Source organism: Eubalaena glacialis, chromosome 3, assembly GCF_028564815.1.
Source record: "Eubalaena glacialis isolate mEubGla1 chromosome 3, mEubGla1.1.hap2.+ XY, whole genome shotgun sequence".
NCBI lineage: Eukaryota > Metazoa > Chordata > Mammalia > Artiodactyla > Balaenidae > Eubalaena > Eubalaena glacialis.
The window spans coordinates 103926133-104214490 of record NC_083718.1 but is presented as its reverse complement, the minus strand read 5'-3'; the positions used below and the strand labels follow the sequence as shown (position 1 = coordinate 104214490).

Here is a 288358-nt window from a genome sequence, read left to right as displayed (position 1 = left end):
AAAATTCTGCTCTGTGAAAGACAATATCAGGAGAATTAGAAGACAAGCCACAGACCAGGAGAAAATATTTGCAAAAGACACATCTAGTAAAGAACAGTACCCAAAATTTACAAGGAAACTCTTGAAACTCAACAATCAGAAAACAAACAACCTAATTAAAAAGTGAGCCAAAGACCTTAACTGACACCTCACCAAAAAAGATATACAGATGACAGACAAGCATATTGAAAGATGCTCTAAATCATACGTCATCAGGGAAATGCAAATTAAGACAATGAGATACCACTACACATTTATTAGAATGACCAAAATCTGGAACACTGACAACAAATGCTGGCAAGGACATGGAACAACAGGAATTCTCATACATTGCTGATGGAAATGCAAAATGTTATAGCTCCTCTGGAAAACAGTTCAGCAGTTTCTTACAAAACTAAACATCCTCTTAACTCAAAATCCAGCAATCATGCTCTTATGTATTTAACCAAAATAGTTGAATACTTATGCCCACACAAAAACCTGCACACAGATGTTTATAGCAACTTTATTCATCATTGCCAAATCGTGGAGGCAACCAAGATGTCCTTCAGTAGGTAAATAGGTAAATAAACTGTGGTACCTAACAATGGAATATTATTCAGTGCTAAAAGGAAATGAGCTATCAAGCCACAAAAAATATGGAGGAAACTTAAATGCATATTACTAAGTGAAAGAAGCCAATCTGACAAGCCTACATACTGTATGATTCCAACTACCTATCATTCTGAAAAAAAAGGCAAAACTGTGGAGACAATAAAATGATCAGTTGTGGAAAGGGGTAGGAAAACAGAAAGGAATAGGTGGAGCAGAGGGGATTTTTAGGGCAGAGAAAATTCTCTGTGTGATATTACAATGATGGCTACATGTCATTATGCATTTGTTCAAACCCATGAATATACAACACTAAGAGTGAAACATAAAGTAAACTATAGACCTTGGGTAATTGTGATGTGTCAATATAGGTTCATCCTTGGGAAAAAATAATATATACCACTCTGGTGAGTAATGTAATAATCAGGGAGGCTATGTGTGTCGGGGGGGCAGGGGGTCAATGAAAAGTCTCTGTACCTTCCTCCAAATTTTGTTGTAAACCTAAATTCGCTGTAAAAAATAATGTCTTAAAAAATTGTGTCCAGGTACCTTAACCAAGACTTGCTTTTTAACTTCATTTCTCCTCATGTTTGTATTTGTTTTACATTGCTTAAAATTCCAAGAGTGTTTTCTTCAAAGCCGCTTTTCCCTCAGGATACCTAAAAGTTGCCTAGATGGAGTATTTTGAGATGCTGTCTGAAAAATATAATTAAAAGCCAGGAAATTGAGTAATATTTCTGGAGCCATTCTGTTACATGAATTATGTTTAGTGGAATCATATATCAAATTAGAATTTGTTATAATAAAAGAAGGAGAAAATTGTCAACTCAGCCCTCAATTTTACACATTAAGGCAGGTCATCCAGAGAATTTTAATTCAAAGATAATATTTCAATGCCCATGAAAAATTTTGAAACTGAACTTGACTTGGAGGATTTGGGGTGATATGGGACATGAAAGCAAGTAAAATGCTTGTAATAAATATGTTTCTATAATTTCCCTTAGATACAGGTCAATACATTATATGTAAATGCAATGTAGTCTTTTAAATTGCCATTGCCCTCAAATTTCATTATCTTATAATTTTGAATTTTGATTTTTTTCTTACCTAATTGAATTAGATGCTGTCAGCTACACTTTGCACCTAATCTCTTTCACTCTGGAGCTCTTGATCCCCCATCCTGCTTAAAGAAATTCTTGCCTTGAGCAAAACAACTTAAAGTAATTCTTAAAGAAAACAACTTAAAGTAATTCTTGCCTTGAGCCGCTTAGTTAAATTTATCCAGTTAAAAACAGTCATGAACGGAGTCAACTGAAAATAAACATGGAATAAAATTACTTTGCCAAAAAAAAAGGAATCTAAATAGTCTATGTATTTAACTTATTTGGCAATAAATAAATGTAATCAACTTTCCCTGGACTTTTCTACCTTTTTGATGGGGAAGGGGTTTAGATGTCTTACTAATAGACATTTATTTTTCTTACAGATTCTTAGGCAGAATAATGATGAGAGTAGAATATGAGTCATTATTTAATGACCCAGAATTGTTTATTCTTTACATGTGAGAGAGAATATGTAATTGAGGGGCAGGAGACTGGACTTGTGGTTGTTCCTGAGTTATTTCTGGTTGGACATTCATCAGAATAGCATTTTCTTTGAAAAATAGGGATCAAGGCTACAAATAAAAGAATCCTAGTTCAGGAAATTAGGAAGAGGTCAAAGAGTGGCAGAGAAAGAAGCAGGGAGATAGAAGCAGAAACAAGAAAGAAGTGCTTATACACTCAGATGTACCAATGACATTAAATGATCCATCCCAGTATGGTATCTTCATGCGACTGATTCTTGCACAGGCTAGTTTATAGTTGACATTGTTAAGTATTACACAAGAAATAACCACTATATAAACTAGCAGACTCACTAACCGCTTGTATTAGGTAGAAATTTTGACTGATTGTTTTTATTTGCAAAATAATACATGATTATACCTCCAACATGAATATTTTTTCTTTTTTAAAAAATCATCTTTGAATGTACAATGAGGATAAATGGAGTTAAAACTAGAAGTGATCCTAATGTTTGTTTTTACCATAATTATTACTTCCCTTGGGAACCATTTTCTATCCTGTTTTTATTTATTTATTTTTTAAGGATTCAAAGCCTTAAAAAACAAAAAACAAAAAAAGCAATTAATTTACTTAGGGCTATAGGGTCCGTGGTAGGCTTGTAACTAAAGCTCAGATTTGTTTTCTAGCCTAGTAATTTAATTCATACCAAGTGATGTTTTCTGTATGGATAACTTCGATCCATAAACCTAAAGATAATTTGTGAGTAAACTCTGCTGTTGTCACACTTTGTAAATCTGCTGGTGTTTTCCCCATTGTAATTTAAAAAATCATGCTATAGTAACTAATTCTTGCCCCATACTCTTTTTAAATTTTTATTTAAATTTTTTCTTCTTTTTACATTTTGACACCCTTTACTCATTTTTCCCACCCTCCACCCCCCACCTTTGACAACCACGAGTCTGTATCTATAAGCTTTTTTTTTTAAATTTTTTTCAAGGTTCCACATATAAGAGAGATCATTCAGTATTTGGCTTTCCCTGTCTGACTTATTTCACTTAGCATAATGACGTTGTGGTCCATTGATGTTGTCACAGATGGCAAGAATTTCTTTATCCATTCATCCATCAATAGACACTTAATTTCCATATTTTGGCTGTTGTAGATAATGCTTCAATGAACATTGTGGGGTGCAGATATCTTTTTGAGTTAGTGTTTTCTTTTCCTATGAATAAATACCCCAAAGTAGAATTGTTGGATCATATGGTTTTGGTTAAATCTTGCAAAAACACAAAAAAATAAAAAGAACAAAAATGAGAATTCTAGTCTGAGTACCTACTTTATTTCTCTTGATGTGAAGATATGCCATTCATAATCTGGCATTGTTGGAATTTTTTGTAGCTTTGAAACGTTTTTGAAGATTTGTAGTAAACTACTTTTAATTTTTTAAAATTTCTTCTGAGTAACATGACTTCTAGATGAATTGCTACATATTACTTTTTCTGTAAATTATCTACTAGAAAGTGCATAAATTAAATTTTGAGGCCTTTTAAGACTGTCAGATTATTTCCTTCCCCACATACTACTCCTGGATAAATTTAATGGTCTGACAAAATTCAAAGGTGATATTGAACACTTTGCTACAGAGGAAATTGAAATGCATGGTTCAATTCAAACAAATATAAATAATGTAATTGTTCAGTCAAGTATTAGAATACTAGTTGTCACTCAATATCCTTTTTCTCTTTTTGCCTCAGAAAAATAGTTCATTTAGGGAAGCAACACACTCAACTTAGAAACTACATTTTTCAGAATTTCTTGCGATTAGGGATTTCCACTAACTCATGTATGTGAGTGTTGTATAGGCCTTCATGAAAACTGGTTAATGGAATCCTAAAGTTCTTATAAGCCATCTTGGGCTGTGAGTTTATCCTGAGGTTACCTAATGACTTCCTAGCTCTAGGCATTTGATGACTTCCTTGAGTAGCCACATAAGCCAGAGGATGCTTACATTCAGAATTCTTTTAAGTAAGGCGGTAAAACTGTGTATGTATAAGCCACTGTTAATACATTGGGTATGGAAGCTACTGCTGATACAGTTCTGAGATTGCCAGTCAGGAGAACTGCACTGATCCCCTCCGGTAATACTAAATTTGAGATATTTATTAGCAAAAATAAATGTGTTTTATAGCGTTAATAGTTACTGTTACCGAATGAATCGGGGGTCCTGCTCACTGCTTACAAAATCAATACTCAACAATGGTAGGAAAAAAAGGTGCCTTTAATCAGAATGCCGGCAATCTGGGAAGATGGTAGATTCACTGTCCTCCAAAAACCATCTCTGGAGATTCTGCTTAGCCATGAAAGTCATTAAAGGGAAAAAGAGAAGTAATCTCAGTTAATCATTGAGATGAGGGATCAGAGTCATTGCCACCCCCACTGTGTGCAGGCTTGTGTGCAGACTTACTGATTCCTCGTGATCTTCCTCTAGAGGTTATTTTGGTCACACAGTTTGGTCACACAGTTTGCTCCGGAGATTACTGAAGGGAAAGCTAGGGAAGAGATCTGGTCATTTGTTAATTACTTATTCTTCATTTCTACTTCTTTGATCTACGGGGAGAACTGACATAAACTCCCAAACTCACAAGCATTTTTCTGCTCCCTATAGTACAAGGTATTCCTCTGAAGAAAGGTACAGATGCAAGCCCAGAAAGAAAACACAGAGAAGCAGGGAGAATTGCTTATAGAAGCAGTAAGGGGATCTGCGTGGATCTAGCAGCAAAAATGTCTGATAAATATGTTATACCAATATGCTATATATAGGTATATTTTTATTATATCAATAATATATATTTCTGTTGTATGTATATATAATTTTGGTATATATGTATACCAAAATTATATATACATAAAATAGTTAAGAAATACGAGCTTCATTTTCACATATATCAAAATGGAACTCACATTTTCTAACTAAACAGACTTTTAGAGGTCTTAAGCTGACAAAAGGGAGAAATTGGGTGTTCTTATCTCTATAATACAAATCGCAAAACTGCAGTGGTGAGATATAACAACATTGATATGCTCTCTAAATATGATCCCTTGTCTCTCCTAAAAGATGGAAGTAAGATGGAATATGGAACATTATAGGAATAAGATTCCAACAGTAATATATATACACAAACCACAGATCTTGAATGTAAATAGTGCCTAAGGAGGATAGGATGAACACTATAGTGGCTTAGACTGCTTTTCAGGTTTCTAGTAAAGTGAAGGTGGATATCAGAGAGAAAATGGTAGGTTAATTGATCTCTGGCTGATCAGTGATCTGCAGGCTTTGCTCAGAGTTCAAAAGTACAGGTGAATAGTTACCTTGGTATTTCTACTGAGGTAGTTGAAGGTCCATAACTATCTGTCCAGGCAATTAAATTTAAAGAATCAGATCTTTGATTTCTTATCACCTAAAGAAAACAACAGCAATTTGTGCTGGCTTAGAATACTTTTTCTTTATGCAGGATATTAAATTAATGTGATTATTACTACATACACACAGATAAACTTGATAATTTAATAAAGTTTAAAATTAACAAAGAGCCTTGAACAAATTATTCCCTGGAACTTGTGATTTATACTTGTTCTAGGAAAATATTTTAAAGAAAACCCTTCCTTATTGACTTTATAATGAGAAAGAAGACTGTTTTGGTCCATATGCAATGTCTTTCAATAGGTACTAATGAAGTAAAATGTATTAAATTTTCTTCTGTAAACTTGAACATAATAATATCATTTAAATTAAGAGTTGGAAATATCAAATGTCCAAAATACATTCCGAAAAAAAAGTTTAACTTTAAACCTCAGGTTTTTCTCTAATAGAAATGTGTTTCTAAAAACTGATTAAATGGAATAGAACATTACAATTCTAACCTCATTTGCCAACTCTCCAAGGTTCTTGAGAATCAGCTCTTTAATAATAAGGAAAAGAATCATCCTTTAAAAAATACATGTAAGTCTTTAAAATAAAAATCATGTTTTAAAATGGGACAAGTGAGAAAAGTCTGACTTAATTTTTAAGAATAAACTCCTAACAGAATCTTTCTTTCAAGGTCATTCAATTTATATCACAAGAAGTTGAAAATCATATTTAAACTCTTAAGAAATCTCAGACCAGATTCTCATCATCGTCTTTGAGATAGTTTCATAAAGCTGCAGTGCCCCCTGCTTGCTATTTCATCCACCACTTTGAGCCAGCCTTTGAAGGAAGTTTTGAGTCTCTGTCTGATATCACTCTATGAAATGCTCTTATTCCTGCACATCATAGAAACTCCTTAAATCAAGCATGTTGCTTTGGAATGAACCCATGTGGATTATGTTTTAAAATTTGACAATAGTCTAATCATTGTAACATTATAGCTGGCAATCACTGGCTGGTTCATTGCATTTCCACTGTCACCCATTTTGTGTTTATTGTACTGGAGATACCTGGCTTTAATTCCTTCTCATTTCCACATTGATCAATATGAATTATTGTAGATTTTGGACACAATTAAAGCACTGATACTTTTCAAAATAATTCATTTCATATTTTACTTTAAACACCTTTCTGTATTCCTAGAACACAAGAAAGATAAATATCACAAATAAGGACTAATGATATGAGAAAATTTATCACTTTTAAAAGTTGTACATTAAGTAGTTGTATAGCCAAGCAAAAATAATAAAATAATGCCTTCCATAAATCAAACAAATAAAAAGCAGACCATGAATAAATGTTAATTGACAGAATTTTAAATTAATAGGGTTAATGATAAAGATTATTTGGAAATGTTAGTGAATTAATCATATTTTTCATTAAGAGAGAATAATAGAACAGAGAAGAAAGATATCAGATTATTTTGTTCATTTTTTACATTAAGTTAAATACTGCTCATTTATTAACATCTCAATATGAAGGACAAGAGAAATAATTTTAGTAGACCTTAGGAAAACGAAGAAAGTATAAAGGATTCATGCAATGTTAACTTTAGACTATTCTTACTAGTATCTCTCTCTCTCACACACACACCCCAGAATAAGCTTAAAAGACAGAATTCAATAAATAACAGGCAAAAGTGGACTGCGGATAACTGCCTCAGGGAGATCAACTTGAAATTTGAAATGTTCCTTTCTGAAAATGTATACCCAACCAAAATAATATTATCTCTATATTTCCTTTTTGATTTGATATTTAATAATGAATGTGCCAATGTTATTAAAGTATGAAAACAGCCCCATATTCAACACCATTTTTTAAGACCTTAGTAACTTTAATATTAATTTCTATAACTAATTAAATAAGAATATTCATTGCTAAAAAATTCACCACACTTCCAGCCTACAGACAACCAAGCAAACCAAAATCCTAGTCAATGGACCATGTTCTAATTTAAAATGTATCCTATGGTAACTTGTAAGCCTTTTTTTGAAATAGCTACAGTTAATGAATACTCACCCAATGACATTGATTAGAAATATTGATGACAACAGCAAACATGCAACAAATCCTAAATTAATCATCTATAGAATAACAGATATCAAAGTGAAAGATTCTAAAATAAAAGAGCTAAATAGAAAAGAAATAATTCATTATAAATCTAGAAACTATGACTTCTGTCTATAACTTGAAGAAATTTAAACTGAATTTTATAAACACATTTAACTATGTACATTTAGCATATTAAAAAAGAAAATTTCCTACTTGAAGCCTCAACTAATTAATATTCCAACCCTGTTCCTGAATGTTGTATTTTCCTCTAGGGTTTCCTTCAGATGAAAAGGCATTTGTTATACAAAAATGCTAACAAAGTGTTATGATAAGCCCATCTGTGAGAATTCCTCAGTCGCTAGTACAAGAACAATTAGAAAACTCATGTGAGCAGCTCTGCATCATTTCTTGGCTTTGACAAGCAGCCGTGTACACAATATTTCAACAATATCCTCAGAGGGAGTCATTTCAGAAACAACTGGGAAATACTCACCAAACATGAAAGTCTGGCAAGAAAGTTCTCCAACTCAGAAACTTACTGCTTTGGACTCTGAGGCATAAAACATTTTCAGGACTTGTTTGACACTATAACAGCAATAAAAAGTGGGGGTAGGGTAATGCTTTCAACATGGCATTCATTGTCTCCAATTAATTTATCTTTCCTGTTTAAGTAGGAAATTATTTTAAAATGCATACATAAAATTAGAGAAGAATAAATTAGTAAATTGTTTATTTTAAAATGCAGACAGACAATAAGAGAAAAATTGTCCACTAATTGCTTTTCCTGACCATCAAACTCAAATTGTGAAGTGGATCGTAAGGAGTAGTGGTATGCTTAGGAACAATGGATGATGGAAGTGTAATGAAGTGAATGAAAGAATTTTCACAAACAAAATATTATTTTGGGATGATGTGGTAGAGAGAAATTCATGCTTTTCCTTAATCTCAAGTATTTCCACTAATTTCTTTTTTTTTTAATAAATTAATTTATTATTTTTGGCTGTGTTGGGTCTTCGTTGCTACGCGCAGGCTTTCTCTAGTTGCAGCGAGCGGGGCTACTCTTTGTTGTGGTGTGTGGGCTTCCCATTGTGGTGGCTTCTCTTGTTGTGGAGCACAGGCTCTTAGGCGCGCGGGCTTCAGTAGTTGCGGTGCATGGGCTCAGTAGTTGTGGCACACGAGTTTTTTTGCTCTGCGGCATGTGGGATCTTCCTGAACCAGGGCTTGAACCCATGTCCCCTGAATTGGCAGGCAGATCCTTAACCACTGTGCCACCAGGGAAGTCCCCACTGATTTCTTAAACTATCAATAGAGTTGCTCATCACAGCCCCACCGCACCCCGTATGTCTGTGCTCTGAAATTTGCAATTTACTAGAATCAGAAATATTATCACCATAATCATAAGGTGAAAATAATTTTATTTCACAGAGCACAGTAATATATTCCATAGAGGATAAAGCACAGGGTCAATTTCGTATTATATTATGAAAAGAAAGACTCATAAACTCATAGAATTTTAGATTGACAGTCAAAGACAGTATAAATGAGTAAGACTAAAAGTGTTAAAATGAACTCTGAAGTGACCAAAAATATCGTTTGCCAAATTTTTCTATCTCAGTTTTTAAAAAAGATCTGCTAATAAATCCAGCCTGTCATATAATATAAACATCAACCTCAATAGAAAACACCAGTTCAAGTGAGCCCAACTATTTAGACCAAGATTATACTCAATTTTCTTGATGTTTAATAAGTCAGACCTTCTAGTCAATAACCAGTATTATAGATAAGGAAATAGAAAAATTTTAAAATTATGGCTCTTTCCATGATGAATCTTGTATATCTGGATTCCTGAAATGTTCTATATAAAATAGCACATTTTGTTTTCATTTGAAAGTTCTTTTAGATTAAATTTTATCCTTTATTTTTATTTCCACGATAACTTCTTTCATGTTTATGTATTTTCTCTCCTTGTCTTCTGTGCCAGCTCTCCCTGATCTCTTTTGACAGTGGATTAAGGTAGTCCACATTCTTGTTAACAGCAATAAGTGCTAAAGGCATTTGAGTACAGCTTTAAATGAAGATGGATCACCTGCAGTAAATGCAATGTCTATATAATCTGCAAAGCAAAAGACTGTCTTAATGTTTTAAACTGAAATGAGAGAAAGCTCAGATAATTTCTCTGCAATCCACCTTAAATAGAACTGACTGACTCATCTTAGAGTTTGCTTAAGGTACCATATTATTATCATTTTGTTAAGATGACGTACTTAAAGGCTGACTGCATCAAATATCTCTAAATGGCACTCATGGCCCATAAAACATAATTTTATCTCTTGGTCTTAATTTAGTTTAATTTATATCCTGTAGCATATGGTCAATAAAGACAATACATGTAATACACATTTGGTTTATAAATACTTTTGAATAAATTAGATTTCTCAAAATTACTCTAAACACATATCAGTCAGATGGTGAATAGTCCATACAATTATTTCAGTATGATCTAATATTTCAATAACTTCATTAAATCAAAATAGAATTTTAATGATCACATTCAACAGTTTTACTAGTTAAAACAACAGTAATTCAACCCTCCAATAAAAAAGTACAGAAGATAAAAAACATAACCTTGGTTTATATTGGTTTTTTCCAAAAATTCATTTCATAGATCTATAGCAAAAAACAATAGCTAGAGGCAATGGCCCTGTCAATCTACAGGATAGGAAATTGAGTAAAGTATTTGGCTACTAATTAGCTGGCATCTGGAGACAGGGGTAAGAAGAGTTTGCTGTGGAGATGACCACCTTAAAGATCTGAAATATAACGTTACTCTGAAGAGAAAGGAAAAGGTTAGCAGTAAAAAAATATATGTATATATTTTTTACCATCTTTATTGGAGTATAATTGCTTCACAATACTGTGTTAGTTTCTGTTGTACACCAAAGTGAATCAGCCATATGCATACATATGTCCCCATATCCCCTCCCTCTTGAGCCTCCCTCCCATCCTCCCTATCCCACCCCTCTAGGTCCTCGCAAAGCACCGAGCTGATCTCCCTGTGCTATGAGGCTCCTTCCCACTAGCTATCTATTTTACCTTTGGCAGTGTATATATGTCCATGCCACTCACTCACTTCGTCCCAGCTTACCCTTCCCCCCTCCCCCGTGTCCTCAAGTCGATTCTCTTAGCAGTAAAAATATTGACGCACTGCTTTCTTTGGTAGTGACCTTTGCTATGACTAAAACCTCCAACTCAAAGGTAGAACAATTGATCATGTAATTAAGTGTTTTGGAAATATGTAATATTATAAACTATTATAATGGCCAATGGTAGTAACTTTTTAATTTAAGGTATTTTGCTGGAGAGATATCATTATATCCTGGGAAGATATGGAGATTCAATTTTGCAAACTTATTTTTCAAAGTTTATTTTAAAAATGACTTGGTTACCAGTAGCTGCTATTGTTTATCTCATTTCATTTGTCGGATATGATGGTTCTTCAAACCATGAAGAAACTGGTCAACAGTCAGTTTCTTAGGGAAGAAAAAGTTTAGGAAATTAACCAGATTTCTGTAAAGGTAGAAAAGGTACAGTCCATACAGCTAAGACATGGAAGATGTTATAAAAAGTTTTTTAAATATCGGGAAGTCAGATAATACTACTTAAAAGTTCTTCAAAAAAAACCCCTCTGTAACTACGTATGATGACAGATTTTAACTATACTTATTGTGTAGATCATTTTGCAATATATATAAATATTGAATTATGTTGTATGCCTGAAACTAAGCATATAATGTTGTATGTCAATTAAACCTGTTTTAAAAATTCTGAATTAAGAGGATCTTGTTGAGGAGGATGAATGTAACGAAATATTTCACAATTTTTTGAAACTATTTTTCTTCTATGCGTTCTGTGCATTATGCACAGCTCTTTTGGGAATAGGCTAAAAATTCTGATGCTACTTTATATTTATTTTAGGATTAGGAAAATAAACAAACACTTTGTGGAAATGAGCCAGTATTCTCAATGTTAGAAAACAGAGTTACAAGTATAGAAGGGAAAAACAGCTAGAACATATATCGTCCAGTTGAATATGACTTAGAGGTAACAGTATAAACTTATGGTTATAACCACATGTGTGTGTATATATATATATAAAATCCCTTTCCAATCAAAGGAAAAAGGGAAAAAAAGACACATAAGTCAGCTTGTAGAGGATCCCAACTGGTCAAATCTGGGGAATTCGGGCAACAAAAATAAATAATTATAGTGATATATTATAATCCATAGAATAAAGTATGTATGAGTTGATATTGATATGAAAAATAAATGGGGAATAAAGAAAGCTCATGTAGAAAGCATGATGAAAATAGAAATTGTAATTTGGAAACCACTAAGGCAGTAATGAATTGTTCAGACAAGAATCACCAATGGATGCTAAAATTCGTAGGAAAAAGTATAATGAAAATGGAATATATGCATAGTTTCAAAGCATCTTCCCACAGATACCTATTGATAAGGGGAAAACACTGTACTAATAATTTTACATTCAAGACAGGGCAGACACCAAGTTAACAAAGTGGTAAATTTAACCTTAGCAGTGATGCAACATATCACCACATTGTGCCTCCTGACATCATGTACTAGAAAGAACACTACGTCACTCCTGCAGTATTCCTGGCAAATATGTCTAACTTGCATGTAATTATAAAGAAACATTAGATAAACCCAAATTATGGAGCAGTCTATAAAATAACTGCTCTGAATTCCTCCAAAGTGTAAGGTTTTGAAACACAAAGTAATGTAGAGGAATTATTCCAGGTTAAAGGAAACTAAAGAGGCAAGACAACTAATGTGGTCCTGGAATAATTGGTGACACTTTAATAAGGCCTGTAGATCATTATATAATAGCAATTTATCATTGTTAATTGCCTGATTTTTATAATTTTGCTGTGGTTATGTAAGACAATGTCTTTATTTTTTAGAAAATACACTAAAGTATTTAGAGATAAATGTGTTTGAAGCTTACACTAAAATGTTTTAGAAAAAAGCCAATATCTAATAAGAGAAAATGAATGATAAAACAAGTGTAATTTCCCTGGCAAATCTGAGTAAAGAAAATCCACACATTTTTAATGTTATTTTTGTAAGTTGAGATTTGTTCAAAAAATATTTTAAATACATAATCCTGGGAGAGTGGAACTGGTGTACCTGGGACCATGTTTCCTTGAGAGGATTAGGACATGGTTGGGGAAAGACTTGAAATGATGGAGTCCCCACTGCCACATGGAATGAGGAAAGAGTAGTTCCCGATGGTACATATAAGAGTTATTGTTGACGCAGACGTAGAGAATGGACTTGAGGACACGGGAGGGGGAAGGGTAAGCTGGGACGAAATGAGAGAGTAGCACTGACATACATACACTACCAAATGTAAAATATATAGCTAGTGGGAAGCAGCCGCATAGCACAGGGAGATCGGCTCTGTGCTTGCTGACCACCTAGAGGGGTGGGATAGGGAGGGTGCGAGGGAGACGCAAGAGGGAGGGGATATGGGAATATGTTTATACGTATAGCTGATTCACTTTGTTATACAGAAGAATCTAACACAACATTGTAAAGCAATTATACTCCAATAAAGATGTTAAAAAAAAAAGCTATTGTCAGTGAGTGGAGCTAGTGATGTTTCTTGGGCCACATGGCAGACGTTTCCATAGAGAAAAATCTCCTTATTTCAGTTATTTGATGATCATTCTCAAGGTAAACTTGTGGAAAAGATAAAGAAATATATTTACAGACCACAAATACATATCTATAGCTTGTTAAAAATAGAGTTGTAAAGCGTGTTGTTTCTTAGAGCAGTTTTTATCTAAATTCAGTCTAAATTTAGAGGAAGATTCCTGTGCTGTGACAGAAAACTCTGAGTTTAAGACAGAACTGTTAAAATTAAAAATTTTTTGATATCAAGAATAAAGGTGTGGCTATCACAGACGCTTCTGACAAAGTTTGGTTGAGGTAGCTAATATCTTTGATGACGTAACACATTTGAAAGGATCAGAAGAATGAAAGGTTGGACAAATTATAAAGGACTATGATAATAGAGAGAAATATAATTGTTTCTAGATTTAACATAAGAATTGAATAAATACAGAAATAGGGATACACACAGACCTGATACAAAGATGACTCAAGGAGGAGGAAGAGGTTTGGAAGAGGTTGAATAACCACATGGCTCGCTTTAGAATGGCCAACTAAAATAAAAATACTTTTCTCTTAATTTCTCTTATGTATACTCATGCCCTCCTAGATTCCTGGAAGAGCTCAAGTAGAGAAAAAGGCTAACCTGGTTTATAAATATGAGAAGACTTTATTAATCCTAGCATTTCTGCTAAGTTTATGGAAACAAGCTATTTTTGAATGATTCTGTTTGCCTCAGAGTTGAGATGGCACAAACTTTTAACTCAGTTCTATTTTCTTTAGCCTTCTGTGGGACAGCTCATTTAAGAGCTTCTGTCACTCTGGTTGTCAAAGCAGGAGTTTATATATTGGGACACAACATACAAAATAGGAATTAGGTTATATAATTTTTCCACTTCCCATTTCATTTCTTGGCCTTACCCCAGGTATCTCCAAAGCTCATAAATATTTCCAAGGCAAAAAGGGTGAATGCAAAGTAAATGTCAGAATAAGTACCCTGCAGATAATTTTTGAAGTAATTCTTGATGAACAGATATCAAATAAGCACTAGGTTGCTCAGCTCACAGCAGGAATGCTGGGAATATCAAGGAATGCAGCCCTCTCCCGCATCAGATCGGGTTGGTGGTTGGTTTGGCATGGGGACTTTATGTTGTGGATACTGAGTTCTTGATCTCAGAACTGGAGCAAACAATTCAAGACAGGATAACTTGTAACTTCTCTCAACTCTGTCATGTCTATGTAGTATCTAAGTAAACCTGACCACAAATTGATTCGATCTAGTATGCCCATCCTAATAACTATCAAACACTCATGTTGCTCAAATTCACATAATTGTAATGCAAACAATTGGATTATATATGTCTCATCTAAAAGACATAATAGCACCTTCATGGGAGAGTTCAAGCCAAACATGACTCCCTACAATTTTTTAAATATCAAAGATGGAGTAAATAAAGGACCAGGAAGCTTGAAAATAGATAATAATTGCAAAACTTTTGTTCTGAAACTGGATATTCAATACAGCTCAATCTAACTGGATTTCAATATTTCTGTTTAAGCTTTCACATATGCACCTGATGAATTTATGTACACACGAGGACATACACACACACACACACACACACACACCCCATAGAGTTAGCACTGGAGAACTCTATGCAAAGGAAATCTTTGCTCTATCTCACTAAGACCACACATCTTACCTGCTACACCAGGTCTTTTTAAAGGCAAAAAACCTGTTCCAGGGTATAGCTACTGTAAATAGTCCCAAGGCTCCCACAATTATCAGCTTTTAGCAGCAAGTCACTGTCAACATACTTTAACTAAATGGGAAATATGTATTACTTCTTATTCTTTTCTTCCTTCTGCAATGCCAATTCTAGCAGCTGAAACTTGTATTAAAATTTATATATATCATCATATCAGGCAATGCTATTTGCCAACCTAGTGCTTATTTGATATCCATATTAGAAGGGAAGAAGTGTCTCTAACTCCCTAACCCATATAGGACTAAATTATTTCCAATTTATCCAAATGGAGACCTATTAGAGTCTGTCTTTCTCTAATACCCTGGCAATATTCACCAATGCCTAGATCTGCAGGCATCGTGGTAAGTGTTTGCTAATTGTCATTGTGAACTTCTTCTCTGCTAAATCCTAGGGCATATTGTTTTGTATTTCCTAAAAATGTGATATGCTTCTTCCTGTTCTTTTCTTAGTTCTCCTATTTCTAACTTCAATTAGAATCACAAATTCTGACAGCCTTCTTCTTCCTCTCTAATGGTGAAGTGTCAAAGGTGGGAGAAACGACTCATTAAAAGTAAACAGTTAAGAGCTTGGTAGAACAATTGTCTATTTTTTCCCAAAAGTTCTGTTTCATCTGGGTGTATTAGAGGTACAGCAGCAAGATGGAGTTCCTCCTTTGAAGATCAGCAGTGTACAGCTATTTGGTGACTGTCCACCTGACTCCAATGAAACATCAATAGAGATGGAACGTGGAGCATTGTCTAGTTGTGACAATTGGAAAATGGGATAGATTATAATTAATGCCACTGCAATCATTCTGTCTTCTGCTAAGAGCCTGTCAGATTCCCAAGAGCTGTCACTAATTCTCGGAATGTTCAGATTCTCTCTCCTTTCAAGTAAAGAGGTATTTGATACCACAGACTGCTATCCAATAAATGAGATGGAAATCTATCACCTGACCTCTTAAAGACATTAACATTTTGTGGAATGCTTAAAATTTAAGAAATAAATGTCAGGTTTATATCTAAAAAGTGCTCACCTTTGGAAGTATAATTTATAGAAATTCATGCATTGCAAGCTTTGAAATCCATTTGTGTGCCTAGGAGATAATTAATGGCAGTAAGATAAATGAGTCCCAGGAAAAATGACACTATTTTAATCTAATGCAATACAGAAGTCCACTCAAATATATCAGAAAATTTTTCCACCCTGAGAAAATATATCCAGGCAATGACCTAAGTAAAATTATGAGGAATAGTTATTTCTGAAATTATGTAACAATATATTCTTGTTTTGCTTGTAAAAAAAAAAGATAACATAGCACAGTTGATGCTTGTTTAAATTTTGCATACAAATATGCATGATGCCAACTGGATTCAATTTATCCTGTCTTAATTTGAATTAACTCGACGGATCTTTTGACACGTGCTGAACAGACTAATTGTTGCTTATTTGGGTGCACTGAATCAGTGAACATGGTAATCAGAATTCAAGCAGATGTTCATAGTTTCTGTGATTGCCCGGAGCCTGAGGGTGGAAGAAGAGGGAGAATCATTTTGCTGATTTACTTTTGTCAAGGCACAGACTGCATTACAAATACAACTGTTAAAATAGCAGGCTCTGCTAAAGAGTTGTGAAGAACAGATATGAATACTAATTATAACTTTACTTTTTGACACATTTGAACTTACACAGTTACTTTAATCAGAATTTGCCAATGGTAAAATTGCAACTACACATTTATCTTCCTCTAGACTTATTTTTTCAATATCTTAATTTTAAAATGTCATTAATTTATTATGGTTAGTTTCAAGAGTACAGAAAACTATAGTGTGATAAAGCAAACAAAAGTGTACCTACCATACTTACTGCCTACTTTGACAAATCTTGTATTGTGTTCTGTTTACTAGAACTTTTTTTTAAGAACGGGAGCATTACAGATTCCATTGAATCTTCCCCAGAATAAATGGGAGGGATAACTACAGTCTGATCAATTCCATACATCCTTTAAATTTTTGTTACAAAGTTTTGTATGTTATCAATTTGAAGTAAAAATTTCCTGTATACATTTTAAGAAACACAAAATAACAATAAACTATATTAACAGGGTAAAAGAAGTCTAGAGTTAAATAGTTCAGAGATTGTAAAGTGACTTCTTAAAATTGTCAGTGATCCATTTACTTACATATTTCTTGTTTATTCATGTTTCCTATTCTATGATCTTTTTCTACGTCTTGCCCATTTTTCCATTGCTTTATTAAGAATTGATTTGTAGACATTCTTTATGCAGTTTGGATACTAATCTTCTGTTGCTGCAAATACCTTCTGACAGGCTATGATTTGTTTTACAACTATTTAACAACAGTCCTTTCTGAATAGATGTTTTAAACTTTTGACATTGTAAATTTTATTAGGCTTTTTCTTTGTGGGTTGTGCTTTTTAATTTTTTTCCAGATCAGAGGCCTTCCATCTAGTCTTGTATATTTTCTTCTAAATGTTTCAACGTTTGTTTTTACTCATTACAATTTTTCATACACTGAGAGTTGATATTATGCATGATGCAAGATGTCTTTCTAATTTTTCTTTGCATAGAAATAATAAATTGTCCTATCACCATTTGGTCACTGTTTCTCTGTACATTGTTGTTTTGCCTGCTTTTCTAGCCTCCTCTCCTAAATTTCCTCTAAGACATATATGAGATCTTATTCTTTTTTTTTTTCTCATCATTTTACTTCTCTATTCTTTATTCAGTGTAATATTATCAACCCACTTTCTGGTTCATCAATTCTTTTTTTAAGCTGTATCTATCTGATTCCATATCTATCTCTGTGTAAATATATGTAATTATATAATTATTTTAAATGATATATTTAATTCTACTAACTGTGTGTTTCTAGAAGTTTTATAAATTTTTTCCCAAATCATCTTTGTTATATCTTGTTCTTTCTTCTAACTTTCTTTTTTGACTTTATTTTACTTTTTAAAACAGTCACATCATCTTTAATTCTGTGACACTAATTCTGCTGTTTACTTTCAGTTCTGTCTCATTCATCTTGATTTCTTCAGGGCATTTTTCTAACTTTGAACTGACAAGTCATCTGCAGCAGGTCTTGCTTGTAGAATCCTGTATGTCGAATTGAGAATGTGTCCCTTAAGCCAACTACTGTATTTGTTTTTTTTTTTTTTTAATTTTTTAAAATTTATTTATTTTTGGTTGCGTTGGGTCTTCGTTGCTGTGCATGGGCTTCTCATTGTGGTGGCTTCTCATTTTGGTGGCTTCTCTTGTTGCGGAGCACGGGCTCTAGGCATGCAGGCCTCAGTAGTTGTGGCTTGCAGGCTCTAGAGTGCAGACTCAGTAGTTGTGGCACACGGGCTTAGTTGCTTTGCAGCATGTGGGATCTTCCCGGACCAGGGCTCAAACCTGTGTCCCCTGCATTGGCAGGTGAATTCTTAACCACTGCGCCACCAGGAAAGTCCCTACTGTATTTGGTTTTGCTTTTGCTTCGCCAGGACAGGTGAATTATTGGCATGGAGAAACTTGATGTTAATAAATTTGTAGTAGGGAAGGTCCATGCTTAAAAAAGCTCATAAGACTTTTTTTTAATGCAACCAGAGCCCAAGCCAAGACAGAAAACTTTCTTGTGGTATTCCTTTGCCAGTGGGAAATTTTTTAACAGTCTGATTTTTACAGAAACTGTAGCCGTTCAAGAGTTCCAACTTTATGTGGTGATCTCAATTCTAAATCCCAAATTCATGCAGGCCCAAGGCTCCATCTCCTGATCCCAAGTGAACTTTAAAACAGTGTTACTATTTTAAAGACACATCAAATTTGACACTGACAGGGGAAAATGCACAATACGTTTTATTTATCCATTCATCTGTTGATGAACACTTGGGTTATTTCCATATCTTGGCTATTGTGGATAATGCTCCAATGAACATGGAGTGCAGGTGTCTCTCTGAGATCCTGATTTCAATTCTTTTGGATAGCTACTCAAAGCGGGATTGCTGGATCATTGGTAGTTCTATTTTTTAGTTTTTTGAGGAAGCCCCATACAAGAGTTCAAATTTCTCTTCATTCTCACCAACGCTCATTAGCTTTTGTTTTTTAATAGTTAACCTAGTAATTGTGAGGTGATATCTCATTGGGATTTTGATTTGCATTTCCCTGATGATTACTGAGTAATATCGAGCATCTTTTAATGTACCTGTTGGCCATCTATATGTCTTCTTTGGAGAAATATTTATGCTTTACCTATTTTTTTATTAAGTTACAGGCACACCTCATTTCATTGTGCTTTGCTTTATTGTGCCTCATAGATATTGTGTTTTTTACAATTGAAGGTTTGTGACAATCATGCCTTGAGCAAGTCGATAGGTGCTATTTTTCCAACAGCGTTTGCTCACCCTGTGTCTGTGTCACATTTTGGTAATTATCACAATATTTCAAACTTTTTAAAATTGTGATTATATTTGTTATGGTGACTTACAATCAGTGATCTTTGATGTTATTATTGTAATTGTTTTGGGATGCCATGAAACTTGACCATATAAGGCAGTGAAGTTAATCAACAAATGTTGTGAGTGTTCTGACTGCTCCACCGACCAGCCACTCCCTATTTCTCTCCCTCTCCCTGGGCTTCTCTATTCCCTGAGATACAGCAATATTGAAATCAGGCCAATTAATAACCCTACAATGGCCTCTAACTGTTCATATGAAAAGAAGAGTTGCGCATCTCTCACTTTAAACCAAAAGTTAGAAATGATCAAGCTTAGCGAAGAAGGCATGTCAAAAGCCAAGACAGGCTGAAAATGAGACCTCTTGCACCAGTTAGCCAAGTTGTGAATGCAAAGGAATTGTCCTTGAAGGAAATTAAAAGTGCTACTCCAGAGAACACATGAATAATAACAAAGTGAAATAGCCTTATTGCTGATATGGAGAAAGTTTTAGTGGTATGGCTAGAAGATCAAATCAGCCACATTTCCTTAAGTCAAAGCCTAATCCAGAGAAAGAGCCTAACTTTCTTCAATCCTATGAATGCTGAGAGAAGTGAAAACACAGAAGGAAAGTTTGAAAGTTCATGAGGTTTAAGGAAAGAAGCCATCTCTGTAACATGAAAGTGTGAGGTAAAACAGCAAGTACTGATTTTGAAGCTGCAGTAGGGTATCCAGAAGATCTAGCTGAGATCATTAATGAAGGTGTCTACACTAAACAACAGATTTTCAATGTAGACACAAAACAAAACTTTATATTGAAAGAAGATGCCAAAAATCACATAATCCTATTTATTATACTCTTTATTGTAAGCCTTGATATCTACTAGGACAAATTTTCCTACCTTGTTCTACTGAATCAGATTCTGGCTATTCTTAAATAAATTTCTGTGTAAATTTAGATAGATATTTCTAATTTCCACATGCAAAATAAGTTGGGATTTTAAATGGGAATTTGTTAAATTATAGATTAGTTTATTGAGAGTTGAGAAATTTTAAAACATTGAATAGTTCTTTAAAATTCTTTAAAATTTATAGCATGACTCATCAATTAACATGTTATAGTTTCCAATTTGTTTAGGATTAATTTAATTCTCAACAAAATTGGATATTTTCCATAGACATCTTCCACTTCTGTTGTTACATTTATTGTTGTTACATTATTTTTAAACAGAATACTTTGTATTTTATTTTTAATTGTTGCCACTATATGAAATATATTATTTTTGTATATTATTTTGTATGATGAGTAACGTATTATAATAATTAAACTGTGGATTCATTTGATTATCTAAGTATAAAATTATATCACTCGAGATAATAAAATTTATAGCTTGTTAGTCCATTTGTTCATTCAACCAATTGTTTCTTTAATTTGTCCTTGCTGCTCAGCTGAGGAATTCCAGTACAAGAATAAATTGTATTGTATATATTCTTTGATAGGTTATGCAACATTCATTCCATTCTTAGCAACTGTTCAATCATTTTTAAAGAACTGAATTTTGCTTTAATTGAGTGAGAAAAAATCAAATATATATACATATATGCCCCAATTCCTGACACAGAGGTCCTAAGACCTTTGTATTGATAATTTCCTGAGTGATAGCCTCTGACACAGAGCTCCTAAATCCCTTGGAATCCTGAGTGATAGGAATGCCTTTTGCTTTAATGAGGCAACACTTGATGGGATCCTGAATGGGGACTGGTCACCAGAAAGACCAAACCATGAATAGAAGCTTGAAACTTCCAGCCCACCTCAGTTTTCTGGAGAGGGGCAAAGAGATGGAAACCAAGTTAATTAACCATCATTCTTATGTGATGAAGCCTCCATAAATTCCCCAAAGTATGGGGTTCTGACAGCTTCCACATTGGTGAACACATCCACATGCCAGGAAGGTAGAGCACCTCAACTACACAAGGACAGAAGCTCCCAAGCTCCGGACCCTTCTGAACCTCACCCTATGTATTTTTTCATCTGGCTGTTCATCAGTATCCTTTATTATATCCCTTATAATAAGCCAGTGACTGTGTTTCCTTGAGTTCTGTGAGCCGTTCTAGAATATTATTGAATCCAAGGAGGGGATTGAACATTTAAGTTCTACTCTCTTAGCAAATTTCAGTTATACAGTAGTGTACTGTTGATTTTGGTTTGCTAATATATTGTTGAGGTTTTTTGCATCTATGTTCATCAGAGATATTGGCCTGTAATTTCCTTTTCTTGTCATGTCCTTGTCTGATTTGGTATCAGGGTAAGACCAAATGCTGATCTTGTAAAATGAATTTGGAAATGTTCCTTTTCTTCTAATTTTTGGAAGAATTTGAGAAGGATTGGCATTAATTCTTTTCTAAATGTTTAGTAGAATTTACCAGTGAAATCATCTGTTCCTGAACTTTTGTTTGTTGGGAGGCTTTTGATTACTGATTCAATCTCTTTACTAGTAATTGGTCTGTTCAGACTTTCTATTTCTTTATGACTCAGTTCTGGTAGGTTGTATGTGTCTTGGAATTTATCCATTTCTTCTAGTTTGTCCAATTTGTGGCATATAATTTTTCATAGTAGTCTTTTATAATCATTTGTATTTGTGTGGTATCAGTTGTAATGTCTTCTCTTTCACTTATAATTTTTTTTACCCTTCTCTCCTTTTTTGCTTGTCAATCTAGCTAAAGTTTTGTCTATTTTGGTTGGCTTTTCAAAAAACCAGCTCTTAGTTTTATTGATCTTTTCTATTGGCTTTCTAGTCTCTATTTCATTTATTTCTGCTTTGATTTTGGTTATTCGGGCTTAATTTCTTCTTTTTCTAGTTCCTTGAAGTGTAAAATTAGGTTGTTTATTTGAGAGCTTTCTATTTTCTTAGGGTCCATGTTTATCACTGTAAATTTCCCTTTTGGAACCGCTTTTGCTGCATCTCATAAGTTTTGTCACATTGTATTTCCATTTTAATTTGTCTCAAGATATTTTTTAATTTGGACTGAGAACATTCTAGAGATAAAGTGAATTACTTGAAAATGACAAAAATTTAAACTCACGAGGGCAATAATAATTTTATATTTGTTAGAATCCTTTATAATTTGCATTATTTCTTTCATAAAATGAATCCATATATGTAGATATAGATATCTACTTGTTAAATAGGAGTGAATTAAGAAAAAGTGGTAGGTGACAAGCTAGTAGAGTTGAAATTTTGGAGTATATTGGGGAGCAGTTGAAATCTCCATGTTATGCAGGAAAAAAACTAAAGATCAGGAGTAAGGAGCACATTTTGTTTTGCATTTCCATAAGAGTCACCTTTAGATCTTAGACTTCTTCACTTAAAGGGCATTTCCAGTCATGTCTACACCTGGAACCTAAGAGGCACTGGCAAGCTAAAAGTTCCATATATAATTGTTCACATACTTTAGAAACTGAGAAGAGAGGCCAAAGGGAGAAACCCTGCTCTACAATAGTCCAATAGCGGGTATAGTGTTACTCTTCCCAACATTAAAGGGGCTATCAAATTATAAACTATCATAAGCGACCTCATCTTTGTCAGTGCACAAAATGGCACCTTACAGCCTACTGGTGACCCGGCTGCAGAAGACAGAATGACCTATAACAATCCCACTTGGCACAGTTGTTGAGAAGATGACATAAGATAACCTTTGTGGGGCTTCCCTGGTGGCGCAGTGGTTGAGAATCTGCCTGCTAATGCAGGGGACACGTGTTCGAACCCTGGTCTGGGAAGATCCCACATGCCGCAGAGCAACTAGGCCCGTGAGCCACAACTACTGAGCCTGCGCGTCTGCAGCCTGTGCTCCGCGACAGGAGAGGCCGCGATAGTGAGAGGCCCGCGCACAGCGATGAAGAGTGGCCCCCGCTTGCCACAACTAGAGAAAGTCCTCGCACAGAAACGAAGACCCAACACAGCCATAAATAAATAAATAAATAAATTAAAAAAAAAAAAAACTATCGTAAATTGCATACTAACACTAGTTTTCCATACATATGCTTAAATCTTTTAGCTTATGATTTCAAGGAAGAGTCTAACACCTGCATTACTCTTTCTGTAGCTAATTTTAACATAATAATTAGAGTTAATGTGTAACTACACCAGATCTCAGCTGCTTCTACAGGGTACACTTGTGTACTGTGTAATTATAAATTATACTAAACACACCAAATGAGCACATGAAAAACTTAGTGTGTACTTGATTATACAAACGCCATTTAATGTTTTTTAAAAAAACTAGGTAATTTCTGTTTCTAAAAAAAATCAGGGAAATAAAAATATCAAATGATATACTTGCAACGAGTGGAATCTCTACTTGTGATTGCTTAATAATTAGTAAAGTGATATACAGTAATTGTTTTCTGTATCCTCTCACATTCTGGGAGTCCTCAAAAGCCCTTAACTATATTTATACTATTTTCATTGCATTGTAAATATTGGTTGCCTAATTATCATGTCAATAAACTATGCTGCACTCTGTTAGGTAGGGATCAAATTTAGCTCATAATTGGACCCCACCGCCGACTACTGACTTGTTAAGTGCTGACAGAAATTAAGTACTAAATAAGAGTATTGCACAAATGGGGAATTAAGGAAACAAGAGGAGGTAGTGAATCATGTCTCGAAAGACTAGAAACTCTTCTGGGCAGTGAAATGGACCAAGGGCATTGGAGACAGAGAAATTTGTTTGCACAGGCAAGTAGATTTTATTCATTTATTCAATAAATATTTATTGATCCTATTATACATACTAGGCTGCTGGGATGTAATCTAATGCAAAAACATATGTGGTCCCAACTGCCATAGAGCTTGCAATTTATGAAAAAAAGGTGTACAGCTAATAAATCACAAAAAATGTGTTTCCATAAGCTGAAATAAGTGTATAAAGCAAAATAAGTGTATATAAAAGATAATTAATGCCTTCTCCTAAGTTAGTTCAAAATGTTTTACAATCCTAATTTTTCTCTACTATGCATTATTTATAACTTTTGAAAACTGAGTGGTTGTTCCTAGGGTGTAAACCCTTAGGTATAATATTACATTATGTGTTATGTTACAATAATGTTGTCTACTTATACAATGTTGTATCACTTAATATGTAGTGTAAGATGCTTACAATGTAACATACCAGTTCTTCCCTCCAATCTTTGGTGCTATTTTTGTCATAAATTTTACATTAACATATCCTTTAAACATACAATATATCACTATTTTTCTTTAGACAGAGCTATCTATTAGAGGTATTAAAAGTAAGGAAAAAACTGAATTTTATGATTTCCTTCATTTATTTTATATCAAGGGTTCATCCTTTTTAGTATGTCCAAGTTTCTGTCTGGTTTCATATTCTTTATGCCTAAAGAGCTTTTCTTAATATCTCTTGTGTGTGTGTGTGTGTGTGTGTGAAAGTAGTTATTTCTCCTTTACTTTGAAAGATATTTTAGGGTATAGAATTCTATGCAGGCAGTGTTTTTTTTTTTTTTCTTTTAGCACTTTAAATATGACAATTCGTTGTGCTATGGCTTATATGATTTCAGATAAAAAGTGCGGTGTAATTCTTATCTTTGGTCTTTTTATGTAATGTGTCTTTCTTCTCTGGATGTCTTCGAGTTTTTCTCATTTTCATTTATTTTCAGGAGTTTGACAATAACTAGGGTGGGGTAGCATATGTGTGTGTGTGTGTGTGTCTTGCATCTGTCTCTAATTTTAGAAAACTTGTGGCCATGATGTCTTTATATATTTTTCTTCCCCTTATCTTTCTCTTCTCTTTCTGAGATTCCAAGAATACATTTATTAGACCAGCTAATATTGTCCAATAGCCTTTGGATCTTCAGTTCTATTTTCTCGTATATTTTTGTTTTTGACCTATCTTCAAAGTCACTGATTTTTTTTTTCTTTTTCCTTTTTTGGATGTGTTGATCATGTGGAGCATGTTAAATTGGCTGTATTGGGCATAAGTATGTTGAAGGCATTCCTTATCTTTCTTACTGTTGTTTAATTTGCTTGCTTCTAGCATTTTAATTTTTTTCTCTCTTATATACTTTATTTCTCTGCTAAAATTACCCATATGATCTTGCATGATGTCCACCTTTTCCATTAGAGACTTTATTATATTAATTACACTGATTTTAACATTCTACTCAGAGATTTCTGACATGTGTGTCAACTCTATTGATTATTTTTGTCTCTTGGAGTTTTTATTTCTTGCCTTTTCATAAACCATTTAATGTTTTGTTGAAAGAAATCAGACATCCTAAATAAGACAGTAGTTACTGAGGTAAATAACTTTTTTTTTTGGTCTGGAAATTGGCATGCTTTTTCTTCTGCTAGATCTTTACTGTGTGGGCTTGAGGCTATCCAAACAGGAGTGGCCTAGGTTTGGGTTGTTTTCTTGCTATTGTCACTCTCAGTACACCTTGGTCACTTAATTCCTTTGGTAATAATTTGTGTTATTTTGGGGGCTAATATTTTATATGGCATTATCGTTTCTGCTTCAACCTCAGTTTTAGGGCTTCTCTTTACAATGTGCCCCAGAGATTATTCCTCTCCAGTCTTGTATTATTTTGAACCTCTGTCAGAATTGTTCACCTGTCACTCTTTATATATAATTACCCCTACTCCAGCTGTAACCCTGGACAAGCATGTATTCTGATCCTGCCCCTACAGTTCCTTCAGCAGTCTTTACTAATGCCCTAAAGGCTATGGTGTTTATTGCTTTTCTACCACAGTAAGTTTTGTAGGGCAGGTAGGGAAGAAATATCATTTAGATATTTCCCATTTAGGGACCTTATGCTCCTCTTGCAGCCATTGCCATTTCCCTCCCCCAACCCTTCACTGTGAAGGAGCTTTCCTCTGAACTTTCACTGATCTTTTTGTGACTATCTTATGTGGTCCATGTTTAAAAACCTACAAGTGGGTGTGAACTCCTCCCGAATACATGCACCACCTGAGGTCTCAAAACTCTCACACCAACACATAATCAGCTGCCAATTTGTTAGCAACTATAGCTGCATTCTTCTTGTCAGTGCCTGTCTCCATCATCCCAGGTGAAGAAGTGCTCATGTCCCCCCCTTTCTTTTTTTTCCTCAAGGCTCTAGTCTCTTCTTAGGTTTTGGATTAGTTGGTTGGGCCACAAGCTCGGTTCTTTGGTTCAGGAAAAGTCATGAATTTGTAATTTGATGCTTTTTTTGGTTTGTTTTTGAGGGTGACAGTGGCACTCTTTCCATCTCTCTTTATCCCAAGAAGAAACTGAAAGCCCAAAGCCATAATTTTTAAATTGATGTTTGAAAAGTGAATCAGAGTTCACTAAGTGAAATGGAGTATGCCAGAAGAGAATTCCCAGGTAAAGGAAACATCATGGCAGTGTTATGAGGAAGCAAGATATTTTCAAACAAATAAAAATGGAGCAATGGAAACAGTATGGCTGAGCATTGATAATGAATATAAAGGTGAAACTGGGAAAGACTGGAGAAATAGGGCAGATCACATCATGCCTACACCTTGTTTAGTTCTTATCCTATGAGTGATAAGAATTCCTTGATGCATTGCAAGCTATTTTCAGAATTTTGTTTTGAAATATTTACCTTGGATACACTCTGGAAAACTAATTTAAAATCATGTGGGTAGACCTATTGGAAACTACTGAAGAAGTCCAGGTAGAACAGGATGAATTCTTGAACTAGGGAAATGGGAGTGGATATGGAAAGAAGATTCCTTTTCTGAAGAGTCTGACACAGGTAGAGAGAACAGTGGGAAGTTCAGGGTGGTAATTGCACAGGTTGATGGAGTTTTAGGAGATTAGGCTGGAAATGAGTTAGAATGAGATCATGAAAGACCATGCAGTCCATTCTAAGAAGCCTGTATTGATTTCTTCTATATGTAATGAGATCATAGTAGGTTGCAAGCTGAGCTGTGACATAATCATATCATATTTGGGAAAATGTGACTTAAATCACTAAATCATAATCTATGTGAATGGGATACTGTTGCATTCTGAAGAGTAAATGCAACGTTGTTAAGCCAATGTTAGTAATAATGTATGTTAATATTGTAAAACCAGATAAGAATTGCCTTTACAAATAAACGAAAGAACTATTAAGACAAAGAAAATTTAGCTTTCTTGCCACCCCCATTTGAACAAAATAGTCTGTCAGGAAAATATAATAGTTGGAATCATAGTCCATATAAAACCTAATTTTAAGGTGATGAAGATGAACAAGTTGATAGATCAAAAGTGGTTATTTTGACAATATATAATTTCCTTTATGGTTCAAATAAAGCATAAATGAAAAATACATTATATTTGATACCATAGCAAATTTATAAATGCTGCTTTACAAGTGAGCATTCATTACATGTCAATTTTCTAGTTTTCAAATGTTAATTTCTTGATAGATTGAACAGTCTAGCCATTTGTTTATTCAAGTTATCAATGAGCATATACTGGGCACAGAACAAGTGCTAGTTATTGTGAATGCAGGGCTTCAAAAAAAATAGATGGCATATGTTATGCCCAAAAAAGAAACAAAGACTTTGTAATGTAGCAGAGTTTCAAACTAAAGAGTGCAAAGTAAGGGTGGAAGTACCAATGTGAGGCAGGATGGAGATTGTATAATTAAGTAAGCAAGACTTCTTCTTAAAATAATTTGTAATGCATTTATTTCTGAAATAATATATTAATAATATATAGCTTAGCATAGGTAAACCATATGCACAAATATGCATCTCTCTCTTCTCTTCATATTTTATCATTCCCATTTGGATTTTTTGGTTTGGGCCATTTCTGCCTTCAGGCTTGTCATTGGAACTATTGATATATCGCCACCAGCCTGCCACTTATTAACAGGCAGCAAACCTTCCCTAATCTGCCTTACTTGAAGATGTGAATAACTGGATGGAATACCCTGGTAGGACTGCTTCATGGATCCCAAGTGGCCACACCACTGCTTCTGGTCCCATCTGGATGTTGTCTCTTTTAGTGCTGCTGAAGCCTTACTCTTCGGATTTGCTGCGGACTCGTGTTTTTTGTTTGTTTTAAGATTTTTTTGATGTGGACCACTTTCAAAGTCCCCACTGAATTTGTTACAATACTGCCTCTGTTTTATGTTTTGTTTTCTTTGGCCTCAAGGCATGTGGGATCTTAGCTGCCTGACCAGGGATCAAACCCGCACTTACCCACACACACATTGGAAGGCAAATCTCCAACCACTGAACTGCCAGGGAAGCCCCTAGACTCATGTTTTGGGCCACAGTGGTTACTCTTGCTATTTTCAAATCCTTCCTCTCTCTATCCTGCTATCCTGCTGCCCATCCTTTTCCATTACTCCCTACGATACTGAATTCAACCTACTGTTTTTCAAACTCAAGTGGAAGAATTTTCCTTCTCTAATTATGTCATCTCAGTAAGGACAAAGGCAGCTTTTAACTTTTTTTAAGCCATGAATTAATGATAAATCTAAGTAATCGCCTTGGTTATTAGGCCCCATTTTATTTGGCTTTCATATGAACATTTACAAACCACAATTTAGTCGGTACTTTTAACATTCCCAGGTGGCTATATACTGTCAAATCAAAGAGCATTTTTGAATTTTGTTCTTCAAGATTTTGAAAACTACTATTCCCCTTTCCTCTTTTTGAAAACTATCCCACCTGTCCTTCAATTGGCTTTAGAGTCTGAAGAACAAGAAGACACCCTAATCACTTGAAAGTGAAAGAAAGAGAAGCTCTACCTTTCCTACCATCAAAATTGTTCTTCCCTACTAACCAGAGAATCCAGTGTCACAGAGCCCCCAAATACTTAGTAAACTCTTAAATTTTATTTAAACTTCTCCTCTGCCTTCCTCCATTTGAACTGCACTCATTTAATTTATTCCTATTTTCCTCATTACATTCTTTGTTATCCTTAACTAGGACCATTGTTTACTGCTTTGTCACTAGCAATTTTATTGTTAGCTATAATATTCTTGGGTGTGTATATATATATATATATATAACTTCAGGTTTTCCCAAGCTAATTCCTCCTAATCTATCAAAAGTATCAGAAAGCAGAAAAAATAATATTCAGAACCATCAAAAATATCATGTATTATGACCTTAAATTCACTCAGGATGTTTATATATAAAACAACCTCTATGTGACTTACACTACATATGGCCCTGCTCCTTAAGAGCAGACCGGTATATTATAAAAACCCTATGAAATTTAGCACATATATGTTACAATTCTGTAAGCACTTAACTTTCAGATATTCTCCTCATATTTTTAGCAGGTCTTAGAGATTTCTCACGTAGGTTCCTGGACCCAATTCCAAAGTGTGAGTGGAGGGGGACAGAGGGAGGTTCTGCACCCCTCCAACAAGCAATGCTTTGACACCAGCTGGGTGTCTTTTAATTCAACTCAATTTTGACACTATTTACCTGGAAATAGCATCAGATTCCACAGGTTGAGGGCTCAGTCCCACAAGACAGATCCCACCTCCCACCCCCACACACACCCAGGCTATTACCTGTGTTCTGACAGCCCGGCTACAAATTGGAGATTCCAACAACCCGCTTCAACTCAGGATGCCAATAGTAAGTCCAGGTTGTTACCGGTTATTTCTGACCAAATGGCTATAAATCAGAGATTCCTACCACCGCCTCCTTGAGTTCAATTAATTTTCTAGAATGGCTCACAGAACTCAGGAAGATCTGTTTACTCACTAGATTACAGGTTTATTATAAAAGGATGTAGCTCAGGAACAGTCACATGAAAGAGATGCATATGGCAAGGTACAGGAAAGGGTGCAGAGCTTCCGTGCCTTTTCCAGGCCTGCTACTCTTCCAGCACCTGCTTGCCTTCACCAACCTGGAAGCTCTCTGAACCCAGTCCTGGGTTTTACAGAGACTTTAGTACATAGGCATGGCTGATTAAATCATTGGCCATTGGCAATTTTTCAACCTCCAGCCCCTCTTCCCTCCCTGGAAGTCAGAGGTGGGACTGAAAGTTCCAATCCTCTAATCACCTGGTTGGTTCCACTGGCAAGGTTGGTTCCCCATCCTTAGGTGATTTCCAAAAGTCACCTCATTAACATAAAAAGAGACACCTTTACACTCTCAACACGGGAAATTCTAAGTGTTGGGGAACTGTGAGTCAGGACAAAGATCAAATATTTGGACAAATTTCAAATATATGTGAAAAACATATTTTGGTCATGTGAATAACCAAATATATATTTTTCTTGTAAATCAAATTTTCACATTTTCACATAAAACAAACACAGAAAATTCATAAAATTATAGCCAAAGCAGGATTTAGTGTAAATTGTTAAATATTCAAGTAAAGTAAAATATGGCAGGCTCCTTCAGTTTTGCATTGGTTGTAATGGAATGAACGCCATATAGATAAAAACCTATATTTACTCAAGAGATTAGAGTTATCAGAAAACAACCTAATTCACTAAAATTGTTTTTCTCCACTCATTTTGCAGCATTTTATATCCTATTATTTTCTCAGTTATGTGATATATCTCCATCATCTTTTCCTTGAACATTTAAATATATATATGATTTCTCAAACAGAAAATATAGCCAATTTCAATTGTAACTCTGAAAAAATACCCGCTGTTAGAAAAAATGGAAGGCAGTATGTCAAGACCTGTCATGTGGTATCATAATAAAAATTCTAATGAAAAAAATTTGAAAACTTTTAGCACTGGGAAAGAACTACTTGATAATTATTTTTCAGATTATATTGATGTGTGAATACACTACTCCACTCTAACAGATCTCCACAGTCTATAGAAAAAACATCTCTCACTAATCAATTTTATGCCAAAAAAGAAAACAATGCTTAAAACAGCCCATTTTATAATAATATTTTAATTCAATTTTATCTAGACTGATACCATTCTGAATTCTCAGAAATTATGGCTCATCCTAGAAATAGTGATGCACAACTAACAGATACAAACTTAACAGGTTTAAACAACACACATTTATTATCTCACAATTTCAGTGGTTCAAGTCCAGGCACAGCTCAACTGGGTCTTCTGCTCTGGGTCTCACATGCTGCAATCAAGGTGGCAAGTAGACTGCATTATCATCTGGAGACCTGCCTGGAGAAGAATCCACTTCCAAACTCATTCAGTTGTTGGAAGACTCTATTTCTATGTGACTCTATGACTGAGGGCCCCTGCTTTTTACTGGCTGTCGGCAGGGGTCTAGCCTCAGGTCCTAGAAGCCACTGCAGTTTACTGCCATGTGGCCCTATTCATAGGCAGTTCACAAATGGCTGTCTGCTTCTTAAGCTCAGCAGGAGAATTTCTTGTTCACCAATCTGCTAAGATGGATTTTCATATAACATGATGTAATTATGATAAGACATCACCTTTGCCATATGAAGTAACCTAGTCAAGGGTGTGATATCCCATCACTTTTGCCTGTATTTTACCTTCTACAAGCAAAAGAGAAATCCTGTCCACACTCAAGGGGATGAGATTATACAGGCTTGGCAGCAGGAGATGGAGCTCATGAAGTCACCTTAGAATTCCCTCTACCACACTTTTCTAATATTCCATCAATTCCTCTTGCATAGGTCATATCAAGGATGAATTAAAAATATATATTTGCTTATAATTGTACCAGTAGAAAGGTTGTATTCCAACTTAAGTAAACTCTGAAATTTCTAAATACAAATTTTGACCCATTTGATCAGGCTGTATTTTCACAAACAATGAAGCCCAAAGGCTTTGCCTGCAAAGAAATTGATCTAGCAAGGCTATTTTAGAAGAGTTTTCACTTTTAAAATTTAACTTAGGGCCAGTCTTTCCCCTTGGCCAATTTTTCATGGGCATACAGTGAAGGCCAAACTTTTGCAATGGCATCCCCTCTTACATTGGAAATGTTTGTTATTTATCTACTTCACCTTGGTTTGGAAGCCCCTTTTATCTTGGAAGTTAGAACTGCTAGTAGAAGTGCCATTTTGTTTTCCTAATTTCCCTTCCATCCCCTTAGTCTGTCTAACCACAATGAATTTCTCAGCTGAGGACTGTAAGCAGGACCCAGATCATGTGCTAGATAGTTTTACTTTAAGGCTTGTGTACATTCCTTGCTAATGTATGTCTCATCATTTTCTGATATCTAAATTGTGGAATTGGTTGTGGTAATATAAGGGATCTGCCCCCAATTTGTATAACCCCCATAAGATTCACAGTGCCTTTGTCTGTTAATGACAGAGCAAGATGAGGCCTCCTTTCTTCCTGTCTTCATAGAGTTCCTCGTGGACTTATCGAACATTTCACTCTAACTATATTAGCTGCTTCACTTTCATTCTCACTGCCAGAATTGCCTGGGCAAAGATGCCTCAGTGATGGATGGCTAAAGTGGTGCTCTTTGTTCTATTCTAATTATTACAGTATTTTGACCATAAACTTGGTAAAATGCTGTCTATATATAAACTTTGTCAGGCATCAAGCTCCCATCCTTTAAACAAAATCTTGCAGAAGGACCCTCTGTCCTGGTACCCCAGTTTGTGAGCTATTTCCTCTTTCCTAGAGATAAGTATTTTCTGTACCTCTAATGAAAACCCTTACATTAAAGTTTCTTCAGGAAAAGTTTCTCCCTCCAATATCAGTGAGCTCTGTAGGAATTTAAAAGTACACAGACATTTTGAATCAGAAAATGAGAAGGAGAGAGAGAGAGAGAGGTTGAGAAACAGCTGATATGAGAAGGGGTGTGCTTAGAGCAAACCGAGTTGCCAAAAGATATACTAGTATATTGTATGGTAAATTTATGTAGATATTTATAATACTTAAAACAATATTACACATGTTTCTGTGGGTCCAGGGTTGGAGGGGATGGATTGTAGAGGGGGTGAATGAACTTTGGAGGAATTAGATGTGTTTCATATCTTGATTGCGTTGGTGGTTACTTAGGCTTACTTGCTCATCCAACTTCATATTTAAAAACAGTGTATTTTACTGTGTGTATGTTATACTTCCTCAAAGTTGATCACATGAATAATATTATATATGGCTTGTAGTTACCTTTATTTATAGATAAATGTATCCTTACAAGTATGGGAACATATTACCAACTTAAGAAGGGTTAAGAATGGGAGGAGGGAACATGCCCTTTGCAGTTATCCATAGCTTTTTATTTCTCTATTTTATGAAGGGACCACATGTATTTAATCTGAATGTGGGTATATAAGTATCCTATTTTCTATATTATTCTATTTTATAGGACATATTTCAAATTTGAATTTAACTGCTTATTCTGATATAATTTTAAATTCACATGCTATTGTAAGAAACAATACAGTGAAACCCTTTACATCGTTTTCGTCAATAGTAATGTGTGAAAATATACTACAATATCACAATCACGATATTGACATTAAAACAAACTAGAACCAGAACATTTCCATCACTACAAGGACCCCTCAGGTTGTCCTTTTATAGTCACATCCACTTTCCTCCCATACATACCCACTCCCTCCTTGACTCCCAGCAATGACTAATTTGTTCTCCTTTTCTGTAATTTTGTCATTTCAAGGCCATTATATAAATACAACCATACAGTATGTGACTTTTGGATTAGCTTTTCTTCACTCAGCATAATGTGCTGAAGATTCATCCAGAGTATTGTGTATATCAATAGTTTGTTTTATAGCTAAATAGTATTTCATGGTGTGGATGGATTAAAGTTTGTTTGAACCTTCACCCACTGGAAATCTGGGTTGTTTCCAGTTTTCGCCTATTATGGAAAAAGCTGCTATAAACATTTATTTACAGGTTTTTTGTGAGCATAAGTCTTAATTTCTCTGGTATAAATGCCTAAGGGTGCAATTCCTGGGTTCTATGGTAATCCAATGCTTATTTTTGTTTTTAAGAAACTCTCAAACTGTTCTCCAGAATGTAACATTTTGCATTAACATCAGCAATATATGAATCATCCAGTTTATCTGAATCCTTGACAGCATTTGATGTCACTTTTCTTTTTCTGCCATTCTAATAGGTGTGTAGGGCTATCTCATATGGTTTTAATTTGCATGTCACCAACGGCTATTGATGTTTGAACATATATTCAAGTGCATATTTTCAGCTGTATATCCTCTCTGGTGAGTTGTCTCTTCCTTTCTTTTGCCCACTTTCTAATTGGATTGTTCATTTTATCTAATTGGACTGTTTATTTTTGTTGAGATTTCAGAGTACTTTATATATTCTAAATACTAGTCCTTTGTCAAACATACGACTTGAAATTTTTTTTCTCCCACTTAGTGACTTGTCTTTTCATCCCCTAACAATACCTTTCACAGAACAAATGTATGTAATTTTTATGAAGTTAAATAGTTCAATTTTTCCTCTTTTATGGATCGTGCTTCTTTTGGTGTCATGTCTAAGAACTCATTAGCCTTGAGTCTCAAAGATTTCTTCCTATCTTTTTTCCTAAAAGATTTTTATTTTATATTTTAGTCCATGATCCATGGTGAGTTATTTTTGTATAAGGTGTGACATTCATTTTTTTTGCCTATGAATGTCCAATTGCTTTGTCATTATGTGTTGAAAAGGCTATCTTTCCTCCATTGAATTACTTTTGCACTTTTGTCAAAATTAGTTGGACATATTTGTGTCTATTTCTGGGCTCTCTATTCTTTTCCATTGATCTATTTGTCTATTCTTCTGCCTGTACCATAGAGTGTTGATTACTGTAGCTACATGATAAGCCTTACAACCAGGTAGATCAATTCTCCCACTTTATTCTTCTTTTTCAAAATTGTTTTAACTATTCTAGTTGCCTTGATTTTCAGTATGAATTTTAGAATTATCTTGTGCATAACTGCAACATGTCTTGCTTGCATTATGATAGGAATTGAATTAAACCTATATATCAACTTGGGGAAGTTTGGCAACTTCACTGTATTGCTGCTTCAATCCATAAACACGGTATGTCTCTCCATTTGTTTGGATTTTATTTGATTTCTTTCATCAGTGTTGTATAGTTTGGGCTTACAAATCCTGTACATGATTTGTTAGAATTACACACCTAAGTATTTCATTTTTTAAAGCATGTTAAGTGGTATTGTATTTTTAATTCCAGTGTCCATGTGTTCCTTGCTAGTATACAGGAATCTGTGTCCTTCAACTTCACTGAACTCATTTATTAGTTCTGATTTTGTAGATTCTTTTGGAATTTCTATATAGACAGTAATCTTATCTGTCAAGAAGGACAGTTGTACTTCTTCCTTTCTAATCCGTGTCTCCCTGTAACCATGTGTGTTCTCCTCTTCTTATAGGACACCAGTCATATTGGATTAAAGTCCACCTTAATCCAGTATGAACTCATCTTAACTTGATTACATCTACAAAGACCCTGTTAACCAAACAAGGACATATTCCGAGGTTCTACATTGAACTGGATTTATATGGGATACTATTCAACCCAGTACACCTGTGTTTTCTTTTAGCCTCATGTATACCAGACTTGAAGCTAAAGTTGGAATTCAACAGACATAGACTTAAACCCCCCTGCCTGCTCTACCAAAAAAACTATGAAAGGGGAAGTCCAGTAAGTTAGAAAACTTTGAGTTAGTAACTGCTTTTCTCCAACCCAAACCTTGTGGTACTGTATCCATTGATACCAGGAAAATTCAAGTAAGGAACATAATCTTTTACCCTTATTAGGCTGTAACAAGGCTCCCCAGTATTCCTACTGGAGTGTTGTCTGAGAAGGCATGTAGGAAGCTGAAGCTTTTGTCTCTACTGGTTGGTAATGAACCCTTCCCTTCACCAAACCCTTGCTTCCTCTATGTTGTTAGTGGAAACCCACGGGAAGCCTAAATTTCCATTTCCAATTGACAAAAGAGTCACCCATCTCTCTCCACTGAGGTGGTGTCAGAGGCGGCCTAGCTGAACGTGAAGCCTTTCACCGTTGCCCAGCAGTAATGAGACCACTGCTTTGTGGTATCAGTGGAGATTCAGGGGAAGGGACCCTGAACTCTCTGTAACAAACTGTGACCCCCTAGATGATCTGCTGTCTTTTTTTGACCTTTCAGAATCTCCTTATATTTGTTTTATATAAAATGTACAGGGTTTTTCAGTTGTACTTAGTGGGAGGAGTAGAAGAAAGTAAATCTACTCCATCTTTCCAGCCACACAAATCACTCCACATTTTAAGAGGAGTTTTAGATAATTTTGCTGTTTAACTTCCTCAGTAAATTTTAATGAAAGTCATAGAAAAAAGTAAAATAAAAAAAAATATAGACAGACCCTAAGCACAGGTGGTCGTGTAGAGCACAGTTCCAATCTAGGTGCGTAGTGTTCAGTGCCAGTCAATGGAGCTTGCTTTCTCAGATTACAGGGAAGGTCAGTTTATATACCAGGCTGTTGTCTGTGCTCTTTTCTTCTTAAGCTGTCCAGCCCTCCAGGATGGAGAGAGTAGTCCAAGCAGTTGTATCTGTATTGCTCCAAATTCTTACACAGGAACCCATAAGTGTATCTCTCTGCTTTCTTTCAGTCCAGAGTTTCAGATCTCTAAGGTTGCTTTATAAAGAGCAGTGATTTTTAAAAAAATGTATACTGACTTTATCTGAATCTGAAGGAGTAACAACCATTTAGCAGTATCTGAAGTACAGAGACTCAGGCTACCACTTATGCACTAAGTAATATTTTCTCCTTCATACGTTGTTCTTTGTCTCTGGTATAAACTCTTCCCAAAGTCTTTCTTAAACATTTAATGTAGAGCTAACTAAACCAGGGACGGTCCAGTCTCAATTTACCAGTCACTTCATTTGCAAGATGTGTTTTTGTGATGGTTAATATTGTGTCTATCTTGATCAGATTACAGGTATGCAGATACATGGTTAAGCATTATTTCTCTGGGTGTGTCTGTGAGGATGTTTCTGGAAGAGATTAGTATTTGAACTGGTGGTAGACTGAGTGAAGGAGATTGTCCACCCCAACATGTGTGGACATCATTTAATCTGTTGAGGTCCTGAGTAGAACACAAAAGCAGAGGAAAAGAAATTCTTTTTTTTTTTTTGCCTGACTTTTGCTATGCATGAGCTGAAGCATCACTCTTCTCCTGGCCTAGGACCAGGACCGTCACCATCTAAGTTCCTGCTTCACAAACTTTTGGACTTAGACAAGAACTTACACCATTGGTTCTCCTGGTTCTTTCCTATTGGTTCTATTTTTCTAGAGAACCCTGACTACTTCAATTTTCCTTATGATGCCATTATCGTGGGGTCAAGCGGGACAGGGTAGCTTTGGACAGGGTAGCTTTAATGGAGACTGTCATGGATGGAATGTTCCCCTGCTCTAAATTCATATGTTGACATCTTAACCCCCAATGTGCATTTGGAGATGGGGCCTTTTGGAGGTAAATAACAAGAGTTGATGTTATGTTAGTGGGGCCCTCGTGATGGGACTAGTGTTCTTATAAGAAGACACACCAGAGAGTTTGCTCTCTTTCTCCACCATGTGAGGACACAGTAAGAAGGTAGCAAGGCAGAAAGAGGTCCCTCACAAGAAACCAACCCTGGTGGCATCCTGCCTTCAGACCTGTGAGAAAATAAATTTCAGTTGTTTAAGCCACAAAGTCTATGGTATTTTGTTTTGGCAGCCAGAGCAAACTAATACAGAGACTTTTACTTTGATCAAATCTTTCTGGGTTCTTGGCTGCCTTCACTATTCTGATTGAAAGAGCGTAAACCATCTCATAATATAGCCTGTTTTATTTCCTTGCTTTGTCTATTACCTCTCATGAAATCTGAATTCATTTCCCTGATATCTGGGTGATCTTCCCAATTACCTCTGAATTTATTAATATAACTCTTTTAGGCCTTTGTTTTTTTCTAGACAATGAATTCCCTGTCTGATCAATATTTCCTAATCTCCATTGTCCTTTGCCTCCTTAGTCCTGGGTTTAGGACTTAAATGCCTAGAAGGACCAACCCACATGAAAAAAAAAAAAAATGAAGCAAATGAGATATAAGCAAAACAATGGGGAGTGCTGGGGGGTACAGCAAATTAGAGAACGCATACTCCCTCAAAAATGTGCAATGGGCACATATTCACATTGTGTTAGATCCTCCAAATTTTCAAGAGAAACCAGAAATTCTAATTTTTAAAGGTTAGCAACTAATTTAAAAGATTCAAAAAGAATGTATGCGAGACAGCATTATTCAGACCAAAAAACATAGGTATGAGGGCCAGATGTGGCTCTTTGATCCCCAATTTAGGATCTCTACTATAATCTCTTTAATGATTTCTCCCAGGAGTGCTAGGAGTTATTATGCAAGCAGTTCTGCAGGTGGCTCTTATTTATTTATTTTTTTTAATTTATTTTTGGCTGTGTTGGGTCTTCGTTTCTATGCAAGGGCTTTCTCTAGTTGTGGCAAGCGGGGGCCACTCTTCATCGCGGTGCGCGGGCCTTTCACTATCGCGGCCTCTCTTGTTGCGGAGCACAGGCTCCAGACGCGCAGGCTCAGTAGTTGTGGCTCACAGGCCTAGTTGCTCCGCGGCATGTGGGATCTTCCCAGACCAGGGCTCGAACCCGTGTCCCCTGCATTGGCAGGCAGATTCTCAACCACTGCACCACCAGGGAAGCCCCCACGTGGCTCTTATTGATATCCCCTAGATGGCTTTGGAGATCAGGCCAATTTAAAGCCTGCTTATGGTGGAATCATGTCTCATGTCTTTTTTCAGCTCTGTCTGGCAAACAGCTCCCCCTGACTCAAAGAATCGTTGCCCAGCTGACTGCTAGCAGCAGAGCAGGGCTCCCACAAAGAACAGAACACAGGATAATTGCCCAAATCACTCTGTCCTGGGGATGAGTCTGCCTAAATTGAATAGTTTATGATGCCACAAGCTGGTATATAGCTCTGCAGCCACCTCTGCAGTGGCGGCTGAGACCATCTGTCACGCAGAATCTGCAGACATCAATACTAATGTTATCTTAGGCACTAGGATTTTATTTTCCTGAATACTTTATTTACGTCATTGAACAATATTGAATTTTCTTCTGCCTGACTTGGGCTGTGCGATGGAATCATCAGCAGGTGCTTTAAATCGTTCTCTTGATGATTGCTTGTTTCTATTTCCGGTATCGTTTTATCTCTGAAGTACTGCTTTGGGTTTTCCATTTTGCTGGTCAGACCTGTGTTGCTCTTCACTGCGGAAATTTAAGCGAGTCTCTGAGGCATGTCTTGCTATTTTATTCCTTGTTTCTAATGTGTCAGGCCAGGTTAGGCAGCAGCCTTGGGGGGCTACAGCTTGTTTCACGGAAAGTTTCAGAACTACGCAAGAGAACGGGTTGATGTAGTCAAAGAAAGAAGAAAAGTGAAAAACCTTTTTAACCACCCTCTAAAAGAAAGAGAATAATACTCAGTGTTTTTGTCTTCCAAGATTTTTTTTGGCCCAGATTCATCAAACAATCATTATCTTTCCTTTACTTAACATACTTTGTCTCTTTCACTGTTGTTGAGGAAGAAAATTTCTAAACATGCTTTGGGTCTCATACTAAAGGTCATTCACTCACAGATACCTAACTGGGTTCCTCGTTAAGATTAGAACCCCTGCCATAGATTACTTCAGCTTCCTATATTTTACCTGATGTAAAATTACTTACTTATTATTATTGTTATTATCAATTATTCACTTTTTTAATATAGCTACCTTTAAAGTCTCAAAGGTGAGCAGGCTAAGTCTGTCTTATTCACCATTGTATCCCCAGGAGAACAAATAAGTAATGTATGTCTCAGCTGAGCTGATTACACTTTTATACACCACTCTTCATATTTGATTTTTAATTTCATACAGTTCATTAACATTTAGCCCCTGTTTGCCAACCACTATTTTATAGCTGCACAGAGCAAAACAGCCCACTTTACTCCCTATGTGCAGTACTTGTTGGTCATCTTTTCTGTTTCCATCCACATATGTTTCTTCCTCTCATATCTAAAATATAAGGTAGAGAATTTAATTATTCTACTGGTCAATAGTTTAATATTGGTAAACACTAAAAGCTTGTTTTATATATTGTGAATGTGTGATCCAGAAGTTTTAAGTTTCTAGCAATTCAGCCAAACTTGCTCTCGTCTAAGAACATCGGATTATGAATTTATACTCATGAGTCTTTCATCTATTCAATTAATCAAACAAAAATAAATATTTATTTAATACTTAATATTAGTTTGCTAAGGCTATTCTAACAGAGTTCTACAAACTGAGTGGTTGAAATAACAGAAACTTCTTATCTCACAATTCTGGAGGAGAGAAGTCCAAAGTTGAGGTAGTGGTTCCTTTTGATAGCTCTGAGGAAAAGATCTGTTCCAGGCCTCTCTCCTTGGCTTGTAGATGGCTGTCTTTTCCCTATGTCTCCTCACATTGTCTTTCTTCTATATTTGTTTGTCTCTGTGTTCAAATTTCTCTTTTTTATAAGGACATCAGTATATTAGATTAAGGTCCACCCTAACAGCTTCATATTAACTTGATTACCTCTGTAAAGATATTATCTCCAAATAAGATCATATTGTGATGGACTGGGGTTAGGAGTCCAACATATGAATTTTTAGAGGACACATTTTAAGCCATAACATACATATTATATCATTAGAATGATATAATATATATGTTATTGATATAACGATATAATATATATATTGATATAATATGTATTATTATATCAATATATTATATAATATATATTATATATAATATAATATATATTATATAATATGTATGATATAATATATATGTTATATACATATTATATCATTAGAACTAATGTTTAGACTCTAGGGAATTCATATTTTACACTCTCGTTGGGTAGACCAAACTAACACTCATTAAAGAGAAGTATATGATACAAAGAACTATACATCCAAGAGCTGAAATTGTGTAGAACACATGTTTATACTAGAGGAGATCAGAAATTAAAAATAAAAATAGCTGTGTGCACTGGAGTAATCAGGAAGCATCTGAGACTCTAATAAAAATAAAAGCTTAGTAAAAATAAAGCTGGATTTTAATAAAAATAGAGTTTAGTTAAGTATAAAAGATGGAAAAAGGCATATAAGGTAGGAGATATGGGTGAGCGCATAGAGGTATGAATGATTAAAAATGTAAGACTTATTCATGTCAGAGTGAGTAGATGATCTGGCTCAGGTAGAGGAAGTATGTTGAGGAAAAATAGGAAAGGAGGTTAAATTAGATAAAAAATGAAGGTTAGGCTAGATGGAAGCCGTTTTGGGATTTGAAATCTTGGGAGCAGAGTTTACATTTTATGAGAATATGAAATAGGTAGTTCTTGAAAGTTTTTGAGCAGGAGATTGACAGTGAGTGTGGTAGAATGCAGAAATCTTCACAATCTTTTACTTCTCCCCACATCCATATACTTTGTAATGTGACTTTGCAGCCCCCCGCCATTAGGGGGTGGAGACTATTTTCTTTTTCACTGGACTCTGCTAGTCCAGTGACTTACTTTGGCCAATAGGATGTGGCCTAATTAACACCACAGCAGTTTTGACCCTGGCCTAAAATTAATGGTTGTGTATACTTTCTCTCCCTCTGTCTCTCTCTGCCTCTCTGTCTCTATCTATGTCTCTCTCTCTCTCTTGCGTTTTATCACCATTTGAAGAAGCCTGGTATAACTTGCAAGAGGATGAGGAACCATGTGAAAGAAATCCACCACAGGCAGGGTCATTCTTGATGACTAGTCCCCAGCAGGCCATTCATTTGCCCGCAGACAGCAGACACATGAGTGAGCCCAAGCAAGATCAGCCTGGTCAGATGCAGGCTAGAAAGGCCTCCCATCTATGCACAGAATCGTGAGCAATAACAAAAACTTAATATTTAAAACATTAAGTTTTGCAGTTGTTCATTAGGCAGTATTATTGTAATAGAAAACTCAAATGGTGACATTTGATTAATTAAAGAAGGATGAATCAGGCAGCAAATATAGTATGGATTGGAGTGTTTGTGTGCATAGGTAAGAAGGAGAGGTGAACAATTACAGTAAGGAGTAATAGTTAAGAAACTGACCTAAGAAGGAGCTCCAACTAGGACACTAGTAATTGAGGTACATAGTAAGGCAGTCGTGAAAAGCATTTTGAGAAGACTGACAAAGCTTGTGAATTTAAAAAAAAATGGTAGGTAAGAACTAAGGAATTTTATTTTTCTTTTTGCCAAATATTATAGATAAACTTTTGCTATTTCCTTTAGAGATATTTCTAAAGTGATTTTTTAATGGCTCCACTGAGAACTTTCCTTAAGCCGTTTCTTTCATCAGTTCATCAAAATATACCTAGTGGTTTTGGGGTTCCAAGGATAAAAATTAAACCACATTCGACAAAATATGTGGCCACAGTAAAATATTTTACAAAAATAAAGTCTTTGCTTGGGATGATTGGTTTAAAATATACACACCAAAGGTACTCCACTGTCAGGGAAAGCAGGTGGATTTTTGTTACCGTAAAAGCTAAGAGGTTACATAAGAAAACTTTGGTCTTTCAGTTAGTAGAATTTCCACATGGGCCAGTTCCAGATTATGTCAAGGATAAAGCAAGATTAAACCATTTTCTGTCCAGCTCCTTGGCTTTCTGCCAGAATCATAGTGCTTCCTCATACCTGTCTTCTAACCTAAGCTAAATCCTTCCTACAACTGTTTTAAAGAATGTGCTATCCTAAGAGGGAAAGATCTTATAAAACAAGCATAGGAAGCACAGCCACATACATAACAACAATGAAAACATGTATTGTTTTCTTTCTTTAACGGTCAAGGGTAACAAGAAGTAGAGATAAAATTTTGAATATTTGGATAGTTTAATGTTCATGAACATATGTGTCAAGGATAAAAGGGCAATCTTTTTTAAAACATTATTTTAAAACATATCTCATCAGGTAATTAGGTAATTTTACATTATTTAGGTCTATGTTAATATATATAATGTAACTTTCTTTCACCAAATCTTAGAAAAATTATGTCTTGTTCATAAAAACTCCTCTCAGGCAAAGCATCCATTAAAACAGAGAAAAAACAAGTGGTTGCCAGAGAGGAGAAGGTGAGGTGACAAGTGAAATAGGTGAGGGAGATTAGGAGGTACAAACTCCCAGTTGCAAAATAAATGTCATGGGGATGAAACATGTAGCATAGGGAATATAGTCAATAATTTGTAACGTCTTTGAATGGTGACAGATGATAACTAAAAAATGTATCAAGGTGAACCTTTTTTACTGTATAGAAATGTTGAATCACTATGTTGTGCACCAGGAGCTATCATAGTGTTGTAGGTCAATTAAACTTAAAAAGCAAACAAACAAAGAAACTCATAGAAAAGGAGATCAGATTTGTGAAGTGGTAATGGGGAGAAGGGGAATTGGATGAAGGTGGTCAAAAGGTACAGACTTCTACTTATAAGATAAATAAGTGCTAGGGATGTAACGTACAATACAATAAATATCATTAACACTTCACTAGCTTATATATGAAAGTTGTAGGAGAGTAAATCCTAAGAGTTCTTATTACAAGGACAAATATCTTTTTCTTTTTATTTCGTATCTATATGAGATGATGGCTATTCACTAAACTTATTGTGGTCATCATCTCATGATGTATGTAGGTCAAATCATCATGCTGTACATCTTAAACTTATGCAGTACTGTATGTCAATTGTATTTCAATAAAACTGGAAGAAAAATAAAAATAAAACAAAAATCATTAAATTTAGGTAAAAATTAACGAGTGAAGAGGAACAGATAAAGTAGAAATGATGTCATCTTTGTCTCCCTTCGGTTCTTTAGTTCTTGTGATTCTCCAAAGATCTACATCTATACATCAGCTTTTATTTTGTTCAACAGATGTGCTGTTTAAAGACGACAATGTGGAGACATCAGGAGTCCTAATGAGTCAGATGATAATGCATATAACTTTCACACAGATCTGCATCACTGTGAAGGATTCTTGCTGAGAAACCTTACATAACTAATAACTGATACCAGTATACAAAACTAACCTATCACTGGGTCTGCCTTTGCATGCTTTATTTGAATTAAGTTACTAGAATTAGCTTGAAGATCTTCTGTTTTTGACTTGTGGTGTTTATTTTATGATCCACCATTTCTTTTTTGTTACAGATGAGAACTTTATATGGAAATGACTAATTGCCATGACTTTTGCTGATGAAAGGACTGATATATTTATAAAGCTTGTTCCCAATAATATGTGATGATTAACACACACACACACACACAGATCATATTTTTTCATATTAGTAATATAGAATTATTTCCAAGACCTCTCATCTATTTACTTATTCTTTATGTTCCAATTTTTACTTATGAAAGTTTCAGTATCAACAGACAAAACTATAATAATTAAGTTTTAGCAGTTCATTTTTCTTTCTATAAATGTATGTCTTCTGTGGTTGATAATGTACATGATCTTTTATTTATATAGGAGATAGGCACTTGCCCATAATGTTGTAAGCATGTATTGTTTAAGCAATCACAAATTATTTTCATATGTAATCTTTACAATAATATATGAGATACAATGGGAGATACAAAGCCAATTGATAAGATTGTGCCAGATGTCATTTTTTTTACTGAGACCTGTTCCTGTTGGCTTTTCAGATTTTTAGTAGATTCAAGGTTTCTTTTCTATTATTTTATGCTATATGTTCTTAAAGGCTAGGCAACTATAACTTATTTGTGGATATATCCAGTGAAAGCCTCTGGAATATTTTAAATATTGTTAAGATATAGTCATTTCTTCTTTCAAATTGTCTTATACGTGTCCCTTCCTCTTAAATCATGGAGGTGTAATTACTGTAATCGAAATCTGTATTATCACTCACTTAAATTTCCACAACAGTTTCATGATACTTGGTCCCCATTATCTGACTCATCTTACAGATCCATCCAGCATAGAATGTCTACTAGGTCGGTTCTGTAAAAACTGCCAAAAATAGTCATTCTAAACACAACTTTCATTGTGACTGTCTTACTCAAGAACCAATATTCATTTAAAATTATTTACTGCATGATATCCATGCTCTTTTGCATGATTTTCAAGCTATTACAACCCAACCCTAAACACAGGCCTTGGCCTCACACCAGGCCACGCCCTCTCATGACTGGGGCTTTATCAGACTCCTCCTCTTCTTCAGGTGCCACACCCACCTGTACCACTGGAATTCTTTCCTGGGTTTCTTCCTTAAAGTGGTCTTCCTTCTCACCTCCATACATGCCCATCCAAACTCTACAGATATTTGCAGACATGCCATCTTCTTCATGAAACACACTCACAAACCAGTATTAATTGCTCTTTCAGTTCTCCAAACAAACATCTGTATAGTCAGAACCTTGATAATAAACTGTTATTTTATTTTTTCAATAGATTTTATTTATTTATTAAAATTAATTGATTTATTTATTTTTGGCTGCATTGGGCCTTTGTTGCTGCACGCGGGCTTTTTCTAGTTGCAGCAAGAGGGGGCTACTCGTCATTGCGGTGCACAGGCTTCTCATTGCGGTGGCTTCTCTTGTTGCGGAGCACGGGCTCTAGGCGTGCCGGCTTCAGTAACTGTGGCATGCAGGCTCCAGAGCCCAGGCTCAGCAGTTGTGTTGCACGGACTTCGTTGCTCTGCGGCATGTGGCATCTTCCAGGACCAAGGCTTGAACCTGTGTCCCCTGCATTGGCAGGTGGATTCTTAACTACTGTGCCAGCTGGGAAGTCCAAACTGTTCATTTAGATGTGATGGTTTTATCTCTTCTATTAATCTGTGATTAAGGATATAGCAAAGACACTTTCTGACCTAATTATTTTGTAAAGTTGAGTTTTTAATAGTGATGGTGCTAAATCATATCCTCGGTCATTGATTAACTGATAAGTGACCATCAAGTTTTCTGGCATTGATGTTCTATGATTCAATGATTCAAAACCACTTGCCTCCATCTTTAGAAAATATTAACTTCAAAATTTTGCCCCCCCCTGCAGTTGTCCCCCTTCCGCTCTTTCACTGCAGAGGGCCCGGGTTCAATCCCTGGTCGGGGAACTAAGATTCCCCCAAACCGCGCAGCATGGCGAAAAGAAAAAAGAAAAAAAAGAAAAGAAATGAGGATACTGCAGGGGTTGCCTATGTACTGATAACTGAACTTGGAATGTTTTAGCAGGATATATTCTGAAAGATTTTAAGTTGTGAATAATTCTGCAATCTCTGGATCTCTGGGCTGCAGCTGCATTGAGGAATCATTAGTTGTATGACCACTACAGAGATATGAGACCAGCAAAATATAAAATTTGAGAAACCCTAAAACCAACTAAACTCATCCTTCTCGAGAGCAAAATACATTCTGGGGACTTGAGAAGCTCTGTCTGATGAATTCGGGATTCTTGGATATGGTATATGTTACTGCTTTTTTTTGTATCCTTTGTGAATCTCTGCAAGGCTTGTATTTTACGTGAGTCTGTTTGCTGATTTGGACATCTGTGATGCAATTTGTACAGTGTGTTACTTTTTGAAAATTAAATCTTTATAAAAGTCTTGTGGGGTAGGTAGCACATATCATTAGCCACGTTTTATAAAGGAACTTATGCTAAGGTGATGATAGTAGAGGTAGGAAATCTAGAGCAGTAGCAACTATTTATTTAGCTCTTAGTATATATCAGTGTGCTAGGCCCTTAATTAACTCATTTATTTTGCAGTTATCCAGCATGCAGAGGACTATTTACTTGAAACTAATAAAGCTTAAGCTTCATAATCCTCTTTCACAGGCACCATCTAAGACCTTAGAGAGCTCCTAGAAATATGTTCATGTGGTCATATGATTGGTAAAATTTGCCAAAGATTCTTTAACCATGATCAGCTAAGAACATAGTCTTTCCACTCCAACTTCTCCTTGGCATTCTTTCTTGTCTCGGGTGGTGTGGAAGGAACCTGTAAGGAGGAAATTTAATTAGGGATTCTTTTATTTGGGGGTTGTGGAATATGCTTACATGGTGGAATATAATTATGTGGCTTTCAGTTATTATTTACTTATAATTAATTCCAGTATTCCCAGTATAGAAATGGCTTTCTGGAATAACCCTATCACCCACTGTGTTATGATAATGAAAGAGAATTTATGCCGTAGTATGCATGTGTCTTATGGTGCCCAGAATCTGAAATCTAGTGATAGTGGAGGAGAAACAAGGTAAAAAATGTACAGAATCAGAGGCTATTCTGCGGAAAAGTCTCACAGATTTAGAGTGTGAAGTATAGTATGAAGGAAATATAATAGAGCTTTTCCTGAATTTAAAATAATCTAAAATTAAAAAATACTCACCAATAACAGAATGTGACACAGAAACATCTCTAAGCTATTGATAATAAGAATTTTTAACCTAACATGTTAGAGAAACTTATTATTTCTATAAGAAATTTAAATTATAAAATTCTCATTTGAAGAGGCACTCAGAGATTGCAGCCAAAAAAATATAAATAAATAAGTAAACAAATAAACACATGGATAAAAGTGTTACAGAAGTACTTCAGAGAATTAATAAAAACAATATTTTCCTGGATGTTCTGATACTTTTGGTATAGGTCCATTTTTTAATTTAATGATTTGTTATAATATCTTTACTTCTTCTAAATAGTAACTTCTGTATTTTTTATTTGTAATTTTGTATTATTTTTTTAAAGAGAATTGTACAAAACTTTACGTGCATCAGGCCCAGGACTTACCCATGCCTGCCAGGTCAATAATATTATCCATAATTTACACATGAATAACTTATACATGCTGGGCCAAGACTAGAATGTTGTATAATATGCTTTTTCCTTTCCACTTAGCTTCCTTTTGTCCAGATTGAATCAATTATAAGAGAGAGAAAAAAATTTGATACTATGCAGAAGACCATATCCATACATGAAAGGTATAGAAAAGGATAGGTGATTTAGTTACTTATGCATTAATTCTACTGAGTGTCAAATTTGAAGCCATTTTTTTAAATGGACAAATGCAGCTTCCCCAATGCAGGTCAATATGCAAAATATTCTCTCATTGTTATGCATTCGTTAAAGTAAATACTCTGTTGTATGGGACTCCTCTTGATAGACAATACTATTTTATGTATGATTTAGAGACTATATTTCAAATAAAAGTTCTGGAAATTCTTTTAATGCTGAAATTATGAACATATGTTTGAGACTTTGTAAAACATTTAATTATGAAAAACATTCCTTTGAAATTTTAAATATACCCTATCTTTATTTTGTTAATAGAGTATTACCATGTGGTGTTTTTATTTTAGAAATGTGGAGAATTTAAACAACTAATCTCTGAAGGATAATATTCTTTTCCAAAAGTGTAAAACTATTCTAACCTGGATGGTCAAGAAACAAAACTGAAAGCCTTTTCTGCAATAGAGAGTAATTTAAAACCTGTTTAAGAAAGAGAATGACCAATCCAGGTAGACAAGACTTGAGTTTATTTATACGATTCATATCTCCCTTCTTGAAAGGACATTTACAAACTTGATTTCAAAAATAAAAGAACTTCTGAATGACAAATGTTCACGTTTTAATTTCAATATTACAGGTATGTTCTTTTGTGATAAATTATCAGTTGAAAATGTTCCAGTGAAATCTGCTATCAATTAACACTTCATATAAGAAATAATAAAACATTTATTTTCAAGTCTTACATATATTACTTAAAATAGATACAAAGTTCAGTGTGTAATTTTTAAATTTTACTGCTATTTCAAGCTACCTGAAAGAAAATGCCTTAGTGGAAAAAAATGTTTTGATTGTTTTTACTAAGCATGACTTTTAAAACAAGCACTGTTAGTAACAGTCCGCCCATATGTTATTTAGCGATTAGGTAGGTCAAATAATGTACGATATTATCTTGAAAGAAAAGAAATAATAGTTGTTGGGCAGGTGCAGGTAAAATAATATTTGGAGACTATTATAATATGCAACTTAGAATCAAATTCAAGAAATTGATTAAAAATATAACATTGAACAAATTCATAAATAATTGTTTAGTTTCCATCTTTTAATATTAACCTCAGTGGTTGAAGCACACTGAAAACAATGATAAGGTAGTAAAAAAAACTGTACATCTGATTGACTGCTCGATGGAGGCATCAATTTGTTAAAACAGCTTCTCATACATATTTTCCTGTCCAAAAATATAAACTTGCTTATTTTCCACGTATACAAGTATCCTGTGAAATCCTGGACTCTGAAAAGAAAAAGATTGAGGTATAGCGTTGAATAAAGCATTAAAATGCATGATGTTTTTGGCTGAAATTCAGCAAAATTACGATCAGTAGAGAAGCGTTGATCGGAGTGTGCTTCCAAAAGTCTTCCAGGTTTTGCCCTCTGAGAAATTTGTTGGCGACATCAAATAATTGAACTCTTCAACATCAATATATACAAAGGCATTTTATTATTCATCAAAGAAAGGGAATTAGAGTCATCAGAAATTGCAACTTTATTTTTTCTTGATACATGTATTTATTGCCATCATAGTTCTGCAGTTTTCATAAAATTAGAGTCAGATGGAATTCAGAGGCACATGCAAGTTTTGGAAATGGACACAGAGATAACAGTATAGAACTGTACATAAAATAATTACAATTTATTAAACACACTGTTTTAGCACATCCTTGATGGATGGGAATGAGCACCATGTCTTTTATGAATATATATTTTTCTCTTTTTTTTTTTCTACAGCACCAAAGAAATCCAAATAGGAAAAGAAGAGATGAAAATTGGGAATCAAGAATAAGGCCTGTTTCCATCTTAGCCACACTATCTTATATTTTTATGATTTTCAAAGCTTTTGTCATGTGATTCTGCTCCCACAAGGGCATCAATATTTCCTAATTGGTACATATATACGTAGCAAGTTATTTTCTACACCATTCTTATTCAAAACTTGCATGTGGCATAAAATGGGTTGGTGGCCCCAAGGTATATTTTCTGTTGATTTCATATGTTCTTTGTCCTAATCTTAGCCAAGAAAACAAACAGGACCAACTTCAAATCCAAACTTCTGATTCTGATCACCAAAGTCATTGATCATTACATCAACGATAGGTACTTGGTCAATTTTCGGTGTATTGATTTCAATCACAGTCTTTTCATAGCCTTTTCTGGACTGTAAAGTTAAGCAGAGATAAAAGTTATACAATCATTTTATATTTTTAAGATATGTTATTTTTTCTTAAGCTTCTGAGTGGACATAAGAAGGTAAGAAAGAAGAGAGTGGAAAACAAATTTGCCATTATCTTTGTAGTAATTAACTCTTCTTGTTATCACTGATGTCATATGTATTTTTAAATTTTGAAAGTTGACGGTATTTAATACTTAGCCATAATTACTCAAGATAATACTCTAATATACTGCAGAGTTGGAGAGAATCTTACTGAACTGAAAAATACATTTTAACATGAAAACTGATATTGGTACTGGGTCATACCCTTACATAAATAATATATCCTTACCATTATTATAATAATTCTTATATGTATATATACACACACATAAATATATATGTATATACACACACACATAGACAAATTTGCTAAGAAAAATTTGAACACAGTATAGGAATTATAATGCAAGAAGTCTAAAGTTGAAGCATTTCTATTGCTATGTATTAATTTTATGAATAATTATCAATGCATTATATCGGGAAATCCTAAACCCTTTCTCCTTTTACATGCATTATGGTCTCTTCTTTGATCTATGTGTAACCTACTCACTTTGTTTATTTGTAATTGTGACTTCTCTTCACTCATCAGCTAAGACAACAAGCTTTTTAGGATGCTCTATTGGTCATTTGCTCTTACGAAATTACCATATGTGTGAGAAAGACAGTTCCAGAGGATAAAAATAACAAAATGATAATAACTGTCTAAATTGTTGTAACATAGTACCAATAAGCATGCCCCTATAAGCAAAATACAGGGGTAAGAATTATCTATGGTATAAACAGTATAATGATGATTCCTTTATCTGTCATTTTAGAGTCATGAATTAAGGAGGCAAATGAAATAAGACTCTTGATTTTTTCTTTTTTTTTTTCATTTCAGGAGTATCTAGCTGTAATAGTATTGAAATATCAGGAATAATTCCATAAAAATAACATATGATCCAAGACTACCTTCTGCTATGACTTTAAAAATGTGTCTATATGTATGTTTCAGAGTTTCTGTGTCTCTGTGTGTGTTTGTGTGTGAATATTAGTGGTCTCTAATATACTTTAATATGTCAGTGTTAAGCATCAAATCTTAATAACAATTGACATCCACTTCATGAGAGAAATCTGACTTAGGGCCAAAGTGGAATGGTTACACACTGCTTCTCACCTCTGTGAAAGAAGGCAAGCAGAGATTATACTCACCGCACAGCCATCATATAAGGCTTTGATGTAAGGGTTGTTGTCATAGGACATCTCCTCATCATTCGATCCCAGGAACCGAAGTGCTTTGTCATAGCTTCCTGATGACACATCGTACCAGGCTGCTGACTGATGACAGCTGTAGGTGAAATTTTGCCGAGCAGAAGCAGTCAGCAGTTTCAGGAATGTCATTTGCACCATATTAATGGAATTGCCTTCCACATCTAAATATGAAAGCTGGGAATAAGAGAATAAAGAGACACATAAAGACTCTTTTCCTCTTTTCTGTTATAAAAGAATAAAATCACTGTCAACAGTGAACTGTGATCCCAGAAGCGTGTGGATGCATCAACAGACCCATTTTCACTTAATGAAAGAAAGTATGCATTGAGAGTCAGAAGACCCAGATAGAGGACTTTATGCAATCAGGATGTATTCCCACCTTAGGTACTGTCAGCAATACTTATTTTGGAAAAAAATCACTTTACTTCTATATATACTTCAGTTTCCTAATCAGTCAGTAAGTATTACAAAAAATGCCTTTGTTTCCAAGAAATCTTTCATTATATTTGTGTATCTTTTTAAATAATAGAGTGGTAATATAGTAAAAATGAAAACTGAGGAATCTCAGTGCAATGCAAAGGTTAACTATTTTTATGTTGTTTGATTTCACCTATTTTCCTAATGTATCTACTTGACAAATTTTTCAACATGTTCCTGAATTTTTCATTTTGGCGGCACAGTCTTCAAAGAGGTTTTTGGTCTTCTAATTTTCAGCACAGACCTGCTTGTTTGTTTGTTCTTAGATGATGTACTTATATTCATCATTGTATCACCAGGACCAAGCATATTGCCCAAGACACGCAAGTGAATATTTGTTGTCAGGAAATACTTATTTTGTATTTAGAGCAGGAAAACAGTCTTAATTGCAAATTATTAAGAACTCATTTGTCAAGCTCATAATTTGTTTTATTGGATATAAATAAAGTATCTGGGATCAGCTGAAACATAAACCTATATTTTAAAAAAAATTAAGCAATTCACCCAGATTATAGATTCACTCAATATAAAGGCAGTTATCTGTGACTTTCCTCCTTTTTGTTGATTTTACTTAATTCTTACTGATAAACAGTTCAGATGATGAGGATCCTTGAGAGGTTGGAGAAAAAAAAAAACAATAACTGGGAAATCCACTCTAAGGAAAACAAAACAAAGCAGCAAAAAATAAAACCACACACAGAGTTCTATCTGTGCATGTATCTTTATTTCATACAAAGATACAAATGTAACATGGATATTTAATATGTGACTGGAAGACTGAACTAGACAGTTATGTCAAGTGGAGAACTTCACTCATATGTGTAGGTTCTTATAGGATAATAACTGTGTAAATAGTCATCAATGGAAAATAATACCTTTTTTAAAGAATGTTAAACTATTGAATAATTATCTGAATAACTGAAAAACGTTCATTTAAATACATTATAATTAACATTTTAAACACAAATATATTTTTAAACAGCTCTTAAATGCAAATTTAGTTTTGGCATCCAATCTTAAAATCTCTATAAAATGATTGATCACGAACTGGTAATTGTATGGAAATCTTTAAGTAAACTTGTGCTACAATACATAAAAGGTCAGGTCAGTCAGTTAACTTTATTTCCAGATGTAACTATAGGAAAAAAACATTTCACATTCCAAAAGTTCTTACTGAAATTGCAAACAAAGAATAAATTAGTTTTCAAGTATAGCGGAAATGAAATAGGGTCAGAGATACTAAATAGACATTATATTTTCTATATCTGATATTTCTAACATAATCCATTTTTATGATCTCTATCTCAGGTACTTAGGGAAATGCATACTTTATTTGATCTTAATATTTCAGTAAATTTAATATATTTCCATTTATTTTGATACAAAAATTTTAGACTTCTCTCTAAAATACCAAAGTGGTCTAAGAGGGAGGTGGGAGGAATTGGGAGATTGGGATTGACATATATACACTACTGATACTATGTATACAATAGATAACTATGAGAACCTACTGTATAGCACAGGGAACTCTACTCAATGCTCTATGGTGACCTAAATGGGAAGGAAATCCAAAAAAGAGGGGATATATGTATACGTATAGCTGATTTACTTTGCTGTGCAGTAGAAACTGACACAACATTGTAAAGCAGCTATACTCCAATAAAAATTAAAAAAACAAAAAAAACACAAAGTGGTCTAAGATTTAGATAGAGCAAACTAGGGAATACATGGAATCCTGCTTTGTATAATTTAGACTTTCACAGTAAGGGTCTAGAGATTATATAATTTGAACTTGTATTATGTACGAGGTTCAAAATAAACCACTTCATGCTGAGGTAATAACATACCAGTTTTCCTCTCTTAAATTCACTAAACCAGCTTCTTGGTTTCTCCTTTGGCCATGATGAAATTCTTACCTGTTGCAAAGGAACAGGAAAATTAGAAGGTAGGTTAAAATTATGAACAGTATTGTTTATGTATATATCAGTAATTTTCAGTAAGACTAGGATGTTAAAGAGTTTTTAAAATGGTCTACCCTGGATTATACAAAATGAGATAAAGAGCAAAATTTGAGATAGAGCTTGTGAATTCCAATTTAATGAAGACTGAGTCATTTTTTTTTTTTCCTGTTTTCTTTAATTGCTCAAAAAGAAGGGGGTGGGAAATAACTTGGTAAAGGCATACTAAGGGTTGGCTGTAGGGGACATGGGTGGAACTCTTAGGTAACCCCTTGCAAAGGAAACCCTCACAATGCCAGCTGGCATCTGCCATCAAGGCAGATACCGTGAGTATTTCACAGCCAAGGGAGGCATCCTGAAGCATCCAGCTAGTAACTCAGGGAGGGATGCTATGGAAAAGTCATTGGCAGGAAGCAAGCCCATTATTCCCTGCTGGGGAGAATGTTTAGAAATTTTTATAGATCCGAATTTATTGTTTTGCTTTACAAAGATCAGCAAAAATAAAGGTATATAGGCCTCACTAAGTATATAGGCCTCACTACAGGGAATTTGAGTAATCCTGTAAGGGGAGGCATTTCCATTTTCCCACATTTCTTTGTGGGCTAGAGGAGCTTTATTCTGCTTCCCCAAATGCAAAGTGTGGTTGGGAAACAGAAGTTGCTTTGTCTCCTGCCCCTACTACCCATCCTTCACTTACAAACTAAATGTCTCTCCTAAAGAGATTAGTCACACTTAAAGCTACTTGTTTGATCTTAAGGAGTTTCCGTGCCTCTGCATGCCTACTCCACTTCCTAAGAAGAATGTGATTTATTAAAACAATACAAATAAAGTCAAAATTTCACACCTATAAAATGTTTGGAGAATGTAATTATGCTAGTGAAAAATCTTTCCTTACATTAATAATTTGCCTGTAGCTTTAAAGATAGAACTCACATGTATTAATACTGCTAGGTGAAAATCAAGGAATGTGTTTGAAGAGACTAAACATTTAAAATGTACAAAAGTGCAGAGAATACTCTTATTTTATGTGAAAGAATCATTCTTTATAAAATTGTGTATTTTGAGCATAATATACAGCTGTGAGTTCTACCACGTGGTAATTGGAAAGAATACTACACATGCACTAAAATCTGAGAATCAGCTGTGCTGTGTCATGGAAAGCCATAGAATTTTAGAGAGCAAACAGGTGCATAAAGAATACATCTGGGTAAAAAATAAGAAAAGAAGTATTTGTCAACTCTGTGTGTCACTTTGGTGTCTTATTCATATTTATGCAAATGAAATGCTCTAATTACCCTGTAAGAAAAGCAGATAAATGAAAATATGACAGTATAATTTTCCTGTTTAGTTAAATATTGCAAAAACATGGCAGGAACTGTCAACAGTCACCACCAAAACAGATTGGTACTCACGCCCTCTGACTTTCTGTCTGGATAAATGCAAGTCTCACCACCAGACGTGAAATTACAGTAAACTTTGAAGGAATCTCCTGAGCAACCTTGGTTAGGATCAATCCAATATTCACCTGGAAGTAGGAAAAAAATATGTCATATACAAATACATTTATACCAAAAACTGAATACATTATATACCAAATTTTATTAGAGAAATAAGGAAAAATGAATATTCATTCATCTTTTTCCACATGAATCACTTTTATGTTTTTGGTCATATTGAGGTACGTTTGAATACTTAAAGAGCAACGCTTTGTCTTTGCCAAATGCTCCCATATGCTCTGCCTGGAACATCCTTTTTTTTAAATCTTAGCATGCCTATTACTTTTAGGTTTCGGCTTAAATGCCACCTCCTCAAATATTAACATTCTCTTATTCATGTGTAATAAATTGCAAGTACATTGGGATGAGATATACCTGACTCTAAATACCATATGTATTATTTACTACTTAAGTAATCTGAGTATAATAATCAATATATTTTTCCTTGATTTATTTATCTGTAATGATGGAGGTGAGAGTATCCACTTAGCCTCAAGTATCATACTTTTGCATTACTTTACAGGAAAAACTTCATGCAGTATGTGTACCCCCCCTTTGAATGGGCTCCTAAGAAGAAAGTCTATTTTATATATTTAAATGCAGTTTGCTATTAATTCTATTATCTAAATGGTACAGAACAAATTTTATCATGTGAATGACCACGACGATTAATTTGGTGTTAGGTGAGTAAAGATGGTAAGTAGTGGGGCTGACAAAAAGTTATCCCTTAAGTAATAGACAATGGGGTTTTTATTAAACAAGAATTATTGGGAGACAGACTTGATATACATGTGATGATTACTTTGCTTTCCTCCTACCATTTTTCATGCTGCCACCGTTTCAAATATTAATTTGAATTATGTCAATCCACTGATTGTGAACTTTGAACAACTTAAAAGCTCCAAATGCTTAGCTTAGTACTGGAACTCCTGAAAATCCAATGCCAGTTTGCTTTTTGAAATAAATTCTTTAACAAAAAAATTTACACTTTCTCTGATCACGCCACTAATAAGTTCACATCTGGAACAAATTGAAATTCACAGGAAAAATTTATAAAAGAAAATAAAAATCATCAAAGATTTTACCAACTGGAATAGCCACTCTTAATCTTTGATATTTCTTAGGGTTTTAAAGAATATATAATTTTGAATTATATGGTAAGCATTATTTTTATCTTGTCTTATTCAGTCAACATTGTTACTAAATATTCTTTCAAATAACATATACTTAATTACTAAGATACCTTTATGGCTTCATGCCATTTCAGCTTGCAAAAGATTTCATAGGAACCCTCTAATTTTGGATAGCAGAGGAAATCTGTATCTGTCATAATTTGCTATTATAAATACTTATGGTTTACCTGTCTCCATCATTACACAATAGTAGCCCGAGGGCATTATTCTTTCTATTTATCTGTGAATCTCTGCATGAATAACAGTGCCTGGCACCAATAAATTAATAAATAAATATTTAATTGTAATTAATTAAAATTTAATTAATTAAAGAATTAATAAAGCTAGTTAATATGTGGAAATCACAGGGAACTATAGTCCATAGTGAGCTTTCCATCCTCAAAATTTACAAAATTTTTTTCTTGACTTCTCAGGTTCTAATTAATCACACATTGTTTTATGTTGTCAGTACATGCTGTCATCTTTTACATTTGATTTTCAGTCACATATGTATGATTATATTAGCTAGATCAGAAGTTTGGGTCATTCTTATAAATCACTGAATTAATATGAAACTAAATGTATCTTTTTCAAATAAATATATTATAAATTTGAATACATTTGATAGCAGTTTGTAAAGCACCCTTAATAATTACCTGTGTTTTCCTTTTAACAGGCTGTGCTTGATTAAGATAGGAGATTTTAAGACATTCTTTGTCATAAAAAATGTCTCTTCCTGAATTGCGTGAAACTTTTCTATCTATACTGAGTTATTTAGATCTCAGTTACAACATTCATTATATGATCGATAGTGGGAAATAATGTAGTCCCACAAGTAAACAGAGTGGCAAAGTATTTCCACATAAAGTGGGAGATTTAAAATCAGATATAGATCTGCCCCTTGTTGGTTTAGTATTGTGTGAGTTAGTCACTTAACTTAGGATACTTGGAACTGTTTCCTTCTCAGAATGGGTATGTAAAAGTTTTGTCAAATAATAGGTAAAAAAAATTATCCTGATTATTATTACAAATAAATTGTTCACAGTTGTTCTGGTTATTCATGGATCAGTGAAATAAATTTTTGCCTCAAACTATCCTAATTCTTAAATATTCTGTTCATCAAATCATTGCTAAACTGATAGGTCACATATGATTCAGTTACGCTCTTTAATCATTAATGCAAAGTAAGTTAGGATATAGGATATAAATATAGTAACATGCACATGTGTGTACACACATCAAACCCATTCTGTGATGGTTATTACAAGTCAAATTACATTTGTGTTATCTATAATCATCCAAAATGAACTTGTCATAATTTAATGAAACCTTGCTTAACAAGTCAAAGATTTTCCAGAGCAGACCTTGTTTTACAGTGTAAATGACTTTTTCTGTCTACAAGATTGGAGTTAATAATCGTTCACTCTCGTTTTATTAGAGACTATATTAAACATTTAACTAGAATTAATGAGCTGACAATGCACCTTGGTAACTTTTAGAGGCTCAGTACATTTGCTTGGTCATGTATTATTAACATACCATCTGGGAAGTCAGGATGGCTGAGTTGCAGATCTTTGCAAGTTCGGGCTGGGCTGGTCTGTGTACCCATTGGAAACTTCATATGCTCAATGTCTTGTTTCAAGGAATTGAGGGAACCAAATATTTCCTCCATTCCATCATTGTAATCCAGAATATTATCACCTGCATCTGATTGCATGCTTTCTGTATGCCTTCTTGTTTTTTTGGGTGACAAGATTGGTAAAGGCTGTATGACTTCACCCGGTGGACCCTGTAAAAGAGATGGATGTGCATGTAACCGTGTCCTAAGGTAAAATATTCTGCAGATATTAGTTATTACTGTTTATGTTATTGTTATAAGAACTTATAGTTTAACTTTTCACTGTTTTCCCTATTTTCGATGTTTAATTGCTAAAATACATGGATTATGTACATATATCTCTTTATATATAAACTTTGTGAATTCTTTTAAAAAGAATCTAGTGGAGATATTGAGGTAGGCACAAAATTCAGACGATTTCTGGACCTTTTTATATACATGTAACATAGCACAGATTTGTGTGTACATATGTTATATCCATTACTTTCTTATTTATTAATTAGTCCTCATTTACATGTCCTTTCTCTGCAACTAGATTTTAATCTCTGAAGCTTAAAACAACAATTTAAAGTTCTTGTGCTATATAATGAGTTGTCTATTGTGCTTGAAAATAATTCATATCATGTTTAAAAATACACATTAGCTGGTTCCAAACATCTATAACTTTATAAATAAACAAAATTAAAAGAAGTGCAATCAGACTTGAATTTACATATGTGTAAGAGTAGAACTACGCCAAATAGTTAATCCGTATTGTTATGGATTGAACTGTGTCCCACAAAAATTCATACGTGGAAGTCCTAAGCCGCAGTAACTCAGAGGAAGACCTTATTTAGAAATGAGGTGGCTGTAGATATAATTAATAAACTGAAATGAGGGCATAAGGGTGGGTCCTCTTCCAATACGACCGGTATCCTTCTAAAATAAAAAAATCTGGGCACAGAGATACACATAGACAGAAGACCATGTGAGGAGACACAAGGAGAAGAGAGCCATCTACAAGCCAAGGAGAGAGTTCTCTAACAGATGTTTACCCCCCACCCCTCAGAAGACACCAATGAGCTGACACTTTGATCTAAGACTTCTGGCTTCTAGAACTATTAGATAACACATTTCTATTATTTGAGCCATGTAGTTTGTGGTACTTTGTTATTGCCATCCTAGCAAACTAATACACATATAACTTGGAAACAAGTTCAAGAAGGAAGCCTCAAATTTTTTCACATGGATCTAACAGGCTTGTGTGAAGCCTGGAAAATGTCAGTGCTAAAAAGTGGTAGCTATTATCATTGCTTTTATTATTATCATTATATGCAGTAGGAAAAAAAATGTCAAGCATCTGAACTTTTGTTTTTATTCCTAGTCAGGTATTAATGTATCTTTGTGGCATACAACCAGTTGCTTTCATGAAAATGTGACATGAAAAATACATGATTTTCTTGAAAAACTAATAAAAGCAAGATTATTATAATAGTTAAGGTATCTTTACATTCAAAGAGCGAAGCCAATTAAAAGACAAGTGTTGGCATGTAGACCTGAGTACTTAATTAAGGTAGTTGCTATTTCCTAGAAAATCAGCACTTTGACAGAATATGCTTTTTCATCCTTCTTATAAATTCAGAGAAATCGCTGGCAGTCTCAGGGTGCTAACTGTCAGAATATCACGCTTTTTACCATGCACTTACCGGAGGCCCAGGAGGCCCTGGAAGACCACTGTCACCCTTCTGGCCAGCAGGTCCCTGTTAGAAAGAATAAGGAACAACATAAATAGAGAACAAGGCACTTGAGTAGGTGTCACTGAAAAATTTAGATGCCAAAGAGAAAGGTACTTACAGTAGAGCCTTTGGTACCCTTTGGACCTTGAGGACCCTGGAAAATGCAAAGGCAAAAGTACACATAAAAATCTGGATCATGTGCGTCTCTTTGGTATATTTATAAGTTTACTTTATAAAATTCTTTTGTTTTGTACTTACTGGTAAGCCTGGAGGACCAGGTGGACCTATGGGACCAGCAGGGCCTGGAATACCCTACAGAGAGAATCATCCAAATTAAAGAGTTTTTCTCAGCGATTCCATTTTCATATGTTGCATAACAACACACATTGCAAAATTTAGACAATGCAAAAGTACATAAGAATGGCCTAAAATCTTCCATTGTGAATCTGAGAAATAACTTTTGCAAGATGAGCTGTATTTTTGTCCATTTTGCTGCAATGTCTCCCTCTCTACACATATGTCTTTACATTCCTGCAGCCTTCAGAATAATGATTTGCATGTGTTGGGGATTCAATAAATGTTTTTGTAATTAAATATTGAACTATAATTTTTATGGTTTCTAACTTAAGTCATATTTTTCTTTATTTACTCTAAGGTTAAATAAATTTCTTTTTGAAAACACCATTGACTTAAGGAGATTAAGATGCTCTAAATCACTTCCTAGGTCATGTTTAAAGGAATGCCTGCAGGTGTGTGAGTGTATGATTGGAAAGGAGTAGGAAAATAATTTATATCTTTACTCACTCCATCCCCTTTTGCTCCTGTAGAGCCTTGAGTTCCAGGGAGTCCTCTGTCACCCTTTTCACCTTGTTCTCCTGGAGGACCAATCAGGCCAATTAAACCAGGATGCCCCTTTGAAAGGCAAAGAAAGTTTAACAATATATAAATTACAAACATATATTAAATTATAGTCATAAAATAATTGCACATTAAATTTATGAAACATAAGAGTAAAAAATTAGATAAAAACTTTAACCCTTTCTGAATGAAATATAGGATTAAGAACCTCTTTCCCCTCACCTAACAGAATCATTTACTGATTACATTAAGTGAGACCTTTATTAAGGGTTGGGAATATTATTGAGAAAATTTTTTCTAAAAATATCCCCTTCAGTGTTACATTTACTTAAAGGGAATTCCTTCAACTAAAAGACTAATAATGACTACATATAATATTGGTGAAACAAACAACTGAAAATTCATTATTTTAAAAAGCATCTTATTTTATATGAAACGATTTCTATCCTTCACAAATTTTGCAGCAACTAAGAAACATTTAAAGATTTAAAAGTAGTTTTAAAAATATTAATGCCATTCTAAAAATGTTTTATTTTCTTTATTTGATGCAACAGAGCATACATATCTTTCAAATCACCATCTGAAAGATAGTCTAGTTTAAATTTTTTATTTTCATGTTTAAAAACATAAAAAATGACCATTTTGTTATTCTATCTGTTTATTTTCTGAATAGTTATTTTAGTATAACCATATGCTTTCTCCATATGGTTCCTACAAAGGAACATTGAGAACTTTAACACTGAATTCTGGTACATTTTTCACTATTACTTTGTATATTTTCTCTTTTCTAAATTCATCTTGGAAGCTAAGGACTGATAACTTTTTCCTTGGTTAGGATGACAAAGGTATTCCTTGAAATTTCCTTTTGAGTGATATTAGTCTGCAACATTATTGTCTCTGCTATTAAGAAATCAACATTGTAATAACACATTCTTTTACTCTCACCTTCTCACCCTTGGAGCCAGGGTCACCTTTGAGACCAGGTAAGCCAGGAGGCCCCTAAATAATAAACATACATAGAGTAGTTACAAATTAGAGAATCATATTACTATCCACTGGGCAAGTTGGTTTTGATAATATGATAGGGTTCAAAATAACTAATAATGACCACTGTTTATTTTTCAGGATTCTAAATAATTTTATGTGTTTATAACTCCACAGTTTGACAGTTAACCATAATAATAAAACATAATATTGATAAGTTTGATTAAATAAATATGAAGTTAGAAATAGGGCATGATTTATATGGTTTTTCAGTTGAAAGAAAAGATGCATTTTTAATTACACTAATTTTAGAAGAAGAGGTTTCCAAGTTATACATTCATTTAATCGAATATTTCTCTGTTAAACTCACATTCAAAGGTTACAATATTTCCAGTAAAATTTAAAGAAAAAACCTCAATAAACTTTTGACAGTCAACTGACCATTGTTAATCATTTTTCCTAAATAAACTCCCAAGATACTATTTTTAGCTGTAATTTCTGAATTGAATCTCTTAACTAGATGATTTGTAAATGTAATGATAAGATAATTTACTTTTCTCATATTATCAGACCTGTATTTTAATTATTTAACCCTTTTTATAATCCAAGGATAAGACCTTTATCCATTTAGGCTAAATTATATTTTAATGAAAATTATGGCATGATTTTAGCAACTAAGTCTTAGTGTTGGTCCCTACTCATGAAAATATTCATAATGATGACTTTTAAACAGACTTTTAAATATAAAAACTAGTGTACTCCAAATTGAAGGCAACACAATATAAGATCCTTATTCTGAAATTACAACAAGTTGCTATGCAGGCAACAGATTCTGTCAGAAAAAAATGTAACTGACAGTTGGTTTGTAAGTATGTGACTGATGAAACCAGGGCCCAGATAATACCACCACACGAGTCACTACGGCCTACAAGTACCGCATCAAGAAACAAAGACAAAATATGAGTTTTCTCTATGAGTTTGAATTATATAGACTGAATTGAACTATTTTAATTATAATTTTAATAATGATTTTAACATGGCACTTAGTAATCAAATTGTTTTAATTTTTACCAAGCTATATGATTAGTCTTTACTATAGTATGTTCCGCAAGGCTACCACAATTAATTTTTTCCCCTCTACCTAGACACTTTTGAGTCTTCAATGTGAAAGAGCACATTGAGTCTCAGTCCATCATTGCTGTGAATTTAATATATTAAAAGCCATGGATCTAATCCAAGAAGCATGACGTAATTTAAAAAGTATGGGTTCAGAATACAATAGACTTGGGGTAGAAGCCAGCTTCTCTTATCAACAATTTAAATTAGCTAACCAAAGAGAACTTCAGTTCTCTCATCTGTAAACCAAGGATTATAATTCCTGTCTCAAGGGGCTACTGTGAGATTGCGTAGATGAGCGCTTTCCATTCCTTAGTTTCTCAAGTCAACTCCTCAAACTGAAGTCCTTAATATCAGAGGAAGGTAAGAATAATGTTAGTATAAGTTAGTCCTGTGTATCAATAGTATTTTGGACTGTTATCAGAAATATTTATATTTGTTTTAATTCATGAATGAATTTGAAATTCTATAAGTATTGATATAAAAGTGAACAATTTCCCTACATCATTCTATTGACTATAGATAAATTATTTTTATAGAAATTGTGTGTAATTTAAATGTAAATGTGCCTAATAATAGTCTAGTAAGAAGAAAATGATTAATCCTCAGATGTAAGTTTATATCAATTCAGTTTAGATTCTCTTTTGTATAAATATAAACAATCATGTCACTTTGTTAAATCTCTTGTAGACAAAAAGGAGACTACAAAGAAATTACCAAATTTACTTTCAGGAATATTCTAAGGCTAGGTTTTAACACTGGACTTTCATCTCATTTGCTAACACTATATCAGAGTGGATGATCTCAAAGTGTGATCCTCAGACCAGCAGCCTTAGCATCATTTGTGAACATAATAGCAAAGCAAATTCACAGGCATCATCCAGACTAACTGAATCTGAAAATCTAGAGTTAGAGACCAGAAATCTGTTTCACAGGTTTGTTACTCATTAAGGTCTGAGAAACATGGCTCTGTGGCATTAAGTCCCAAATCTGTTAAATCAATATGAAAATCAGAACAGCATAAAGGATGTCATTTATTTTAAAATAAAAACATTACCTATTTAGTATTACTAGTTTAATAATTTTAAAATTAAGTAAGTATATTTTGCATCTACTTTTTTCTCATCTCATCAGAAAGGTTTGGTGAATTATTGGTTAGGAAAATAATGTTGTATGATAGCACAATTTTAAAGGAATAATATAAATGAGCAATAGAAATAATAAAATAATTCCTTGAGGTCATGTGACCATCAGGATAGATGCCAAACGTTCTATATGTTAGAACAAGGGGGCATAAAAAAGCATGAAAAAATTGTTCTAATAAATACGTAATTGCATGAAGGAACAATATACCTGTATCAGTAGCAGAAACCATTTAAAAATATTGGTTAAAATTGACATATGTCAGTTAAAAGTAAATACATTCTTTAGATTGAAAACACAAAACTATTAAAAAGGCCAGATTTTTTTTCTTTCTTTACTTCTTATTTTACATTCAAACTCTTTCTGGTATGCGATACACTTTACAGAAATTTTGCTGTTAAGTGGGAGAACTAATAGGAATGCCGTTTGCTGGGCATCAATATTCCAAACACTGCTTCATTCAGCGTCTCAGGTCTACCACTCATTAGCTGGGTAATCTTAGGTCTGTTCCTTTTTATCTCAGAGCTTTATTTATAAAAGTGTTCTAATAATAACTGTGTCAGAGAATCGTGATAATGAAAGAAAAACCAGGCTTACAAAAGTACTGCATATAGTGAAGTGTAATATAAATGATTGTTATTTGTTTCTGATATGCCACAGATAGTTATCAATCAGCTTTCTCATCACATTCTAATAGTAAAAGCTAAAATGGCAAAAAGGAAGAAATACTGCAGATCGTAATTGCTCGGGGGTAATGGGAAACATACTAGACATTTTTTGTGTTTGTAATGCATTTAAAATCATTTCTATAAATATTATTCAGGAAGGAGTTAAAGGAAAATAGTGTTAATTCCTCTAAGCTAATAATCTCATAAAATTGTGAACTATATCTAAGGAGGCATTAGCCAAGCAAAATCAGTTTATTATCATTTTCATCAGTTAGAAATAGAAATTGGTAAAGCTATGATGTTGATAGCAGTTATAAATAACCCTCTGAACCTGGACCATATCAAAAATATCAACTCTGCATATAAAAATATTATTTCAGGTATACATATTTTCTATTTCCTCTTAGGATATTGTAAACTGAAAAACCCTAGGGAAATACATAATTCATAAGTAATAAAGTGAAAAGGAAAACAGGGATGATACATTCTTAAGTGTCTAGAATACACAATCAAATATGTTCCCCTGCTGTATTATGCTGTACAGAATATTTGCTTTGAAATGCATCTCAAAATTCTAATGTGTTGAAGTTTAAAGAAAATGCAGATCCTACTGTTTATTTAGAATGTATTATTGTAAAATAACATTTAATTAATTTGGTGAAAGACAAATGCTTTTTAAACCTGCTTAATCATTATGGAATGCTACACATCTCAAACCTGTTTACAGATAAGTTAAATGTAGCACTTAAAAAATCAAAATATAATTCAGTAACCCATCCTACCATTTATTCACGCACTTATGGTTTAACAAATAATGTTATCAGATATTTTACTTATCAGTATGTGAAAAGAATTAATGTATGATAATAGTAAGGTAAACTTGTCTGAAGATAAATACTGAACAATTTTTCAGCTACATTGGAACAAATAGGTTCTTAAAATGAAAGATTATGAAACAAAACAAAATAAAAGCTTAAAACTAAAATAGATGCTAATTGTGCCTTCAAAAAATAAAATAAAAATTAATTTAAAATGATTAAATCACGCTTATTTTGACTATGCAGCAGAGGAGAGAATGTAGCAACCATTACTGTTCTCTTTAAAACACTCAATTTTATTCCCATCTGCTTTTTGCTATTTCCTAAAAAAAAAAACACCCCAGCAGTTCAACTTTAAAAATCCTCAAATAAAATTCTTTATACAATCTCATCATTGTCCTTAGCTTTCTTTTAGATTTCACACGTACTGTTTTATTCTCAGTTCCATATGATGATTCTGAATATTTATCTGTATATAAAATTCATGCATATGTAGAAGTTTAATTTTTGCCATGAGAAATATTGAAGTAAAAAGTAAATATTGTACCATATCTAAACTCTAGTAGAGCTGATCATATAGAGTGGTCAGACACCAAATATCATCTTAAGAGTTTTAACCGGTGTTTGTTTCACTCTAGCCCAAAGAATTTCTAATCCAAAGGTTAATATAAAGTTGTTAAACTGTTACTTATATAGAAAATAGTCTAAGTTGTTTTTTTGTTTGTTTGTTTTGTTTTTTAGAAATAGCTCATCTAATTAACATAAGAACCCCGTGGGGTAAAAGATATTAATATCCCCATTTAATTCATTTTAACTTCATAATATCCCATAAGATTGATGCTATTCAAATTCTCATTTTACAGATGAGAAACCTAAGACTTAAAAAAAATTGAATAACTTACTTAAAACTTATTCAGCAAGCAGGTAGTAGTGCTCATTTTTGAAACCAGGGCTCTTGGGTTGAGAGGTGATGATCTTAACCAGTAATCACGATATGCTACTTCTCACTCTAATACAAAATTGCCTACTAAAATAAGTACCAGTATTTCTTAGCTGAGCTGAAAAGTTCATTAAATTGCCATAAAATGCATCCTGAAGATGATTTCTCCACCAATCCTCATCTCCTGTAGACCAAGTAGCATTTTCATTAAAATTAGACAGCACAATCAAACTATTTGATGGTATGAAAAAGCTACAATAGATTTGCATTCTAAGTACTATCTGATAAAACAAGCAGCCAGAGAAAGAAATGGCACCCATGTTGCTCAATTCTGATGCTTTTCATTTCACTGCGGAAAAGGATATGAGTTGTTTATTTAGCTCCTTGCTCTGTAAACCCACATTTACCTAAGATTCAGAAATATAAATTTTGCAAGCCAGAATCAGGTGGTATGTCTGATGGTTTTATTTTTAATATTAGCTGAAGGAAGTCTCCAGCTTGATGCTTTTTATTTCATCTGGAGAAAGGTCAGAATACTTATTGGAAAAATCTGAAATAACAAGAAAAAAAATCTTTGGCAAATTTTAGGGTGATATTAAGGTGAAGTATTTTTTTTTTCCTAGGCTATGACTTTGTACAGTTAGGAATTTAACATATCTAAGAAGACTATTCCCTAAATAGTGATGCAGACATAGAACCGATGATCCTACTTTTGTCAAGTCCCTGTTCTTATGTCAATGGAGTAATGTGCAGATTTGATAATCTCCTCAAAATTTGATAACTTTTAACCATTTATTAAACTAAGTGATCTTTAACTTTTCAGTGCAAGTTAAAAAAATAATCTCTGTAACACTTATGAAATATCTGGAATGTTAGAGGAAATTTTTGTGACATTTTTCCTAACAGAAATGGCCAAGTTCTCCTGAATGATTAAGATTGCAAATCCTAGTTTTGATGGCTTCTGAGCACATACATACCTCTGAGGTAGTTGATATACTCATGAAAAGAGGCAGTTTTGTAAAATTTAAATTTCTGTATGGAAAATCTGACTATTTAAACCGATATATATTACACTTGAATAGTGCTATATGTATTGCTTCCTGTTTTAATTAATCCCTTTACATATTACTATTTTGGAAAAAGAAGTTCAAATATCTCCACCATGAAATAGAATCTGTTACCTAGTAAGCAATAATTTTAAAGGCAAGACTTGGATTCTCACTTTCTGCCCAAATTTTGTAGCAAGAATAGCCTTGGCTCCTATAATAAACTCTATCTATGAACCATATGCTGGTCAACTAAATGCTTTATTGCATTGCTCAAGTGTGTTGTTTGCATACACAGTTTATGAGAGTAACCAAGCTTTGGTGTTGTAACAATTATACCTCTCTTCACTCACGGGGGTAAATGCTTTATCTTTCAGCCCATATGACTCATGAAGAGAACAATTTATTCGGTGAAAGAATCACTGTATGCCTGTGCCAATGTTATTCTTTTAAATGAAGTGCCAGGAAACTAAGTGTAATTGCATGCATTTGGGGGAACTGTCCACATTTGGAAAAGAACTGTCTGGGCCATTAGTGGCATTTTATTCAGAATGGAAATTTTTTTTCATCCATTGGACATAAGAAAGGAAAGATCTTCTGATCAAGGGCGTATTTTCCAAATAACTTATCAGTTAGGATTACTTTTCTCTTTTTAGGTCTGAGTAATACGCTTCCTTGAATGCTGTACAGAATATAAACCAATTTATAAGACTAAATTTCAGGAATTCTAGCTTATAAATAATTTCATTTCTGGAATTCTAAACAACAGAAAAAGGTGCTACTCACCATAGGACCAGGTGGCCCATCTTGGCCTGCAGCTCCAGGGAGACCTTGTTCTCCCTGTGGAAGAAGAAACATGATTGATTTTTTTAATTAACAAAAGCAGACATATTTTTTTCTTTATTTTAATTTTGGTAATACGGAAAAGAAAGAAAGCAAACATCACCTATGAATTCCATCACGTGGAGGACATCTACAAATATTGTAAGCAATTTTTGAGTCTTTTTACTTTCTGTGTATGTGTCTACATGCACATACATACACACACATGGATGGATGGATGCGTGTATAAAAATTATACATCTTTGAGATCTCAGGGTTTAGTTTTCTATTCTACCTTTAGAAGTTAGAATTTCACCATGAACTTATTAAATAAATGACATACTTAAATATTCTAAGGGTCTCTGACTTTATTACATAATATTTACTGCACACAATTTATAAAATAATGCTGACATAAATATTTTCATTCATAATTTTTCTTAGAAATAAGACATTATTTTCAAAATGACATCTTTCAGCACAGATGCTCACCACAGGGCCAGGGATGCCCCGAAGACCCTCTGGACCAGGCTTTCCAGCAGGTCCCTGAGGACCAACTGGGCCAGTTTTTCCTGGAGGACCTTCAGCTCCTGCTTCTCCCTGTTAGAAAATAAAATATGTGAATGCATTAATAATGAAAAAAGACATTTTATTATTTTATTAAAAGTACTGAAATAGATGTTGTCCAGCGTACACGTGAGTTTTTCAAACATAATACCTGTAATGTATATTTTACCTTAGCACCTTTTTCACCTTGTCTTCCCTCTGCACCTGCAGCTCCAGGAGGACCCTATAAACATAAAATTGCATTTAAAATATATATAACATATAAAAGTAATGCAACTGAAGACTTATTTACAAATACCCCAGTTTAATTTGTTAAAGAGTCTAATAAATCGTGACTTTCTATAGCAATTTAGTTTAAAACACTGAGAAAACTCAAAACCCTTTTTATGTACAAATTTTAGTTAGAATATTTTTTTTTTAAAGATTTATTGATTGATTGATTGATTAATTGATTGATTGATTGCTATGTTGGGTCTTCGTTTCTGTGCTAGGGCTTTCTCTAGTTGCGGCAAGCAGGGGCCACTCTTCATCGCGATGCGCGGGCCTCTCACTATCGTGGCCTCTCTTGTTACGGAGCACAGGCTCCAGACGCGCAGGCTCAGTAGTTGTGGCTCACGGGCCTAGCTGCTCCGCAGCATGTGGGATCTTCCCAGACCAGGGCTCGAACCCGCGTCCCCTGCATTAGCAGGCAGATTCTCAACCACTGCGCCACCAGGGAAGCCCAAGTTAGAATATTAAAAACAAATGAAGCACAGATTGAGTAGAATACAGATAATCACATCATATCAATGTAAGGAAACAATAAAGCTAAAAATTTTAAAGAAATGCTGATGACTTAGTCACCCTTAGTGTGTTAAATACTCAGATATCATTTATTTTGTTGTATAATTAGGAAGTAATTGAAGGTTTCAGATTTCACTTCCATCATTATATGTGTTTTTAAGATTGGCTCCTTTCTTAATCTTAGAAGATCCATACATTATACATTTTCATAAGATCATGTTCAAACTGGAAAAGTACAAAATTTAAAATCTTGTTGGTCAACAGATATTATATTTTCATTCTCTGGAACTATGTAATTCACATAATTAAGTGGCATAAAAAATAGTATGACTTTTTAAAACCTAGTATTAGAGAAAAAGCAGGAAAAAATCTTCATACTCCATATGTCATTCAAAAACTTAAGAAGATATTCTGGTATTTGCATAACTTTTGTATATCTGCATGGATTGCTATGGAAAAATGCTAATTATTATATGTAAATTATATATAATTTATATATATTTAAAGCTTTTCATAATACTGCTCCTTGTATATATATATATATATTTTTTCCCCTATCTTTGTGAGGTATCTCTCTCCCTATTTCTCTTTAGTTTTAGCTAAATAAATAATGATTAATTTAGCTAAATAAATAATTTAGCTAAATAAATAATTAATGATTAATTTAGCTAAATAAATAATTTTGATTAATAAATAATGTCAATTATTAGTATTTTTGAACATCAGTTCTTTCATCCATAAAATGTTATTAATACGAATTCTCTTGCTATAGAATTGTTGTTAAATTTAAATGATGTAACACATGAAAAAATATTTTGTGAACTTCCAGTAGAGCAGTATCAAATACAGGAATGGAATCTGAAGCTTAAGAGCCTAAAGCCAGGATTCAGACTTCCTGGATTCAAATCCTGGCTCTGCCATCAACAAGCTTTGTGATCTTTGGCAAGTTACACACCCTGTGAGTGATTCAGTTTACTTCTCTGCAAAATGTGGATTATAACAGTAGCTATCTCCCAGCATCATCATGAGAATTCAATGAGTTGGTAAATGTAAATGGTGTATAAAAGTACCTGAGACATAAAGAACACTACAAATATTAGTTCTTTTATTATTGTTACTAAAATTATTAGATATTGTTATTCTATATAAATTCTATTATTTTACCAATACTTTTCACCATGTTGGCAACCTAAGAGTCAGGTCAAACAAAACTGACTTTCAAAATACATTTAGAGACACCATGTCAACAACTTAGTTTTTTCCATACATCCTGTTTATAAAACCTGAAAAATATGAACTCCATGTATGAAACTGCTTGTTTTAACTAGAAAATTGAAAGTCAGCTAAACGATCCTGTAATATATAGTCAGATCTTGAAATCTGACATTCACATTTCCTTCTTACATTCTCCTAGTCATTTGTGAAATATAAAACTTGACATTTCTAATCTTTGTAATAAACATGTAGAAAGGAATCAGTTACATTACATAACATATAATATTCAAGGTATCAAGGAAAACAACTATTTTTCAAGCTAGAAATATGTTATAATTCCCACTGTGTCTAAATTTGGTTCCTACTCATTATACTAGGTCACTGATATTTTCACTTAAGGCGTCTCAAATCAACACAAGCAGGGCACTTGGTTTGATAGTCCAATACAATAAGAGTGCTTTTGGCCTCTTACTGTGGTGGGCTACACAATATATATACTCATAATAAATTCATTCTAAGACATAAAAAATTTATAATTGTATTATAAAATATTTATTTCATTCCACTACTTAATTGATTTTTATTATTACTTAACAAACATTAAGATTCAATCTGAATCTTAACTGTGCTGAAAATTTCTACACAAGTTCAGACATAAGGATAGAAACTTTAAAAAAGAAACTTAATGATCTCTAGGAAATTGTATTTCATTTTTCCCCAGACTCTCTTGTTTTCCGTTTGTTTACTTCAATTTTTGTTATGAATTGTGCTCAAAATCATCAACTGAGATTGAGGTTGGAATTTGGTGAGAGTAGCAGAAACAGTGTTAATTGGTGAAAATAAGGTGAGGCAGGATGACTTTCTCTTTCAGATGCTATATTAATATTCTAATGGTGGATACACGTTAGTCTTTCATATGGTCTTTTAAATCCACATTTAAAATGGGCATCAGGCACTTCAGCAAACTCAGAGTTCTGTGAACTCATTTATCTCTGAGAGAGTCAATGAATATATCATTAGTAATTATCTTCTCAATATCATCACTATAACTTCATATATTATTAGGCATTCATTGCACCTCGACCCAAAGATAAGAAGTGCATACATAAATCCTGTAAGCAGTCTCTTGAGGCAGCAACAATTTGTTAACAATAATATAGGCATTAAAACTTAAGTGTATCTTTTGAATTTCATACTATTTATGCAAGAGGATTTCTGTAGAGAAGCATAAGCTTCAAATATTTCTTAGTGTTAAAGAGTTGAGTCATTTTGGTGTGCAGATGGTAACTATACTTATTGTGTTGATTATTTTGTAATGTATAAAAAATACATTTTTGGTGTGATGGTTAAAGTATTCCTATTCAAATTGGGTAAAACAGCCATAATGACAATAATTTGGGGAATAGAAATTATGAGATTCAACTGAATAATGGGCTTTTCTTTATTCTATGAAGATTTTTCCGTAAACTAATGACATAAAGGTATGGGGTATTAACTTCAAGATTGCAATTACACATATGAACTTTATAGTATAGAAGATTTATAAATATCTAGCTTTAGGAAAAGCAAGTCATCAACTGTCTAAAATGTAACAAAAATATTGCTTTTACTGCAAGGTAGAAAAGAAAATCTGAGTTTGAAAAGCCTAGAGAATTAAACACAAGTAAACTACAACATGGCCACAAAATTGTGATTCAATAAAAAGTTTCTTCATCTCAAAAGGATTTCTTTCCTCTTTGAATGAATGCCTGATGTTTATCATGTTGGAAATCCACATTAAATGGTTTTACTCTGTTCTTTATCTCATTTTTCCCATTTTCATTTATTCCTTATATTTTTTCCAGATGGCGCAGATTTTTTTAAGAAAAACTAGGATGAAAACAGATAACACTTTTTTTTAAGAGAATAGGAAGTTCCCTTTAAAAAAAACTAAACAATGCCTATGGACAAATTCTTATTTTAGTCATTTCTTTCTCATATATCTGCATAAGCAGAGAGGCAAGGACTTAATATAGTGAATTACTTCCTGTACTATCACGAAGTAATGAGTGTTCTGATTGGAAAATGCCTTGTAAAACATGAAAATAAAATAAGCCTTGGTTAATTTTCCACCAGTAATCACCGTTACATGAGATTTTCCTTGCTATGAGAAATATACTTCATATAAAATACACAATATAATCCTCTCTCCACTATTCACATTTTATATTATTCTACAATTACCCATTCTTCCATACATGTTGCAAATAGTTAAGTCTTCCTTATATGCCAGAAACGTGCTGTGCATGGAGAATACAAAAAAAAAAAAAAAAAAGTGAAACCCTAAGGTGTTCACAAAGTTTAGTTATGAAGACAGACAACAAAATTAGCAAATACAGTACACTGTAAAACACACAAAGATGAAGTAGGTGTACAAAATAGGTACACTGATCTAGTTAGGCAGTAGGGAAAGCTTTCCTGAGAACCTAATATCTGATCTAAATCTTAGTGTGGGTAGATATGGGAGGGATGTTTCCTTCTAATCTGACCATCCACATTCATGCATAAAGGCATAGGGATGGAAAGAATACATATATGGTATATATGGGCATATATAGTAGGTTAAAGCTTCCTTTGTATTTCTATTAATTAATAATATCAGTTATTGTTTTAATTTTTTATTGTAAATTTTCCTTTGGCAAATGAGATGGGACTCCTTAAAATTCCATTTAATATATGCATTTTCAGGTTAGGTTTAAATCTTTTTAGTCATCTCTAGATTTTTTTTCAGTAAAAGGGCTTTGAACTAGTTCTTGGTTTCAAATAGCTATGATAACCTGAGTATTAAAATTCTATGGCTTACTGATAAAAACTGTACAATCTTCTAGTGCCTCAAGGAAATATACATTTATTCTCAAGTATTAAAATGCATGACAGAATGTACATGTACTACAAATGTCAACTTAATTTCCCTACTTGTTCAATAACTGTTAGACTGTTGTTTCTCAGTATCACTGCCACTCGCAACATTCTGACCAATATTCTATTGGGAGGGTTTATTATCATTTATTTGTAAGAGTCACTCAAGGAAAAAAGTGATAATACTTTTCAATACATTTCTATTCATTGCTACTTCTGCTATGAATGCTATAGCAAAATTGTTATTGGTCTTTTTCTGTTGTTCCAATGTAGCAAAACAAAGGATAAGAGAAATGTTAATTTCCATAAAATACATACAAAGCTTACTTAAAATTATGCTTTCTAGATGAACTAAAGGGAAATAAATGGTAAGGCAATTCTGTATTCAATTAAGTCATAAGTGTGTAGGTCAGATATTATAATTATTGTATAGGAATGTTTTTTGCTGTTTCCACAAGGGTGATGTTAAATTGATTCCTGCATCAAAGACATTGTTGCCTGTTGGCTGAATGCAAAGGTTGGTGAAGACAGAATTCTCCGCATCAGCTACAATTCACAAAATTCACTCTGCACCATATCCCTTTAGGCTCAGGAGCTTTGTGTTCACCCAGTGCATAAACAAAGTGACCTCACAGACATACAATAAAGTTCCCAAGTGCTTCCTTCTAACTCATTTTAATCACATTATTATCTCTCAAACTAGTTCTAAATCCCTGTTGCTTGGCAAATCCATTTTATTAAAATTATATGCAGGGCTTCCCTGGTGGCGCAGTGGTTGAGAATCTGCCTGCCAATGCAGGGGACAGGGGTTCGAGCCCTGGTCTGGGAAGATCCCACATGCCGCGGAGCAACTAGGCCGTGGGCCACAACTACTGAGCCTGCGCGTCTGGAGCCTGTGCTTCGCAACAAGAGAGGCCGCGACAGTGAGAGGCCCGCGCACCGCGATGAAGAGTGGCCCCCGCTCGCCGCAACTAGAGAAAGCCCTCGCACAGAAACGAAGACCCAACACAGCCAAAAATAAATAAATAAATAATTAAATAATTAAAAAAAAAAAAAATTATATGCAGTCATCGTGAATTTAATGCTCTGTTTTTTAGCAATAGTTCTCATAGGAAATTCCTTTACAGTTTACGCTACATGATTTTACATCAACTTACACCAAATAAATAAATAATACAAATTTGTATCCATCTCAACAGAATCACAGTATTCTATACTTCAAAAATGGAATTAATTATGAAGTTACTATGAATTTATTGCTAATAAACTTTCATCTCAATTTATATAACTCAGAAATTAGAAGAAAATGTCTTTATCTTATCTGTATATTTTATTTAATATGCTTGTTTTGTTTATAAATGATGGCATAATTCAAAATCTGTATTTAACTCCTTAAGAAGAGCATCCACTCTTTGAACTCTTGATAAATCCAGATATTAGATGTAGTGGTTTAAATATACATTTTATTAATTTAGTCTTCACTCCAGCATGGAATATTAGTTATTTTGCCTACTTTATAAATGAGAAAACTGAGACTCAAAGAAATTAACTTATTCTAAGTTGTATTTATAAGTAGCAAAGCAAGAATTTGAAACCAGGTCTATTTGATTCTAATGCAACAGCATTCGGGACTAGTTTGTGCTGATAGTTAGCTATGAAGAGTGTCAGTTTACAGGCTGAGAAAGACCTAAGTAAATAATTTGTATTTCTATTTTTTCATCTAAGCCATCTTTTCTTTTTTCTTTTTTTTTTTTTTAGGTTAAGGTAGAGCTCTTGACTAGTTTGGTTGGTTGTAATTCAAAAGAATGCAAGCATTAATTGTTACTGTTAAATTAGAGCAAATTATAGTTTTAGTAATAAGATTGTTGACACTAATCTTTACACCATTAAAATATATTTTACTCTGCTAAAGAAAAAAGGTTATTGTGTAAAACAGAGAAAGCCAATTAAACCTGCCAATCTATCCAATCCTAATACAGAACACAATTAAACACATTACGTTAAATATCGTTCAGGTTAGATTTAATGATGCCACATTTTAAAAGAAGAAAACTTGCATAATACTGCTCATTTGGGCTGACCTAATGTTGATTCTTCTGCTAAATCAAAATGGATGTAAATAGCTTTGTAAGCAATGCATAGTCATCACAATTCTCATATCATTAAAAATTCATAGATACAAAGTCTTCTAATTTTGTTTACAAAATGACTAGAGTGGAATAAAAATAGCTTATTATATTCGTAAAAATTGTTTTTTAAAATGGGAGGCTAGAACATCTCTAAAATTTTTGATGAGATTATTTTAAAATAATCTCATCAAAAATCAGAAGGGCAGCACTCCACTATAGAATTTTCTAATAATGAAAAGGATGATACAGGGAATGAATCAGTTAATTACTTTAATATCTAAGAGTCTCAGCATACAAATGTATAACTTCCTACATGTCACTTGCAACTATTGTAACCCTCTTTCTCCCAGAGAAATAACTACCATTCTGAATTTAATGAATCATTGTCTTCATTTATTTACTCACTTTTACCACTTGCGTTTGAATGCTAAACAACATGTTTTTATTTTTTTGCATATTATATAAATGAAATTATACATCTTCTCCAGCTCAACACTACATAAATTTTCTTCTTAACATCAGGTGTTTGAGATTCATCTTTGTTGATTCACACATCTGCAATACATTCATTTTCATTGCCATACAATATTTCAGTTTATGCCTATCTCAGTACACTTATTTTTTCTACACGTGTATCTTGGTAAAGATGTATAAGATATCATCCAGAGCATGTACCTAGGAATGGAATTACACGATAGTAGGGAAAGTTCATTGTTAAATTCTGCTAGGTAATAATGAACAATTTTCCTAAAGCAGTTGTACCAGTTAGCTCACAATAGCTGTTTATGATAATCCCCATTATTTTCTTTTTGAAAAACATCGTTTCTAACATCTGGTTTGTCAGACTTAAATTTTCATCAATTTATAGATGTAAGTGGTATCTCTATGTCATTTTTAACACACCTTTCCCTAACTTCTACACATCTTTTTACGTGTTTGTGGAACATTTGTGTAAAACAGCTTTTCATGCCTTTTGCTGATTGTTTTCTACTGTTTGATGCTTTTCTTCTTACTTTGTCAGATACACTTAGATACTCTGGAAAATTTTTCGCTGCAAGCTTTCTGTATGTTAAAAGTATTTTCTTCTGATTCGATCTTTCCTTTTCAATGTCTTTTCAGTATTTTTAGATAATCAGAAACTTTTCACTGTAATATATTTTATACACCAACTTTTCCATTCTGATCATACCTATGTGACCAGAATTTATAACCAGAGGTCATAAATTTATTCTCCAATAATCTTTGCTAAAATATTCCAAAGTTTCCTTTTCATATTTAAGATTGTAATTCAACTAGAATTATTTTTTGTGAATGGAGAAATGTAAAGTCCAACTTTATTTTTTTCATATAGATATTCAACTGCCCCAGCAAAATATATTCAATAATCTATCTTTTATCCATTGATGTGCAGTGTCTAATTTGACACAAATGAAGTTACTGTATATATATATATATATATTTTAAATTTTATTTATTTATTTATGGCTGTGTTGGGTCTTCGTTTCTGTGCGAGGGCTTTCTCTAGTTGTGGCAAGCGGGGGCCACTCTTCATCGCGGTGCGCGGGCCTCTCACTATCGCGGCCTCTCTTGTTGCGGAGCACAGGCTCCAGACGCACAGGCTCAGTAATTGTGGCTCACGGGCCTAGTTGCTCCGCGGCATGTGGGATCTTCCCAGACCAGGGCTTGAACCCGTGTTCCCTGCATTGTCAGGCAGATTCTCGACCACTGCGCCACCAGGGAAGCCCAAGTTACTGTATATTTTTAAGCCTTTTCTAGGCTCTCTCTTCACTGAGACCATTTGTCTATATATCTATAGAGAAGTTCAATTATAAATTTACTAACACATTATCTTAATTTCTTAATTTATATCCATCTCATTGATGCATATAAACATATTTTTATTTTTTCAAGATATTTTATTCCTTTTAATCAAGAGAGTCTGTCTAGTTAGAAATACTGACAAGAAAGAGAGTAATGTGATTTTTCTACTCTCTAATTTTCTATTTAAATTTAAAGAATAAATTTACCAATTAAACTTGCAATTTACTAATACCATGTAATCTTAAATTTGATTGAAAAAAATCATTGGTTATTATTTATGCTCTTAAAGCAACAAACTTCTAAAATTTGTTGAGTGTATACTTATGTTCTTGTTAATATACTATTAATATGTTATATAGTATATTATATTACTATATAGATAGTATACTAGATAGTATATTATAATTATTTAGATAGTATATTATAGATACTAGATAGTATCTATAGATAGATAGTATATTATAGTACTAGATAGTATTATTAGATAGTACTAGATAGTATAATATAATTATTTCTAATAGATAGTATATTATAATTATTAGATAGTATATTATACTAATAGTACTAGATAGTATATTATAGATATACTAGATAGTATATTATAGATAGTATATTATACTAGATAGTATATTATAATTATTTCTAATCTGTGAAAAATATAACCTTATTCTATTATAAAGAGAAAAGAATTAAAAATCAGGGATTAACGTTTTTACATTATACCACATTTGAGCAGCAAATGCAGAGGTCCAATTCAGGTGTGAATGAATAGAAATGCAAATACATGGACTTTCTGCTACCCAACACTGTCTCATTGTTATAGAACAGAATACAATCTAAATATCTATATATCTGTGCTGACTTTCCTATGACATTTTTTCAATTCTAGAATCGAGTGGAGGTCTTTCTAGAAGTTTGTTTCAGTTATTCATTAGAAGTATAATTGTTGATAATTACACATTCTAAAGTATTCAGCACAAATATTTTGGAAACTCTCTGCTATTATAAAGATAAAAGTGTGTTACATTATATTAGCAAGGTTTAAAAATTAGTAAATGTGGTTGGAAATATTTTGAAAGTTTGTAATAGTGTCAACAGTGTCAACATTAACTATTGTGCTGAAATACTTTCATATATAGCCTAACAGATTTAAGATTTTTTTTTATAGTTTTGTTATACATTTGTATGTAAATTTGGAGTCACATATTAATCTAAAGGAGGTATCTGACATACTGGTTCACACCTAAGTGCCCCCCCCCTTCTTGCATGTTTCTATTCATACTCCCTAGTAAATTGTTTATATTTATTTACTTTTTTTAAATTTCAAAATCATTCAGTTTTCAAAATGAGTAAGCCACATGATCCACCACTGTCTCTCTAAAGAAATTAATTCATTCCCTAACTCAGTCACATATTAAAAGAATACATCCCAAATAGCAAATGGTACTTAGGTGAACTTATCAAAGATTGTAAGTGAACAATCTGTTTTGACATATTTTAAAATAAAACTGAACTATATAGCACTTGCTGAGAATTTGCTTTGGATAATGGAATGAGCTGAGAAGCTGCCAATAGATGTTAATAAAATATTCAAAATATATTTTTATATAGTTCCTCCTTTTCCAGTAGTTACAATTTGAAGGAAGGTTTAATTCCCTCTGCATCAAAAGCATAATAACTTATACCTATATAAGATGATAATTTTGTGCTTATAATAACTATTCAATAATTATTTCATAGCTAAAGACTAACACACTAACATTATTATGTGAATACATATTATTTTTGTTTTATATGAGTTATCTTATAAATCCTAGGTATAGCCGGCCCTCCCTGAGAAGCAATATAAGTAACTTGCCTAAGGAAATACAGGCAATAAATGGTAGAGCTGGGTTAAAAGTCAGGTAAGTATGACTTCACTGACTTATTAACCACTGCATTAAATAGCCTTCCATCATTTGACTGGGAGAAAGAAAAAAATGATCTCATGTTTTCTCAGGAAAGATTTCTACCAAGTTTCAAAGACATTTTATATAAGTATTCTTCTGAAAGGTCTGAAATAATAGAACAGATATTCATCCATTTGGAAAGTTTTAAGAACATTCAGACTGTAGGCAAAAACAGGCAACAGATCTCAACATCATGTTACACTTTGTAATTACTTTCTAAGAATAACAGCCCAATGGTTGTTTTGGGATATGTTTCTTTTTCTATCAAGATTATGCTTTTGGGCTGCTGACAAAAAGAAAACAAACAAACAAAATAATAATATTATTAATAACAATAATGAGAAAGAGGAAGAGGAGGAGAAAGGTAAAAAAGGCACTTGGGTCAGTGAGAAGAAAATTGTATTCAGAGAAAATATTTACTATAAACTAAGTTCATTTCCAGCAAAGAGAAGTGTTTGCTTGTAAATGTTGACTCAATTTATGTCCTGAGAGACAGAATTAAAACCTGTCACACTCTGTGTATAGGAAGATGTGTAGTGTGAAAATTCTCCTAAGATAAAGCTACCATTAGAAAACCAGAGTGGCCCCAATTGCTCTGTATCTTTGGATTACTGAAGGGGAAATGAGCCTACGAAATATATTTTAATGTTGACCGAATATTTTGTTCATGGATAGGTTGGAAAATAGACTAAAGGAGGTTCAGGAGAACACTGTGTATTAATAGAAGTGCTGCAAGAGGCAGGTCAACAGGATTGTTTTATTATAAAAACAGTATAATAGTGGGAAAAAGGCAGTAAAGCAAATCTCCTAGGGTCCACTGTAGCCAATATTTTGAACAAGCCCTTTATATTTTACTATAGCTCTTTCTTAAAATCCTATCAGAGTAGTTTGACAGTGTAAAGCAATCTAACATTATATGTTGATTCCTGAGCTCATTCTACTGATACCGCATTCAGGTTTCTATAACATTTTCAACAAGCACTGGAGTTTGGACAATTCATCTCCTTGTAGGATACCATGAGCTGAAATTCAGGGTATCAGCAGAGTCTTTTATAAGAGCCTATGGCATTTGTACAGCGGAGACCTAAGCACAGAGAAGTGGGAAACTATTTTTCATTGTGACAGATTAAACCTGTCAATTAAATTGTGTTCTACTTTAATAAGTATTTTGACAAATTTAAGAAATCACTCTCTAGGACATATGTGTTTCAGCACCATTATAATGCGCTGCCTACAGCTTACAAATATAATATAAATTTATACACACAATGGATAATGAGTAGATGTTTCAAATAAAGAATTTAAAAAACTTACTCTCTTTCCAGGAGGACCTGGTGGGCCAGCCTCACCAGATGGGCCAGGAGGACCCTAAAAAATGTGAAAAATACCTTTTAAGCAATTGGGTATTATTCGATGGCTCCCAGCACTGTTCAAAATCTGGACTGAAGCCAACCTGTTTCTTCATTTCTCCACATCTATCTTTCCTGGAAAATCTTAGTCCTATTTCAGATACCTAAACTTCTTCCAGATATCTATAATTCGAGCTGGTAAATTCATATGGAAAACTTCTTCACAGCTGGAAAAAAGTGAATCGAATTCCTTCTATTTAAAACTGTTTTTTTAAAGTGCTAGTTTATATCTGACAAGCATCCAATAGATGTACTAATTAATAGAATTATATGGTTAATAATTCTATGCATATCACATACATCTGTGAACCATAAATCTATTACCTCTAATTTCATCTTGTGCAACACTAGCATTTTTATTCCAAGGAGTACGCAACATGCTGGCATATGACCCACAAGTCTTATCTACACAGAATAAGTCTATATCTCTTTGACTGCAAGTATGCAGTGGGTATGGCTCTAGAGACAAAGTTATGTTAAGAGTGCAGTTTGTCTTTGACTCCTACTTAAGCTAGTGCCCTCCTTTACTTCCTCCCTAAATAAACTTATGTGGTCAAAGCCCCCTACTGCATTTCCCAAATTAAAAATAGAGTCCAAAAATGCTGAGTTCATTCCGGTTAGTAATTGAAGTAATTCGTGCTAATAATAGGCTGATAACCTAGTTTTCTTCATTTAATTCTTACTTGTGTTTTTAAAATGACTTTCCACGTAACACAGTTGGAGAGATAGTTCAATGTAATATAATATGACAAAATCACTAGTATGATATGACTACAGTTTTTATTATGAAGGCTTTGATGATATTTCTTAAATCACATCAAGTAAGAAATGTTCCATGTAAGACTGACTTTAAACTGGAATTCAAATATACCTGAATATGTACACACATAGCTATGCTTTTGGAAGTGTAATTATTTCTGATTATTTCTTTAAAAATATCTTGAGACTACACAAAGATTGAATAAAAATAGTGTGCTTACTTACCGGTTGTCCAGGATCTCCATCTTCACCCTTGTCACCACCAACACCATCCTGACCCTATAATGGGCAATAGAAAATGAACCCAGGTATTTCTCACTATTAATTAACTTTTATCAGAAAAAAATGATATGATGTACCATCTTAGTCCTTAAGAAAAATTATTACCAGATAAACAAATAAAAGTATTATTATATTCTTTCAGTTGGTTTTTTTAAGGATTATGGTATCTCTCTTTCCATAAAATGTATGAAATTGCTATGATATGAAATTTAAAATATAGTATGCTCTTAATATAAGGAAAGGAGAGGATGTAATTAGTATAGAAAGACAGTGCATCCTTCAACCATGAACAAATATGGTGCAGTTTGAGATAGAATTTGCATTTTAGAACGGACTGAGGTAAAAGCAAAAATCTTGTAACTTTGAAATGATAGTAATGCGGCTACTCAGATAATTAGTATGTACAACTCAACAAAGTCTGGAAAACTAACCCAATGAAGAGATAATAATAATCATGCAACACAAGTCTGATAGTCTCCAAATATATGAATTTTTATTCTGGTAGCTGTGATTACAGTTTACATCTTCCTTTTATTCCTATTTTTGGGGATCCACTGAAGTAATTAAGACTTTTCTTTAATTATTAACTGGGAACAATCCCCAGCAAAATAATTCCTTTGTTTTTCTATGATACTTACTGCAGGGCCAGGTTCCCCAGGGGGACCAGGATCTCCAGGAAAACCAACAGGACCCTAAAATAATGTTTTAAAGGAAAGGAAATAAACGAAAAATTTTTATAAAGTCATGATATTCTGAAATTTAAGAGGTAAAAGTCATGGTAAAACCATATGAGAATATCTCTCTTCTCCTGCTAGAAAATTTTTAAAAAATGAAATGAATTGAGAATGCTTATGAATACATCAAACGATGAAAAGTCAGCTTCACCAGCTATGGGCCAAAGTCTCATGATTTCTAGTCTTTCTATGAAAAGCTTCAAGTGGCTTTGACATAGATGCCACTTTAAAGAGGGCCAAGGTCACTTACCGGGTTACCCTTAGGGCCATCGTCACCTGATGGTCCTTTAGCACCAGGAGGTCCAGCAGCACCCGGTGGACCAGCTTCTCCTTTCTCTCCTCTTTCTCCTTTGGGACCCTACACAACGTAAGAAAAAGAATGATTATCTTACAAGCTTTAAATCAGTTTCTTAACCTTAGCATACGAGGTCAGACAATACTCTGCTGTGGGAGCTCGTCTCATGCGTTGCAAGATGTTTAACAGCATTCAGGTCTCTTTTACTTGGATGCCAGCAGCTACCATTCCTCCAAGTGTGATAACCAAAAATGTCTCCAGACAATGCCAAATGTTTCCTGGGAGTGAAATTCATTCCCAGTTTAAACCAATCTAAGTTAGAATAATGTAATGCTAATACAGTTCATAAATGTTTACTCTATGTAGCAGGGTTTGCTGGTTTCTTTTGTGGACAGTCCACCAAAGATATATGCAATAAACAACTTATAGTTCTAATGTTCTAACTTATGCTAATGTAATTTTTTTTCAGTTTCTGTTTGAATCAAAACATGCAGAGGATAGGCAAAATTATTGAACAAAAAGGCTCTGCATTTGTGATGATTCTTAACGGGTTGGAAAGTGAAAGGAACTGAATCACAGCTAGGAGTTAAGCTACATGTTTAAAATACTCTGAAAGAAATATCTGATCCATAACACACTACATTGAAAATAAGCCAGCACTTACGCCTGTGCCTGCTTCCCCAGGAGGCCCTGGGTTCCCTGCTTCTCCAGGCTCACCCTATAAAGAAGAGATCAAAAGAGTATCATAGCACAGAAACAATGTTTCACATTTGTAAAACTTCCTTCAATGATGACCATGACACTTTAAACTAGTCCTTAACTCATTATATTATTTAAAAGGCAGGGGACAACTTTGATAAAAAGAATAAACTTTTTCTATTACTGACAATACTTTTATTTCTCAAGTGGGGAGATAGAACTGGATAAGCTGGATGCTACAATTCTCATCAGTTAGTTAATACCCAGAGCATTAACCCAAGTTACCACCAAACCACACAAAACAGACATTTGCATGTTTCTTAAAAATTGTGTATTTGTGTTGCATCAATATTCATATTATAATTAAGTTTATGGATTAAACAATTTAAAATGTTTTTTACTAAAATATGAATTTACTTTACTATAATAATCAAACAACTTCATAGTATTTTGATAATCCTATAAAATTTAGTTAGTAGAGGCCTAAAGAGGTCTAAAGTAGAGCTATAAATAAATATAAAAACACTATTTATAAGATACGCATAGATACTTAGATACTAATTAAAACTGCTCCGTTTGAGGATATATATTGGTAGTCTTTATGATCTCCATGTGTAGATGTGGATGGCTATTTTATGGCTCAGTGCAATAATAAATAAACCTCCTAGCCTAGTAGGCTTCCCTTATGAAAGTCTGTTACTAACTCTTCACACTTAGAAATGCATACAAACTTAATATTCGGTTCAAGTAATCATCCAAGTGAAGTAATACAATACATTCATGTACCATGTTTCTATACAAAATCAGTAGTACTAGAAACTCTGAAGAGAAAATTGTTCTAAACTTTTTAAAAATGTGAGGCCTGAATTTTCTTTAATTTTTAACTCAGCTATTTCCAATATTCCTGGCACAGACCCACTGCTCATAAATTGGTTTGAAATGTATTATATTAAATATAAACATAATTCCAGGGGAGAGACTATTTTGTGTACATAATTCCTTATTCTTTGAGAATATGCACATATTTTAACTTCTTGAATTATCTGCATAATGAGGGAAGATATCAAGTACTTTCTAAGAATTCATTAGTATTATTATGTGTAAATTATTTTCTCTCTCAAGTAAGTAGCAAATATTTCCAATTATCTTGAATAAACTTTACAAGTAAAATATTGCATTTATATTATTTTCAAAGCAATGAATCATTCATCTATCCCAGTATGATGGAAAAATATGCAAGAGATATTTTTATGAGTCATTATTCACATCTTTGAAAAAGACTTAAGCAGTTTGCCATTCAAATCAACTGTAAAATGTCCATATTAAATTCTTTATATATGGAATATATGTAGTATACTGCATAACCTCAGTTAGATGTGAAATTTAAAATAGCCAAACTCACACAAGCAGAGAGTAGAATGGTGGTCACCAGGGGTTGGAGAGTGGGGGCCATGGGGAGGTGTTGGTTAAAGGGTACAAAATTTCAGATACTCAAGATGAATAAGTTCTGGAGATCTAATATATAGCAATGTGTGTGCTTGAAATTTGCTAACAGGGTAGATCTTAAGTTTTCTCATCACACAACCAAAAAATGGTAACTCTGTGAGTTGATGAATATGTTAATTAGCTTGAGTGTGGGCATTATTTCACAATGTGACATGTATCAAAATATCAATTATATGCCTTAAAAATACACAATTTTTATTTGTCAACTATACCTCAATAAAGCTAGGGAAAAAGGAAATACAGGAAATCTATTGACTATGTACAAAATGTTTTCAAATGTACCACATTAACTCATAGTGATATCATAAGAGTTAGAACTAGAAGGGAAATAACTGCATATTTTGTGTTTTTTATTGATCTGTGTATTTTGTTGTTCCCCTTTAATCCCTGTCCACTATAAAGTTAAACTAGATTCTGAAATGACTCCATTTGTTTATGTTTTTTTTTTATGAGGGAAATAATAGATGGTGAAGAGACAGGATTAAATAATTGTCAAAAAATAGTACAGATGAACCTATTTGCAAAGCAGTAATAGAGACACAGACATGGAGAACAAATGTATGGACACCAAGGGGGGAAAGGGGGGGGTGGGATAAATTGGGAGATTGGGATTGACATATAAACTACTATGTATAAAACAAATAACTAATGAGAACCTACTGTATAGCACGGGGGAAAAAAAGAAGGTACAATCTATTTGTAGGATATATATTAAATTAATCTTAAAAATGCATTCCAATATACAGTAGGTGCAGACAAATACTGTTTGATTCCACTTATACGAGGTACCTAGAATAGTCAAATTCATAGAATCAGAAAGTACATTGGTAGATGCCAAGGGTCAGGGGGTAAGGGGAGTAGGGAGGGAGAATGGGGAGTTAGTGTTTAAAGGGGACAGAGTTTCAGTTTAGGAAGGTGAAAAATTCGGGAGATGGATGATGGTGAGAGCTGCACAGCAATGTGAACGCACTTAGTGCCACTGAACTGTACAGTTAAATATGGTTAAAATAGTATGTTTTATATTATGTGACTTTTACCACAATAAAAAACATTAAAAAAAATTTAAAGAAAAATTTTTACTACAAAGTCTCTTCATTTTGAGAGCAATGCATTAATATTAATTTCTCTAATATATATATGAAAATTACCTTTTTTGAGTATTAGAGATAAGTGTGCACAATATGAATAGCAATTACTTAAGATGAAATTAATATTAAATCTATAAAGGTCTCATTTAAAATCTTTGGAAAGGGGATGGGACAAAAATCACAAGGAAAGAAATAAAACACTGTAACAAGACTACATTATACAAATTAAATATCTCTAGTATCAATGAGGCTATACCATGTTTATTCTAAGTAATAATAATTGATTTAAATACAATAATATAAATTCTATGAAGAGTATTGGCATATAAAGGAGGTGCTAGTTTATACATTTATTATTATTTATCATGTAACTATTTTATCCCATTCTATAGTGCACTTGTTAAGATTAAAGCCCCCTTCAGAAGGGACAGCAAATTACTCTGTATGCCTAAAGTCATAACAGATGTATTCATTCTTAAGGTAATATCCTGATCTGTCTCCTTGTTTTGAAGAAAACACTAAAGTACAAAATCTATCAATAGCAAATATATATTATATGGAAAACAAGTTAAACTTATTTAAGCAAAGTGCAGCATGACTAAAGTATCTTAGTTTCTCTTTTCTTTTTTTCATTGAATTAGTGACTGGGAATAAATTTTCCAAAATAGAAACGGGGAAGAATTCAAACCAAATCAGAGTTGATCAAAAATCTGTAATCCACATCAAAGTATATTACCCTAGATTTTGAAGAAAAAAATAAAATTAGCGTTTCATTTCTATCCTGCTGTCACATAGAAACTTTTTTAAACAGAGAAAAACTAAAACTCCGTTTTTTTAGTATAACAAATTTAGATTCAGGTATGTTTTAATTGTAAGAAGTCAAACGCCATCCTGATTGACTGAATCATTCTGTGAAGATTCAAAATTGGCCAAGTATTACCAGATAGGCTTTAAACAAATGGAAACAGTATGGAAAAGAAGTTCCCCAAAACTCCAAACATCTGGCATCCATGTTTATCTTCAAGGGTAGCACAGAGGATAAAACCATAAAAGAAGCAACTAAAGCACTTAAAACTTTTCCCACTGCACACAAAAGCTTTAGGAAACAAGTAAAATAAGCTGAAAAGACTATTAAATGGTTTTAGAATTTGCTATATCGGCAAAAAACTAAAATTAGAGTCTAGTTCTCACAACTATCCGGTCAGTATTAGAGCCGAAAGAGGATGATGCAAGGGAAGAAAGAGGAAAGGTGTGGGCCATCTTCATCAGTCTACTACTATGATACCATTAGACACCAGTCCTCTCTTCTGCTATTCTTTCTATGACAACTGAATTCAACAAAAAAGTTCTTTCAATTACACTCTCAACTTATCTGCATTTTTCAACACAGAACTTTAAATTTAAGAATATAAACCAAGAGTTGGTCAATCAAAAAAACTAGACCAAAAAAAAAACAAAAAAAAAACAAAAAACAAAAAACTAGACCGTTTTTGCAGTAAGAATTAGATAATAACTTTCAAGTATTTCTAATTTAGTAATTAAGAAACTATATAATAGTTAATCATATAAAATTAATTATAATCAAAATACTAGAATGTGGGTGTTGAGAAGAAATAAACACCAAAATACTAGGTTCTCAACCTACTACATTTGTTTTTCTGAGGGCCAAATACTTTGATTAAGATAAGTGAATGAGTATAAGATATGATATGTCAAAATTTTTGAGACTAAACAACAGAATCATTTTTATGATTAGGATAAGTCTATACTTTTGATATTTATTAACAAAACTGAAGCAAACTCAGGAAATTTTTAAGTTTTTTTCCACTGCATAATATTTTATTGTATGAAATTTAATTTTCATCCCTCAAAACTGGTAAATTATTTTTTAAATAAAGCAAATAACAATGTTAATTTTCTTGAAAATTCTTTGAAGAAATGAGAATGAATGCATAAATAACAAATCAGAGGATCATTTTGACATTTTCATAAAAAGGAAGAGCAGATATTTTAAATAAAATCATGTTCATGAAAAAAAGAAGCTATTCTGAGCCCAGATATTATGGCACATGCCAACTATTTTGAAAAGTGCCAAAGACAGGTCATAGTATTAGTAATGAAAATATAACTCCAAATATGACGAACTGAATGATTAATTCTTTTGTAATATGAAGGATTCTTATTTTGCTTTTAAGTCAGTTACCAATCTCTTCTATTTTCAATAATGAATGGTTACTAGAGACACAGTTTAGTGAAACTTACATGGGTTAGAGTGGATCCTGATTTAGTCCCTTTCTAATAACAAAACCTTAATGGAATTACTGAAATTCTCTACGATTCAGCTCACTCAGCCTAAAAATGTGGGTAATAATAATAATGCCATCATCATGGAGTGGCTGTGTTGATTAAAGGAAATAATCCACCGCTCAGCACAATACCTGTCAATTAAAAATGTGATATCTCTAAATCACTTTTTCTTTAATTATTTAACTGTTAGAGTAGATGAGCTGTAGTTCATATAACTATGTGTAAAATACTTAGAAAGACAGAACTATTAAAAGCACGTCTAATACTAGCTAATATTGTCAAATTCCTCAATTCTCGCTCTTTCAAACTGTCTATCACTGCATTCCTTACCTTTTCTCCAACACCACCAACTGAACCAATGGATCCCGGGGGTCCTTGCGGTCCCTGTAGTGTAGGAAAAGGAATACAGTTATCCTTGCTCTTATAATAAAATATATAATCATAAATATATGTCCAGTTGTTCTCAAAGGGAGAGAAATATTATGCAAGAATATTCCAAGTCATTTGAAAGATGAGACAAAATGATGAACTTTATTGAGCTGTCAAATTTACTGGATAGCAAATAATTTAATTATACTAAATTGATTTTCAAATTCACCAGAATTTTGAAGATAAGGTAGGAGACTTTCCAACTCTAGTCATGTCAGTTGATACTTGGAACATAATTTCAATCTCTCTGCCTATTGAAGAGATCAGATTTAGAGGATGATTTTGTAGATATTTTTAGTGGCTCAAAATATGACTCTGGTTATGAATTATGTAATCCATGCAAAAAACAATATAAATCATCTCTTAACCTTTAAATTACATAGGGGGAATTAAAACCTAAAAGCATTTCTAGTACATCTGTGCCTAATCTATTTTACCCAGTTCTGGTCTGCCAAAATTAAAAGCAGGAATAATAGAAGAGCAATAAAGACAAGAATAAATGACTTGTTCTTTGTGAAAAGGGAAAGTCAAATGGAAACAGAACATCAAAGCCTATAAATTTGTTAATGGTAACAGTAAGATAAATACGGCATTACATTCCTGTAATATTGGAACAGTCAGTCAACAATTAAGCTTGGGGGAGGAAAGCTTTATACAGTTGAGAGGAAACATTTTTTACATGGTAAGAGGTGCACATATTATCATGCACATATTACTCTGACATATTTTATAGAAAGAAAATACAAAATACAAAACTTTTGGATAGTAGATGCATAAATAAAGGCTGTTTGGAGTACAGACCTAGGCTAGTACAATCAAGCCAATTACAACCATCTCCTCAAGCAATTGTAAAAGATAAAGTTTAAATTGGAAACAATTCAGCAACATTGTACAGTTATTATGTGCAAGACAGTGTGCTGAACTGAACAATGCAGTTCTTAGAGCTAGTATTTCTCACTCACCAATAAATATTAATATATATTGACTGTAAATTTTGTACCTATATTATATTTGTGAGGCCTAGCTCCCTACAAAGCCTTTCTTTTCCTGTAAAATAAAATGGAGTGAGTAAATGATCCTTGAGCTCTTGTTCACTTAAACATTTAACAGGAGTGTAATTGTCTCCATTATATCCTGACACTACCTGCTATTAAATAATATCTATATAACTTCAAAATAATTAACATATTTCACAGTCTTACATCAGCTCCATTGGGACCTTGAGGACCTCTGGGGCCTGGAGGACCAGGTGGACCCTGTAAGAGATGAATATTAAGGTCTATGAAGACTAAACTCAAATGCATTTCTGATATTTCATTTTGTGATTAAGAAAACTAAAAGAAGTTTCAGCCTGCAAAATCATAGTCAGTGAAGCATATCAGGGTTATAAGTCATTTGTGATGGATACAACATCATGTTAGCAAATGATTATTTACACATAGCTATGGGGAAATTAGAACTGCAGGAAGAACAATTTAATCAAAAATTAGAAAAGTCTGTTGTTACTATCTGGCACAATGAAGTCATACAGCTAGAAATATTTTAGGCTAGAATATGCTAGAATGCTAGAGTATAAAAGGAACATAAACTTTGAAGAGGAAATGGTGCTTGAGTAGATTTAGAATTCATTAATTCCATATTTTTATTTGTATATTTTTGTTTTGTTTTTTATGTCAGCTCTCATGTTACATATGCTAGAATTGGAATAAGATTAACTATTTAGTTGTCTTCCTCAAACAAAGGGTCTCTCTCTTGGTTGTGCTTTAAGATTACCTTGGGGCACTTTTTATAAAATACTGGTGGCCAGAACCCCTTACTTCAAGAATGTATTAATGATTCAGGGAACCATAGCAAGCATATTTAGAGAGGAGTTTGCTATGTAAGTGATGCTGTTTGAGGTATTAATTAGTTATCTGAATCAGCAATACTTATGTTCTCAGTTTTTAAGTTTATTGTAATAAGAATAATTTCTTATTTGAAGAAAATGAAATCTAACATGCAAATGTAAAAATATCAAAATATGTATTCTGAAGGAAGCAAATATTGGGGGCAATGTTTATTGAAGGGAAAGAGCAATTAGGAAATGTATTCATTACATTTCATTATAGATTTCAATGACCTTGGCTAATTGTTTCCTTAACCAAGGTAGTGCTCAATCAACAAATATATGTATTTCAAGTTTTTAGTTGAATTATTAGACTTAAACTTAGATGAGAAAGCCAGAATCAATAAATGCAAATTTTTATGTTATAGCATTCTGATTAAGACAGAATTCCTTATTAAATTAAGAATTTGTTTCAAAGTACAATTAATTTTTAATACTGTGTTAACATTTGCTAATTATCTAAATCCTATTAACTATTATCTATTATTATTAATTATCTATCCTATTAATTATTATCTATTATTTACCTGTTTCACATCAAAGTCCAGAGCTAAAGACTAATAAATAACTGAAGCGTGTCAGTTTATATACACTTCAACAATAAATACACATCAAAATAAAAAATATGTAACAATACATCAACCAAAGAATACCATATATGTATAAAACACTACTCCAAAGTGAGAAAGAGAAAAGATAGAGAATTAGTCAAGACTGTGGGGGGAGACTTCAATAGCGGCAGATGCAAGTTTGGGTGAGAATCAGGGAGGCATCAATCTGAAAAGTCATAGTCTTTAGGGCTACTTTGTTCATACTAATAAACCTTAAGAAAGATGTTAGTAATGTGGAAATTCACAGCATACATCAATTCTAAAACATAAAAACTTACCATGGGACCAACATCCCCATTTTCACCTTTTTCACCAGGTGGGCCTGGCAGACCCTAAGAAAATATAGTAGAAAACAATAAAAGTCATTCATGTATTTTCAAAATATATATTTGGCTAATTTCTAATATAGAATTAAAAATTAAATATAAGTTAAATAAGAACATGGAAATTGAGTCAAACTATCATTTGTCAAAATACTTATAATGCAAATATTGACTACATATGATGGAATCTTATATCTACCTTCACTAATAAAATTTATGCTTTGCATAATATACTGTTTGATTTCAGTTACAAGAACTAAGCACATTATTTGGTCTGGGAATTTATGAATACTAAATCATTTTCTCCATCTTTTATGAGTAGTATATGGAACTACCATTGTAAAAATTTTTTGGAAAAATCTTGTCCCAAATTATTTTAAAACACCTTATCCAGAAAGGATTTTATAGCTAGGTATAGTCAAAACTCTTTCAAAAATAAATATTCCATCCAATATATATCCAGGGTTACAAATATCTTCTGAACTTTTATTTTTTTAATTAATAGACTTTACTTTTTTTTTTTTTTAAGTATTTGTTTATTTATTTATTTGGGTCTTCGTTGGGTCTTCGTTTCTGTGCGAGGGCTTTCTCTAATTGCGGCAAGCGGGGGCCACTCTTCATCGCGGTGCGCGGGCCTCTCACTATCGCGGCCTCTCTTGTTGCGGAGCACAAGCTCCAGACGCGCAGGCTCAGTAGTTGTGGCTCACGGGCCCAGCTGCTCCGCGGCACGTGGGATCTTCCCAGACCAGGGCTCGAACCCGTGTCCCCTGCATTGTCAGGCAGATTCTCAACCACTGAGCCACCAGGGAAGCCCTCTTCTGAACTTTTGATCTGTTAATTCCACTTCTGAATCTTAAAAACTCATAGGCCATGAGATCTGATATATTACACTTCCTTTATTCTCTCAATCCATTTCCTTTACATTCATTTGCAGTGTAAGTGCTTTAGGAGAGGCTTTGTGCTACTGAATAAACTCAGAGCAGCTGCACACAAATTTCACCTGGCCCCGTCTTTATGGAAAAATTATTTTACTTCCTCTTGCTCTTCCTGACTAGTTCCCCCATGCAGAGCTGTTTATATTTCCTCTTTCATATCACAATGATACTTTGCACATATTCGAATGTACACTTAAAAACACAATTATACCAGTGGTTTACATACTTATCCTCACTGGGCAGTGCTATTTCAGGTGTCAATTATTTATCTCTTAACAATAAGCAGAGGGCCAGGGAAAAACTGAGATTTTAATAAAATGTTGAATTTATGATGAATGAATGAATTCTAAGAAAATAAATCAACAGGAAATGCTACATGCAATAAGATGTTTCTTGTAACACTAGCTATGATAGTTAAAATTCTCAATTATTCCAGATGTTTAATCATAAGAAAACATAGTTAAATAAATTTGGTTATATAAACTAATGGAATATTATAAGACTATAATTATGATACTAATATTCTAAATATGAATAATGTTTATGATAAGTATTAAATACAAATATAAATGAATGTATACTATAAATTTAACTGTGAAATATGTATTAAAATAGGTATGATGACTATTGGACAGAAATAGTAAAAGTGGTAATAGGTTTTCATATGGTAGAATTATGGATTGTTTTAATTTTTAAAATGTTTTTGGGGTTACCATTACGTATATAAATCATACATTTTATACATATTTAAACGTTTTTACAATAGTATGTCAGATATAATCTATTTAAGAAATAAAAAATACACACTACATAAGCTCTACATTTCTACTGATATTTTAGTAAAGTTATTGACTTGGTCCTACACACAGTGGCTACAAAGTATTTGACTAAAACACACAGTAATAAATATATTTTACTTATTACCTAGTAAACATGCACATGTAAAATAGCTGAAACATGGGTTTCAAAAAGTAATACTTACCTTGAATGGATAGATGATGATCTTTGATATTTTTATTTTTTATTCTATTTTACCTTATCCTGTTATATTTCATTTTTTAATGCTGGTAATAACCCACTAAATTGTTTTTGTGACCTACTAATTCCATATGACTCTCAGTTTGGAGAGAGGGTACTTTACCGAGTATATTTGTAAACTTTGTTTAATGTTCCATATATTCATTTTTATGAGGAAATCTTAATTACTGATTTATAATGAACAACATATACCAGAATGTCATTTATTTTTTCTCATATATCAGTCAGATGTCTAGGAAAATAGCCTATCATATGTACTTCCCAAATAGTTATCGTCATCTGATGCTAGCTTCTAGAATTACTAGAGAAGTTCCTAGTAGGTTTCCTGGGAGGAAAGAGCCAGGTAGTGTTTCTGATTTTAGCCTGCTTAAAAATTATTTGAAAGAGATCCCTAAAATTTTAGTTTCCAAGATCCACAACCTAAGAGATTCTAATTCATTGATGAACTCAAATTCTTAACAGACAAGTAGATTTTTAACACAGATGAAATAAACATTTCACTTTAAGTACATTTCCTTAAGTAGTAAGCATTACAGCTTAAACATAATTAAGTTCTTATAAACACTGTATAAATTAACAATCACATTCCTTATCTTCTGTACAGGTTTCCACCACTTTTAGTACAGAGTGCATCTGATTTAGTACAGAGTGCATCCCCAAATTGAATGGTATATAAATATTCACTCATAGTTGTCTTTTATTTCTATAACAAGCCCAGTCTGCATTTCCATCTTTTATTTGCGCATATGATTATTCCTAATATTAGTTCAATAGAAACCTTCCAATAGAAAAATATTTAAATATGTATTTTTTTATGAAGTTTGATTATAGTTCGAGTTAAGACAGAATGTTCTTATTATTAAAATTAATAGAAACATAATGAGTCAAATTCTCTTGTTGCAGGAACTAAACGTGCAAAATTGCACTCCAGTGTTAATCAGTTTTCACATGTCCTACCTCTTTCCTAGGGAGTAATTTATGCATGGAGAGACTCTGTTTTAAGGTCTGTCAATTTAAAATCATTTACTACATAAGTGATGAAATAAAAAAATGAATTCAGGCCAAGAACTCTCATTCTATATGTCTCCTTCATATGCAAACAAATAGTAAACATAGAAATGAAAAATCAAGTCATTTAAACAGAATATTAGATTATTATTATTTTTGTCTATTATAATTGCTAATATCTATTCTGCCATGAAGACTCAATTAAAAGATGCAGATGTGATTGTGAACATGTTAATTACATTAGCATCTTTTCAGATTCCTGATTTAAAGAGGTAGCTGTGGGAAAAATATAATCAATTTTTCAGGGAACTGATTTATTGAGTCATCCTCATCAAAGAGGACATTTCTTACTCTGTGGAAATGAAGACTTTTTAAATATAATATCTTGTAAATATAAGCTACAAGGCATCTTTTTTAATCATGATAACTAAATTTCTAAATTACAACCTTATAGAATTCAGAATAATCAGTTAACTGAAAAAGCAGAAAATGAGTGGTAATATATCCATTGGCAATCTAATTTTTAATGCCTTGTTGTTTTCAAATATGTGTACTTCTCATACATACTGATATATACTACTCAGGATTGCTTATTTATTATTGTCTAACAAGTATAAAAGGGCTAAACACAAATATGAAATGAAGTTTTTACATTTTCCAAGTTGAAAAATAATTATTTTGGCATTAAAAAAAGTAGAAAATTATAACATCCTGTTCACTGGTAGACATCCATTGAGTGTTATAACAATAATTGTTATGATAATATAATTATATTTTTACAGTATAATTTGTATATATATAATAAGCTAGTTAATATTAAAAACCAATATTCTATGACTTTACTTATGAAAATTGAGATAAAAATTAAATTTACACAAATTCAACTTTTACTTACTTTTCCACAACTTCACAAAATTTTGAGTACAATGAACTAGATGATTTAATTTAATCATTTCTAAAATTGCTAATGTGGCATAACTAATATTCACATGGCACCCAAATAGCATTTAAAACAAAATTTTATAATCTTTCAGAGGATCACTAGGTAGGTATTGAATAAGCAAGTGGGAGAAGAAAGTCAGACGTTTCCAAAGTTTGTAGGAAGCAGTTAACATCACATGGAAGAGTGGAAAAACAACTCAGAACAGATGTCTACTATGCAATGTTTTGCCTAAGAACCCAGTTGTAAGCCATATTTGAATGAAAATTTTTTAGCTTACAATGTTTTACAGTTTAATATTTCCTCTCCTGAAAGTGTTCATAAAATACAAATTATAATTCTAAATTTAAGAAGTTATTTTAAATGACCAATTTACTGTTAATTTGTTTATTTTACCTATTATTGTTTAACATTTCTTGTTGGCAGTTTCTGTTAATAGTTGCGATTGACAGTTTGCTATTTCTCAAAAGGCTTTTAGTTTTTGCTAGCCATCTGGAGTACTAATTTTCTTGCTGTGAGATGTGTGAAAGAACGCTTCTAACATCTTGCTTCTTACTGTCACACTTAAAGAAGGTTGTCATTCATTTTCCAAATACAATGAGGATGAAGAAAAGGGGTGTTATACCTATGGTGGGGCTAAATAAACTCCAGAAACAGAAACCAGGGCTGATGCAGCTTCAGAAAAATTAATAATAATTGATTAAAAGCAGTTAAAGTTCAGACACATATTTAAGTAAAACAGTCATTATACTTAAACTTTGTACCCTAGTTCCCAGATAGAAAGAAGGAAAGCTGTTTTGTTTTACAACTTCCAGAAAACCTGGTGTGAAAAGTAAGTGGGAATGACAAGGGTGTGCAACTCAGAGAACATCTTACCTGAAGACCTATGGGACCCGGAGGTCCTGGGAAACCTCTGGCACCTTCATCACCTTTTTGTCCAAACATCCCCTGCTGACCTCTGGGACCTGGCTCACCATCACCTCCCTAGAAAAGACCGATAGAAATTATCACAAACTGGAAGAATCGTGATTCTGCTACAAGTCATTATAAAAATATAGCCATTTCTAATTTAATCAGTATATTTATAAGTAACCAAGTAAAAAGTAAGTTACATTTCCATTATCTGCTGCAAATATACCATTGTTTGTTTTGCTTACATTATTTGATTCTGGAATATGACTGATTTTGATTTTCTCACGTATATCAAGTGAAGTAAAAGCTATTTAAAAAGGGAAAATAATGTTCAGAATTGTCTACGAAGTAAGTACTTCTCAACTGGTTATTATCTCTATCTTCAAATGAAGTCACAGTGTTTTTTGTTTATAAAGATCAGCTTGGTTAGCTACATTAGATAATTTAAACTTGATTTAACGTTAAGCATACAAACTTATTACCACATGAAATCGACTGGTTATGTGACAGTTCATAAATCTGATCAGAGAACGGTAAGGATTTAGATTTGCTGAACAAAGAGGAATACTTACAGCAATTCCAGGGGCACCAACTGGACCTTGAAGACCTGGGGGACCAGGAGGACCCTGCGGTGAGATAAAAATCTGTAATTTTGAAACTGAAGCCAGAGGAGCCTGAGCTATGTAGTGCAGAACATTTGGTTGATCAAAATCTATTAAGCATCTCTACATTTCTTGGGGAAAAAAAATAAAAGGTTTTTGCATTCAGTGCAGTCAACCATTATTTATTTTACTCTTCGAGACTCAGACTTGCCTACTTGCAATCAATTTTAAATTGGCAGTTATTGAAAGCATTCTCAACTATAATGTTGTGGATATTTAAAAATGGATTTCTATGCTAATATAAATCATGTTGAAGTTTCACACTTGAAAATTTTCAAAATACCAGATTTCTTTAATGAGATATGTATGTGTCAGAAAGAGCACATGTAAAAGCATCCATATGCTATCTTCTAAATGAAAAATAGGATGTGGGGAATTCTATATGACAGAAAGTAGTGATATATGAAACCTCAGAATTTTCTTTATATGTAAACACATGCAAACTCAGTATTATATATTAAGTATACTGGAACTCCTTATTTTGAGCAGTAGATTTCAATAGCTTTATGAGTCTTACATACATAAATATTACTTCTTAACTGTCCTTTTTTTCAATATAAATAACTGATCAGGCACTACAAAAGATCCAGACACTAAAGAGTCATTGGATTGGATTGTTCTTTTTCTTAAAACTGCCACACAGTGGGAAGAATGCTTAAAGCATAGGTTCTGGAGGTGTGGTTCAGGGACCACTGGGGTACCTGAGGCCCTGTCAGGTTTCCACTAGGTTAAAAATCCTTTTCATAACAACTTTAAGATATTATTTGTCTTTAAACCATATGGTATTTGAACTAACGATGCAAAAACAATGGAGGGTAAAATTGCTGATGCTTTAGTCTCATTCTGTGGCTTTTAGGGTTGGAATTATTGCATTTCTTAACACATAATTTGAAAAGAGGTTTTATTAAAATTGACTGAATCTCAAACTGAATAGTTCCCACAGAGGTAATATAGTAGTAATATTACAATCTTCGGAGAGGTAAGGGAATAGTAATATGAAAAAATATCCATGGTTAACACCAAAAGGAGTTAAATGAATAATGCCCCCTCAATAAGAAGTAGGAAACTTACATTTTCTCCTTTGTCACCCTTGCTGCCTTTTTGTCCTGGTTCACCGATTTCACCCTGTATTTGAAAGATTTGAGTTAAAGTTTATCTCTAATATGCCATACCTGCCATTGCATTGTCATCACTATCATTGTATGATTAAATTTTACTTTAACGTAATTATGTACTAACATTTAATGTCACAGTTTAAATTGGAAAAGCCTGCTTCTCACTTTCTAGTATTGACTAATATTGATTTCTAGTATTGATTAGTATATAGACAAACAAAAGTCAACTGAACTTTGAGGAATACTGCAGCTGAATTTTTAATTCACAAAATCAATTTTGTCTGAAATATTACCAGTATAAACTAATAATGAAAATACATTAATTTATATAAAAATATAATTACACATTAATCAAAAATCAGTTATTTTTTCTCCTAGTTTTCCAACTGCTAAAATGTTGCACATTATCAGAGCACTGGTTAATAAATTTTGTTATATAATTTCACAATAATATTAGAAAATATATTCAGTTCAAACACAACAACACAGCTATACATTCAAAATCAGGAGCTTAGAATCTTTACTTACACGTTAGTAAAAAATAGGGAAGTATAGGATAATCAAATATGTATGCAGCTCATTCTTAAATTTTAATTCTGCAATATCCAAGACACCACAGCTAAATGTATGCAAGTAATTAATTAAATTAATTTCACGTTTATTTCAGAAACATATATATTTAAAAATAGATAAGCAACTTTGGCATCTGTTATTTTTTCTCACTACCATTGTTCTTGTCTTGTTTATATCCTACATACTATTTCATGGGATAATGATAATTCTCAACCTCTAAAATAAAACTTTTGAGCACAAGGAAGCTGTACTGAAACTTTGGAAAAGATATCTTTAGATTTGACATCTAATCTTAGAAGAGATTATATCCAGGATTCTTAAGAAAAAATTTATTTTTCACAGGATGCACTAATATGAATAAAGAGCACTCACCTTGTCTCCATCTTCTCCAGGGGAGCCAGCAGGCCCAGCAGGCCCTGGGAGACCCACAGGGCCTTGTACTCCATCTCTCCCTGCAGGGCCTTGGGGACCTTTTTCTCCCTGCATTGAAAATCCATCAGGTCATTACTTTGCTGTAAGAAACCTATAAATTAGCTATTGTTACAATTTTTAAGTACAGCTACAACAGTCATACTCTGGCTTCCATATTTGACAAGGAAATTGCTTTGATTTCCCCCCAAAATATATTTTCCCAATATATTGCTATTTCCTAGTAGCAAATGATAACACAAAAGATCTCTACATTCTTTCGTGACTAAGAATACTAACACTGTTAACAATTTATGAATCTCAAGTTATGGGTCACAAAAACAATTAAGACTCAACTTGGAATTTTTCTTTCAATCACACATTTTGAAATCAAGCATTATACATTGATAAATCAGATGCTCGATGTTTGTGAAAACTCACTGACCCTTTACTCTTTTTTCTGTGCTGCTACTGAAATAGCTGGGCAGTGCCTATCAGGCCTCAAAAACCATAAAACGCATTTGCTCGTATACCCAACTTTATAATATGCTTTCTGTGTAGACTTTTTCTATTTTTTAACAATGTTTCATGAATTTTTCTAGATTTTGATATTTTGTTTCATTGCCGCTTTTACTGATTCAAAATGACATGGCTGTTAGCTTTTAAAAAATTTTTGTTTACTTTTTGACAATGACGTTATTTTCCTCTTTTAAAATTTAACTATATTGTGTAGTTTAAAAAGTTAAAAAGTATAGGCTTTATATATATAAATATATATATATATATAAAAGATGGCAAAAAATCCTTTCAGAGCTTAAATAAATGATTTCCTAAAAGTCAAGACTTCATCAGTTCTGCACAAAGTTATTCCTGATTGCAGTTGGTGGTTCTTTTTTTTTTTTTTAACATCTTTATTGGAGTATAATTGCTTTACAATGGTGTGTTAGTTTCTGCTTTATAACAAAGTGAATCAGTTATACATATACATATGTTCCCATATCTCTTCCCTCTTGCGTCTCCCTGGTGGTTCTATCTTTCCTCCCATTACACAAGCTGGGAATCCATGTCATTAGTTCCTGCATTTACATTATCCTGCTCCCCACCCCTCTGTCCCTCACCACCTCCTGTCCCTTTAAGATGACTAAGTTTTATCTCTTGAATATATTTACTTCTCTTTATCTCCACCATTAACATCTTACCCCAAAATACTAGTAGACTTCCTCTCAACTATTGAAATATTTCCTTCTTATCTCATATCTATTCTTACTTCCAAACTATCCCCTGTGCTGCAATCAGAGAGACAATCATCTTACCAACATTCTTTATAGTCAATTTACTTGTTTACCATTCCTAAGATAAAGACCAAGCTGCTAGTGTGGTCTACCATTACCGGGCTCCTACTACCTATGGACCAACCCTTCCTGTCCCTTGGCCTGAGCACGTGTTGTTCACTTAGCCTGGAATGCCCCTAGGAGGACCCTCCACTTAGTTAATTCCTCCTCATCTTTTACATTCCATCATCAATGTCCTACCCAAGGAAAGGCTCTGATTCCAGCTTAGGTCCCTCTGTTATAAGCTGACATACACCAGTACATTTCCTTATATCATTAACCAGAGTTTGAAATTATACATGTACTTAGTGATTCTTTGCTTATTATCTAATGCCCCATCAGACAGTAAATTGTGTGAGGGCAGAAGCTGTCTGATTTTGTATTCCATTGTACCTCGCTGGCCTGTGGCCCAGAGTAGCCATTTAAGGTTAGTTAGTTAATTGCTTAATGACAACAAAAATAACAAAATGTCTATAAGACAAAGTTAACAAGTTTATTACTTTATTGGGTTCCATATGATCTTATTGTATTTTTCAAAACTATGCCATAATTATCACTTAACACATACCTCTGATGTCCACTGGAGACCTTTTATTTCCTTCAAATTAAATACTGCAATGTCTCAAACCTATCTCCACTCAAAATGTGCTGTGCTATTCACAGTGTCACTATTTTGAACACATGAGCTGATTCAGATATTTCTCCTTAATTTGGATTTCCTTGAGAGACTGAACTCCAAAAATCAATCCTTTTATATGAGAGTATCTGTAAATAAGACAGATTAATTCTTCTCTGCCTTCATTACGGTACACATAATCTCTAGCCAGGAATCACCTGCTGTTTATTTCTTCTGATCCTGGTCTGTGTGGAATCTATACCACTATATCAGATTTATATTTGGGTTTAGGAAGAGGTAAAAGACTTTGCTTAACATCTTAGCCAACGTCTCCATCAGTTTTTACTAAACCTCTGCATGGAGGACTATGGGTATTTTCACCCAACACTTCTATAACCATTTGATGCTACCATCCCTAGATAGATAACTTCTTCAAAAGTACTACCTAATACTGTGTCCAGCACTTAGTTGCTCTCAATAACTATTTGTTGAATAAAAGAACAGTGGAACGAACACCTTGGAGTTTTTGTTGGTGGTGGGAATAACAGAGAGAACGGGCAGGCAGAACATTCTCCTTTCCCTCCCTCCTCATAATACCACCAATCACCAACAAAACCTGGGCCAAATCTTATCTCTGAAAAGGGCTTCTGTCAATAATTTCTCCTCTATATCACCAAAGTAATTTATTATCATTTTCAATACTTTTCCATAGTCTTGTCTTTGTTTCAATATTTTACTTTTTCTTCATAAAGTCAAGGTATTTAAAACCCAGCCTTCAACTTATTATCTTCAGAGGATTCTTGGCTTCTCTAATAAGTATATTCTCAATTGGTATACAAAGCAATGCATGTCTGTTTTCTCTGTATACATTCTTCATTGTGTTGTGCCAATATACGGGTGCCCTGGATTTTTGAATGAACTTGTATGAAAGGGCCTGAATCTATATATTTTATATCCCCTCCCAGTGCACAGTACACTATAAAAGTTTTATGGACAAATCTTTAGTGCCTGAGATTGGTCGGAAATTATAGACATTGTAAGAAGGAGCCAAAGAACAATTTTTTATAGTTGTCTTTTAACATGTCAGAAAATAATGTCTAATTTTTCAACAAATTTACTAAGCTGGAAATATATTGCTTTAAAAACTTCTCAGCAATTAAAAATGCTTTCTCTGTCACCAAAAAATTCTAACCACAGGTGATATGGTCCTATTCTAATATTCTAAATGTGTCTAAAAGGTAGTAGATTACAGAAAAACAGTCACTTTAATTTGGAAATACTTAAACAAGATCACAAACAGTAATGTCAATGGACAATGAAAGCAGCTTGCTAAATCTGACTCAACTTGCTAAAACTAAGGCCTTAGTGATTAAAAGGTATTTTGAAAATTATAGGTTTAAACTAGATAATATATGTCAAAACTTACATATACACAAAAGTACTGAACTCGTATTTTTTGCATACAACGGTCAGCAATTTTTATATATATTTACTGAACAAGTTTGTGTTTTAACCTTGGATGATGAGAGAATGCTTTAGTCGTTTTAGAAAATTAATATGATTAAGTCAAAAACAGGAACAAAATTAGGGGAGAAATCTTGATGAAACTTAAACCTAATGAACAGAATATAGCCATAATTATTAAATAAATATAAGATAAAATAATTGACCAGATGTTTTCCACCTCTTTCACTGTAGATCAAAACTCAAATCACACGAGAAGTGCAGCCTCTTTCTATGCGTTTCACTTACAGACCATGAAAGTGATTGGAAATTAAGTTGTACTACAAGAGGAGTGAAAAGTGAACCCTTTTCTAATATAAAGCAGCAAAGTATGGTTTTAATCAAAAGTCCAATTTTATCTTTTAAAAGGAACAAAATCAGAAGCCTTTCACATTAATAATATCCAACTCCCACAGATATTAGGGTTTCATAAAATGTGGAAAAATGTCATCTCATTTAAAGAATTTGAAATTTTCTGTATTACAAATATAAAAAGAAGTGTGTTTATATGCCAGGCACATAGGCAGAAAGAATGCAGTGGACTATGAAGGGCTAATATCCTTGAACACAAAGTAATAACTTGTGCAGGATGACAGTATAATATATTCCTCCGTGAAATTACTTACAGGAGCACCTTTCTCTCCAGCTGGACCAGGAGGACCCTGCGGTCCTGGTCGCCCTGGCAAACCAATTGGGCCAGCTGTTCCTGCTGAGCCACGTTCTCCTGGTGAGCCCTAGTACAGGGGAGAAAAGGTATTTTGTTATTAATGATGGAAAAAGTTACACTTAAGATTCACTTATTTAGCTGTGAAATCTTACAGTTTACATAACATAAAAGTCACTTTTAGACAATTTTAGGATCTCAGACAGGAACAGTACTCACAATTTAAAAGATTAAATTCTAGCCCCAATATTAAGCACAGATACTAAAGTTAAGAAATACTGATAAGAAGAAAAATATTTCAAAATTATATATCTTTAATATTTTACAGATGTTTTCTTTTTTCATTGAAGTGTTCACAATTGTTCACAATGCTTTATAAGACATAAATCCAACAGTACCTTCCTATAAATTTTCTCCCTGTATTATTCTGGATTGGCAGGATACACTGTCTAGACTAGCATTTTTCAAAGTGATTTCTGGACTTCACCTCAAACTTGCTGAATCACAATTTCAAAGTCCTAAAAATGAGTTCAGAAATTGTCATTGCCTTGAGGTACAAATATAATTTTTTACATAATAAAGTTCAATAATCACTATCCCAGAGCTTGGACTTTTTCCTGAAAATAAGTCCTTAAATTTATCTTAGAATCCTGTAGGGACCATTGGGTTTTATTATGAACACTAACCACTAGCCATTAATTCACATTTGACTAGGTACGTCCAATTGAGTTTCAAAATAGAGGCTATATATTTTCAATTAGTTTGCTTTAAAAATACCTAATATGTAAAATTTTAAAAAGTGTGGATACTGCCTTCATATTAATTACCTCTATCAACAATTTAAGAAAACATTATTTAAAGCAAGAATAAAAGAAATGCAAATGTAGATTTACTAAGTCATGTAAGGGTCAAAGATAACCTATTTACCATTTCCAATTTTATTTATTGAAAGATAACAAGAATATTGTCTTTGCATTAGATTCCTTGATGGGTGGCTAAGTTATAATTTACCATTTTCTTTCAGGATTGAACTAATGTGAAATATTAGAAAATATGATTATTAGCAGCTTTCCTTAATAATTAAGAAGTCTAAATAATAACATCATCATTTTAAAACTCAAAGAAATGATTTATAAAAGCTGGAAAATACAGTACTGTCACATTTATTTTCTAATATTACTCTCCCTATGTAATTAGAAGTCATTTTATTATACAAATATGAATTATTGACTTTGTTCTAATTTCTATTTTTATTAGCTAGAGAACTAACTACATATGAACATAAGAACAATGATAATGACAACAATTTGTATTGATGTAGTGCTTTACAATTTAAAAATCAATTTCACATTCATTTTGTCATTTTATTCTCACAAAGATTCCATTGCATTTTTGGTGCAGCTGTAGCATGACAGTCTTAAAGATGAGGAACCTGTGGCTCAAAGAAGTTAACTATCTTTCCCATAATCAGGGAACTAGTCAAGAGCAACCCTGACCTTGGACTCCTCCCTGTGTTTTCTCCACAAAGCCAACCATTGCTTCTCTCTAATGAAGACATCAATGACTCCCAGGGGCTATTGAGTTGGAATTTCTTTAAATGTAGTACCTATTCAATTTTATTGAACTATTCCTTGATTACAAAGGATTGCAAGAATATTTACTATGTAATTTCTTGACATTATTTTTCTGGCTAAATTCACAAGCTACATAGAGTGCTTTTTTATTTTGTGAGGTGTCTGAATATTAAAGCAATTAAAATGAATGCATAGGCTATAGATTTGAGATTATTGTGAACAACTTAAGAGTAACATTAGAAAAGTGATTTTGTTTCTCATTTTCTTTGTTTTAGGACTAATTGAACCATGGTTATGGTTGTTTTAATTATAGAGTATCTTAAACTTGGGAGATAGGAGATAGAAATAATCTGAAGAAACTTCACCAAAAATATGGTTAAAGAAATCACGACACTTGAACTTGATATAAACAAAAAGTGGTGTTTTTGAGCTATAATGAGTATATATTTTGAAAACAAACTCAGGAATTGTTGGTCAGATGGATAATAATTAATTAAGAGTTGTGTGAAAAATAAATTTTTACCAATCATAATTCAAATACTAAAGAAGAAGAGATTACAAAGGAAAAACTTCAGTTAGTATTTTTTAAATAATAAACATCTGTCCTCTGTCAAAATGTTATTTTTAATTTAATAATATTAAAATATTTTATGCAAAAGAGTCAACCACAAGTGGTGTGACTGTTAACCAGATGGCAGACTTTGGATGAATGATTCCAGAGGCCAATGCAGAAATTAAAAATGAGAATAGAGTCCTCTGAGTGCATTCAAGAAATGCAGCCCTAAAAGTTGAAGGAATGCAAAGATTTGTCTCTACTTATCAGAGACAGCAAAGAAACAAAGGAAGCCTGGAGGCTGAGAAGGAGGGCAGGGGAGGGAGGAAGACGGACAATGTGAGAGAGAGAGAACGGAGGAGGAAGACAAGGATTAAAAGGAGGAGGAGAAGGAGAGCAAGGACCCTGAAATTGAGAGGAATGCAAAGAATTCTGAATTACAGAAAAGAGAGAAAGAAAAAGTTCAGTAATGAAAGCACTCTTTTTTGGTATTAAGTATAAACAGAAAACAATATATAGTGTGACTAGGGTGATTCTGTTTTATTCAGGTAAACTCTATCATCCCTAAAGATAAATCTCTACTTATCTGAAAAATCTGATTTCTTGAGGATCAGTGTGCATACAAGGGTGGGTGTATTACATTTTCGTTTTAACATTTTACTTGTAAAATCTCACAAAAGCATTAATACCCATTAGCGTTATCAACTCTAAACTAAGCATCCAATTTAAGTGCTGAAATATTTTATTTGTAATTGATGATACAAAAAGAGATGCAATTTTGATATGTCAGACCATGAAACCTTTTTCTTTGATTCTGTTTTAAATTTAAACCCCAACTTTTCAAAGACTACCTGAGGAAGATATCACTTTAGACTGTGTTGAGCTTGACAGCTATGAGACCAGAATGATAAAAGAGGAAATTCACTAGAAAGCAGATGTGTATACTAAGAACATTTATTATTTTCCAACTATTGAGCCTACTAAACAACTATTGTGCTAAGTACTTTACAAATGCAATGTAATTTAATTCCTGTACGACTTGTTTACTTTTCAGGTAAAGGTGGCCATAAGGCCCAGTGTCTAGCTCATGTGCCCTGATTCACACAAAGTTTCTTCCTGCAATACAGAGTACTTCATAAATGGTGAAGAAAAAAATTCCCTGATTGTTTGTACCACTATAATTCACACATATTATGCTAAATTTTAATAAGTAGAAGAAACAGAAACCATTTAAGACCACTTCTTCCAGAACAAGCTCATATTGGTTGAACACTTTCTAAAATGAGAAAACTTAAAAGAATTAATGGCAATGCTTATCTCCTTTGTCCAAACAGTCGTTCTCTGACATTCATACCGTCTAGATATTTTTGATAACAGCATGCTCTGCAGTGATTTTATTTTATACATCTATAAATGAAAAGTGAAAATCTCTGATGATACCTACTGATTAAGCACATGCTGTTATCAACATACAGATCTTATTTAAATATTCCCAGGTCAACTTTTAAGAGTTAGCCTTATGAATCCTTTAACCCCAATTGAATCACTGAAGAAATTCCATTAAAAATGAAAATTTAGGGCTTCCCTGGTGGCGCAGTGGTTGAGAATCTGCCTGCCAATGCAGGGGACACGGGTTCGAGCCCTGGTCTGGGAAGATCCCACATGCCGTGGAGCAACTGGGCCCGTGAGCCACAATTACTGAGCCTGCGCGTCTGGAGCCTGTGCTCCGCAATAAGAGAGGCCGCGATAGTGAGAGGCCCGCGCACCGCGATGAAGAGTGGCCCCCGCTTGCCACAACTAGAGAAAGCCCTCGCACAGAAACGAAGACCCAACACAGCCATAAATAAATAAATAAATAAATAAAAATTAAAAAAAAAAAAAATGAAAATTTAAATGCGATATTAAAAAGAGAACCCATTTACACATTTAACAAAAATATAGTGAGACTCTACTCTCTTGTGACACTGACTGGGAATACAAAATGTATTATGGCAGGTGTCAGCCCTTAAGAAGCTCACACTGCAAATGCATTTTTTTTCCATAAAGGCTAGACAGTTATAGTTATAGAATGTATTGCATTGTCCTATAACTGGCTATAGTGAAGAACAGAGGGCTTTATATTTGTCAGATAAGTGAACAATGACATCTAAGATGAACATGTTTGGGTTTAAACATAGGTTAAATGGATAATAATAGGCTCACAAAGGTAAAATTTTTGCTTGTTTTTTAAATTGATCTTCAGCCCTCCGAGTACTTACTGGCACATAGCAAGCCCTACGTAAATGTGTCAACTGTATGTGTGATCTTTTCCTTCTCAGCACTGAAACCACTAGCTTTCCCATCTTGAAGAAACTGATTAACTTCTATTTGGCTCTATTTTCTCGCCAACAAAATAGGGACAGAAATAATTTGCCCTCTGTTTTTTCTGATATTAATGTGTTGATACATCTAAAGTCTGTCCTAAAGTATGAATGCAACAGATGTTGGAGTACTGTACATGAACAGCTACGTACTTTAAAAGTAGATATGCAATCTCAAATGATTGCAGAAGTGAAATTTTACAGGAGAGAAAATTAAGATCTAGAATGTGTATGGTATATCTAAGGCCATACTGTTAAGAGTAGAGCTTTTCCCACAAAACAGTATTTTTAATCCTAATTTAAACTGTTTACATACTCATCTCTATAGCAATGATAAATATTTTACCCGTCAAAAGTGCTTAATTGGAAAGAACTCAGAGAAAAAGAGGCTAAAAACTATAAAAATATTTCCCCAATTTGTGATTTAAATAGCAATGGACAAATGGTAAATTAAAAGTTTTCTAAAGGTATATATGGGATTACAGGAATTATAACAGCTGTAATATCATGAAGTATTCTGTTATTTTAATACTAAACAGCAACCACTATAGGTCACTTATTTTCAACTGAAGGTTGGACATTTACTTATTTTTAAAAGAGAGGAATTTACATTTTTATAATTTGTGACCTCTCTTTAAGTTTACGTTAGCTTTATCCTCTTCTGCAGCCTTTTTCCCTAAACCTTGCAATGGTAATAAAACACAAGTCAACAGCATCAGTTTATTTCCTTGAAGCAATGAGAATAGTGGTTATTCCTCTAACTCTTCACACACAGAAGAACCCCAGATAAATATTTTCTGTTATGTTCACTGGGTGTTTCATATTCTGAGAAGCATTTGTAAAGTAAAGGAAAGGGGTAAACAGAGAAATCATCTCATCAGCTTTCAATTAGAAGGCAGCCCACTAGAGAGAGGAAAAGAAACATAAACACAAGTTCTTATGAACAGAGCTATACAAGTAGAAAGCAAAAAAAGAAAAAAGTCTGCCCCTCTCTTTGTAAAGCCAAGTTGACCTTCGTGGCAAAACTAGTTTGAGGTAATTCTCACTCTGTAGATTACATGTATTTGAGATCAGGTAAGCTGAAAATTCAGATAAAATATCAAGCATGACCAGAGTTTAAAACATAAATTCCGAATGATTAAGTTAAAGTCCTACAATATCTCAGTCTTTGGTCACTGATCCCACCACCATCTCTCTACATGATTCATCCTGATTGGATGTCATAATAGCCCCCTGAGGTCTAAACGGATTCCAATAGAGAAAGTGTGCTTTAACTTTAAAAAGAATAGCATATGACCCAGTTAGTAAGTGTAATCCTTTTAAAAACTTGTCCAGTTCCTTGTTTGAGAAATAAGTAAAAAGCCAGTGAAAAGAAGGTTCTCTGGAATGGGAAGTGGAAAAAAAATTAGAAGAAATAGGAATTATGATAAGAAGGGCATATAAAATCCTAAAGGAGAGACAACAACAGGAAGAATAATAGCACATAAAGAGAAAAAGAGAATCATCAGGGGACAATCATGAAATAGGAGTCATAGGAAAGGAATAAAGACTGATACGTTGCACAGCTGTGAAATCTTGGACTTTTACCTTTTAGCAGCTATGTGTCTGCCCCCTCCCCATATACGTTCTCCATATTAACTCCCACTCCTGGGGAGGGGGAAGAAATGTGGTTGTAGGGATAGAGGGCCTTTACCAGCACACTATTTTATTTTTTTAATCTCCTCATTTTTAGAGAAATAACTGTTGGCAATGAGGGGATTTTTAAAAATTATTATTATTATTATTTTATCTTTTGGCCACACCGCGCGGCATGTGGGATCTTAGTTCCCCCACCAGAGATCGAATCCATGCCCCCTGCAGTGGCAGCGCGGAGTCTTAACCACTGGACTGCCAGGGAAGTCCCCGAGGGGACTTTTTTTTTTTTAATCAGAAAAAGCATACGAGGGAGAGATTACTTAGGGAATACATTTTCCTTGATTTTGTTTTATGAAAATATAGGTGGTAAATGCAATCTGAGAACTCGTTTGCATAATATATTTGTATATACTGTGTGTTAACATAAATATAAAATGTTTACTCAGTTTGTGTTCAACATATGAGAAAAACGCTGCGCTGCCTTCCTCTCTTGCTGTACAGCCCCTTGCTTCTTCCTGCGTTGCGTGTGTGCATCAAGACACCCACTTAGCGAGTAAACCCTCTGAGATGAGAAAACATGCCCTGCTTTGATGGGCATCTATTACCAGCTTTTGTGTACATCATCACGCATACGGAGAGCGCTTGGTTTCTGCCAGATTTTAGAAGCCCAAAGTCACAGTATCCTGTCGGGATAACTTTGTTTGTCTTCAGCAGGAGCACTAAAAACTGTTTCTCAATATACATTCACTCCGAGTAGATAGACCTTCAGAGAACTATGACATTGAGATACCAATTCTTTGCTAAGAGGACTAAAACAGTGATGAACACTTCAAGACTAAGTCTAGCCCATAAAAAACTTGCTTGTCATAGATCAAATTGATTTTTATTTATATCTTTAACTCCAACATAATTCCTTTAGGGAAAAAACATTGTTTTCACTTCGACTTCTTTGTTCTATCTTTTAATATATTACTCATTATTTACTATGTTATTTTATCTATTCCACATCCATCATCCTCAGTAAACCATAAGCTCTATGCAGGAAATGTCCATTTAATGAATCTATAAAACTCCAGCTTAATAGATTGTCTGGCGTATTCAGATATTTATTTAATTATAGTTTTCCATAAGAAAAGACTTACAGGGAAGACATAAATAAAAGAGAATATAAATAAGAAATGTTAGGTAAGAAATGTAAATAAGCAAGTAACTTTTTTATTGGCAAAAAATAGGACTAACAATATTAGTAATCTAAAAATGCATACTAGAGACCAAGGCTTTTCCCAAATGCAGGTCATGATCCATTGATGGTTTATGAAGTCAATGCAATGGGTCTTGTACAGCATTTTTAAAAAGTAACTCTAATAAAATAAAGCAGATAATATTAAAGTACATTATATGTACTTTTTGTATAGAGTTGAACACAAAAAGTTACAAAAACAGTCATAAAGCAAGGAGTTATCTTCTCTACTGTGTCCCAAATTTGACCCCATTATGTCTGTAAGTCATAACAAAAAGAGAAATTTAATTTTCGTAACAGTTAAAAGAAAAAAGAAACCCAGCTAACTGCTCAAGAAACTACAAACATTTCTAATGCTATTATTAGTAAGAGATTTCTTCTGAGGATACTCATAATAGGAGCCTTGCATACAAATCTCCCATATCCTCAAATAGATACTTTTGGTTGATACAACTCTACACGTTATAGTTTCTCTAAATACAAGCCAATGGCATCATAGCTAGACATATCAGAGTTCAATAAACCCACCTCTATAGGCTGTCATAACAACGTGATACAAACAGTCTGGCCTATGTTTCCAACTGAATAGATTATGAATAAAAAGAATAGATGTTAAATATTTTTATAAATGAATACATGCACACAGGTATAGGTGGATGACTATTAAATATATTTTGCTTTGTATGGGCCAGAATATATTGAAAGGGTATAGTGTTTGACGTGCATAACTGTGACATGTACACACTTTACAAATCTCACTGTGAGCAAGAACTGTTGATAAAAACCCTGCTTTTAGATTTAGTTCATTGATGTCCTATGCAATGAGGGAATTTATTATTTCTCTAGTATTCCAGAAAGACAGCACAACCACTCTCCTTAAGAATTGTATTCTAAGGAAAAAAGTTAAGGATTCAATAATATACTGGAAAATATTTATGGTCATTAAGGATTCAACCTGTACATCCGTTTAAGCAGTTTAATCTTTGATTCATTCAAGTTAAGAATGATTATAAAGAGCACATATAGGAATATTAAAGCCTAGTTAGCTGTAATATTAGCTCCTCTAACTCTTTTCCTTTTGACAAATTTTTCACCAAAATAGAGAAGGATGAAGAGGACTTGGAAAACTGCAACTGAGAGAGACAGAGAGAGAGGGAGAGATAAAGAATGTTAGGCCAATGTTTACGGAGTAAGAGATACACATATCTGGAAATGGGTCTATGTAATGTGCTGTGGCGTTTCGTTTTCAAAGGACTATGAACTTGGGCAAGTTGTTTACCTTCTCTAAGTCTCAGATCCCTTGCCTTTAAAAATGGAAAGATAATATCTACTGGGCCAGGTTGCAAGAATCAAATAAGATAACAATTATAAAGTTCTTAGCATGAGTTGAAAGAATAAATACTCTTAATAATTTCCTTTCCCTTTTCTACTTCCTTTACCATCCACATCTTTCTTTACATTTTTTCCTTAGAGAACTCATCACTTTAATATTTTTTCCTTAGTATGCATAAGTGCTGAATCTCTATCCCTCTCTGTTCCTGTAAATTTTAGTCCTGCACTTATCAATACTTGGTCAATATCCCTAAGGTAAAGTTAATATGAGATTGATACAAACTCAGGAGTTCTACAGGATACTCTTACACCTTTATCCCTATGCATTACAATTTCATTGTCTCTCACCAACTGACCAGATATTTTCCTCTGATATTTCGATGTCACATCTTTGATCAACATTGCAAAATAGAACATGTTATCTTTCTTGCCAAAGAAGTCAGCACTCCTTATTCTTTGTTTTTACTACCAATTGCAAGATAATCCCCCTAAGTCTTTAACCTCAAAAAATGAGAATTAACGTGAACAAATTTTCTGAATAAATTATAGTTTACATCTAGAAAATCAACAACTTTTGTTTTAATCTTGGTAATTTGGAATTAAAAATTTTCAAAATCATATTTCACATGCATGTATTTGCTTTAACTGGAGTAAACTGAGGCTTGTTTAGCACTTGTTATGGAGTAGGAGTCATCACCATGAACCTCTTTTATTATATTTTACAGCAATTACAGTAATAGCATAAAGAACTAATAAATGTGGATGATGTCTTTCCTTTTAGTGGTTCCTTTTCCAACAACTTTGAGGAAGAATTTTAATTGGTTGATACCTACTGAATTGGGTATGTTAATTTATTGTAAGAATAGATTCTAATTCCAGGTAAATAAACTCACAGTCAGCATCTGTGGAGCATTTCTATTAGCAAAGTATAAAAGCCTTTTAAAATCTTTTGTGACTACTAAGAGGCTTTGAGCTTTCGTGTGAGAGTGTTTTGTGTTTGTCGTTGTTCCTGACCAGGTAAAACTGACCAGGCATCACTAAATTGTCATTCCCCCAAGGACACAAGCTTGAAGTCATCATTCAGTTTTCATCTTTCCTCACTGCCCATATCCAATCTTAGTAATAAATCCTACTACCCTGCCTTCCTAGTGTTTGTTCCATCTGCACTGGCCTTTGACTTCCCACTCCACTATCATTGGCTCACTCATATTATGACATTGATCACTGAACTTTTATGCTCAATGAGTCCTTCCCATCTCTGCTATATATTACACACTGATGATAACTTTTTCCCTAAAACTTTATTAAATTTGTTTGCTCCAAAAACTTTAATTTTTTTTTACTCCATTTACTCCAAAAACTTCAAATCTTCAAATTACTTCAACTTGGCATTTTAGAGCTTCAGTAATCATATGGCATATTATATTTCTGCTTTAGCATTATATTATGTAAATACATAGCAGAGTACCTGTATCCTAGCAAGAATTCATCACACTTTAGTCCCTCCCCCAAGGTGCCACACTTTGGAGACCAGATGTTCCCTAAACACCTTATCCCTTTCCTAGTATCATTCTCTAGATCTTAATGATTTTGTAATCCTCTGTACTCTTTGAAGCCAAGTTCAAGGGCCACCTCCTGCATGACCCTTTTACTGATTTCTCTTCTCTTCCCCTGCCCTTGAACAATTAATATTTGTTGTTTGTATATCATTAGGCATTTAATCACTGACTGTCTTATAGTGCTATTTCGTCTTTGGCGTGTTTCTTTTCAAAATTGTTTCCCTTATTTTAAGTCTTTTAGAGGTATATCTTCTGTGGAGCTTAATTGTATACAGGGAAGTAAGTAGTAATTGCCAAATAAACAGTTCTTGATGCTAAATGAATAAGTATTAGATCTTTTTGATCATATTTACTATGTTCTTTCACATGTAACTGGATAATTGTTGACTAATATTCTATTAAAGTATATCTCTATCTCCTGGGCATATTATGTACCCTACAAATATATTGATTTCAACTGTCCAAAGACCTCAGATAACATTGTTTGCTTGGGTCCTAAAAAATAACTTTAAACAATTTAAATGTTGTGCTCATGATTCAGGTTTCACAGATGCAATAACCATTGATCTTAAAAAATGTATCCATATTCCAAAATAAAATTCACTTTAGAACCTGAAGTTCTGGATAAATAGATTGCATTGCACTGAAAATTTTGAAGATTCTATCTATGCTCAAATAAGCACTTCTGTCTTATTCAACTATTTTTCCTACTCGTGCTACCACCACTAACTTATCTGGATATCTTAAAATGTTCTCTATAATTTTATGAATATCAAATATAGTTATTGAAAAGTCTTATTTTTCTTTTTAAAAAATCCTTATCAGATATCCATACCCACCATAATCATTGTAATGACATTTGTATGATCTACAGATTAAATATAATGTTAATCAATCTGCCAAAGATTATATTGCTATGTTCTCAGTATTATTTATGCTATATACACTTTACTCCAATATCAGGATGTATGATAAATTTAAATAGGTAGATATGGAATGATTATATTGACAGCATTGTGCTGTGAATGTAACCAAAGTAACATAAGGAACTCACAGTCTAATGAAAGAGACAACGAAATATATTCCAATGCAATTTCTAAAATCCAAATCATAACAAAGAGCACAGAGAGTGGAGAAATTTCACTAATATATGAAATGGAAGCAAATTGTCCAAAGATGACCTTATAGAGATTTTTAACATTTAAGCTTGATCTCTACGGATGAGTAGGATTTTTTTCAAATAGAGAAAGGAAAAATGGGGTTTCCTGGAAGAAGAAGAAAAGTATAAAGTATATTCTCTGCAAAGTATAAAGACTGTGGTAGTATGATAAGCAAGAATTTCAGTGCATTAAATTGGGTAGAATTAGAATGTAGGCCTTTAGAAAAATAAAATAGACTATAGTGATTGGGATCAAATTTTGAAGAAACTTATAAGGAGTTTGGTTTCCAAAGACAGCGTGGAACCATGAGATATGTATAAGCAGAGGAATGGAAGAGCTAAGGTTGTGTATTAAGCTATAATTCTACAATCAGTGGGCAAAACTAACAGAAGAGGGTAAGAAAGAGAGTCAAGGAGATAAGACACTATTAAGCAAAGAGAGAAAGGAAAGAGTCTGAACAAATATGGTGGTAGTGGAAATGAAGAAAAGGGGACAAATTAAAGAAATATTTTGGAGGTACAACTAGTATGACTTCAATATGTTATATAAAGAAGTTGAGATGCAAGTTAAGGCAACTTTCAGCTTTTTAGATTGCTGAAATAAAATGGAGAATGAGAAGAAACCGCTAAAATTGGTAGTTTGGCTCTTATTGGTAACCTCACACAGTACAGCTAAGAATGAAGGTAAATTAATGGAAAAAAATGAAGGCTGTATTCTAATGCTTTCTGGGGGGTTATATGTATCACAAGAAAATAAAAACCTGATATTTACTCATTCGCTGATTATTTCATAAGGTTACATTGACTAAATAAAGCAATCTAGATAATATACAAAATGGATATATGCCTTTCACACTTAGGGATTTTTTTAATGAGCATTGATAAAATTCAAGTCTCATCAAGTACTCAGAATCAGACAAATTACGATTTATTTCCTCAGGTATTGTAAGAACCAAGATAGCTCCTTTTACCTCCTGACAGCAGTGGTAAAATAAATATTTTCAATCATCTAAACTCTTTTGTTTCTGCACTCATTAGAGCATGCAACTGGTAGAAACCAGGCATTGACTGATTTGATTGACATGTGTTTATTTTCTCTTCCACACACTGTGGGATCACAGCATGAGAGTAATGAAAGAAGAGCTGTAATTTGCAATCATGGATAGCATGGCTATTTACTATAATCATACTTACAACTGGACCTGGCGGGCCCTGGGGACCTTCTCCTCCTTTCAGTCCAGGTGCACCCTGGGAAAAGTGAAAAGAAAAGAAAATGAATTGATGTGAATTGAATATAAATAGGAGGAGATGTATGGCTGATAAAATGAGAATATTAGGAAGTGTTTCCAGACACTAATCTATATTGCTATACGTATTATGACAACCAATGCATATGCTTACATATTTCCCTTTAATTACTCATGAATCTTTATTTAGTTGAGACCTAAAAAAATGCTTCTAATAAGCAATTTTGTTCACATATTTTATTAATATGTTAATTATACCTGAGCTCCAGAAAGTCCTCTTTCACCTGGGAAACCACGTAGTCCTGCTGGTCCGTCTTTCCCTGAGACACCTTGAGGACCTGGGTCACCCTAAAGAATATAATATACATCCATCATAGAGAGTAAACTCTACATGTCTCCAGAAACAAAATTGTAATTACCTCTAAACTACTGTGAGTAAAGCCTGAATACCATTTAATGATGAGAGTATTGAGTGGAATGTCCTATACATTAAAATGAACTACTATCCACAGCTGAGTGTATATAAATGGATGGTTTTATGGTCAATAGAACTAACTGTTCTTATATATCGCTCAGTCATGCCTTGAGATACAATAAACTGAATATTTTACTGACATATCTTTCTGACATTCATTTAAATACTACACCAACATTTAGAGAATCTATGGACAAGTAATGAGAAGCTACAGTAAAAAGTAAATGGATATTTTCAGCCAAGAAAATTCCTTGAGCATGGTGTACCTTGGCACCTTCTTTTCCTGCAGCACCGGGAAGACCTTGCTCCCCAGGAGGGCCAGGAGGACCAGGATGTCCACACTCACCTATGGGACCAGTCTCACCAGTTGGTCCCTAAATTGGATAAACAATCTTCATTAGATTGCTCTTTTATTTTTGGCAAAGATAACACAAACACAAAACAAATATCACTCCCTTTCACAAAGGTTTATCATTTTCAATTATTTTCATGATGTCCTACAAAATTGCATATAAAGCACTGAAAGTAAACTACCTGGTAGAAGTCTGAAAGATTATGTGTAATCTTTATTAAAATCTGAGTGTATAAGGGAAATATGCAGATAAATTCAAAGAGCTGTTTTCTTTATTTAATACCAGATTGTTTCAGAGTGAGGCCAAGTATTGTTAAAAACTGTTTTTTCACTATAATTTCATACCCTCCCCTCTTTTTATATTAGGTGTCAAATGAGTTCAGGAGTAAAAAAGGCACTGGTACCACATTGGTAACTACTCAATGAATCACTGCCTGATAATAAGCTCATGTCCCCTGGAACCCAAACAACCAAAGTGGTTCTCCTTGGAATTTCCATGATTGCAGACCTTCCAATTGTTAATCTACGTTCATCTGACAAAGTCCACACAATGTGGCAGGGGGACCCTGAAGATCATGAGTTTGGGTTGGCAGTTCCTTTCGGCCAAAGACTATAACAAATAGCCCACTGTCTTAAACTGCTGCAAATGCCAAAGTGAAAAATGTCAGGTCACTTATGTGTCCCCTGATTGGTGCTGGTTTGTGGTGCTATTTCAAGTGTAAATAGAGAATGGTGACCAGTTGCTCTCTATCACCACTTAGAAAAAAGCAAAATGAAGAATTTAAGTTAAAGATATATAAAGGGAAAGTTTCCAAATGCTAAGATTGTTAAACAGTGGAATGTGTTACTGAAGTTGCTTATGGAATATCATTCTCTGTTATTTTTCTAAAAATGCAACAGATTCTTACTTTTTGGTCTTGGATAAAAAACACATCTATCCCGAATTTGAGTGTACATTTCTAGGTTTAAATTCCTTCAATTATGTATTGCTGAAGGTCTCCAACTTATCATTAATGCATAAACATTTCTCCCCAAAGGAATTTTTCCTTAAACATCTGATCAGAATTTCAATAGTAAGGAATGTAGAACTGATTCTAATTTAATGGCTATCACCACTGAGACAAAAATGAGCGGTGATTCACATGACCTCACAAAAAAAGGAGTATCAAGCATTGCAATCAATATTGCTCCTATTAAATCACTTCCTTTGTCCTAACATGAAAATACGGTTACATGTGAAATAGGCTATAGAATTTTCTTTCTTAAAAGGACCAATAAAGAAAAATAATCCAATGAAGATGCATATTCAATAACACACCTGTTATTTTTATGCCTTAAAGTAGGGAGACAAAAAAGAACACGGGGCTCAGAAACCAGATGTCTGCATTAGGCAGAGATGAATTTTCAAAATCATGAGGACCTGAAATGTTCAGTTAAGCCCAAATATGTTTACATTCTAGTTGGGGCCCTAATTCTATTTCTGTTCATAGATGAATAACATAATAGGAATCATTCTTTCAGTTAGATTTTTCCACAGAAAATTGTTGTGAAGTTGTTTGGAATAAAGAAGAAAACAATTATTTAGAGGGTTTTTTAAAAATTAAAACTGATAAGCAGTTAAAAGGAAGGCTCAGCACACACACAGAAGTCTGCAAAAAGAGCATCATGCACACTGTTTTCTTCTTTATAAAGTAGCAAACAGAAATTCCCTTGGCTCCAAAGTGATCTCTGAAATAAAAGGGATCAACCAATCCAAGAATTCTTCGTTTTTGCTTCTATCACACGTATTCTTAGAAAGAAGACGCAGTTTTTGTTTCTCTGTGTGTGTGTGGTGTGTGTTTGAGTTACAAAGTATTAAGAACTAATTGTAGGCTGAGAAAAGACTACTTAAAGCAACTAAATAATTAAAACACTCAATCAACTGCTCTTTTGCTATAATTTGTTATTAGCAGGGGTAAAATTCCAGCTGAGTAAACTAGATGTGTCTTGTCCATTCAATACGCTACACCAGAATAAAAACATTGTTTTCTATCCCCGTGAACTATTTTCTATAAGTAGTTAATACTATAATTCAGGATACTGCATCAATTTTTGAGATTCTTTCTGCCACCTCCCTTGAAAAAGCTACTTGTCTTTGCCATTATTTCTATATACTCAAAGATTACACACTAATATTTTATCACTGATGGAAATCATTGTTATGAAGATAAAAATTTTAAGAAACATGTAATATAATGCAAATATTAACATTTTAGAAGAATTGTGTTAGAAGCTTTATATTTCTAATATATTATACCTCTAAATCTAATTTATACTCAGAAAACTAAAGTCATTTTATAATTTGAAATCCCCGAAAAAGATGATGGCCAATCTATTTAAAAATTATGTGGTGTTTTTAGCAGATGATGCCATGATCAGGCTTTCATGTCACCTTCATTGTGAACTTTCTGACTTATTGTCATTTATTTTATTCTTTTCTTTTATTCATTCAGGCAATTGAAAAATCGCTTTAGCTAACTGATGGTTTGCTGAAGTTCATTTGATGTAGGCAAATTATATATTTAAATGCCATCCAAAATATAAAAATACATAAAGTTCAATTAAAAACTTTTCACAATAAAATGAGCAAATTTTACACAACTTAGCAAAGGTGAAAATATAAACAAGAAAATAAATCTTGTTAGGAAAATAAAGTAAATGGAACGTACCTGTGGTCCAACAACACCCCCTGGCCCAGGAGGGCCGGTCTTGCCTTGAAACCCCTAAGGTAAAAAAAAATCTATAAAAGCTATCCAGGACACGAAGCATAAATTAAAATTCTCTGAGATAGTTGAATAATTCACATTAAAAGAAAGTCATCTTTTGGCTAAAAATACTTATTTTTAAATGCCTATGAATTATTACATTCCAGTTCTTTTTATATTTAAAATTTAACATCTTCACTATTGTACACTGTAGTCCTATGATTACTTTCAATAAGCTTAAAAAAGAAAACAAGAAAATGGGATGAAGCTGGAGCAAAAAATGTGTTCTTACCCCTCTTTCACTGTGTCAGACAACATAGAAATTTTAATCAAGAAATGTTTATGGATGAAATAAATGAGGATTTAGACATTCTTTGAAACAGTCCACTGGTTCTTTATACAGAGATAAATCTACAGTCTGTGATATTAATGCATTTCTCTTTCCTGCATTCCAACAATCTCATAAAATAAACAAGATATAAAAATAAATTTATAAAAAGAAAGCTTTGCATGCTTTGTCATTATTTCAACATTTTATCAGTGTTCTTTCTTAAAACCCAAAAAATATACTTACAAATGTACCTTGCATATAATGCAGTCATTAGAATAAAATCCAGTAGATGTGAGCACATGTACTCACTAAACAAGGCCTTTGGGCATATATTCTGGTATCTATATTTCTCTAGACTCCTGGGTTATTCATTCTGCATGACTGCATTATGATTAGCAAATTTCCTTCTCATGTGAGTTAACTGACACTTAACAGTTGGATAAAGATTCAAAATACTGACAGAAAAACCTGCCAAAGAACTGAATTAAAGCAAAGAGTATTTGCAAAAGTTTTATTCATTATAACATAAGATTGGAAATAAGAAAGTTATAAACCAAAGAGCAGAAACTAGCCCCACACTTGTATCATGAACTTCCAGATAAGTGTGATTACATTATTTATAAAAACAAAACTTAATAGCAGGAAAAAGGAAAAGAATCTGTATTTGTAATTAATTTAATTGATGCCATGGGGAAAGAAAACAAATTTCTCTTATTTTTAAAATACATTAATTCTTTTTTTTTTTTTTTTTGGACTTGAGGACACGGGGTGAGAGGGGGAAGCTGGGGCGAAGTGAGAGTAGCATCGACATGTGGGAAGCAGCAGCATAGCACAGGGAGATCAGCTTGGTGCTTTGCGATGACCTACGGGGTGGGATAGGGAGGGTGGGAGGGAGGCTCAAGAGGGAGGGGATATGGGGACATATGTATGCATATGGCTGATTCACTTTGGTGTACAACAGAAACTAACACAGTATTGTGAAGCAATTATACTCCAGTAAAGATCTATTTAAAAAAATACATTAATTCTTAAGACCATCAGGTTCCCACTTGAGTTATCAATAACAACAGCAAAGTGAATCAATTCAAGGGAAATATATTATAGCATTTACTTAGCTTGACTGCTTAATTTTAACTTTTCAGGAACTTAATGGTGTGGAAATTTGTACCCACATATGTAAGCATATATATACATAATATATTTTTTTTCTTTTTCACTGAGAGCTAACAGCTCTTAGTGCTGTTACTCTTATCATTTGTTTACAGCATTTAGTCCCACATCCTAGCTACTCCTTAGATGATCTCAATAACTTCCATGATCACAATTGTTATCAATGCCTTCTTATGCTTTTTCCTCAGCTTAACATTCTCAAAATTGTTCTCACTAAATGAATCCTCTCCTTTGATTTTCCACCTCTGTTCTCTCCCTTTATTAACAAAGTGACTTCAGATCCCAGACTTTCCTCAGGTCCTCAAGCTCAGTCATTTAATCCTACCATGTCATCTCAGAAACTCGCAAATCCAGCTTCCTCTCTCTTGTCGAGTAGACCTGTCTTATTTGAACTATACTCGCCACTTTCCTTGACCACTACAGTTTTTCAAGTCAGGTTCACTCACCTGTCCACTTGTTATCACGCCACAAAAGCAAATCTATTCAACTCGTTGCTAAGCATATGTCATGAAATATCCATTACCAACTCTACACAATCTCAACTTTCCCTAAACAGCCATGCACCACATGTTTGCATAACCTGTTCCCTCTGTCTGGATCGTCTTTTGCCCAATTTCTAATCACAGAGTTTGACATGAAGATGTAAGTGCAATCAGGACTTTAAAAAATTAGTCTTATAAAGTTTTTTCCTTAGTAACTGTGAGAGCAAGAATAGCACACGAAATTGATCACAATAATAATTAATTATGAAAATTAACTGATTAAAAATAAATGCTTAACTGAGGAAATCCTGTGAAAAATTTGCCACCCAGACTTGTACTCATATGTTCTAAGAGGGTGCTAGTACCTCTGAGTGAGAAACAGATTTGGAAGGAGCTGGAAAACATCATTGACCATAAGCCTGCTCATTCAAAACATTCAGAGTTTTGCAAGTATCTAATAAATCTGACACTGAGGATCTTACAAATGAACTATGTACAAGAAAACTTTTCTAGATCAGAATGGAGTGTGATTATTCTAATACTGTCATGTAATAAGACTTTCCTTGCCATTTAATTTTAGGATAATAAGTTAAATTATGTTTTTCAAAATCCCGAAAAACAGAAGTTAATTTGATACATGAGTAATAAAAATGGAACTCCTATTCTGATCACCTCTACAGTCAAAGCATGATTTGGCACTGTGTTTCGGAGACAAACGTGCGTTGTTTCAGTATAATAAAGACTATCTCTAATTATTCCTAGTGGTCTTAAAAAGCTTTAAATTGTAAGATGTCAGAATGAACCTTCAATTCAAGGATTTCTGAATGGGGACAAATCTCAAATATAATAAAATACTTTCTTCTTTAAAAAAAGGAAACATATATATCAAAATATAGATGCCCTAGATTCTGACTCTTGGACAAGACAATCTTTTGAATCACAGTCAACACAGAACAAGGTGAGAAAGAAAGGTTCCTGGTGATAGGGTGACTCACTATTGTTCTTAAAGTGGATTTGAAATCAGGAATACAATTTTCCAGACATAATTCTAGCTGTTGTTTACAAGAAACTACTAGATGAGAATATCCATCCTAGAAATATTAGTTAATATGCTAGTTTTCCACTTTAACTTTAAATGTTATATATAATATGGTTACTTTGGAGAGAAGCAGAAGCTCTTGATTAAATTAAAGTCAAAAGGGATTTTATAATAATTCTCTAGGTACCCCTTCCTCAAAAGACATTTTGGAAATATTTGAGAGGTATTCCCAAGAAGCTATACCACGACTTAGTTAAAAATGATTGACTGCAATATTTGAATGAGAATGCATTTGCAAATTTGAATGTGGATTATCCTCTAGAGAGTTTATTTCTTGCTCATCATGGAGATGTCTTTCTCAAGAGGAAACCCAAACAATTTTACTCTTTGGTCTCGCTAAAATTATTCTTGATTTTGCTTTTGTAATCCAAGACTTTGAAGTTTACAATCCGACTAAAACTAAGAAGTCATTACACTAAGAATTGTCACTTGATGAGCAAAACAGGAATTGGCTGCTGCTGCCAGATTGTTTACCCTATGTAGAAAATCATCATGTTTTCAGATCTGTTATCTGGTATTTCTATTGAACCCCAAATATGTGTTCATGCTGGCAGAATACCCTAAGATAATTTTGAGCCACACAGTCAAAGGTAGTCTGTGTTGTGGTTTCCTTAAGAAATCTGGATAAAATTAATCAATGTTAGGAACCAAGAATTGATTCCAAGGAAACATGCTAATCCATGGTGATTTCTTATTAGACTACCATCCCACTGCAACAGCCAGATACAAAGTTTTGTTAACAGTGGCAGAATAAATAAACAAAACCGCCAGGATTCTTAAACCATAGTTGAGCTGCCAGTTTCCCCGCTGTCCATCTCTGTTATACACATAAGTTGTTCAGAGAATGTATTTAATGTTATGTTCCCCATAATTTAAGTTACATTTTTTTTCCATTTCCATTTTCCTACTTGAGAGGAGAGAATGCATTTGACATAGTTCTAGACCAATTACAGCCTTACAGTTCCAACAGCAGGAAATGTTTCATCCCTTAATTCTGGATAGAAGAATATATTATCTGCACAGTTTATTGTAATGTGTCTCCTTTAGAGAGTGGAAGGGTGAAAGGGTAGGGTGGAATATATCTGTAACAAAGACTTATGTGAAAGGGTCAAGGCTGACAACCTTGTGGAGGTATCCAAAAGACAATGAGTTCTTTTCCATCAGCTTATCCCTTAAGTGCTGTTATTGAAAATAAGGAAAATCAAGTAACATCCACGTCCTCAAGTATATTTATTTAAATGTTTAGATACAAACATAGGTCTATTTATGTATTTCAAATATATTTTTAAAAGATTAAATGGAATTAATGTCACCATTGTCCTTAACCTGGTAATTGACTTGTTAATAATAAAGTATCTTTCTGTGAAATGATGAAGTGCTTGAGATAGAAAATTTGAATCAGAAGACTGGGGTCACTTACAGTCTCTCCACGTTGCCCAGGGTGTCCTGGCAGGCCATCCTTTCCAGGTGGTCCCTGAAATCACAAATATTAAACATCGAACGTCATAAATATTTCTTGAATTATTTACAATCTAAATACATGTTAGGCAATTTTCTTATATCTTCATTAGATATCTTATTTTGATTTTCTATTGACTTCATATACGGTAGAATGTGTATATATCTTTTTAGCATATCTATAGCTATAAATGAGACCAGGAGAAAATTGTACAACTGTAATCTGAATATTTTACATTTAAATTTCATTAGCATCTTTCTTTTCAAAAAGCATATTCATATTGGTTTGTATTTTTATTTTTGTAAAAATGTTAGTTCTTCAGTACTTGACAAATGAATATTTTTCCCTCTTCTTGGTGACGTGTTCCTAATACAATTTCTTGGGCACTGAGAGTTGGATACCAGAGATAGATATTGTCCTCTAGTGGTGGTCTGAGCTTCTAACTGACAAGAATGTGAAAGAAATACAAACTTATAAACAATGGCATTTTACTTCCCAGTTGCTTCAAGTAAAGGAAACAAGGTGCAATGCTCAATTTTAGAAGTCATCCGGACAAATTTTTCCCAGTAGGTTTTCTTAAATACCCTCTTGGAAGCATAATGTTTATTAAACACTGGAGAGCACATCCACTATGTTATCACCTTCAGTAAAGGATGCTATCTTTGTCATGACTGAAAAAAATAAATGAAGCCATTAACTGAGTACTTAAACAACTCTGTGAGGTTCTTATGTTTTAGGTACTTAGTAGAAATAGATTGCTTCTTTAGACTGCATTATGGATTATTCATCCTACTCAGAAACCATTAAGCACCAAGTTCAATTTTCAAAACATGTATAATAAGTATAGGCAGAGATATTCTTAGGTGAGAATGTCTGGATAAACGAAGAGAAACGATCATTGTAATAACATTTTTAACGATAACAGGTATACCTCTCAGTATGTTAATTATTTGAATAAACCTACTTATTTATTTAAAAATATATTATTTATGTAAATCTATTTCCAAATATCAATTCTTTGTAAATTGAGTTTGAAAAAAAGTATTTCAAAATAAGATCATTTTCACAGATAGCTTTTTTCCCACTGGAATAAGACTTTTTCTAGCTTGGTTATAACATTTCAGTGGAAAGCCTTCCCGACAGTGACTAGTACCAGCTCTGCTTCCTGATTGCATCTTTATTGACACATTGGTTAAATTACCAGCTCTAATTAAAGCCTGTTACGATATTTCACAAGATCATAGCTTGCTCAGTGATCTGTTCATATTTTCCAGGACCATCTCAGTGATTCTATTCCCATCCACCCAAAGGACCAAAACTGGAATGTTTTTAACCAAGTCCCCAAAATGTTCTTGGATATCATCTACCCATCCCTTCTTTCAAAAACATATATTACATATCTATGTATTAGGCATTAGGTGTATCGTTCTCGGTTTAGAGGTGAGACACATAAATAAGTAATTGATTGCTAGTGGACCTCATCTAGGTTCAGTATTTCAAAATAGTAAATAAAAACAAATCCTGTGCTCTATCACTATTTTGATACATATAGGAATAAATATGCCCTTAATTGAGGGCAGTAGTAAAAGTTTAAACTAAAATTATAAAGGGCGACAGCTAAAGGATAATAAACATGTCAGGTGTTTTTTTTCCACCACGCTAAAGTGCATCTCAAATGATGAGTTTTGTAATCAGTATAAGCCATTTACATGTTTTTTAGCAAATCTGTAAATATAAAAGTTAAATATCTCGTTATATTTGCTGGTGTGAAAAGTATAGATTACACTTTTATTGTAAAATATTATAACTCTTTAAAACAGTGATCTTACATCTAAAAAATGTCACGTGGGATGAATGCAACATGATTTTTAATGGCTTTCCTAGATATCCTGTGGGAGCAGTGTAAATAGACTATATAAAGAATTCATATCATCATCATTTTTCTTAAGTATTTATTCCTAATATTAAGTGATTAATACTAAGTAATTTTAATGGCTTCACACTACTATCCAATAAAATAAGCATATTAATTACCAAATAATTTCATGGCATTAATTTAAATATAATAATTTTATTGATCAAAATAGACTGCCCCTTTAATATTGTTGGTGAAGAGTAGTGACAACAAATTCATCTAAATGGGTGGGGGGGTGCATATACAGCAAAGCAATCTGTGAAGCGACACATAAATAAATGTTAAGATGTTTTTCACTTCACACTGGCACTGAGTTTTGACTTTTCTCTAAATAGAATGTATCTGATAGTAGTCATGTTATAAATCCTAATCACCTAATTTTTTTAATTGGAATAACTATATGCTGACACTGGCATGAGTTTAACAGACTCTAAACATGACCATTCCAAGTGCTTAATCCATACTCCACATGTGTCTGTGTGAATATATATATTTTTTCATCTATTTTTTATGTATATATCTAACATATATATGTGTATGTATATATATATATATATTTCCTGATTACAATGAAAATGAATCAATTAATTTGAAGGAAGAGGAGTTTGGTTCTATCCCTCTACCTGAATCCCTCCTAAATATCAAAGAAATGAAGACAGTTCTTTTCTATATGTTATAAAACTACATAGCAGAGAAATGATAGGTACTCATTTCATGCACTAATGTTTCATTTGTCAGAGAAATAGAGTATAAAACTCATTTTGTTTAGCAGTGAAAGCAATGTTCCTTAACAGTGTCATGTCTTTCCAAGCCAACTACATGTTTCTCAAGTGTAGGTATTTATTATACTTCTAATAGACAAAATGAGACAAAATGCATGCATGATCAATGGCTCAAAACTTGTTGAAAGATACATGAGAGAATGGACTGAAAAAGTTTGAGGAAAAAATGGCTTTCTTGACAATAAAATTATATTACATGAGGGAAACTTCTAAACAATTTGTACAAATATAAATGGTATGATAATGTTGAAGTTACAAGTATCACTGGATTTTATGTTGCTAAACAATGATCTATGCACATGGCTTCAAAATACTTATGAAAGAATCTTATGTGCAAAATCATTTTTGCAACAATATTTTTACTTCTCTGTATGTGCAACTTTGCATGACTTAATATTACATTTGGAACAAAACTGAAATAGTGAGTAAACAATATTATATGCAGACAGTATCTATATTATCCTTTGTTTAATACTAGCTATTTGTATTAATCCTTTCATAACACAATAATATAGATAACAAGTTTTCTTGATATGTTTGCTGTAATAGAGCAAGACTGTTAGTGATAAAAATAATATTTTAAACACAGTGTCTAAAATTATTTTAAAAAGTAAGAGAGTTTCAGCATTTAAGTCAGTATTTCACAATAAATAATTCATTTTTTGAATATGTGAGCTAAAATCACATTTGAAAGTAATCAGAGAAAGAGGGGGTTATTCAAACTCAATATAAAAATATTGGAGAACAAGAGTTCCCTGGTGGCGCAGTGGTTAAGAATCCGCCTGCCAGTGCAGGGGACACGGGTTCCATCCTGGTCCGGGAAGATCCCACATGCCGTGGAGCAACTAAGCCCGTGTGCCACAACTACTGAGCCTGCACTCTAGTGCCCGTGAGCCACAACTACTGAAGCCCTCGCGCCTAGAGCCCATGCTCTGCAGCAAGAGAAGCCACCGCAATGAGAAGCCCGCGCACCGCAATGAAGAGTAGCCCCCGCTCACCACGACTAGAGAAAGCCTGCATGCAGCAACGAAGACCCAACGCAGCAAAAAAATTAATTAATTTTTTAAAAATTGGAGAATATATTTATTTACTTATAAATGATTTTCACCATGTTTAAAAATATAATCATTTGTAACATTTACTTAAATTTCTAACATCTTAATTTATAATTTTCTGAATCGTTCATTTATGCAAGATTGTTACTGGACTATATTTGACTAACTATAATTATTTATATTATATATAATTATTAGAAATGAGAACATTGGGATGTACAATTTTTGAAATATTGGCATATATAAAAATCCTCACATAACTTCCTCTCACAAGGTGCATGTTGTTGTGGTTTTGCCAAAAAGATTCAGTTCAACAGATGTAGAACACAAACTTATGGTTACCAGGGGAGAAGGAGCGGGGAGGATTAAACTGGAAGAGCGGCATTGACATATACACACTACTATACATAAAATAGATAACTAATAAGCACTTACTATATAGCACAGGGAACTCTACTCAATACTCTGTAATGGTTTATACGGGAAAAGAATCTAAAAAAGATTGGATATATGTATATGTATAACTGATTCACTTTGCTGTACACCTGAAACTAACACAACATTGTAAATCAACTATTCTCCAATAAAAATTTTAAAAAAAGATTCAGTTCAAAAATCAGTTTAAAATATTCAGCCAAAATCTATATCAATGTGCCGCTAAGTGAAAATAACCAGGATGTGAGTAAAACTGTCACTAGGAATTAGTTATTGGTATTATTACATTGAGAAAACATTTGGTTCTCAAATCACTGAGTGAAAATTTTAACTATACTTAGTTTCCTACAGCGTAGATAATATTCAAACTATGTTGGTCTTATTCTCAGCCAAAACATTTTTGAACTTTGCTATTCAAAGTATGGCCCATTGACCACTGTGGCATCATCTAGACATTTGCCAGTAATGTCAAGTCTCAAGACCCATCCCAGACCTACTGATTTAAAATCTACATTTTTAACAAAATACCAACATGATTTACGTGCACATTAAAGTTTGAATAGCATTGTCTACTCTGGACTAGAACAGTGGTTCACAAACATTAGCATGCATCAGAACTACCTAGAGAGTTCGTTAAGACATAGACTGGGCCCCTCTCCTAGAGTTCTGATTAAGTGAGTGAGGTGGAGACAAGACGTTGCATTTCTAACAAATTGCAAGTGCTGCTGATCTTCTGGTCCAGGGACCACACTGTGAGAACAATTTCCTTAGACAGGTGGGTGCTATGGTTTGAAAGTCTGTGTCCCCTTGAAATTCAGATGTTGAAATCCTAACCCTCAAAGGTGATGTTATTAGTAGATGGAACTTTTGGGCAGTGCTTATGTCACCTTCATGGAACCTTCATGAATGGAACTAGTGACTTATAAAAGAGGTTCCAGAGAGTAGACAGTGAAAAGTCTGCTACCCGAAAGAGGGTCTTCACCTCACCATTCTGGGATGCTGATCTTGGACTTCCAGCCTTCAGAACTCTAACAAATAGATTCTACTGTTTATACACTATACAATCTGTGTTTTTTTGTTATAGCAGCTGGTATGGACTAAGACAGTAAGTTGATTCTAACTCATAAATAAACTGAATAGGTTGCCAAAAAAAAAAGAGAGAGAGAAAAAAGCAGCTGAGTACTGAGCATGTCCTATATTCCCACGAATATTTGTGCGAAAGTAAAAGATTTCAATTAACCTTGTGAAAATATTTGATGAAGATATTCTACAGACTGTGGTTCTAAACAAATTTTATAAAAAGGAAATGATTCAGGAAGGGTTATCATTACATTTTCTAAGAAAAATACATTATAGAGGCAAAAATAGTAAATACAAATAAATAGATCTTAATGTGATATAAGTAATGTCAGAATGTTGGAGGATATTTAGGAAGTGACATTTTGAAGAAGGATACATTGGATAATGGAAGCTAAAAAAGAAATTGATATACCAAATATTTAAGATTCAGTAATGATTTTTAATGCTGTCAATAATATTCATTGCAGTAGAAGAGTAGTTGAGAGAATAATATTCATGTTGTTCTAGTTTTGATATACTTTGAAGGAATATTTAATAAGATATATTTAAATTAGATTCAGAAACATTTGATAAACTTCATAAGCTGAAAATACATACTCTTTGGCATTATTAAGCACAATTTTGTTTTTATAGGAATTTTTATCCATATTTGTATCCAGATACTATTTAATATAAAAGCTATGACTTTCAAAATTTGAAAACATTGTCAAATGAAGAAAGAGAAAGAAAAACCATGGCACTTACAGGAGGGCCTTTTGGTCCAGGGAATCCAACTGGACCTTGAGGTCCTTGAGGACCCTGAAGAGAAAAAGCAGTGGGGAAATTTAAGAATATACCTTATAAGGCACATCTTTACAGGTTGCAGTTTATTTCTACAGATAAAGAACAATATAAAATACAGCTTCTTTACCATAATGGCAGAACAATTGCATTACAACAAGAGAGTCTAGGGTAATTTAAAAGCAAAATGGATGATCTTCCATACTATTCAGTACTCAAAACTGCACACCACATCAATGGTCTTAGCTGGAGAACACTGTAAATATTTAGAATTCATATTAAAAGTGAATAGAACATGGATGTATCAGGAACCCTGTAGATAATCTACTTTCAACACTGGCTACAAACATCCATAAATGGAGGATATTTCAAGTCCATAGCCCCCAAAAAGAAAAATTATTTTTAAAATTGATTCTATAAATGTTCTGACTCTAAAGTCATACAAAATTAAAAGAAAAAAAAAATGACTATCTCAAAAAGACCATAGAGGATACCTTTAACTAATCTCTATATTTACAATGTATTTATTTTTGAGGATGTCACTATCTCATTTTACTCATGTATAAACTTCTTTTGTAGATAAGACGAAAAGAACATTATTATATAATTATTCTCATTAACATTAAATCCAAATATACATTTATAATATTGTTCTTGACTTGATGCTTAATTAACTATATTATTCAACACTTAGATTTACATATCTTTAAAAGGCGTAAAGTAAACCCTATTACAAGGACTACATTGGTCGCAGCAAAAGGATGGTGAAAGATAATCCTTTATATGACCAGAACATGATAATTATATTCCTAAAAGGAATATATATAAAATGGAACATAATATAAATAAAATTTCTTAAGTAATAAAATTATGTTAGGATTTATTTATACTTAAATAAAAAATAAGGTTTACTAAAGTTGATCTTTAATATAATTTACTCTCTTCAATTTATCAATTTAGCCTTCCCACAGGAAATTTCATTACCATTCTCAAGCCAATGCTAGTTCAGAAATCAGCACAAATTATTGCTGTTACCAACATCTTATCTTAAAATCAAAAAGAAACTTCAAAGTTAGATATGTCATTAAAAAAATAGATATCTCATGTAATTACCAAAAACACTGGGAAAATATTTGGAACTTAGAAATTTTGGTACTCTCATTAAAATATAAAACTATCATTCTTAAATATTTATCATAAGAGCAAGAAAATTATAAACCAAAAACCATTTTAAATTCAAAATTTAAAATATAGTATTCCTTTAGGTTATATAGTAAGCTCTACTATCCTAATTTTATAAATTGTCATTTCTTTACTTTTAATTTTTTGCTCCTTTTCAAAATAAAACTTTATTTTGAATTTAAATTTCTTAAAGAAAAATTTCAAAAATCACTTCTCCAGAGAAAATAAAGAAGAAAAAGTAGGTCTTTCTACATACAATTACACAAAAACATGTTGAAACATTCTCTTTGTATTAATCAAAATAGTTTCCAGGTGAGGTAGAAATTACGTAAAGACTCAGTGTGTAAAGATAGTGTTGGAACCCAATTAGTGTTGTCAGATAAAATACCAAATGTTTAATAAAATTTAAATTTTAGATAAATAATGAATAATTTTAATATGTCCCAAATATTGTAAGGGACATACTTATGCCACAAATTATTCATTGTTTACTTAAAATTCAGTTTATTTGGGTGTCTTAGTTGTTTTGTTTTTATTTTGTTTTGTTTTGTTTTTGCTAAATCTTATCATCTTAGACCCAAGTAAAAGCTGTATTAACTAAATCTTTAATAGCAGGCATCCATGCTCTGCAAATCATGAGTATGAGGGATCATATTTAACTTGTAGAATATCCTAATGGGTGTTTATATATATAATATATATTATTTTTACATATAATACTATATATATATATACACACACATAAATATATTTTTAAAGAAGGTCATTGAAATGGGCAAAAATGGGTATTTTTCATTTCTAATCCAATGGTACTGCAAAATTCTCTCCTTGAACCTCCCAAGTCATATAGTTTGAAGAAAACATTTTTGTGATATTACTTTCATTGTTCTTCAACTGTGTGCCTAAGACATAACAAATAGTTCATGATGCTTAAAATTCTTTGCAGAAAATGAGGCTATATTAGGTAGAAAATGTCTGATCAACTACACAGAACACAAGAAATATATTCTGTGTACTTAAAACATGTATAAATGTTTCTTGGGAATGGTTTCAAGCTTACTTAAAAAATTTTTTTGAAATCAACCTTACTTTGATCCTCAGAATATACTTTTCTTATTCTGAAAGTGTCTTTACAATTACAAGCGATCACGTTCTTGGGTTACACTGTTGTGTTCCAAAATAAAATCATAAAGATTTACAGTTGATCATGAAATTTTGGAATGTATAAACAAAATATGTAAAGAGAATAGTTTGCGCGTTAAAGGCAAAACTCTTAGTTATGCTACAATTTGTTAAATGGTTCTACTCCATTTAATGATTTAGCCATTTTAATTAATTTAGCTGTATATTCTTATTAAAATGACTTTGACATAAAATATTTCAAATGTATTGTTTTATTTATGAAGTCAAAATGTACAGGATGAACTTAATTTAGGAATAGTTTATCAAGAGTGAGAAACATTTAATAGAAAGTTAATTAAATTTGAACCAAAGATTTGAAAAAACTGGAATTAAATGTTTATTCTTGAGTCCAATCTAGTGACTTTTCTTCACAAATAGAAAGTTTATTTTTTTAAAAATTACTTATTCTCAGCTTTAAGTTATACGTCAGAGGGTATTTCTGTTTTACTTTTTGTGAAACATCTATTATAAATTTCAATAATATAAGAATGTATAATATTAAAATTATAGAATATTAAGTCATGATCTAATTTCTTTGTCAGTAATACAGAATATTTAAAATTCTTTCAAGAGGATAGTTTTTAAAAAATCTGGCTACAAAAAATGCTATATTTTGCCAAAAAAAACAAAACCAAATAAAGGGCATGCTTACTTATGTATATTTAGCTTTATTTTATATCAATTGAAAATCAAATTACTAAATATTTTTCCTATTTACTGGAATAGATGTTTTATTTTGATTTGAATGTATATTGATTGTGACTTAATGGCTACTGGTAGCTTGCATTTTACCAGCATAATGCTGCTGCCAGCTCCAGGAACAAAGTGAATATCAGTATGGAAAGCAAGAGGAGTGGAGAAGAAGGCATAGGTGTTACATGTGTATTTAAAAGAAAACAATTATTTTTGTTTAAAAGTTGATATCATAGGCCAATTAGACATATAATTTCTCTCATTTCTATAACAAAATTAGTAGCACATAATTGATTAAGCTTTTTTTAGGAAAGTAAATAAGAATAGGAATTTTTAAACTCTGACTAGATTTTGTGGATGACTGTGTACATGTATTTGCAGACACATGTAACTGTAACTTTTCCCAGAAATTTAAACATTTGCAACATACTAATATTTACTTTATATGATATGACTGTATCGTACTTACTCTTTCACCAGGAGGGCCAGGAGGACCATCACCGCCTGAAGTGCCCTGGCAACAACAACACAAAAACCGGAAAAAATCAGTTTTGATTCCTTCTGTTAACATGCATCCTCTGGAAGAGGAACTTACAGGAAAGCCCAAATCGAACAAGTGCTGATGATACCTTTGGACCAGGTTTCCCAGTGGGACCTCTCGCACCTCTTGAACCTCGAGGACCCTGCACATAAGAGCAAAGATGAAATTGATCTAGTTCCAAGCAGATCTAAAGGCAAGGGATCAGTTTTTATTTTTGAAGAAAATAAGAGAGTTAAATGAAAAATGAAAATCATTATTTTAAATCAAGGTACTTACCGTTGGACCACGTTGACCCCGAGGGCCTGGTTTGCCAGCTACACCCTGCCAAAGACAGTTCAAACAGTTTCAATACGCAGTATATCACAGTAAATTGTGAGTCTGGTGCTGAGAGATAGGTACTCATGTAAGAACATTTACATTAGATAGTCCAGAACAATATACTTGTATATCATACCCGGGCACCTTTCTCTCCATTGGCACCTGGAAACCCAGGAAATCCAGTGGAACCCTACAAAAATAAAAATAATAAACAATGAGTACAGTAACTAACATTTTTAGCCACAAGCTGAAAGTCTTTTGGAACACAATGATTCTCACAAGCTGGTAGCATTCAAATCAAAAATATAATTTAAGATACCATACAACCTCCATTCATGTATTTAAAAATGAACTTACAGTGACACCTGAAATCCTGGAAGCATTGAAAACATGAATTGATAAAACATTTTAGTTTTTAACTTTAAGGAAATTAATTAATCAAATATATCATTTCTCATATTAGTAAACAGCAATTAAAGGGCATTTCATATAAAATAAATTTTTGGCTTATAATTCTACATACTTGCTTCAACTCTGAAAAAAGTTTTATTTTTCACAAGCATGAATAATCAAATATTAAAATAGGAATTTTATAAAATATTTTTCCTGAATTAACATTATTGTATTCTTATACTTATCACTTTTTAGTTGAGTATTTTACACCTTTAGAACTGGGTCAAATCATAAAGACTAAAAATCTTCTTCCATCTTTTCTGTTTGATGTTTGAATGTGGTTAGATCTAACTGAGAGTCTAAGTCAGACAGTTCAGCATTAAAATCTGTTTGTGGGATTCCAAAGACATAAATTCAAGACTTATGTTTGTCATGCGTTCACCTAAGTAATTGGGTACATTACTATAGTATAATTATGAGTACAGTTTTTTCTTCTACAAAATGAGAGCAACCATCTGCATCTTACAGGTACTTTGAAACTTATAGGAAATCAGAATAAAGGAAAGTAAGGTATAAAAATGATAACAATAGCTAACAATAAATAATGATTATTTAAAGATGTAATAAGCACTGCAAAAGCATTATGTAATTTAATCCACAAATAGCTACATTTTACAAATGGAATACGATTCCCCTATTTTACCTTGTACATATGTCCAGATTTTCATCTACTGAGAGATTCCTTTGAACATGACTGTGACTCGTTTGCCTCGTCATTGTATCATGAAATAGAGCAGATTAGGGTTCAATCCTTGCTCCTCAACTTACCAATAACTATGAGACCCTGGGAGGGGTGGGCTGGGGGGCTTCCAAACACTCACTATTTTCCTATTCAGACCAGTGCATGGATTAAATGCAATAATGTGTAAAATGTCTAGCAAAGAGTACTAGACATGAAGATTTTACACACTTCCCCATGCACTGAGGAAGATGTAACAAAGCCTTCTTTGACTTGAATACATCTTTGTGTTTTGTTTTGTTTGCTTGTTTGTTTTTGATTTACAATGTTGTATTAGTTTCAGGTATAAAGTGAATCAGTTACACATATGTATATCTGTATTCTTTATTCAGATTCTTTTCATTACAGGTTTTTACAAGATATTGAATATAGTTCCCTGTGCTATACAGTAGGTCCTTGTTTATCTATTTTACATGTAGTAGTGTGTATCTCTTAATCCCAAACTCCTGATTTATCCCTCCCTCTCCGTTTCACCTTTGGTAACCATAAGTTTGTTTTCTATGCCTGTGAGTCTATTTCAGTTTACACTCATTTGGATTGAACTAACCTAAAGTAATCTTTCTCCAAGTGATAAATGCCTCCTCTGTATCAGAATAATCTGGAGTGACTGCTAAAAGTGTGGACTGTCAAATCCCACTGCAGACATACTGAGACAGACTCTCTGGCATTGCATTCCTGGACCCTGCAATTTCCCCAGGTGATACATACAGAATGGATGTTATAATTTATATTTCCTCCACAAGTAAGGAAAATTGTATATGAAGCCTTATGGGATTTGATGGACAAAACTTAGTATGAGCTGCTAAACTTTTTTTAGGACTTGTTTAGCAATATATTCTAATTCATGCTTACAGAGACCACTATGTGATCAACCTGAGGACAATTGTTAGGACATGTAATACTCACACAATGGGGGAAAATGTCTGCAAATGACACTTTTTGAAGGGTTTTCAAAGCCTTTTCTCTTTCTCTAGAGAGAATCAGATAGTTATACCTGGTAGAATATTACTATGTGACTACTCTAGGAATTTGACAAGTGAGTATAATCCAATATGAAAGTAATTCACTTCTATCAAATTCAATTTGAGGACAAATATTCATCTGTCCTGAGTAGAACACAAACACATTTATAGAGACTCCATTCAAATAAATTGCTCTTATGCATCAATTTCATGTTTAATAAATTTATTTTCTTACATGGTTTCTGCTCGTAGAAATTTATGGGAAATAGACAAAAATGTCCAATCCACCAACTAAACAGTTTGTAATATATGGGCATATTCTTCTTCTTTTCTCACATAAAAATTATCACCAAAATATACAGTTTCCATGAAAAGACATTATCTGCTTTTAAATGGAAAAAATAAACAGCCAACAAAAGGCCAAAAAGTCAAAGGTTAATAGTGAAATTGGCTCTTTCGGTGAACTGAAAATTTCAAAATTATTTTAAATTCTGTTTTAAATATAAATGAATCCTACCTTAAAATAGATTTTACTTTTTGAAATAGCTATCATTTTATAGTGCATATGGCAGTGCATCTTTTAAATACTCAGTATGGTTTATATTACTAGTAAGATATTGGATAAATTATATTGCCTAATTATAGTCCTTAAATTGCTTGAAAGGGATTAGCAGCTGAATTTCATTTTTAGTACAATAAAGACTTAAATCTATCCAAAATTCATTGGCTTCCACATAGGAAAAAATATGAAGCTATCTTTGATCTTTGATGTATCCATCATTTTTTGTTTTAGAACTGAGAAACATAAATGTTTTTGACCGTAGAAAAAAGTTATGAAGAAAAGTAATAGAAAAAAATAAAGACCAACATTTCAGACATTTAGGTTAAAGGGTAAAAATAAAATGTTTGATTCCTCTAGGAAGAAATATTTCTCTCTAGTCATTCTGGTCCATTTTGTAAATAAAAATAAGTCAATGAATACTGAATAGAGGATTGACTTAGGAAAAACAGAAAAAGATAAAAATGTCAAATAAACACTTAATAGAAAATTGTACTCATTCATGTAACATGTAAAAAAAGTTTTCCATTTTTAAATCTAAACACCACCACATTGCAATTCAATTTAGTAATTAGATTAAAAATGTACCAAATAATCTAAGAATAGTTTAAAGTTGTGGGTTAAGTAAATATCTTCTTTTACTCAAAGCACTTGTTAAAATGCTTGACATTTGAAAGGCAGGTAACTAGGTGACAGGACAATGTATTAGAGACAGTATTTAAAAGGTAAAAATTATTAATCAGTGTTCTAAATGTAGCCAGAAACATATAAATGATGCTTGCATTATTTTAAAATCATAGATTAAATGAATCTTATTTCAGAAAGGCTCAATTACCTCCTAGCATATAAGGAAATATATATTCTAGAAATTCAGTGAAATATTATAGGACAAAACCACATAGCAAGCCTAAAACACTGTTGCCACATGATGATGAGTCACAAGTGCATGCAGTTCACATTAGTCAGGAGGGAGGATATTTTTGACTCTCATTGTTTATCTGTGAAACTTATTAATAAATATATATTTGGGGATTATTATACCCAACCAGCATGTATTCTTATATACTAAACCTGTCTAGCCTGAATGGATCAAACAGGGATAGATAGATGACAAAGATATAAGTAGATAAATAATAGATAGATAAATAGATAGATAATCTCATGTGCATATAATTACCTTAATATTAAGAACCAAAATTTACATATTAAATCATTTAACCGTTTAATGTAATTAGTCAATACATCAAATGCAGCCTTAGCAAAGTTTTATAATTAGCTCGAGGAAAATTAGTACACCAAGGTAAACATGTATTTTTAAAACATCTTCTTTTTGCTTAAAATATGTATATTTCAAATAGGCAAAAATAGAATTTGAGTGCATTGAGTGCGTGGGTTGAATGGTGTCCCTGCAAAAGATATATCTAATATCCAAATGTTCTAGAATCTGCAAATATTACTTTATTTGGAAAAAGGGGTCTTTGTAGATGTGATTAAGTTAAGGATCTTGAAATGAGAATACCCTGAATTATCCAAGTGGTCTTTAAATCCAATGACAAGTGTCTTTATAAGAAGAGAAGATACAGACACAGAAAAAAATCCATGTGGAGAAGAGGTCGGAGATTGCACACAAGCCAAAAAGTGCCTGGGGCCACCAGAAGATGGAAGAGGCAAGGACAAATTCTCCCACAGGGCTTTTGGGGGGAGCATGGGCCTGCTGACACCTCGATTTTAGACTTCTGGCCTCCAGAACTGTAACAAAGTCAATTTCCATTGTTTTAAGTCACCAAGTTTGTGGTGATTTGTTACAGTAGCCCTAGGAAACAAGTTCTGTGGAAATGAGGGAAAATAAAGAGGATGAAAGAAGAGTCATTCTTTCTTTAAAAAAAATATAAGTGGTAATTCAAACCTTCAGGGTACCAGAAAGGAAATCAAAAGCTATTATCCATCACCTGTCATCTACTTAAAACTTCTATATATATTAATATACTGCCCTGGAATAGTCCTTATTCCACTTACAAGGAAGTGGCTGACTGTGCCTTCCTTTCATGAGTCTGTCTCTAAAATACTCCAATCCAAAATCACCTAGGATCTCTGAACTCTCTGCACTCCAGGTGCCCACATCGCCTCTGACTTTCCCTTATAAGATTATATTTTAAGGATTCATCATCTCTATATTACAAACTGAAAGGTAACCATAGATGATTAATTTTAAGTGTATCTACAAAATGCTGATAAACTGTAAAAATCAAGCTAAATATTTTACCTTTGGACCTTGTCTTCCTGGATATCCCGGTAATCCTGGAACACCAAGTTTCCCCTAAAGTTAAAATAATAATAATAATAATAATAATCAATTCTAAGATGAATTAAGTTTAAATGATGCTTTTAGTCATTCTTCTAGAAGTTAGAACCACATATTTGCACATTTGAAAGGAAGATTTGCAAGTTTTTGCCATTCTTTACTTTCATTATATTTCTTAATTTGAATAGGGAAAAAATGTTGCTAATGTTATAGTGTTCACTAACTTAACCTCTGTTGTCTAAGTGGCAGTGCCTTCTCTAGTGACACAGAACACTGAGTAAAAAGAATTCTAGGACTGTTTGTGAACTAAAGAATACGCTAAGATATCACCTAAGTTTTATGAACATTAAATACTATTTAAAATTAATGGATGTAGTTAGAACTGCATGTAGATCTTATCATTCCAACTAAAGGTAATCCATTTGATAAAATTATTTCATTTCTCACTGTAAATATAAAGCAAGCAATCATAAGTTAACTTTTTTTTTGCTGAGTAAGGAAAGTTTAAATAACTATACTAAGAAATTTGAACCTGATTTTTGAGCAAAGTTTCTCCTTTTATTCAAATGTCTGAATAAATTGGGTTAATAAATACCAAATGGTGAGAGATATAGCTAAATAATGATTTTTGTGGAGTGTTAATTCCTACAGGTGGGAACTTGAATATGCAGCTATTTTCTTCCAGTGCAATGAGATTACCTCTCAATCCGAAAGTGCTGAAACAAATGATAAATTACAGTGAAGCCCAAAGATGTATAACAAATACTAAGAGGTTTAAAATGCTAAACTAATGAAATTGGCTGCCTGAACAAAGCATTAATTTAAAAACATGAGTAGAGAGAAAATAAAATTAAAATAAATGAATTGAATAAAATATGTTTGTGGAATTTTACTGTGACATTTTCCTTAAGATCTTATGAAAGCACATTTCATATATAAAATATTATTTATCAAAGTCTTAAACATTAAAAGACACATAGTATCATTATTTCCCATGTGCATTTTAAGTGAAATAAGAATAAAAACAAACAAGTTCAAATTACTATATATAAAACATTAATAGATGAGCAGGATTTTATGAAAAAATAAATATTTTACTGGATGAAGCAAGGCAAGAAATTAGGAATATACTTTATGACCTTGTTATTATAGGTTGAACTAAACAGTTGTCTGATTCATGATCAACACTGCATAGGTAAGCAGTCTTCAGATGGAAAACATTCAAACAAGCCTTAAGAAGCATACTTATAATGATGTCCCCTTGGATAGAGTAAGTTATCACAGTTTGTTTTATGCTACTGATTTCAAGGTTAATGAAATTCTCTAATTATTATCAGAAAACTTTTGTAGTCTATGTTAATTACTACATTAGAATGTAAATTCATTCATTTTAGAGTCATTTAAAAATAAATCCAGACAGAAAATTTCTTTGTGTTTTCAGTGTGGTGATAAGCAACTTCAGTAAAAGGGAAAATACTACTGAAAGGTGAAAGATGAAGCACTGCGGGGTAAAGTCCTGATGCCTCAGAATAGTTTGTAGGGCCGTTTACACAACACATAGTGGGGTTGAGAAAAGAGGAAGGTCCTAGAATATCCTTAACTATTGGCAAGTGAACACTTTAAGTAGAAGGGTCATAGGCCTTGTAAGTGCTTATTCCCCCAACCTTAGCTTTTCCCTCCGTCGCCTAAACACGATGACATTATTCATCAGTTTACAAACCGCAACTGAGAGTATGAAACTGTAGAAGAACTACTATATCAGATGACTCATAATGACATGAGGAAATGATTTTTTATTTGTCTAGTCACAATTCTTATATAATCCTTGTATATTTTCCTTCTGGGACAGGAGGGTAAGGGGCAGAGAGGACAATTTTCTTACATAGCATGGAATTTCCATATTTATAGAATAATGGCATGCTCAATATAAAAACTGGAGAATAGTCATATTTACAAAAAAAAGGAAATCATTTAATTTATATCACCTAGAGATAATTATTATTTATATTTTCCTTCAGTGTACGTAATCGGAAAGCACTTGTCATAGGTATTTCTAGTTTTGTCTTAATTTGACTTCAGGTTCATTATAAGACGTTTACAATATCACTAAATATTCTACGAAGGTATAATTTTAATGTTGCCTAATATTCTATCTAAATGTAAGTATAATGATTGCAAATATTTTTTGACATAATGCATATAGCCCAGTGGCTCTTAAAGCAATGAATATTAATATTATCTGGGGATATTTTAAAACATAGTGATGCTTGAGTTAACCCCAGATTAAAATTAAAACCTTTTCAAGTTTGGCCTGAACATCAGTATTTTTTAAAACATTTATCCTGTAAAAATATATGTTTATGTGGAAAGAGTGAAAAAAGGACATTTTGGTTTGAGGGCCAAAGATGATTCAAGTTGTTCGAAAATAATAAGTAGACCATCTTTGATTGGTTCTTTCAGCCTTCATTAATCACACTCAAACTCTGCACTTTTAATATAGAAGAGCATTAAGAGTGGTTGATTCTACATGGCCAATGGAAGCAGAAGGGACTAGAAAATAAGGAAGAGTGAAAGAGGATAAATGTGCCCATCTCATGATTATACTTCTAAGTAGTAATATGGATATGAAACTGAAATTCAAAAAATTGAAATTCAATAAAACCCTCTAGATTTACATCACAGATGATTAAAAACACCCTAAAATGACAGTGAAGCATCATCTACAAGAGGACCTGTGAATTTAAAGTTGCTCCCTAACCTTCTCTCCTGCTTGACCAGAAGGACCGGGGTCTCCGGTCGGACCTGCTCGACCTTTGGGGCCTTCAGGGCCATCTTCTCCTCTTGGACCTACTTGACCAACTTCTCCCTGAAACACAGAGTAACAACGTTCTTGTAATTTAAAATATCTTGGAGACTGAATGGCAGAAGTTATAGTCTATCAAAAAGTTATATTCTTCAACTCTTGGTTTGTTTACTCACATATTACATATGACAAAGAGGCTTGAAAGTATTTGATTTCATCACTCTTTCAATTAATAAATAAACTACTCAGTGCAGTCTGAAAATTGAAAAACTACAGAAGCCCTATGTTACCATGTATCACATTAAATTAATTTTAATACATTGTGTTGCAGAAAGAGAGAGAGAGAGAGAAAATAAATAAGAATCAAAATTAGATACTGTTGGTTGGTTGAATATGCTACACCAAAATATGCCACTTTGGCATAAGGATTATTTTGAACTGAAGGCAATTGAAAAGAAGCAGATACAAAAAAAGTTCTCTACCCACCCCATACTTGCTTAAAAGCAGGGCACAAATTTGCAAAGGTGTCTTTCCTCCCCTCTCTACTAGAACGGACAAAAATTAATCACTAGTGATAACTAGACCCTTACCAGTCCAGAGCCAGAAGCAGGTACCAGTGGAATCTATCTATGCAACAAACTTTACAACTAGCCTTTATTATACCATTAGTTTCCCATATATCTGCCTTCCCACAATTTACAGTACTAGAAACTCATCCTTTTCCTGCTCAAAATTTATTGTTCCTTTGCTAAAATGCTATACAAGCCCCAGTTCTAACCACTCTTTTTAGTTACTCATCACTGAGTGTTCCCATGTATAATCATGATACATATGCTAGCAAACTTCTGTTTACTTTTCTCTTGTTCATCTGTCTTGTGTCAGTCTAATTTTACAGGGCACCAGCCTGAGAACATATCAGGGTAATAGGGAAAATAATTGTTCCTCCCAGATGATAGCAACTTTAGATATCACTGTTTGGAACACAAGAAAAATGTCTCTATTTTAAACTTGGCTTTTGCATTTAAGGTATTAGGAACTGGAATGTGTAAGTTATTGCCCCTATCCCGGACACAGACTTTCTATGCATTTTAGGAAAATCAATATTCTATAGTATCCTTTTTTGCTAAAATTTATTAGATACTATTATGCTAGTTATAAAATAAATCTTCCCAATAAAATTTAATTTACTTTAGGTGACACAATTTTGTTTTCAAGATACTCATTAACAGAAAAACAGTGTACTATTTCTACATTCAAAAATTCAAGACAACTATATAGTGAACATTCATAACAGTTGCAGATACAGTTTCCAGGCAGCATAGCTCACTATATGTGAACAAACTTTAAAACAAATCTATTGAATTAATTATATAAAACAATTTGATCATCATTTTAGAAAATATCTGTAAACAATAATACCATATATATAATATACTATATATTATGTATATATATTTTATATGTATAAAACTATGGATGTTCTGGGACATATAGAGATTTAACATAACATCTAAAAAACAACTGATACTATATTATCTCTACAAAAATTAAAACACCTAATCTTCATATAAAAATGGAAGTGAAAAATATCACGGGTAGTACATTTTTATTTATCCTGTGTTTGCAATATTTAATTATAAGAATAAACACACAAATGTATGTACTAGTGCAAATGTCTTTTTACTTACTCTGTCACCTTTAAGACCCATGTCCCCTTTGAATCCTGGAAAACCATCTTCACCCTAAAAAGTATAAGGAATAAAACAAGTGTTTAATCAATTGTTTCTATGGATCTAAAATACGGCTATACAAATTATGAGTACTGATAATTAGGAAAAATTGTTCTGAGAAATATGTACCTTAGTTGTGAAACCTCCTCTTCCCTATTTTAACCCTTTATCCCCAGTATCCTCCCATTTTCCCATAATTAATGCCTCTAAGTTACCAGAAAAGTTTTCACAAATGTGTCCATTGAATCTTCTCTATCTTATGGGGGGGGGGGGAATAACCATTTTCTTATAACAACATGTATCCTATGTTATTTGAACAAAGAAAAAGTAAATAATTAATTATATTAACTTTGGATTACAAGAACTCTGGACAACCAAATAAAATGTCTTTAATTTACTGATATATAATTAAGAATTTTATATCATTCATTTTGTCTCCTGTGCTTCAGATAAATGTCTTCTGACTCAACTTGTTCTCTAATTACAATCTCTCTTCAGGTGAAGAATAAGCAAATTAATATTATCCTTAACGTGTAAATAGAGATTGCTTATCGTCACATCATATGCACAAACCAATGATGCTGAAAACTGGGCATCCTTTTGCAAAGAGAGGAGAACATTTGACTATGAAAATATTTCCTGTCATTTTTACTATATGCAGACTTTTAAGAAATAAGCTTCATCAATAACCTTCCTGTCTCTTAATTTCAAGAAAAAAATTTAAATTCCTAAGGAATAATCACTCATGTATTCAATAGCATTAATTGAGCAATAACTCTGTTCAGAGTATTGTGGAGTAGTTTGAAGTTTTTGTTTTACCAATAATTTGTATTAATTTTGGTACAGATGGAATAGAATGGGTGTTTAGAGAAGAAAGACATGAGGATGATGATAATGATGATGATGTGTTGTGCTGGTGCTGGTTCTGGTGAGGCAAGAAGTGAATTTGGAGATTTGAGGGGGCAGTTGGTACCTTAATTAGTAGCTGGAGAATAATCATTCATGTATTCAATAGCATTAATTGACTTGCAGAGTTTGAGAAAAAGACATGTCAGGCCAAGTCTGAGAACAGAGCTGAGAAGATTAGTTCCTACATTTCCACATCCTGCTGCCAAATGACCTCTACAAAACATAAAACTGATCACATCTATTTTTGCTTTAAAATACTTCAATGGTTCCAAAGTGCTAATGATGAATATAAGCTGCCATCCCCCCTCTCCTTCCTACCATGATCTAGGCTTTGCTCACCTCTATAGTCTTATCTTTGGTCTTAAATCCCCTCTCTACTTCCATCCAACACACTGGGACTGATTTTAGAAAAACTGAATTACCTGTATTTCCATTTGTAATTCTTGCATTGGTTAACTACTTACACATACACACACATCTGCAAATCCTTTACCTTCTCTGTCTACCTGGTGATACTTTCCTCTTCTTTTAGGATTTAGTTCATGATTCTGCTATGAAGTTTTCCATGACCTCAATCTTTCCCCCTTAAAATTAACCTCTTTGTCCTGTGTGCCCCACTGAACATTTAGCATTATAAGATAACATCCTGCACTTAATAGATCATAGGTCTCTTTCTTTCTACTAAATGGTCAAAACCAAGAATCATGCCTAATTGACCTCTGAATCTCTAGTGCTTAGTACATTTTGACCCTCAAAAATCATGATATTTAATAAACATTTATTAAATGTACATTTGGAATCATCCTTGCCTCAGTGCTAGTTTGGTAAGGTATGCTAAGGTCCAGAAAATATCAGGTTATGATGGATATATGAGACTTAGACTTGGAAAAGGAATCCAATCTGATATCCTACCTAAACATAAGAATTCTGACAGGTCTGAAAGTTTTGACACAAGCATAATGTTTTCAACTTTCTGGCCACAAAGTAGCCTTGTGGAATTAGGATTCTCTGTGCACTGAATGCAATTAGGCAATAGCAGAGGCTTAAAAGCTGAAAATGACCACTTAACTTCCTATTGACTGGTGTCTTCATTACTTTCTCCCTAGAGAGAAAAGTAATTACACAGTTGCCAAGTTTAGTTTAAAAAAATACTGCACTCTATGTCTAAAATCAGTAACAGGTTTTAGGATATTTTTTCCAGGAGAGATTTGTTTTTTAAGAGAGCATATAGTGGACTAGATGATATTTCTGTCAAAACTTTGTTTTCAATACATTTGCAATTTAAAAATAAATTAGATGACTCAAGTTATTAAGAATATTCTTACAATAAGTGACATTTTTTAAACAAATAACACTTTCAAGCTACTAAGCTTTCCAGTCCTTAAATTATCAAGTCTGAATTAACATTTTAAAAAAGTAGACAGATTTTTAGAAAACATGTAAAAAAGGAATTCACCTGTGCCACTTGGTTAACTGGATTATGTTGCTTAAGTCCTAAGGAACAAATCTGAGTCTAAACAATGGAGAATTTTATTCTAGTTAGGGTACTAACTTGGTATTTCACCTTTGGTTAATTAATATTGTTATTCATAAAAGAAAACAGTTTCAACTTCCTTCTTCATCTCTTATGAGATAAATGGTCAATTATAATATATACTCAGAAAAACAAAATAACCAATAATCTCAAATTGTTTTCCTACATATAAGCAATATACATTTATTTTTTTCCTGAGTAGGTTTTTCCTCACATATATCTCATCATCTATAATTTTATTTTCCTTTGTCATTTGCTACTACCCCTCTTTCCAAAAAGTTCATAACTTTCCCACCCCAATTAAATGCCTTTCCTTTAAACACTGCCTTCCCGAAAAATCCTTTGTGGGCACTAATTCCAGAGAAACAATTTGAATTGATATTTAAATGTATTACCAATAAAAACTGAGATTCCAAATTCCAAACTGAGACAATATATTTTTTTGCATAGGCAACTTGCAAGTAATTACAAGTTCAACACTGTCCAAACTACCACTGTGCTAGCTCAGTAAGACACTATACCCTGAAGTTCATCTGTGATGACCAAGATGAATTGGGATTCAAATCAAAGTAGCTGAGTTAATTTAAAATGCATGACATTTTTTCACACGGTAGAATTGTCAATATAGTTGCATACCTTGACAATGCCTCAGTATGTAACCTATTTATTCTTTTCAGAAAAATAAAATATAATGTATATAATAAGTCCATCCCTTCTTGTTATCTATTCCTTACTGATATCAAATCTATTCAAGGTGTTTTTGATAATATTATGACTGTGGGAATAAACAGTTATCCTTGAAATCAAAATGTGTATTGTATATATTTCTCACCAAATCTACCAACATTTTATACTTAACCTTGTTTTATAAAATGAAATATAGTAAGAATTAATGCAATACTGATTCTGAGTAATGTTATTCCATTTCAACACAATCATCGAAGGATTTGGGAGCTCTACATTTAATGTTAAACATTTACATGAAAAAAATCTCAATTTTGTTTTCTTCATCAAATTAAACTATAAGCACTCTTTAAAAGAGTGCACATTCTTTCAGCCACCTTTACTTGGATTTAATCTTAATTTCCTTCTTATTAAAGCTTTTGCTGTGCATGCAGTATCACATATGAAGACTTCCTCTTCCCCCAGTTGATTCATGTTACTTCTAACTTTCATATTTTGCACTTCATTTCAATTTATAAAATTTGGGGATTTTAGTAGAGAAAAAAATGGAATAAACATTCCTCTGTTATGCATATAACTGGATCCAGTCCAAGCATAACAAACCAATCATAAGGCCAACCTTATAATTTAGAAAAGTTAAACACATGTAAGAAAAAAAGGGATGCAGGATTGATTCTATTTATGACATACTTTCTTTTTTTTTTTTTTAATAATTTAGTCCTCACCCGAGGATATAAGACTTCTAAAGTATCCGGGATATAGAGTACAAAATTAGACTTGCATTGTTTGGTACATATGTAATCACTCAATATATTTGAGAAATGGAATATCTGTTCAATAAATTTAAATTTTTTACACAATAGGTATATAGCAATTAAAATCACCTAAATAAATTATGTTTTACCTTTTCACCTTTAGAGCCCTTGAGACCTCTGACACCATCTGCTCCCTATGGAATAAATTAGAAGAATTAAATAACTATAATATTTTACATTGAAATTAAATAATGTAGGAAAAAATAATATTTACCTTTACTCCTCGGGGACCAGGGTAGCCAATGGGACCCTGTGGACCTGGAGGACCCTGAAAAAGACCCACTGCAATTTAAATACATTATGCACTGAAAGTGCCCCTTACTCACAACATACTATAATTTTACCAAATAATGTATAAGAACATGGTATTTTTCTACTTCTGGTAAAGATTTCTTTGGTACTTTATCATTTGTGTCTAAAGTCAGATATCATGACAAATCATGTGATGAGCCCTACCTACTCCAAACTTATATATTCATGCAAAAAGTAAGATTAAATATTATGAATATGTGAAATAATATAAGTAATTATATAATTAATAACTGCTTTTCTAAGCCTGAAAAAATCTGATGTCCTCAATGTCTACAATAAACAATTATAGATTAGTCAAAAAGATAAATAATTTCTAAACAAAAACTAGCATTAAATTTATTGCATTCCAAATCAAAACTACAATGAGGTATCACCTCACACCAGTCAGAATGGCTATCATCAAAAAATCTACAAACAATAAATGCTGGAGAGGGTGTGGAGAAAAGGGAACCCTCTTGCACTGTTGGTGGGAATGTAACTTGATACAGCCACTATGGAGAACAGTATGGAGGTTCCTTAAAAAACTAAAAATAGAACTACCATATGATCCAGCAATACCACTACTGGGCATACACTCTGAGAAAACCATAATTCAAAAAGAGTCATGCACCACAATGTTCATTGCAGCTCTATTTACAATAGCCAGGACATGGAAGCAACCTAAGTGTCCACCGACAGATGAATGGATAAAGAAGATGTGGCACATATATACAATGGAATATTACTCAGCCACAAAAAGAAACGAAATTGAGTTATTTGTAGTGAGGTGGATGGACCTAGAGACTGTCATACAGAGTGAAGTAAGTCAGAAAGAGAAAAATAAATACAGTATGCTGACACATATATATGGAATCTAAAAAAAAAAAAAAAAAAGGTTCTGAAGAACCTAGGGGTAGGACAGGAATAAAGACACAGACATAGAGAATGGACTTGAGGACATGGGGAGGGGGAAGGGTAAGCTGGGATGAAGTGACAGAGTGGCATGGACATATATACACTACCAAATGTAAAATAGATTGCTAGTGGGAAGCAGCTGCATAGCACAGGGAGATCAGCTCCGTGCTTTGTGACCACCTAGAGGGGTGGGATAGGGAGGAGGGGAGGGAGACGCAAGAGGGAGGCGATATGGGGATATATGTATATGTATAGTTGATTCACTTTGTTATACAGCAGAAACTAACACACCACTGTAAAGCAATTATACTCCAATAAAGATGTTAAAAAAAATTATTGCATTCACATCATCAAGAATATGATCAAAATTATACATTTTCCATGGCTGGCTTCATTTCACTAGTCTACCTAAAGGAAATAACGTATAATATACAATAGTATATAATATACAATACTAATGTTGATTATTTTAATAAGAATCCAACATTAGCAACTCTAAATAAAAATGATCTTACCCTGCTACTGTAATCCAAAATAGTATTAACATTGAAAGCTTTTATTTTGATATCTTATTTAGATATTTTGATAATCATTGCTCTTACAATTTAGTCTCCTCTTATGTAAAGGTTATCAGAAAGTAATAAGTATAGATAAGATTCAAGTGACATAAACACTTTAATGATATTCAGTAGTTCTTGTCCAATTTCATTATTATTACTTATGGTCATTTATTCCACATATACTACATAGGCAGAATGTGGATTTATTTCTGATCATGAGAATATTTTTAAAAAAACAGAGAATGCTAGTCTAATTGATTAAATTGCCAATGCAAAATTAAATGTTATCTAAGACACATCTTTTTTATACCCTAAATAAAAAGTAACTATAGAAACATGATTTATATCTAAATGTTAGCAAAAATTCTTTTGAAAGTAAAGACATATTACAGGTAGAGAATAACTATTTTCTGGTACTTAGTTTCCAATATTCATATCCTTAAATGATCATCAAAGAATATGATGTATATATATATATAGATAGATAGATATATACACACACATACACACATATATATATCGTAGAAATGATCAAAGTAAGGCATTTTCTCTAGAGGATAAGGTGACAATATTTAAATGGATACTTTGTAACATACCAGAGAACCCTTTTCTCCAGACTGGCCTTCTTTTCCAGGATGACCCTACATTTATCAAAAATATAGACTGGTGAGATGCAATATTAATGGTAATTTATACTATGAAATTGTTCCCTTTTTTCCCATCTGTTGAGGTTTTACTCTTTATGTTTCAAAATATATTGCACATTTTGCATCAGTGTATATGGCTTTAAATAACACTGGAAACTGTGGCATTTGGAAAGAAACATAATAAGTTTATATTGCATAGGTATAAGTTTCATCAACTACATAATATACTTGAGCGAGAGCTTGGGAAAAGCACATAAAACATACATATTATTCATCAACAATTCAACCCCAGTCTCATTTAGAGTCTTACATAAAGGTGTTTCAATCTAACTTCTATTTTACATATTGATCAAATAATCATACACACATCTTTAAAAAGCAACTAAAATATGTGGATGGGATATTTTAAAATATAGCAACATCATAAACACTCATGGTGTTTGTAATCAAGTTATCGAGAGTCACTAAATATTGCATAAAAACATACAGCTCCACAACAACTATACTCAATGAAAACAAGTAGTTGCAGAATGAAAATTTTTGTACCCAACTCTGAGTAAGTAGTTTGAAGAGAAAAAAATAACAACTGTGGAGATTACATAATTACATTATTTATTACTATGTGATAAGATATAATAAACATTGCTATATTTCTAGAAAAGTAGGGAATCCCTGAAGGCAGAGGAATTTTCATGTAAGATGTCTGAGGAAACTTACAAAAGGTGACGAATTTCACCTGGACTCTCAAGAAACATGTTCTTTGAAAAGGAAGAGAGAATGGAAAAGTGTTTTCTATGAAAAGAAAAAGACATAACAAAAGGTATAGCAATAGAAAATGTAAAGCATGCTAAGAGAAAAGTGAGTGGTAGGAAAATATGAGATTCTGGCCTAGAGTGGTCCAAAGCCCACTGGGAGCTCCTTAAAGAGTTTGCAATATGGAAGTGACATGATGAAATAGCATTTTAGAGAGATCAATGTTTAATTACTGGCTCGATTGCTTTTATTACTGAATTCTTACAATCACTTCTAAAGCACATGTAAAATCTATTTATGAAAATAACATATAGAAATTTTAATGACCAGGTAACTATTACTTACAGGAGGCCCATCAGCACCAGGAAGTCCTCCGAGCCCTGGTTTTCCTTGTGGTCCCTAATCAAATAGAGAAAAAGAATATTTTCATTTAAAAATTGAAAATAATGAAAAGTCTGACTTTGTACATAGGAATATACAGCCAATAAAATTCTTAACTTGAGTCACTGGCTTTCATCTATAAGCAACAAACATCTGAATACTTTTTAACATATTATGTAGAAGAAATGGTATATAAAGATAGATGAAAACCAAATTTAACGTCTGTCAAAGATATGCTAGTTTTCATCCTGCTTAGTAGTCCTAAATGTGTCTTTTTTAATTAACAAGTTAGTTTTTGCATACCACAATAAACTGGAACTTATAGAATAAAAATGAAAACAATATAGGTCAATATACAATCAATATACATTGATTTATATCATTGAAAAAGCAAATATTGGCTATTTCCATCAATGATGTTAATAAGTGCCAATTCACAGGGAACTATATTCAATACCTTGTGATAAACCATAATGGAAAAGAATATGAAAAAGAATGAACTAAATCACTTTGCTGTACAGTAGAAATTAATACAACATTGTAAATCAACTGTTCTTCAGTAACTATTTATTCAACAGATTAATCTGTGTTTAATCACAGGGGATTTAAAATCTCATTTAATTTGATCATTGGTAAGGTTGAAACATGCTAAGAATGACTATTACAAGAAGTAGACCCTTCATCAGGAGAAAAATTGGCTTTCTGCTTAGAATAATTAACTTTATCAAGTCTTCAGAGCCTAAGCCATTATTGCTTACTGGTCAAGTCATTAGCCAGAATTTAGAAACAATTAAAAGGGCAACGATATATCAGTAAGCCTAGATGCTGGATGTAGGAGGATTTTTCCATTCTTAGAAAGTATTTAGAAAAAGCATTGTATTCATATACATGGATAGTACAGAATTTAACTAGAAAGCCTTACTTAAATCACTTAAGAAGAAAGTCTCACTTAAATCACTATGGAACAACACACAAAAATAAACATAACATTTAAATTGAACAACCTGGACTTTATAACTGAATTTAATTGCATCGCATTTACAGGATTTAAAAGATTCAATTCCCTTCACCACTCTGCAAAGTCATATACAGTTAAGTAATCTAACATTATGAAACAACTGTTATAAAACTTCTTTTTTTTATGGCAGTATTTTGCCTTTCAATCAAATTATTTTTTCGCTCTCAGGAAATAGTCTTATTTCTTCAAAACAAAATGTAGATTACAAAGGCAAAACTATTCCAGTAATTATTATTATCAGCAGATATGATATTTCTAAGACAATGACCTTGTGTACAATACTACATGGATTTTTTTTTATGTTGTTGCTATATATTTAAGGGTAGATGAGAAATACTAAAACTCTTGTACTATAGGATGATTCTTTTAATCAAGTTAAAATCAGTCCATCTTTTTTAAAATGGAAGCTCCATGACTACAATATTTTGTCTGCTTTCTTAACTGCTTGGTGTCTCCCTACAGGAATGGGAACAAAGTTAAATGAATGAATGCCATATTTTAGATGTTAATAAAATAGTTAAAATTCATTGTGTCTCTATGCACAATGTTAAGCAATATATAATATATATATTATATATATTTATATGTATAGTATCCATTTTAAGTCTCAAGCAATTCCATGAAATATCAGCATCAAAGAGCTTGAGTAATTAACTAATGTTAATACATCACAGAGTTGAAATATAAATGAATCCAGATCTGTAGCCATATCGTCAAAGTCCTTGCCTTTAACTAATATATATTTCGTGTCTTGCTATTTCTTCTTTAGCTCATATAGTTATACAATACCATTTGTTTTCTGTAAAGCCATTAACATATAAGTGATGTAAATTCTGCAACCATAAAATAAATCATAGGACTTAACAGTATATTTAAGTTATCAATGTCTCAGGAAAGCAATATAGTTGTCATCCATTTTAGTTAATTAACTTGAACTTTATAAAATCTTTTATCACAAATATAATAACAGCATAGGCTATGATAACTTAGGACAAAAATATAAAAGTTATTGGGAATTAAAAATATATGACATTACTTAAATTATATTTAATTGTGAGATTATAGCATGATCCAACTGAAAACATTATTCACCAAGTTTTGAAAGACAAGGCTCTTGAGCCAGAATAAACAGAACACAGTATATCATAAAGAAAATAAAAGTAATATAGATCCAAAATAAACTATATACCATAAATGCAATATAAATAAAATGCATTTTCTTTATGTTCTTGAGTTTCTTTCTCCTTTTGATGGAAAGAGGCTGTCTTTGGACTCAAGAGCTGGATATGTTCAAAGCAGAGAAAGAAGCAGCTTGTGCTTAAAGACAGCTCTCTTCCTACCACAAGAAGTGCAGTGAATCAGATTCTATATTTTGCTTGTGGCTCAACAAAGGGAATTCAGATATACCAGCTTTCCTTAAAAGCAAATTCTTCCTAGGAATCCAGTTCAGAGATGATAAAATTATTGTAGAAAATTCAATAGGCACATGCCTCAAGTGCAATTTATGGTTATGATGAGCTAATCTGAAATATGTTAAGAATGGTCCAGATTAAAATCTCCGATCTAAAGCAAAGATTTTAAATCACCTTTGGTACCTAACATCTTAAATAAATAAACCATTTTCTAATAGCACTCTAATACTGTAAACGTATGGAAAATATGCACAGAGAAAAAGTACTTTAAAGATCATTTAAGTTTGATATGCTAATTCTTAACATTAATAATAAGTAACTTGGTAAGAATGTTACCAAAGGATTTGAATATATATTTTACCAAAGAATATATAGAAAAGGTCAATAAGCACATAAAAATATGCTCAGCATCACTAGTGATTAGGGAAATGCCAGTTAAAACCACAATAAGATACTATTTCACACCAACAAAAATGACCATAATCAAAAAGAGAAGCAATATAAGTATTATTGAGAATCTAGAGAAACTAGAATCCTCATAAATTGTTGATAGGAAAGAAATATGGTATAACCACTTTGAAAAACAATTGGAAGCTTCTTAAAATGTTAAATATAAATTTACCATATAACCCAGCAATTCCACTTCTAAGTACCTACCAAAAATAAATGAAAACATGTCTACACAAATACCTTTTTACAAATATTCATAGCAGCACTATTCATAATAGCTGAAAAGTGTACATAACTCATATGTCCCTCAACTGCTGAATAAGTAAACAAAATGTGGTATATTCAATCAATGGAATACTATTTGGCAACAAAAAGGAGCAAAGTGCTGATATATGCTGCAATATGGATAAACCTCAAAAACATTATGCCAAATGAAGCCAGACACAAATGTCACATATTATATTCATTCATATGATTAAATTAAAATATTAATTTCATTCCTATATCTTGTTCACATGAGATGTTCAGATAAGGTAAATCTATAAAGATAGAAAGTAGATCAATGGTTGTCTAGGTTTGTGGGTGGAATGGGGAGTGCAAATTGACACAAGGTTTCTTTCTGGGGTGGTATAAGTATTCTAAAAATGTGATTGTGGCACAACTCTATAAATTTACTAAAAATCATTGACTTGTACACTTCAAATGAGTAAATTTTTAGGGTATGAAATTAACCCCAAGAAAGTTGTTAATTTTAAAAAAATTGCATATTCATAGAAATCAACAAAAATAAGAAAAAAATTATATTAGAAAGAATTAGGTAACACTGTGCTGTAACTATAAGGGACAGGAAATATTACTTAGGGAATCTGTCAGAGGAGATAGGGACAAAAGACATCTCTTTAATTAAAAACTTATTCTTGTTTTGATCCAGACATTGAGTTATTAACAAGAACATCATTTGCCATTTATACATGAGAAATGGTGGCAATAATAACGTCACAATTTTCCCTTAATTAGACCTTGCTAAAAGCCTTTTGTCACAAGCAAACCTAATTACATTTTTTAAATAATAAGAAATAAAAGGAGAACCAAAATAAAGAGAAAACACTCACTCATATCAGTAACGTTTCTGAAATTAATATAGCTGAGAATGTCACATTTGGAAGTTATCCAAATGGAAACTGTGAAATTTTATCATTTACAGTTCGGAGACATATGAATGACTGCTGCTCACCCTGTACTTTCATAATTTAACTCCAGATTAATTCTTTATATGCTGAGACATTTAAATATCTTATCAAAAACAGAAGGCAGGCCTTATACCTCCCTACAGTTGACAACACAAACTTGTTTACCAGACATTACTAGAACAACCGAATAACTTACTTTTTCACCGGGAGGACCAATTGGACCTTGTGGACCAGGAAGACCCTATTTTAAAAGAATTCATTTCGTATGTCAAGAATCACATCACAAGAATACACTTTTAAAATAGTAAATGATTAGCTCTCTATTTTACATGAAATGATTTATGAGAATCTATATATATATATCCCCCCACATTCCCCAGAAAGTTTTGCAACACTATGAGGAGTTTTACATAAGCTACTCTTCTGGCGACGGATATGTAATGTGATCCTATTCAGAATCCTCCTGCAGGTGTCCTGGCATTCCATGAACACCGAATGACTCATTTTTCTCTTGGAAGAAAGAGGCCTCTGCAAATTTGCTCAAATTTTTTTTAACAAGAAAAAAAAAAAAAGAATGATCTTCCTATATTCACAATAAAAACTCTTAGCCCTACATAGAAAATTCTCAGGCTGTCAATTTTCTTGTATAAAGATACCATCTTACCCCATTATCTCAAAAAAGCTGTGACAGTTTAGACTTACTTGAGGTCCTGGATTCCCTTGCTGACCTGGAGGTCCAGGCTCCCCTTGGGGACCCTGCCATAGGAAAATATAAAGAGTCTTAAATAAAACTATTTCACATAATAGGTTTTTTCTTCTCAATTGAAAAAAAAGTCCCCAAATCATGTTTCCCTATAGAGAATCTGGAAAATCTTGCAAAATATTAATGCTGGCAAAAGCACTTGGCAACACATTGTAAGAAATCTTAATTTTAGATTTAGCAACAAAAGTGGTTTGTTAGTACTTAGATTACAGAAACAAGTTATCTTATGGATATTTTCTACATACCATGTTCCCTTTTGGTCCTGGGGGGCCATCCACACCTGCGATACCCTTCAATGACGAAAAAAATATGCATGAGTGTTTACAAGTTCAGATGCTACAAAGGAAAATTTAGAAGACTAACCTAAGAACATGACACCCAGTAGCCTAGGTTGACTAAAAAATCATTTTAGAACTTAATGGAAATGAGGGAAAAAGCAAGGTCTATACTCTCCTCTCCATGCCCATGGAGACAACCTAACAGCATTTTCCACTGCGTGTTCAGAATTTGACATGAAACAATAAAATAGGTAAACTAAAAGGAAGAGAAAAGAAAGAAGCCAGTGGAGTGGGGTATGCTCAGTTAAACTGATAGGCAGCATCATTAGGTCTTAGAATATAACAGAGCAGTAAACACTTGGCTGTCTACTGAAAGCTTTCACAGCCTCCCGGCTTTAAAAAGTCTGGCAACAAGCTTTCCCTAGGAAATCTTGAATGTTTTCAACAATACATACAGGCTGTCCTGTAGGTCCTGGAGTTCCCCTTGGTCCTAGCAAACCTCGTGGACCCTAGGAGGAAAAGAAAAACACATTCTCATAAGAAATGCCTTCAAAACATGCCTCTTCCTTTAAATAAATTTTAATGTAATGTTTAGATTAAAATATTTGTTCATCTTCTTTTAATGGTGTTTAAAATGCCATTTTTATGTGACACAAATATCTAGTGTTTATATTGATCCAAAAGCCAAGATGGATAAGAAAGTCTTTAATACAGCCGTATCTTTGATTTTATAAATTTATATATGAATCACTTGGGAAATTTTAAAAACAGGAAATATTTTAATGCTTTAAATAAGTCACTTTTGTGTCATTTTTTTCCAATTTGAATAGCAACACTGAACCTTATTAAATCTTATTATTCAATAAGATAGACTACACAAATAGAAGAGTCCTGATTCTCATTTATTTTACATTTAAGTAAATTCCCTCTTGAAAGAATATTCTTCTGAGAGAAAGAAACAAACAGCTGGATAACTATATTAGCAAGATTTGCTTGATTTTTAAAATTATTATGACAATTAATTTCTTCTTCTTCCCCCTCTTCCATTTGTTCCTCCTTCTTTTCCTTCTTTAGAAAAGTGAATACAATGATTTACTGTCATATTCACTTGAGCTACTATGCCTTTTAGTTGACAGGCTCTATAATGTGGCAAACTAGGACTAAAAGTAGGAGGCCTGCTTCTAGTCTGGTTCTTTGATTAACTAGCTTTGGGTAAACCTTTCCAATTCAGTTTCCTCATTTGTAAAAATCAGTGGAAAAAAGGATATAATCTAGTAAATTTTATAGTTCTATCTGGTATATACTAAGCACCTCATTTTTGTGTTTCTTCTGACAATAAGATTAGTTTATCCTAAACACATAAATAGATTCTAGAGCTATTGATGACATAAAAACTGAAACAAAACAAAAAAACAGCAACAAAAACTAGGTAAGGTTTTTGCCTGACAAGATGTTATATCCCACAATTTTTTCTCTTGATTTTCTAAGACTTTTTCTTTAAAAAAAGAAGAGCTCTGAGTATCATTTTTAAGTGTTTTTTCACATAACAATTACCTGGTTAGCTTAGGCAAGACGGCAATAGTCATCTGAGTTTATTATTGACTTTATATATGTTAACACCAATCACTATTCCTTCAAAACGGGGTATTATTTAAAAAGAAAAAAAAGAAAGTTGCTTACAGCTTCACCTGGAAGACCCCTTGGTCCTATTTCTCCATCTTCTCCCTGTCATGGACAAAATGAATGGGAGAGTGATGCAATCAGACAATGTAACATTTCAGCATGATTTTGTTCTATGTTTTAATTTTAAATATTTCTTAAAAGAAATGAAGTTTAATATACCCGCATTCCATCTTCGCCAGGAGGACCAGGAGGACCTTGGGGACCTCGTTCACCCTATTAAATAAATCCAAGTATAAGTAGAACATGAAATAAACTAGAATGTTTGTCTATCCTACAGCTATCCTACCAAATATAACGGAACATTTGCAGAAAAAACTTACGCTCTATTTTCCCTCCTCAAAGATAAGATAATTCATAATTTTCAAAGATAAATCATAATTTTACATTAACTGGCGTTATATATTAGTATGCTAGGAAAAATGTTCCCTCAATTTTGAAAACAAAAAGGTTTAAATGAAATTCCCAAATAATTTTCAGACATTTAATTATTACAAACTAATAGAAAAGTATTCTGCTGAAGACTGTCTTAAACATGGATACACTTTGCTGATTTTTATTTAATTTACACTTTTTCTGCTTCTAAAATAATTCTTATTAAAACAGCACAGTTCTAGAAGACTAAAGAAGTTTTTGGATTTTTTGAAAAACAAAATTATATATTTTTCTCAACATGTGATAGGCACACACTAAATATCTTGCTAGACATTCATAGTGCTTTCTTTTCTTTATTGTTCTATTTTTTTATATTCTCCAATTTCCTAATGGTTGTCCCAACTTCCTTCTTAACTTTTGGAGAAGAAAAATGTGAAGATCCAAAGCTGATCTTTTTTCGAAAGACCACATCTTTGCTTAATTTTCCACTAAAAATATTGACTGGATTGCCGTTCAACATTGTATTTTGTTTAGCCTTAGTGAATTATAAGCTCTTGCACTGGATTGCAAACTAATATTATCACAAAGAAGTAGCCTGTGGTGTCTCAATCTACTGGAGCCATCTAATTAGTATAATAAAATACAGTGCCCAGTATATTGTTATATTAATGACAAACTGCCTATAGATGTCCTCTTTTGAGTATATTTCCACAGACAAAATGTAAGAAGGAAATTGAGGCAATTATCAAAAAATTAGAGGCAAAAATTAAATCTCCACACTTGTTCTATAAATGTATTTTCCATATACATGTACATAAAGATTCCACCTCAATTTATGTTTGTGTAAAATGAGTATTTTAATGTCTAAAAGAAATTAAAGAACTTATATGTGTATCGCACATATAATTCTACTTATCTTTCTTCAAATGTCTAGTAGATGTACTAATTTACATGAGTTCACAAATACTTAAATTAATTTTCTTCTTATATCTTAGTGTATCAATATTTTGTAGTATTCCTGTATTATCCCAACATAAAAAAGTATAAAATGTACAGAATGGTATATCTTACCCTGTGACCCTTGTCACCTGGCAGACCTGGAAGTCCATCAAATCCTCGATCCCCCTGTAAAATCACCATCAACATCATCATCGATCATCATCACCACCATCATCATCATCATCACATTCCCAGCCTATTTCTGTACTGTAATTTGAGTGTGAAATATCCTTTCATATCAAGAAACTCTATTTTAAAATATAAAAATTTCAGGGGTGAACTGAGATACGAGATCTGAAAATACAAATGTATGAGATGAGCTCCCGACCTTGGCCCCGGGTTCTCCTGGCATTCCTCTTCCTCCATCAGCACCCGGACGACCCTGATAATACCAAGAACATGACTAAGCAAAAGGGATTCCAAATAGCACAGAACAAAAGAAAACAAAATAACTGATGATTTCAGATGCCCTCAAAATGTACAATGAAACCTAACCATACCCTTTTTCCAGATTTTCCTATTGGACCAGGAGGACCTTGGACACCACGAGGGCCCTATACAAAACATCATAATTAATTAATTTTATAGAATTCCTGATCAATAAACTTAATCACATCAAGAGAAATGGCTGTAGAAATTTATATCTTCTTAGCTTTACCTTAATCATTTTAACACAAGAAAATTATTTCTTATGCAAAAGTCTAGATAAAGCAAAAAGACAAGAGAATCAATTTTCCTAAATGGTTTCTTGCCAAAAAAGAGTCATGCTATTTTCTTAAGTTTATATAGACATGCGATTACATTTAAACAAAAGGCATATAAAGTGATATTTTAAGCTTAAAAAAATCCTCAATTACTAAATATATTCTCAAACCCTTGCAGTTTTACATTTCACTTGACTGAAAACACTTCCATTTTATTCCTCTTCTCTGCCTTCACCTTTCTCTTCATTTTTTGGAGATCCTATTCTAGATATTTATTCTTTTATTGCAGGTATCACATTGGATTATAACTGTCTTTTTTTCATAGTTGAATCTCCCATTAAATTGTTAACCACTGTGATTTTGGACTATATCTTTTTCTCCGTTATACTCCTATAATTTAGCACAGTGCCTGGTACATATTTCTTTCAATCATCTACAAAATCCTGGAGGATCACTTGGCAAACCTTAATTCAAATTATTGACTGGCACCATGCCATGTCAGATTAAAGATTCTCAATATCTTTCTTGAAGCAGTATAATACAATGTTATATCAATATACAATGTCTTATTTGTGAATTAATATATGTGTTTTTAATATAAAATACACAGCTAATAATAGATCCAATATAGATCCAGTAAAAATAGTATATAGGCCTTTGTATTTAATTAACTATACCCCTTTTTAAGTTTAAACAATATGCATATAATGAGTGAGGTAGAAAATGTAACACATATTTGAAATTACAAATAATTCTTATGATTGCTGTGAAATGTTGATTATAGAAATATGAAATTAAGGTTGCCTAATAATTAGAGGTTAAAAGAATATAGCTTTTAAAATAATATTGCAGCAAGAAAACTCTATCCTATACCCCAGCTGGAAGGCAAGGAGTAATAATAACAGGACAAATCTTGTTAATTTTTAATGAAAATGATCCTTCATTTGATATTGCATCTCATTGAAGTTAAGGAAAACTGCAAAGACCATGAAAACTACTGCAGCATGTTTTCAGATTCATCCATTTTGTAAAGAGGTGAGTCTGACCCAAAAGTTCATAAACTTTGCAAAAGACATATCAATATTTTTATGCAATTCTCAGTTAAGGTACAAATGTTTTCCATCTCTTTATGGCAACATTTAACAAGCACGAAAAAGAAGGTTGCCACATTCTGTGTCACCCAAATATCTTTCTAAATTTTGGGGGGATTTTTTCTCATTTCAAAATAAACTGTGGTGCATCCAAACAGGGGAATATTATTCAGCAACAAAAGGGAATAAACTATTGATGCACTCATCAACTGCAACAAATCCCAAAGGCATTATGCTGAGTGAAAGAAGCCAATCTCAAAGGTTACATAATGTATGATTTCATTTATGTAGTAGTCTTGGAAACATGAAACTGTAGTGATGAAGAACAGATCAGTGCTTGTCAGGTATTAGGGGTACAAGGAAGTTGTGACTGTAAAGTGGCACCAAGAAATTGCTTGGGGTTACAGAACTGTTCTCTATCCTAATGACTGTGGTGGTGGTGACGAAGAATACATATAGGTGTTCACATTCAAGTTTACATTATAATATTGTTAAAATAAAACTAATTTTAAAAAAAGAAAAAAATTAGTTGGATGGCCACTTGAGAGCTCCTGTAGCCCAATCTGAGTTTATATGTATTGAGTATATCAGAAAGCATTTTCATTAAAATTGAATTTTAAAAATACATCACATTTTGCTTTTTCAGTTTTCTAGAATAAGTATAATTCATAATGTGCTTATAGTGAATGTCTCTATCTACTTATTATCATTCAAGGAAAAATAATACTTTTAATTTGGCACCATGTAAATATAATGTAAGATCTTTTTAAGAATTTCTGGTCAGATGTTCTCAATTTCTCTTAATTTCCTCAGCTCTACAAAGGGCTTAATATTAGCTTCTTTTAGGTATATTAAATATTCTTTCTGAGAGAACTTACTAGATTTTATTCTCCACGGGAAACATGTTAGGCTTGTGGCAGGGCCACTATAAATACAATTGTAATAGTGCTTCTCTGTTCTGTACGATCTCAAGCCAATTTAATGTTCTGAAGACCTATTACTATCAAGACTTTCCCATTCTAGCTTATTATCTTCTTTTAATATTGTTTAAATTAATAAAGTTATTGGCAGTCAACTGACCATTAGAGATGTTTCAATTAAAGAAGGTGATGTGAGCTTAAAGGTAATGTAAGTAATTTCTTTACTCATAAAACAGATGGCAGACACTTCAATTACCCTAATAGATAAAATAAAGTCAAAAATAAAATAAGTGAAATAGGTTAATTTTTACCTGAGGACCTGGATCACCCCTCTCACCTTTGGCCCCAGAGGAACCAGGCCCCCCCTGTAGAGAAAAGGTGAAGACATAATCATTTAATTTTGTAATTCCCTAACCAGTTTTGCCCTACCATTTTCACTTGAAATAATTAAACATTATTCAAAATAGTATGATTTTATTAGTTAACACAACAAAATTTTCAAGTCCTCTGATTGAAATACATCTCTTCTCAGATTTTGACTGTATTCCAGTGTGTGAACTATATTTAAAAGTCTATATTTTACTGATAACTACACAGAAGCAAATTTCATGAAATCACATTGAAATGTTCTTAAATGTGTGGGCCATCAGAGCACTTACGATGATACACAGGCGTTATTTATCATTACACTGTGGTGGAGTAGTAGAGGAAACACATTTTTACAGAATCGGGTACACATTGAATTCATTTATGAAACTTGGCAAATATTAATGCTGTTATACTCAGAAACTTCTCAGACACTGAATTCTATAGCAATAAAATGTCAAGAACAGATGCTATTGTTGTCATTATAATTGTCCTGAAATAATGTCAAAGCATTTTTTCCTAGATTGGTCTATTTTTCCTTAGGAGAATAAGTCCTTATGACAAACGCCTCTTCCAAATATTTACATAATTCACAAAGTGCAACAAAAGCCTGGCATAGTAACTGGAAAAAAATATAAAACCACTTTATAAAAGTGTTGTGAGTTTTAAAAAATAAATACTAGGCCATTCATCTTCCTAAAAAGCTTTAGAATACTAAAATTGAACATAGTGATAATAGTTACTTCATGCTGAAGAAGTATACTTTGTGTGTTTAAGAAGTTTCTGATTTATTTAAATCAATAGAGATTCAATTAAATACTGCATTGAATCAAAGTGCAAAAAGGTTAAAATTATGCTAAGCCTGAAAATGCTAGGTATCTAGAGCCTCCTGGTGGCTCCAAAGTAAAATAACTATTAATATGACTGCCAAAAAATATGGCAAGTCAAGTAACATGAATATTCCAATCCTGAAAATTACAAGAATGATGACTTTCAAGTGTCTAATTAAGAATTCTTGCAACTAAATTTCTTCAAGAGAGAAACTGGGGTTCTACATTAAATCAGATTATTAATCATAGAATTGAATGCAATTAAAGGACAGCCAATTTATTTTTAATTACTTTACTGTATTATATCTTCTGTATATAAGCACAACCTACTCAACAGATTATAATTACTTTGCCCAAACACTTATTCTAAAAATCGCCATGTAGTAATTGACAGTAACAGAATAGGGTAAAGAACATTTTCTATGTTTTCTGCGTATTTTAAAATATAGATCGCTTTTAGTCTGTAAAATCAATTGGAAACAAATAATTGAATAAAGGAATATTTCACTGAAAGAATGAACATATTTATGTATTAAAGTATTGTTTTTTTTTAAAATCTTAATATATAAAATACGTTTAGACTCTAGAATTAAGATTTTTGAAAGTCTGTTATAATTTGATGTTTTGGAGCAAAGAATAATAGAAGAGAAAATGGTGAAAACAAACAATGTGATTTTTTTCTCTCAATACCAACTTTAATATTTTAGGAAGCTAAAACTTTCTATAACAAAGACTTAAGTAGTAAAATCAATTAATCTTGGATATTACATTGAGAATGGTAATGTAATAACATGGCTGTCAATGTTTTCTCTTTGCCAACATGCTGTGAGTGTCTGACCCTTAAGGACTGGTGAAAACAGGGACAGCTTAATGTAACAAGCTTTCATTGGCTCTGCTCATCGCTGTCCTTACCCTCTACAGATCCGCTAGACTTGTGTTTGTCAGAATGATAAGCAGGAAAATTCCTTTGGATGATAGGATTTTACAGATGCTAGGCTGATATTTTTAATTTAAGCAAAAGGCAGTGTTTCCCAAACACGCTTGACCATAAGAATCAGCCTGCTGCACTCATTGAAAATATAGTTTGCCAGTTCTGACCCTGAATATGCATCATTAGAGTCTCAAGTTCAAGGCCCCAGGAACTTTCACTTTTGATAAAATATATGGGTAATTCTTCTGCCCCCAAATTTGTAAAACACTAGCATACTGCTGATTTTCCTCAGTCATGTAAATGTGTTATTATTAACAAGTAATTAAATATTAACTCTATTTCTTCCTTTATTAAATGACATGGAATCTTTCATCTTCCCTACTATATTTTGAGAGGCAGAACAGTAAAACTACATGGTAAATACATAATAATGCATTTAGAAACGTGTATAATTTAAATTCTGTGGAACATATTGCCAGAACACATGTTCCACATGAGATCATATGATTGAGTGTAAAGCCCTTCAAGATACATAAAATGTTATAAAATTTCAAGACTGAAGAGAACCATAAATTTATGGAAAAGTAGATAACAAACTCTTGAATAAACTACCTGAAGAAAACTATTTTTCCTCCTAATAAGATCAGTAAAACAGATTAAATAATTAGAAAACTATTTAATTGATTCAAATTTGAATAAAATAGTTTTACTGTGTCTACTAAGTAAACCAAAGATAAACTTTTAATGTTCAGAGTAATAATTTCTATAAATACCATTATTTCAATAAAACATTGTGAGCATATAAGATCATATTGAAAGTATACTACAGCTTTTTATATCAAAAAAAATACTTAAAATAGAAATTATTCCATTAATTTTAAAATCAATGTGAACTCAGGTTGGAATTCTACAATGTTCTTTTCTCTTAAGAAAAAAGTATGGTTTAAAAAGAATCTTTGTTTTGTGTGTGTGTGAATTGCTACACTGCTTAGCATTTGGTAAGTTTCAAAATATTTTTAAAAATATATAGAATATAGCTTGTCAGTAAGCTTGTAAGAAAAATAAAACACTTATTTTCCAAGAGTCTCTAAAAGACAGAATGATTTCTCTAATATCTGAAGCAGTTCATGGAATACTAGAGGCAACTTAAAGTTTAAGCCAAGTCTCCTGCTTTCTCCTAAGATTATGGAAAAATTTTCATTGGCCTCAAATATTTTTTTCTTTTTTAATAAATTCTGTTTAACATAAAATTAAATCTCAAGAACTTACTGTACACTTGAACTTCAATAACTCAAACTATTATGCAAATAAATTATAGTTTGAAAAGTTAATAATTGGATATGTGATTCAATTATATTTTTCATTGTATTTATTTGATTTGAGAATTTTCCATTGTAACCTTTTCATTAAAATTTACTGAGGACTGAATTCAGAGAGATTTCTTAAATGGAAACAAAATCCAAGTATAAGTTGGTATATTTACCCTACTTTCACCAGCCAGAGATATGAAAACTGCCTGACCAAAGTTGCACAAGGAACTACTAATACAGGAATTTAAACATATATTATCTTTTTGGGTAACCTACCACAGGACCCGGTCTTCCAGTTAGACCCATTGGGCCAGGTGGACCTCTCAGAGCAATCTAGAAAATAAAATATAGCAAATTCAGGAATGCCTCCCTGGATGAGCATATTAAACCACAATATTCATTTGCACAAGTTACCCTTAAGTAGCAGCTCATCAACAGAGGTATAATAGCTACATAGTAGAAAGAGCGCCTGATTACTAAAGAATCACAAGTTTTTAGAATGACAAATTGACCTAATAAGTATCAGACATTTTTTAAGCTGTTGTGACTTATATACAATCTTGTACCATATATATTATGATTTATTCAATGATAAAAGTTAAAATAGATTTTAACATCTAATAAGAAATTTAATATCTGATGATTTTCCTACTCAAAAGTGCATTCAGAATATTGTGTAGGCTTCTCTTAAATATGTAGGTGCAATTCTCATTGACAATACTTTTAGATGTGAACAACTTGAAGTGCTCTAAGTAAAAATTTTCTAGCAGTATTTTAGGAAAAACTGACAATTCAAGCCAGATAGTAAAAAGCAAAATTGATCAGAAAGTGCTTAGATAATATAGTTATTTTAACAAATCTCAAATTTAATGCTTTATAGAAAAATACATTTATTTTGTAGAATCATAGGCATGATAGACTGATTACATGCACTATTGACACTGAATATTAGAAATGTGAAATTAGCACTTGGAAAGCTGGAACAAGTAGAGTAAAAGGATAAATATTTGACAGATGTTAAATTAGTATGGTGTGCTATTTTTTAATATTAGTGATTCCAAAAGATGAATATTTAGATTACCAAAACAGATATAAAAAATAATATTGTAATAGAAATAATGTAAAATCATATTAGAAAAGTGCATGAGATGAAAACAGTAATATCTCCAAAATTTCACTACTGACTCACCATGAGATTTTTGACAATACACTTCTTAATCCTTGAGATTAAATATCTGAAAAATTGGAATTATAATGCTTGCTACCTATTTCCAAGTAGGTTAAAAGAACTAATAAAATTAGGAATTCAATCACCTAATAAACTATTTAAGCTCAAATAATTACCTAAAATCTGTTCAAAGTAATAAAATTTATAAGTTGTAGGCATCATTAGTAAATCAATTTAAATATTTTTAGATTTGTATTATGCCAAGGTCTAATAAACAAATATTTAAGTTTTTCATTGTCTTTATAAATGATGTAACCAAACAATGGCATCTTTTCAGATTGATAGACTTACACTCTCAGATAATTTATGCACTCATAAGTTTATGGTGATAAATAGTTATCACCGAAATGATTTATATCACTTAGGAAGCAGGTACCTGTATCCATGCCAACTATAAGCCCTTTATTTCCTTTTTCCTTGAAAAGAAAAAAAGACTATACTATGAATAAAAGTATTATATGACTTTCAACCCTTTCCTGATCCATTCTTTTGATTTCCTTACTATATTTTAACTGCACTGGAGCTAACTTAAAAAACAAACAATTTTATATTATATAAGTATACAGATAGTGGAAAACTTTTAGCTGACAAACAAATATGAACTGAATGGATTTGGTTTAAAATATAGATTACAATGATTCGAGCTTAGAATACATATTTGAAGGTTTCTTTCCTCCACAAGAATGGCTAAGAAATTTAATTTTCTGGATTATTTGGGATATCCTGAATAATCTATAAGATTGGGTGGAAAAATTATTTTAAACTTTATCCTCTTATTTTATTCATTAATCATTGACATATGCCTTAGCAGGGAAAACTGGATGTGAAAGATAAAGGGTGATACATATAAATCCATCAGTACTCTTTGAAAAAAAATTAGAAAATTTGTGTATTATGGTCTGCATGTTTTTGCCAGAATTATGTATGACAATACTGCAAGGGTCAGTCATTTAAATTAAATATTAAATTAAAGAAAATATTCCTATTGGAAAAATAGATATTATCTTAGTATCTTCTCCATCTAAATTCAACATACTATTCAGAAGTATTTTGTTCATAATAGTAGCACCCTCCAGATACACACACACACACACACACACACACACACACACACTTTCTCTCTCTTGCATAATTTGGCACAGAATCAGGTTATGGAGCTACATGTTGATCCTTTCTTACCCGAGCCTGCTGAAGAATGGCCTGGGCCTGAGCTTCCTGAGCAGAGATGATTGGTCCTTTGGAACCATCGCCACCATAACGAAACTAAGAAAAGATAACATACAGAAGTTTTCTAGACCATGCTTTACCACTTGTAGAAGAGACTACAGACTCCTTTACAATTTTAAATTCCAGAATTTTTGAAAACTCTGGAATAAGCTATCATCCATTTCTTCACCTGCACAAACATTACCCGTTCTACTCACTCATTTGTAAAAATTCTAAATGCACTAAGTTCGGTAGCGTTATAGATCAACTGCTATTTTGTTGAGCAAAACTTCTGGAATCTCTGTGAACACAGAGGAAATCTTCCTTGAGATAGATTCAGTTTGTTTACCTTTTCTTAAGTAATTATACTAGGAAGATGATCCTTTCTGTATCCCTCTATAAAATGCTAAAGCTCCTTTTTAATTTTAACTCAAAATGCAGCATGAATAAATTTCTCTCTATGTTATTATTACTTGAATCTTTATAACATTTAAACAAATACACCAATTTTTTCCACAAGAACTTGGGCAACTTTATTTAAAAAATTTTTTTTATTGAAGTATAGTTGATTTACAAAGTTGTGTTAGTTTCTGGTGTACAGCAAAGTGATTCAGTTATATATATATATATACTGAATATATGTGTATTATATTCTTTTTCATATTCTTTTCCATTATGGTTTATTATAAGATATTGAATATAGTTCTTTGTGCTATACAAAGGGACCTTGTTGTTTATCTATTTTATATTTAGTAGTTTGTATCTGCTAATCCCAAACTCCTAATTTATCCCTCCCCCCTCCCTTCCCCTTTGGTAAGCATAAATTTGTTTTCTAAGTCTGTGAGTCTGTTTCTATTTTGTAAATATGTTCATTTGTATCATATTTTATATTCCACATATAAGTGATATCATATGATATTTGTCTTTCTCTGTCTGACTTACTTCACCCAGTATGATAATCTCTAGTTTCATCCATGTTGCTGCAAATGACATAATTTCATTCTTTTTAATGGCTGAATAGTATCCCTATATATATATATATATATATATATATATATATATATATATATATATATATATATACACATATACATATATATATATATATATATATATGCCACATCTTCTTTATCCATTCATCTGTCACTGGACCTTTAGGTTGCTTCCATGTTTTGGCTATTGTAAATAGAGCTGCTATGAACATTGGGTGCATGTATCTTTTCAAATTTGAGTATTCTGTGGATACATGCCCAGAAGTGGGACTGCTGGATCATATGTTAACTTTATTTTTAGTTTTTTGAGGAACCTCCATACTGTTTTCCATAGTAGTTGCATCAATTTACATTCCCACTAACAGTGTAGGAGGTTTCCCTTTTCTCCACACCCTCTGCAGCATTTATTATTTGTAGTCTTTTTAATGATGGCCATTCTGACTGGCGTGAGTTGATACCTCATTGTAGATTGGATTTACACTTCTCTAATAATTAGCAATGTTTAGTATCTCTTCTTGTGCCTATTGACCATCTGTATGTCTTCTTTGGAGAAATGTTTATTTAGGTCTTTTGCCCATTTTTTGATTGTTTTTTTTTGTTGTTGTTGTTACTGAGCTGTATGAGATGTTTGTATATTTTGGAAATTAAGCCCTTGATGGTCGCATCTTTTGCAAGTATTTTCTCCCAGTCTGTTGGTTGTCTTTTTGTTTTGTTTATGGTTTCCTTTGCTGTGCAAAAGCTTATAAACTTGATTAGGTCCCATTTGTTTAGTTTTGCTTTTATTTCTAGTACCTTGGAAGACTGACCCAAGAAAACATTGCTATGATTTATGTCAAAGAATGTTTTGCCTATGTTCTCTTCTAGAAGTTTTATGGTGTCATGTCTTATATTTAAGTCTTTAAGCCATTTTGAGTTTATTTTTGTGTATGGTGTGAGGGTGTGTTCTAACTTCATTGATTTACATGGGGCTCTCCAACTTTCCCAACACCCCTTGCTAAAAAGATCGTCTTTTCCCCATTGTATATTCTTGCCTCCTTTGTCAAAGATTAATTGACCATAGGTGTGTGGGTTTATTTCTGGGCTCTCTACTCTGTTCCATTGATCCATATGTCTGTTTTTGTGCCAATACCATGCTGCTTTGATTACCGTGGCTTTGTAATATTGTCTGAATTCTGGGAGGGTTATGCCTCCAGCTTTGTTCTTTTCCCTAAGGATTGCTTTGGCAATTCTGGGTCTTTTATGGTTCCATACACATTTTAGGATCTTTTGTTCTAGTTCTGTGAAAAACGTCAAGGTTAATTTGATAGAGGTTGCATTAAATCTAGATTGCTTTGGGTCGTATGGCCATTTTAACAATATTAATTCTTTTCGGCAACTTTAAAAAGCAATCTTAAGGTAAAACAAATAATTTTTGGACAATGAATAATAACACTATAGATATATCGTATTTAAAAAGTATTAGCTAGTGTCTATATGGTGGTAAATAACATATTAACTTTATGTTAATACATGAAATGCATGTTACTCATATGACTCTGGATAAAGCACATGATTAAAAATATTAAGAAAATCCTCTAAGATTTGTTGTCAAAAAATATAATGAAATAATACAGCCTTAGTTCTACTGCAGAAATAAATATTTACCAGAATTTTGTTTTAGCAAAATTTATCACAATTTCTGAAGGCTGCTTCATTTCAAGTATCTCTACCTCATACAATGGTTTTTTGATTGATCTATAATATGGTTCCGCAATATTTTTCAGCAGTAGGTTGACAAAACATTGGGTCATCTTTATAACTATAAAAAACATACCGGTAACACTAACATGGTACCAGGAGGACCAGGTAAACCATCAGCCCCTGGTAGACCAGGACGTCCTGGGGGACCCTAGGGAAGTAAATAAAATCATCAAAATTAATCAATAAACAAAATAATTAAATGTATTAGAAACAGAATAACTTTGAATACCATAAGTCTACATTATCTACTTTGTGTTTGTCCTCTACTCCTTGGTTAATCTCCTTTTAGTAAGTATACCTAGAGAGGATTGTACTTCATTGCAGTAGTTTTATATAATTTAAATAATGCACAAATTTATTGGCTACTCAAGGAAGGAGAAAAAAATGGATTTTACAAGAAGAGTTTCAATAGACTTAACGCAAATGGTCTATTTCACCATGTGACCCAGGATGTGATCTTCAAATTAGGATGCAGCCTTATTAATTCATTCTATCAGTATTCAACTAAATAGTCATGGGAGTTCCTGGTAAATATGTCTGAACTCAAAAGGAAGAATTTAATCTAATGTATTGGGTTCATATCAAAATGGAAATTGATTAAAAATAAAAAATTTTCTTACTAATTATAACATAGATAAATGCACATTCTTTCACCTCACTTTTAAACTTATAGTTAGAATAGTTAAACAAAATTTTGCACAACACTGAATTCATATGTTATCCAAGTGAGAATAATATGTTAAACCTGTAGAATATATTTTAATTCTTTTCATTTATGTTGCATTCTTTTGTTATGAGTCCCTTCACTTACCCTCTCGCCGGGGTCACCAGGGGGTCCAGTGGGGCCTTGTAGACCTGGAGGACCCATAAGACCCTACAGAGAAATAAACCATGATCTGAGTTAGATTCCTGATTTCATTAGTATTCAGGCAAATTCATCCTACCAAAATCAAAGAAGAACTCGTATTCATAAATAAACACTCTTCTCCCAAAAATTGCCCTATTTATCTTCCCATAAAAAGAGAACATATAGGGACCACTTTGTAGCTAGCTCAACTCTTCCTCTACGAGGCTGCTCTCAGGATAGAGACAGACATTCCAAGGAAGAACAGGAAAGGAAATCCTGCCAATGTACAGTCCCTGAGGTGGAAGTTGGTTCCCAGTTCTTACTGAAGAAATGTTATACTCATTCAATTAGACTGCAAAAATGTGACAGTGAAGTTGAAATGTAGAAATCATTTATATTCTTTATGGGTAAAAGTATTTAAAGGCATCAGTATAATATATTTATTTCACATGACAAGAATTTAATTAATTCCACAAAAGAAAGAGGATTTCTTACAAAGTCAGATCAGTACAACTACCTGACAATAAAGACACACTGATGAGTAACATTAGCCTTATTAGGAAATGACAATGGAAGCTGATAGTCACTCCATTCAGAAGTACAGATAAGGCAACTACAGTCCACTTAGATTTCTCAGCTCTATTTTTTGAGATATATCTATACCTCTTAAAAAAAAAAAAAAAAAGAGGGCTTTCTTTTACTTTTATAGCTCTCAGGCACAAAGTTGAAGATGAGGTTAGAAAAGTCAGAGATATTTAAGCAGCAAAAATATTTAAAACAAAATTTAATTTCATAGCTCTCAAAAGAATATCATTTGGATAGCCAAATCAGAAAGTGATTCAAGGCCACCGGGTCCTCTGACCAAATATTTGCCTCTACAGTTCAATACTCAAATTAGTCTAAAATGTATAAATTCAACAGTGTAATAGAAATCTTATATCTGATTATTAAAAATATCAAGACAAAAATAATCTTAGAACATTTACATACCGCAGGTCCTGCTGGCCCTGGTGGTCCTTCAATAAGCATGCCCTACAGTTAAAAAAGATAAGAGTCATTACTAGGGCAGTAACCCCTAACCTCTTATCTAATTGGCTCTTAGAAAGCACCACATCATTGCGTTTTAAAAGGTAAATTATCTGTTCCTACATATAAAACAATTACAAGCATTTTTGCATGGGGAAGGGAGGAAATGAAAAATGATAGAAGACATAATCCCTGTCCTGAGAAAATCTGTGAACTAATTAGCAAGGAAATAAATATTCAGATAAGTAATATTACAAAGAGAATATGCTAAGTGCTCCCCAAAAGGGCAAAGACATTTAACCAAGTTTTCCCTAGCACCCAGAATAATGCCGGGCACAAAGCAAGAACCTGATAAATATTTGCTGTGTGAATGAAAGGATGGAAGAAAGTGGCATCTAAGCACTTTAACTCAGGGAAAGGGGAGAAAAGTCCATGTTAAAGAACTGGACATAAATATAAGTTCTTAAAAAGACAAGAGAATAGAATACTATTTCAGGATAAGAACCCAATTCTAGAAAGTTTATGATTCTACTGCTGAAAACTGTCTTGTCATTTAAAAAGTTGGTTGTAAATTTTCATAACAAGGACAAATTTATTCTGAAAAAATATTTTTAAAGACTTTGGTGAGCATATGACGTGCTTTCTCAGATTTTGGAGTAATAAACAGACAACAATGTTCTTAGAGATGCATCTTTTTTATCTTTATCTCCTCCAACTTTTATAAAAATTTTATGTCCTTGCAGTTCCTGAAATGATTTTCATTAGCATGAGGCAAATAGTTAAACATACTTCCTTTAGTTCTAATGCAATACTTTTCCCAAATTGCTGATTAGGGAGAACAACAGTAAAATTGACTTCCAGTAAGAATTTGCTTCTTACCAATATCTTGAGTGGTAGTAACATTAATATAAATCTTCAAATCACTTTTGAAGTGATTTGAAGATTTTTTCCAATGGAAGAAAAGGAAACAAATTTTAAAAAGAACGTTTTCATATTATTACATGATGTGATTTGAATATGAAACAAGTACTATGTCAAATAATATATTTCTAATAATGTTAAGTTATAGCAATTAAAGGAGAAAATCACTGGACTGGAAAATAGAAGAGGTAAAGTCTGGTCATATCTCAACCACCAAACACCTGAACCCTTTGAGTCTTAGGTTTCTTAGTCTTAAAATGAGAGAATTGGACTAAAACATTGTTGGTTAATTTCAAATTCCAAAATTCTGTATCTCTATATTTTTTTGGTTTATTGAAATTCTACTTGCCAGAACTGGCCTTACTAACTCATTACTTGTGGCATTATAAACATTTGGACATTAGAATTTTCAATGGTACTATTACAATGTATTCATACCAGTACTTACAGGTTCAACTACTGCTGGCTCTCCTTTCTGTCCTTTTTCTCCGTATGCACCATGGCCATTTATCTGTTGAGTGAAAAATTCAAGCAGCCTGTCTTTAAGTAAATAAGGCCATTTAAGTATTTTTAAAAGATCATTTAATCATCTAAGTGCATTTAAAACAATCTATTAAAATGTGTTTTTTAACATAGAAACCTATTAAACTTTTAAATACTGAAAATACACAAAGGGAAACACAATGAACATTAATGCTAAATCTTGAATGAGATTGAACAATTGTTTCTTAAGGACATATTATAAAAAGATAAAGATATCTGTCGACCTCATTATTATTCCAAGGCACTAAGCAAAAAGTGTCATCAAATTAAATTCAGTAAAATAGAGGTGGAGGGAAGAAATGGGTGAAGGGGTTCAAAAGGTTAAATAATAATAATTATAATGATAAAATGATAATTAATATGGTGCATTCCTGAGCATCACCAGAAAAGAAAAATAAATAAAACAGTCTAAAAATTAGAAAATAGTCTTAGTACCCAGAATGACAATGCCAAGAAAACTTGGATACAACTCTATTAAAGATTATTCTTTCAAATGAAGACTCCAGTAGTGTGGCCTGAGATACAACTGCTGAAGATCCCCATGAGGAAAAATCTATCAAGGTATCCTAGTAGTGATAAATATTCATAATTTATATAAGAACATAACCTACATTTTAAACCTGAAAAGACATCAAGATGAACACAAAAATACTCCAGAAATAAGACATACATGGACACAGAGCAGAATACTGACTTACACTTGTTTCTTTGATATCTGTTTCTGCTGGAACACCTGGACCAAATTCTTCATTAGTGGGGCTTGTTGGTTTATCTTCATATTCCTTATATTCATAAAAATCATATTCGCCTAAATCTCCATCTACCAGAAGATCAGAGTCCCTGCCGTCTATTTCTTTGTTTTCATATAGCATATCCTCAGAATTTTTCCTCTGGGAATCATAATCCTCTCCAGTTAGATATTCTTCAGTAAATACTTCTTCAACCGGATTTGGCTATTAATTTAAGTCGCAAGGAATTGGAGAACATGAAGTTTACTGTTAGTAAAGCAAGGTAAGCATTTGCAATTACAGTTTGATGGAATGTGACAGGAAGTGGTCTGAATACTACTCAAGCAAGTCTGAAAGCTGGGAAAGACAGCCTTTCAGCATTATTGAAAGAAATATTTTTGTACATTGGTATGTACAAGGAAATATTGCTTTCAAAGAACTTTTGCCAATAAACTGCAAATATTCACATAGATTCAACATGTGTATTTGCTTGTTCCATTGGAAAAAACTTGTTATGCAATTTGATATTTACTTTATAGTTTGACTTGAATAATATATATATGTATATATAGAAAATATATAGTTAAAGCTTTGCTTAATTTTCAAATCTCACAGAACCTCATAATGAAATATAATTGCTATCAGAAAAGCCATGTAAGTTTGACTCTCAATCCAAAAAATAAAATATTAATGCCAATATTGAGATTTATCATTGCAATATTTATGCAGAGTATCTAGAATGTAGGGAAGTATTATATCACCAAAGAGTTCTTTACAGCAAATAAAATATAAATTATAGTCCTCAGAATTTAATACAATAGAATATATCACTGTATAGTCTCATAAAGAGTATGAGACTATTCACTTAAAAGTAAAAATTACATCAAAAATACTATCTCAGAGATATAGAAAAATAAAGCTAGTATAATTTCCTTTTTTCATAAATAATTCCTCATTAATAGCATAAATCTGAATGATATTTATTAGGTAATTTGGGGCCATATGATTTTGACAAGGTTCAAATTAAATAATTTATCTTGTTACTTTTGAATTTCATAAATAACTTGTTTGCTATAGCATAGTGAATCTAGATGATAGAACAATATTGAATAATAAGTAGTGTTACATAAAGTCATGTGAATGAAAAATGTGGCTAAATGATTAATTTAGTGATTGTTAACTAAAATAAAATGTCCAATAACCATAATATTTTTATATTCTTAAACAATGAGTATATACTATCATTAGGGGGTGCATATCATCTGGGATCAGAATATTACTATGTTCATAGATCTGAGCAAAAGATGAATGAATTTGGGTATATAAATAAACATCTTGAATCAAGATAACCATTTTTGGAAAATGATTATTTTGGACTTTCAAGATGAAACTTGAAATCGGTTCTTACCCTAAAATGTTATTATTCTAAATTATGTGTTTGCATGTAAAGTCTCACTGAGTTAATTTGCCTCACTGGGACACATGTTATATAAATTTTTAATAACTAAAATGATTCAGGTATTCCTCATACCAGGTGTGACAGGAATTTAACAGTTAAATTGAATTGTATACTTATTTTTTCATAATCAGAATATATGCATAGTATGAAATTCAGAAAGATTGTTCTATTTGTACCTGTATGTACTTAAACATTTTCATAGAAAGGACTGGAAAAGGTTAAGATATAATATTTTAACCATAATTAAGTTTGAAAATGTAAATAGCCATTAAAACCAACTAAGACTATATTTTCTCAAAATATTTGTGTCATAAAAATGCATGATTATTGGTCAGATGGAGTAAATTCTAACTGTATCATTTGATGATACAGTTGTTACTTTAGAGGATTCTCCTCCTCACAGAAGGGTCATGTTGTGAATACCCTTAATCACAACATTTTGAGAAGCTTGCTCAATCCCAGGAGGAATCAAGAAAATGATAGCAGCCAATTCAGTTTGATCAATTTAGCAATTGCATGAAGCAAAGAGTCATGCAAAACCTGAATTGACATTAATTTTAAATGAACTGTTTTTAGTAATAGTGAGCCAATTCTATTGTTTCTCTTACCTCAGTAAAAGAGTAAAAATGTCAAACTTTTCAGAGGTTATAGATTCTTCCAGAGTGAAATATATCAAGAAATATTACACATTTTAAAAATTTAATGCTGTCTATGAGCATTACCTCATTTGGTCCAGATACACGCCTAGGAGCTTCTGTCTGGTAACTTTCTGTTCCATAGTTGTATTCTTGAAAATCATCAACAATATTTGCCTAATAGTAAATTCAAAAGAAAAGCAATTAGTAAAAATGTAAGGTAATCCAAAATCTTTGGAAATCATGATTTAACTGGGGTATCGTATTAGCCAAATGAGTATTTATCTAGTTGGGTTAGGACAATGACTCATCATCAGAGATCTTCCAGCTTATCTAGGAGAGATCTTGATTGCTTTTTCTTTGCTACCTTTACCCCTAGCTTGGCTTTTGCTGCCGCTTGATAACTTTTCTTCTTCTTGGTTGCAAATTTTTCAGATTTAGGGGGTGTAAACTTTTTGGACTTTTCCTTTGAGTTAGTGGCCACTGTCTTCGTCTTCATTTTGAAATTGAATTTCTTTTTCTGTAAAATGTGGTGAAAGATGGAATGGAAAACATAAATAAAATGAAAAGGGAAATAAAGAGCATGGATGAAAGGAAGGATAAGCAAAGCAAACCGGGCATCATTCCTTCAGGACAGCTACTGTCAAATAAAAATCACAGTTATCAGGTCATAGAAATCAGATGAATAAAAGGTTTATGATAAGTCTGAGGAAAAGTGGACATAAGGAACCACAGGATGACAAATAGCAGGACACCACACACAAAGGTGCTACTTTGCTTTTACCTCGGTTTGCGCTATTGTCTCCTCAGTTACAGTGGGAATCTCTGTTACACTTTCAGCCTCTTTATATTCTGCTTCCCCATACTCATAGTCATATTCCATTATATCCTCAGGTGCATACTACATCGCAAAGGAGAAAATATCAGGCAATTTTGTTAGTTGCAGGTAATACTATGAACAAAGTGGTAATCATGTTCTTAACTTTTACCAGTAAGAGTTAAGAGACAAGGAAATACTGTTATTTAAATATTACTTCGTGTTACAAGAAGTAATACTGTCTTATACAGAGTATAATAACATAGTGACAAAACAGGTTTTCTAAGAGCAGAATAGTGGTTAGGATTGTGAGGAAATTAAAAGTTTAGAATATTAATTCAAACTTTTAATTGTTGAATATTAATTTAAACATAGCAATTACATACTTGGACATAGTTGTTAAATAGTCACGTTAATTTTGATTTGTAAAAATTGCTACATAAGCCTCCCTTATCTTACAGCAATTTCAATGGGTACTTTTTTTTTCCATTAAACTACATGTTTAAAAATAAAAGTATGGAGAATAGTCTTCCCAAGTATGAAAGAATTTTCATATCTATTATGAGATGGAAAGGGGAGAGGAACGAAAGGGAACAGAGGAACATGAAATGAGTCTATATTTTATTTGGAATACTGGAACTGATGTAAAAATACAATCTAAAGTTCATTCAGAAATAACTAATTTGCTATAGACTTACTTAAGATCAAAATGAGCACAGAATACTTGTGAACCATTAAAAGATTCAAAATAGATCTGTTTATAATTAATACATTTCAGTTTTACAAATACTGCATTTTTTCTATTGAAGAAAGAGCATAACACTTAGATACCTTAAACCATGTAAATGTAACTCAAACTGAAAAATGGAATACTAGATTATTCTGTATTAAAAAAAAATTTAGGAGAAAGAGGTATGTTTCTCAGTAGAGGGATGTGCAATACAATCATTAATATTGAATGACGAGGAAGATAACATGCTTGCTCACCTTCAGAGCCAAACATCTCTACCAAATTTTAATCTTTAAACACCAACATAGGTATTGTGAAACATATATTAATTATTGGTTTTAATTAAAATAACTGTAAATCCATTAAGATCAATATATAACAAAAGATATTAAGCAGCAAACTCAACAAGCTAAAACTCTTATATATATTTATATATTATTTATAATATATATTTATGTATAGGTATATATATATTTATGTATATACATACATATATATTTATTATGTATAATATACATTTATGTATATATGTATACATATATTTATTATGCATAATACATATTTATGTGTGTATATATACATATATACGTATGTGTATATATATCTATATATATGCGTATGTGTATATATATATGTGTGTGTGCTAAAAACAACCTATTTGAAATTCCCTAAGTATTACATTTGGTAACATTTTAATTATATCCCACTGGACCTCTCTTGGTATTTTTAAATTGCCAAAAAATCCCTTTTAATGTGCCAGAAAAATAACTCTTCACCACATGTCTTTTAGAGAACTGTGATCACTGTGCCTTCTAATTTTAAAGCTCTATTAGATGTAGCAATGCAAATGAGTGCAAATTTCACAAAGACATATAATGAGACATGTTCAAAACTGACCCCCTGGCAATATGGTATATCTGGCCCTTAATGAAATACCCTCACTAGAGGAAACTTTTCTAGATGGTTCAGCTGAAGGTCATATTGAAATATATAGACATACTTTCAGTGTTTATGATTGTCAAAACTTCAATTTGATTAAATTAACTGAAATTGATTCATAATTTTATCTATCCAGTAATAGTTTATCATTGAATATACATTTGAAAGACTTCAACAAATCTTTATTCTAATTAGAATTTGAGTAGAATTTGTTAAAATAGAAGAATGCATATATAACTTTTTGAACACTTGTGTTTCTTCATGACTCTGCAAGCAAGATATAATGCCGACTATTTCTAGGAAAAGGTAAAGTGAGTATTAATCAATAGCACCATTAAATAAATAAAACAATTAAATACTGAATTTAGATACATATGAAAAGAATTAATGGAAACTGAATATTGTCTAATGAATAATTTTTTCCGTAGTTATAGTCACACATGTTGGAATAAGAAACAGTGGATTTATATAATTACTAGCTGGCAGCTTGAAGTTAAAACATGAAAAAAGATTAGCCAGGCTAATTTATGCTTTAGAGTTTTAAAATTAAGCAGACTTTTCAGAATCATATGCATCTATAATGAATTGTAAAAACATAAGGCAATATATAAAGGCATGAAGGACTGTAAAAATGGACAATTTAAATGCATCTTAAATGAAGCCTGGTATTCAAAGCAGCCAATTACCTTTATATCTTTATATCATGTTTTTTTTTTTCCTTATAGGAGGAAACCTTTTCCAACCTCCATAATTCTCTCCTCTATTTAAACTTTTTCCACATGGAGATCAACCAGACTAGCTGTGGTCATAGAATAATGAAGGCAGTAACATGCTTACCTGCTTAGGCACTAAAGCACATCTTTTTCTTAGAGCCATTCAGGAGTCAGTGAAAAGAATCACTGCTTCTCTTCTCCTTATTTCTTTATCTAAACAACATGCCCCTTCTGGTGTGTATTGATATACTTAGGACTTTGCTGGTCTACATGAAGCTTTACAACCTATTTTTGGAGATGATTCTCCCTTCTTACTATGGAATTTGGGGGTGTCTCAAAGACAGGTAAAGAAGAGAGAACTACTTGTAATCAATCAGATGAATATATGCAAAAAGACGTGCAGTGATGGAAAGATTTCACCTATGATCTGTGAGTTGCCTAGCATAAGTTATAGTATGTGAGGAGAAGGGGTCTTCTTCCTGAAATGTCAAGTCTGTTCTTATTCAGTTTGTTAGAAAAATAATGGCATAAGTAAATATCTGAACGTCTTTGAGAACTAGAATATATGATAAATATTGAGTGCAAAAAATATTAAGGTAAGAAATTTCTTTATAAAATATTGTTTTTCCCTTGCTTCTTCTTCCTTTTCCATCCTTTATATATATATTTAAAAAGAAGAACATCAATTGCCTACTGTATAAAGGGCATTGTAGTCTGTGTAGCACATTAAGAAAGAACCATATGTAGATTTAACATCTAATTTCTTATTAAGATAAAAGGATAATTTAACACGATGGTTTAATACAAGACCATCATAATTTTAATATTAGTTACTTTGCTATATAAATGGTATTGTGGAGGTTAACATAGAATAACAGTTTGATATTATCACCATGTTTAAATCTATCTTCATTTTACATTTCACTCTATGATGATGATGCGATACTGTGCCAAACACATAAAAAATGTAATCTTAACAATGAATTAAAATATGTTATTTAGAGAATATGAACTATACAAAATCACAAGTTGAAGAAAACACATTTGAGTTAATTTATAAAATAAATTGACATATTTATTAATCCAAATCAGAATAATAAATATGCAATTTTACAAATTTATTAATTGTAAATTAAGCAATATAAAGTACAACATGTATGTTTGATGCCCTATTTTGTACTTTATGTTCTTTATTCACTGGTAACATTGCATTCCTATTTTGTATAGGTAAAACATCTGTAGTACAAATATTAAAATGCATATTTGTAATATAATGATGTATTAATGGCTATAGTTCAAAAGTAATAGAAGGATGGCTTACTAATTCTGTTAACCAGGTGTTTTTCATACTAGTATATAATAGTTATCTTATTATTGAAGTATCAATGTAATTTAGTACTGGGGGAAAAAGTGAGAGCTGATTCTTCAAAAAATCTTTTCATTGTGACATATTCAACATAGAAACTGTAAGAAATGCTATTATTGCATCACCCAACCAGATTATCATGCAGCTTTTATTATAGCAGGATGCTCTTTTCCTCATCAGTTGCTTCTAGTAAAAACAAGTTTGATTTGTCAACAGAATGTTAAATTTATGAATCAACAACTAAGGTCAAAAAGGGAAAGTCTACTTTTAAATGAATTTAAGATAAAAATGGTTAAAAATATTATTTTGCTTTAAAATAACTCTGCTTACCTGATGCAATAGCATTAAAACATGGGAATAAAACACCTCAAGGTGATATAATAAGAATGCATACTTTCATTCTTCCAAAAATCAGAGCTATATCTGTTACTAAAATGAACAAGACTTATCTTTCTTAAAACAAGAGCAAAATAAATCTCATCCATCTTGAGCACACATACTAAATATTATAAATTTTAATATTGAATCATCACATAATCTCTAAGATATAAAACCACTAAAACTTGATGGATATTTTACCTATCCTCTTGGAATTCACAGACTGTTTTAATAAATCATGAGGGAATTCACAGACTGTTTTAATAAATCATGAGGTAATAAAAAGAATGAAGCACTTGAGAACTGTGAAAGAAGCAAACACAAATATCCAGGTAATTTCTCTTTTTTCTCTCATATTTGCTTTCCTGTTAGCTTCTTAAGACTTTATCCTGTTTTAAAAAAACATTAATATTAAGTCATGGAAAAGATCAGTGCAACAGAATTCACTATCATACCTTAAAAAGGAAAGTAATGTCAAAAAATATATTTCAAGCACTTAAATGGTAAAATCCAAATTGAATTCGCATGCAGAAATAACAGTAAATTAAAATTAAGAGATTAAGATCCTAACCTATTCTAAACAGTAGAACTCAAAAGATGGTATCTAATAGTATTTTAATAGTCAAGAAGAAAGCTATTTGAGTTATTTTCAAACATAAGGACAGTCTTGATGCTTTTAAACTTCCACCCTCTCCCTCTAAAATTTAGAACTCTTCACCTTGAGAAAAAAATAAAAATATAGTTTTGCTGCCAACTAAAGACTCAATTCCTTCCAGTATTTGCTTTTTAATTTCCAGAAAATTCACATTAAAGAATTTTACCTAAAAATCTGCATAAAGCATACACTGTACTATATTTTTTTGTTTTTTGGGATATTCAAGTCTGACAAAATTGCTATGGCTAACTTAAATGTACTTATTTTTGGTCTGAGAGAGAATAGAGTCAAATTTCATTATGGTGAATTTTCTTGCAAAAATAGCCTGGAAGAATGGTTTCACACCCGAGTTTCAAATAAAGTGACATAATATTAATCAAAGAATATGAATATTTAGTTACAGCAATCAGTTCATAATGCTTTTCATTTCATTGCTCTCTGTATCAAATCTTATGCAAGAAAAAGAAAACTTACATATCAATGTAGCATAGTCTTACAGAAATGGAAAAAAAAAATCCCTCTAAATATTCAACACAGCCTGACAACTTTAAGATAGCACTAAAGTCCCTTTCTCATCTGTATGAATTGCCAAAGGCCTGGGGATATGGCAAGTACACCAGAAAATAGTCACCCTTGTCTTGAGGCTGTTTTAATTACTGAAATGCTAAGGACAAAATATATCTTTGGGAAATTATCTTTTTTCTCATCTCCCCCCAAATAAAATATGCTCTTCTACACAGTATATGTGAAGTATCTGTATTTTTAAGAAATTATGTAACAAAATACTTAAGACGGAAACAAACACCAAAAATCTTCTTCAAATCACATATTCTTAGAAATATTAAAACACTATAAATACAAGGTAAAGTTTAATTAAAAGTGAATAAATGGAGGTGAGCCTCAAAACTGCAAACCTATGTCCTTACCATTGGAATGAGAAAACCTGCCCTTGATCTTACGGTCCTCACCTCATCGATCTGGGGTTCCTGAGCCTGAGCAGCCTTGGGTGCTAAGGAATCACAGTCTGGACTGTAATGCTCACAGTAGTCATACGCTGCTTTGGGGTCACCTATGATCAAGAACTGCTGGATGTCCCCCTGCCAAGAAACAAACATGGTTATGTAGTCAGCATATTTGAATACACATATATCCAGAGCAAGATTTATCCAAGACCCAGTGTAGTTCATCTTTAAATATGAGAAGAAATCGCTTACATTTCAATGTTAAAAACAGTCCTATAGGATGGAGAGAGAAATTCACACCTGTTTAACAAATCAGATCTTAATATTAAGCTGTTATTCTGTTATATTGTGGTTCAGAGAATCTATAGTATATTCATCTGTTTGCTAAAACTTGATTTTACTGCCTTCACAGTTTACTCTGTGTGGAATAAGACAAATGAAATGTGAATAATAAGCTGATAAAAAAGTAAATAAGATTTTAAAACTGTAAATATATAAAACTGTAATGTATTTCCAATATTAAATAATGGAAGAGTTCGATTGAATTATTTTTTAAGCAAGTTTATACAAGAATTTTTAAATGAAAATATAGATCCAACTATTGAGTTCTGTTAGAGGACTCAATATCAAAAGAAATTTCTACTTACAAATATGAATGAGAAATGCAGAGACCAGAAAAATCCAAATTACAAATTAAAAAGCATGAGTTTGGCATATTTTTGTTAAAAATGGAGCATCTAAGCGTACATCAAACTCACTTACTTAGAAATCTGAATAATTTTAATAAAAAATAAACATTAGAAATAATTAATAGGGTTATCTAAAGAGTTTTAGTTCCAGGAGGTTCTGGAAACTGTGAAAACAAGAGGAAGATCAAATATTTTGCTCTCAAACCCATCTGAATATTTCCACATGGGTCTAATTTGACATGAAACTAGTTTGATATAAATCTATGGGTCATGACCATATTAATTCAGAATTATATTCAGGCCTAGAAGAATGTCTGGGTTAATATCCATTTGACTTGGTGATTCAAGTCCCTGTAAGTTTGAGCTCATGGGTCTGATTCACAGAACTCCTGATATCATTTTGAATAATTTCGAAGTTATTTCAGCTTTCCCTATGTCTGATTAGCATAAGCTATTTAGAGACTGATGAAAATTTTAGAAGTCTCTAACATTGAGTTAGAGAGCAGGAAAGAATTCATAGCACTTTTATACCACAATATTCAAGTATTCATTTATTCATCAACAAATGTGGATTGAGAAAGTACTATACACAAGACATTGAACATAGTATCACTGGAGATGGAAACATAAATTTGATCTAATCCTTGCCTTTGGAGAGTGCAATATAGTGGTTAAGATTTAAAATTGTAATAAAATGGAGAATAAAATTTATAACTTGAAAAGATATAAGCAGACTCTTGTGAAAAGCGCCAAGAAAAGAGTATAAATTATTTAGTTCTAGCTGGCAATCCTTTATTGAATACTGTGGTTACTATCTTTGGTGTGATAGTTATTTCTATTTGCGTTGCTCTTTCTTCTGTCTAAAGAGCTCTGTATATTCTTACTCTTAAAATTAGCATTTATGCTAATGGATCAGAAATCTATATTTTCATTCATATCACTATACTGTGATATAATTTACATATAGAATTTATTCCTTTAAAGTGTACAATTCAATGTTTCTTAGTTCATTCACAGAGTTTTCCATCCATCACCAATATCTAATTTCAGGAATTGTCATCACCCCTAAAAGAAACACCATAACCAATGGCAGTCACTCCTTATCTCTTCCTTTCCTAGCCCCTGGTAACCACTGGACATTTCATATAAATGAAATCATACATCATGAGGCCTTTTGTGACTAGCTTCTTTCATTTATCATTTTTTCAAAGTTCACCCATGTTTTAACATGTATCAGTACTGCATTCCTTTTTTGAAATAACAGCTTGCTGTATGAACCTACTATTGAATACATTTTGTTTATCTAGTCAGCTGTTACTAGCTATTTGAGTTGTCTCAACTTAGTAGATATTTTGCTATTTGTTTTTTATATGTCATTCCTTTTTTGTTACTCTCTTACTCTCTTATTTTGTGCTATCTTCTTTTGTGCTAAATAGATATTTACTAGTGAACAATTTTAATGATTTTGTTTCTTTTACTATATTTTACAGAGTTTTTCTTTTAGTGATTACCCTGGGGATTATAATTATCTTAATTTATAACATTTTTCAGATTAATATCAACTTAATATCAGCACTACACAAAAATTTCTTTTTTTTTTCTAATTTTATTTCTTTATACAGCAGGTTCTTATTAGTTACCTATTTTATACATATTAGTGTATACATGTCAACCCCAATCTCCCAATTCATCCCACCACCACCCCACCCTCCCGCCACTTTCCCCCCTTGGTGTCCATATGTTTGTTCTCTATATCTGTGTCTCTATTTCTGCCCTGCAAACTGGTTCATCTGTACCATTTTTCTACATTCCACATATATGTGTTAATATATGATATTTGTTTTTCTCTTTCTGATTTACTTTACTCTGTGACAGTCTCTAGATCCATCCACGTCTCTACAAATGACCCAATTTCATTCCTTTTAATGGCTGAGTAATATTCCATTGTATATATGCACCACATCTTCTTTATCCATTCATCTGTCAATGGGCATCTAGGTTGCATCCATGTCCTGGTTATTATAAATAGTGCTGCAATGAACATTGGGGTGCATGTATCTTTTTGAATTATGGTTTTCTCTGGGTATATGCCCAGCAGTGGGATTGCTGGGTCATATGGTAATTCTATTTTCAGTTTTTTAAGGAACCTCCATACTGTTCTCCATTGTGGCTGTATCAATTTACATTCCCACCAACAGTGCAAGAGTGTTCCCTTTTCTCCACACCTTCTCCAGCATTTATTGTTTGTAGATTTTTTGAGGATGGCCATTCTGACCAGTGTGAGGTGATACCTCATTGTAGTTTTGATTTGCATTTCTCTAATGATTAGTGATGTTGAGCATCCTTTCATGTGTTTGTTGGCAATCTGTATATCTTCTTTGGAGAAATATCTATTTAAGTCTTCTGCCCATTTTTGGATCAGCTTGTTTGTTTTTTTGATATTGAGCTGCATGAGCTGCTTGTATATTTTGGAGATTAATCCATTGTCAGTTGTTTCATTTGCAAATATTTTCTCCCATTCTGAGGGTTGTCTTTTCGTCTTGTTTGTAGTTTCCTTTGCTGTGCAAAAGCTTTTAAGTTTCATTAGGTCCCATTTGTTTATTTTTGTTTTTATTTCCATTACTCTAGGAGGTGGGTCAAAAAGGATCTTGCAGTGATTTATGTCATAGAGTGTTCTGCCTATGTTTTCCTCTAAGAGTTTTATAGTATCTGACCTTACGTTTAGGTCTTTGATCCATTTTGAGTTTATTTTTGTGTATGGTGTTAGGGGGTGTTCTAATTTAATTCTTTTACATGTAGCTGTCCAGTTTTCCCAGCACCACTTACTGAAGAGACTGTCTTTTCTCCATTGTATATCCTTGCCTCCCTTGTCATAGATTAGTTGACCATAGGTGCGTGGGTTTATCTCTGGGCTTTCTATCCTGTTCCATTGATCTATATTTCTGTTTTTGTGCCAGTACCATATTGTCTTGATTACTGTAGCTTTGTAGTATAGTCTGAAGTCAGGGACTCTGATTCCTCCAGCTCCGTTTTTTTCCCTCGAGAACACTTTGGCCATTTGGGGTGCTTTGTGTCTCCATACAAATTTTAAGATTTTTTGTTCTAGTTCTGTAAAAATGCCATCGGTAATTTGATAGGGATTGCATTGAATCTGTAGATTGCTTTGGGTAATATAGTCATTTTCATAATATTGATTCTTCCAATCCAAGGACATGGTATATCTCTCCATCTTTTGTATCATCTTTAATTCCTTTCATCAGTGTCTTATAGTTTTCTGCATACAGGTCTTTTGTCTCCCTAGATAGGTTTATTCCTAGGTATTTTATTCTTTTTTGTTGCAGTGGTAAATGGGAGTGTTTCCTTAATTTCTTTTTCAGATTTTTCATCATTAGTGTATAGGAATGCAAGAGATTTCTGTGCATTAATTTTGTATCCTGCAACTTTACCAAATTCATTGATTAGCTCTAGTAGTTTTCTGGTGGCATCTTTAGGATTCTCTATGTATAGTATCAAGTCATCTGCAAACAGTGACAGTTTTACTTCTTCTTTTCCAATTTGTATTCCTTTTATTTCTTTGTCTTCTCTGATTGCTGTGGCTAGGACTTCCAAAACTATGTTGAATAATAGTGGTGAGAGTGGATATCCTTGTCTTGTTCCTGATCTTGGAGGAAATGCTTTCAGTTTTTCACCATTGAGAATGATGTTTGCTGTGGGTTTGTCATATATGGCCTGTATTATGTTGAGGTAGGTTCCCTCTATACCCACTTTCTGGAGAGTTTTTTTCATAAATGGGTGTTGAATTTTGTCAGAAGCTTTTTCTGCATCTATTGAGATGATCATATGGTTTTTATTCTTCAATTTGTTAATATGGTGTATCACATTGATTGATTTGCATATACTGAAGAATCCTTGCATCCCTGGAATAAATCCCACTTGATCATGGTGTATGATCCTGTTAATGTGTTGTTGGATTCTGTTTGCTAGAAAAATGTGTTTCTGTCTAACTCTATTCCCTTTTCCCCTGCTTTGTAATATTATAGTTATACAAATTACATCTTTATACAATATAAGCCATCAACATAGTTTTATAAATTTTGCTTTATGCAATTGTATTTTAAAACAGCTAAGAGAAGGAAAGTGCTATAAACAACAACAACAAAAATTTGTACTGTTTTTATATATACTTATGTTGGTAATTTTTCCAGTGTTTTTTTATTTCTCTGTGTGAATTTGAGTTACTGCCCAATGTCCTTTCATTTCAATCTAAAGGACTCCTTTTTATTTCTGGTAAGGCAGCTCTACTTTTGATACATTATTTGTTTTTCATAAATCTGGGAATGTCAATTTCTTCTTTGTTTTTTGAAAGATAGTTTTGCAGGATATAGCATTTTTGGTTGACAATCTTTTTCTTCCAGAACTTGGAATATGTCACCCACTGTTTTCTGGCCTCTATGAAATCTGACAAAAAATTAGCTGTTAATCTTAATGGGAATCTCTTTTATGTTATGAGTCACTTTATTATTGATGCTTTGAAGATTCTTTTTCTTTTGACTGATTATAATACTTTGTGTGTGGATTTCTACAAGTTTATCTTGCAGTTTCTTGAGATTCTCATCTATATAGACTAATGTGTTTCATCAAAATTGGGAAGGTTTTGGTAATTATTTTTTGGAATATGCTTTGTACCTCCTTCCTCTCCACTCTTTTTGGGACTCATTACTATGTCTATGTTGCTATGCTTGATGGTGTCCCACGGGTCTTTGATGCTTTGTAAACTTTTGGCAAGTTTATTCTTTCTTTTCTTCATACTGAGTAATCTCAATTGATTTTCAACTCCCAATCTATTTTGTTCTTTTTTAAGAAATTCTACCTTTATTTATCTCTGTTTGATAAGGCTTCATTCTCATACTCTCATGTAGTTGTTAAGCTGTGGTTTCCTTTAGTTGTTGTTTTGTTTTGTTTTTTAACATACTCATAATTGCTGATTTAAAGTCTTTGTCTGGTAAGTCCAATGTCTGCATGTCTTCAAGGACAGTTCCTATAGATTTGATTTTTCTTCGTATGGGACATAATTTCCTTATTCTTTGCCTGTCTCATAATTTTTTGTTGACAGCTGCACATTTTAAATGTCACCTGTGGAGATTGGATTCCATTGCCCCCTCCCCTCAATGCTTGTTATTTTGTTTGTGGTTGTTTTTGCTGCTTGTCTTGTGACCTTTTGAAGTAATTATATAAGTCAATTTTCTTTGTTTCCTGTGTCCACTGAGGTCTCTGCTCAGTTAGGTTAGTGATGAGCAAATGATTGGACAGAGAATTCCTTAAAAATCTCTCACTATCTGCCAGGAGACTTTGAGTGTGTATTTGTGTGTGAGCATGCCTATAATATTCCAACAGTTTACAACTCTGCCTTAGATCTCATTTCTTGCTATGCAGATCCTCAAGGTCAGTAATATTTGAGATATTAGAGTCTCTTCAGGTCTTTCCTGGACATGCACACAGGCCTCTTAGATCTCCAAGAGTATATTGAAGCTCCTCAGTGACCTTTATAGACATGTCATTTCCAAACTTTTTCTTTTTAGTGTCTTTGTCTGATCCTTGTTTGCTCAATATCCTAACAGTTAAATGAACACCGCCAACTACTTGCTAAAGATCTGCATCTAGAATGTCTCATTAGTAACAGAAAAATGACTAAAATTAAAATGTCAAAAACACACATGTGCCAATAAAAATTTCATTGACATGATATATTACAATGTTTAGTAATCCTTGAGATAAATTTTGTTGAATTCAGAAATTTCTCTGCAATCAGATTTAGCTATATTTCTTCAGTTATTTAGTCATTTCATTCAATCATTCATTCAAAAAGTGCTTTAAAAGTGCATGTAACATGTTAATATGTTCAGATAACACCCAAATAAGGAAACACCTACTTTATTTCCCAGTAAAACATGAAATAAAGCAGAATCAGCAAATATCCATCCACAAAATATACGGCTTATAATGGTCAGACTATTATTAGTGTTTCCAACATCAAAATTATTTATTTTTATATGTTATGAGGCAGTACAATCAAACAAATTAGATTGTTTCTGAGATTTTTTTTGATCCTTTTTTGTAAATAGCTGGAATAGACTCTAATATTTAGCTTATGCCTACTGATTTTAAACATTCTCACAGCAAATGAATATAAATTCTTAAAATTTATTGATAACATTTCTCAAACACTAACTTATGAGTTTAGAACACTGAGTAGCCACAATTGAATTATTATAAATGAGTAATAGCTAGTAACAGAGAAATTTGAACATTCTTCATTCTGCTGTTAAAAAAAGGCATCATTCAGCACCTCTTGTGTACTGTCATCACTGAGGGTTTCAATCAGAAATTCTGATTCTTGAATCCCAGCCTTGCCATTAATTACTTGGAATTATGCAAGTCACTTACCCTAATTCATCATTTGTAAAATGAATGTGTTTAGAGATCATATCTAAGGTCCTCTTCAGAACTAAAAAGTATAGAGTTCCACACTTAACTTATAGATAATATAATAAACCAAATGAAGCTTTTGCTGAAACACAAAAACTTGCCTATTTTATTACATATAGTATTTTTAATAGTATATTTTTTAGAAGAATACTGGTTTCCTGAGTACTTAACTGTTCTAGTCAAGGCACTTCACTTCATTAAATGGAATCCTGCCAACCTTTCCACAATAAATTCTTTTTTCAGGTGTTTGATATTCAGCCATTAAATGTAGTACTACTGGAAAGAAACTGGAAAATTGTGTTAAAAACCTACAGTACTATTTTCCCCAGAAGGCATTTTATAGTGTTTTATGTTAATCATATGACATGTTATGAGACAGTCTGTAGACAAACAAAAGCATCCTGACGGGTTGAATGAACTATAAATATTTAGATTCAACGGTCATAAAAATCTCTACAGCTGGAAAAGGGTGACGTTACCAAGTAAAATTGGCATCTGCTGCACACAACGTATGAAAAAGACATCCTCCTCCTCTAACGCTCTACAAAGCCAAAATTACAGTAGAGCTGAAACAATTACCTTGCTATCTACAGCTGTGTCAACTCGGTCTATACTATAGTATTTTTCTATAGACAGAATGAGTCTAGAGGAGGGAAGCAAAACAAATGCAAGAAAACTGAACAGAAACTATATATAAAGATGAGGTTCTTCTGAATGTCACATGCATTGCAAAAGGATCCAGCCACATTTTTATCAAGACCAATTATATAAGTAATAGCATATCCTCCTCTCAAAACTAAAATATAATGCACATATTCTAACAATTTTTGTTTGTTATTTTTGTTTGTGTATGCATATATATAGTAACTCTCTATAAGGCCTAGCTATTTCCATTTTCTGTGCTATGAATGTAATTACATTATAATTCAGGAAATACACAAGTTAATACACATTTAGCTTTTTTGCATGTACAAGAAATCACATTTATTGAAAAAGTGTTGTACAAGAAATTGGTATAATGTCTAAGGTCACATGTCAATGTGTCAATGTTAAGTGTCTGAATTTTCAGATTCAATTCCTCATCCTATGAAGTCAACCAATGCTTGGTTGAAGTCAGTTCCCAGCCTGAGCATCCACTGAACTGTACAGCAACAGCGGCTGATTCCTGAGAAAGAGCAATGAAAAACCGGGTTTTGATCAGCTGTCATGTTCAATTCCATGTGATTGAATAAGGTAACCTGTGAATGAATTATGTGCTTGAAGCATAAGATCCCAAGAATGGCAGAGGAAATTCAGACATAACCAAAACAGTCAAAGCAGAGGCTGGATCAATATACAACTATAATTGTTCAAATAAACAGTTTGTTTTTAAACAGCTTATTTATAAACAGTCTCTCTAATATCAACCTGGCAACTAGTAACTCTACAATCCTATAAGGCTTTTAATTCCACTATGAATCTTGGAAGATTTAAACTTTTAATATTAAAACTTGGGTGTTAGTTATATTCTAGGAGAATAACTTACTTTTGGTAATATCTGGAAAAGAAGACTCCAAGTATTTATTGACTATGTGTCTCACTGAATTTCAAAGCTTTCTAGAGCTAGAAATTTCATCTCCCCTAAACCTGTTGTAAATCACATGCTGCAATTGCATTCTATAAAATCAGCTAGCCTCCAAATTTCCCGAAGCACATTCTTACCTCCATTAACTTTAACATGCAGGTGTCTCAACGGAAATGAATGCTTTTATAAAATGCTTCTTGTTAAAATCTTGACTGTATGTTATAAGCAAATAGGAGTTAGGTTGATGAAGAAGATGGAGAGGGAAATAGTATTAAACAGAAAAACATCTTAAACAGAACTCTGGATGCATGAAACTGACAAAGTTGGAAAAATACATATAGTGCTGTATAGTTGGAGGGAAGGCCCTATATGGTGATAATGAGCAGTGAGGGTTGAGGGATGAAAGAGATAAAGTAGAAGAAAAAAAAAGAACCAAGCAAGAAACCAATCTGAGAAAAGCTTTGTATGTGAACTGAATTCTAAAAGTTACAGAATGTCATTCAAGAACTTTGAACCATGGAGCAAATTGATCAATGATGTATTTTAACAAAATCGCTATGACTACATAGGGAAGGATGATTTGAAAGCAGCTAGTTTGGAAGCATGAGAATCTTGCTTAGGAATCCATCGCAGTTAAGCATTGGGAAATTAAACTAACTCAGCAATAGCAGGAATGGAGTAGAGGATACATAGAGTTTATTAGAGAAAAACGTGTGAGATCTGGGAACTGACTAGGTAATGATGATGGAGTGGGATGGGAACGGCAAGGAGAGAGGGAGGAAGTGCATTAGAGAAGAGTGGAAGGTAGTTCTGTAGTTTCTGGTATGAGCAAGGGTAAGACGGAAAAGCCATTTACTCAGTTGAGAAACAATAAAAAGGAAAAATTGGGGATCAACCTTTTAAGGCTATGAAGTGAAATGATAATTAATGATTGTTTCTAGAAAAAGTTTAGTCTTTTTTTTTTTAAGAAACTTGCCTTTATTTACTTTTGAATTGTACTCCTCTACGTGCCAACTGTCAGGTTATATCAATGAGGCCAAACCAAGTTATAAGCATCAATAAGAATCAGCAGAAATTTTCCCTTTAGCTGGACAGCCCATACCTCTTTCTGTAGCAATTTATACCCATTTTTTCACTGATAATCAAAGACAAAATGAACTTGTCTAGACTTAGTGTTATGGGATGACCTGTGTCCCTCAAATTCATATGTTTAAGTTCTTAGCCTCAGAATCTGACTATATTTTGGAGATGGGACCTATAAAGACAGAATTAAGATTAAATGAAATCTTTGTAGTGGGCCCTAATCCAATATGACTGGTCTTTTTATAAGAATAGGAGATTAGGACACAGACACCACAATGGGAAGGTCATGTGAAGACACAAGGAGAAGATGACTATCTACAAGTCAAGGTGAAAGGCCTCAAAAGAAATCAACCTTGCTAACATCTTGCTCTCAGACTTCAAGCATCTGGAACTGTGAAAATATTAATTTCTGTTGTTTAAGACACAGTGTGTGGTATTTGGTTATGGCAGCCCTAGAAAACAAATACAGACTGATAAATACTAGTTTGTTTTTATTTATATCTTGCAAGTATTATCTTTATAGCAGAATAAAGAAGAGCACTTCAAAACAAGTATTTTTGTTTGTTTGTAACATGGGTAATCTAACTATGTCCAGGGACTGGTATTAAGTAGATGCTGTGGAAATATTGACTGATTTAATTTGGCAAGCAGCTAGAACTCAGGGTAATCACAAGTTATCATACACCCGACAGTATCGTCATGTGTAAATATCCCTCAGGCATTAGAGGTAATAGAAAGAAAGAATGATAAATAAATATTTGTCTCCAAGTATAAATAAAGAATTTGAAGGGAACAAGTTTTTAAGTAAACTTACCAGAGTTTTAAAGATCTTTATCAAATTAAATTATGCTAGAGGTCATAGTGAGTTTAAACAACTATTTATATGATTTTTTCTTAAATGCAATTTCATTACACTAGTAAAAAAGTTAAAACAATTCCTGGTTGTATCATTAACTCCATATTAATGAAATTATATCCTAATTCTACTTCATGTCAACAATGAGAAGAAAATAGGAATAGAAAAGTGTTTTATCATTTTTATATATAACATAAAAAATATATATATAATCAGAATAATACATTTTTTGTATTCTATACTTCATTTTATCTATTCATAGTAATATAAATCAAAAGTAAAACAACATACTTGGTTCTTTCTTGATTTAAGAAAACACACGCAAAATTAAATTACAAATCATAAAAAATACTGAGATGATCCTCAGATTACAAAAAGACTCTTCATTTCAAATGTTCATTAAATAATGAACATTTAAAATATGAATAATCAAAATTTGATCTTCCTCCCAAAATAAAGTCATCTGATACTTTTTACAAACATCTGTTGTTCAAAATAATATAACTGAAGATAACATTTAAAATCTAAAAAGAGTATTTTAAAACAAAATGGAAATCATTTGAGACCTTATCTTTAAAAATTAACTTGAGAAAAAAATATTATTTGTATGAAAGAAAATATTATGTATCATTTAATATTTTAAACTTGTATTTTAACGCAGACTCAAAGAACAAATTCATATAAGTAATATCAGCATAAAGGTCAAATATGACCTTTGCAAGCAGGTATGACTTTCGCTGCCTGTCACACAAAGTTAACTGCAGAATTTGACATTTACTTTATATTTCATAGCCTTGACAGTAAATTTTGAATTTATTTTAAAGTAATTATCATCTTTTGAATATGAAAAGAAATGATAGACTCTTCATCACTTCATAAAGAGTTTAACAGTTGAACTGGCACATTTACTCTTTTAACCCAAGCAAATAAACTGTATCATTTTTTTTCACATATCTGTTTAGCATCATCATTTTTATTGCCTATTTTTAAGTCTAGAGAAAATATCAGTGGATGAAAAGAAGTCATTGGTAGTAGCATTTTTATACATTTATTATTCTAGTTCTACATGCAATGATACTGTCCCAGAAGTAATAGGTCCTAGAAATAATATTTTAAAATACTTCCTTATTTCTACTCTGTTGCACTCCTCTACTATAATAAATGATACATTTCTTTAGTGAATTGAAGTTTTATTAAATCAAAATTTGGCCATTTTATGAAATATATAAGCCTAAGAGGATTTTAAAAGTATGCATATACATTATAAAGTAATTGATATACCTTTTACTCTTTCTTAATTTTGAAAAAAATGGTTTTTTAGTACCAATGTGAAAACTTCTTTGCTCACTACAGAATGTAGTCAAACTGTATATATGTCTACTGAACAGTGAAAGATGGGGGTCATGATCTCAAATTTGAAAGCCAGAATTCCCTATTGAAATGGGAGTATTTGCAAAGAACTATACTTTTGAAGGAAAAAAAAAAAAGCAAACCTGTTACACAGCATTCCTAATTTCAGGAGGCACTTCATGCCTTACAATTTTAAGACAAGCTACATTTTTCCCCCAAACAAAATACTTTCTTAAAAAAGAAAACAGCAGAAGTAACACATAATTTTATTAATAGGCACAGATACATTATAAGTCAGATAATAAATGTATTTCTTCTATAACTTTTAGTGGTAACTTACACAGAAATTTGACAGCCAGATAACTTTCAGAATCCTTTCCCCTGGTTGTCTATTAATCAGTCATCTATCCATTTAGTCAACACATATTTATTGAGGCAAAGTAACATGCTGACACTATAGATAGGCAAAAGAAAAATAAAGAGGGAAATCAGACCCAGATCCTACTCTCAGATAGCATATAACCTGGTAAGGGAGATTAATTATACACAGATATGATATATAAGAAACATATTTCTTTAGTACTTACTATATTCCAATTATGAAAAAAAATAAATTGGGGTGGCAGGGGTGGGGGGATGACACAATTTTCATCTGGGAAAATCAAAGGAATAATCTAGAAGGACCTGGCATAAATGAGATAATTAATGAGAAAGTGTCTAGTTTTTCTTTTAAATATAAAGATACTTGGTATTCTTTGTTGGCTCCCAGAATCCTAATCATTGCTCTCTCTTACCCTGTGCCTAAAGAATATGACCCCATAGCCCACATCATCAGACTGGCTTGCAGGTCGGTTTCCAGTACAGACAATGGAAGTGACCACCAGGAGTTAGGAGTTAGGAAGGTGGGAAGAGAAGGAGGTTGGGTAGTTTCACCAGACACTTTCCTGTCTGTCACAGCAGTCTGGTACCCTGACCACTAGTGCCACTGTCAGAAAGCACTAGTGCAGGGCTCCAGCTTTCACTGTACTGTTATTTCTGCCCCTTGCCCATTTAACCCTTGGAAAGGTAATATTCCTTGCCAGGTAACTCTGCCTCCTTGTTCAAACCTCTGAAATCACCTGAGTAGAAATTCAGTTTCCTGCTGGAACCCACAGTGAACTCACTCACAGAGAATATGAGAAGTTAGAGAAAGACCCCATAGTTGAAGGCCCTAAAATAGCAATTGGCATCTTCCTTTTATATATATATTAAGTTTAAGAATTCAAATAATCAGTATGTATCACTTTCCAGGAAAGTACGCTGTATCTACTAGAATACACACAGTTTATGGTCGGGGCTCTTCTTCTTCTTCTTTTTTTTTTTTGGCCATCCATGCGGTTTGCAGGATCTCAGTTCCCTGACCTGGAACTGAACCCGGGCCATGGCAGTGAAAGCCTGGAATCCTAACCACTAGGCTATCAGGGAACTCCCACGGGCTCCTCTTCTTAATAAGCCAATCTACATTATTCAGCTAAACTCACTGGAATATAAACTTTATGAGAGTAAGGACCTGTCTGTTTTGTTCTCCCAGGTTTCCACAATTCCTGGAATAGGCCAGCACATAGTGAGTATGTACTAAATGTTGGTTCGGTAAATAGATATCCAGGCAATTAATTTATTCACCATTATAAGACTCAATTTCAACAACTGTAAATTAAGAATACTATTATTTGTCTTGTATTTCCTACAGATTCTTTAAAAATTAATACCTACTTAAGCAATTTTTAAAGTGTAAGTGTACGCAAACGTAAGGTATAATTATTATAGTACTTGAAGCCAATTAAAGGAGAACACACCTTTGAGCTTAAACTTCTAGATGTGTTTATAGACTGCAAAATTTAAGAAATGCTGCTGGAGACTACATTTTTATTCGTTCCATAAATAAATTCCAAAAAAGTTGAGTTTCAGAAGACTTAAAGTCATTATTCTATAAGTAAAGCCCATAAGGAAAAAGTATAATCGAAGAGAAAGAAAAATACATTCAGCTAAACAGTTTCCAGCATGTACCACTGTAAAAGCAATAGCTTAACAGAATTCTACAATGTTTCCAAAAGATATTCCCTGGACACTAAAACTTCTGCTCACATTTGATATTAGAGCTTTGTTGAAAAGTATGGTGGGTCTTGGAAGAGGTTTGTGATTGTATATCCAGGAACAAGACTGACATTAAATCTTAAACATAAGCATAAAATGCTCAAAAAAGGAGAGATTATCAGAAGATTAATTGAAAAAATATGCTTCTTGCCTACTAAGACTTCTGAATTTGCCAAGGCATTAACTCACATCATAGTTTTTTTTTCAGACATTCTATACAGATTATGATTCTTTCTCAACTATTTTGTGTGGAAAAGGAAAGCTGCCAAAATGCTTCAAATTTTAGTTTAATTGAAAAATGCATCAGAGATTGCATCTGAACTATAATTCAAAGGAAAAAATGAGAAAAACCACATAATCACAGACAGAACTGCTACCCACACAGTCCTTATATTTCACTGTGTCCCAAAATCAGCTTAAGAAATCAGTTTTAAGAAAATGAGTAGTGATCCTATGTTACTTGAATGTACTACTAATTCAACAACTATTTACCAAGTATTACAAAAAATGCAATACCTTAAAACTTTAAAGTTGTATAAAACACTACCACAAAAAGGGCACATTTATCTTATACTTTCTAACAAACATTCCTACTGAAAAGAGAACTATCAATGTGGCTCTATTCCACAAAAAAAATAATAAAAGAAAATGAGGAAAGAAAAAATGATTAGAAAAAAGGTAACAAATCTTTCTTCCTGCTTCCTTGTTGGCCAAGATGATCTATACTCCTTGAATTAATAAGTGCTAGAAAGCATATTTATTTCATCCATTTAAAAAATATTTTCAGGCAGTGTTGTAGACACTACAGATACAATACAAAGCTTCTGCTCTCTTGGAGCTTACATTCCAGAGAAGGAAAGAGAAAATAAGCAAAATACAGTATCAGGGTAATAGGTGCTGTAAAGAATATAAAGCAGGATAGGAGAGATTGTAGAAAGTAAGATACTATATCACAAACTGTGTTCATGAAAGATTTTGCTGATAAAGGGACACTGAGACAGAGACAACTGAGGAACTAAGGAAGTAAAAAATTCATAGAAATATCTAAGGAAAAGCCTTCCAGGCAGAAAGACGAGTGGATGCTCAGACCCCAAGGCTGGAGCATGATTGATGTGTTCAAAACGGGATGCCTTGCGGGTCAGAGGGAGCAAGGGGGTAAGGAATCAGTGATGAAGTCAGAGAAAAGGGGCAGAGGGTGTGGATGAATCACTCAGGAGACTACGGAATATTGAAAGAACTTTAGTGTACTCTAAATGATATGAAAAGCCACCAGACAATTATAAACAAGGAAGTGACATTCTTTACTGATTCATTCATTCTTTCAGCCAGGTGCTATTTGACAGGAATATGCCTGCTAGTCTAGGCTTGCTGCTTAGAGAACAGACTAGCAGATGGGCAGACAGACACAGGGAGATCCATTAAAAGCCTCCTGCAATTTTCCAAGAAATAGATAACGCTAATAGTTATAATAATAACTAATACTTAACTGGCACTTACTGTATACCTGCCACTCTTCTAAGAACTTTATATAGTCATATTGTAAACCAAGATGAACTAGGTCATGCCTTAAAAAAACTACTTCCTAAAAAAATATAAAATAATTTAAATAATTTATCACATTCTTATTCTACTTCTTTGAGTTAATAATAATTTCACACTACCTATGTTTTTACTATAAAGCTCAGAAGTATATAGAAGATGTTGAAATAAGATTATGTGGTCCAGGATAATCCTATGGCCTTTTAAAGCTTCATTAAAAGCACATAGTTCATCAATCGTAAAAAAGAGAACTAAAGACTTTTGAACTTAGCTAAAATTCCAAACAGTTCATGTTTTTATTAAGGAAACATTGACTATTTAATACCCTATGTAAAGCATAAAGTATTGAGTTCCTCTCTCCCTTAACCCCACATAACCAGTCAGCCCCTGAGACCTGTCAATTCTATCCCACATTAGCATCCTGAAGCAAGACCCTACTCTCCATTTCTTCTGTCATGGCCTTATCTCTACTGTACGTAACCTTTTATTTGAACTAATGTTTCAACATATCAGTTTTGGTGTTTTCTTCCACCAGGTTCTTCTGATTCTAGACTAACTCCTTCACTGCCACAAAAAGAATTTTTAAAAAACAAATCTCAATGTTTAATTCCTCTACTTAAAGAAACTTCTTATGACCTATGGTTTAAAGTTCAACCCCCTCAGCATGGTATAAAATGCAGTCCACAGACAGGCCCTAACTCATCCTACCAGATCATCTCCCAAATACCCCCAAAGCAAATTGCATTCTCAGATGTGCTGAGCTCATTCCAAACTTTCATCTTTTGCACAGGTGCCCTCATCTTTAAATACCCTTTTATTTTTCATCATTTTGGATACAGTTATTTTCTGCCTTGAACATATCTATATCTTCATTATGAGCAGAATCATATCTTATTACAACTATTTATTTGTATCGCTACATCAATTATTTAAGCACAATGTTTGCCACATAATATTTATTCTGCTTCAACAGAGAATAGTCAGCTACTTAATAAACACCTAACTTTCAAATGACATATGCTATCCTATACCTCTCTCTGCCCCTTCTCCCCCCAGACACATCTAACAAAGCCTTAACCACTTGCAGATACAGCACTCATTCATATATTTACTAATCTTCATTGGCTATAAACACTGCAAACTTTGTGTTCGATGCCACTGTTGGAGTACCTAAATTAAGGGGATATAAATCCTGCTCTCAATAAATTTATAGTCTAATGAGAAAGCTATATATTAATAGATAATTATAAAACAACATGGTAACAGACAGTGACAACAAGAATGCAACGCAAGATGGCTTATTTTGGGAGGAAGTTAATAAAATGCCACAAACTAATAATAAACCTTAAACGGGAAAAAAGAAGACAAGTAATCAGAGATAAAACTTATAAAAGGGACAAAACAAAATGTGTGACACTTTATTGTGCACTGCTGGCAGCAGATAACCTAATCATGCACTAATCAAAAAAGAGACAACAAACCAAACAAGGCAATATCCTATTAGAGGACAAGTAATATCTTGTATAAGTGGTACTTTGGCTCTTCTATAGAGCTCTGAAATCTGAATCCACCTCAAATGCTATATTGAGTTTCTTCAAACAATTCCAACCATAAGTCCTACTAAATATGAAATTACAGTAAATTATCAGTAGAGTCACAAAATAAAAGCTGTTATCTGCATATCACACTACAGTGGCGCAGATCTGATCATAGTCTGAATGACAACAGGATAGCATGTGGCTGTTATACAATAAAGTACAGTGATGTCCAGAATGGAGAACTGAGGAAAAGTCCTACAGCATCGCTGAAGCTTGATCATAAATAACGCAGCACATTCTTGTGTGTTGTCCCTCACCACACTTGTCATACCAACTTGGTGTGCAATAATAAGGAACGTAATTACACATCCAGAAGGCAAAAGCAGAAGCTCCTTTCAGACTTGGCTAAGAATAACTCTCAAAAAAGGATTAAACTAATGCTGTATCTTGATCTACTCATGCATGTGATCTGTAGGAAAACTTAAATATCTCCCCAAAACAGAAAAATCCAAAGGGAAAAATCATATTTGCCATCACAACTTTGTAAATAATTGATTATTAACACTGAGTCTAAATGAAATCTGACAACTTCTAAATTTGTTACTGTCAGGAAGAAAAAATATGTTCTATAAAACTACTACTACAAGATACTGTCATGTAGATACATTGGACTATTTCTGCATAAAAGCCATAAGACCCTCTTTTAGAAATAACTACACATATGCATCATTTTTCTGTATATTAGAGAAATTCAACATGTCCATGAATCCAGTGAGTCTGTAAAGCAGTGTTGTTGCTGAACCCTAATATTACATGGGTGTGTGGTGTGCCTTGGGATTTTAACTCTAATTTGCATTGAAGTTGTATTTGTTACAATCAATGTGTGCTTGGACTGTGTTTGAACATCAACTCTATCAAATTTGTACCTCATGTTTGGTATCCACATTTGTTACTTCTCTTAAAATTGTACATTATTTCCTGAAATTTATAAATAAATAATTTTGATGTCTTACTATATTCCATAAAACATAAATCACAAAACTGATTCCAGACAATGTTTCAAAAATTACAAAAAGAACCACAGCTACATTCCCAAATGTACATCTTAACCAAAGATTTACAGGACAAGAACAAAACTGAGTAGCCATGGTAAACTCAAAGCTTTCTTGTTTTTCTGTTTTGCAGACTCTATGTTACTTTGACAGAGTAAGTAATAAAATCCCATTCCAGAATGACATTTTATTTTTTCTTTTAGCTATTGAAGCCTTCTTTAAAATAAACTATAGTGTCTTTTACAAAGCCAAATGTGGCTCCTATGTTAGCCATATCTGTTGTTTTACCCTAGTTTCAGAAATAATCAACAGAAGAAAGCTTTTTTCAAACACGCACTTATAAAACATTCAGTACTGCAAGACACACATATAAATATTTTACAAATGTTAACTCATTTAATCTTCAAGTGACTCTATGAGTTAACTACCGCAGCTATCCCATCTTACAGATGAGGAAAAAGACATAGAGAGGTTGAGTATCTTGCCCATGATCTTCAAGCTGATTAAGTTCCAAATTCAAAAATCAAACCCTGGCTGTCTGACTCGAGTCAATACTGCTAACTACCATGCATATGGTTAAAAAAGGCAAAAGCTTAATTTAAAAAAGCTTAATAATCATTATCATAACATTTTTTCATTTAACCATTTCTTTACTTATTAGACTGAATGATACCTTTGTCTTCATGTTTCATTTCCCAAGTGAAACAATGGAAATGACTTTATCATCCGTGTTCACTCACTTCTACTTTTTTGCTCCTAAAGTTCATATTTTATGAAAGATCTTAAATATTTATAAAGAAAAAAAATTAAATAATTAGTGATTATGTTTTTCAGTTTAGAATCTAGATTGAAATCGCATAATGATAATTTTTAAATATAGTGATAGCTTGCTTTTTTCCCTTAATTAAAGAAGATCCAGAGGAGCCAGGGCAAGAAGGTTTTAGAGATAAATTTTGTGATACTAGAATTTTACCAATTTTAGAGATTTTGAAGATGAGACTACAGCCAAGTACCAGGCATAAGCCTTCATAGCAATATAAATTTTTTCATAATAAGGAATTAACACTTTTAAATGTTTATATTTTGGAAGTTGCAGTACTCCTATAACAGTGTAAACCCGTTACAGCCCAATGCTCATGCTGATGATGACTACAAACACTGAACAAAATGCAATGAGCAATTCCCTGAGAACTCTGAAAAGCAGGTAGGTTATGAAGGAGGGTTAGACCTTGAAGAAGTAAACCCGCATATGATGTTATCTGTGTGTGTGTTGGGGGGAGGGGGGGTGTTTCCCTTGAGGTTTTGTCCCTACAGTGGAAGCCAGTAGCTGAGCACTGCAACAGTGCTGTGGCTAGAACTTTGACAGAAACCCTGTTTCTGGACAAAGGAACAAGCTAAAAAAAAAAAAAAAAAATGCATGTTAGAAGACATGGAGGGAATCTGAAGTGAATACACGGAAATAGGAAATCACCTAGCTTTGTTTATAAACCACAAAAATATAAAATTATCTCCAGAACTACACATGTGTAATGAACTCAAACCAATTTAATTAAAACTGAGAGAACAGAACTGAGATTAAAACTATCAATACCAGTCTCACAATAGCTCCTGAACACACACAAACAAAACAAAACTCTGAGAGTTCAAAGCTCCAGTGGAACCAGTCATAAAGGAGACACTCACCTTCTGAGTTTTACCACCAGTAGCTCTACCAGGCTTCACAGCGAATACTGGAGAAAAATCCCCTCATGCTTCCAGAAGGGGAAAAGAAACCATTTTGAAATATACCAGGGCATTCGGTTCTTCTTAACAAGACCTGCCCTCAGGCAGAAACAATTTACCCAGATTCTAACCTGTGGGGGTTTTATTAGAACCTAACCTAACCAGAGAAAGGAAAATATCCCAATCCAGCCCCTTTAGCCTTCCATGTGGGAGAAGAAAAATACATCTTCATCTACTTCCTGTCCCACTGACAGGAGGAAAAACAACTGAAAAACACTGGTGAACTTCACAATGCAGGGGCATAGGCTAACCAAAATACTGAGACCTAATCATAGGACTATAGAATGTTTCCCCTCCCCCTGCATCTTTTACCCAGTATATAATGTCTGTCTTCCAAGAAAAAGTTACAAGGCATATGAAAAGGCTAAAAACAAAGTTTGAAGAGACAGAACAAGCATCAGAATCAGAACCAGATATGGCAGGATGTTGGAATCATCAGACTAGGAATGTTTCTTGAAACTATTATTAATATTCTAAGAATGTTAATAGAAAAAATAGACAACCTACAAGAATAGATGGATAATGTAAGTGGAGAAATGGAATTTCAAAGATCAAAAAGAAATGTTAGAGATCACAGAAATTAAGAAAGTCTTTGGAGATTGGTTCAAGATGGTGGAGTAGAAGGACGTGCGCTCACTCCCTCTTGCGAGAGCCCCAGAATCACTACTGACTGCTGAACAATCGTCGACAGGAAGACACCGGAACTCACCAAAAAAGATACCCCACATCCAAAGACAAAAGAGAAGCTGCAATGAGACAGTAGGAGAGGCACAATCACAATAAAATCAAATCCCATAACTGCTGGGTGGGTGACTCACAAACTGGAGAACAATTATACCACAGAAGTCCACCCATTGGAGTGAAGGTTCTGAACCCCATGTCAGGCTTCCCAACCTGGGGGTCTGGCAATGGGAGGAGGAATTCCTAGAGAATCAGACTTTGAAGGCTAGCAGGATTTGACTGCAGGACTTCAACAGGACTGGGGGAAACAGAGACTCCACTTTTGGGGGCACACACAAAGTAGTGTGTGCATCAGGACCCAGGCGAAGTAGCAGTGATCCCGTAGCAGACTGAACCAGACCTACCTGCTAGTGTTGGAGGGTCTCCTGCAGAGGCGGGGGGTGGCTGTGGCTCACCATATGGACAAGGACACTGGCAGCAGAAGTTCTGGGAAGTAGAGATCTCTGGGACAACATTAAACTCACCAACATTTGCATTATAGGGTCCCAGAACGAGAAGAGAGAGAGAAAGGACCCGAGAAAAATATTTGAAGAGATCATAGTTGAAAACTTCCCTAACATGGGAAATGAAATAGACATCCAAGTCCAGGAAGTGCAGAGAGTCCCAGGCAGGATAAACCCAAGGAAAAAAAGCTGAGACACACAGTAATCAAATTGACAAAAATTAAAGACAAAGAAAAATTACTGAAAGCAACAAGGGAAAAACGACAGATAACATACAAGGGAACTCCTATAAGGTTAACAGCTGATTTCTCAGCAGAAACTCTACAAACCAGAAGGAAGTGGCATGATATATTTAAAGTGATGAAAGGGAAGAACCTACAACCAAGATTACTCTAGCCAGCAAGGATCTCATTCAGATTCGATGGAGAAATCAAAAGCTTTACAGACAAGCAAAAGCTAAGAGAATTCAGCACCACCAAACTAGCTCTACAACAAATGCTAAAGGAACTTCTCTAAGTGGGAAACACAAGAGAAGAAAAGGACCTACGAAAACAAACCCATAACAATTAAGAAAATGGTAATAGGAACAAGAATGTCTTTGATGGGTTTATTAGTTGACCAGACTGGGCTCAGAAAAAATCTCTGAGATTGAGGATATGACAATAGAAACTTCCAAAACTGAAAAGCAAAAAAGAAAAAGATTTTTAAAAAATCAAACAGAACAGAACAGAATATCCAAGAGCTGTGGGACACCTACAAATGATATAACATACACATAATGGGAATACCAGAAAAAGAAAGAGAGAAAGAAACAGAGCAACATTTGAAGCAATAATGATGGAAAATTTGCTCAAATTAATGTCAGACACCCTTCAAAGATCCAGGAAGAACAGAGAACCAGGAGCTGCATAAATGCCAAAAAAACCTCTGACACCTAGGCACATCATATCCAAACTTCAGAAAATCAATAATAAAAAATTTTTCAAAAAATCAGATGAAAAAACACCTTACCTACAGAGATACAAAGGTATCAATAGTAATTACATCTGACTTCTCTTTAGAAACTATACAAGCAAAAAGAGAGTCAAGTGAAATATTTAAAGCATTGAGAGAAAACAACAACAACAACCAACAATTCTGTACCCTGCAAAATTATCCTTCAAAAGTGAAAGCACAATACTTTCTCAGCCAAACACTGAGGGAATTTGCTGACAGTAGACCTGTCTCTCAAGCAATTTAAAAAGAAGTTCTTCAGAGAAAAGAAAGATGATATAATTCAGAGAAACCAGATAATTAAAAAAATAATTAGAGAAAGAATAAAGGTAAAACAGAAATTTTTATTTTTCTTATTCTTAATTGATCTGTTTCAGTTTGTTCAAAATAATATATATATATATAACACACACACACACACACACACACACACACACACACACACACACACACAGTTGGCCCTCCGTATCCAGAGGTTCCTCATCCATGAATTCAACCAACTGTGGATCAAGAACATTTAGAAAAAAAATTCCAGAAAGTTCCAAAAAGCAAAACTTGAATTTGTTGCATGCCTGCAACTACTTACATAACATTTTCATTGTATTTACAACTATTTACATAACATTGTATTATAAGTAACTTATAGAAGATTTAAAGTGTACAGGAAGACAGCAGGGAGGAATAAGGATTACATTATTATTATAGGGTACTTGTACTACCTGTGAAATAGTATAGTATTATTTGAAAGTGGACTTGGATTAGTTGTAAATGTGTATTGCAGATGATAGGATAACCACTAAAATAAGTATAAAAGAAGTATAATTGATATGCCAAGAAAATAGTGAAAATGGAATCATAAAAAATGCTCAATTTAAACCAAAAAAGAAGGCAGAAAAGTAATAGAAGACAAATATGAACAAAAATAAAGGGCAGCAAACAGAAAACAGTAGCAAATATGGTAGTTGTAAATTCATCTATATCAATAATCATTTTAAACATCAGTGGTCCAAATATACCCACTAAAAGACAGAGACTGTCAGAGTGGATCAAAAAACAAGGCCCAACTATATTTTGTTTACAAGGAACCTACTTTCAATATAAAGACACATATAGATTAAAAGTATAGGGATGGAGACACCATAATTCAAAAAGATACATGCACCCCAATGTTCATTGCAGCACTGTTTACAATAGCCAGGACATGGAAGCAACCTAAATGACCATCAACAGAGAAATGCATAAAGAAGATGTGGTACATATATACAATGGAATATTACTCAGCCGTAAAAAGGAATGAAATTGCGTCATTTGCAGAGACGTGGATGGACCTAGAGACTGTCATACAGAGTTAAGTAAGTCAGAAAGAGAAAAACAAATACTGTATATTAATGCATATATGTGGAACCTAGAAAAATGGTATAGATGAACTTATATGCAAAGCAGAAATAGAGACACAATGTAGAGAACAAACATATGGATACCAAGAGGTGAAGGGGGGTGAGATGGATTGGGAAATTGAGATTGACATATATACACTACTATGTATAAAATAGATAACTAATGAGAACAGACTGTTTAGCACAGGGAACTCTACTCAATGCTCTGTGGTGACCTAAATGGGAAAGAAATCCAAGGAAGAGAGGATATATGTATATGTGTGGCTGGTTCACTTTGCTGTCCAGCAGAAACTAACACAATACAGTAAAGCAACTATACTCCAAAAAAAAAAAAGAAAAAAGTATAGGGATGGAAAAGATATACCATATTATCACTAATCAAAAGAAAGTAAGAATAGCTATATTAATTTAGGCACAGTAGACTTCAGAACAAGAAAAGTTATCAGAGATAGAGATATTACATACTGAGTCAATAGCCCAAGAATAATAGTCCTTAATGTGTATGTGCCTAACAACAGAATATCAAAGTATAATACATGAGGCAAAAACTGATATAACTGCAAGAAGAAATAGAGTAATCTAATATCATAGTTGGAAAGTTTAACACCCTTCTACCAGAAATCAACAGATCCAGCTACAGAAAACTAGTAAGGACATAGCTGAACTCAACAGCACTATCAGTCAAGTGGATATAATTGACATGTATACACTTCTTTATCCACAACAGCAGATTACACATTTTTCTCAAGCTCACATGGAACATTCACAAAAACAGACCACATTCTGGGCCATAAAACACACTTTAATCAATTTAAAAGAATAGAATCATATGATATCAGCCCTTAGAACACAGTGAAATTAAACTAGAAATCAATTACAGAAAGATGCCTGTAAAGTTTTTAAAAACTTGGAGAATAAGCTACAACTTCCAAATAACACATGGGTCAATGGTGCTATCTCAAAGAAAATTTTAAAATATCTTTGAACTAAATGAAGATAAAAACACAACTTATCAAAATGTGTAGGATGCAGCAAAAGCAGTTCTCACAGAGAAATTTCTAACATCGAATGCAAATACTAGAAAAGAAGAAAAATTGAAAATCAATCATCTAAGTTTCCACCTTAGAAAACTAGAAAAGGAAGAGCAAGTTAATTCCAAAATAAGCAGAAGAAAAAAATAATAAAAATTAGAGCTGAAATGAGTGAAATTGAAAACAATAGCAAAATATGAACAAGATCTACATGAGGAAAACTACAAAATGCTGATGAAATATCAAAGAAGTACTAAATAATTGAGAAATAGTCCATTTTCACAGATAGAAAGACTCAGTATTGCCAAGATGTAAGGTTGTCCTAACTTGATCTACAGAGTCAACTCTCCCAGTTAAAATCCCAGGAAATGGACTTCCCTGGTGGTGCAGTGGTTAAGAATCTGCCTGCCAATGCAGGGGACATGGGTTTGAGCCCTGGTCAGGAAGATCCCACATGCCGCGGGGCAACTAAGCCTGTGTGCCACAACTACTGAGCCTGTGCTCTAGAGCCCGCAAGCCACAACTACTGAGCCTGCACGCCACAACTACTGAAGCCTGCGCACCTAGAGCCCGTGCTCCACAACAAGAGAAGCCACGGCAATGAGAAGCCCATGCACCGCAACAAAGAGTAGCCCCGACTTGCCTCAACCAGAGAAAGCCTGCTCGCAGCAATGAAAACCCAATGCAGCCAAAAAAATAAATTAAAAGAAATTCCAGGAAATTATTTTGTGAATGTTGTCAAACTGATTCTAAAATTTATAATAAGAGGCAAAAGGCCCAGAATAGCCAAGTCAATATTGAACGAGTAAAACAAAGGTGGAGAACTGACACTACCGGACTTCAAGACTTACTATAAACCTACAGTATTCAAGATAATGTGGTATTCGTGACAGAACAGACAAATAGAGATCAATGGAACAGTACAGATAGCCCTGAAGTAGACCCATATAAGTACAGTCAACTTATCTTTGACAAAGGAGCAAACAAAGACAATACAATGGAGTAAAGACAGTCATTTCAACAAATGTTACTAGAACAACTGGAAATCCACATGCAAAAAAGTGAATCTAAACACAAACCTTACACCCTTCACAAAAATTAACTCAAAATATATCATTGATCTAAATGTAAAATGCAAAACTATAAAACTCCTAGAAGATAACATATAAGAAAGGTTAGATGACCTTGGGTATGGCAATGACTTTTTCGCTATCACATCAAAGGCATGATGCATGAAAGAAATAATTGATAAGCTGCACTTCATTAAAATTAAAAACTTTTACTCCATGAAATACAATGTCAAGGGAATGAGAAGACAAGCCAAACTGCGAGAAAGTATCTGCAAAAGACACAACTGATAAAGAACTCTTCTCCAAAATATATAAAGAACATTTAAAATTCAACTATAACCCGCTTAAAAAATGGCAAAAGACATTCACAGACACATCACCAAAGAAGATATACAGATGGCAAGTAAGCATATATGAAAAGGCGTTCAACGTGTCATCAAGGAAATGCAAACTAAAATGAGATACTACTATACACCTATCAGAATGGACAACATCCAAATAGTGCCAAAACTGTGAAGCAATAACTTTCATTCATTGTGGTGATAATGCAAGATAGTACAGTCCCTTTGGAAGGCGGTTTACCAGTTTCTTATACAACGAAGCATACTCATACCGTATGATCCAGCAATTATACTCCATGGTATTTACCCTAAGAGGTTGAAAACATATCCACACGAAAACCTGCACACAGTGGTTTATAGCAGATTTATTCATAGTTACCAAAATTTGGAAGCAATCAGTAGGTCCTTCAGTAGATGAATGGATAAATAAACTGTGATACATTCAAACAGTGGAATATTATTCACTACTAAAAAGAGATCAGCTGTCAAGCCATGAAGGACATGGAGGGAATGTAAATGCATGTTACTAAGTGAAAGAAGCTGACATGAAAAGACTAAAAACGGTATGATTCCAACTATATGACATCCTGGAAAAAGCAAAACTAAGCAGCCAGTAAAAACTTCCCTAAACGGAAGAGCTTAGGGGAGAGGGGGCAATGAATAGGTGGAGCACAGAGAATTTTTAGGGCATGAAACCATTTCCTAAGATACTACTGTATACATGTATTGGTGAATACATGTCATTATACATTTGCCAAAACCCGCAGAATGTACAAAACCCTAATATAAACTATGGATTTTGGCTGATAATGATGTGTTGATATACGTTCATCCACTGCCACAAATGTGCCACTCTGGTAGGGATGTTGCTAGTGGGGGAAGCTGCGTGTGTGTGCGCACAAGGCTATATGGAAACTCCCTATACTTTTCACTCAATTTTTCTGTGAAACTAAAACAGCTCTAAAGAAATAAAATATATTAATAAATCATTTTTAAAAGATAATAAACAAATGCCAACTCTGAGATAACCCAGTTGTTAAAACTCTAAAAAAGAGACTTCAAAACAGCTAATTAAAACTATAAAGCACTCAGTCCAACAATTTCACAACACATTTTTTGTTAAAGACATGTGCTACATTCACCAAGATAGACTGACTACAAGCTGTGCCATCAAACGACTGTAAATAAATCTGAATGGAATGAGATCACAGCACGTTTACTGTCAGACAGAAATAGAATTAAATTAGACATCAATAATAATAAGTAATCTAAGAAAAACAGGTATCTAGACATTACCTCTCCATAATTCATGGGTCATAGATGAAATAGAAAAGGAAATTAGGAACTATTTTAACTGAATGACCATAAAAAAATGTATATAACACATTTATGGGATGCAGCTAAAACAGTGTTTAAAGAGAAATGTATAGCTTTAAATGTTTATACTGGCAAATAATGGATCTGAAAATAATGACTTTCTGCTTTGCAAGAGCAGAAAAAAGATTTTCCTCTTCCAAATTTAGGATAGAGAGAACAACAATAATGGAATAGAAAAGAGGTCAGTTAAGAGAGATAATAAAAAGAGCCAAATATAATTTGTTAAAAATATCAACAAAATTTTCAAGGGCCTACTTAAACTGATTGATCTAGGAAAAAAAAGAGAGAGAATACAGATCATTATTATCCGGAATGAAAAGTAGTTACCACCAGTAATCTTACAGACATTAAATGTAGACAAGAAAATACTACAAACAACTTTATGCCAACAAATTCAACAACTTACTGACCTAGAAAAATTTCTTTAAATTTAAAATTTATCAAGATTGATGTTTTAAAAATCAGAAAAAATTAATTAACCTATATCTAGGAATGAAATTAAATATGTTTTAAAAGTTTCTAAAAAGGAAACTCTGACACCTGACATTTTCACTGGTGAATTCTATGCAACATTCAAGAAAGAAACAACATCAATCATACAAAAAAATTTTCAGAAAACAGATGAGATCACTTTCTAAATCATTTTTTGAGGCCAGTGTTATCCTAACACCAAAACTTGACAAAGACATTACAAATATAGAGAATCATATACCAATAATATCTCTCATTAATAAAGGCTCAAAATCCTAAATATTTTTTAGCAAATCAAATCCAACACTATATAAAAAGAATAGGGAGGGGGCAAGATGGCGGAAGAGTAAGATGCGGAGATCACCTTCCTTCCCACAGATACATTAGAAATACATCTACACGTGGAACTGCTCCTACAGAACACCCACTGAAAGCTGGCAGAAGACGTCAGACCTCCCAAAAGGCAAGAAACTTCCCACGTACTTGGGTAGGGCAAAAGAAAAAAGAAATAACAGAGACAAAAGAATAGGGATAGGACCTGCACCAGTGGGAGGGAGCTGTGAAGGAGGAAAGGTTTCCACACACTAGGAAGCCCCTTCGGAGGCGGAGACTGTGGGTGGCAGAGGGGGTAAGCTTCGGAGCCACGGAGGAGAGCACAGCCACAGGGGTGCGGAGGGCAAAGCGGAGAGATTCCCGCACAGAGGATCGGCGCTGAGCAGCACTCACCAGCCCGAGAGGCTTGTCTGCTCAGCCGCCGGGGCGGGCAGGGGCTGGGAGCTGAGGCTCGGGCTTCGGTTGGATCGCAGAGAGAGGACTGGGGTTGGCGGCGTGAACACAGCCTGAAGGGGTTAGCGCACCACAGCTAGCCGGGAGGGAGTCCGGGAAAAAGTCTGGAACTGCCGAAGAGGCAAGAGACTGTTTCTTGCCTCTTTGTTTCATGGCACGCAAGGAGAGGGGATTCAGAGCGCTGCCTAAACGAACTCCAGAGACGGGCGCGAGACGCGGCTATCAGCGCGGACCCCAGAGACGGGCATGAGACGCTAAGGCTGCCGCTGCCACCACCAAAAAGCCTGTGTGCAAGCACAGGTCACTCTGCACACCGCCCCTCCCGGGAGCCGGTGCAGCCCGCCACGGCCAGGCTCCTGTGATACGGGGACAACTTCCCCAGGAGAGCGCACGGCGTGTCTCAGGCTGCTGCAACGTCACGCCGGCCTCTGCCGCCGCAGGCTCGCCCCGCAACCGTACCCCTCCCTCCCCCTGGCCTGAGTGAGCCAGAGCCCCCGAATCAGCTGCTCCTTTAACCCCGTTCTGTCTGGGCGGGGAACAGACGCCCTCAGGCAACCTACACGCAGAGGCAGGTCCAAATCCAAAGCTGAACCCCGGGACCTGTGCGAACAAAGAAGAGAAAGGGAAATCTCTCCCAGCAGCCTCAGAAGCAGCTGATTAAAGCTCCACAAACAACTTGATGTGCCTGCATCTGTTGAATACCTGAATAGACAACGAATCATCCCAAATTCAGGAGATGGACTTCAGGAGCAGGAGATATTAATTTTTCCCCTTTTCCTTTTTTTGTGAGTGTATGTGTATGCTTCTGGGTGAAATTTTGTCTGTATAGCTTTGCTTTCACCATTTGTCCTAGGGTTCGGTCCGTCCGTTTTGTGTTTTTTCTTTTACTTAAAAATTTTTTTTTCTTAATAATTTTTTCCTTATTTTCTATTTTTTTTTTTTTTTTTAATTATTTATTTATTTATTTTATTTATGGCTGTGTCGGGTCTTCGTTTCTGTGCGAGCGCTTTCTCTAGTTGCGGCAAGTGGGGGCCACTCTTCATCGCGGTGCGCGGGCCTCTTCATTATCGCGGCCTCTCTTGTTGCGGAGCACAGGCTCCAGACGCACAGGCTCAGTAACTGTGGCTCACGGGCCTAGTTGCTCCGTGGCATGTGGGATCTTCCCAGACCAGGGCTCGAACCCGTGTCCCCTGCATTGGCAGGCAGATTCTCAACCACTGCGCCACCAGGGAAGCCCCTTATTTTCTATTTTTAAAAATTAAAAAAAATTTTTTTTCTTAATAAGTTTTTTCATGTTTTTTATTTTAAAAAAATTAAAAATTTTTTTCTTAATAATTTTTTCTTGTTTTTTATTATAAAAAATTAATAAATTTATTTTTAAAAATTAAAAAAAAAATTTTCTAATAAATTTTTTCTTAATAATTTTTTTCTTATTTTTATTATAATAGCTTTATTTTATTTTATTTTATTTTATTTTATCTTCTTTCTTTCTTTCTATTTTTTCTCCCTTTTATTCTGAGCCGTGTGGATGAAAGGCTCTTGGTGCTCCAGCCAGGCATCAGGGCTGTGCCTCTGAAGTGAGAGAGCCAACTTCAGGACACTGGTCCACAAGAGACCTCCCAGCTCCACGTAATACCAAACGGTGAAAATCTCTCAGAGATCTCCATCTCAACATCAAGACCCAGCTTAACTCAACGACCAGCAAGCTACAGTGCTGGACACCCTATGCCAAACAACTAACAAGACAGGAACACAGCCCCATCCATTAGCAGAGAGGCTGCCTAAAATCATAATAAGGCCACAGACACCCCAAAACACACCACCAGATGTGGACGTGCCCACCAGAAAGACAAGATCCAGCCTCATCCACCAGAACACAGGCACTAGTTCCCTCCACCAGGAAACCTACACAACCCACTGAACCAACATTAGCCACTGGGGACAGATACCAAAAACAACAGGAACTACGAACCTGCAGCCTGTGAAAAGGAGACCCCAAACACAGTAAGATAAGCAAAATGAGAAGACAGAAAAACACACAGCAGATGAAGGAGCAGGGTCAAAACACACCAGACCTAACAAATGAAGAGGAAATAGGTAGTCTACCTGAAAAAGAATTCACAATAATGATAGTAAGGATGATCCAAAATCTTGGAAATAGAATAGACAAAATGCAAGAAACATTGAACAAGGACGTAGAAGAACTAAAGAGGAACCAAGCAACGATGAAAAGCACAATAAATGAAATTAAAAATACTCCACACGGGATCAATAGCAGAAAAACTGAGGCAGAAGAATGGATAAGTGACCTGGAAGATAAAATGGTGGAAAAAACTACTGTAGAGCAGAATAAAGAAAAAAGAATGAAAAGAACTGAGGACAGTCTCAGAGACCTCTGAGACAATATTAAATGCAGCAACATTCGAATTATAGGGGTCTCAGAAGAAGAAGAGAAAAAGAAAGGGACTGAGAAAATATTTGAAGAGATTATAGTTGAAAACTTTCCTAATATGGGAAAGGAAATAGTTAATCAAGTCCTGGAAGCACAGAGAGTCCCATACAGGATAAATCCAAGGAGAAACACACCAAGACACATATTAATCAAACTATCAAAAATTAAATATAAAGAAAACATATTAAAAGCAGCAAGGGAAAAACAACAAATAACACACAAGGGCATCCCCATAAGGTTAACAGCTGATCTTTCAGCAGAAACTCTGCAAGCCAGAAGGGAGTGGCAGGATATACTTAAAGTGATGAAGGAGAAAAACCTACAACCAAGATTACTCTACCCAGCAAGGATCTCATTCAGATTTGATGGAGAAATTAAAACCTTTACAGACAAGCAAAAGCTGAGAGAGTTCAGCACCACCAAACCAGCTTTACAACAAATGCTAAAGGAACTTCTCTAGGCAAGAAACACAAGAGAAGGAAAACACCTACAATAACAAACCCAAAACATTTAAGAAAATGGGAATAGGAACATACATATCGATAATTACCTTAAATGTAAATGGATTAAATGCTCCCACCAAAAGACACAGACTGGCTGAACGGATACAAAAACAAGACCCATATATATGCTGTCTGCAAGAGACCCACTTCAGACCTAGAGACACATACAGACTGAAAGTGAGGGGATGGAAAAAGATATTCCATGCAAATGGAAATCAAAAGAAAGCTGGAGTAGCAATTCTCATATCAGACAAAATAGACTTTAAAATAAAGACTATTACAAGAGACAAAGAAGGACACTATATAATGATCAAGGGATCGATCCAAGAGGAAGGTATAACAATTGTAAATATTTATGCACCCAACATAGGAGCACCTCAATACATAAGGCAAATACTAACAGCCATAAAAGGGGAAATCGACAGCAACACAATCATAGTAGGGGACTTTAACACCCCACTTTCACCAATGGACAGATCATCCAAAATGAAAATAAATAAGGAAACACAAGCTTTAAATGATACATTAAACAAGATGGACTTAATTGATATTTATAGGACATTCCACCCAAAAACAACAGAATACACATTTTTCTCAAGTGCTCATGGAACATTCTCCAGGATAGATCATATCTTGGGTCACAAATCAAGCCTTGGTAAATTTAAGAATATTGAATTCTTATCAAGTATCTTTTCCGACCACAACGCTATGAGACTAGATATCAATTACAGGAAAAGATCTGTAAAAAATACAAACACATGGAGGCTACACAATACACTACTTAATAACGAAGTGATCACTGAAGAAATCAAAGGGGAAATCAAAAAATACCTAGAAACAAATGACAATGGAGACACGACGACCCAAAACCTATGGGATGCAGCAAAAGCAGTTCTAAGAGGGAAGTTTATAGCAATACAAGCCTACATCAAGAAACAGGAAACATCTCGAATAAACAACCTAACCTTGCACCTAAAGCAATTAGAGAAAGAAGAACAAAAATACCCCAAAGCTAGCAGAAGGAAAGAAATCATAAAGATCAGATCAGAAATAAATGAAAAAGAAATGAAGGAAACAATAGCAAAGATCAATAAAACTAAAAGCTGGTTCTTTGAGAAGATAAACAAAATTGATAAACCATTAGCCAGACTCATCAAGAGAAAAAGGGAGATGACTCAAATTAATAGAATTAGAAATGAAAAAGGAGAAGTAACCACTGACACTGCAGAAATACAAACGATCATGAGAGATTACTACAAGCAACTCTATGCCAATAAAATGGACAACCTGGAAGAAATGGACAGATTCTTAGAAATGCACAACCTGCCAAGACTGAACCAGGAAGAAATAGAAAATATGAACAGACCAATCACAAGCACTGAAATTGACACTGTGATTAAAAATCTTCCAACACACAAAAGCCCAGGACCAGATGGCTTCACAGGCGAATTCTATCAAACATTTAGAGAAGAGCTAACACCTATCCTTCTCAAACTCTTCCAAAATATTGCAGAGGGAGGAACACTCCCCAACTCATTCTACGAGGCCACCATCACCCTGATACCAAAACCAGACAAAGATGTCACAAAGAAAGAAAACTACAGGCCAATATCACTGATGACAATAGATGCAAAAATCCTCAACAAAATACTAGCAAACAGAATCCAACAGCACATTAAAAGGATCATACACCATGATCAAGTGGGGTTTATTCCAGGAATGCAAGGATTCTTCAATATACGCAAATCAATCAACGTGATACATCATATTAACAAATTGAAGGAGAAAAACCATATGATCATCTCAATAGATGCAGAGAAAGCTTTCGACAAAATTCAACACCCATTTATGATAAAAGTCCTGCAGAAAGTAGGCATAGAGGGGACTTTCCTCAACATGATAAAGGCCATATATGACAAACCCACAGCCAACATTGTCCTCAATGGTGAAAACTGAAACCATTTCCACTAAGATCAGGAACAAGACAAGGTTGCCCACTCTCACCACTATTATTCAACATAGTTTTGGAAGTGTTAGCCCCAGCAATCAGAGAAGAAAAAGAAATAAAAGGAATCCAAATCGGAAAAGAAGAAGTAAAGCTGTCACTGTTTGCAGATGACATGATACTATACATAGAGAATCCTAAAGATGCTACCAGAAAACTACTAGAGCTAATCAATGAATTTGGTAAAGTAGCAGAATACAAAATTAATGCACAGAAATCTCTTGCATTCCTATACACTAATGATGAAAAATCTGAAAGTGAAATTAAGAAAACACCCCCGTTTACCATTGCAACAAAAAGAATAAAATATCTAGGAATAAACCTAACTAAGGAGACAAAAGACCTGTATGCAGAAAATTATAAGACACTGATGAAAGAAATTAAAGATGATACAAATAGATGGAGAGATATACCGTGTTCTTGGATTGGAAGAATCAACATTGTGAAAATGACTCTACTACTCAAAGCAATCTACAGATTCAATGCAATCCCTATCAAACTACCACTGGCATTTTTCACAGAACTAGAACAAAAAATTTCACAATTTGTATGGAAACACAAAAGACCCCGAATAGCCAAAGCAATCTTGAGAACGAAAAATGGAGCTGGAGGAATCAGGCTCCCTGACTTCGACTATATTACAAAGCTACAGTAATCAAGACAGTTTGGTACTGGCACAAAAACAGAAATATAGATCAATGGAACAGGATAGAAAGCCCAGAGATAAGCCCACACACATATGGTCACCTTATCTTTGATAAAGGAGGCAAGCATATACAGTGGAGAAAAGACAGCCTCTTCAATAAGTGGTGCTGGGAAAATTGGACAGGTACATGTAAAAGTATGAAATTAGAACACTCCCTGACACCATACACAAAAATAAACTCAAAATGGATTAAAGACCTAAGTGTAAGGCCAGACACTATCAAACTCTTAGAGGAAAACATAGGCAGAACACTCTATGACATAAATCACAGCAAGATCCTTTTTGACCCAGGTCCTAGAGAAATGGAAATAAAAACACAAATAAACAAATGGGACTTAATGAAACTTAAAAGCTTTTGCACAGCAAAGGAAACCATAAACAAGACCAAAAGACAACCCTCAGAATGGGAGAAAATATTTGCAAATGAAGCAACTGACAAAGGATTAATCTCCAAGATTTACAAGCAGCTCATGCAGCTCAATAACAAAAAAACAAACAACCCAATCCAAAAATGGGCAGAAAACCTAAATAAACATTTCTCCAAAGAAGATATACAGATTGCCAACAGACACATGAAAGAATGCTCAACATCATTAATCATTAGAGAAATGCAAATCAAAACTACAATGAGATATCATCTCACACCGGTCAGAATGGCCATCATCAAAAAATCTAGAAACAATAAATGCTGGAGAGGGTGTGGAGAAAAGGGAACACTCTTGCACTGTTGGTGGGAATGTAAATTGATACAGCCACTATGGAGAACAGTATGGAGGTTCCTTAAAAAACTAAAAATAGAACTACCATACGACCCAGCAATCCCACTACTGGGCATATACCCTGAAAAAACCATAATTCAAAAAGAGTCATGTACCAAAATGTTCATTGCAGCTCTATTTACAATAGCCAGGACACGGAAGCAACCTAGGTGTCCATCATCGGATGAATGGATAAAGAAGATGTGGCACATATATACAATGGAATATTACTCAGCCATAAAAAGAAATGAAATGGAGGTGTTTGTAGTGAGGTGGATGGAGTTAGAGTTTGTCATACAGAGTGAAGTAAGTCAGAAAGAGAAAAAGAAATACAGTATGCTAACACATATATATGGAATCTAAGGGGAAAAAAAGGTCATGAAGAACCTAGTGGCAAGACGGGAATAAAGACACAGACCTACTAGAGAATGGACTTGAGGATATGGGGAGGGGGAGGGGTAAGATGTGACAGGGTGAGAAAGTGGCATGGACATATATACACTACCAAATGTAAAATAGATAGCTAGTGGGAAGTAGCCACATAGCACAGGGAGATCAGCTCGGTGCTTTGTGACCACCTAGAGGGGTGGGATAGGGAGGGTGGGAGGGAGGGAGACGCAAGAGGGAAGAGATATGGGAACATATGTATATGTATAACTGATTCACTTTGTTATAAAGCAGAAACTAACACACCATTGTAAAGCAATTATACTCCAATAAAGATGTTTAAAAAGAAAACAAAAAAACAAAAAAAAACAAAAAACAAAACAAACAAAAAAGAATAATATATCATGTCCAAGTGGGGTCTACCTAAGGAATGAAAAGTTGGTTTTAAACATTTGAAAATCAATCAATGGAATTCAATATGCTAACAGAAAAGAAAATTATCATTGCAATAAAAACATAAACAGCATTTAACAAAATTCAATATACATTCATGATAAAAAACTTTTAGGGAACTAAGACAAGTAGTTAACTTTTTCAAACTGATAAATTTACATTGAACACCTACAACCAACATCATACTTAATAGCTGAAGACTGAATATTTATTTACATGAGTACAGAAAAACAAAAAAATAAGAATGCCTGTTTCATCACTTCTATTCAACATTTTGGTGGAGGTCCTATCCATTGTCATAAGAAAAATAAATAAAAGGTATAAAAATAGAAAGTAGTGAAAGGTCCCTGTTTGCAGATTGCATGATTATTTGCATTTTAAAAATACCTGAACTAACTCATTTATTAAAATGAATTTAACAAGTTTGGAGGATACAATGTTAATATTTTTAAAACCTATTGTGTTTTTATATAATAGCAACAAGATATTGAAAGATAAAATTAAAAATGATTTTATTTACTATAGCATCAAAAAAATAAAAATAAAAACCACCTAAGAACAAAATGAATAAAAGATGTCCACAATGTCTACACTGAAAACTAGGAAACACTGTGAGAGGAATTAAAGAAGACCAAAATTAATGAAAAGTCACACCACGCTCAGAAAACGGAAAACTCAATGTTTGTTAAAATATCAATTCTCTTCATTTTGCTCTATCGCTTAAATGCAATCCCAATTAAAACCTTAATTTTATTTTAGAAACTGACAAGCTATTGCAAAACTTATGCAGAGTGCAGATAACCTAAATTAAATAAAGCAATGTTTACAAAGAATAAAAGTTGGAGCAGTTACCTCACCTGATTTCCAACATCCTATAAAATTACTGTAATCAAGATGATTTGGTATCAGTGAAAAGAGAGACAAATAAATCAATGGACTGGGATAGTAGAGAGTTCAGTAAGAGATTTACTCATATGTAGTCAACTGATTTCTAACACAGAAGCCAAGATAATCCAATGAATAAAAGGAAACTTTTTTTTAATAAAGGATGCTAGATGAACTGGATATCCTTATGTAAAAACAACCAGTGTTGATATTTACCTCATGCCATACACAAATATTAACTCAAAATGAGGCATGACCTATGTGTAAAACATAAAACTTCAACATGTCTAATAGCAGGAGATCTTGTGATTTTGGTGTAGGTAAAGGTTTCTTAGAACACAAAAAGTATAAAACATGAACAACAAAATTGATAAACTGAACTTTATCAAAATGAAAAGCATTCACACTTTGAAAGACATCATTAAGAAAATAAAAAGGCGACAACATCCAGCCTCATCCACCAGAACACAGGCACTAGTTCCCTCCACCAGGAAACCTACACAACCCACTGAACCAACCTTAGCCACTGGGGACAGATACCAAAAACAATGGGAACTACGAACCTGCAGCCTGTGAAAAGGAGACCCCAAACACAGTAAGATAAGCAAAATGAGAAGACAGAAAAACACACAGCAGATGAAGGAGCAGGGTCAAAACACACCAGACCTAACAAATGAACAGGAAATAGGTAGTCTACCTGAAAAAGAATTCACAATAATGATAGTAAGGATGATCCAAAATCTTGGAAATAGAATAGACAAAATGCAAGAAACATTGAACAAGGACGTAGAAGAACTAAAGAGGAACCAAGCAACGACGAAAAGCACAATAAATGAAATTAAAAATACTCTAGATGGGATCAATAGCAGAATAACCGAGGCAGAAGAACGGATAAGTGACCTGGAAGATAAAATGGTGGAAATAACTACTGTAGAGCAGAATAAAGAAAAAAGAATGAAAAGAACTGAGGACAGTCTCAGAGACCTCTGGGACAACATTAAACGCACCAACATTCGAATTATAGGGGTCCCAGAAGAAGAAGAGAAAAAGAAAGGGACTGAGAAAATATTTGAAGAGATTATAGTTGAAAACTTCCCTAATATGGGAAAGGAAATAGTTAATCAAGTCCTGGAAGCACAGAGAGTCCCATACAGGATAAATCCAAGGAGAAACACACCAAGACACATATTAATCAAACTATCCAAAATTAAATATAAAGAAAACATATTAAAAGCAGCAAGGGAAAAACAACAAATAACACACAAGGGCATCCCCATAAGGTTAACAGCTGATCTTTCAGCAGAAACTCTGCAAGCCAGAAGGGAGTGGCAGGATATACTTAAAGTGATGAAGGAGAAAAACCTACAACCAAGATTACTCTACCCAGCAAGGATCTCATTCAGATTTGATGGAGAAATTAAAACCTTTACAGACAAGCAAAAGCTGAGAGAGTTCAGCACCACCAAACCAGCTTTACAACAAATGCTAAAGGAACTTCTCTAGGCAAGAAACACAAGAGAAGGAAAACACCTACAATAACAAACCCAAAACATTTAAGAAAATGGGAATAGGAACATACATATCGATAATTACCTTAAATGTAAATGGATTAAATGCTCCCACCAAAAGACACAGACTGGCTGAATGGATACAAAAACAAGACCCATATATATGCTGTCTGCAAGAGACCCACTTCAGACCTAGAGACACATACAGACTGAAAGTGAGGGGATGGAAAAAGATATTCCATGCAAATGGAAATCAAAAGAAAGCTGGAGTAGCAATTCTCATATCAGACAAAATAGACTTTAAAATAAAGACTATTACAAGAGACAAAGAAGGACACTATATAATGATCAAGGGATCGATCCAAGAGGAAGGTATAACAATTGTAAATATTTATGCACCCAACATAGGAGCACCTCAATACATAAGGCAAATACTAACAGCCATAAAAGGGGAAATCGACAGCAACACAATCATAGTAGGGGACTTTAACACCCCACTTTCACCAATGGACAGATCATCCAAAATGAAAATAAATAAGGAAACACAAGCTTTAAATGATACATTAAACAAGATGGACTTAATTGATATTTATAGGACATTCCACCCAAAAACAACAGAATACACATTTTTCTCAAGTGCTCATGGAACATTCTCCAGGATAGATCATATCTTGGGTCACAAATCAAGCCTTGGTAAATTTAAAAAAATTGAAATCTTATCAAGTATCTTTTCTGACCACAACGCTATGAGACTAGATATCAATTACAGGAAAAGGTCTGTAAAAAATACAAACACATGGAGGCTACACAATACACTACTTAATAACGAAGTGATCACTGAAGAAATCAAAGGGGAAATCAAAAAATACCTAGAAACAAATGACAATGGAGACACGACGATCCAAAACCTATGGGATGCAGCAAAAGCAGTTCTAAGAGGGAAGTTTATAGCAATACAAGCCTACATCAAGAAACAGGAAACATCTCGAATAAACAACCTAACCTTGCACCTAAAGCAATTAGAGAAAGAAGAACAAAAAACCTCCAAAGCTAGCAGAAGGAAAGAAATCATAAAGATCAGATCAGAAATAAATGAAAAAGAAATGAAGGAAACAATAGCAAAAATCAATGAAACTAAAAGCTGGTTCTTTGAGAAGATAAACAAAATTGATAAACCATTAGCCAGACTCATCAAGAGAAAAAGGGAGAAGACTCAAATTAATAGAATTAGAAATGAAAAAGGAGAAGTAACCACTGACACTGCAGAAATACAAACGATCATGAGAGATTACTACAAGCAACTCTATGCCAATAAAATGGACAACCTGGAAGAAATGGACAGATTCTTAGAAATGCACAATATTTCTGCCGAGACTGAACCAGGAAGAAATAGAAAATATGAACAGACCAATCACAAGCACTGAAATTGAAACTGTGATTAAAAATCTTCCAACACACAAAAGCCCAGGACCAGATGGCTTCACAGGCGAATTCTATCAAACATTTAGAGAAGAGCTAACACCTATCCTTCTCAAACTCTTCCAAAATATTGCAGAGGGAGGAACACTCCCCAACTCATTCTACGAGGCCACCATCACCCTGATACCAAAACCAGACAAAGATGTCACAAAGAAAGAAAACTACAGGCCAATATCACTGATGAACATAGATGCAAAAATCCTCAACAAAATACTAGCAAACAGAATCCAACAGCACATTAAAAGGATTATACACCATGATCAAGTGGGGTTTATTCCAGGAATGCAAGGATTCTTCAATACATGCAAGTCAATCAACGTGATACATCATATTAACAAACTGAAGGAGAAAAACCATATGATCATCTCAATAGATGCAGAGAAAGCTTTCGACAAAATTCAACACCCATTTATGATAAAAGTCCTGCAGAAAGTAGGCATAGAGGGAACTTTCCTCAACATAAAAAAGGCCGTATATGACAAACCCACAGCCAACATTGTCCTCAATGGTGAAAAACTGAAACCATTTCCACTAAGATCAGGAACAAGACAAGGTTGCCCACTCTCACCACTATTATTCAACATAGTTTTGGAAGTGTTAGCCACAACAATCAGAGAAGAAAAAGAAATAAAAGGAATCCAAATCGGAAAAGAAGAAATAAAGCTGTCACTGTTTGCAGATGACATGATACTATACATAGAGAATCCTAAAGATGCTACCAGAAAACTACTAGAGCTAATCAATGAATTTGGTAAAGTGGCAGGATACAAAATTAATGCACAGAAATCTCTTGCATTCCTGTATACTAATGATGAAAAATCTGAAAGTGAAATTAAGAAAACACTCCCATTTACCATTGCAACAAAAAGAATAAAATATCTAGGAATAAACCTACCTAAGGAGACAAAAGACCTGTATGCAGAAAATTATAGGACACTGATGAAAGAAATTAAAGATGATACAAATAGATGGAGAGATATACCATGTTCTTGGATTGGAAGAATCAACATTGTGAAAATGACTCTGCTACCCAAAGCAATCTACAGATTCAATGCAATCCCTATCAAACTACCACTGGCATTTTTCACAGAACTAGAACAAAAAATTTCACAATTTGTATGGAAACACAAAAGACCCCGAATAGCCAAAGCAATCTTGAGAACGAAAAATGGAGCTGGAGGAATCAGGCTCCCTGACTTCAGACTATATTACAAAGCTACAGTAATCAAGACAGTTCAGTACTGGCACAAAAACAGAAATATAGATCAATGGAACAGGATAGAAAGCCCAGAGATAAGCCCACGCACATATGGTCACCTTATCTTTGATAAAGGAGGCAAGCATATACAGTGGAGAAAAGACAGCCTCTTCAATAAGTGGTGCTGGGAAAATTGGACAGGTACATGTAAAAGTATGAAATTAGAACACTCCCTGACACCATACACAAAAATAAACTCAAAATGGATTAAAGACCTAAGTGTAAGGCCAGACACTATCAAACTCTTAGAGGAAAACATAGGCAGAACACTCTATGACATAAATCACAGCAAGATCCTTTTTGACCCAGCTCCTAGAGAAATGGAAATAAAAACACAAATAAACAAATGGGACCTAATGAAACTTAAAAGCTTTTGCACAGCAAAGGAAACCGTAAACAAGACCAAAAGACAACCCTCAGAATGGGAGAAAATATTTGCAAATGAAGCAACTGACAAAGGATTAATCTCCAAGATTTACAAGCAGCTCATGCAGCTCAATAACAAAAAAACAAACAACCCAATCCAAAAATGGGCAGAAGACCTAAATAAACATTTCTCCAAAGAAGATATACAGATTGCCAACAGACACATGAAAGAATGCTCAACATCATTAATCATTAGAGAAATGCAAATCAAAACTACAATGCGGTATCATCTCACACCGGTCAGAATGGCCATCATCAAAAAATCTAGAAACAATAAATGCTGGAGAGGGTGTGGAGAAAAGGGAACACTCTTGCACTGTTGGTGGGAATGTAAATTGATACAGCCACTATGGAGAACAGTATGGAGGTTCCTTAAAAAACTAAAAATAGAACTACCATACGACCCAGCAATCCCACTACTGGGCATATACCCTGTGAAAACCATAATTCAGAAAGAGTCATGTACCAAAATATTCATTGCAGCTCTGTTTACAATAGCCAGGACATGGAAGCAACCTAGGTGTCCATCATCGGATGAATGGATAAAGAAGATGTGGCACATATATACAATGGAATATTACTCAGCCATAAAAAGAAATGAAATGGAGGTATTTGTAATGAGGTAGATGGAGTTAGAGTCTGTCATACAGAGTGAAGTAAGTCAGAAAGAGAAAAAGAAATACAGTATGCTAACACATATATATGGAATCTAAGGAAAAAAAAAAAATGTCACGAAGAACCTAGTGGCAAGATGGGAATAAAGACACAGACCTACTAGAGAATGGACTTGAGGATATGGAGAGGGGGAGGGGTGAGATGTGACAGGGTGAGAGAGTGTCATGGACATATATACACTACCAAATGTAAAATAGATAGCTAGTGGGAAGCAGCCGCATAGCACAGGGAGATCAGCTCGGTGCTTTGTGACCACCTAGAGGGGTGGGATAGGGAGGGTGGGAGGGAGGGAGATGCAAGAGGGAAGAGATATGGGAACATATGTATATGTATAACTGATTCACTTTGTTATAAAGCAGAAGCTAACACACCATTGTAAAGCAATTATACTTCAATAAAGATGTTTAAAAAAAAAAAAAAGAAGAAAAGAAAAAGGCAAGCCACATGCTGGAAAAATTATTTGCACATATCTATCAAAGTGCATGCATGGGACTTCCCTGGGGGTGCAGTGGTTAAGAATCCGCCTGCCAATGCAGGGGACACGTGTTCGAGCCCTGGTCCGGGAAGATCTCACATGCCGTGGAGCAACTAAACCTGTGTGCCACAGCCACTTAGCCTGCGCTCTAGAGCCTGCGAGCCACAACTACTGAGCCCATGTGCCACAACTACTGAAGCCCGCACACCTAGAGCCCGTGCCGCAACAAGAGAAGCCACAGCAATGAAACGCCCATGCACTGCAACTAGAGAGCAACAAAGACCCAACGCAGCCAAAAATAAATATATTAATTAATTAATTAATTATTTTAAAAAGTGTATGCATGATACATAGAGAACTCTTAAAATGTCATAATCAGGGGCTTCCCTAGTGGCGCAGTGGTTGAGAATCTGTCTGCCAATGCAGGGGACACGGGTTCGAGCCCTGGTCTGGGAGGATCCCACATGCCGCAGAGCAACTAGGCCCGTGAGCCACAATTGCTGAGCCTGCGCATCTGGAGCCTGTGCTCCGCAACAAGAGAGGCCGCGATAGTGAGAGGCCCGCGCACCGCGATGAAGAGTGGCCCCCGCTTAACGCAACTAGAGAAAGCCCTCGCACAGAAACGAAGACCCAACACAGCCAAAAATAAAATAAAATAAATAAATAAATAAATAAATAATTTAAAAAAAAATTTAAAAAAAAAATGTCATAATCAGAATATAGCAGCCATTTTTTTTAATGGGCAAGACACCTCACAAAAGAAGATGCATAAATGGCCAATAAGAACTTGAAAATATGCTTATCATCATCTGTCATCAGGGAAATGCCAGTTAAAACCACAATGAAACACTAGTACATAACCACTTAGAATGGCTAAAATTTGAAGGACTGACCAGATAAAGGGCTGACAAGGATGCAGAACAAGTGGAACTCTCATTCACTGCTGGAGCGAGTGTAAAAGGATTAACGTCATTTTGGAACACAATTTGACAGTTCAGTTTTGTTTTGTTTTTTTAATTAAGTTAAACATGCACCTGCCAAATAACTCAAGCATTCCACTTCTAGGTATAAAAATAAAGGCCCACACAAAATTTTTACATGATTGTTCACAAGAGCTTTATATGCAGTAGCCAAAATCTGGAAATAATCCAAATGGCTTCTAACAGAATAGGTGGATGAAGAAATTGTGGTTTATTCATACATTGGAATACTGCTCAGAAAAATAAGCAAAATAAAGATACATATGAAGACATGGATAAATCTCAAAAATGGTATGCTGACAGAAAAAAAGCCAAGCTAAAAAGAGTGCATTCAATACATTTCCATTTATAAAAATTCTAGAACAAATAAGCTATAGTGATAAAAAGCAAATTAGTGATTGCCTGGGGTTAGGGTGGAAGAAGAGATGGATCATAAAAATGCAGCAGGACACTTCCTCTGGGTGTGATGGCAATGTTTATTTTCTTGATTATGATGTTGATTTCAGAGGTATATACATATGCCACAACTGATTAAATGGTACACTTTTTATATTTGCAACTTATTGTACTTCAATTATACCTTGATAAATAGAGAAAAAAATCTCAAGGACTATGACCTAAATGCATCTAGACTGGGAAAGGTAGATAAATGGGAAAGCTACCTGCATCCTATCATGCTGTTCTATACAAAATCTACGTCTACTAGCATACAATTTTTTTTTTTTAAGTATGTACCTTGGAAAATATATGCAGTAAAAAGACACATGGACATCACAAGTCAGTCATCAAATTCTTAACAAAATATTTGAGATGGCTATTATTACCTTAAGGTAAGTTTTCAGGCCTTGAAGAACTATTGAAATAGTATAGCTTTTATAAATTATTATTCATTAATTTCTCCAAAGAAAATTGAATGCAAAAATATCTTCTGAGAAGTTTGAAAAAATGAAAAATTTCATCAACAAGCTTTTCCACTCAAATTGCCATCATATTTCTCTTATTGCTTCAAAAGAAAGAAACAATCTGCCTAAAGATAGATAATTGTTAAAAATATAATAAGAGACTTGGAATAACCCATTTTGATTCATTACAAAAGAAAAATAAGATGGAAATAGCAACGCTTTGAAAAATGGAGTTATAATGGCTACAACTTGATATTTAGTAAAAAAATTTCCTCTTCATAAGACTCCAAAAGTAATTTTATTAATAATCAATATAGGCAATGTGGCTCTTCTTCTAATTTAGCTTTTCTTCACATTTTTGAAGTGTATTATTAAACTAGAACAAACCAAGGCTGTCGACTAGGGTTGGTTGGGTATTTTGTGCCTGTATGAAAATATTCATCCCCTCAGACCATGTTCCACTCACTAAGGTCCATATCCAGGTGCTACCTCTGCCTAGAGAGGGCAAATTTATCTAATTCCCACAAGGTACCTTGTAAACAAGCAGTAGCCCAGAAAGAAGCACTTCATTTACAAGTCAGACCACTAAGGACTTGTGATATATGGGTCATTGTTGCTCACTCGTATCAAAATGTATAAGAATATTTAAAAAGTCAGAGTTGTAAGATAAAAAAGAAGTTATAATAATGAAGAAAACTACATATTAGTGCATAAGTAAATTAACACATAACATATAACCATATATATAAATAAAATTAATACTAGTATTTTAAGCATTTTACATACATAAATTCAATTTTTTATAAATACCTAAGAGAGAGATTATATTACTATTCCTATTTGAAGACTGAGAAATTAAAACCAGCAAAATCTATTGCACAGAGAAACATAATTAAGCTAGGTACTGGCATTCAAAATCAGATTTTTCTCATTCCAGAATCAATTCTTAGATTCACTCTGCTATGCTGAAATTATATAATCTGAATTATGGGCCTATATATTCATTTTGGCATTTTCATATAAACTAACTTCATCATACTTTTTAAAATATTTCCAGTTTTGCTTTCATCTGTTTATTGGTGAATTTTTTAAACTCTTCAGATTTCAATTCAAATATGGACATTTTTAGCATTTATTGCCATTAACAGTACCATTGCATAAATGTAGGGTCGTATATAGACAAAATTATATACACTAAACAAATTTGCATCTAAAGTGGAATGATACTATTTCCAAAGAAGTAATATTTCCAGTTTTCAGATTAATAAATCACTGGTGTTTTTATATCATCTTCATCATTACAACTGTTTATCAAACACTAAAATAATGCAAACATGGTACCATTCCTATCTCCTGCCATTTTTAGTTTGATCTTTAAACATTTAGTTGCAAAGATTCAAAAATCTAGATAGGTACCATAACGTAAACCAAAATGAAAGGAAAAATATTTGAGTAAATTTTAGGGAAAGATAAATTAAAAACATATTCAGATAAGATGAACTAATTTCACAAAAGGAGTCAGAAAATTTTATTCCGATTTAAAAATCTGTGTGTCTGAATCATTTACTTTCTTCATAGCATTTTATCAAGTGGAGAAGACTACATTGTTTTTAAAATTTTATATAGCCATACAATAATACACTTTAGGAAGTAAGACCTGAATTTATGTATGATGACTGTTCTGATATGTGGATTAGATAAATACAAAATTTCATCCAATTCAAACATTCTTATTCTAAAGCCTTCCCAATATTTTATTAAGTAAAAATAGTTTCCCTATTTAATTGATCAAAGATAGTACAAGATAAACCTAAAAGTGAAGGATCTGCATTTGCTTTTCCAAAACTAACTGCACTTCATGTAAAATAAATGTTATATTTAAAGTTCCAGAGGTTTTCATGAAACTCCAAGATGCGAAGCAGCGTAATAAACTTATTTTCGCTACCCACTGTCATACTCACTAAAGATTTCATTAATGAGTCTTTTAAAGATTATTTTTCTAGTGGTTTAATAGATTTTTTCAAAATAAACAGCTGAAGTTACTTCAAGATTTAGAATATGGTTTATATATTAGAAAGTTAAGAATTAATCAAAGAGAATAATAATAATCTTTGCTTCCAGTACCTCTGTCTTTGGTTATTTACTAGATGCCTCTTGGCTAGAGGTATTTGGGTTAGCAGTGGTTGAAAACATATGGAATCAACAGATGAATGGATAAAGAAGATGTGGCACATATATACAATGGAATATTACTCAGCCATAAAAAGAAATGAAATTGAGTTATTTGTAGTGAGGGGGATGGACCTAGAGTCTGTCATACAGAGTGAAGTAAGTCAGAAAGAGAAAAACAAATACCGTATGCTAACACATATATATGGAATCTAAAAAAAAAAAAAAAGTGGTTATGAAGAACCTAGGGGCAGGACAGGAATAAAAATCCAGATGTAGAGAATGGACTTGAGGACACGGGGAGGGGGAAGGGTAAGCTGGGACAAAGTGAGAGACTGGCATGGACATATATAACTTACCAGGTGTAGAATCGATAGCTGGTGGGGGGCAGCCGCATGGCACAGGGAGATCAGCTCGGTGCTTTGTGACCACCTCGAGGGGTGGGATGGGGAGGGTGGGAGGGAGGGAGATGTAGGAGGGAAGAGATATGGGGATGTGTGTGTATGTATGGCTGATTCACTTTGTTGTAAGGCAGAAGCTAACACACCATTGTAGGGCAGTTGTGCTCCAGTGAAGATGTTAAAAAAAAAAAAAGAAAGCATATGGAAATATTTTAAGGAAATCATTTTTATGTGTTTTAGTTGTTGATACCATAATCAGCCTCTGAAACACAGAGGAATTTATTACGTATTTTTTAATATGCAACATCAGGTTCAATTATTTATTTTGAAAAAAGAACTTACTGTGATAGTCTGTAACTATACTTGAAAACTCTAAACCGGACCCCAGTGAGCCCGAGTGTAGTATATGGGAAAGAAGGTGGAGTATAGTCTGGTTTGGTATGTGTGTTGGAGTGGAGTAAAAAATAAAAATTAAATGATATTCACCTAGAAGTAAGTTCAGGTAAAAATAGAAGTCTCAATGCTACGAAACTATATGAAAAAAATCTAATCAACATGTACATACATCAAATATTATATTTCAGGGCCAGTAAATTTTGAGGATTAATTAATTAATATTAATTTGTATATTTTCTCTTCTATATTTCCTCTTTATATGTTCTAATCATTTATGACAAAAAAAGTTGTTTAACTTCCATGGGCTCTGTGAATACGTACAGCAATAGATTAAACTAATGTATGAAATGAAACCATCCACTGATATATTTCTTCCATATTACTCATTTATGTTCCAGGAAAATAAGGATTTGGATATTACAAAAATAAGTTTAGTTTGTGAAACTGATGTTCATGAAGAGTTTAATTTTAAAATAGAAATTTGTAAGCCTAAAATTTAATTTGTTTATAATATTCATTCATCTAATAAATAAATACTGATTTATCATTTGTGTGCAATCAATGCCTGATATCAGAGACCTGAGACTATATTATTATACATTGCCTGAATCAGTTTGTCATTAATTTAGCATGATATGATGTGTTAAAACATTTTGTTTAGAGTCAAAGGCTTAGGTACATACTAATGCAGAAACTCAAAAACAAATAGAATCCCAAATAATCTGAAAATGTCACAAATATTAATTATATTTAAAATTATGCCATAGATTATATAACTAAGTACAGGGACGCAATATTCTACTGACCCTCTGAATTTACATTGTGCTTTTTTTGAAAATACATACTGTGTGTGTGTGTGTACATCTCTATGTGTACATATCTGTGTGTGTATATATATAAATATATATATATACACACATTTCAACAGAATACAGCAAATCTTCCATGTAAAACTTGTCTATTAATCCATAATATATTACACAGCTTTATTTTGTTACACTTTGAAAAATAAATTATTCAGAAATTGTATAAAAACAATCATCACAGTAATGACTAATATCTCAGGAGTGCATCCCTTTATGGGGTCTGGTCTGTTTGTTCTGTTAATGATTGACTAAATGAAAATTAAAGCAAGAGTTACCAGGTCCAATGATTGAAGAATTAAAAGAAAGAATGTGATTATCATAACTGGCAAATTATAATTGGAAAGGAGCTTTTTACCATGACCACATTATTAAAATAGTGATTTTTTAAAAATTACAGTTCATCTTTTGCACTATCTCTATTTTACCCTGGAAACATTCACAAAGAACAGAGAAAGGCAAAATATCAGACTTGTACATTTCATTAAATTAATCTCTGAGAGGAGGAAGTGAAGAAAATGTTCTTTTCTCCAAAGAAAATAATACAAAGTACTAAGAGGAAAGTCATTTGCTCTTCCCAGGAGAATAGCATGCCTGTGTTTGAATCAACCAATCTCTGTTAAAGTTTCCCAGGCGTTACAGTCACCATTGTCTACTCATTCTCTTACTGAACAATAGAAAACATCACTGCTACACCCACGGGGGAAGAAAGTAGGTCACCCTTTAGAGTTTACAACTTTGCTTTATAGCATATATTGATTGTTACTGTTAACTCAGTTCATCTGATTTAATAATATTCAGCTTAAAATAAAGTTTGATTTACCTCAAAAACTTCTTCATCCAAAATTCTTGTTCCAAAAACTGTAATTCCACTGGTGTCAACGACTGCTCTCTCACTTCTGTCAAGTGGTTTTGTGGTTTTCATCTTACAATCAACAATCATGGTCACAGTTTTCTTCTCCACGCTGATTGCTACCCGGTGCCACCTTAAAAAGCCAAGTAATTCTTTTGTAAGTTCCAAAGATGTTGCCAAACCATTATTCACGTTAAAATACAATGTATTTTAAATTATACACGTAATCTGAAAGTATACAAAATGTAGGCTCATTTATTAATCAGTTAACAGGTGACTACTTACTATTAACCCAGAACAGTGCTAGGTACTCAAAAAGACACACAAGCACTGTAGGATGCACAGCAGGATTGGCTGTCTATGCTGATAAGGAAGTGACCATCCTTTGCTTCACTTTGTGTTGTAACAAAAGCTGAATCTCACCATGTCCTGATGACGGTATTTGATAGCGATTAGGGGCGGGATATGGAGTAATTAATAGTTTCTATGTACGTAAATACTTTCTTCCAAAATGGAATTCCACTTAAAAAAATTCTGCTTGCGAGATCCCCTGAGATAGACTGTAAAAGGGTATGTCTGCTAATTGAATGAACGCTCCATCTGGAACAACTGAACGTTCTAATTGCAAGACACAATGTGCTTCTCTGTCTTTAGGCACATTTATTTCAAGTGCTTTCGTTTTCTTTTTCCACTTCAATTTCAAGACAGTTATAGATCACTACTGTGGGCAGGATCCAAGACTGAGACACAGTATCTCTCCTTCTTTCCAGGGTTGGCAGGAAGTGGGAACATTGAAAGAAAGCATAGTCAACGCATGTGTGGAGTGAGTCTCAATTCACTCTGAAGCTACTGCTCCAGCTAATTCAGGGCAGTGATGACAGACCTGGGGGGAGACGTGGCCAGCCCTTTGGAAACATAAATACCCTAATCATACTGTAAAATGGTGGGTTTTATTAACAGTATCTGGTGCTAACATAAACAACTAAGTGAAACGCACTTGGATTTTGCAAGCCACTCTTTTTTTTTTCCAAACGAAAAGTGCTAAATTAATATTCCAGAAGTTTCTAGGACTAGATCCATAAAATAAAGTACAAAGAAAGTTGCAGGAGCCTTTCTAAAATATCTGTTTCATATGACTTGGCGTGGCTACTGATGAGGACCAAGTATATTTCCATGTACACTTAATCTTTCGTCCTTCCGTAGCACTTTCAATAGCATAGGCATCTGCTTGGTTTGAATTGAGCAAAGATTTATATTAGGAGGCACTTAATACTGTGAGAGTAAAATTTACACATGTTTCTGCCAAGAAGCCTGTGTCTTAAATTAAACCATCTCTACTCTTGTGGGTACGTGCTTTTCATTAACAGAAAATAAAAATGATTTCTTTCAATTGTTGAAAAGCTGATTAGGACTCTAAACTTGATATTTTTGTTGAATTAATTTAAGCTCTGATAATAATGTCATAATCATGGTATCACATATAATATTCAAAATATTAAATTAACCCTAAGTTTTGGAGTCATTCTTAATTATTCTCTATCTCTCATACTACACATTCATATCATCAGAAAATCTGTCAATCCTATATTCACAGCATACACAGAATTCAAAGGCTCACAACTTTGTCCAAGTACCCATGCCTCTCACCTAGACTCCTAACTGGTCCCTGCTTCCACTCTGATGCAACCAGAGTGCCCATTTTAAAAAATAAGTCAGATCAAGATTCTGTCTTGCTAAAAACTAATATAACACTCTCAATAAAAACGGAAGTCCTTACTTTGCCTCGCCCTGGCCGTCTCTGATCTCATGTCCAAATTTTTGCTTTCTGATTCCCAGTAACCTAGCCACCACTGCCTCTTTCTTGTTCCTTTCACATATTCTTCACTCTGCCGGGAATGCTCTCCTCCATATCCCCACGTGCCCACTCTCTCACTTCCAATATGTCTTTGCTCAATGCAACTATGCCAAAGAGGACTGCTCTGTCTAAAACAGTACACTCTACATTCTTGCCCCTGATGTATTTTCATTCATGGAACTATCATCACTTTTCATATGAATTATTAAGGATAATGATGTAAATTACTCATGAAAGCCCAGTTTTCCCTGCACAGAGATGAAGGTTTTTCCATGGTCCTGACAATGATAATCTGAGTGTGAATTTTTTTTTCCACCTGAACAGCTATTTCTTTCTCATGTCTACAACCAAATGTCATATTTCCGATAATCTTTTTTTCAGTAGCCTGAATTCAGCAATAAAATACCGAGTAAATTTAATAAACATTTATTTGTCTTTAGCTGCTCCCTAAGCGATAGGCAATATTCACAACACAGAATTCAGAATTCAGCATGATTTTGAGAAGAATGTGGTTGTTACTGGAAAGTGCGACTACCTGAGTTCAAACCCTACCTCTGCCACGTTTCAAATATATGTTACTTAAACTCCCAGTGCCTCACTTCCCTTATCTGTAAAATGGGTTTGTTAATATTATTTTCTTCCAAGAGTCGTGAAAAATTAAATGAGTTGACTATGTATAAAGTGTTCAGAACAAAACTAGACACATATCGAGTGCTATATAAAGCTTCCTATGATTGTCAATATTAACATGATTGGTAAAGGAAGTCAAATCAGGTCATTCTTCTGCTCAAAAAGTCTACAGTGACTTCCTATTTCACTTAGAATAAAATCCAAAGCGTTTACAACCACCTACAATGTGTTATACCATTTGGCCTCCCACTGATTCTCCATCCTCATCATCCCACACTGTTTCTGCCACACTGGCATCCTTGATGTTGCTTAGACCAAATCAGCCACACCCAGAATCAGAGGCTGTGTATTTGCTTTTCCTCCATCTGGAATAGTATGCTTTTAATTATCAGCATGGCATGCACCCCGCCTCCTTCACATGTCACCTTCTTAGTGAGACTATCCCTGACCTCACTCCTTAAAACTGCACTCCCCACCATCATCCCCTATTCTCTTCACTGCTATATTTCTCTCTCTCTCACTTATCACCATCTGATAAACTATTTATTAGTAATTTTTTATCGTTCATTATGTGTCTACCCAGACTGTAAACTATGTATGATTAGGTATTTTATTGTTTTGTTCATTTCTATATCACCACTCCCTAGAAAACCTGCATCACACTTTATAAATATTTGTTGAATGATCAAATGAAAGAATTGTTTTCAACGCAGCTAAAACATTGGATTATTGTGTTACTTACTTTCCATCTGCGATGTTAACAGTTCTAAAGAGGGGGTAGTCTTCTGGGGCAGGTTTTCCAGTGTGGTCTTCATACAGGAAAACAGGTGATCTCCCAACCTCCACACCAATTTGCTGAATACCATGCTCATTATATATAGATAAAAGGAAAGACTGAATTCCTTTTTTCGGTTTTACTGTAAATAATATTGAAAAATCCTCTGGAAAAGTTCCTCCTGGGAAGAAAATGCCGAAGAGTCAAAAATTCTAAATTTCCAAATTATTCCTTGATCACCTTATTATTTTTGAGCTTACTAAGTGGCCTTAACAAGTAACCAAAGTTCAAACAGTAATAACAATACAGATTTAAAAACCAATGGAGAAGGGATTCTATTAATCTTTGTCTGCAACAATTGTTGAAGCTGTATTCAAACTTCACCACCACTCATTTAAAGCACAAATATTATGTAAAATTTAATTCATGGTTAGGAAACAAGATCATGGTGCCAGTTCAATATCAAACACACAATAAGCACTTTTAAAACACTTAAGTAGAAATTCTGGTGTAAGATTTGTATTTTCTGCCCTTATCTAATCTGTGGCCATCTGTCCTCTCTTTAAAGTGGCATTGTAAGGACACAACATATGAAGGTACACTTTTAGTCATCTCTTCAAAAGCTAAAGAGTTTCTGAGCAGTTTTTCCTATCACACAATGAAGTTTCACTAATAAAAAGCTTATGTCATTATAAGTCAGAACTTTTAGATACTTGGTTAATTTGATTCTAAATTCAAGAAGGAAGATTTTTTTTTTTTTCTTTTCCCTCTCATCATCATATCCCAAATATCCAGCATTGGGCCATATCTACATAAGTTCTTAGTAAGCATTTATTAAATAAATATATAAATTAAATGGTTACCACAAGTATATCTCAGGTAGTTAAGCAATGACTATTGTATATTTTTTTATAAAAACACTGCATATAAAATTGTGGGTTCTATTTTTCAAAAATAGTTTTACATATATATCTTATTTAATCCTTTTACTACCCTGGGACAAAAGTAAAGCAGGCATTGTTATTTGAAGGATGAGATTATTTAAATTAAAAAGTTTTCCATATGCAAAACTGGTGTATATGTGCATATGTAATCAATGATATCTGGGCCAACACCAAGAGATTCCATATTCAGTCCATTCATTCCATATTCTATTATGTATAGTAGTATAAAATAATAAAAATATATGACTATGACTGCCTTGGATTCAAATTAAAAAAACTGTAGGAGACTAGCAATTTTACTTCTAAGAATTTACAGAGGTGATAGGGATGCTTATATGTAAAGATATTATGTTAAGTCAATTCATCAGAACACTATTTATAATCATAAAATGTTAAAATCACCTGTAATGGTTGGGACTGGTTAAATAAAATACAAAACATTTATATAGTGGAAACCTATGCAGCCACTTAATGTAGTGGAAAAATGTCTTATGAAATGGAAATTATTTAAAATGTTGTGGAAAGTAAATAAGAATAGGTCACAAAGAAAACAGCCAATTAATGTTAACTATTTGGTTCTAATCTATCTATCTAGAATCTAGATAGATATTTCCAAACTAAAAAGTATTTATTTAAAATTCTCAATTTTAATTTTTAAAATAACTTACCAATAATACAACTTCACTATATCACAAATATATCATAAAAGCCTTGCTTTCATGGCAAAAAAAAAATATATATATATATATAGAGAGAGAGAGAGAGAGGGAGAGAGAAAGTTTTGTTTGATTAGATTTGTGTCACAGATATATCCAATTTTATATTCATGAAAATCAATAGAGAAAAATAATCATGTATATAAAATTGAAAGGTAATAAAACACATCAATTAACAAAAACACCTTTTAGCTGCTTATACTACAAATAAAAATCTAGGTAATTCAGCTTATTATTGAGGAAGCTCCACAGCAAATAAGTTTTCTCTTCAAATGAATAGCTCAAAATGTTGAGAATTATAGGACTTCTTTCCCTAAATACCTCAATTTTCAAATATCTCATACATTGAAAAATGATGCTAAAATATTATGAGGTGGAGAAAACAATATCTTTTTCATTTTTGCAAAAACATTATGAAATAAGATCTACATAGAGACATTTAGAAAAAGAGGAATTTCAGAAAATAGTATATTCATATAAGGCTAAATAAGTTGTAACAAATTTTAATTAATCATCCAATTTATATAACACAACTTCTGAAAATTGTCAACTTCAAACTACACTGAGTAAAATCTTTCAATTATGGAAGTATTTCCCAATTTAAAATTAAGCAATAAGGTTTTAATTATAATCTTTACACTATGACCTTTAAAAAAGAAAATTTAGTTGTCTAAAAAATCATGACTTGATGTCAAAATGTTCACAGTATAACCTAGACACCTACCTTAGATTCCTCCCTATTAGATACTAATCAAAGTTGTTCATAACCAACTAAATTTATCAGAGAGAATTCACTATGAGATAAGTTCAACAGCACAAAGTCAACCACTTAAGATGTGAAATTTTATCGAAAATAGTAGTGATCAGTATATATGATACAGATAAAATGTGGAATTTTGCAACTTAAATAATATGTTTTGAAATCTATAAATACAAACTAACAATAAAGCATCCCCTGTTAAATGACTGCTGTTAAAGAAAAAATGTTACTACTACCTTTAATAAGTGTGCATACATAAATCCTATACATGTGATAATAATCATAATTCACTCTGAGTATATCAGATTCAATAGTGATTTTTTTTTTTTTAGACTGAGCATTGGGATTTTATTTATTTATTTATGGCTGTGTTGGGTCTTCGTTTTTGTGCGAGGGCTTTCTCTAGTTGTGGCAAGCGGGGGCCACTCCTCATCGCGGTGCGCGGGCCTCTCACTATCGCGGCCTCTCTTGTTGCGGAGCACAGGCTCCAGACGCGCAGGCTCAGTAATTGTGGCTCACGGGCCCGGTTGCTCCGTGGCATGTGGGGATCTTCCCAGACCAGGGCTCGAACCCGTGTCCCCTGCATTGGCAGGCAGATTCTCAACCACTGCGCCACCAGGGGAGCCCTCAATAGTGATTCTTAAAATGGGCTTTTAACATCAACAGATACTGAATCCACGAATACATTCGATATGAAAAAAGCACAATAACTTTATTATATGATTTTAATTTTTAACTTGTGGTCAATATATTCCCATGCAGAGTATGTCTCCGTTTAAATAAAATCTCTTTCTGATGTAGCTTAGTGGTTGGTAGGGTTTTTAAAATGAGGAGTGAAGGTCATTTGGCATAGTGGGAAAAGCCCACTTTAGTCTAAAAAAACCCCAAACTGTCTCTCAGCTTCATATCATCCACAGGTTCTGAGATTATATTCAAACACTTCACTTTTCTAACTCCTAATCTATAATTTGGGTTTAAATATTCCCCTTTCGAGGTGGTTATGAACATAAAGATCAATATACACAGTTTCTTGCATAGCATCCGTCCTACAGCAGGTGTTCTAAAGAGGCCAGATAGAATTTGCAAATTACAGCTTCTATTCAGTTCACAGGCACAGAGCTCTCAGATATTTAAATTCAAGGTCTCAGATTGGGACTTTGGAGGACATATACCTTAATTCTACAGAGTATTATGACAATCTGAAAACCCTTACCCCCACCCCAAAAATTGAAGTTTCCAATAATACTGCTTACTTTATTCATTGGAAAGAAGCTGCTATTTTGTGTTTTAGTAATGGAAGAAAAAATATTCCAAATAAATTTTCAAAGATCTTTTTTACTATTTTTTATAGAGAATATTATTCACATTTTCACTGTTCAGATTTTTTTAATGGTGAATGTGTTATTGGTAATTTTTATTAAATGCCCTTTAGTATTATTTGACAAGAAGCTCTATCCTCTAGGAAGATAAGCCTATAATCATCTGCACGGGGAAAAAATGAGGTCTTTACCATAGATATCTCTTCCTATCTGAACTACTCATTATTAGAATCACATACCTAAGACACAATGTTTTGAGAAGAGGGAAAAATGTTGATATATTCTGTTAACTGACATGGAAGGAGATCCTAGAGACATAGGTTGTATTCTTTTTCCAAGATAAAACAACAGAAATAATCAAAATAACTACCACACTGGAGGGCAGAAAAACTGCCCTGAGATGATAAGCCAAATATAAAATATTATAAACTAACTTCTTCAGTATTTCTACAGCATTTCCAGTAATCTATTTTTTTCTCTCTTGAAAATTCCCATCCTTTTCCTATTTCTGCATTACAGTGCAAATAAATAGAAAAGCAGCTTAGTTTTTACTGTTTAAAACTTTCACATTTGATTTGAAAAATATTTCATGGATTTAATAACCCTTTTAATTTTAGTTTGTCAGAAAAATTGTGCATTAATAGTCTTTATATTTGCAGTTTGTTACTTTTGTCCACCACAAATTATTGCAAAACAGGAAATATTTTGGAAGAACCAATGATTTATCAAAATAAATGTATTTTCAAAAATATTTTAAAATGTTCTTTCCCAAAAAATATGCTTTCTTGTTTTGTTAATTTTTAGTCCCTTGATTTATAATTTTTCTATTGTTAGAAAACAGTTTTATGTGAAAATAGGGAACTCAAATTCCTTCAGGTGAAGACAGTAGAGGATAAATATGAAGAATTTAAATGATAAATTGTTTCTGAAAAGATCCCAAAACACCAAAAAGGGATACTTGATAATACAGACAATATTGGCCTTGGCAACAGACAAACCCTGCATTAAATATTGGCCTCCTGTAATTTGGACAAATCAGAGAGTCTCAGTGAAACTCAATTTCTTCTGTTAAATAGGAACAAGGCCACTCAACTTAGTGAAGTTGTAACAAAAAATAATCAACATGTATCCAATAGCAGGCAAGTACTCATAACAAGTTACCTGCTTAGAAAATGTGACACTCAGAAATTGACATTTCACTACTCAACTCCCTTTCCCTACATTATCATGATTTCTAGATAATTAGTACTATTAGGTCATTTAGTGTTTTCATGGACAGAAAGAAAATATTCACTGAGTATTTTTCAAACTATTATGAAAAATCCCCCCATAATTGTGCATTATATAGCATAATAAAAAGGGATAATAATAATTAGCAAAGCAGCAGTAGTCGTAGTAATAAAGAGAACATACCTGAAAATAACTGTTTTGTTGGGGCACTGAGTTGTGCTTGCTTTGAAACTCTGTAAGCAGTATCTGAACCTTTTGAATTCTTTCTGTTTGTGCAAAAGCCCATTGTTTTTGATATTCCCTCTGGAGAACTGTGAAAATCTAGAGCTTTTAGTACATCAACTGGAGCAGCTGAAAAATAAGTTAAAAATAGGAAAACGTAATTGAACAAATAATCTAATATAAAAATGAGTATTTTTTTAACAGAGGAAATAGTTTATAGTCCTACTTCTCAGATCTATTTATCTTTTGCCACGCTTCTCTAACATTTAGGTGGGGGGCTAAGGAGTGGAGCAGCAAGTAAAATATAAACTGTAACATTCTCAAAGTCAAAATATCTCAAATCAGAAATCAAATTACAGAGAAGCAAAGAGATGTTGAAAAAGCCAGCATCTGTATATATTCCATTAATTTCTAATAGATTTACTATTCAACTATTCATAATCTAAACAAAGGTGATTCTGAAGATTCAAATTCACAATAAATGTTATATATAAATATTGTAAAATGTGCAGTTACTAAGCCATATTGTATACCCAAAGATAAGTTAAAAGATGTTTAAAAGAATAGGTAACAAATACAATGCTCTAGTTTTGAGTGCTTTCCTATGTTAGTTATTTACAAAGTATATGTATATATCTGTGTATTTGTGTGTGCCTTTGTAAGTGTGCATGCATGTATGTGTCTATGAATAATTTGTTGTTCTTAATCCTCTACATTTGCCAGAGTAACTTCATGTACACTGCTTCATGCCTTATGATTTAGATTTAAGGTCCCTGGAGATAAGTAATTTTTTTTCCCCTTTTATGTAGCCCTAGGGTGTCTAACACAGGGCCGTTTATTGGCAGAAGCATAAATTTCCCATTCCAATCCATTCCAGCTACCTCCTGCTACCATGAAGTGGTCAACATAAAATAAGTTTGGAACCTTAAACTTTCCCTTTGCAAGTGTAATCCTTTTGGATAAACTTGATGTTTCAAACAGCTTTATTGGAATATAACTCACATACCATGCAATTCACCCATTTCAAGCATGCAATTTATTAGTTCTGGTATATTACGCTTCTTAAACTATTCATTTTCTAATTGTGGTAAAATATACACAACATAAATTTTGCCATTTTAACCATTTTAAAGTATACAATTTAGTAGCATAATTACATTCACAATGCTATGTAACCATTACCAAAATCTATTTCCAAAACTTTTTTCATTACCCCAAATAGAAACTGTTTAACCATTAGGTGATAACTCCCTATTCCCCTCCTCTGCCCTGGCTCTGATGACTGATAATCTACTCTCCATCTCTAAGAAGTTTCCTATTCTAGAAATTTCATATAAGTGGAATCAGGTAATATCTGTCAAAGTGCTAAACACAGAAGTACCATATGCCCAAGCAATACCACTCCTAGGTATATACTTAAGCAAATGGAAAGTCGGGGCTTAAAACAGGCACCTGTATGCGAATGTTCATTGCAACATTATTCACAATAGCCAAAAGGTGAAAACAACCAAAGTTTCGATCAGTATGTGAACAGATTAACAAAATGTGATAATATACATACAATAGAATATGATTCAACCAAAAAAGGAATGAAGTTCTGATACATGCTACCACATGGAACCTTTGAAACATTATGCTACATGAAATAAACCAGACATAAAAGGACAAACGATTTTTTAGACCCTCGAATTCCCTGGTCCACAACTAAATATCTGCCTAATTCACTAAGCAAGTCAAAACATGAATGATGTGGTGTAAGTATTGTTATAAAAACAGACTTAGGACTCCATATTACTCAATATACTTATATTCTATTGAATTTCTGTTTTATTCAAAAATAAAAATATTCAGAGAAGGCCATGTGTTAGCTAATGCATCACTGAGCATGTCTGAAACATAGTCCTGACTGCAAGTATTTAGATTCTAATTAAGGAGGCCCCAATAATTACGTAGGAGGCAGTATCTATAGTTTTATACAGATGCACACAGTACTCTTTTGTTTAGAAGGAAAAGAGATCACTTCTGGCTGAAAGTGAGACCAATATTATTGATTTGAAAAGTTTCAGTTCTTAGTTAAAAAAAAATAGAATTGCCACCAAATTTCAAAATATGTTGGGTTTTATAAGTACACGATTTCTGGGAGGACTTAGAATGAAAAAGGGACTGAGTGTAAAATCAGGAAATACCATCAGCTAAGTTTATCACACTCCACAAAATAGAGAGTGACCTGCAATAGAGTGGTGTTCTTTGAAAATTACAATGTCAATTAATACTTTGTTTATAATAACTAGAGTTAGTTATAGAATGTATGAATGGATGATCGAATGAGTACGTGAGAAACATGCATCTGGTCACTTCTTTAGTTAATTAAATTTTAGGCATATTAACTTCTATATGTACAAACATGTGAATGAAGCTTTATATAATTTGCCTTTTACCTTATAACAAATGTACTTTAATAATAACGACTGTCTACCTATTTCATCAACTTTCTGAATGAAAATCAACATATTATCCAGTAGACTGCACATCGTTCCAAATTATTAAAAAGAAAAAAAAAACTTTTTTAATGGAAATCAGACATATTGAAGGGATCATTAACCCTATCAAATATGATCCCCTTTAATTCAGCCTTGGAATATTTAAAAGAATAATAACAACTTTCAAGAACATTTTTTGCAGGACTCCTACTTTCAATGGCCAATTTTTTTAGGCCAATAGAATACCTGACTATTTTTACATTCTTTTTTTCTCTTATCATAAAGCTAAGAAAATAATAACTATATTAACTGCCAGGCGCAGAGAGCCTAACATGTGACAGTCCTTGGGCTAAGTTCTTCCTAGCATTAACCGTCAAAAACTTTGCAGGCCATGTATTCTTATCCCCATTGTGCAGATGAAGGAATTGAGAACCAGAAAGCAAACTATGGATACTCCTAAAGTCTGTGCAAAATCAAATCTAGGTTCATTCCACTTCATCACCTTCATTGCTATAGCCCATAAATAAAAACACTGTGAAAAGTAACTTAAAACATAAATATAATATATAAGATTATCTTGAGCCAGTTCATTGATTCCTGATGTTTATATTTGCTTTAAATTAAACTCAATTCATGCTTCAGGGATAAATTACACTGAAGGAGACTGTTTCTAAAAGCACAGCATCTTATCTGCTTATTTTATCTTATCTTCTTGCTCTGAAGCCACTAGCAAAAGTACATCTGAATAGGGTAAAGACTCCAGGATCCACAAGAACACAGCTATGAAGGCTGTAATCCTTCTGTGAAGAAAAGGTTGAAGCCCCATGGTCACAGTCCCAACTGCATATCAGTAAATAATACATAAAATGGACCACACCTTTCCTTCTCTCCAAACTATCTTTTAACAGGATGACCTTTTCCAGGAGCACAGGTTTTGTCACATTTGTTAGTTCCTACTTTGAAAGCAATGTGATAAAAACACACTCCCTCTACAGGATTCAAAATAAGGGCTCTATTTTTAAAGACTAAACAAAGTTCTATGTAGAGACATATGATACGAAATAAAAATTCACTCTACAAAAAACAATCAAGAAATAGGGATATATAATAAATATTGCAAATAGTTTTTTTTCTAAAAAGTCATATAAAGTTACAAAAATGTAAAACTCAGTTAATCAAGTCTTAAAGATTTTTCCTTTCAAGTAAACTAAGTAATAAATTAAGCCACTTTGAAATCTGCCTCTTATTTGATATCATAATTACAGCATTTAACAAATTCTCATAACATAGGTTCGATGGTTTTATACACACACACACACACACACACACACACACACACACATACACACACACACACGGGGGGTGAACTAGTCTTCATATTTTATTAACTGAACTTCAACAGTTTAAAGATTAAAAGCAGTAATTTATTATAGCTTAACTCGATATATCTAAAAAACTGTAATTTTGATATTCAAAGCAATTCCTAAATGTCCCTAATATTTTAATTGTTTCTATGTCGCCAATCCTTATGGCACAGATTATGATTCTCATTTCAGAAGTATCCAGTCAGCACAATATTTGTTCAATAATATTTTTCCTGCCTTTTATTGCATATTTTTTTGTTTATTAAATGGGAAAATAGGATAGCAGACTCAGTGCATTACGACAATAGCCATTTAATTGGTTTCAATGCCTTTTCTCATCAATCTGCATACCACAGCTTGAATGAGCTTCCAAAACTCCACGCCTCAAGTCATTTTGCTTAAATTCCTTCCGAGAACCCAACTAACTTCCAGATGGTACGCACATACCTTGCATATAAAATCTTAATGATCTGGACACACTCACTTATTCTTCCAGTTCCATGCTACTGCATCTCCATCCTTGTATCTCATTACCCCTTAATTCTTTCCTCACTCAGTGCTCTAGCCATACTGGACTCAGACTTCACAGACTACCCACCATGTTCCTCCTCCTGTCTCTGAGCTTTTATAAATCCTGTTCTGAGGAATAAGTAGGATATAATTAATGTGCAATCTCTTCCTGAAAGCATTCCCTATCTCCCAAAGCTGGGTTAGAAATACTCACCTCTGTGATAGTGCTTTTCACACTTGGTTTTTAATTATTTGCCTACACTTGACTTTTTTCCAAAACTAGAAGAGAACAGGTATACACACACACACACACACACACACACACACGGACTATATAAAATATTTAAACGTGAAACACAAGCATGTGAAATATATAAAAGCAACTTCCTCTGAAGTCCATGGGGCTCTCTGGTCTTGAAACGAAAATTTGTGAGGGCCTAATATGTCTTTCCTATTGTGTTCTGTTGATCTCTTAAACACCTCCATTCATTCATTGATTAGTCTATCCCAGGTCTTTAATCCTTTCTCCTTCATGCCTCCAGCGTCTACTTAAATTACTGTTCTAAGGTCACTCAATGCTTTGACTGTTTAGTCTCTAATTAATTCCTCCTTTAAACTTCTTCACGTACTCCCATGACCAGTAAGTAGGATAAAGCAGCAATGCACAGTGTTGGAAAGCCAGACTGGTTTGAATCCCACCTCTGGCACTTAGCATCTGTGTGATTTGGGCACACTACTTTACTGTTTTGTGCCTCAGTTTCCACATCTGTATAATGAGAATAATAAAAAATATCTACCTATTAGAGTTTTTGTGAGAACTAAGTTGGTATTTGTAACAATGCCTTAGAACAGTGGCTGGGAAAACTATGCTTATGGTTTAAGACCTCCTGCTGTCTATTTTTGTATGGTACACGAAATAAGAATGTTTCTACATTTTTGCACGGTTGAAAAAAAATTAAAAGAAGCATAATATTTTATGACACATGAAAATTACATGAAATTTAAATTTCAGTCTCCACAAATAAGGTTTATATTGTAAATACAGCTACAGCCATTCATTTATATATTGTCCATAGCTGATTTTGCACTACAAGGACAGAGCTCTGTAGCTGACAGAGACCATGTGGCCCACAAAGGCTAAAATATCTACCATGTGGTTCTTTTAAGCTGAATCTTGAATGATAGATTCATCAATGAAGAGGAAGGTGATAGAAATATCAAATATGACAGCACAGATACAAGACAGTACAGAGTTCAAGAAAATGGAACTAGTCATGTCCTGACAAGACATCAATACGGAATAAATTTAGATGTTCAAAGTCTCCGTGGGGGCATCATGGCTGCTGAGGACTTCTTGAGAAAAATCACATCTCCGCCATGAACACTCACAGCCACAAACTCCAAGTGAGACATCTACACTAACTCCTATGTGCTCCCTCAACCCCAAATTTTATGGTCCAGCTGAAATAAACTTCTTTCAGTTTCTAAAATTTACTGTATTCCCTTTGTTGGAGATTTTTTTCAATCCTGCATCAATTGACTAAGGATAGTTGACTGTTTTTTTCAACCTTAACTGTCAGTAGACTCTCCTGGCAAGCTTTTAAAACATATAGATGTCTGGGTTGGCATGGGGCCCAGGCATTCACATGTTTTAAACATTTCCCAGATGAGCCTAATGGGTAGCTGGGGTTGAAACCTGGTGAACTCAGACCTAATCAATCTTTTGATATCAACCTAGCCATGACTTTCTTCAGGAAATCATCTTATCCTTCCCAGGCTGGGTTATGTGACCCTTTCATATGATCCCAAGTGCCCCATATACCCCCTTGGTTAACTCCATGGTCTATTTTGTTTGCTTAATTATCTCATTTTCACTCTAGGCTGTGTGCTCTCAGTCACAGTGTATGTCTAAATTATGGTCTTGATTTCCCTGTTACATACTTATGCCACTAATTTCTTTCTCTCTCTCTCTTTTTGCTAAGCTTGTAATTTATTGGTTAATGCCTGCCTCCCCTGATAGATTGTAAACCCTCTGACAGCAAACGTCAGCACTATTGATGTTCACTGCAGTATTCATAAATAACATAGCGGCTGACACACAATAAAAAATCAAGAGAAATATGTTTAATGAATGAATGAATAAGTGAGTAAATGGGCAGCCACATACTGCCTCAGAGTTGAAGCTTCTTTCTTATTAGTCTCAGAAAAAAAGGGTTGAAAGTGGCCTTTACAAACAGCACCCTGAAGACCTTGACAAGTCTGGTTGTTTCCATTTGATTCAGGTATGGCAAGAACACAGGTCTGAAGTGACCTTCCTAAAGTATGCTAGATGCTTTCCCCACTACTAGGGAGTCACTTATCCTCACCTTGTACCTCACATCACAGGTCATACATGAAGCATATCATTATAGACAGAAATAAAAACAAAATAAAGACCAGAGTTATAAATCATCTCCCACCCAGTTATGAAATGCTTTGCTGCTCTAGATAAGTATAAAATAACCAGGAGTGCTACTGTGTTTATGTAGTAGTGGGATGCAGGACTGGCAAAAGAAAAAATGAGAGAGAAGTGACTGTTATAATTTAACTACTACCAACACCCTGCTATATTTCAAAATCATAAGAGCCCTTAATAAAGAATCTAAAATGTAGGATATGACAAGTGTATAAACAACAATTAACAACTCAGTTTCCGCAGTTGGAACAGCACAACTTCTAACCCAAGTTTGGTATTTATTATTTGTATAACTTTGGGTAAGCTACTTACTCCTCTAAGAGTTAGTTTCTTCAACTTAACCAAATTTTGAGAATTAAATGAGATAAGGCATTTTAATCTCTGAGGATAGTGTCTAAGCACTCAATAAAAATAATACCTGAAAGCACTATTTCATCAAAATTTTAACCTTTCTGACCATCTCTAACAGTCCCAGTGAGTGCCACCAGTGTTTTCCCAGAGCTATAATTCACTAGATTCCTGTTATCCATTTCCTCTGACTACCTTGGGAAATCTCTTTATAGTCAAGTAGAAGACTGAACAGTTTTCTATCTCTAAAGGTCCATTAGATATCATCCATGAAGATTATGCAATGCTTAGCAATCTCTCCAGCATGATTTTATGTTATTCTAGGGACATACAACCCCAGGAGGCTTCCTGGAACTTTGACAGCTTAAGCTGTCATGTTCACTGTTCCATTACCACCCTGTAGCACAACTTGACATTAATACACTGATATCATTGAAATTTTTTCCTTTTCAATAATTTTTTCTTTGCATCTCATAGACATTGATATAACTATAGATTAACCCTGACATGTTATTTATTAAAAGGTTTTTTTAAAAAGTAATATTTTATTGTCTTTCCTCTGATACTATTCCTTCATTTATTTCAAACCCACATATGCCACATACAAATCTTGTATTATAAACTAACATGAAGTATTAGAAAATAAAACATATCGACCTGAATTCTCCCATATTTAAAAAGGTGTGAAAGCTCATCTTTAAATGCCTATATGGCACAAATAATGTCGATATAAATCACCTAAGTGTCCTAAGTCTCTACACAACTATTTTTGGCTTAAATTACCAAACTTTTTTGTCTGTATTTTGCAATCTAACCATTGTAGTCAAAACAAGTGCAAAATGGGAGAAATGAACTGCTTGACTACATCAGTAAATTGTAAGTATATAAGATTATAGATGTGTAGTTTACATTAAATATTCCTGGGTATGGGAAGGTTTTAGACTACATTTTCCCCCAAGGGGTTCTATAATAAACTTAAATGTTTTGCCATTTTAAACCTATGTTTAGAGTATATATTTCCCTACAGAAAAAAAAAGAATAAAATAAATATAAGCATCTCAAGGTTCAGGTTTTTGAGAAGCAGTCTCTTACCCTTCTTGGAAAAAATGAGTATTTGATATTCAAACAAAGAAAAACATCAAATTGAGAAAGACATGGACAAAGATGCTATAAAACAGGAGCCTAGAGTTTTAGGAATTTTACAGTTAATTTTACCAATCCAAATACCTACAAACCTATTGGTACTACCATTTCAGAAAATAAAAACCAATGATCAAATGTAAATGTACTTCCTTACAGCTCCGTGAAAATACCAGTTGTTTTTTTTTTTTTAAATCAGTTACACAGTGAAATTCAAAATTGGAAAGATCAGGGGAAAAAATACATAGTAAAATACTCTGAAGTGTAACTAATGGAAAAACATGACTCCCATCAAAATCAATTGTATTCACGTCCAAATGTTCATGATTTATTCTAATTCTGACCTATCTAGTGGTTAAAAGAAATCCATAAAACACAGAATCCCAGATTTAATGTTGATTAGGAATAATAAATGAATTTGCTTTGAATAGTAACATGTGTTTACATTTTCTTGATAATATCTAATCTGTAATTGCTGTCTAGGTCTTCAGTTGGGAACATCTCCCCTCTACTTTCTAGGTAACTACAAGTCTTGCCTCATTTTTCTGTTAAACCAGTAAAATAAAGTGCAAACTCCCATTACCATTTCTAGACAACTATAACCTCTTAAGACAACTGGATCAATGTGTATGGTGTCTATCAAATAAGTAAAGTGCTTTACTGTGTGGACTTTGACTGTCTTATTGACTATATCTAAATAGGTAAAATGAAATGAAAAGCCATGGAAATTATTTGGATAAATATGGCTTAGAAGCTGCCCAAACAATTTAAGGCAATATTTGTACTCCAAAATTATCTAATTCTACATTTTATATTAAGCCTTAAAATAAAATCTCAACGTTTAATTTAAATGTCATTACTTTTTATAAATGACAAATATTTGAGTAGTACCAAGGAGAAAAATAAATCAGTGAATGAGTATAGGGAGGGTTAAGGAGACATGGATTTTAATATAAAATAAGAAAGACACAAAAAGCCTCAATAAGAAGGTGATGCTTGAGTAAATCTAGAAAGGCATAAGCTGTTCCTCTATCCTGATATTTTTACAGAATGGCATTGTAAGCAAAGGGAATAGTAAGTACAAAGAACCTGAGATAGGAGTTGACCCAAGACATTGGTGGAAATGCAAGGAGACAAATATATCTCCTGCAAAGGAAATAAAAGGGGTATAAGAGATGAGGTCAGAGAAGTAAGAGCGAGGGCATGTTGAAGGCAGCTTGTATAGGTCCTGTGGAATCTTCAACAAGCTTGGATTTTGTTCCAAATGAGATGGAAAACCATTGGCAGTTAAGGGGAGAGGAAGAACATCAACCAACTAATTTTTCAGAAGACTGTGGTTGTTGTGTTGAGAACAGACTCTAGGGGCACTGGAGTGGAATCAGAGAGCAGAGAAACAACTGCAGTCTTCTAGATGTAAAATTTTGTTGATATTGTTTTCTTGGACTGAGAGATGAAGAACTTTGTGAGATTATGGAAATATTCTGGAGACAGAGCAGATCAGAGTGGGGTATGAGAGAAAACGAGCCAAAGATGACTCCAAGTTTTTTAGCTCAAACATCATGACTGATTGTGTTGCCATTAACTGAGACGGGGAAGACTGAGAGGAATGGATTTCCGGAGGAGAGTTCTGCAATTCAGTTACGGGCATGCTAATTTTGAGATGACTTAAAAATGCTTATAATAAATAATTTATTCTCTCAAATAATCAAAATAGAGACCTTGGTCCAACATATTAATCTTCAGAAACAAAAATTTACACTTTATGTTCTAAAACATGCTATAATTTGTTTAATAACAAAAAAAATCACATTTTAAGGTTTAAAAATGTTAGGCAACTTTGTCTCATAATAGACTTTATAAATGTGTACATGTTTGCTTAACATACTCCTTTATAAAATAAGAAGATTATTCATTCATATATTTTTCAACTTTATAATGGCCATAACTCCGTATCAAGTGTGACTTAACTGTACTAATTATCATTGAGAACCCCAGGTGACTTTACAGTGGGTTGGCTATTCCAGAAAAAGCTGCATGCCTCTCTACTTCCCTGGTTATTTGTCAGAGGATCCAATAGTTGCAACCAATTGGAACCACCTAGTAAGTATAGATATCAAAGTATGCACTGACCATGCCATCTTAGCAGCCTCCCGGTACTTTTAAATTAGTCACATGAAACTATTCTATCCAGAAAACTATACCCATATGGTCTTGTGTTATGTGGCCCCTGCCCACATCCCCAACTCTAGCACTCTCCTAGTAACACACATACTCCATGAGAATGGAGGCTGGCAAACCATCTTTGTAGTCCTGGCATCTAACATAGTGACTGCACATAGAAGAGAGTCATTTAATTTTCTCAGTTATTAAACAACCTCAATCCTGAACTTTCTCATATCATCAAAAGCATATATGAACTGAAAGTCGAAAGCAGAAACAGAGAGAATGGCGAGGGAAGAACAAACACCAGTTGAGAGTGTGATATTTGAAAAGTATGGCATTTCTGATTTATAAGTGGTCACAGCTATTAAAATACATTTATTATAAAACTAAAATTATATTTGCATTACAACAACTTGACTTTAATGTTGAGAACAGCAATATTTATTGGCATTTAGTTTATCACATGCTATGGAGAGGAGGATTTTTTTAAAAAGCATTATCAATGTCATAATCAGTTGATCTACTTAAATCAGTTTTTTGCAGAGCCACTTCTGTCTGGCAATAAGGTATGTATCAAATGATTTCCACATAGCAGATAACCTTTCACTTGACTTCCAGTACCCTGTTAAACAAGCTAGGCACATCCTCATCTTTGTATACATTTATTTCCTATTACAGAAGGTTCATGAACCCTTGGTTGTGCATCACAATTATATGTATAGCCTTATAAAGCAGCTGTGCTTGGATTCTGCACAAAACCTACTCAATTAATATCTAAAGGGATGTAACTGAAAATGATTGTGATATCAAGCCAGGACTGAGTATCCCTGTCTTCTTGACTTTAGTGAAAATGTCTTGCTTATGAGTTCGTTAATTCATTCAATGAATATTTACTGGCCATCTATTATGCTCTAGGTATGGTGCTAGACCTAGATGCCAGAAATCCTTACATAGATGAAAAAGATGCAGTCCCTGCTTTCATTTTAGCATCGAAAATATTCTATGATGAGTATTCAAGTTGGAGTTAGTACAGTGTGTTTTTGGATGTTATACAAGGTCAATTATCCTAGTCTTCATGGTTAAGGAGAGCTATTCCTAGAGGAGATAATATCTAAATTCTGTGTAAAAAAGCAATGCTAAGCAGATTGAGAGAGTGTTCAAGGTGAAGATCATAGCTTGCTTGGAGGCAAAACAGAGAGTGCTATTTTCAGGAAATCACAATAGTATCAGCAAAAATCTGTTCAATATACTTCTGTAGACACTGGCAATAACTGATCTACATAACCCTATATCCCATCTCAGATCATCAATTAGGTTATTGAAGAGCAATTCATTAGAGCTGCAATCAACACCTTTACCTCTTTCAACAAAAATTTTCCAAATGTTTACTATGTGATAAGTTCCGATCTATGTGCTTAAGACACACTAAATAAAGCAGATAAAGACATCCATCCTAATGATTTTAGTGGAACTAAAACATACAATGGATAGGAATAGAATATTAAAAACATATAATTTTCATCAAAAACAATTCTACACCTACAGACTATTAACCTTATTAAGCACTTGAAATTTTACATACTCCTTGCTTAAAGATGGTACTTCCTAATATAATAATTACATGTGTAATATGCAAACTGCTCTCTAAAAGAACTAGTTTAGTAAAACAATCATAAAGCAATAGCAATAAATATAGATAGGCTACTCTTCCTAATAGTCATTAAGCAAAATCAGACAATCCTTAATAGGATGCAAAACTGAAATAAAGGTTTCAAAAATGAATATATGAGAGGAAATTTCCCAATTATTACTTTTACTTATTACAAATTGAAATCATGTAGACAAATGAAATGATGATTTATGTTGCTGTCAAAGCAAAAACACGACTTCATATGGTATTTTTCTCGATCAGATTCCTGTGTTAAAGCAAACTACAGTTTTAGAGGTAATATGGTCAATCAAGAGCTTCAGATATTTAAAGATATCTTTGGAGAGAATGTGCAAAACTATTTTCCAGATGAAGAAAGCCAGAAAGAAGTCACAACTCATTCACTTTCAGAGAATGAGTAAAAAACAGGGGGGAGGCGAGATCTAATTACTGCTAACAACATGACATGAGGAGGTCACTTCACACCATTCCAAGTTAACTAGATTTTAACCTTGTTCCAGTCTGCTGAGCAAAGTCAGAAGATAATTAGTAATCTAAATAGTGACTATATCATATCCTGTGCATTCTGGCATGTTGGTAGACACCAGGGGAAGAAATAAAACTAAATCCCAGTCATTACCCTCCAGCAACTCCTAGAGAAAGGCTAACATATAAATGAGAAATTTTTAAGATAATTATAATGAGTGTGTGCATGTTTGTTTGTTTGTTTGCAAACCATGTATCTTTCAGTTACATTCTCCCAGTTGATTACATTCCAAACAGCTTTTAGATAATCAGATCTGACACTTTTATACTGAAGGTAGTAAGCATACTACCATACCAATCTCCCAAAGTGGAAAAGACCTGTTGTTCCTTGTAATGGATCCTGATTAGAACAGGCAGCAATTTGTAAGTGTCCTTGTAATTTAATGAAACCAGGCCAACCCCAATCTGAACTTTGAATGCCAAGAGATACAGCTGTCAACTTCTCCTTCAATCAGTCAAAGGAAATAAAGTAACATTTACTAGCTTCCATCCACTCCCCTTTGGGTTCTCCACCATCATTAGGGCTTAAGTTTGTCCCTAAAATGGGAAGGTGACAGGTCCTCCAACACTGAACTTTAGTGCAGGCTGAAGAGCTACCTGAATTATAACATCATCTTTAATGACAGTCTCTTTATATTTTTCCTTGGTGGCATTCGAGTTATTCACACAATTTACATGATATTCACTGTGGTGCAGCTGCGTGATTTGTGCATTAATGTTAGGCCCCAGGGCACCATAATCATAAGCAAAGTCACGAAGGCTGTGTAAAAGCATTAAGAATACACAGTAAACATGGGCAAGTGATCAAAAGCAAGGTCTCTGGAGCATGATTGTCTGGGTTCAGATCCCAGGTCTATCACATAGTAGTTGTACGGTCTTAAGCAAGATAATTAACTTCTCTGTTTTTCAATTTCCTTATGGGTAAAATGGAGATTTTAGTATTAGCTTACTTCCAGGACAATTGTCAGAATGAAATGATATTTTATAAAAAAAGTGCTTACAACAGGACCTGGTACATAATGGGCATGCATTCAGTGTGAGAGCTTGTTATTATATCTGCCTGGAGTATGAAGCTTGAGCTAAATCTTGAAGTATGAGAAGGCATCTGCAAGATGGATGAGAAGGAAACATACATTCCAGGTAAAAAGAATAGTGTGCTCAAAGATAGGGGAGAATATGGGCAAGAGGTTCAACATGCCTGAAGTCCAGGGTGAATGGGAGTGGGGTGGCAGCAGGTGGGAAAAGGCTGATCCTGAGCCTGGACGTACAGAAGGGCCACATCCTGAAGGGCACTCTACACCACGCTAGGCCATTTGGACAATAATTTTGTCTTCAAAACCAGTGAAGTATTTTGAAGATTCATCATCATTCAAAGAGTGACAGCAAGTAGTAGGTTGTCCTCCACAGTTAGTCTAAAAAGAGAATTAAGGGCAAACACCACTCTAATATTTATGGCTCTTTCTCAGAAGAGCTATCCAAGAGCACAAAGCAGGAAAGTGCGCTAGAGCTTCTCATTAGTTTTGTCAGGAGTTGCAGCTACTGCTCTTTCTGGCAGGCATCCTTTCGGGAAGTTGTTTGTGAAAATCTGAGTGAGGAAGGAAAACCAACCACCTCATACCATCTAAGGTTCGCTCGTTTAAGCCCGGATGTGAGTTTACCAGTCAGACAGAGGAAGGAAGCTTCCACTGACACCCTATGCGCTCAAGTTCTATGAATAGGGACCTTCATTTGCCTGTACAGTACAGGGCCATTCAAGAGCAATTAAATTTGGTTAAAATAAGAAAGAAATGCTTTTTAAGGAAAAAAAAAGAAGGTTTGAGGGAATTGCAAAAGTTGATTGTGCTAAAGCACTTTTACACAGGTTTGTTTTAGTTCTCAATTGTCAAGTCGTATTTAAGCTGGTCTCTTACTCTGAAATATGATAACCTTTCTTTTCTCTGAGTTCTTTCTCCTAAATTAATAGCACTGTCTCTAATTCCATGAGCAGCAAGCAAAGAGTTTATTTTACCAGATAACAGTAGGTCTGGTGATCAGCCAATGTCTAAAGAACCACTAGCCAAGTCAGTAGTAAGCCAAAGACTGCAACTGATAGATACTACTCACTAAATCACTTTAAAATTGACTTTCATCTTCTCTACCAGATAGTATTATTCATGTTGAGTTCTGACACTACTGAAAGTAGAAAAAAAAAAAAAACAAACCCAAGATTATCTATAAAAATAAAATCATATTAGGGTTTTGAAAGGAGAAATAAATATATTAGATGCATTAGAATATAGAAGGCAGTTAAATGAAAAACAAAACCCCTTAGTTTCTGAATTAAATTGCAAAAGAAATGAGTAGAAAAAGTCCAAATTTAGGAAATTTGTTATAGTATACTTTTAGTATACCTGAAAACTGAATTTAAAATGGACTCTTCAGTGAGACAACTTAGGGAGCGCTGAAACTTTTTATAGCACCTGTGCATACCTCTCTTTCTTCTTTGCTAAGGAACAAAACTTCAACAGACAAAAGAAAGTTTGGTTTCCTCTCACCACACCCAGCTCAGGTCACATTTCCCCACTATTAAATGAAGGAAGTGGAGGAGTAAAAGCAGAAATGCAAATCAGCCCTCAGCTCCCACTCTGCAATTGCCCTGAATTCCTAATGATCACAGACCAACTGCACTTAATTATTTCTCCAAAGGTAGATGGGAAGGAAAAGTGTATTTAGGATACAATATGATTCTGGCTTTCAAATACTTAAATATCATCACTAAAAATTATATAAAATGATAGGACTGGCTCAATATTTATACAACCCTATATTTATATAAATTGTTAGAGTTAGCCATGAGTATAAATATTAACTTCCATAGTTTCTTCTTCAGGACCCTAAGGACATATACTGCATTTCCCAGAAGAGAGGAAAAAACTTCATTTGGTTGAAATACTAGCTCTACCATAGTGGTTGCCAGCACAACATATCATGGTAGCCCATTAAGAGGGAGTACTTCCCTACAAATTAACTGTCCATTTACTCCTGAAGTAAAAGGTATTTATGTGATTTCAGACACTCTGACAATCCAAAAGGAAAACTTGAATTAGAATTTGCACTACTAAGTGCTCTCTTATTTTTTTCCAAAGTTGACCACTTGTTTGGAAAAAATTATCTATTAAACAAATAACCCATATCAAGTAAAAATCAATTTATTATCTGACTTATTAATAAAAGCCAGACAATTATATATAATATATATCACCCAATCAATCTAAAATTAACATGAAAAGCATAGAAATTTGACACTATTTGCCTTATTTGAAATAAATATATAATTTTCTTAGCTTCTTGAAAATTCGAAGCTGTACTGGGTCCTCCATTAGTAACTTTAGAGAGGATAAAAAACTATGTTCTTAATCCAGCAAGATATGTATACAAAAAATATTTTACAAACTGTTGTGCTTTCTACTTTGATACAGATAATCTTATAGAATCACATAATTAGGTATATTAACAATACAAATTACCTCTCTCTAAACTTGGGACTTTGAGGAATTTTTAAATGCTTTCTATAATTTCCTGTTTTTCTTTAAATCAGTCATTTTCACTTAATCTATCTTCTCACTAATTTAAACTCCAGCATGTACATTTAAGTAATATTTGGTCATTCCATATTCTATAAATACATATACATTAAGTAATAATTGTTTATTCCATTGTCTCAGACTACTGTTATTTAAAGATATTTTTATCACTCTTGCAAATCTTCACCCTACTCATTAGAAAAATCTTGACTATTATAAGAATATTTTTTTTCGAGAAAGAGGACTCAGCTAATAAATTTTCTGTGCCTTAGTTTCCTCGTTAGTAAAGTGAGAAGGTAGTATAGAGATGCAATTTTTATAAAAATTTCTATCTCAAGCATTCTATTTAAAAAATCTAAACACCTTTTCTTCCTTTGAAAAATTTCAGCTTTTTATTACACACTCTCACCCAAGCTTGATTCAAGTCCATTCATTATCATTACATAGGTAGTGCTTCTATAAATTAACTAGAGTGAAGAGAAATTTGTCTCAGAAAAGAAGCAAAATTTTAGAAAAGAAAGGCAACTACTTAGGTTTTTTGTAAGAAATCCTATCCACAAATCTGAAAAGAGGCTCATATTTGCCTTGCTATATTTTAGTGATAACTTGAATAATGTGCTCCTTCAATTTTAGTCACAAATTGAGGCAAACACAGAAGCTAAAAATTAATTAAATAAATCATAAGCAATCATATTATCTAGGTATATACATTTGCTTTGCAACTTCATAACTTTATTTAAAACTCTGAGAGTACCTCTTAGAGAGTGATTTTTATAAAGTCGATTCTAGTTAAGTATTAATTATAAAGTGAATTGTCACATTAAGATATTGATAAACTTAATTTCAAAACTAATAGACAATTTTGTGAAAGTGTCTATAATTAACTGAATATATATGTGCCACCTAAACTAAGGTTATCCGTATAAAAGATTCAGGAAGATGCTTCTCATAAGATACCTATTTTTCTTTATTGTTTATTATAGACTTTGTCCATTTTGATTTAAAAAACAAATAGAAAGACAATATTAATAATCATAGAAGACATTGCATTTGTCATCAGAAGCATATTTGATCTCTTAACTGATTTCTGATTGAGTAACCACAGGGACAAACTTGATCTCTTTGCAAAGTTGGATTAGCACATACTCTGGAAGCCAGCACCATTTCACCTGCTGATCCCAGGCACTCAAAACACTCCAGCAGGGCTCACTACCAATTGCTGACAAGTTTTGAAAGTTCTTCATAAAATTAATCAACTTTTTGTAAGGCACAGTACTGGCTCAACCACCAAAGGTTGAATACCATCTTAATTAGTGAAAAATGATTCAATTAGATATTTTTTTTCCTTCATACTCAATTTAGCTTAACTCCTTGAAAAACCGCTTAAAACCATCTATCTTAAAACTGTCTATCTTAACACAATCACAGGTTATAGTCACTATAAATTCCAGGTAAATCTCAGGTTCTACCTATAATAAGTAATGAATTAATTGAAAATGAAATTCATAAATTCATGAGATAAAACATTTATATTAACCATAAGCAAATATATGAATCATGAAATTGAAGTTAATGCAAATAAATATATTATAAAAAATAATGCTTACTCTTTTATGCTAAATCATAATAAATACTAAAATTTTAAATAAGTAAGTTAAAGATTACCAAGTTACAGAGTTTGGATTTGCAAAGTAAAATAATATAACTGTGTTTGTTCATAAATTTTCTTTTAATTCATTCACTCCAAGAACTTTTCTCTGTAAGATTAGATGCTTCAGGATCCTAACTACACATTTTTGGAGTCCAATTTTTTATGACTCAGAACTTTTTAAGGCTTTAGTGTTTTTAATCCAAGAAATACAAATTTTAGATGAAAATAGGCTGTTTTAAATTATCTTTTGGTTTAGCAACCAAATCACACCAGTGCACCTCAGTGAAATCAATAAATTATAGTATAATGCTAGTACATAATACCTTATTTAGGAACTTATTCATTGTTACATCAATTGCAAATCTGAAGGCTAGTATGAGAGCTAGACATAGAGTTTATTTTCCCCTTGTGAGATGATTCAGGCTAGTGTTTCCTTTTTAAGCATTAATATATAATATACTATTTCCTTTTAGAAGTTCATTAAGGGCCAAAGAATGACTACAAGAGTAGGTTTAAAATGTGTAGCTTCCCACTAAGCAATAAGCACCTAGTAACTTGGTGAAACAAATACCAAATCTTACAATATGAAGATCCAAATAACCATATAACTTTCAAGACATTTCATCAAAAATGACAAACAGAAAAAACATATTATCCTTAAAGTTTGCTATTTCTCACATTAGATGGCTTTATAATAATAGAGAAGGTTCTTTTTCCACCATTTATTTGATGTGGTACTGAGATGTTTGTTTAAAAGGGTTTTAGGTATGCAGCTACATTTAAATGAAAAAATTATGCATCACAAGTGTAGAAATTTGATCTTTCTGATCTCCTTAGAGCTTTAAGGAAGTCCCAGTGTGGAAATGAAACATCTTCAGTGAAATAACCCCTGAATGCCTATGATAACGTCTCTTGAGTTTACAGTGCATCTGTCTTCATTGAAGAAAGTCTTAGTTTCCACATTAAAAAAAAAAAAAAAATAGCTGCCACTATGATACTTTTTCCTATGTTTGAACAAAAGAAATAGCTGAAAAAACTCAAAAAGAAACAGCATATCTGTTCTTCCTTAATCGAGTGTCCTTTTTCAGCATCACTGTATATACTTAGAAGGATTTTAAGAGGCCTCATTTACTAACACAGTTGCTTGAATTCCAAATAATAAATAAAACCAGCAGAGGGCAGACCTGCTGACAGAACTGACCAATCCAGCTGGTGACCAGGTACCAAAGGTAAAATACAAATTTTTGATGGATTCCACTTTCAAAACTCTACTATTTATCTTTTAAAATGTAGAAATGAATGAATCCACGTAATTAGCATAACTTACTTCAAAATTCAAATATAGTCCTAATGAGGCTCTGACTGTATTCTCCAGGAAAAGTCACAGAGGAATAATCCACCACTGCCCGCTACTCAGGAAGGTGAACATCACAAAGTGTGGGGAAGAAATACAGACCTGGTTTCGCAGAGTTCGGCCTCCGGGAGCGCTAAGTCCCATTAGGGAGAACTCAGATCTTGGCACCCACAGGGTCAGACTCAGGTTTCCGCTAAAGCCTGCGCATTTGGGGTTGACAGTTTCTTTCTCCCTCAGCCAATCATCGCCACCCTCCTTCTTACCCCCCCACTTCTCTGCGCACTCCTGACAAAGCTTGCTTTTTTACTCTAAGCTGTTTGGGCTCCCTTAACTCCAAAGGAGTCCTCCCGCCAGCCGTGTCTACAGCACCTAACGGACCGCTCCAGCCAGATGCCTTTGCGGGAAAGGGCGGGGGAAGGGGAGGGAGGAGGCGGGGGGTGGGGGGGGGGGGAGGAGTGAAGTCGCTCTCCCTCCTTGGGTACTGACAGGGCTGCAGTCTCCCGAGCAGGTCTGGTCATTGAATATTTGGTGGTGCCACGTAGGAACTTTTCCTTACCTCTCTCCTCCCATCCCACCCCACGCCCCCTCCCCTTCCCTCCAATCCCTATTCCTCCACCCCTACCCCATTTGCTTGGCGAGTTTCATCATTCTCCAAGAGAACTGCACGTCCAACCTGCAAGAAGAAGTTGGGGGTGGGAGGGGTCACAGGAGGAGGAGGGGGCTGAATTCCCGGGAAAAATGTTCTTCCCATCTTTATCCATTTCTTATAATCTCTCACTTTTTCCTCTTAACATCTCCTCAAAATGCCACACACACACACACACACACACACACACACACACACACACACAGTGTTCTCAGTCTTCAAGATTCAGGCCCCCTGCTTTCTCTCATATCCCTAAAAGTAAAACAGCTTGAGAACTTCATCAAGGTTCATTTTATACACTTTCCCTGTATTTTCTCCTCAGCTCACCTTTAAAAAAGCATTTCCATTAGTTAGAATCTGAAGAAACCAGAAGATGTGTTCAAAGGGCAGTCTAAGGACTGTTCCTCAAACAAAAGCTTTGTACAACTGCCCTTGTGTTCAAGGTAATACTTTTCCTCTTTTCAAAGCCCCTGGAAAGTGGTGAAGGGCATTTCAGCAGGCTCTGTGCCTGACAGATCTTTTTTTCCTGCTACCTCTTCTCCCATTACTGTCCCGCCTACATCCATCTCTCTCTCCAGTCTTCACTTCCAACCTGATGGCAGCTACAATCTGGATTTAAGAGAATTGCTTCTTTTGGGGGGGTGGGTGTTGGAAGAAGGAAGGGGGGGAGGGGCACAGAATGAGAAAGACAGCAATCTCCCACCTCCCCAAAACCATTTTTTCTTACCTCCTCTGACCTCTCTAGCCTGGAAGAGGAAAGTCAGTGCGAGAGTTGTTATGGTGAAATCCCAGAGCCACCGTTTCGTTTTCCACCTAGAGGACCACCGCTCCATCTCCGAGCCCCGCACTCACAACTGTGAACTCAACCCACGAAAACGCGACTGCAGACCAACTCCCTTCCAAGGTATCGTCGGGGATGTTTGCTACACAGCCATTGGAGAGGGAGAGGGGGAAAAAGTCAAAGGGCTTTTTCTTTAAATTTGATGGTTTGCTTCCTTCCTGTCTCTCGCCCCCTCCTCTCCCTCTCGGTCGGCCCCGCTGGTCGGGACCCTCCGATCCGTCCTCTGCGGGGCCCTGCCTTCAGACTGAAGGCAGATGAGGGGCTTCAACCAAAAATCTGTGAGGACTGCGTGCCCCTAAAGGCTTCATGCCGTCTGTGGGCCGGACGAGAGGCTCTGGGCAGCCCCCTCCTCCGCCCACTCCCCTCCCGCGCCCCCCTTACCCCGGGCGAAACTGACAAGCCCGCTGAAGGTCAGACCCAATCACACGCCTCGCGGGCAGCCCCGAGCCCGCCCCCCTCTCCTTTGCCCAAGAATCAGGTCTCCCTGCAAGCCCAGCCCACCAACCACCCCCCTCCCCATCTCCCCATTCCTCTCCTCCCTCTTCTCCTACCCAAATACCCGAGAAGAAATGGGAGGGAGTTACGGGGGACGCGTGCTTGGCTCCAGCACTTTGGGAATGAAAGGAATTGCAGGAGAGCCCCGGAGTCCACAGAGTTTTCAAGGAGCTTCTGTATTCAATAAAAACAGCTACTTGTCTACTTGCACCCGTCTGTTAGCCTCTCGTTCGTCGGCGGGGGAGGGGAGGAGCCCAGCGTCTGATCCGCCACACCGCTGGAGTTCTGGGCTGCCAGCCGTAACCTTATCCTTGTGCAAAAATCTGCTTCTTATAGCAGACGTGGAACCAGCGGACTCATTGCTTTGCCTGCTCCGAAAAGAATTTTTAATATTTTTTTAAACCGAGAATTAAAAGAAAGGGATGAAGGTGAGATGGAGCGACCCAAGAGGTCAAAACCCATGATCTTATAGGGAAGCTCTCCTTCGAGGTCTGAAACTGACAGGTTTCTCTCCTGAATGTTTAAATTCTACGCTAGCTTCATTCAGAGGCTTGTCTCTTAAAGAGCTGAACTGCACTCTGAGGCGGGCGGAGAAAGAAATGTATGGGAGCTGACATTAAGGGGGTGAGTAATTGAATTTTCCAGCTGATTCCGTCCTGAACCCGGATGAGGGGGCAGAGGGGGAGGAGAAAAGACAGGGAAAGCAACTCACAGAGATCTCCAAGCGTCTAGGCCCACAGCTCCTCATAAAGGGCCTCAGGAGCTGAAAATATGGTCACTCACAGTGAAAATAATAAGAAGGGGGCAGGTTTCTAAATTCCTTCTACTTACCGCTCCTCAAAGTAATCCACTTAAACCTGGAGTATCGATTCTCTGATCATTTTTTCCACGTTTAAATTATTACCTCTTATTGGCTCCTTTTTGTTCCTTAATATTTCTTAAGATGTCTCTCAAAAATTTTCTGGAACAGAGCCAAACAAGGTGCCAGCATACATTAGGCATTCAATAGAGATGTGTTGAGTGAATGAATACATTTTCCTGTTGGTAAAGACTGGAAGCTTTGGCCAGGACCTATGCTGAGTATTTAAGATATTTCAAGGCTTAAGGATTCTCAACTAAGTTTATGAGGCGCATATGTCCACTAATTTTTAGAAATCTAATTTTCTATTAGTTACCAAAATATACCTCATGACCCATGAGATTAATCAGATTTTCTAGCTATGTGGTTTAAGAGTTGGAAGGAAGGTGTTCAGAGACTATACTGAGGCCCAAGATGGAATTGTATAAGGACATGTATAAGAGGCATGTAAAATGAGGAAAGCAACTAAAAAATACTTTCAACAAGACTGTCACTCTCTGTGACAAAGCACCATTCCCACATCAAGAAATTTACCTCTTAGATAATAGGTAAAAAAACACTTTGTATTAATAATGTTGCTGGCGGAATGTTTGAGATGCCTTATATCAGCTGCAGAGAAACATCACCAACTAGTTTTTCTGATTATAACCTCAAATTGTTAATATAATTTAATAAAATAATTAAATATCATACTGTGTTTGAATGTGAAATGTATAATTAAAAATTAAGAACCTTAAGGTAAAAATATACCTAAATTTATCACCTTCATTATCCTTGATCTTCTCAAAGTGAAAAATTTGTGGGAATTTTCAGTTAACACATTTTTTTGAAATCTGAATTTTTTTGTCCAATTCTTGGTATATTTTTAAACTTATTTTCTAGGTCTTCTCTTAAATGTAAAACAGTGAAATGAATACAAAGTTTAGAAACACATTATTTATGAAGCTGCCAGAATCCTAAATCAACTCAAGAGCTAGAGAGAGTTACAGTGCTTGCAGCAACATGTAGAAATGGTGTTCCAAACTGTTTCTCAATAACTCTCCTGATTTATAGAGAATTCCATGGCCTGATACTGTTCTAGGAGGTGAGAAATGTTGCAGTCAGTCTAGCAAGCCCCACCTTCTGGTCACATCTCAGGCCTTCTCAGTGCGGTGAATGGGTCCTTTCAGGCAAAGTGGCTTGGGTGAATAGAGTTATTACTACCTTATGCTCTCTGTATTCTGTGGTCTGAATTCTTCTGGCCACTGCCCAGAGAGGCATAACCTGGGTCTGAATTAATGCTCTGGAAAGAAATATAGTGGATTCATAGTAAGGAATAGTTAATTATGCCTAACCCCTCTAGCCTATAGCTAGCTGCCAGGTTAAGAACCTCCTAGGAACTTGCCCATGGATTTGCAGGAGGTGGAGTCAACAGGAGGAAGTATAATGCTAAATAGTAAAGTGCATGGAGGGAAGCTAGAAGAGACCCACTTCACTACCTTCAACTTCACAGGGGATGACTTCCAGGGACGTTGTTTCCTAGGCCATCTTTCAGCCAGTCCTTGCTAACTGTTATATAGAGCTTCAAAAATGTAATAGAATGTGACAATTTTCTTGACATATGTCTTTTATTTGGAGCACAATTAGCTGTAGGACATTTCCTATCTTGTTATATTTATTCAGCTTTGTAGAATTTGCTTGCATCGCAAGTCTTTCAAAAACAAGATGAAAACAGTTTAGAGAAAAAATAGTCACATCCTTTGTAGCAGTATTTTAGATTGACCACTTGTTCATATTGGCTTGTCTGGGAAACTTAGAGTGTAATTTGATAATTGATTAGAGGTCATATTAGGGGAACTTAAATGTTCTAGACAATCTTCAGAGTTCACAGAGCTTTATTAAACATTGTGTAATGCTCATAACTCTCCCTTAATATTGTCAAAAATCCCTAGGAATGAGGGGATGCAGATTCAGAAGCAATGTTTTAAATATTGAGACCTCAATAACCAAACTGGAACTAAAGAAACCTTGTCCCTAGCTGGATGTCCCTAATGCAAACAGTAATAGAGTACTTGAGGTAGAGGGAACTCTACACTAAGACTTAAATAACTACAGGTAGAATTAGATGAAAGAAATAGATTTTTGAAAAGATGCATCATCTTTGAAATGATTTGGTATTCACAACAGAGAGAGAGGGAGAAAGAGAGAGAGAGAGAAGATATATATATGAACATTTTCTCCAAATACTGTGCAATAACTAAAACAATCAAATTTGACTTATTGAATGAGAAATTATTATGGGGGTGGGAAACTCTTGCACATATCAGAAATACTTAAAATGTTTAAAAGAAAATTGCTGTTGAATGTAATCCCTCTCTTACTGTGCCTAATAGTTTGTCTTTCTTGCCCTTTTCTGAACTTTAGGTCAATTATTTTAAGAAAGAAATGACTAAGCAGTTTGACATTTATTTTACAGCTTTTTTTTTTTTTCTAATACATGAGTGGCTAAAAATTATTTTCTGTTTTAAAGTGGAGTTAGTCCCTCTTACCTCACAGATGGACCATTGTATTATAGAAAGTGGGGGGGTGGGGAAGGGATAGAGAAGTTTATTTTCATAGTCAGTCTAGCTCGCAATTACCCCACAGTGATGATTGGGTATTTATCTGCACCTTTACTGTGAAATAACATACAGAACTTGAGAGGAATCTAAATTTAGCACAATTTTTATGATAAAACAATCTTCAGATGAAAAGTTTGGTCTGTTAGGGTGTTGAAGGAGTCAACTCAGAGATGACAGACCCATGCTGTTTAAAAGAACTTAAAGTAAAATCAAACCTAAATGAACCCCAAACAAGCAAGACCTATTGCCTTATACATTCATGTACATCTCTTTTAAAAATATCCTTTAGTTAGCTATACTCACAGGAAGCTATCATAGTTCTTTTTCATAATTATCCAAAGATAGAAGAGAGGAACAGAGAACAGAATGACTCAGGGCAAAACCTTAAATATTTTTTGGACCTTTGTCAAGATATTTTTACTCTCTGTTATCTTTTTTCTTCCTAATTGAATGGATTTGGCATTTATGAAGCTCCTGTGTGTCAGCAAATATTAAACAAGACTTTCTACAAAGTGTTATAGGAAAACATCAACATCTCTATCAATGGAAGTAAAAGATGGGATTTTTTTTTTAACATCTTTATTGTAGTATAATTGCTTTACAATGGTGTGTTAGTTTCTGCTTTATAACAAAGTGAATCAGTTATACATATACGTATATCCCCATAGCTCTTCCCTCTTGCATCTCCCTCCCTCACACCCTCCCTATCCCACCCCTCTAGGTGGTCACAAAGCACAGAGCTGATCTCCCTCTGCTATGTGGCTGCTTCTCACTAGCTATCTATTTTACATTTGGTACTGTATATATGTCCATGCCACTCTCTCACTTTCTCCCAGCTTACCCTACCCCCTCCCCGTATCCTCAAGTCCATTCTCTAGTAGGTCTGGGTCTTTATTCCCATCTTGCACCTAGGTTCTTCATGAACTTTTTTTTTTTTCTTAGATTCCATATATATGTGTTAGCATACGATATTTGTTTTTCTCTTTCTGACTTACTTCACTCTGTATGACAGACTCTAGGTCCATCCACCTCACTACAAATAACTCAATTTCGTTTCTTTTTATGGCTGAGTAATATTCCATTGTATATATGTGCCACATCTTCTTTATCCATTCATCTGTCGATGGACACTTACACATTGCTTCCATGTCCTGGCTATTGTAAATAGAGCTGCAATGAACATTTTGGTACATGACTCTTAGAATTATGGTTTTCTCAGAGTGTATGCCCAGTAGTGGGATTGCTAGGTCGTATGGTAGTTCTATTTTTAGTTTTTTAAGGAACCTCCATACTGTTCTCCATAGTGGCTGTATCAATTTACATTCCCACCAACAGTGCAAGACGGTTCCCTTTTCTCCACACACTCTCCAGCATTTATTGTTTGTAGAGATTTTGATGATGATTCTGACTGGTGTGAGGTGATACCTCATTGTAGTTTTGATTTGCATTTCTCTAATGATTAGTGATGTTGAGCATCCTTTCATGTGTTTGTTGGCAATCTGTATATCTTCTTTGGAGAAATGTCTATTTAGGTCTTCTGCCCATTTTTGGATTGGGTTGTTTGTTTTTATGATATTGAGCTGCATGAGCTGCTTGTAAATTTTGGAGATTAATCCTTTGTCAGTTGCTTAATTTGCAAATATTTTCTCCCATTCTGAGGGTTGTCCTTTCGTCTTGTTTATGTTTTCCTTTGCTGTGCAAAAGCTTTTAAGCTTCATTAGGTCCCATTTGTTTATTTTTGTTTTTCTTTCCATTTCTCTAGGAGGTGGGTCAAAAGGATCTTGCTGTGATTTATGTCATAGAGTGTTATGCCTATGTTTTCCTCTAAGAGTTTTATAGTGTCCAATCTTACATTTAGGTCTTTAATCCATTTTGAGTTTATTTTTGTGTATGGTGTTAGGGAGTGTTCTAATTTCATTCTTTTACATGTAGCTGTCCAGTTTTCCCAGCACCACTTATTGAAGAGGCTGTCTTTTCTCCATTGTATATTCTTGCCTCCTTTATCAAAGATAAGGTGACCATATGTGCATGGGTTTATCCCTGGGCTTTCTATCCTGGTCCATTGATATATTTTTCCGTTTTTGTGCCAGTACCATACTCTCTTGATTACTGTAGCTTTGTGGTATAGTCTGAAGTTCAGGAGGCTGATTTCTCCAGCTCCGTTTTTCTTTTTCAAAATTGCTTTGGCTATTCAGGATCTTTTGTGTTTCCATACAAATTGTGAAATTTTTTTGTTCTAGTTCTGTGAAAAATGCCAGTGGTAGTTTGATAGGGATTGCATTGAATCTGTAGATTGCTTTGGGTAGTAGAGTCATTTTCACAATGTTGATTCTTCTAATCCAAGAACATGGTATATCTCTCCATCTATTTGTATCAACTTTAATTTCTTTCATCAGTGTCTTATAATTTTCTGCATACAGGTCTTTTGTCTCCTTAGGTAAGTTTATTCCTAGATATTTTATTATTTTTGTTGCAGTGGTAAATGGGAGTGTTTTCTTAATTTCACTTTCAGATTTTTCATCATTAGTGTATAAGAATGCAAGAGATTTCTGCGCTTTAATTTTGTAACATGATACTTTACCAAATTCATTGATTAGCTCTAGTAGTTTTCTGGTAGCATCTTTAGGATTCTGTATGTATAGTATCATGTCATCTGCAAACAGTGACAGCTTTACTTCTTCTTTTCTGATTTGGATTCTTTTTATTTCTTTTTCTTCTCTGATTGCTGTGGCTAAAACTTCCAAAACTATGTTGAATCATACTGGTGAGAGTGGGCAACCTTGCCTTGTTCCTGATATTAGTGGAAATTGTTTCAGTTTTTCACCATTGAGAACGATGTTGGCTGTGGGTTTGTCATATATGGCCTTTATTATGTTGAGGTAAGTTCCCTCTATGCCTACTTTCTGGAGGGTTTTTATCGTAAATGGATGTTGCATTTTGTGGAAAGGTTTTTCTGCCTCTATTGAGATGATCATATGGTTTTTCTCCTTCAATTTGTTAATATGGTGTATCACATTGATTGATTTCCGTATATTGAAGAATCCTTGCATTCCTGGGATAAAACCGACTTGATCAGGGTGTATGATCCTTTTAATGTGCTGTTGGATTCTGTTTGCCAGTATTTTGTTGAGGATTTTTGCATCTATGTTCATTAGTGATATTGGCCTGTAGTTTTCTTTCTTTGGGACATCTTTGTCTGGTTTTGGTATAATGGTGATGGTGGCCTCGTTGACTGAGTTTGTGAGTGTTCCTCCCTCTGCTATATTTTGGAAGAGTTTGAGAAGGATAGGTGTTAGCTCTTCTCCAAATTTTTGATAGAATTCGCCTGTGAAACCATCTGGTCCTGGGCTTTTGTTTGTTGGAAGATTTTTAATCACAGTGTCAATTTCAGTGCTTGTGATTGGTCTGTTCATATTCTCTATTTCCTCCTGGTTCAGTCTCGGAAGGTTGTGCATTTCTAAGAATTTGTCCATTTCTTCCAGGTTGTCCATTTTATTGGCATATAGTTGCTTATAGTAATCTCTCATGATCCTTTGTATTTCTGCAGTGTCAGTTTTTACTTCTCCTTTTTCATTTCTAATTTTATTGATTTGAGTCTTCTCCCTTTTTTTCTTGATGAGTCTGGCTAATGGTTTATCAATTTTGTTTATCTTTTCAAAGAACCAGCTTTTAGTTTTATTGATCTTTGCTATCGTTTCCTTCATTTCTTTTTCATTTATTTCTGATCTGATCTTTATGATTTCTTTCCTTCTGCTAACTTTGGAGGTTTTTTGTTCTTCTTTCTCTAATTGCTTTAGGTGTAAGGTTAGGTTGTTTATTTGAGATGTTTCTTGTTTCCTAAGGTAGGATTGTATTGCTATAAACTTCCCTCTTAGAACTGCTTTTGCTGCATCCCATAGGTTTTGGGTCATCGTGTTTTCATTGTAATTTGTTTCTAGGTATTTTTTGATTTCCTCTTTGATTTCTTCAGTGATCTCTTGGTTATTAAGTAGTGTGTTGTTTAGCCTCCATGTGTTTGTATTTCTTACCATTTTTTTTCCTGTAATTGATATCTAGTCTCATAGTATTGTGTTTGGAAAAGATACTTGATATGATTTCAATTTTCTTAAATTTACCAAGGCTTGATTTGTCACCCAAGATATGATCTATGCTGGAGAATGTTCCATGAGCACTTGAGAAGAATGTGTATTCTGTTGTTTTTGGATGGAATGTCCTATAAATATCAATTAAGTCCATCTTATTTAATGTGTCATTTAAAGTTTGTTTTTCCTTATTTATTTTCATTTTGGATGATCTGTCCATTGATGAAAATGGGGTGTTAAAGTCCCCCACTATGATTGTATTACTGTCAATTTCCCCTTTTATGGCTATTAGTGTTTGTCTTATGTATTGAGGTGCTCCTATGTTGGGTGAATAAATATTTACAATTGTTATATCTTCTTCTTGGTGTGATCCCTTGATCATTATGTAGTATCCTTCTTTGTCTCTTGTAATAGTCTTTGTTTTAAAGTCTATTTTGTCTGATATGAGAATTGCTACTCCAGCTTTCTTTTGATTTCCATTTGCATGGAATATCTTTTCCCATCCCCTCACTTTCAGTCTGTGTGTGTCCCTAGGTCTGAAGTGGGTCTCTTGTAGACAGCATATACACGGGTCTTATTTTTGTATCCATTCAGCCAGTCTATGTCTTTTGGTTGGAGCATTTAATCCATTTACATTTAAGGTAGTTATCGATATGTATGTTCCTATTACCATTTTCTTAATTGTTTTGGGTTTGTTATTGTAGGTCTTTTCCTTCTCTTGTGTTTCCTGCCTAGAGAAGTTCCTTTAGCATTTGTTGTAAAGCTGGTTTGGTGGTGCTGAATTCTCTTAGCTTTTGCTTGTCTGTAAAGGTTTTCATTTCTCCATCAAATCTGAAGGAGATACTTGCTGGGTAGAGTAAACCTGGTTGTAGGTTTTTCCCCTTCATCACTTTAAATATGTCCTGCCACTCCCTTCTGGCTTGGAGAGTTTCTGCTGAAAGATCAGCTGTTAACTTTAAGGGGATTCCCTTGTATGTTATTTGTTGTTTTTCCCTTGCTGCTTTTAATATTTTTTCTTTGTATTTAATTTTTGATAGTTTGATTAATATGTGTCTTGCCATGTTTCTCCTTGGATTTATCCTGTAAGGGACTCTCTGTGCTTCCTGGACTTGACTAACTATTTCCTTTCCCATATTAGGGAAGTTTTCAGCTATAATCTCTTCAAATATTTTCTCAGTCCCTTTCTTTTTCTCTTCTTCTTCTGGGAACGCTATAGTTCGAATGTTGGTGCATTTAATGTTCTCCAAGCGGTCTCTGAGACTGTCCTCAATTCTTTTCATTTTTTTTTTTCTTTATTCTGCTCTGCAGTAGTTATTTCCACTATTTTATCTTCCAGGTCACTTATCCATTCTTCTACTTCAGTTATTCTGCTATTGATCCCTTCTAGAGAATTTTTAATTTCATTTATTGTGTTGTTCATCACTGTTTGTTTGCTCTTTAGTTTTCTAGGTCCTTGTTAAACGTTTCTTGTATTTTCTCCATTCTATTTCCAAGATTTTGGATCATCTTTGCTATCATTATTCTGAATAGTTTTTCAGGTAGACTGCCTATTTCCTCTTCATTTGTTAGGTCTGGTGTGTTTTGACCCTGCTCCTTCATCTGCTGTGTGTTTCTCTGTCTTCTCATTTTGCTTAACTTACTGTGTTTGGGGTCTCCTTTTTGCAGGCTGCAGGTTCGTAGTTCCCGTTGTTTTTGGTGTCGGCCCCCAGTGGCTAAGATTGGTTCAGTGGGTTGTGTAGGCTTCCTGATGGAGGGGACTAGTGCCTGTGTTTTAGTGGATGAGACTGGATCTTGTCTTTCTGGTGGGCAGGTCCACATCTGGTGGTGTGTTTTGGGGTGTCTGTGGCCTTATTATGATTTTAGGCAGCCTCTCTGTTAATGGGTGGTGTTGTGTTCCTGTCTTGCTGGTTGTTTGGCATAGGGTTTCCAGCACTGGAGCTTGCTGGTCGTTGAGTGGAGCTGGGTCTTGGCGTTGAGATGGAGATCTCTGGGAGATTTTCACTGTTTGATATTATGTGGAGCTGGGAGGTCTCTTGTGAACCAATGTCCTAAACTTGGCTCTCCCACCTCAGAGGCACAGCCCTGATGCCTGGCTGGAGCACCAAGAGCCTGTCATCTACACGGCTCAGAATAAAAGTGAGAAAAAAGAAGAAAGAAAGAAAGAAGAAGATAAAATTAAATTAAATTAAATATAAAAGTTATTAAAATAAAAAATAATTATTAAAAAGAAACTTTTGTCATTAAAAAAAAAGGAAAGAAACAAGAGAGCAACCAAACCAAAAACCAAATCTACCAATGATAACAAGCACTAAAAACTATACTAGAAAACAAACAAACAAAAAAATGGACAGACAGAATCCTAGGACAAATGGTAAAAGCAAAGCTATACAGACAAAATCACACACAGAAGCATACACATACACATTCACAAAAAAAGAAAAGGGAAAAATATATATATATATCGTTGCTCCCAAAGTCCACCTCCTCAATTCGGGATGATTTGTTGTCTATTCAGGTTTTCCACAGATGCAGGGTACATCAAGTTGATTGTGGAGATTTAATCCGCTGCTCCTGAGGCTGCTGGGAGAAATTTCCCTTTCTCTTCTTTGTTCGCACAGCTCCTGGGGTTCAGCTTTGGATTTGGCCCCACCTCTGCGTGTAGGTCACCTGAGGGCGTCTGTTCCTTGCTCAGACAGGATGGGGTTAAAGGACCAGCTGATTCGGGGGCTCTGGCTCACTCAGGCTGGGGGGAGGGAGGGGTACGGAGTTCAGGGCGAGTCTGCAGCAGCAGAGGCCAGCGTGTCATTGCACCAGCCTGAGGTGCGCCGTGTGTTCTCCCGGGCAAGTTGTTCCTGGATCACGGGACCCTGGCAGTGGCTGGCTGCACAGGGTCCCAGGTGGGGAGGTGTGGATAGTGACCCGTGCTTGCACACAGGCTTCTTGGTGGCGGCAGCAGCAGCCTTAGGGTCTCATGCCCATCTTTGGGGTCCGGGCTGATAGCCGCGGCTCACGCCCATCTCTGGAGCTCCTTTAGGCAGAGCTCTTAATCCCCTCTCCTCGCGCACCAGGAAACAAAGAGGCAAGAAAAAGTCTCTTGCCTCTTTGGCAGCTGCAGACTTTTTCCCGGACTCCCTCCCGGCTAGCTGTGGCGCACTAACCCCTTCAGGCTGTGTTCACGCCGCCAACCCCAGTCCTCTCCCTGGGATCCGACCTCCGAAGCCCCAGCCTCAGCTCCCAACCCCCGCCCGCCCCAGCGGGTGAGCAGACAAGCCTCTCGGGCTGGTGAGTGCTGCTCGGCGCCGAGCCTCTGTGCGGGAGTCTCTCCGCTTTGCCCTCCGCACCCCTGTGGCTGCGCTCTCCTCCGTGGCTCCGAAGCTTCCCCCCTCCGCTACCTGCAGTCTCCGCCCGCGAAGGGGCTTCCTAGTGTGTGGAAACCTTTCCTCCTTCACAGCTCCCTCCCACTGGTGCAGGTCCCATCCCTATTCTTTTGTCTCTGTTTTTTCTTTTTTCTTTTGCCCTACCCAGGTATGTGGGGAGTTTCTTGCCTTTTGGGAGGTCTGAGGTCTTCTGCCAGCGTTCAGTAGGTGTTCTGTAGGGGTTGTTCCACATGTAGATGTATTTACGATGTATTTGTGCAGAGGAAGCTGATCTCCACGTCTTACTCTTCTGCCATCTTGAAGCTCCTGAAGATGGGATTTTAAACATTTTAGTGAACTACATACCATGGCCAAAGGAAGTTACCACACTAATAACATATGCCAATGATATTTCACTGTATATGGCTTCCCAAATATCATTTGAGTAGTAATTGTCTTGATTCACATTGGCTGTTCCTAATAAAATAAGGTTGCTGGGGATAAGGATTTTACATTCTTTATAGGGATTATTTACTCTTAAAAATCTACTCATAACAATTTCATGAATTTTTAAATTTAATTTTGGTAGTAAAATGAGAATATGCAAATAGTTTTCCTTTGACACTTATTATTTCCTAATATAAATAATAAAAATGACCAAATATATCAGTGCACGTTCCAAAATAAGTGAATCCTCTTTTTCACCTCAATCATGTCTTCATAGATTCACCCATCCCAATGACATTTGTCAGTATTTTTGACTTAAAATGAATATTATTTCCAGAAAACCATTTGTAATCTGTTTTGTGCCTCTACCGTTTGTACCAATTTATTTAATTCTGAAATCAAATGCATATGCTTCAGAAATCTGAAGACTCACACAAAACAGATTTCCGAATTATAAAAAAATATTTCTGTTATTTTTATATGACAGTCATACATTCTCTTGACGCCAAAACGAATGCCAAATATAAGATTTAAGGTTGGTTAGTATGGTTAAATGTTGAAATAGATCTGATTTTTAAAACATCTGTGATGAATAACTCCAACTTAATTTGTTTTGCAGATTCTCAGTGTTTAATATCCCTCCCAATACTATATGTTCTGCCAGTACTGGTATGGTCAAATTATTGCACATTCAAATGCTGGACAAACAATAGATCTTATTTCAAAAGTTTCCCCAATCTACTCTATAAGGCTGGAAAATCACATATGGATTCAAATTGTTGCAAAACAAGCAATATTTACCATGAAGGTATAGTTTTGAAAGCAAAATACCTTTGTCACTAAAATACAAACTTTTTAGTTTAAAATACTTAATGGTTTTGTTGTTGTTGTTGTTGTTGTTGTTAGTCTTCATGAGGTAGGAATGTGGCAATTTCAATAGTTTCATTTTAAGGATGAGGTTAGGGACACTCAAAGTTCAAACTAGGGATACAGAAACAGAATATGTGAAAAACATTTTTATTTTCACACTTCTGCTCTCATTATCAATTCTTTCCTTATAAATAACGCATTTTTAGAGCATATTTTTGTATCTTATAATGAGCATATTGTTTCCTTATAGATTAATTATTAAAATGAATGAGATCCCCAGTAATACAAATCTTAAAATAAGGAAAGGTAATGTCAGTGACCATAGCCTTATTAATCTATAAATAAAAAGAGTTACACCTTTGAATACATTTTAAAAGCCTCTTTTTAAAGATAAATGAAGATGAGTTATTTTTATTCCAATACCGACCCTTAGGTTTCACTCTCTTCTGGGATTACTAAACTATTTTATAACTTTATACGCATCTGCAAAGAGAAAACACTACTGAAGTGAACCTCAAGTCATTTCACACTTCCGAAGAAGAAGACATTCAATATGTTAAAGAGAAGAAATATAATCATAACCACATCAATATTTTGTAAATGCATGGAACATCTTAAAAGTTGTCAAATACTATACAAGAACTGATAATTCAAGCTTTAAACTTTGAAGTAGAATATATATCAAGCCTTAGATAAGTATTTTCTTCTAGAGTCTAAATTCCTTGAGGGCAGAAACCCTCATTCTATACTGTATCTTCAATATCTTACTTCTCCCTTCTTATTGAGCTTTGAATGCTTTTGTTGACACTTACATTAATTGTGCACTTTAATTCTTCTTTAAAACACAAAAGAGTCTGTTTATGTAATTTTGTCCATTATTTTAAAGCACTGGAACTTTAGACATGAGTCACTATATTCCTGAGACCCCAGCTGAGATTGGACCCCCTGGAAGCTACTGACAGTACCATGGAGCTCTGACCAACCTGGAAGGAAGATTAAACACAGCACTACCTATGAAACTAGGTTTTGAGGTCTGGACAATCAAGACAAAGTTTGACATACTCCATGAGGCACAGTTTATTGGAATATTTAACTAAAACAGGGTTCAAAACTTCAGAAGGATCAGTTCTGCTGATAGAGGTCCCACCAAGTTCAGATCTTCTTCTCATCTCCACCATCTCATGTTAATAAGAATCCTGCATGGTTTGTGTCTAAGGTCCCATGAACATTGATATTGACAACTAACCAGCACTTCTTCCTGTAGTCTCCACTGTCTTCTCTTGTTGATTCTACCCAGTGATTCTGAAGCAGGGTAACTGAGTAAATTTTGATGAATGGGTGAGAATGGAAGATGAAGATGTCAAGGAATTCATATAAGGATTTCAAATCATTGGGTTACAAATACATTTTTTATTTTATATGTAAACACATTCATATCATACAGCAAATATATAACAGCAAAAGTAGTGCCATGAGTTATCCTCAAAAATATGTCATAAATATGGAGAGTGATTCCATAATATTTGAATGGGGCATTGGGCTAAATCCTATAACGTTGCTCATCATATTAAAGAAAGAAAAATCTATTAATGAGTTAATTAATTGCCTAGGAAATCAGGCACCCTACTTTGGAAGTAAATGTTATTTCTTACAGAAAGTGATTTTTTAAAATCTACTTTCTTTAGTACTGTCTTAAATAGATCTTTATTTGAGATTATAACAAATAAAACATAATAACATAATAATCAGAAATGTTTTAAATACACACATAAATGCATAACACACACACATATACACGCACCACTTGCTAGCTCAGATGAATAACTTAATGAAATGTAAACATCATCCAGATATTTGGTGATGAATAGTAGAGTATTCTGACAAATGTATAGTGGCTTATTTAGTCTCATGACAGAACAGAAAATATACTCATTGCTATTTATTAAAAACCTGGGTCTGTCTTTGCTTCACCCTAGTTTTTAGAAATATGCCTGGGGGAAATTCACAGGGAATGCCTATCCAACCTTATATTCTCATAACTTATGGACATCTTTGAGACATTTTCAAATCTATTACTAAGACATTTTCCTAAATTTGGATTACCAGAAAAGTTTATGCCTCAGAATCTCAGGGGCTAGGATAGGGATAAAAGTTTGAGTATTTTTGCAAGAAAAGCAATCAGCATGGGAGAAAATTATTTATCCTAAGGGAGAAGGCCAGGGCAATAGTAGGAGAAAGAGATGTGGAGAGCACATGGAAACAGAGGGAAAAAAAGAGACTCTTAACAGACTTTATAAATGAGAAGTGTTGAAGAAAGAGAGTTGTCTCAGAAAATGTTTTAAGAAGTGCTGCTCTATGATACATTTTCTTACATATTCTATTTAGATGGGACATCTCATCTTATCTATCATCTTCTCTTGCCCTTGGACTAGGATTTACCCATTGGCTTCCCTGACTATCAGACCTTTGGATTACAACTGAATTATACCATTTGGATCCCCATCTTGCATAATGCAGATCATGGGACTTCTCAGCCTCTATAACCACATGAGCCAGTTCCTCATAATAAATCACCTTATATATATAGGTTTTATTGGTTCTATTTCTCTGGGAAAACCTGACTAATAACACCATTTTTTTTAAAAGTACTTTTGATTTCATTTTAAAATGGAGTACTCAACTGCTTTGGAAGCTCTTTCAGAAATATTTAATAGTATTCCTTTCTCCATACTCTCCAAAATATTTGCTTTTAAAAAGACTGCTAAATATAAACAATATTTGTTAAATGATATAAAAAATGAATTAAAGAGCACATGTAGAGAAATCAATACTTACACGAGAAGCATTAGAATCATTAAATTATTATTCCTCCATATATAATTAAACCATAACGATAGTAGAATCCAGAAAAAAATTTGCTACATTGACAAATTTGGTACAAACTGATCTTCTATTCTCTAAACAACATTTTAGGAATTATACCCAGCTGTATTTTATATATATATATATATATGTGTGTGTATATATACACACATATATATATATATAAAACCTAAAGTATGTCTTTCCATCACTAACAAAAGAAATAAAAAAGATGTAACAATAAGCCAAGCTTAGGAACAAGCTTACAAATATAAGAGACAAGGATTTGTACATAATTTCAAGTAGGACAGCAATAATCTGCTTTAGTTTTATTGATAAGGAATTAAGATAATTTCAAAAGAAAAATGTTGTTTTAGTCTGTTTTGGCTGTTATAACTAAAACACCATACACTGGGTGGCTTATAAACAATAGAAATTTATTTCTCACAGCTCAGGAGGCTGGGAAGTCTAAGATCAAAGTACCAGCAGATTCAATACCTGGTGAGAACCTACTTTCTGGTTCATAGATGGTGAATGTCTTTTAACTGTAAACTTACATGGCAGAAGAGGCAATGTAGCTCTTTGAGACCTCTTTTATAAGGGCACTAATTGCATTCATGAAGACTCCACCCTCATAAGATAATCACCTCACAATGGCCCCACCTCCAAATACCATCACATTGGGGATGAGATTTTAATATATGAATTCTGGTGGGAATAAAACATTCTGTCTGCAGCAAATGTCATTCATTGTACTTATCAGATAGCAATGTAAATTAGTCATCTCTGGGTTCTTATGCAAAATATCCTGTAAGATATGTATTAAGCAAATCAATTGAAATCTGTATTTGCTGCTTTTAAATGGTGACCCTCACTAATGATAAGCTTAAGTTATTTCAGTTATCAAGAAATGGTAAATTAACTCCTCTATAACTGGAAGACAAATCTTGAGTTTTGTCAGTGATGTTTAACTTCATATGAATTATGTAATTATCAAAAGTTCAACAGATCTTATGTTTAGACACTACTTTTGACATTTTAAATTTAATAATCAAAGACAAAAATTCATAGAAGGATCAGAGGTTGTCAGCAAAAATGACAGAGTAAGCAGATCCAAGCAACTGTCTTTCTACAGAAATACTGAAAAACCAAGCAAAAGTGGTCAGAATCAACTCTGTTAAAACTCTAGAAAAAAATACTTACTGTAATTAAAAAAAAACCCACCGAATTAAAAAAAATGCAATGTAAACAGCACACTTATCATCTGAAACCATGGAGGCCGGATGGGAATGGGATTAAATTTTTTAAAGTGCTGAAAGAAAAAACTTTCAACCAAGAATTCTATATCCAACAGCAAAATTATTTTTCAAAGATGAAGGAGAAATTAAGACCATTTCCAAATAAACAAACATTGAGAGAGTTTGTTGCTAATAGACCTGTTTTTTGTTGTTGTTGTTGTTGTTTTATTTTTTATTTTATTTATGAAATATTAAAGGGAATCCATCAAACTCAAAAAAGAAAACACTAGACAGTAACTCAGAGCCATATGAAGAAATAAAGAACTTTGATAGTGGTAACTACATAGGAAAATATAAAATCCAACATGGCTTTAGTTTTGGTTTGCAACCACTCTTTTTGTTTTTTTTACATAATTTAAAATAAAAGGCATAAAATAATTGTAAATCTATGTTTGTTATGGACTGAAATTTGTTCCCCCCAAATTTATATGTACAAGCTTTAACCTCCAGTGTGACTGTATTTGGAGATAGGGTCTTTAAAAAAGTAATTAAGGTTAAATAAGGTTATAAGAATGGGGTCCTAATCCAATGGGAATGGTGTCCTTATAAGAAGAAGAGATACTTGTCCTGCACTCACGCAGAGAAAGTCCACGTGAGGATACAGTGAGAAGGCAGCCATCTGTAAAGCAAAAAGAGTTGCCTCAGAAAAGCAAACATGCTGCTACCTTGATCTTAGACTTCCAGTTTCTACAGTTGTTAGCAAATAAATTTCTATTGTTTAAACCAGCTGATCTGGGGTACTTTTTTATGATGGCCTTAGCAAACTTATGCAATGTTAATGGGTGCACAGTCTATAAAGATGCAATTCGTGACAACAACAACATAAGGGAGTGTGGAACAAAGCTGTATAGGAACAGAATTTTGTATGCTATTGAAGCTAACTTGGCATCATTTCAAACTACATTGTTGTAAACTCTTCTTTATCAGTAATTAAATGTAAATGATTAAACTCTCCTACCAAAACACAGAAATTGACAGAATGAATTTTTTTAAAAAGATTCAACAATATGCTGTCTAAAAAAGACTCACTTTATTTTTTTTTATATATTGTGATTTTTTAAACTTTTTGTATTGGCATTTTTAAAACTTTTTATTTTGAGATAACTATAGATTCAAAGGAAGTCACAAAGAAATACACAAGCAGGTCCTGTGCACCTTTCACCCAGCCTTCCCATATGTTAACACCTTACAAAACTATTGTTCTATAGTGAAATACCAAAATCAGGAAATTCATAATACAAACCATAGAGCTTATTCAGATTTCACCAGTTATACATTCGTGTGTATATATGTTGCTCTATGCAATTTTATCACATGTGCAGCTTCAGGTAACCACCACCACAGTCCAAATACAGAAGTGTCCCATCACCATAAGACTCCCTTGTGTTACCCCTCCTTAGCCACATTCACCCCCAGTCCCCCCACATGAAAACCCCCAACTTCTGGCAACCACTCTATTTCTATAATTATTATTTCACAAGTGTTTTATAAATGGAATAATATTGTATGTATCCTTTTGGAATTGGCTTTTTTTAAAAATTCAGCATAATTTCCTTGAGGTTTATCCAAGTTGTATATGTCAGTAGTTCATTCCTTTTCATTGCTGAGTACCATTCTGTGGTATAGATGTTACCACAGTTTGTTTAACCATTCACCCATTGAAGGACATTTATGTAGTTTCCAGTTTGTGGCTATTAATAAATCTTCAGGGCTTCCCTGGTGGCGCAGTGGTTGAGAATCAGCCTGCTAATGCAGGGGACACGGGTTCGAGCCCTGGTCTGGGAAGATCCCACATGCCACGGAGCAACTAGGCCCGTGAGCCACAACTACTGAGCCTGCGCGTCTGGAGCTTGTGCTCCGCAACAAGAGAGGCCACGATAGTGAGAGGCCCGTGCACCGCGATGAAGAGTGGCCCCCGCTTGCCACAACTAGAGAAAGCCCTTGCACAGAAACAAAGACCCAACACAGCCAAAAATAAATAAATAAATAAATAAATAAATAAATTTAAAAATCCGTTGACCCTTTAAAAAAAAAAAATCTTCAATGAACATTCCCGTCCAAGTTTCTTTTTTTTTTTTAATAGATCTTTATTGGAGTATAATTGCTTTACAATACTCTGTTAGTTTCTGTTGTACACTAAAGTGAATCAGCCATATGCATACATATGTCCCCATATCCCCTCCCTCTTGAGCCTCCCTCCCATCCTCCCTATCTCACCCCTCTAGGTCAACGCAAAGCACAAAGTTGATCTCCCTGTGCTATGCTGCTGCTTCCCACTAGCTAACTATTTTACATTCGGTAGTGTATATATGTCAATACTACTCTCACTTTGCCCCAGCTTCCACCTCCCACCCCGTGTCCTCAAGTCCATTCTCTATGTCTACCTCTTTATTCCTGCCCTGCAACTAGGTTCCTCAGTACCATTTTTTTTTTCTTTTTTAGATTCCATATATATGTGTTAACATATGGTATTTGTTTTTCTCTTTCTAACTTCACTCTGTATGACAGTCTCTAGGTCCATCCACCTCACTACAAATAACTCAATTTCATTTCTTTTTATGGCTGAGTAATATTCCATTGTATATATGTGCCACATCTTCTTTATCCATTCATCTGTCGATGGACACTTAGGTTGCTTCCATGTCCTGGCTATTGTAAATAGAGCTGCAATGAACATTGTGGTACATGACTCTTTTTGAATTATGGTTTTCTCAGGGTATATGTCCAGTAGTGGGATTGCTGGGTTATATGGTAGTTCTATTTTTAGTTTTTTAAGGAATCTTCATATGTTTTCCATAATGGTTGTATCAATTTACATTCCCACCAACAGTGCAGGAAAGTTCCTTTTTCACCACACCCTTTCCAGCATTTATTGTTTGTAGATTTTTTTTGATGATGGCCATTGTGACTGGTGTGAGGTGATACCTCACTGTAGTTTTGATTTGCATTTCTCTAATAATTAGTGATGCTGAGCACCTTTTCATGTGCCTCTTGGCCATCTGTATGTCTTCCTTGGTGAAGTGTCTATTTAGGTCTTCTGCCCAGTTTTTAATTGGATTGTTTGTGTTTTTGACATTCAGCTCAATGAGCTGTTTCAAACTATACCACCATATTTTGGAGATTAATCCTTTGTCTGTTGTTTTGTTTGCAAATATTTTCTCCCATTCTGAGGGTTGTCTTTTTGTCTTGTTTATGGTTTCCTTTGCCATGCAAAAGCTTTTAAATTTAATTAAGTCCCATTTGCTTATTTTTGTTTTTATTTCTGTTACTCTAGGAGGTGGGTAAAAAAGATCTTGCTGTGGTTTATGTCAAAGTGTGTTTTTCCTATGTTGTCCTCAAAGAGTTTTATAGTGTCTGGTCTTACATTTAGGTCTTTAATCCAGTTGGAGTTTATTTTCCATATGGTGTTAGGTAGTGTTCTAATTTCATTCTTTTACATGTAGCTGTCCAGTTTTCCAAGCACCACTTATTGAAGATGCTGTCTTTTCTCCATTGTATATTCTTGCCTCCTTTGTCGTAAATTAGCTGACCATATGTACATGAGTTTATCTCTGGGCATTCTATCCTGTACCATTGATCTATATTTCTGTTTTTGTGCTAGTACCATACTGTCTTGATTACTGTAGCTTTGTGGTATAGTTTGAAGTCAGGGAGCCTGATTCCTCCAACTCTGTTTTACTTTCTCAAGATTGCTTTGGCTATTCAGGGTCTTTTGTGTTTCCACACGAATTGCAAAATTTTTTGTTCTAATTCTGTGAAGAATGCCATTGGTAGTTTGATAGGGATTGCATTGAATCTGCAGATTGCTTTGTGTAGTATAGTCATTTTCACAATATTGTTTCTTGTTACCACAAAAATATCTGGTGACAAAGTATTTAATACAGTAGTGAACACAATTACCATTATACATCTTTTTGTTATTTCTCACCCTCCCAAAAAATCTTCAAAATTTACTGAACTTTTTTCTTGACAAGAGAAGCTGTCACTATTGTTCATACTAGTAAATAATTTAATCAATTTTTCACACTGAAATATCACTTCAAAGTAAAGATGACATTTTAGCAATGACTAAGAAAGAAATTGCGTTAGAGTGGAAAATTATGCTATGGAGAGTGTTTTGAAAACATACATATGGAAATGTTACTGTCATTAGGTGATCAATGCCAAAAACCACCTGTCTTACCTACAAGACTTTCATATCTTCACTCATTGGAAATGAAAAAATACCTTTCAAATAAAGATTTTCAGGGAATTTAAAGCCATTTAAAAAAAATATTGACACAGAACACTTTCTGAAATTTGCATGAATATTACTGAGTTGAAGAAAAACATTTACCTAAGTCATGGATAGGATTGAATGGTGAATATCAGCATTTATTACTAAGAGTAGACTCTTTCCACTTACAGCAACTGACATGAAGTATCAAGATAAATTAAATGTAGAACCATATTTTTTATAACAACTAGTAAAGTCAAAAATTTTGAAATTATGAATATATTTCTATCATATGTCTCTCACTGACAATATTGTTAATATTTTTATATTTTAGAGAGACCAAATACCAATACAATAGGAAGGAGGTGACATCAGCAAGGTGGCAGAATAAGAAGACATAGCCCTCATTCCTCCACAGAAACACTGATATAACAATCATATTTGGACCAAAAACCCTTCAGGTGAAATCCAGAATACAGTTATGAAGTTGCAGCAATCTTAGAAGAACATAAGGCTGAATTAACCCCTCCCCCAAACAAGTTAGCTCAGTGCCAAAAAGATTGCTTTGGCCTATGACTTCCCCCTCAGGGAGAAAGGAGGGTGAAGTGAGAGCCTGGCTGCCTGACCTCCTGGCCTTGTGGTGTGCTCCTCTGAAGGGTTGATTTCTATCTCATCTCATACTAAGCACTGAAAGACCAACACAGCCTAGATGCCTGGAACAGCTAGGAACAAAGGAAAGGGGTAGATTTACCCATACAGCAAACACTGCTCTGTGTGATTAGGAAAAGCTGCAGAATTGAGGCTCTTCCTTTTAGAGGAAGGGAGAAAGCAAAGTGAGCCTTGTCCCAGACTTTCATTGTGTTCCTTGAGGGGTCAGTTTTGATTTCACCTCATAGCAAGTGCTTAAGGACTGGCATAGCCTGGGCACTTGAGACAGCTGGCAACAAAGGAAAGGAAACAGGTGTTCTCCTACAACTGGCACTGCTCTCTGAGACTGGGAAAAGGTGCTATTTTTTCAAATGAGCAAGCACCAGTGCAACTCTATGAGGAACACGAAGAATCAAGAAAATATGCCACAATCAAAAGAAAAAAATATATATCTCCAGTGACTGACCTCCCCCCAAATCTCCAATAACTGACTCCAAATAAATGGAGATTTATGAATTACATTATAAACAATTCAAATTAGTCACCTAACAGTAGCCCAGTGAGTTATAAGAGAACACTGATAGACAATTAAATGAAATCAGGAAAATGATACATGAACAAAATGAGAATACCAACAAAGAGATGTAAGTTATTATAAAGAACCAAACAGAAATATCAGAGCCAAAAAATTCAATAATTGAACTGAAAAATTTACTTCAGGAGTTCAATAACAGACTGGAACAAGCAGAAGAATGAATCAGCAAGCATGAAGACAGGTCATTTGAAATTACCTAGTCAGAGGAGGAAAAAGAAAAAATATAATAAAAAAAATTTTAACAAAGCCTAAAGGGTTTATGGGGTTAATCAAGAGAACTAATATACACATTATAGGACTCCTAGAAGGAAAAGAGAGAAAGAGAAAGGAAAGTCTATTTAAAGAAATAATAGATGGACACTTTTCAAATCTGGGAAGGGAAATAAACATCCAGATTCATGAAGCTCAAATAGAGTAAATTTAAAGAGGTGTCCTTGAAAACACATTAAATCAAATTGTCAAAAACCAAAGAGAAGGAATTTTTTTAAGCAGCAAGAGAAAAGTGACGTTGTATACAAGAGAGCCCAAGCTTGTATACAACACATTGTATACAAGACATTGTATACAAGAGAGCCCAAGCTTATCAGCAGATTTCTCAGCACAAACTTTGCAGGCCAGGAGAAAATGGAATGATATATTCAAAGTGCTGAAAGAAAAACTGCCAACCAAAGTTACTATACCCAAAAAAGCTGTTCTTCAGAAATGCAAAATAGATAAAGACTTTCCCCGATGAACATTACCACTAGACCTGCCTAACATGAAATACTAGGGAGTTCTCCAAGTTGAAACAAATAACATTACTTATTAACATGAAAACATATGAAAGAATAAACTCACTGGTAAAGTGTATAATTAATTCATAATGCTCTAATATTTTAATGGTGTCACTTAAATCACTTTTAACCCTAGTATAAAAGTTAAAAGAAAAATGATTAAGAATAACTATAGGGACTTCCCTGGTGGTCCAGTAACTAAGACTCTACGCTCCCAATGCAGGGGGTCCAGGTTCAAACCCTGGTCAAGGAACTAGATCTCACATGCTGCAACTAAGAGTTCACATGCCGCAACTAAATATCCCACATGCCGCAACTAAGACCCAATGCAGCCAAATAAATAAATAAATATTTTTTAAAAAAGAAAAATTATAACAACAAGAACTAGTTAATGGATACACAATATAAAAATATGTAAATAGTGACATCAATAACATAAAGTATGTTTGGGGAATAAAAATTTGGAGTTTTGTATGTGAGTAAAATTAAGTTGCTATTGATTTAAAAAAAGACTGTTCTAAATATAAGATGATTTATGTAACTCCCATGTGTAATATTGTGATTTATAACAAAAAAACATATATTTGGTCTTCATCCCCATTTCTGGCACAGGGCTCCTAAATATCTTGGAATTTCCTAAGGGATGAGCACCATAAAGGTGTCTTTTGCTATGTTCATGAGGTGACTTTTGGAACTCACTTAAGGATGGGGCTGGTTGCCAGTGGAGACAATCAAGTGATTTAAGGGTTGGAACTTTTAGTCCCACCCTTAACCTGCAGAGATGGGGAGAGGCTGAAGGTTGAGTTCAATCACCAATGGCCAATGATTTAATCAACCATGTCTATGTAATGAAGCTCCATAAAAACCCAAAAGGAGAAGGTGTGCAGAGCTTCCAGGTTGGTGAACATGTGGAGAATCTGGAAAAGTGGTACATCCAGATAGGGCATGAAAGCTTCACACTCTTTCCCCATACCTTGTGCACCTCCTCCATTGCTGTTCCTGAGTATTATCATTTTATAATAAGCCAGTGATCCAGTAAGCAATATGTTTCTGTAAGTTCTGTGAGCCTCTCTAGCAAATTAATTAAACCCAAGGAGGGGGGTCACTGGAACCCTCAATCTATAGCCTGTTATCAAAAGCATAGGTGATAACCTGGAGTTATGACTAGCATCTCAACTGGCATAAGGGAGGGGGCAGTCTTGTAGGACTCAGCTCTTAACCTGTGGAATTTGATGCAATCTCTGGGTAAATAGTGCCAAAACTAAGTTGAATTTTAGAACTTTTAGCTGGTGTCAGAGAATTGCGACACACACAGACACATTGGAGTTGAGTCTAGAACCTCTTTACATGGTAATCACAAAGAAAAAACTTACAGTAAATACACAAAAGATTGAGAGAAAAAATCAAAGCATATCACTACAAAAACATTACCAAATCACAAATGAAGACAGTAAGGAGTGGAAGAAAGGAACAAAAGAACTACAAAACAGACATAAAGCAATAAACAAAATGTCAATAGTTAGTCCTTAGCTATCAATAATTACTTTAAATATAAATGAATTAGATGCCCTAATCAAAAGACATAAAGTAATAGCATGGATAAAAAACAAGATTCAACCAAATGCTGTATACAAAAGACTCACTTTAGATTTAAGGACACACATAGGCTAAAGTTAAGGTATGGAAAAAGATATTCCATGCAAATGGTAATCTAAAGAGAACAGGGGTTGAGCTTCCCTGGTGGCGCAGTGGTTGAGAATCTGCCTGCTAATGCAGGGGACATGGGTTCCAGCCCTGGTCTGGGAAGATCCCACATGCCGTGGAGCAACTAGGCCCGTGAGCCACAACTACTGAGCCTGCATGTCTGGAGCCTGTGCTCCGCAACAAGAGAGGCCACGATAGTGAGAGGCCCGTGCACCGCGATGAAGAGTGGCCCCCGCTTGCCGCAACTAGAGAAAGCCCTCGCACAGAAATGAACACCCAACATAGCCAAAAATAAATAAATTAATTAATTAATTAATTAATTAAAAGAAAAAAAAGAGAACAGGGGTGGCTGTACTTATATCAAAGTAGATTTTAAGTCAAAAACTGTCACAAGAAACAAAGAAGATCATTATATAATGATAACAGAGTCAATTCATTGGGAAAATATAACAATTATAAGTATATATGCACCCAATATCACAGCAACTAAATATATAAAGCAAATATTAAAGGAACTGAAGGAAGAAATAAACAGTAATATAATAATAGTATTATTATTGTATTATTTTCAATGCATTATTATTAATGTATTATTGTATTGTAATAGAATTATATATATTATTGAACGAGACTTCAATATTTCACACTCAACAATGTACAGATCATACAGAAAAAAAATCAATAAGGAAATGGCAGACTTGAGCAACATGATAGACCAAATGAACCTAACACATATGCAGATCATTCCACCCAACAACAGCATAATACACATTTTCCTCAAGTGCACACAGAACATTTTCCAGGATAGATCACATGTTAGTTCACAAAATAAGTCTTAAAAAGTTTAAGAAGGTGGAAATCATAT

At 33.7% G+C, this 288358-nt stretch overlaps 1 protein-coding gene across 2 annotated transcripts; it reads right to left on the bottom strand.

The window, feature by feature from the left end:
• Window positions 1-50143: 50143 nt before the first annotated feature.
• Window positions 50144-263002, bottom strand: COL11A1 (collagen type XI alpha 1 chain). 2 transcript variants are annotated; one of them, XM_061183781.1, is made up of 67 exons: window positions 262575-263002; window positions 241941-242108; window positions 236756-236969; window positions 233499-233661; window positions 184279-184407; window positions 178497-178613; window positions 177800-177889; window positions 175589-175843; window positions 174796-174858; window positions 173391-173432; window positions 172365-172427; window positions 171627-171701; window positions 168795-168878; window positions 166664-166720; window positions 163262-163315; window positions 160736-160789; window positions 160564-160617; window positions 160308-160361; window positions 159024-159077; window positions 158862-158906; window positions 157637-157690; window positions 157149-157193; window positions 156843-156896; window positions 156337-156381; window positions 152035-152088; window positions 150886-150930; window positions 148738-148791; window positions 148613-148657; window positions 144540-144593; window positions 142807-142914; window positions 140010-140063; window positions 135170-135223; window positions 134992-135036; window positions 134804-134857; window positions 134644-134688; window positions 131082-131135; window positions 125032-125085; window positions 120494-120547; window positions 117700-117807; window positions 117217-117306; window positions 116906-116959; window positions 104262-104369; window positions 100150-100257; window positions 99161-99214; window positions 98000-98053; window positions 97392-97499; window positions 92550-92603; window positions 90978-91031; window positions 89677-89730; window positions 84411-84464; window positions 83702-83809; window positions 83356-83409; window positions 82661-82714; window positions 81582-81635; window positions 69642-69695; window positions 69398-69505; window positions 68870-68923; window positions 62314-62367; window positions 61315-61422; window positions 60769-60822; window positions 60629-60664; window positions 60481-60534; window positions 58717-58966; window positions 55922-56034; window positions 54399-54467; window positions 52015-52248; window positions 50144-50766 (listed from the first exon to the last, which is right to left on the bottom strand). In XM_061183781.1, exons 1-67 carry the CDS (start codon window positions 262678-262680, stop codon window positions 50620-50622), a joined length of 5418 nt encoding a protein of 1805 aa, XP_061039764.1. In that variant the 5' UTR covers window positions 262681-263002; the 3' UTR covers window positions 50144-50619. The 2 variants fall into 2 exon arrangements, with proteins under 2 accessions (XP_061039764.1, XP_061039765.1); XM_061183782.1 differs by lacking the exons at window positions 177800-177889; window positions 178497-178613; window positions 184279-184407; ... (2 more) ...; window positions 241941-242108; window positions 262575-263002 and having other exon boundaries at window positions 174796-174883; window positions 175589-175776.
• Window positions 263003-288358: the final 25356 nt, after the last annotated feature.

Bases quoted from the DNA above. Each gene is read 5' to 3' on its own strand.
- COL11A1 (XM_061183781.1), bottom strand. From the start codon at position 262,680: ATGGAGCGGTGGTCCTCTAGGTGGAAAACGAAACGGTGGCTCTGGGAT. The intron at 173,433-174,795 runs GTAAGTACTGGT...TTTTAACTGTAG, and splicing joins AGCCAGCAGTAGTTGAACCT to GGCATGCTTATTGAAGGACC. The intron at 60,665-60,768 runs GTAAGTACAAAA...TGCATTTTCCAG, and splicing joins CTGGTCCTCCAGGCTTACCA to GGTCCTCAAGGTCCAAAGGG.